Source organism: Drosophila miranda, chromosome XR (assembly GCF_003369915.1).
Source record: "Drosophila miranda strain MSH22 chromosome XR, D.miranda_PacBio2.1, whole genome shotgun sequence".
NCBI lineage: Eukaryota > Metazoa > Arthropoda > Insecta > Diptera > Drosophilidae > Drosophila > Drosophila miranda.
In genome coordinates this window covers 12936852-13214349 of record NC_046674.1, presented here as the reverse complement: position 1 = coordinate 13214349, position 277498 = coordinate 12936852, and the positions used below count along the sequence as shown (strand labels likewise).

The 277498-nt window shown below is 49.0% G+C and overlaps 22 protein-coding genes and 1 non-coding gene across 46 annotated transcripts in view; 12 read left to right on the top strand and 11 right to left on the bottom strand.

The window, feature by feature from the left end:
- The window catches only part of LOC108151049 (titin-like), a 123307-nt gene extending 12991 nt beyond the window's left edge, over positions 1 to 110316 (bottom strand). For 2 of the 11 annotated variants that reach the window (XM_033386295.1, XM_033386296.1), the window contains exons 1-39: positions 109348 to 110316; positions 100348 to 100470; positions 98546 to 100282; positions 96416 to 96592; positions 95581 to 96345; positions 95360 to 95431; positions 94615 to 94809; positions 93154 to 94555; positions 92924 to 93084; positions 88787 to 90593; positions 87003 to 87209; positions 86741 to 86940; positions 84743 to 86338; positions 82950 to 84420; positions 75009 to 75386; positions 65625 to 67230; positions 65329 to 65558; positions 63905 to 65272; positions 61024 to 63822; positions 55397 to 60958; positions 55023 to 55310; positions 54725 to 54956; positions 54487 to 54658; positions 54236 to 54422; positions 52823 to 53171; positions 51444 to 52755; positions 51189 to 51318; positions 41581 to 46890; positions 40178 to 41422; positions 39686 to 39753; positions 39293 to 39596; positions 38906 to 38980; positions 29158 to 35118; positions 17893 to 28980; positions 16607 to 17679; positions 12337 to 14476; positions 11884 to 12117; positions 1336 to 11403; positions 1 to 184 (exon numbers count right to left, since the gene is read on the bottom strand). The exon at positions 1 to 184 is cut by the window's left edge and continues 4991 nt beyond it. In XM_033386295.1, the coding sequence (XP_033242186.1) occupies positions 1 to 184; positions 1336 to 11403; positions 11884 to 12117; positions 12337 to 14476; positions 16607 to 17679; positions 17893 to 28980; positions 29158 to 35118; positions 38906 to 38980; positions 39293 to 39596; positions 39686 to 39753; positions 40178 to 41422; positions 41581 to 46890; positions 51189 to 51318; positions 51444 to 52755; positions 52823 to 53171; positions 54236 to 54422; positions 54487 to 54658; positions 54725 to 54956; positions 55023 to 55310; positions 55397 to 60958; positions 61024 to 63822; positions 63905 to 65272; positions 65329 to 65558; positions 65625 to 67230; positions 75009 to 75386; positions 82950 to 84420; positions 84743 to 86338; positions 86741 to 86940; positions 87003 to 87209; positions 88787 to 90593; positions 92924 to 93084; positions 93154 to 94555; positions 94615 to 94809; positions 95360 to 95431; positions 95581 to 96345; positions 96416 to 96592; positions 98546 to 100282; positions 100348 to 100470; positions 109348 to 109704 (62633 nt within the window). In that variant the 5' untranslated portion in view covers positions 109705 to 110316. Of the gene's footprint in view, positions 185 to 1335; positions 11404 to 11883; positions 12118 to 12336; positions 14477 to 16606; positions 17680 to 17892; positions 28981 to 29157; positions 35119 to 35866; positions 35940 to 36115; positions 36177 to 36705; positions 37797 to 37867; positions 37973 to 38905; positions 38981 to 39292; positions 39597 to 39685; positions 39754 to 40177; positions 41423 to 41580; positions 46891 to 51036; positions 51319 to 51443; positions 52756 to 52822; positions 53172 to 54235; positions 54423 to 54486; positions 54659 to 54724; positions 54957 to 55022; positions 55311 to 55396; positions 60959 to 61023; positions 63823 to 63904; positions 65273 to 65328; positions 65559 to 65624; positions 67231 to 69434; positions 69799 to 75008; positions 75387 to 80712; positions 81103 to 81208; positions 81390 to 81474; positions 81558 to 82119; positions 82654 to 82949; positions 84421 to 84742; positions 86339 to 86740; positions 86941 to 87002; positions 87210 to 88786; positions 90594 to 92923; positions 93085 to 93153; positions 94556 to 94614; positions 94810 to 95359; positions 95432 to 95580; positions 96346 to 96415; positions 96593 to 98545; positions 100283 to 100347; positions 100471 to 109347 lie in introns of those variants that run through there. The other 9 variants (XM_033386297.1, XM_033386298.1, XM_033386302.1 and 6 more) reach the window with 9 other exon arrangements.
- A 3276-nt stretch (positions 110317 to 113592) lies between these two features.
- Positions 113593 to 124661, bottom strand: LOC108153384 (SEC14 domain and spectrin repeat-containing protein 1). Of its 3 annotated transcripts, none has more exons than XM_017283357.2 (10): positions 124560 to 124661; positions 121706 to 122024; positions 120740 to 120935; positions 120560 to 120673; positions 120319 to 120493; positions 118499 to 119230; positions 118046 to 118410; positions 116971 to 117491; positions 114832 to 115159; positions 113593 to 114771 (listed from the first exon to the last, which is right to left on the bottom strand). In XM_017283357.2, exons 2-10 carry the CDS (start codon positions 121870 to 121872, stop codon positions 114127 to 114129), a joined length of 3243 nt encoding a protein of 1080 aa, XP_017138846.1. In that variant the 5' UTR covers positions 121873 to 122024; positions 124560 to 124661; the 3' UTR covers positions 113593 to 114126. The 3 variants fall into 3 exon arrangements, with proteins under 3 accessions (XP_017138846.1, XP_033243148.1, XP_033243149.1); XM_033387257.1 differs by lacking the exon at positions 124560 to 124661 and adding an exon at positions 124341 to 124437; XM_033387258.1 differs by lacking the exon at positions 124560 to 124661 and having other exon boundaries at positions 121706 to 122049.
- A 4541-nt stretch (positions 124662 to 129202) lies between these two features.
- On the bottom strand, positions 129203 to 130759 carry LOC108150814 (probable serine hydrolase). The gene is made up of 2 exons (XM_017279118.2): positions 130421 to 130759; positions 129203 to 130353 (listed from the first exon to the last, which is right to left on the bottom strand). The coding sequence occupies exons 1-2, from the start codon at positions 130448 to 130450 to the stop codon at positions 129400 to 129402; spliced, it is 984 nt and encodes a 327-aa protein (XP_017134607.1). The 5' UTR covers positions 130451 to 130759; the 3' UTR covers positions 129203 to 129399.
- A 98-nt stretch (positions 130760 to 130857) lies between these two features.
- Positions 130858 to 132634, bottom strand: LOC108153544 (probable serine hydrolase). The gene is made up of 2 exons (XM_017283612.2): positions 132127 to 132634; positions 130858 to 132039 (listed from the first exon to the last, which is right to left on the bottom strand). The coding sequence occupies exons 1-2, from the start codon at positions 132148 to 132150 to the stop codon at positions 131017 to 131019; spliced, it is 1047 nt and encodes a 348-aa protein (XP_017139101.1). The 5' UTR covers positions 132151 to 132634; the 3' UTR covers positions 130858 to 131016.
- A 14041-nt stretch (positions 132635 to 146675) lies between these two features.
- LOC108153646 lies at positions 146676 to 148792 on the top strand. Its single transcript, XM_017283750.2, has 3 exons — positions 146676 to 146859; positions 146949 to 147194; positions 147244 to 148792. Exons 1-3 carry the CDS (start codon positions 146787 to 146789, stop codon positions 148395 to 148397), a joined length of 1473 nt encoding a protein of 490 aa, XP_017139239.1. The 5' UTR covers positions 146676 to 146786; the 3' UTR covers positions 148398 to 148792.
- Positions 148793 to 150059: 1267 nt separating this feature from the next.
- On the bottom strand, positions 150060 to 152741 carry LOC108153582 (probable serine hydrolase). Its single transcript, XM_017283662.2, has 2 exons — positions 152432 to 152741; positions 150060 to 151261 (listed from the first exon to the last, which is right to left on the bottom strand). Exons 1-2 carry the CDS (start codon positions 152528 to 152530, stop codon positions 150236 to 150238), a joined length of 1125 nt encoding a protein of 374 aa, XP_017139151.1. The 5' UTR covers positions 152531 to 152741; the 3' UTR covers positions 150060 to 150235.
- Positions 152742 to 159332: 6591 nt separating this feature from the next.
- On the top strand, positions 159333 to 159915 carry LOC108165509. The gene has a single exon (XM_017301566.1). It carries the CDS (start codon positions 159469 to 159471, stop codon positions 159832 to 159834), a length of 366 nt encoding a protein of 121 aa, XP_017157055.1. The 5' UTR covers positions 159333 to 159468; the 3' UTR covers positions 159835 to 159915.
- Positions 159916 to 169523: 9608 nt separating this feature from the next.
- On the top strand, positions 169524 to 202730 carry LOC108152444 (intraflagellar transport protein 172 homolog). Of its 2 annotated transcripts, XM_017281791.2 has the most exons (6): positions 169524 to 169565; positions 196569 to 197213; positions 197277 to 197622; positions 197698 to 197984; positions 198040 to 199083; positions 199167 to 202730. In XM_017281791.2, exons 2-6 carry the CDS (start codon positions 197175 to 197177, stop codon positions 202707 to 202709), a joined length of 5259 nt encoding a protein of 1752 aa, XP_017137280.1. In that variant the 5' UTR covers positions 169524 to 169565; positions 196569 to 197174; the 3' UTR covers positions 202710 to 202730. The 2 variants fall into 2 exon arrangements, with proteins under 2 accessions (XP_017137280.1, XP_017137279.1); XM_017281790.2 differs by having other exon boundaries at positions 197277 to 197984.
- Positions 175287 to 177420, bottom strand: LOC108152447. Its single transcript, XM_017281801.2, has one exon. It carries the CDS (start codon positions 177288 to 177290, stop codon positions 175587 to 175589), a length of 1704 nt encoding a protein of 567 aa, XP_017137290.1. The 5' UTR covers positions 177291 to 177420; the 3' UTR covers positions 175287 to 175586.
- Positions 202731 to 202746: 16 nt separating the features above from the next.
- LOC108152448 (regulation of nuclear pre-mRNA domain-containing protein 1A) lies at positions 202747 to 204885 on the bottom strand. Its single transcript, XM_017281802.2, has 5 exons — positions 204665 to 204885; positions 204511 to 204596; positions 203748 to 204448; positions 203540 to 203683; positions 202747 to 203174 (listed from the first exon to the last, which is right to left on the bottom strand). The coding sequence occupies exons 1-5, from the start codon at positions 204727 to 204729 to the stop codon at positions 203022 to 203024; spliced, it is 1149 nt and encodes a 382-aa protein (XP_017137291.1). The 5' UTR covers positions 204730 to 204885; the 3' UTR covers positions 202747 to 203021.
- A 1234-nt stretch (positions 204886 to 206119) lies between these two features.
- LOC108152445 (adenylyl cyclase X E) lies at positions 206120 to 211402 on the top strand. Of its 6 annotated transcripts, XM_017281794.2 has the most exons (13): positions 206122 to 206216; positions 207020 to 207234; positions 207314 to 207465; positions 207538 to 208137; positions 208200 to 208481; positions 208544 to 208829; positions 208922 to 209097; positions 209166 to 209381; positions 209444 to 209768; positions 209830 to 210098; positions 210172 to 210266; positions 210331 to 210482; positions 210552 to 211402. In XM_017281794.2, the coding sequence occupies exons 2-13, from the start codon at positions 207112 to 207114 to the stop codon at positions 211302 to 211304; spliced, it is 3429 nt and encodes a 1142-aa protein (XP_017137283.1). In that variant the 5' UTR covers positions 206122 to 206216; positions 207020 to 207111; the 3' UTR covers positions 211305 to 211402. The 6 variants fall into 6 exon arrangements, with proteins under 6 accessions (XP_017137288.1, XP_017137284.1, XP_017137283.1 ...); XM_017281792.2 differs by having other exon boundaries at positions 207314 to 208137; XM_017281793.2 differs by lacking the exon at positions 206122 to 206216 and adding an exon at positions 206351 to 206779 and having other exon boundaries at positions 207314 to 208137.
- A 6383-nt stretch (positions 211403 to 217785) lies between these two features.
- On the top strand, positions 217786 to 222125 carry LOC108151558 (adenylyl cyclase X E-like). Its single transcript, XM_017280227.2, has 11 exons — positions 217786 to 217950; positions 218010 to 218150; positions 218209 to 218362; positions 218418 to 218871; positions 218939 to 219658; positions 219720 to 219935; positions 219994 to 220237; positions 220311 to 220669; positions 220723 to 221126; positions 221182 to 221367; positions 221437 to 222125. Exons 1-11 carry the CDS (start codon positions 217861 to 217863, stop codon positions 221760 to 221762), a joined length of 3294 nt encoding a protein of 1097 aa, XP_017135716.1. The 5' UTR covers positions 217786 to 217860; the 3' UTR covers positions 221763 to 222125.
- LOC108151561 (cytochrome b reductase 1) lies at positions 221871 to 227255 on the bottom strand. Of its 6 annotated transcripts, XM_017280233.2 has the most exons (6): positions 227115 to 227255; positions 226918 to 227022; positions 225060 to 225403; positions 222851 to 223060; positions 222412 to 222775; positions 221871 to 222350 (listed from the first exon to the last, which is right to left on the bottom strand). In XM_017280233.2, exons 3-6 carry the CDS (start codon positions 225358 to 225360, stop codon positions 222176 to 222178), a joined length of 1050 nt encoding a protein of 349 aa, XP_017135722.1. In that variant the 5' UTR covers positions 225361 to 225403; positions 226918 to 227022; positions 227115 to 227255; the 3' UTR covers positions 221871 to 222175. The 6 variants fall into 6 exon arrangements, with proteins under 6 accessions (XP_017135722.1, XP_017135721.1, XP_017135723.1 ...); XM_017280232.2 differs by having other exon boundaries at positions 226918 to 227255; XM_017280234.2 differs by having other exon boundaries at positions 225060 to 225400; positions 226918 to 227255.
- A 447-nt stretch (positions 227256 to 227702) lies between these two features.
- Positions 227703 to 229123, top strand: LOC108151563. The gene is made up of 3 exons (XM_017280238.2): positions 227703 to 227864; positions 227943 to 228633; positions 228689 to 229123. The coding sequence occupies exons 1-3, from the start codon at positions 227816 to 227818 to the stop codon at positions 228780 to 228782; spliced, it is 834 nt and encodes a 277-aa protein (XP_017135727.1). The 5' UTR covers positions 227703 to 227815; the 3' UTR covers positions 228783 to 229123.
- Positions 229017 to 232830, bottom strand: LOC108151559 (xylosyltransferase oxt). The gene is made up of 3 exons (XM_017280229.2): positions 231869 to 232830; positions 231640 to 231800; positions 229017 to 231467 (listed from the first exon to the last, which is right to left on the bottom strand). The coding sequence occupies exons 1-3, from the start codon at positions 232569 to 232571 to the stop codon at positions 229689 to 229691; spliced, it is 2643 nt and encodes an 880-aa protein (XP_017135718.1). The 5' UTR covers positions 232572 to 232830; the 3' UTR covers positions 229017 to 229688.
- A 109-nt stretch (positions 232831 to 232939) lies between these two features.
- On the top strand, positions 232940 to 233696 carry LOC108151564 (5'-3' exoribonuclease 2 homolog). The gene is made up of 2 exons (XM_017280239.2): positions 232940 to 233291; positions 233350 to 233696. Exons 1-2 carry the CDS (start codon positions 232979 to 232981, stop codon positions 233619 to 233621), a joined length of 585 nt encoding a protein of 194 aa, XP_017135728.1. The 5' UTR covers positions 232940 to 232978; the 3' UTR covers positions 233622 to 233696.
- On the bottom strand, positions 233688 to 236340 carry LOC108151560 (protein ecdysoneless). The gene is made up of 2 exons (XM_017280230.2): positions 235627 to 236340; positions 233688 to 235555 (listed from the first exon to the last, which is right to left on the bottom strand). Exons 1-2 carry the CDS (start codon positions 235931 to 235933, stop codon positions 233769 to 233771), a joined length of 2094 nt encoding a protein of 697 aa, XP_017135719.1. The 5' UTR covers positions 235934 to 236340; the 3' UTR covers positions 233688 to 233768.
- A 1046-nt stretch (positions 236341 to 237386) lies between these two features.
- On the top strand, positions 237387 to 238596 carry LOC108153156. The gene is made up of 2 exons (XM_017282959.2): positions 237387 to 237578; positions 237635 to 238596. Exons 1-2 carry the CDS (start codon positions 237549 to 237551, stop codon positions 238496 to 238498), a joined length of 894 nt encoding a protein of 297 aa, XP_017138448.1. The 5' UTR covers positions 237387 to 237548; the 3' UTR covers positions 238499 to 238596.
- A 196-nt stretch (positions 238597 to 238792) lies between these two features.
- On the top strand, positions 238793 to 239931 carry LOC108153155 (peritrophin-48-like). Its single transcript, XM_017282958.2, has one exon. The coding sequence runs from the start codon at positions 238812 to 238814 to the stop codon at positions 239844 to 239846; it is 1035 nt and encodes a 344-aa protein (XP_017138447.1). The 5' UTR covers positions 238793 to 238811; the 3' UTR covers positions 239847 to 239931.
- On the bottom strand, positions 239839 to 242902 carry LOC108153152 (major royal jelly protein 1). Its single transcript, XM_017282954.2, has 3 exons — positions 242320 to 242902; positions 240554 to 240750; positions 239839 to 240496 (listed from the first exon to the last, which is right to left on the bottom strand). The coding sequence occupies exons 1-3, from the start codon at positions 242806 to 242808 to the stop codon at positions 239953 to 239955; spliced, it is 1230 nt and encodes a 409-aa protein (XP_017138443.1). The 5' UTR covers positions 242809 to 242902; the 3' UTR covers positions 239839 to 239952.
- Positions 242903 to 243889: 987 nt separating this feature from the next.
- Positions 243890 to 243961, top strand: Trnac-gca. Its single transcript has one exon. It is a non-coding gene; the product is annotated as a tRNA-Cys (tRNA).
- Positions 243962 to 247383: 3422 nt separating this feature from the next.
- On the top strand, positions 247384 to 248768 carry LOC108153153 (major royal jelly protein 1). The gene is made up of 2 exons (XM_017282955.2): positions 247384 to 248334; positions 248402 to 248768. Exons 1-2 carry the CDS (start codon positions 247467 to 247469, stop codon positions 248695 to 248697), a joined length of 1164 nt encoding a protein of 387 aa, XP_017138444.1. The 5' UTR covers positions 247384 to 247466; the 3' UTR covers positions 248698 to 248768.
- A 6381-nt stretch (positions 248769 to 255149) lies between these two features.
- Positions 255150 to 277157, top strand: LOC108153151. Its single transcript, XM_017282953.2, is given in 4 exon segments — positions 255150 to 255441; positions 273950 to 274388; positions 274885 to 275987; positions 276050 to 277157. Coding segments are annotated over 3 exon segments (1920 nt in total). The 5' UTR covers positions 255150 to 255441; positions 273950 to 274326; the 3' UTR covers positions 276805 to 277157.
- The last annotated feature ends 341 nt before the right edge of the window (positions 277158 to 277498 follow it).

The following is a 277498-nucleotide window of genomic DNA, read 5'->3' as shown; positions in this document are numbered from 1 at the left end:
TCGGCTATGGGCTGCTCCTCCTCTTCCTCCACCTCCTCGATGATGGGCTGCGATTCCTCGATCTCTGCGATCTCATCGATGACTCGTATCTCGTGGATCTTCTCGGGCTGTTCCTCCTCCTCGACGATGGGTTCCTCGTGAATGATGCTGATTTGATAGTCCTTGTGTACCTCTGTCGCTTCACCTGTGTGGAAGATGCATCGACAGTTAAGTAAATTGTGATCTTAAGGGGCGCAAAAAGGATAAACCAGGATCCAGGATCCATTGGGGTTGGGTACCGTGCATTGCTTTTGCCAGAAAGCAAGCAAAAATCGTTGAAACTTTGGACAGAAGACATATAATTTTTTGAAAGGCTATATTTACAGATACAGATAGAGATATGTATATATATTTACAGAAGGATTGAACATATTTTGTACAAAGGATTTAAGGATGTGTTAGCTGAAAGATGAAGGTTATGCATACATATGTTCTACAAAGGATTTTGGGATATTTTGTAGGTGCAAGATGGATATTTTGTACAGAGTATTAGCTGAAAGATGGCGTTATGGTGGTGTTAAGTGGATCGTAAGAAACGGGTTAGAATGTAGGAACACACATGCGAAAAGGGTATTAATATTCGGGTTATTGTGTTGGAGGGTGGGGGCTTGGAAAAGGCTTTCCAGTGGAACGAACTGAAAAGGAGATTCAGAAGATCGTCAGCGACAAAGAAAGAATAGAAATTTAGAGAATTGTTGTGGGGTAGAGGGAAGAAGGGAAGACGCCACACGCGGTGTGGTATTCAACGAAAGGAAAAAAAAAACATAGGCGGACAGGCGCGAAAGGACAAAAGTCACAAAAGGAGCAAAAACGGAGCAATAGACACAGAAAAAAGGGAGCAAAAAGAGCAGCAAAAGACAGGGAAAAAGATAACAGAGATAACAGAGCGTAAAAGGAGTAACAGACATAGAAAAAGAGCAGCAAAAGAAGTGGGCGAAAAACAGGAGAGTAAAAGAGCATTTAAAAAAATTGTACATTGAAAAAATGGAGCGTAAAAGGAGCGAAAAATATATAGAAAAAAAGAGGAGTAAAAGTCAAGGAAAAAGAGGAGCAAAAAACGGAGCAATAGACATAGACAAAACGGAGAAACAGACACGGAAAGAATAAGGAAAAGGAAAAGAGTAAAACACGCAGAAGTGAACGGAGCAAAAATATGCTTTTGCTTTTGCTTTTGCTGCTGCTTGGCGGCGTCGGCGTGGGGTGGGGTATTTTTTTCTTTTTTTTCTCTTGGACTTAATTTTTTCTTTTTTTTTTTTGTAGGTGTGTGTGGGGGGCGCTTCTCCAAAGCGAACTTACTTGTTGTTGTTTCTGTTTCAGGGCTTTCTTTGTGTGTTTCTGGTTTTGTTTTCTGTTTATGTTTAACTGTTTTCTGTGCTGTTGTTGTTGTTGCTGTGGGTGCCTCTTCTTGCGGTGTAATTTGTGCAGTGGCTGTGTCCTCTTGTGCATGTATCGGTGTGGTTGTTGTTGTTGTTGTTGTTGTGCTCTCTTCCTCATCGTCCTTGGGTATCTCTACAGTCGTCACGTATGTCTGCTCAGTGGGTTCGTCTGTCTCTGTCTTGGGTTTCTTTTGGGTCTTTGGTTTCTTTGTCTGGGGTTTGGTTGATTCGGGGCCTACCTCTACTGGCTGGGAATCCTCTTCCTCGGGAAGAACCTTTTCCTCCTCGGGAAGTGGAAGAGCCTCTTCTTTTTCTACCTCTTTTGGTGTCTCCTCTTCTATCAACTTCTTCACATAATCATCTAGCTCCTCCTTCTTTACCTTCTTGACGGTTTTCTTGGACTTTGGCTTGGGCTTCGGTTCCTCTTCTTCGGGCTGTTCTTCCACGGGAACAACGACTGCCTCTGGCTGTGGCTCCTCATCCACAATGACCATCACGGAATCATTATCCTCGCTCTCGATGGTGGTTATCTTGAACGTGGTATCCTCCTTGGGTCCCTTTTTCTTCAGGACTCTCTTGGTGGTCTTTTCCTGAATGGGTTTACCCTCTTCCGTGACGATCTCCTGGATTTGAACCTCCTCCGGCTGGACCTCAACAATCTCCACGGTCAGAAGAGGCTCTTCTTCGGGAGCTTCTACCTCGAGGATCTTCACCTGGGCCAGCTCTTCGGGCACAGGCGAGGCTTCCTTCGTCGTTTGCTTGGCTTTCGGTTTCTTGTCCTTCTTTGGTTTGCCCTCGGGGGCTTCCTCAACCACATCGATGGGCTTTTCCGTGGGCTTGTCCCTGACAGTCGGTTCAAAGTCGAATTTCTCGTACTTCTCCAGCTCCGTTTTGGGCGTCTCCATGTCGATGAGCTTTTGTATGTAGTCGTGGATGTCGTCCTTCTTGACTTTCTTGGTTTTCTTCTTGGGTTCCTTGGGTTTCTCATCCTCTTTGGTGGGGGCTTCGGGCTCGTATTCCACAATTGTGATTTCTGCTTCCGGTTGATCATCCCTCAGGACTTCTATGATCTCGATTTGACCCTCGCCATCGGGTCGCTTGATCTTGCGCTTGGTGGTGACCTCCTTGTGGGTCTCCCCGGCGGCGTCTGTGGTCTCCTTGACCTGCGTTTCGCTTTCGATGACCTCGATGGTGAAGGGCTTTTCTTCCTGGGGTTCCGCGGCACTTTCCTTGATGGAAATTTGATATGAATCGAGAGGAGTTTCTTCGGTGGTTTCTTGTGGCTTTTTGGATGTCTTTTTCTTTTGGGGTTTGTCCTGGGAAGCGGTTTCCTCCTTGACGGAAATGCTGAATGTTTGATCGTCAGGTTTTTCAACATCGGATTCGATTTCTGTCACTTCCAGAGGCTCCTCCGGGAGTTCTTCTTCCTTTGGTGCTTCCTCAGAAACGATGACCTTTGCCTTTGGTTTCTTTTTCTTTTCAGGTTTCGGCGTTTCTTCCGTTTGATCGATCTCATGTTCGGGTTCTTCTACGATCGGCATCGAAACCTCCACAGTAAAGACCTCTTCTGGCTGAGGAGTATCCTCCGGCACGCTTTCCACGACAGAGATTTCCTCTGGTTCTGGTTTTTCCTCTTCAACAGCGGCTGGCTTCTCCTTCTTGGCCTTCTTTTTGGGCTTTTCTGGCGTTGGCTCCGATGGCGTTTCTTCTGCGACAGCCACAACAGCCTCCGGTTCGATGGGCTTCGGAGTTTCCTCCTCAATCACGGCCTTGATGAAGTCCTCGACATCATCCTTTTTTATCTTTTTCGTACGTTTCTGCTTAGCCACGGGCTCGACATCTACCGTCTCCTCCGAGGGAGTTGTCGTGGTGACTGTGATCTCAGATTCATTTGTGTCTGCATCCGTGACCTCGACAATATCATGAACTACCTCCTGGGGACCCTTTTTCTGCTTGATTTTCTTTGTTTTGACGACCTTTTCCCTGACTTGACCCTCTTCGTCGGGCACCTGTTGAATCTCGACCGTTTCCTCGAGCACTACGATTTCAAAGGACTTTTCTTCGGGCTTTTCCGGCGAAAATTCTCTCACAGTGATCTTTAGTTTTGGCTCTTCCTTGGCCTCCTCTACTGTTGGCTGATCTTCCTCGGGAATGGGGGTTTCTTCTTCGGATTCTTGGGGTTTTTCGGTGGGTTTTTCCTCATGAACCTTGACCTTTTTGGCGGGTTTCTTTTTCATTTTCACCGGCTCATCCAAGTCGATCTTTTCGTACTTTTCCAACTCGGTTTTTGGTATATCCTGCTCGATGAGTTTTTGAATATAATCGTGGAGATCGTCCTTGGGGACCTTCTTTGTTTTCCTGACCTTTTTGGGTGCCTCTTCCTGGGGAATGTCCTCCTTCAGAGGCTCCACCTCTTCGGTGTGCACTATGACCTCGTACTCGGGTGTGTCCCCCTCCGTCATGGTCTCCACAATTTCGATGATCTCCTCCTTGGGTCCCACCTGCTTCTTGATCTTTCGCTTCGTGACCGTCTGCTTGGTGGTTTCACCCTTGTCGTCTGTGATCTGCTGCTCCATGGCCTCTGTTTCGAGTTCTTGGATCTGGAAGGATGGTTCCTCCAAGGGCGTAGGTTCCTCCGACTCCACGACGATGGTCGTATGTTCGGGGAAGACTTCTTCGGGGATATGCTCATCGGATATGGCCTTGACCATATATTCTGGCGATTCCTCTTGTGAGGGTTGCTTTTGAGTCTTGGGTTTCGAAGGTTTCTTGGTCTTTGGTTTGGGCTTTTCGTCTGTGGAACTCTCCTCTGTAACACCGATGGTGTAGGCAGGGGTTTCCTCGGGCTTTTCAATGACTATTTCCATAGTTTCCACAAATATCTCCTCTGGTACTTGAGGTTCCTTCAAGTCCGCCTCTTCTTCTGTTTCTGTGACTGTATATTTCTTGGGAGATTTCTTTGCTTTCTTGGGTTTCTCCTCTATAATCTCTTCTGCCTCACTTTCCACGATTTCAATGGGTGCCTGTTCCACGAATTCCTCAATAACGTTGATGACATATTCCTCGATTTCATCCTTTTTCAATTGTTTCGGCTTCTTAAGTATCTTCTTTACGGGCTTGGGTGCTTCCTCGGTGATTTCCACCTCATCGGCGATCACTTCAGTGACTGTCACCTCAGCAATGGGCTGATCCTCGCTGGTGGTTTCTGTGATCTCAAAGACCTTCTCCTGGGAACCCTTGCGGCGCAGAACCTTTCGCTTTTTGATGGTCACCTCCTTGATGGTGCCCTCTTCATCGGGCTTCTCGACGACCTCCACAGTTTGTTCGATTTCCTCCAAAGGAACAGCGGGGATCTCCTCCTTTTTTTCCTTTTTCTTCTTTTGTGGCTTTTCCTTCTTTGTCGGTATCGGTTTTTCCTCGGGAGTTTCCAGGGGTTTCACGGCCTCCAAGAATTCATCGGCAACGTTGACCAAATATTTTGTCGAATCCTCTGGCTTTTGTGGCAGCTCCTGCACATCCTCTGGGAAGACTTCCAACTCTTCCGGTTCCTCCACTTCTGGTTCGATTTCCTCGACATTGAATTCATGGATTGTCACAGGAAAACCATCCACCACGTCCACAGTTTTCTTGTGATGTGTCTTGACCTTCTTCTTGGGCTTCTTGGGCTTGTCATCCATCTCCGTTGGCTCGTACTGTTCCAGCTCCGTTTTCGTGATCTCCTGTTCGATCAGCTCTTGGATGTACTTGTCCAGATCGTCCTTGACGGGTTTCTTTTTCTTGATCTTCTGAACAATCTTCAGGGGTTGCTCCTCCGCGACGTCCTTTGGTGCGGCCTCCTCCGAGGGCACTTCAGTCGTTGTGAATTCTATGATGGCCTCGGGATTGTTCTCCTGGTACGTTTCTGTGATCTCAATGATGTACTCCTTGGGGCCATCCTTCTTCTTGAGCTTCTTTGTGGTCTTCACCTGCTTGACCTCCTCGCCCTTTTCGTTGACAATGTCCTCGATGACGGTTTCGGGGGCCAACTCCTCAATGCGGATTGTCTGCTGCTCCACAGGTTTCTTTGAAGGTTTCTTTGGCTTTGGAGTTTTTGGTTTTTGTTCGGGAATTTCCTCAAGAACATCGGATTCGACCTCCTCCTCCTCAAACCTCTGTGGTTCCACAAATTCTTCAAGGACGTTGATGATGTAGCTTTGAACTTCTTCTGGTTTTAGTTTCTTGGGTTTCTTGATGGGTTTCTTCTCCTTGATCTCGGGAACAACTTCCTCCGGCTTTTCTTCCTCTATAATCTCCACTATAGTCACTTCAGCCAGAGGTTCATCATTCGTTTTGGTTTCGGTGATCTCGAAGACCTGTTCCTTGGGTCCCTGTTTCCTGACGATCTTCTTCTTCTTCGTTTCCACCTTCTTTTCGGTGCCATCCTCTTCGGTTACCTTGACGATTTCCACGGACTCGGAGATGTCTTCAATCACTGGTTGTACCTTTTCAACGTCCTCGGGGAGTTCTTCAAACTTATAGGGCTCGACGTATTCTTCCAGAACATTGATGATGTAGTTTTTGACATCTTCGGGCTTCAGTTTCTTGGGTTTTTTGATGGGTTTCGTTTCTTTGATCTCGGGAACGGCTTCCTTGGGCTTTTCTTCCTCGGTTACTTCGATGATGGTTACCTCTGCCAGAGGCTCATCGTTCGTTTTGGTTTCGGTGATCTCGAAGATCTGTTCTTTGGGTCCTTGTTTCCTGGAGACCTTCTTTTTCTTCACTTCCACCTTCTTTTCGGTGTCATCCTCTTCGGTGACCTTAGTGATCTCCACTGTTTCCGAAAGGTCCTCAATGACGGGTTCCTCAAACTTGTAGGGTTCCACAAATTCTTCAAGGACATTGATCACATAATCCTTTACTTCTTCGGGCTTAAGTTTCTTCGGCTTCTTGATGGGTTTTTTCTCCTTGATCTCCGGAACTTCTTCCTTAGGGGTCTCTTCTTCGGTAATCTCCACAATGGAAACTTCAGCCAGAGGTTCATCATTCGTTATGGTTTCGGTGATCTCGAAGACCTGTTCATTGGGTCCCTGTTTCCTTGAAACCTTCTTCTTCCGGACCTCCACCTTCTTTGGAACACCATCCTCTTCAGTGACTTGTGTAATCTGCACAGTTTCGGGAAGTTCTTCAATGATGGGTTGTTCTTGTATCACCTCTTCAAACTTGTAGGGCTCTACAAATTCTTCCAGAACATTGATCACATAATTCTTGACATCTTCGGGTTTCAGTTTCTTGGGTTTCTTGATGGGTTTCTTCTCCTTGATCTCGGGAACAACTTCCTCCGGCTTTTCTTCCTCTATAATCTCCACTATAGTCACTTCAGCCAGGGGTTCATCATTCGTTTTGGTTTCGGTGATCTCGAAGATCTGTTCCTTGGGTCCCTGTTTCCTGACGATCTTCTTCTTCTTCGTTTCCACCTTCTTTTCGGTGCCATCCTCTTCGGTTACCTTGACGATTTCCACGGACTCGAAGATGTCTTCAATCACTGGTTGTACCCTTTCAACGTCCTCGGGGAGCTCTTCAAACTTATAGGGCTCGACGTATTCTTCCAGAACATTGATGATGTAGTTTTTGACATCTTCGGGCTTCAGTTTCTTGGGTTTTTTGATGGGTTTCGTTTCTTTGATCTCGGGAACAGATTCCTTGGGCTTTTCTTCCTCGGTTACTTCGATGATGGTTACCTCTGCCAGAGGCTCATCGTTCGTTTTGGTTTCTGTGATCTCGAAGATCTGTTCCTTGGGTCCCTGTTTCCTGGAGACCTTCTTTTTCTTCACTTCCACCTTCTTTTCGGTGCCATCCTCTTCGGTGACCTTAGTGATCTCCACTGTTTCCGAAAGGTCCTCAATGAGGGGTTCCTCAAACTTGAAGGGTTGCACCAATTCTTCAAGAACATTAACAACATAATTCTTGACTTCTTCGGGTTTCAGCTTCTTCGGTTTCTTGATGGGTTTTTTCTCCGTGATCTCTGGAGCATCCTCCTTGGGTTCCTCCTCTGTAATCTCCACTATGGAAACCTCCGCCAGAGGTTCATCATTCGTTATGGTTTCGGTGATCTCAAATATCTGTTCTTTGGGTCCCTGTTTCCGTGAAACCTTCTTCTTTCGCACTTCAACCTTTTGTGGAACACCGTCCTCTTCGGTGACACGGACTTCCACCACTTCAGAGATGTCTTGAATGACGGGTTCTGCCTTTTCCTCTTCCAGCACCTTGATTTTCGCTGATTTCTTGGGCTTGGACTTGGGCTTCTCTTCAACGACCTTTACTTGCTGATCCGTGGGAGTTTCCTCGACATCTTCGTGATCGCTTTCCTCTACCACTTCAACGGGTTTGAGATCTTCATGATCGATCTCAAACTCTTGAACGATAACCTCATAGACTGTTGTGGGCACACCATCCACCACCTGAGTGGTTTTCTTGTGTTGTTTCTTGATTTTCTTGGGTTTCTTCACCTCCGATGTCGTGGACTCCGATACACGAACTTCGAATTCTTCCAGTTCTGGCTTCGGAATATCCTCTTCGACCAGTTCTTGGATAAAGTTGTCCAAACTTTCGGTCTTGGGCTTCTTTTTCTTGACGATCTTTATCTTGTGCTCCTCCTGGGGTTGTTCCTCCGTGACTGGTGTGATTTCTGTGGTTTGTATTACGACTTCTGCCTCGGGTTTGTTCTCTTCATAGGTTTCAATCACTTCAATGAGGTATTCCTTGGGTCCAGCTTTCTTTTTGAGCTTACGTTTGGTGATCACACGTTCCACTGTCTGTCCCTCTTCATTGACTGTTTCTTCGATGATTGTTTCGGGTGCTAGCTCTTCCACCCGAATTGTAAATTCAGATATGGGCTCCTTAGGGGCCTCTTCCTTTGGTTTCTTGGCGGGTTTCTTGATTTTCTTGGGTGTTGAGTCCCTAACTTCCACAGAATATGCTTCGGTTTGGGGTGTTTCCTCTGTTTCAATTACAGATACAGTATCTTCTGTGATGGTTAATGCCTCTGGGGTTCTTTCAGGTTCCGTTTCTGTTATTTTCACCTTTTTCTGCTTTTCAGATTTCTTCTTCTTATCCTTGGGAAGGCTTCGAACATCTTCTGGTTTCTCCTCTTCTGGAGAAACCTCTTGCAGGGCTTCCTCTTCAACAACAGTCGTGGTAAAGGAGGTAATGTCCTCTTCTGGCGATTTCTCACGCTCTGGAACCGGTGTATAATCTTCGGATATCTCCGCAATCAGCTCTGTAGGTGCCTCTTCCACAACCTTGACGATGTATTCTTTTAGATTTTCCTTCTTCACCTTTTTCACTGTTTTCTTGGGTGCCTCCGGTTTATCTTCCTCAGGAACATCCGTCGTATCTTCTGTTGTTTCTGTCGTTATCACGATGACCTTCGCCTCTTCGGGGATATCCTCGGGAGCCTCGGTTTCAATGATTTCAATCTCGTACACTTTGGAACCCTTCCTGGTCTTGACCTTTCGCTTTTTAGTGATTTTCTCTTCCTGGATGTCGAGTTCTTCAATGACTAGTGGCACAGTGTCCACTACCTCCTCGAGGACAACTATGGGCAGGGTTTCCTGTAGATCAGCAATTATTTCATCCAATTCCGGGACGATTTCCTCTTCTGGTTCTTCGATCTCCTCCTGTGGAGCCCGCTCCGAATCGATCTTCTTGATCAAGAACTCATCGTAGACCGGAATTATCTCCGTTTCAAGGGTTTCCTCTTCCTTCATGATTTTCTTGGCCTTGGGTTTCTTGGCCTTTGGCTTTTCCTTAGGCTCGTGTTCCGTGACTCCGATCTGAAGCGTTTCACCCTCTGGGAAGACGGGTTCCTGAGGCTTTGGTTTCTGTTTCTTGGCCTTCTTTGGCTTGCCATCCACATCGATTTTCTCGTATTTCTCCAACTCTGTCAAGGGAATCTCTGCGTTGATCAATTGCTGAATGTAGGCATCGAGTTCATCCTTTGTCATTTTCTTGGTTTTCCTCTTGGGCTTTTCTCTTGAAGGAATAACCTTCTCCTCCTCCTTTGCTTCGCTAGAGGTTATTGTTACTTCATAGAGCGGCTCTTCACCTTCAGAAGGCAACGTTTCAACGATTTCAAGGATCTCTGTTTCATTACCCTTTTCATGGAGGATTCTGCGCTTTTTGGGTTGCTCCTCAGAAGGAGCCTCAGGCTGTAGTTCCGTGAGTTTTACCTCAAAGAAGTCTTCTGTACGAGTTTCATAGAACTTTTGTTCAGGTTTTTCCTTTATTTCGGCCACAAATTCCTCAAGTTCCTCTTGGTTCATGCGTTTGACCTTCTTTTTGAGTGTTTTCTTGGGTTTTCTATCAACCTGATCTGTTTCCGAACTTGTGATGGTAATTTCATAGATCTTTTCATCAGTATCTTTTGGTGAAACTTCCATTATTTCAATGGTGTTTTCCTCAAGATCAGTTTTCACCTTAATCTTGCGCTTTTTCTTGGGTTCTTTGATGGGTTTCCTCGGCGATTCCGCTGTTTCCTCGGGTGTGACTTCTGGTTGTAGTTCCACAACTTCATATTTGAAGATTGGCTTAAGTTTCACTTCTTCCTGGACATCCTCTGGTCGTTCGCCTTGACGGTAGCGCAGCTTTAGATCATCCTCGGGAGTTTCTTCAACGTCCTTCGGCTTTCCTGGAGTGATTTTGTGCTGAATTGTATCGGGTGACGGTGTAACCTTCTTCTTTCGCTTGTGCTTGGGTTTTTCGAGTGTTTCAGTGTCTTCAACGATAGATGTATCCGAATCTTCAGGTTGTTCCGAAGTTCTTTCGAAATCTGTCAGCTCCAAGGGCTCAAAGTGGATTGTGTCCTGTGGTTTCTCGGACTTTTTGGACTTCTTTTTCTTTGGAGCCTCCTCTTCGACCACCTTTTGGGGTTTCTCTTCAATATCCTCTTCTTTGCCTTCGATTTTGACGGGTTTCAAGTGAACCTCTTCCAAGGTTTCGACATTCTGTGGAATCTTGCCCTTGCCAAGTTTTAGCTTTCGAGTTTCCTCAGGAGTTTCCTCCGTTTTCTTCTTGCCACGCTTGTACTTGGGCTTGGGTTGCTCCTCATCCGACGGTTGGCTCTCCTCAGAGTCAAAGGTCTCGAGATCGGGCTGCTCTAGCTCTGCCTTTGAGGGCTTGCGGTGTTTGAACTTCTTGGGACGCAGCCGCAGGACCTCTTCGGCCTCTTCGACATTGCGAGAGAGTTCTCCACTCTCCCGATGGGTTTCCAACTCGGTCAGGACATACGGGAAGCAGTACGGAGAGTACGGTATGAATCGTATCCAACTCTTGAGTTTCTTGTTCTTGAAGGAAGCTTCAACCTTCTTCTTTTTCTCCACCTCCGGGCGTTGCTTGGGCGTTTTCAGCTTCAGCATTTGTGGGAATTCGGCCACAGAGGTGATTTCCAACATTTTGGGTCGTTTAAATTCAATTTTCTCGATTTTCATGGGAGTCAGCTTCATTGGCTGGGGTTGCTTGAAGGACGAATCACGACGAGCCCTTTGCGGGAGCTCCATTTCCGTGCGTTGATATCCCTGAATGACTGTCTTGGGTATCTCCTGATGGATGAGGAACTGTATGTACTCATCCAATTCATCCCGTTTCGATTTAACGACCTTCTTTTTCTTGGGCTTGTCTTTCTTCTCACCAGTAGCAGTAGGACTCTCCTCAACCTTACCCTCTTCTATGACCACTAATTTCTTTGGTTTGCGTTTCTTAACCCCTGTCTTTTCCCCAGGACCCTCCTCCGTCAGTGTCGTCTCCCCTGTAGGACCCTCCTCTGTCAGTGTCTCCCCAGTAGGAGACTCCTCCTGCTCCTGTTCCTCCTCAACAATTGTCTCCCCCTCAATGGGAGCTTTGGTAGATGGTTTCTTTTTCTGTTTCTGTTTCTGTTTGGGTTCCTTCTTGTCGTCTCCTGCACTTACAACATCTTCGGGTTCTGTGATAGTGTACTCTTTGTTGTTCTGTTGGTCTGTTTTCGAGAAAGAATTATGTGTGTTTTTTTGTGTTAGAGCTAGACTAATGTTTTGTACACTCTTATATTTGCATTTTATATAATGCTTTAAAACACCTTCAAACTTTGTGTGGAACAAAGTTTAGTGTTTGGAAACATACCATACGCTTGCAAAAAAAAAATTACTTTGTGTGTGGGTTAGAGATTTCATTTCAATTGAAAATGTACGCAATTTCGTTTTTGGTTTCAGAATTTTTGGATGTCACGTACAGAAAAGTGCAGTGTTAGTAAATATTTTGTGAGAATTTATGAAGTGTTTTCTCATGTTTGCATGTCTTTATGTTTTGTATAATGTTACGAGTGTGATTCTTTTGCTAAAGACTGAAAGACTGAATGACTGAAGGACCTTTGTTCTTTGTTCTTTGAGACGCGGCTTGTGGTATAGTATATGGAGTACATGTTGTATATAGTATAGTTTGTTTATAAAGTAAAAATCACCTGTTGGCTCGCTGACTTCAACAATTTCAAGGTGTGGTGTTGATTGTGGTGTTGTAGTGTCTTCTGGAATGGGTTCGGTATCACTGAGTACCTCCTCAACAACGATGCCTTGCTCCTCCTGAGAGATTCGTTTCTGTTCGGTTTCTATTGTGGTCTCTCCATCTTCGTTTTGTACAGATTTGAATGTCGTTATGTATTCGGTTGTTGTGTTTTCGGGCTTTGCTTGTTTCTCCACTGTTTCGTTGTGTTTTGTTTTGTGTGTGGGGTTTTTTTTTTCGTGTGGAATGTTTAAAGAAAATATGTTATTTACATATCTAGATATCAGGAACTATAAGAATACTTTAAGTTGAATAAAATGTTGAAAAAAACTAAGAAATTTATGCGTATACTTCAATTTGTGTTGTAGAATGAATGTAGAATGGATAGTGTAGATAGTGTTTTTTGTGTTCTTACCCTTGGGTTTTTTGTGTGGCTTTTGTTTGTGTTTGTTGGTGGGTGAAACCTTTTCATCGTCGCATTTACTAATATCGATTATATCGGCGATATCAGAGAGATTTTCATCGCTTACAACCCGTATCAAGGAATAGGGCTCTTTGCCCTCTTCCTCGATTGTTTGTATCTGGAAATATTCCAGATCCTCTTCCTCTGGTCCCTGTTTCTTGAAGGTACGCGTCTTCGTCGTCTTCTTCTTTGGCTTCTTATTGCTGTCCAGCTCCTCGGTGAATGTTGTCTCCTCCGGCAACTCCTCAATCGGTATGGGGGCGAAATCATCAGCAGGCACAACCTCCACTTGCACTGTTGTCAGGGGTTCCTTGTCGTCTTCGACGACTGTCTGAACCGTTGTCACTTCGTCGAGTTTATCGTCGAGATTCTTTTTGAAAGCCCTGGACTTGACTGTCTTCTTCTTTTTGGTACCATCTGGAGAAGTGTATTCCAGCTCTGCCACTTGTTCCGGCAGCTCCAAGGACTTATTGTCTTCCGGTTTCGATTCGGTTAGAGGCTGTTCTGTCACTGATATCGAATAGATGGGCTCTGCATCATCTTGTTCAATGATATCAATTTGAGTAACCTCTTCCGTCTTGTCACTCGTCGGCTTTTTAATCACACGTTTCTTTGTTTTCACAATCTTTGGCGCACCTTCTTCGTCTACTGTTTCCGACTCCAGGACCTCATCGGGTAGTACCACTACCTCAGAGATCTTTTCCTCTGGCAGTTCAGGGAAGGGCAATTCAAAGTTCTCTACTGTCACCTTTGTCTTTGGCTCCTTTTCGTATTCCTCGACAGTTTGAATCTTAGTTACCTCCATGTTGGAGCCCTTGATCTTTTTGATAATTCGTGTCTTGACAACAGTCTTTGTGGGAGTACCATCTTCCTTCTCTGAAAGAATAACAGACTTTCTCTCAGGCAACTCGACCACAGTCTCCTCATCTTCAGGCTTTTGCACAATAACTCTCTTCTTAAGCTTCACTTTGCCACCAAATGGAGTCTTCAGATCAGTTTCTTCCACCGTGACTGTTGTCTCTGGCTTCTTGTTATCCTCTTCGACAGTTTCGATCTTGGTGACCTCTTGCTTATCACCCTTGACCTTCTTAATTACGCGAGTGCGTATCTTCTTCGTCTTAGGTTTGCCGTCTACAGAGAAAGATTCCACCACGCGAACCTCTTCTGGAAGCTCTTCCACCTCATCGGGTTTCTCCTCTTCGTAAGGAACCTCTTCGACGGTGACGGTAGTCTCCGAGGGCTTGTCATCCTCCTCGACGGTTTCGATCTTGGTGACTTCTTGCTTGTCTCCCTTGACCTTCTTGATAACGCGAGTACGGATCTTCTTCTTCTTGGTCTTTCCGTCTTCGGAAATGATTTCCACCACACGAACCTCCTCTGGAAGCTCTTCGATCTCCTCGGGTCTGTCCTCTTCGTACGGAACCTCTTCAACAGTGACAGTAGTCTCAGCAGTCTTGTCATCCTCCTCGACGGTTTCGATCTTGGTGACTTCTTGCTTATCCCCCTTGACCTTCTTGATAACGCGAGTGCGGATCTTCTTCTTCTTGGGCTTGCCGTCTTCGGAAATGGTTTCCACCACACGAACCTCCTCTGGAAGCTCCTGGATCTCCTCGGGCTTCTCTTCTTCGTAGGGGACCTCTTCGACGGTGACGGTAGTCTCCGAAGGCTTGTCATCCTCCTCGACCGTTTCGATCTTGGTGACTTCTTGTCTGTCTCCCTTGACCTTCTTGATAACGCGAGTGCGGATCTTCTTCTTCTTGGGCTTGCCGTCTTCGGAAATGGTTTCCACCACACGAACCTCCTCTGGAAGCTCCTGGATCTCCTCGGGCTTCTCTTCTTCGTAGGGGACCTCTTCGACGGTGACAGTAGTCTCAGAAGGCTTGTCATCCTCCTCGACGGTTTCGATCTTGGTGACTTCTTGTTTGTCTCCCTTGACCTTCTTGATAACGCGAGTGCGGATCTTCTTCTTCTTGGGCTTGCCGTCTTCGGAAATGGTTTCCACCACACGAACCTCCTCTGGAAGCTCCTGGATCTCCTCGGGCTTCTCTTCTTCGTAGGGAACCTCTTCGACGGTGACAGTAGTCTCAGAAGGCTTGTCCTCCTCCTCGACGGTTTCGATCTTGGTGACTTCTTGCTTGTCTCCCTTGACCTTCTTGATAACGCGAGTGCGGATCTTCTTCTTCTTGGGCTTGCCGTCTTCGGAAATGGTTTCCACCACACGAACCTCCTCGGGAAGCTCCTGGATCTCCTCGGGCTTCTCTTCTTCGTAGGGAACCTCTTCGACGGTGACTGTAGTCTCAGAAGGCTTGTCATCCTCCTCGACGGTTTCGATCTTGGTGACTTCTTGTTTGTCTCCCTTGACCTTCTTGATAACGCGAGTGCGGATCTTCTTCTTCTTGGGCTTGCCGTCTTCGGAAATGGTTTCCACCACACGAACCTCCTCTGGAAGCTCCTGGATCTCCTCGGGCTTCTCTTCTTCGTAGGGGACCTCTTCGACGGTGACGGTAGTCTCCGAAGGCTTGTCATCCTCCTCGACCGTTTCGATCTTGGTGACTTCTTGTCTGTCTCCCTTGACCTTCTTGATAACGCGAGTGCGGATCTTCTTCTTCTTGGGTTTGCCATCTTCAGAGATAGATTCTACAACGCGAACCTCCTCTGGAAGCTCCTGGATCTCCTCGGGCTTCTCTTCTTCGTAGGGGACCTCTTCGACGGTGACGGTAGTCTCCGAAGGCTTGTCATCCTCCTCGACCGTTTCGATCTTGGTGACTTCTTGTCTGTCTCCCTTGACCTTCTTGATAACGCGAGTGCGGATCTTCTTCTTCTTGGGTTTGCCATCTTCAGAGATAGATTCTACAACGCGAACCTCCTCTGGAAGCTCCTGGATCTCCTCGGGCTTCTCTTCTTCGTAGGGGACCTCTTCGACGGTGACGGTAGTCTCCGAAGGCTTGTCATCCTCTTCGACGGTTTCGATCTTGGTGACTTCTTGTTTGTCTCCCTTGACCTTCTTGATAACGCGAGTGCGGATCTTCTTCTTCTTGGGCTTGCCGTCTTCGGAAATGGTTTCCACCACACGAACCTCCTCGGGAAGCTCCTGGATCTCCTCGGGCTTCTCTTCTTCGTAGGGGACCTCTTCGACGGTGACGGTAGTCTCCGAAGGCTTGTCATCCTCCTCGACGGTTTCGATCTTGGTGACTTCTTGTTTGTCTCCCTTGACCTTCTTGATAACGCGAGTGCGGATCTTCTTCTTCTTGGGCTTGCCGTCTTCGGAAATGGTTTCCACCACACGAACCTCCTCTGGAAGCTCTTCGATCTCCTCGGGCTTGTCCTCTTCGTAAGGGACCTCTTCGACGGTGACGGTAGTCTCCGAAGGCTTGTCATCCTCCTCGACGGTTTCGATCTTGGTGACTTCTTGTTTGTCTCCCTTGACCTTCTTGATAACGCGAGTGCGGATCTTCTTCTTCTTGGGCTTGCCGTCTTCGGAAATGGTTTCCACCACACGAACCTCCTCGGGAAGCTCCTGGATCTCCTCGGGCTTCTCTTCTTCGTAGGGGACCTCTTCGACGGTGACGGTAGTCTCCGAAGGCTTGTCATCCTCCTCGACGGTTTCGATCTTGGTGACTTCTTGTTTGTCTCCCTTGACCTTCTTGATAACGCGAGTGCGGATCTTCTTCTTCTTGGGCTTGCCGTCTTCGGAAATGGTTTCCACCACACGAACCTCCTCTGGAAGCTCCTGGATCTCCTCGGGTTTCTCTTCTTCGTAAGGGACCTCTTCGACGGTGACGGTAGTCTCAGAAGGCTTGTCATCCTCCTCGACGGTTTCGATCTTGGTGACTTCTTGTTTGTCTCCCTTGACCTTCTTGATAACGCGAGTGCGGATCTTCTTCTTCTTGGGCTTGCCGTCTTCGGAAATGGTTTCCACCACACGTACCTCCTCGGGAAGCTCCTGGATCTCCTCGGGCTTCTCTTCTTCGTAGGGGACCTCTTCGACGGTGACGGTAGTCTCCGAAGGCTTGTCATCCTCCTCGACGGTTTCGATCTTGGTGACTTCTTGTTTGTCTCCCTTGACCTTCTTGATAACGCGAGTGCGGATCTTCTTCTTCTTGGGCTTGCCATCTGCAGAGATAGATTCTACAACGCGAACCTCCTCTGGAAGCTCCTGAATCTCCTCGGGCTTTTCCTCTTCGTAAGGAACCTCTTCAACGGTGACTGTTGTCTCGGGTACCTTGTCATCCTCCTCGACGGTTTCGATCTTGGTGACTTCTTGTTTGTCTCCCTTGACCTTCTTGATAACGCGAGTGCGGATCTTCTTCTTCTTGGGCTTGCCGTCTTCGGAAATGGTTTCCACCACACGAACCTCCTCTGGAAGCTCCTGGATCTCCTCGGGTTTCTCTTCTTCGTAAGGGACCTCTTCGACGGTGACGGTAGTCTCAGAAGGCTTGTCATCCTCCTCGACGGTTTCGATCTTGGTGACTTCTTGTTTGTCTCCCTTGACCTTCTTGATAACGCGAGTGCGGATCTTCTTCTTCTTGGGCTTGCCATCTTCGGAAATGGTTTCCACCACACGAACCTCCTCTGGAAGCTCTTCGATCTCCTCGGGCTTGTCCTCTTCGTAAGGGACCTCTTCGACGGTGACGGTAGTCTCCGAAGGCTTGTCATCCTCCTCGACGGTTTCGATCTTGGTGACTTCTTGCTTGTCTCCCTTGACCTTCTTGATAACGCGCGTGCGGATCTTCTTCTTCTTGGGCTTGCCGTCTTCGGAAATTGTTTCCACCACACGAAACTCCTCTGGAAGCTCCTGGATCAACTCGGGTTTCTCTTCTTCGTAAGGGACCTCTTCGATGGTGACTGTAGTCTCCGAAGGCTTGTCATCCTCCTCGACGGTTTCGATCTTGGTGACTTCTTGCTTGTCTCCCTTGACCTTCTTGATAACGCGAGTGCGGATCTTCTTCTTCCTGGGCTTGCCGTCTTCGGAAATAGTTTCAAACACACGAACCTCTTCTGGAAGCTCCTGGATATCTTCGGGTTTCTCTTCTTCGTAAGGGACCTCTTCGACGGTGACGGTAGTCTCAGAAGGCTTGTCATCCTCCTCGACGGTTTCGATCTTGGTGACTTCTTGCTTGTCTCCCATGACCTTCTTGATAACGCGAGTGCGGATCTTCTTCTTCTTGGGCTTGCCGTCTTCGTAAATAGTTTCCACCACACGAACCTCCTCTGGAAGCTCCTGGATCTCCTCGGGCTTCTCTTCTTCGTAGGGGACCTCTTCAACGGTGACTGTTGTCTCGGGTACCTTGTCATCTTCCTCGACGGTTTCGATCTTGGTGACTTCTTGCTTGTCTCCCTTGACCTTCTTGATAACGCGAGTGCGGATCTTCTTCTTCTTGGGCTTGCCGTCTTCGGAAATAGTTTCAACCACACGAACCTCCTCTGGAAGCTCCTGGATATCTTCGGGTTTCTCTTCTTCGTAAGGGACCTCTTCGACGGTGACGGTAGTCTCAGAAGGCTTGTCATCCTCCTCGACGGTTTCGATCTTGGTGACTTCTTGTTTGTCTCCCTTGACCTTCTTGATAACGCGAGTGCGGATCTTCTTCTTCTTGGGCTTGCCGTCTTCGGAAATGGTTTCCACCACACGAACCTCCTCTGGAAGCTCCTGGATCTCCTCGGGCTTCTCTTCTTCGTAAGGGACCTCTTCGACGGTGACGGTAGTCTCAGAAGGCTTGTCATCCTCCTCGACGGTTTCGATCTTGGTGACTTCTTGTTTGTCTCCCTTGACCTTCTTAATAACGCGAGTGCGGATCTTCTTCTTCTTGGGCTTGCCGTCTTCGGAAATGGTTTCCACCACACGAACCTCCTCTGGAAGCTCTTCGATCTCCTCGGGCTTTTCCTTTTCGTAAGCAACCTCTTCAACGGTGACTGTAGTCTCGGGTACCTTGTCATCCTCCTCGACGGTTTCGATCTTGGTGACTTCTTGCTTGTCTCCCTTGACCTTCTTGATAACGCGAGTGCGGATCTTCCTCTTCTTGGGCTTGCCGTCTTTGGAAATAGTTTCCACCACACGAACCTCCTCTGGAAGCTCCTGGATCTCCTCGGGTTTCTCTTCTTCGTAAGGGACCTCTTCGACGGTGACGGTAGTCTCAGAAGGCTTGTCATCCTCCTCGACGGTTTCGATCTTGGTGACTTCTTGTTTGTCTCCCTTGACCTTCTTGATAACGCGAGTGCGGATCTTCTTCTTCTTGGGCTTGCCGTCTTCGGAAATGGTTTCCACCACACGTACCTCCTCGGGAAGCTCCTGGATCTCCTCGGGTTCCTCTTCTTCGTAAGGGACCTCTTCGACGGTGACGGTAGTCTCAGAAGGCTTGTCATCCTCCTCGACGGTTTCGATCTTGGTGACTTCTTGTTTGTCTCCCTTGACCTTCTTAATAACGCGAGTGCGGATCTTCTTCTTCTTGGGCTTGCCGTCTTCGGAAATGGTTTCCACCACACGAACCTCCTCTGGAAGCTCCTGGATCTCCTCGGGCTTCTCTTCTTCGTAGGGGACCTCTTCAACGGTGACTGTTGTCTCGGGTACCTTGTCCTCCTCCTCGACGGTTTCGATCTTGGTGACTTCTTGTTTGTCTCCCTTGACCTTCTTGATAACGCGAGTGCGGATCTTCTTCTTCTTGGGCTTGCCGTCTTCGGAAATGGTTTCCACCACACGTACCTCCTCGGGAAGCTCCTGGATCTCCTCGGGCTTCTCTTCTTCGTAGGGGACCTCTTCGACGGTGACGGTAGTCTCCGAAGGCTTGTCATCCTCCTCGACGGTTTCGATCTTGGTTACTTCTTGTTTGTCTCCCTTGACCTTCTTGATAACGCGAGTGCGGATCTTCTTCTTCTTTGGCTTGCCGTCTTCGGAAATGGTTTCCACCACACGTACCTCCTCGGGAAGCTCCTGGATCTCCTCGGGTTTCTCTTCTTCGTAAGGGACCTCTTCGACGGTGACGGTAGTCTCAGAAGGCTTGTCATCCTCCTCGACGGTTTCGATCTTGGTGACTTCTTGTTTGTCTCCCTTGACCTTCTTGATAACGCGAGTGCGGATCTTCTTCTTCTTGGGCTTGCCGTCTTCGGAAATGGTTTCCACCACACGTACCTCCTCGGGAAGCTCCTGGATCTCCTCGGGTTTCTCTTCTTCGTAAGGGACCTCTTCGACGGTGACGGTAGTCTCAGAAGGCTTGTCATCCTCCTCGACGGTTTCGATCTTGGTGACTTCTTGTTTGTCTCCCTTGACCTTCTTGATAACGCGAGTGCGGATCTTCTTCTTCTTGGGCTTGCCGTCTTCGGAAATGGTTTCCACCACACGTACCTCCTCGGGAAGCTCCTGGATCTCCTCGTGTTTCTCTTCTTCGTAAGGGACCTCTTCGACGGTGACGGTAGTCTCAGAAGGCTTGTCATCCTCCTCGACGGTTTCGATCTTGGTGACTTCTTGTTTGTCTCCCTTGACCTTCTTAATAACGCGAGTGCGGATCTTCTTCTTCTTGGGCTTGCCGTCTTCGGAAATGGTTTCCACCACACGAACCTCCTCTGGAAGATCCTGGATCTTCTCGGGTTTCTCTTCTTCGTAAGGGACCTCTTCGACGGTGACGGTAGTCTCCGAAGGCTTGTCATCCTCCTCGACGGTTTCGATCTTGGTGACTTCTTGTTTGTCTCCCTTGACCTTCTTGATAACGCGAGTGCGGATCTTCTTCTTCTTGGGCTTGCCGTCTTCGGAAATGGTTTCCACCACACGAACCTCCTCGGGAAGCTCCTGGATCTCCTCGGGCTTCTCTTCTTCGTAGGGGACCTCTTCGACGGTGACGGTAGTCTCCGAAGGCTTGTCATCCTCCTCGACGGTTTCGATCTTGGTTACTTCTTGTTTGTCTCCCTTGACCTTCTTGATAACGCGAGTGCGGATCTTCTTCTTCTTGGGCTTGCCATCTGCAGAGATAGATTCTACAACGCGAACCTCCTCTGGAAGCTCCTGAATCTCCTCGGGCTTTTCCTCTTCGTAAGGAACCTCTTCAACGGTGACTGTTGTCTCGGGTACCTTGTCATCCTCCTCGACGGTTTCGATCTTGGTGACTTCTTGTTTGTCTCCCTTGACCTTCTTGATAACGCGAGTGCGGATCTTCTTCTTCTTGGGCTTGCCGTCTTCGGAAATGGTTTCCACCGCACGAACCTCCTCTGGAAGCTCCTGGATCTCCTCGGGTTTCTCTTCTTCGTAAGGGACCTCTTCGACGGTGACGGTAGTCTCAGAAGGCTTGTCATCCTCCTCGACGGTTTCGATCTTGGTGACTTCTTGTTTGTCTCCCTTGACCTTCTTGATAACGCGAGTGCGGATCTTCTTCTTCTTGGGCTTGCCATCTTCGGAAATGGTTTCCACCACACGAACCTCCTCTGGAAGCTCTTCGATCTCCTCGGGCTTGTCCTCTTCGTAAGGGACCTCTTCGACGGTGACGGTAGTCTCCGAAGGCTTGTCATCCTCCTCGACGGTTTCGATCTTGGTGACTTCTTGCTTGTCTCCCTTGACCTTCTTGATAACGCGAGTGCGGATCTTCTTCTTCTTTGGCTTGCCGTCTTCGGAAATGGTTTCCACCACACGAACCTCCTCGGGAAGCTCCTGGATCTCCTCGGGCTTCTCTTCTTCGTAGGGGACCTCTTCGACGGTGACGGTAGTCTCCGAAGGCTTGTCATCCTCCTCGACGGTTTCGATCTTGGTGACTTCTTGTTTGTCTCCCTTGACCTTCTTGATAACGCGAGTGCGGATCTTCTTCTTCTTGGGCTTGCCATCTGCAGAGATAGATTCTACAACGCGAACCTCCTCTGGAAGCTCCTGAATCTCCTCGGGCTTTTCCTCTTCGTAAGGAACCTCTTCAACGGTGACTGTTGTCTCGGGTACCTTGTCATCCTCCTCGACGGTTTCGATCTTGGTGACTTCTTGTTTGTCTCCCTTGACCTTCTTGATAACGCGAGTGCGGATCTTCTTCTTCTTGGGCTTGCCGTCTTCGGAAATGGTTTCCACCACACGAACCTCCTCTGGAAGCTCCTGGATCTCCTCGGGTTTCTCTTCTTCGTAAGGGACCTCTTCGACGGTAACGGTAGTCTCGGGTACCTTGTCATCCTCCTCGACGGTTTCGATCTTGATGACTTCTTGTTTGTCTCCCTTGACCTTCTTGATAACGCGAGTGCGGATCTTCTTCTTCTTGGGCTTGCCATCTGCAGAGATAGATTCTACAACGCGAACCTCCTCTGGAAGCTCCTGAATCTCCTCGGGCTTTTCCTCTTCGTAAGGAACCTCTTCAACGGTGACTGTTGTCTCGGGTACCTTGTCATCCTCCTCGACGGTTTCGATCTTGGTGACTTCTTGTTTGTCTCCCTTGACCTTCTTGATAACGCGAGTGCGGATCTTCTTCTTTTTTGGCTTGCCGTCTTCGGAAATGGTTTCCACCACACGAACCTCCTCTGGAAGCTCTTGGATCTCCTCGGGCTTTTCCTCTTCGTAAGGAACCTCTTCAACGGTGACTGTTGTCTCGGGTACCTTGTCATCCTCCTCGACGGTTTCGATCTTGGTGACTTCTTGTTTGTCTCCCTTGACCTTCTTGATAACGCGAGTGCGGATCTTCTTCTTCTTTGGCTTGCCGTCTTCGGAAATGGTTTCCACCACACGAACCTCCTCGGGAAGCTCCTGGATCTCCTCGGGCTTCTCTTCTTCGTAGGGAACCTCTTCGACGGTGACTGTAGTCTCCGAAGGCTTGTCATCCTCCTCGACGGTTTCGATCTTGGTGACTTCTTGTTTGTCTCCCTTGACCTTCTTGATAACGCGAGTGCGGATCTTCTTCTTCTTGGGCTTGCCGTCTTCGGAAATGGTTTCCACCACACGAACCTCCTCTGGAAGCTCCTGGATCTCCTCGGGCTTTTCCTCTTCGTAAGGAACCTCTTCAACGGTGACTGTTGTCTCGGGTACCTTGTCATCCTCCTCGACGGTTTCGATCTTGGTGACTTCTTGTTTGTCTCCCTTGACCTTCTTGATAACGCGAGTACGGATCTTCTTCTTCTTGGGTTTGCCGTCTTCTGAAATAGTTTCGACAACGCGAACCTCCTCTGGAAGCTCCTGGATCTCCTCGGGCTTCTCTTCTTCGTAGGGGACCTCTTCGACGGTGACTGTAGTCTCCGAAGGCTTGTCATCCTCCTCGACGGTTTCGATCTTAGTGACTTCTTGTTTGTCGCCCTTGACCTTCTTGATTACGCGAGTACGGATCTTCTTCTTCTTGGGTTTGCCATCTTCAGAGATAGATTCCACAACGCGAACCTCTTCCGGAAGCTCCTGGATCTCCTCGGGTTTCTCTTCTTCGTAAGGAACCTCTTCAACGGTGACAGTAGTCTCAGAAGGCTTGTCATCCTCCTCGACGGTTTCGATCTTGGTAACTTCTTGCTTGTCTCCCTTGACCTTCTTGATTACGCGAGTGCGGATCTTCTTCTTCTTGGGTTTGCCATCTTCAGAAATCGATTCTACAACGCGAACCTCCTCTGGAAGCTCCTGGATCTCCTCGGGCCTCTCTTCTTCGTAGGGGATCTCTTCGACGGTGACTGTAGTCTCCGGAGGCTTGTCATCCTCCTCGACGGTTTCTATCTTGGTGACTTCTTGCTTGTCGCCCTTGACCTTCTTGATTACCCGAGTGCGGATCTTCTTCTTCTTGGGCTTGCCGTCTTCGGAAATGGTTTCCACCACACGAGCCTCCTCTGGAAGCTCCTGGATCTCCTCGGGCTTCTCTTCTTCGTAGGGGACCTCTTCGACGGTGACTGTAGTCTCGGGTACCTTGTCATCCTCCTCGACGGTTTCGATCTTGGTGACTTCTTGCTTGTCGCCCTTGACCTTCTTGATTACGCGAGTGCGGATCTTCTTCTTCTTGGGTTTGCCATCTTCAGAGATAGATTCTACAACGCGAACCTCCTCTGGAAGCTCCTGAATCTCCTCCGGCTTCTCTTCTTCGTAGGGGACTTCTTCAACGGTGACTGTAGTCTCGGGTACCTTGTCATCCTCCTCGACGGTTTCGATCTTGGTGACTTCTTGTTTGTCGCCCTTGACCTTCTTGATTACGCGAGTGCGGATCTTCTTCTTCTTGGGCTTGCCATCTTCAGAGATAGATTCTACATCGCGAACCTCCTCTGGAAGCTCCTGAATCTCCTCGGGCTTCTCTTCTTCGTAAGGAACCTCTTCAACGGTGACTGTAGTCTCGGGTACCTTGTCATCCTCCTCGACGGTTTCGATCTTGGTGACTTCTTGCTTGTCGCCCTTGACCTTCTTGATTACGCGAGTGCGGATCTTCTTCTTCTTGGCCTTGCCATCTGCAGAGATAGATTCTACAACGCGAACCTCCTCTGGAAGCTCCTGAATCTCCTCGGGCTTCTCTTCTTCGTAAGGAACCTTTTCAACGGTGACTGTAGTCTCGGGTACCTTGTCATCCTCCTCGACGGTTTCGATCTTGGTGACTTCTTGCTTGTCGCCCTTGACCTTTTTGATTACCCGAGTGCGGATCTTCTTCTTCTTGGGCTTGCCATCTTCAGAGATAGATTCTACAACGCGAACCTCCTCTGGAAGCTCCTGAATCTTTTCGGGCTTCTCTTCTTCGTAGGGGACTTCTTCAACGGTGACTGTCGTCTCGGGTAGCTTGTCATCCTCCTCGACGGTTTCGATCTTGGTGACTTCTTGTTTGTCGCCCTTGACCTTCTTGATTACGCGAGTGCGGATCTTCTTCTTCTTGGGCTTGCCATCTTCAGCGATAGATTCTACAACGCGAACCTCCTCTGGAAGCTCCTGAATCTCCTCGGGCTTCTCTTCTTCGTACGGAACCTCTTCAACGGTGACTGTAGTCTCGGGTACCTTGTCATCCTCCTCGACGGTTTCGATCTTGGTGACTTCTTGCTTGTCGCCCTTGACCTTTTTGATTACCCGAGTGCGGATCTTCTTCTTCTTGGGCTTGCCATCTTCAGAGATAGATTCTACAACGCGAACCTCCTCTGGAAGCTCCTGGATCTCCTCGGGCTTCTCTTCTTCGTAGGGGACCTCTTCAACGGTGACTGTAGTCTCAGAAGGCTTGTCATCCTCCTCGACAGTTTCGATCTTGGTGACTTCTTGCTTGTCCCCCTTGACCTTCTTGATTACGCGAGTGCGGATCTTCTTCTTCTTTGGTTTGCCATCTTCAGAGATAGATTCTACAACGCGAACCTCCTCTGGAAGCTCCTGAATCTCCTCGGGCTTCTCTTCTTCGTAAGGAACCTCTTCAACGGTGACTGTAGTCTCGGGTACCTTGTCATCCTCCTCGACGGTTTCGATCTTGGTGACTTCTTGCTTGTCGCCCTTGACCTTCTTGATTACCCGAGTGCGGATCTTCTTCTTCTTGGGCTTGCCGTCTTCGGAAATGGTTTCCACCACACGAACCTCCTCTGGAAGCTCCTGGATCTCCTCGGGCTTCTCTTCTTCGTAGGGGACCTCTTCAACGGTGACTGTAGTCTCGGGTACCTTGTCATCCACCTCGACGGTTTCGATCTTGGTGACTTCTTGCTTGTCGCCCTTGACCTTCTTGATTACCCGAGTGCGGATCTTCTTCTTCTTGGGCTTGCCGTCTTCGGAAATGGTTTCCACCACACGAACCTCCTCTGGAAGCTCCTGGATCTCCTCGGGCTTCTCTTCTTCGTAGGGGACCTCTTCAACGGTGACTGTAGTCTCGGGTACCTTGTCATCCTCCTCGACGGTTTCGATCTTGGTGACTTCTTGTTTGTCGCCCTTGACCTTCTTGATTACGCGAGTGCGGATCTTCTTCTTCTTGGGTTTGCCATCTTCAGAGATCGATTCTACAACGCGAACCTCCTCTGGAAGCTCCTGAATCTCCTCGGGCTTCTCTTCTTCGTAGGGGACCTCTTCGACGGTGACTGTAGTCTCGGGTACCTTGTCATCCTCCTCGACGGTTTCGATCTTGGTGACTTCTTGCTTGTCGCCCTTGACCTTCTTGATTACCCGAGTGCGGATCTTCTTCTTCTTGGGCTTGCCATCTTCGGAAATAGTTTCGACAACGCGAACCTCCTCTGGAAGCTCCTGGATCTCCTCGGGCTTCTCTTCTTCGTAGGGGACCTCTTCGACGGTGACTGTAGTCTCGGGTACCTTGTCATCCTCCTCGACGGTTTCGATCTTGGTGACTTCTTGCTTGTCGCCCTTGACCTTCTTGATTACCCGAGTGCGGATCTTCTTCTTCTTGGGCTTGCCGTCTTCGGAAATGGTTTCCACCACACGAACCTCCTCTGGAAGCTCCTGAATATCCTCGGGCTTCTCTTCTTCGTAAGGAACCTCTTCAACGGTGACTGTAGTCTCGGGTACCTTGTCATCCTCCTCGACGGTTTCGATCTTGGTGACTTCTTGCTTGTCGCCCTTGACCTTCTTGATTACCCGAGTGCGGATCTTCTTCTTCTTGGGCTTGCCGTCTTCGGAAATGGTTTCCACCACACGAACCTCCTCTGGAAGCTCCTGAATATCCTCGGGCTTCTCTTCTTCGTAAGGAACCTCTTCAACGGTGACTGTAGTCTCGGGTACCTTGTCATCCTCCTCGACGGTTTCGATCTTGGTGACTTCTTGCTTGTCGCCCTTGACCTTCTTGATTACCCGAGTGCGGATCTTCTTCTTCTTGGGCTTGCCGTCTTCGGAAATAGTTTCGACAACGCGAACCTCCTCTGGAAGCTCCTGGATCTCCTCGGGCTTCTCTTCTTCGTAGGGGACCTCTTCGACGGTGACTGTAGTCTCCGAAGGCTTGTCATCCTCCTCGACGGTTTCGATCTTGGTGACTTCTTGCTTGTCGCCCTTGACCTTCTTGATTACGCGAGTGCGGATCTTCTTCTTCTTGGGCTTGCCATCTGCAGAGATAGATTCTACAACGCGAACCTCCTCTGGAAGCTCCTGAATCTCCTCGGGCTTCTCTTCTTCGTAAGGAACCTCTTCAACGGTGACTGTAGTCTCAGAAGGCTTGTCATCCTCCTCGACGGTTTCGATCTTGGTGACTTCTTGCTTGTCGCCCTTGACCTTCTTGATTACCCGAGTGCGGATCTTCTTCTTCTTGGGCTTGCCGTCTGCTGAAATAGTTTCGACAACGCGAACCTCCTCTGGAAGCTCCTGGATCTCCTCGGGCTTCTCTTCTTCGTAGGGGACCTCTTCGACGGTGACTGTAGTCTCAGAAGGCTTGTCATCCTCCTCGACGGTTTCGATCTTGGTGACTTCTTGTTTGTCGCCCTTGACCTTCTTGATTACGCGAGTGCGGATCTTCTTCTTCTTGGGCTTGCCATCTTCAGAGATAGATTCTACAACGCGAACCTCCTCTGGAAGCTCCTGAATCTCCTCGGGCTTCTCTTCTTCGTAAGGAACCTCTTCAACGGTGACTGTAGTCTCGGGTACCTTGTCATCCTCCTCGACGGTTTCGATCTTGGTGACTTCTTGCTTGTCGCCCTTGACCTTCTTGATTACCCGAGTGCGGATCTTCTTCTTCTTGGGCTTGCCGTCTTCGGAAATGGTTTCCACCACACGAACCTCCTCTGGAAGCTCCTGGATCTCCTCGGGCTTCTCTTCTTCGTAGGGGACCTCTTCGACGGTGACTGTAGTCTCGGGTACCTTGTCATCCTCCTCGACGGTTTCGATCTTGGTGACTTCTTGCTTGTCGCCCTTGACCTTCTTGATTACCCGAGTGCGGATCTTCTTCTTCTTGGGCTTGCCGTCTTCGGAAATGGTTTGCACCACACGAACCTCCTCTGGAAGCTCCTGGATCTCCTCGGGCTTCTCTTCTTCGTAGGGGACCTCTTCGACGGTGACTGTAGTCTCAGAAGGCTTGTCATCCTCCTCGACGGTTTCGATCTTGGTGACTTCTTGCTTGTCGCCCTTGACCTTCTTGATTACGCGAGTGCGGATCTTCTTCTTCTTGGGTTTGCCATCTTCAGAGATAGATTCTACAACGCGAACCTCCTCTGGAAGCTCATGGATCTCCTCGGGCTTCTCTTCTTCGTAGGAGACTTCTTCAACGGTGACTGTAGTCTCAGAAGGCTTGTCATCCTCCTCGACGGTTTCGATCTTGGTGACTTCTTGTTTGTCGCCCTTGACCTTCTTGATTACGCGAGTGCGGATCTTCTTCTTCTTGGGCTTGCCATCTTCAGAGATAGATTCTACAACGCGAACCTCCTCTGGAAGCTCCTGAATCTCCTCGGGCTTCTCTTCTTCGTAAGGAACCTCTTCAACGGTGACTGTAGTCTCGGGTACCTTGTCATCCTCCTCGACGGTTTCGATCTTGGTGACTTCTTGCTTGTCGCCCTTGACCTTCTTGATTACCCGAGTGCGGATCTTCTTCTTCTTGGGCTTGCCGTCTTCGGAAATGGTTTCCACCACACGAACCTCCTCTGGAAGCTCCTGGATCTCCTCGGGCTTCTCTTCTTCGTAGGGGACCTCTTCAACGGTGACTGTAGTCTCGGGTACCTTGTCATCCTCCTCGACGGTTTCGATCTTGGTGACTTCTTGCTTGTCGCCCTTGACCTTCTTGATTACCCGAGTGCGGATCTTCTTCTTCTTGGGCTTGCCGTCTTCGGAAATGGTTTCCACCACACGAACCTCCTCTGGAAGCTCCTGGATCTCCTCGGGCTTCTCTTCTTCGTAGGGGACCTCTTCGACGGTGACTGTAGTCTCGGGTACCTTGTCATCCTCCTCGACGGTTTCGATCTTGGTGACTTCTTGCTTGTCGCCCTTGACCTTCTTGATTACCCGAGTGCGGATCTTCTTCTTCTTGGGCTTGCCGTCTTCGGAAATGGTTTCCACCACACGAACCTCCTCTGGAAGCTCCTGGATCTCCTCGGGCTTCTCTTCTTCGTAGGGGACCTCTTCGACGGTGACTGTAGTCTCGGGTACCTTGTCATCCTCCTCGACGGTTTCGATCTTGGTGACTTCTTGCTTGTCGCCCTTGACCTTCTTGATTACCCGAGTGCGGATCTTCTTCTTCTTGGGCTTGCCGTCTTCGGAAATAGTTTCGACAACGCGAACCTCCTCTGGAAGCTCCTGGATCTCCTCGGGCTTCTCTTCTTCGTAGGGGACCTCTTCGACGGTGACTGTAGTCTCGGGTACCTTGTCATCCTCCTCGACGGTTTCGATCTTGGTGACTTCTTGCTTGTCGCCCTTGACCTTCTTGATTACCCGAGTGCGGATCTTCTTCTTCTTGGGCTTGCCGTCTTCGGAAATGGTTTCCACCACACGAACCTCCTCTGGAAGCTCCTGAATATCCTCGGGCTTCTCTTCTTCGTAAGGAACCTCTTCAACGGTGACTGTAGTCTCGGGTACCTTGTCATCCTCCTCGACGGTTTCGATCTTGGTGACTTCTTGCTTGTCGCCCTTGACCTTCTTGATTACCCGAGTGCGGATCTTCTTCTTCTTGACTTTTCCGTCTTCCGCAATTTCCTCGATGACTTGCAGAGTTTCGGGGGTTTCCGTGATTGCGATTTCATTAGTTTCTTGTTTGTGTTTGGGTGTTTTTTGTGGTGTGGTGTGTGGTGTGTCTGTGGTTTGTTTTGTATCTGTGTAAAAAAGTGTGCGTTTAATATAAAGTTCTGTTTGGAGAATGTGGGGTGTTTGCTTTGTTCTGTGTAATATGTGCTTGTGCTTTGGTTCTTGAGGGTCGAAGGGTGGGTGTAATGGAAGTAATACGCCTTTTTTTGCTGAACTTCTTAGACTAAACTTAGTTGGATACTTACCCACAGGTGGTGTTACCGTTTTAACTTTAAAAATCTCTTGTGTAATACTCTCCGCTAACAGTTTCTGTGTGTGGTCTTCATCTTTCGATGTGTAAATTGTGGCTTGTGACTCGTTTATTGTGGCAAGTGCTACAGCATGTGTTACCCTTTCAGGGAGTGCAGTTTCAGGCATTGATTTCGGGAGGAGGAGGTCAGAGGTATCGTCCGACACAAATTGTGTTGTTTGTAAAGCATTCTTCAGGGTATCCTCAACCAGTGTTGGGTGTATCTTCTCCCCAGTGAGTGTGACGTTTGGACTCGTTGTTGTGGCTGTATTGAATATGTCTGGTTGTTCTGTTGTGGCTATGGATGTGGTGTTTTCTTTGATACGTATACTTGCGTTCTGTGGCTGCATGTGTTGTTCCTCACTATCTAACCGATTGACATTCTCTTGTGCGATTGTTAGCTCATTCAGATACGTACTCTGTGTGGTTATCGAAGGAAGCGCTTGCTTTTCATCTACTTGAGGGCTTGAGATCCTCTCGCGAATGGTTCCCTTCTCATGCAACACACTGGTCACGGCTGCCACTCTTGTATCGGCTGGTGCCAGCTTTGCCTGTTCTCTGGATGGCGTTCCTTCTTCCAGCAAAGTGCTTACCACTTCACAGGGAAGCTGCTCGCTTTGAACAATGTTTTTGTGTGGCACAGTTTCTGGTGTTGCTTTGCCCTCCAGGGGCTTCTCAGTCGGAACACGACCCAAGGATGGCATCACAGACACCTCTTCCACCACCGAAACCTTCAACTCAGAAATGACAGTGGTATCCGTTGACGGGACTGCACTAATTGGCTTGAACTCTCCATGGCCCTCGATGTTCTCGTAGACATTTACGGTTGAGCTTTCGACGGGCTTAAGGAGCGTTTCTACAGAACTAGTCTTTGTGCGAATACGGTCGCCCTGCTCTACGACCATCTCTGGCGACTGCTCGTAGGTCTGTTGCTCGGCCACACTGGCGGTCTCATGTGGTGCCTGGCGAGTGAGTTGAGCGTTACGCTCGTCTGGCTTTTGCAGGTCATACGATTCCTGGATGGAGCTGATGCCCAGAACCTCTTCGGTTACCAGAGACTTCTTCAGTTCAACGTTGGACACGCGCGCGGTGTCCCCATCGCGAATGGGTTTGAGCGGGAGATTTTCTTCCTTGAGAAGCGTTGATTGTATAGTTGTCACATGGGCACGATTGATTTCGGAATCCTCTACGATCTTTAGGTACTGACCGTCTTGTTCCGATATGTCCTTGATATCTTTTGTGATCTCATACGTATTGATCTCTGATATGGTGGTATGGACATTTGTTTCATCCGATTTGACCTTTGCTTGAGCAGGGCTCTCATATTCAATGATGGCTTCACTCGTCAGTTCGAGAGGTAATTGAGTTTCCACCATGTGCGATTGAGTGATCCTCTCGCTGGACGTGGGACTCACTTGGAATGTTACAGGACCTTGTGGCGTCTCAATTTGATTCACATTTTCCATGGGAATCACTTGAGTGATGAGTGTTTCCCTTTGTGTGCCTTCAATGAAGGGCTTGCCATACGATTCTTGAATGATAACCTGCAGGGTCTCTTCCTTATCCATAATTAAGTCATCGAATCGGACCTGGACCTTCCTAGAGTCCTCTCCAGTAACTAGATGCCTCTGTGCCTCTTGTGGCTCTGTGGTCTGAGTATCCGAAATACTTTCGGAGGATTCCAGAGGAAACACATCCGATGTTGTGAGGCCTTGGAGGAGATCTACCACAGGTTTTGCTGTGGCCTCTTGGGGCTTGAGAGCTTCGATTGCAGACTCCTTTTGGAAGACACCCGGTTGTGTGTCCACCGATGTTGCCTTGAACATAACGTCCATGGACTCAGCAGCACTTACGGGGGCTATATCTGCAGTTATGGGTAGATTCTCCGACTTCTCGATACCCTGGACCTCGCTGACTGTTACCTCGTGCTTCCTGCCTTCATAGGTGGACTGTGCCACCCGCTCGTCTGTTGGGAGAGTGAGCAATTCGTCGACATCCTCCACAGTCTGCGTCCTTGTGGTGATCGGTAATCCAAGCAGTGAGGATATCCCATCTGCTGTGGCCACAGCATAGGTTTGTTCAGGCGTTGAAAGTATTTTCTCTGCCTCCACAGTTTGTTGCAGCTCTGTGGCATGAGTGTGTGCCAATTCGTGGGTGACCTGTGCCTGCTGCACGCTACATTTATCAGTTGGACGATCCTCTCCGATGGATTCATATACCGCTGTGGTATCTACCATTTTTGCATGCATATTGGTGTCATCCTCCGTTAGTTTTGCCTTCTGTTTGGGTGTACTTTCCTCGCCCAGCACCTTCTCCGATTCCAGCACCCTCTGATCCTCAAGGATGATGGAGTGGCTTAGATTGTCCTGAACTTTGAAGGCTGTTCGTTGATCTGTTGGCTTTTCTTCGAAAGGTTGCGTTCCATCAACGACCAGGCACTCGGTGACCATCGTATGCTTATGTGGAACCATCGACTGTTGGGGGCTTAAGGTTTCTGGCTTTATGGAGTCCACAGATCTGGACACAGTGTCATATACGGTGGTCTCTGTAGATTTTGTTTCATTGAAAACATCCATTCTGGGTGAGGCATATTTATCCGAGACACTGAAGTCCTCTAGCTTTCCAGTGCTCTGGCTGTCCAGGACTCCCTCGGTAAGGGCTGCCGTCAGAAGGTCTGCCGATACGGGTCTTGCCTGCTCTGCCTCTGGGGCGACTACTCTCAGATCTTCCTCATGCTCAAAGGTGTTCTCCTGTCGAGCCAAGGCCAATCCAGTGGTGGAGTCCAGGGCAATCTTCACGAGCTGTTCGCTTGGCTGGGGCACGCCTTCCAGCAGCTCCTCTTTCTCCAGAACTTCTGTTTCACGCACATTTATCTCCTGGCAGCTAGTGATGACGGATTGCCCCGTGGCCGCATGTGGCAGGAGGCTGCTCAACTCCGTAACTTGATCCAAAATATCGACCTTCTCCGAGAGTGGGATTTTCTGTGAGAATTCGTTGAGTTTTGGTTGAATCTGAACCTCCAGTGGTATTTCTTTGTCCCTCAACTCCTGTGTCCTTTCACTCACTATTGCTGTGGTGGTCTTTAAAGCTGAAGTTGTTTCCATGATTTCTACATTCGTCACGGATGATCTCTGATAGTCCGGAGTGGCATAGTCCTGCAGTCCTTCGAGAAGGGTGATTTGCTCCACCTTGGGCAATGTGATTTCTCCTATGTTCAAATGTGCCTGCTGTTGCGGCAGTCTCTGCTGATCTTCGATGCCTTCCAACGATTCCATATGCTGCGATCTCTCGGTATTTGCCACCTGCAGCGCCCTGGCTGCACCAACGGCTGCCGATTGGACTGGATGTGGCTCTTCTAGGGGGATGTCGGTTTCCTGCTCCAAAGTCACGCACGAACTGGTCTCCAATTGTGGCAACAAATCAAAGTGGGACTCGGTTTGCTGTTCTTGTGGCTGGACATCCTTTGGTCGCGGCTGTAGGCTTTCCAAAGACGAATTTTCCATAATATTGGTACCATATTGCTGCTGCATGCTGAAATCTGCCCGGGCGGCCGTGGGTTTTCCTTCATGTGGTTGCTGCCCCATGGACTCCATGGGTACTATCTCCATTCCCTCTGCATGCCTGAAGTCCTCTGTGGTGGGATGGGCCCTCGTTTGCTGTTCTTTTGGCAGGGTATCTGCAAGTTCGGTGCTCATTTCGCTGATCTGTACGCTCGTTACCTCCAACGGGTGTTGGGTTTCATCCATTAAGACGGTTCCACTCTTGAGTTCTGGCTGGGGCATGGCCTCCAGATAGCTAGTTCCTTCCATAAGATCGGGCTTAAGTGCCACTCCAATGGGCATTGTATCTAGAACTTGAAATGCCGACACGGAACGTGTATCTGCTGGTGCAAGATCCCCAGAAGTTTGTCCCACATTAACCTCAAAGACTGTTGTTACTCTGAGATCCACAGGGATTATCTTTTCTACAGCGGACTGTTCTGTTTGGGGCGCATCCTGGGGGAATGCTTTCTCCTTTTCAGCCACCGTATCCTGCTTGATCTCGAGCGCTGTTTGCTCTACTATATTCATTGTGGCATCCACAAACTCTGGCACTACGGAAAGGAGTTCCTCTTCGGTGTGAATCACAGTTGGAGCTGCCTGTACCTCTGCCACTAGCTCGCCATCAGAGATGTTGATCTTTCCCTGTCCCTTGGGGTGTTCAACATCTGGAACAGAGCCCAAGGTGTCGTACAGAGCCTCCTGATTGCTTTCCGCAGCGCCATATGCCTTGGTTAGCGTTTCCTTTGCGGGTTTTGTGGTCTTCACAGGGGCTTCTATCAGATCTTGGGCCATCTCCACGAGATTTGTCTCTAGAGTTTCGCCAATTGTCAAGGCACTCGATTGTCCTAGGGTACCCTCAACGACCTTTGGGGTCTCCTGCAAGCCCAAATCACTTGCTGCCTCCTCATTGGAGACGGTTTCTTGGGTAACAACATGGCGCAGGGTTTCCAACTCCATGATGGCTCTCTTTTCATCAGTCGTGAAGTCTGGGATTTGCTCTTCCAATGGACTATGGGCATCTGCTGTGATGTTGATCAATCCTTCGGTTAATACCAAGTGTTGCAAGGCCTTTGTGTCTGCCACTCGTGGCTTGGTTTCGCTTTCTTGGACGGACTCAAAGGTTTCTGTTTCTTGAGTGACGAGGGGAACTTCTTCTGGCTTAAGACTGACATCGGCAATACCCTTTGTGGGCTGGGCTTCCAGGGGTATGCTGTCTACACTTTCTAGGACCTGCGAGGCCCTGGTACTCACGGACTTGTGCTCTAGAATACTCCTCGATGATGTCTCCTGGCGAATCTCCGATGCAGGTTTCAGTTCTCCCACAGAATCCTCTGGTTGGCATTCGCTTATGGCAAGACTTAGATTTGAAGCTAATTCTGGATAAATCTTCTCAGTTGTTGGCTTTATCTGAACTACATCATTTCCCAAAGTTTCCCCTATCGTTTCTTCGGTGATTAGAAGGCTTTCCTGATCCAGGAAATGCGATTCTATAGTCTCCTCCTTCATGGACCTACTCTCCTTGAGCTGTTCAATGCCCTCCAATATTTGAGGATGCTCCTCTGTGAGCTCATGGGACAACAGAATGTCGCCATGCGCCTGCTGGCCTACAGTTTTCAGTGGCTGGAGATCATCTATGGGCTCCTCTATGCTTGGCGATTCCACCAGCAAAGGACGCGATTCCTTGACCTTGCGCTGGGCCTTTACGCTCTTGGGGATCTTCGAGGGCTTCTGCTCTTTGGGCGAGGCCTCTCGTGCCTCTGTTTCGGTGACATCCACAGCGTGTTGATGCCGCACTTCGATTTGTTCACCCAAACGAGTTTCTTGTGGCTTTTTGAAGTCCTGGGCCCCAACTTTTTCGAGTGCCACACACTCCTCACTGATGGCCAACACCTTCTGGGGCAGTATATCGTCCTGTACTTTAGCTGGTTGCGGTTTCGGTGTCGAAAGCTCTGTGGCCTCTGCACTGGCAATTGTTTCGACCGTGTCTCTGGGTAGATTTTGCATGGATAGTGTTTCGTATGGCAATGGAAGCTCTTGCACTTTCTCGAGGGTTTCCTCCTCTTCGATGGGTGTGGTTTCTTCATGTTTCTGTAACTGTATCTGCTGCTGTACCTCTTCTTGTATCTGTATCTGTTGCTGTACCTCTTCCTGTATCTGTATTTGTTCTGTTTGTTTCTTGTGCTTTTTCTGCGTTTTCCTTTTCACAATTTGCTGTTGGACAACAACCTCTTCTGCTGTTGCTTCTGCCTCTGCCTCTGCTTCTGCCTGTATGTGCACTTGTTCTTGTTGTACGAGTATCTGTTCTTGTTGTTGTAGTACTTGTATCTTTTCTTGTTGCTGTATGAATTGTTTATCCACTTTTGTGGTTGCTGTTTCTGTGAATGTAATGTTTATTAAACAATGACAATGTCTCGACCTCTCTACTAGTATTTGTGTGGTTGGTTGTTTTGTTGTGTTGCAATAAATGAGATTTCAAAATATGCAGAAAGCCAAGCAAAAAGCGTTCTATTCATCGATTAGTATCTGTAGTATACGAAGTATCTTATATAGCCAGTGCCGTAAAGCCGTAAAATGAGTTGCACAGAAAACATTGAAATCATTTCTTCGGTAATCGGTAGTCGGTAATCGGGAATATCTTACCTCATGTGGCAGGGGTGTGGGCATCATCTTGGGGCATTTCGTGCATTTGATTGAAGCAGCTCTTCTACGTGTACTCTTGTCATCAAATGAGCATTTTGAAGAAGCAAAAGCATTATAGTGGGCATGAAAATCAATAGTTATATCGCTTATATGGTATTTATAGCTGCAGCAAGATATACATATACGATATATATAGCCTTTTTTGTTGTTTAGTGATGGTTGATTAGCTGTTAATGGGGCATACTACTGTTTTTTTTTAGACTCTTTGGAATACTCTTTAGAATATACACATGATTTTTTTGTTTGTTTCTCTTTTTTTTTAATTGTTATATTTTTGTAAATTATTTTGTTTTTCAATGTCATAAATATTAATATTTTGGAGACTGTAGTTCATATGGTGGGATCGTGGTTGGTTGGTGGTATACATCGTTACTGGTGGTAGGATTTCGTTATATATATTTTGTGGTTTTTTTTGTTTGTTTGTTTTACAGATCATCTGTGTTTATGTTCAAACCTTCTTCAACGATTATCGTTCGTTCCTCAATAAAAGTTTCCTCTGCACGAGGGTTATTTATTTTGGGATTCATGGGAGTCATGTGGAGCACGCAAAGGTAAGTATTTTTTGTTTACAAAGCAGATTTGACATGTTAAAAAGTAAAAAAAGAAAGATAAATAAATTTACATTTTCTTATCGCGTTTTATCTACCAAAAGCTTTTGCGGCAAATACTCACCGATTTTGACATGCGTTATAGCCTCGTGACTTTCAATTATTTGCGATGTCTCTACTATTCTCTAGATTTTCGATTTCACACAACCAAAAGTATACAAAAAAAAATTTATGAAAAAAAAAAATGTGAATACGTCAATCATTTATCTGAACGAATCAGAGCTCGCAAAAAAACCCTCAGACACAAAAAAAACATATTACGAAAGCCTAGTACATACGATCTTTTATCTTTAGAGAAAGCTTAGAGGGGAAAAAAAAATGGTCTCGTAATTCTGTTGTGCGAGAGACAGAGAGGAAGACAAGAAGCCCATCCCTATGTAGAGTCTTATCGAAAAAAACCCATAAATTATAATAGATTTAATTATAAATAAAACAGAGACTAAAAAAGGAGTATTTCTTGAGCAAAACAACATCAAATGTATCTTTGTATTAATTTAATTTTGTTTTTTTTTTTTTTTTTCGAAAACCCTAAAAGTGTCGAGGGTTGTGTGCAAGCTCTGCTCCTAATTAATATCTCTTCTTTAAACCGAATTCAAACACAGACATGAAATTTAAAATAGATATTTTCGACAAACGATTAACAGAATTTCAAACCTCCTTTCCGCATATCTTCCAGTCCTGCGATATGAAATCCTCCCTAACAAACTTTCGTATGACAATCTCGATCGTGATCTCGTATGTCTGTATCATACGTATAAAGGCCTTGAAGCCGACGGTGGCGGCCAGAATGGTCTCATCCTCGTTGGAAGATTCACTGAGGATTTGGGTGATCAACTCCTCGTGTCCTTCGCGCTCGACCAGCTGCACTAGAGCTGCCTGAGACTCGGGTTTCTTCAGGGAAATAAAGATATTCTGCTCGTACATGTACGTGATCTCGTAGTGAGTGCAGCCATAGCGCAGGAGGAGGCCGATTGTGGCCAGATCTCGGAGGGCTGCCTCGCCCGAGGCACCAAAGGATACGGCCTCAACGGACTCGAGCAGCCACTGGACCTCTTCGTGCTGCGATATCACATGTATATCCTCGATGCTGATGGTCTTTTGGGTGATTTTTGTACGTATCAGCTCGACGGTTTTTTTCAGTTCAATCGTTTTACTGGATGTGTATTTGATTTCTTCTTTGGCAGACTTTTCTTCTTTGATTTCTTCTTTTATTTCCTCTTTGATTTCCTCTTTGACTTCTTCCACTTCTTCGATCTCTTCTTCGATTTCTTCTTCGGACTCTTCTATGACTTGACTTCTGCGTATCTCTGCATCTGCAATCTTTCGATCTTTGACCTGCATCACCTCGGAAATCTCACTCTTCTCTACGAGTATAGAGACAGGTTGTTTCACTTTGTAGACATTCATGGTCGTTGTGGCCGCAGGAACTATACGTATCTCGGTCTTCTGCACTGCAGAAGAAGCACCCGTTCTCTTGACCATTGAGGAGGTCTTCTTGCCGCCAGCCTTCTTCTTGATGACTCTTTTGGTCGCAACGACCTCTTCTTCAACGTTGGATGTGGACGATACCTCGAACTTGGCCCGCGTCATTGTCATGCCGATCTCGTTGATGAGCTTGCAACTGTAGTAGCCGCAATCCTCTTGAGTGACTTTCATGATCTCTAACGTTGCCTCGTGCTCCTCCACTACCATGCGATACTTTTCGGAGGCCCTAAGCTGTACATTGTTGAAATACCATTGAATATCTATTGAGAGAGAGTGACTGTCAGCGTCCCTGTGGATCTCTCACTCGCTCTCTGGTCGTCTCATACTATACCTGGCTGTGGATTGCCTGCATATTGTATGCGAAACTTTGCCGTTTCCCCCAGGACACAGCGGCTGTCGCGCATTTCGTTTAGTAGCGATGGCGAGCATTTAGCAGCTAAAAAGCGAGACATAAGAGATGGCATATATCTATGGATTAGAGAACTACAGATAGTATCTAAGAAGCAGTGCGATCTATGCAGTGGAATGGCTGATTGTATCTTTCGGTGCTAGTGTACTTACATTTACTGATTGTTTTTCTGTTAACAGTTTCATGTTTCAATGACTTCAACAATATATAGAACACAAAACACGTGAGTGGCATGCAACAAGATCTACAGAAAAAGTGAAGAGTGCAAGCAGCGTTCTGAAGGGGAATGTTATACGAATTTCTTTGGTTTCAGATAGAACACTTTTTGGATATATTTTACGGGGTTAGTTTTTTGGTTTTTTTTTTTTTGTATAAATTTTGAATAAAATGGAACAGGAACATGGAACCAATTATACGATGTATAATGTATTACTTGCAGATGAAAGATACACAGATACTACAGATACTGTAATACTGTGCTACTGTAAGAGATACATTTTGGTATATACGAAAAGATAGATTATACTAAAATCAAAACAAAAAAAATAGGCGTTTACTAATTTTAAAAGTTCAGATGGGGTTTCAGGTGGGTTTCAGGTGGGGGGTTTTTAGGGGGACAAGCCTTACAGCTGTAGGAGCCACAGATATCTCTGTGCGAGTGTGTCTGTGTGTGGCAACACTATACATTGGGACAAATACAATAGATAGAGACAGATATAGAAGACAGACGAGATAGAAGACATTGGACAAGAATATTTGTTGGTGAATTTTGTTGTTGTTTTTGTTGTTTTTTGTGGTTTTAAGACAAAATTACAGACAAAGGACAGGAATTTGTTGTTGTTTGGTGTGTTTTTGTTTGGATAAACACGAAAGATTAAGAAAACACATATACACATAACAGTGGAACAAAAGAGAGAGAGAGAGATAGAGAGAGCGGCTGAAAAAGAGAAGGATACATACCTTTGAGTGCCACCTGCATTTCCTCCATCTGTGTGACCCATTCCGGTTTGCGATAATCCTTGGATCCAACGATGCCTTTGATTTTACATATATATGAGATACAGATATGGTAAAATTATTAAATATATGCACACGCACAAATAGATACTTTTCGCCTGTAAAAGATACATTTTATCTTAGACTAAAATCGAGTGTTGTGTGTGCCTCAAAAAATGTGTATCTTTTGGGGATATTTTTGGGGGGAAAAAAAACGGGGAGGATTGGGGGTAAGGATTTTTGCTGCTGCCAGAACCTGTGAAAGAATTTTAGCTAACAAAATTCCATAAAAATACAGAGCATATACATATGTATTGTATATCCTACAGATAGAACCTCTATAGATAGTACCTTCGACGGAAAACAGAGCCGTTGTCACTGCCACGCCCAATGGATTGTACGCCTCAAAACTAATGGTGCCCCAATCATCGGGATACACATTATTGATCACCAGCACCGATGTGCCATCGTCGAAATTCTCAATTTGATATTCCTCGGAGGCAAAGATCTGCTCATCGTCGCGCAGCCATTTGACCTTGGGCTTGGGTCGTCCAATGACCTTCACCTCCAGCTTTGGCTGTTCGCCCTCTTTGGGTTCGATTTTCTCAGGTAGTTTTTTAATGATTTTCGGTGCTTGTTCGTCGATTGAGAGGGTCTACAGATACAGATACAGATACAGATATACAGAAAATTTGTTGGGGTCTGAAACGGAGAACACTCTCTCAGTCTGTCGTCGGTTCTTACTCTATCAAGTAGATCCTCCTCAGATCCTGTGAGTCCAGTGATTTCAGAATCGGGGATATATTCAAATGCTAAAAGATACATACAGTCGAAAGAGCATTATCCACAAGGAATTTTCCGAACGCAAAACAGAAACGAGGAAAACGAGGAAACGGGGAAACAAGGAAACAAGAAAACGAAGAAACGTGGAAGAATTATTTACAAAAGAAAACGGGAGGTGGTTTCCCAGTTGAGAAAATAGAGAGAGAGAATAACATCACATGCAGGAGGAGAGGAGAGTGATTATTGGGAGAGGAAAACACCTATAAGTATCTAAGTATCTTTTTTTTTTTTTTGGGGGTTTTTTGGGGGATGCATTGTAGTGTGTGTGTGTGTGTGTGCGTATCTGTAGAGACAGTGCAGCATCTACTTTCACTACTTTCACTACTTTCTAGTACTAGTACTCTCATCTGGTTATAGAACGAACGCTTAGATGATGATGATGCTCAAAAGTACCTTGAATTTTAACGTTTGTCTTGGTCACTGTCTTGCCAATCTTATTGCTGGCCACGGCCTTGTATTGGCCCTCGTTCTCGGGGAACACTTCGGTAATCTGCAGCTGGCAATTGCCTTGCAAGTCCTGCGATATCGTAGTTTCCTTTGTCTCGGCAATCTTCTCCTCGTTGTGATACCATTCCACCTTGGGTGTGGGCTTGCCCCGCACCCGGCACTGCAGCAGCAACGCCTCACCGTCCATCACCTCGACGGGCTGCGCGAGCTCCTCGGTAAAGCGTGGCGATTCAAATTCCACTGCCTCCTCCTGGGGCAGGGCCTCCAGAAGATTGACAGTCGCCGTGGACGTCACCGAGCCACCCACATTCTCCGCCCGACAGGTAAAGGGTCCAATGAACTTCCGCTGGAAGTCCTCAATCAACAGAGTGGACTTGTTGGCCTGGCTAACGATGCGGCACTCGTTGGAGCTCTTGATGGGCTCGTTGTGGACGAACCACTGGAAGGAGGACAGCGGCTCCGACTCCACGACAGCCTCCAGAATGGCCACCTCATGCTCCCCAAAGAACTTGGGCTCCAGGGGCTGCACGAAACGTGGCGGTTGGATCTGCTGATCGGGTTTCGAGTCGGACACAACCACCGAACCCGACGACTTGGCCTCGCCGACCTTGTTCTTGGCCCAAACTTCGTATTTGCCCGTTCGCTTGCGCGTCATATTGATCACCCTGATGACGGTGGTCGTCTCCGTGGTCTCCACAATGATCTCCTCGTTCTCCACGATCTCCCGGCCATTGCGCATCCACTTGATTTCCGGTCGGGGCAGGCCATCGTATTGGACCTCGAAGCGAAGGGTGCCTCCCGTGGGTACCACAACGGCGTTCAGTGGAGTGACTGTGGGGGGCTTTAGGATCTCCTTGGGCTCCTGCTGCGCCTCATCCAGGCGACTCATGATGTTGGCATTGCCAATGGCACGTCCAAACTGGTTTTGTGCCTGCACCGAGTACGTGATGGCCTCATTCGGCGGCGGGTTAAACACCTCCAGGGCCACATCGCCCGTCTGCTCGTCGTGGAACATTTGGACGGTTTCGCTGGGCAGAACCTCCTCGATGCCGCGATACCATTTGACCTGTGGATGGGGCTTTCCGGCCACCTGACAGGTCACCGTGACCTTCAGCCTCTCGGGCTGTTTCTCTTCGGTGAACTCGATCTTTAGGGGTTTCGTAAACTGTGGCGCGACGCCTTGTTCTTTTTCTAAATGGGAAGTGGGTTTTCCAAATAATAAATATTTTGTGTGTGTTTGTAGGGGATATCGTTGGGGAGGATTATATACAAAGGGGGCTTGTGGCTAGGACCATGGACTGGGGCTGGAATGTAACTAAAGGATGTGCTAAAACTAATGCAAAACTCACCCAGAATAATGTTTGTACGACTTGTGGCCACTCCTGCCTCATTCTTGGCCTCACACGTGTAGACGCCCACATCGCTGGGCGTGACCTTGGCGATCTTCAGCTGCGCCACCTGCTCCACCACCGTGATCTCGTACTTCTCCGAGGCAAAGAGCAGTATGTCATTGAAGTACCAATTGATTTCGGGGAAGGGCACTCCCTCCACCTTGCACTCCAGCACTGTGGGCTCTTCGGGGACGCACTGGCGAGGTCGCAGCTTCTCTGTGATGCGCGGCGGCTTGATCTCCTTCTTCTTTTTCTTCACGAGCTTCCTCTCCTGTCCGATCACCTCCGAAGTGGTGGTCTCCTGCTGGTTCTGTGTGAGCTGCTGATCCTCGATGAGCTCTTCATCGGCCACACGATCGATGCCCTCTTGGATGCGCTTCTGTGTGATGAGCTCCAGCTCCGGCAGCGGTTGACTGTCGTCCAGAACGACCCTACGCTTCTCCTTCTTGATGATGTTCGAGGTGACCTTCATCTCGAGATCGCGACGGACGTCCTCCACATCCAGTTCGATCAGCTGTTCCGTGGTGATGAACTGCGGTCGCGTATCTTCAGTCTTTTTCAGCAAGGTGATGGTTTTTTGTGAGATCTCTTGGAACACTTCGTCCACCTTTTCGATTTCCGCAATGGCTGCTTCGAGGAGTTGCGGCTGTCCCTCGACGGAGGCCTGTTTCAGGCGCTTGGTGCGCTTCTTTTGAGCCTTTTGCTTCGCCTCGGCGGGGCTCTCCTCTGAGGGAATGACCTCCTCCTCGGGCAGGACATCCTCAGAGACGGCCACCACTTTGTCATCGTCGACGGGGAGGACCTCGTCGACCTCATCTTCCTCGGCAATGGGCTCGGCAAATGGCTCGGCCATCTCCTCGGAGACCTCATCCACCGAGGGCGTGGCCTTCTTTAGCTTGGGCTTCTTTTTCTTTTCCTTCTTGACCTTGGGGGCAGAGTCCTCGGGCACTTTGAGGGGTTCCAGTTCCAGTTCCTCCTCTTCGCTTTCGGGCCTCTCTTGGGGCACCAGCTGGGGCCCGGGAATGGCCTTTTCGGGCTGCTGTGGCGCCTCCGCTGGCTTCGCGGGAATGGGCTTGAGCTGCACTTCCTCGGGTTGCTCGGCGGGAAGCAGATGCCGCTTGCCCTTGGGCCATTGCTTCTCCTCGAGCACCTCCTCCACGGGCTTCTTCTTTTCGCCTCGCTTCCATGGCACTTGGGGCTGCTCCTCCTCGATCTTGGGCTCCTTCTCGAGGTCCAAGTGCTCCGCTTCCTCCAGCTGGGTGGGCTCTGCATCGGGAATATCCGGCAGATCCTCGTGCTTGGGCTTCTTGACCCTTTTGGTCTTGCGCTTCTCCTCTTGGATGAGCTCTTCTTCGACCTTTTCCACGTGCTGCAGGTCCACTTCTTCGAGTTTCACTTCTTCGGGCTTGATGGACTTCCTGGTGGTGGGCTTGAGACGCACCTCCTCGATGGTGGCCTCCTCCGGCAGCGTTTTCTTTGGTCGCGAAACACGCTTGAGAGCCACTTCTTCCACCTTTTCGATGATTTCCTGCTTCTGTGGCTTCGGTTTTGGTGCTGCCTTTGGTTGTACAGGTTGCTCCTCTTCTTGGATGGGCTGCTGCACCTCTTCCTCTGGCTGTTGCTCCTCTTCCTGGGGCTGCAGCTCCTCTTCCTCGAGCTCCTCCAGAGGTTCCTCTTCCGGCTCTTCTGTTACCTCTTCTGTGGCTGTCTTTGGCTTGGGCTTCTTTTTCTTCACCCGCTTCTTGGTTACATCCACAATTTGCTCCTCGGTGGTGATGATCTTCTCCGTTTCGATCTCTTCTGGTTGTGGTGTCTCTTGCGAGACAACAGCAGTCTTTTTCAATGGCTTCAAGGACACCTCCTCCACCTGCTCCTTTTCGGGAAGAGGCTGTTGCTTCCGGGGCGTCCGCTTCAGCTCCACCTTTTCTACCTGTTCTACCACCTGTTGGGGCTTTGGTTTCACTTTTTTGGGTTCTTCTACGGGAAGAGGTTCTTCAGCGATGGGTTCTTCCACTTCTGGTTCTTCAATCTCTTCTGCGGGTTGTTCTTCTTCGGCTTCTTGTTCTACGGTTACCTTACTCTTGGGTTTCTTGACCTTTTTCACCTTTTTCTTTTCTTCCACGATCTCTGCTGGTTCTTCAACGACTTCTTCTTCCTCAGGCGCCTCTTCTTCGGGCTGTTCTTCTGTGATTTCGATCGTTTCTACAGTCTTTTTCGGTTTCTTGACCTTTTTCACCTTACGTTTTTCTTCGACAACTTCTTCTTGGACCTCCAAGATCTCTTCCTGTTCTTCCACGACCTCTTCAGGCTCTTCCACGATCTCTTCGAGTTCTGCGACAGTCTCTTCTTCGGGAACCTCCTCTTCAGGAACCTCCTCTTCAGTCTTTTCAACAATTTTCTTTGGTTTCTTGATCTTTTTGACCTTTTTCTTTTCTTCTACGATGTCCTCCTGTTCTTCCAGGATCTCGACAACCTCTTCTGGGACTTCTTCCTCTGGAATTTCCTCCACAATCTCTTCCTGAACTTCTTCCGTGGCCTTGGGCTTCTTGATCTTCCTGATCTTGCGGCTTTCCTGGACCACTTCCACCTCCTCTTCCACAAGGACCTTCTCGATTTGTGCATCGACCTCATCGGGGTGCTGCACTTCTTCCACGGGCTCTTCTGGTTCTGGCTGTGGTGCAGCCTTGGGCTTCTTCTTGCCACGCTGCCACAAAACAGGCTGCGGCGTCTCCTCCACGATGGGTTCTTCGGGCAGGACATCGACAGCCTCTTCGTAGGTCTGGACTGGTGGTTCTTCCAGCTTTTCCTCGACAACTTCTTGGGGCTTGGGCTGGGGCTTCTTTTTCTTGCCGCGCTCCCACAGTTGGGGCTGGGGTTGAGGCTGAACCTTTTGCTCCTCCTCCTCCAGGGTATCCACTGCCACTTCGAGCGTTTTGGGAGCTGCTTCCTCGACAACTTCCGCCTTTGTGGCTGGCTTTTTCTTGCCACGCTCCCACAGCACAGGCTGCGGTTGCGGCTCTACGGGGACGACCTTTTCCTCCTCTAGAGTGTCGACTGCCACCTCTAGAGTTTTGGGTGCCTCCTGCTCCGCTGTCTGTTGAGGCTTCTGCTTCTTGCCGCGTTCCCACAGCACAGGCTGGGGCTGTGCCTCCACTTGGGGCACAGGCTCTTCTTCGGGCAGCTCATCCGTGGCCTCTTCGTAGCCCCTTTGGGCCGGCTGCTGCTCCACCAACTGCTGCACGGGTCTGGTGGTCTTCAGGGGCTTCAACTGGAAGTCCTCCGCCTTCTCCGCTTGCTTGGGGCGGGGTCTGGGCGTTGGCTTCAGCTGTACCTGCTCCACCTTCTGCTCGGGTTCCCGTGGGGGAATCACGCGGCGGACGGCTGTCTTTTTGGTCTCCTCCACGATCTGTTGCTGCTGCAGGACCTGGGTGGTCTGCTGCTCGACCACTTGAGAGGTCTGCTGCTCGATCACTTGAGAGGTCTGTTGCAGCACCTCCTGAGTGGTGGTCACCTGTTCCTGTAGGACCTTCTTCTTGCCGCGTTCCCATAGGACTGGCACCGGCTCGGGCTGTTGCTGTTGCACGGGCAGGGGCTCCTGCAGCACGTCATGCAGCTCCTCGTAGGTCTGGGCGGCAGGCTTTTGCTTCTTGCCACGCTCCCACAGAACGGGCTGCTGCTGTGGCTGTGCCACTGGCAGAAGTTCCTGCAACACGTCGTGCATTTCCTCGTAGGTCTTTGGCTTCTCCACCAGCTGCTGCTGCTGTTCCTGGATGGGTGCCTGGGGCTGGGGCTGGGCCTGTTCCGGCTTCTTCTTGCCACGGTCCCACAGGACGGGCTGCTGTTGCAGCAACTGCTGCTCCTGGGTATCCTGACGCTCCTGCAAATGCATGAGCGAGGAGTCCTCCACTTGAATGAACTTCTGGGGTTCCCGTGGCTGGCGCCAGTCGAAGGCCTCCTGCTGTGTTCGCTGATTGACGATCTTCTGGTGCTCGTACTGCTCGAGGCTCATCATCTGCGAGTCCTCGATCTGCACGAACTGCTGTCGCTGGGCCTCCTCGATGAGGCTCTGCTGCTGGACCAATCTCTGGCGGTCGCTTGCCTGCGAAATGGTGTCCTCCACGGAGGTGAGGGGCTGCAGCTGGGGCCGCTGCTGTTGCTGCTGCCGCCAGTTGACGGCCTGCTGCTCGCGAATCAGACGCTGGGCCTCCAGCTTCTCCCGCTCGGAGACGTGCATGATGTTGACGTCTTCGGTGGTGATGAACTGCTGCTTGTAGATGCCCGACTGGTCCTCCTCGTACCGCTGGAGGTCCTCGCGCTGGACCATCTTCGAGATGGAGCCCTTGGAGCTCTCATCGATGGTGAGGAGAACCTCCTCAGCGATGGCCTGCTGTGCCTGCAAGTGCTTCAGTTCCACTTCCTCGATCTTGAACTTGTCGATCTGCTTGGTCACACGCTGCACGCTCTTCAGCTGCTGCCGCATCTCCTTCCAGGGTATGAGGTCCTTGTTGTTCTGCTGCTGGGTGATCAGCTTATCGATCTGATCCGTCATCTCCATAATCTCCACGCTCTCCATGCTCTTCAGCCGCTGGATCTCCTTGGTGCGCTGCTCCTGTGCCACCTGCGCCTGTTGCGGCAGTGGCTCCTCTGTCTCGATGGCTCCTTCGAGGGGACGCAGATAGACCTCGTCGATGTCGAACTTGTTCAGCTGCTCCGACACGCTCTCCACTTGCTTGAGCTTCTCGCGCATCGTGATCCAGGGCACCGCCTCCTTTTCTGTCTTGCCGGCAATGATCTGCTCCAGAGTGGCGCCCAGGCTCATGATGCCCTGATCCCGCTCTGTTTTGATCGACTTGAGGACCACTGTGGCCGCCTCCAGCTTCGGAGTGGGCTTCTTCTTTTCAATGGGTGTGGCCTTCAGGCTGATGGTCTCCTCAGTCCAGGACTTGACAGGCTCCGGCTTGAAACCGGGCAGGAAAACGCCCTTGTCCAGCGAACGTCCACGATTCGGACGCGAGGACTTGCGCCAGGGTATCACTTTTGTGGCAGGCTGCAGGGACTTGCTCCTCACCTTCGGCTTCTTTGTGCGCGACCTTCCCTCATGCCCATTGACCCCGAGATACTGGCCAAACTGCTGCTGTTGCTGGCCTCCCGGCTGCTGCTGTTGTCCTGGCTGCAGGGGCGAGTCGGGTGCATCCTCCCGGCCGGAGGATGAGGACTCATCTTCGGCGGAATCAATTGTGCGCAATTGAAAGGCCGAGATTCGTCGTTCTAAACGAAGCGTGCAAAACGGGTTCTTTAATAAAAGGAATCTCTCCGAAAGGACAACCAGAGTTCGAGACCAAAACGAGCGGCGGGGCCACTTTCTTCCACTTACCTTCGACCACACAAAAATAATAAAATATATATGTATAAATAAATCAAAATCATATGCAAAACAATGAACTTGAAACACGCATAAATGGTATATATATATTTTTAGTGGATTTATAGACAGAGGAGCAGGGCAGAGCAGATGAAACCGAAAACCAGGCAGTGGGTGGGGCCTACTCGCCCACTCCTCCGCAGCCTCTGATTCGATGACCCTGAATATAAGTCCATAATACACTCAGAGAAGAAAGCCCTGAGAATCGATTATACAAAAAGATTTGCATCGAAAAAAAAATGTATTTTCCATTAAATTTTACGATTATAATGGAAGTATTTTATCTGAAATTTTCCCACAAATTTATTTATTTTAAAGTGTTTTATATTTATTAAAAATTTGGCATATATTTGTGTTTCAATAAAAGTGATTCAAATCTGAAAAAAACCGAAAGTTTCATTTGTGTTGCTTTTTCTCTGAGTGTATGGGATTGTGGGCCTAGAGGGACCTCTAGGTCATGTCTAAGACTCTTCGGAGTACATATTTTAGCTAATTGGCATTGATAAAAATAGTATGAAACAGTCAGTCACATAGTCACAGTCTCTTCGTTTGAGAGGTGACATTATGGTTTATCTATGGGTCCTATGATTCATTAATCGGGCATGACGGAGCAGCAGCCGTCCTAAACGTGGACGTACAATGATTAAAATTGCATTAGCCTGCACCTAAATCCTATATCTGTCTCTGTGGCACATTGTCGTGACAAAACGAATTGCCTCTGCGAGTCATCATCATTACGACGATCATTAAATGGCTGCCATATGGATGTGTGGCCTCTGTGTGGCAAGTACAATTGAGAGCAAACAATTCGGAATGTGTTGTTGCCTCCAAAAATAGATATCTGATTAGTGGCGGCTACGTCACCAGGTGGGGCTCTGGCTGGCTCTATAGAGCGGCCATAGACAGATTTATGGGCGGGGTGTGTCTGCCTGTTGCTGCCTGCGCGGTATTTTCAGAGCGAGCGCAGCAGCAGTAGCAGCAGCAGCAGCAGCGCACTGCACAGATCCATACGAGATCTCGATTCTCATTCCGTTTTAGACAACAAACGGGCAATGTTCTGACCGACAAAATGGAGCAGAGTCTTCTCTGCGAAAAAAAAAACCAATTACCTGTGCGATTTTTACCTGTGTTTTCGTTCGGATGATTGGCTGATTGATGGCAGGCATGCAACAGCGGTGGCAACAGCAACAGTAGCAACAGTAGCATTGTGGCATTGTGGCAGTGTGGCAGTGTGTGTGTGTGTGGCAGTGGTGGCAGGGAGCAGGAGTTATCAAAAACAAAGTTTTTCTTTCAAATTAATGCATTTTGCTTGAATTTATTTATAGACGCGATCGGTTTTGGTTTTTAAGTATTAAATACATGATAAAAAATACAATTAAAAAACAAAAAAAATAATGTGGATAGTGGACAGTGGATAGATAGTACTGTGTGTCTATCGGTATCGGTAAATCGAGAGTAATCGATAAATGATAAACATAAATAAAACAATTACAAATCGGAAATCGTATCGGTACTTAAAAACAAAAAGAGTCGCATGAGTTTTTATGATTAATTTTTTTAGTAAAGCTCACAAGCGGCAAATAATCATCGATTTTCTCTCATTTTTGGACACATTTTTGGAATTCATTTACAACAAATGATTGATGATTGAGAGTGTGTGATTGACAGAACAAGATGGAAAACAAAATTAGTAAAGAAAACAGAAGAAGCGGTAATAAAAAATGAATTATAAAATCTCATGCAACATCACTACAAAAATAAATAAATTTTAAATTAAAATATAAACAATACATAAATCATTATCATCATTATCATCATCATCATCATCAACATTCGATGTGAGGATACACACGGATATAAACATATTTGAAAGGTCTGTCTGAGGATACATTGGAGGATCGTACGTTTGGGTTTTTAATTTGGTAAGAGTCTTGATCGTGAAGAGTCCTATCTGAAAGCGCATCTTGAACCGTGCTAACGTGAGATTTCTTTTGCAGCATCGAACGGGGCAGGAGCATCATTCCTTGGAAGCAAGAAAGCATCTTTGGGCCTGGCTGCTAAATATATCTGAGGAAAACTACATGGGGGCAAGACATGATTCACGTCTGAAGCTAGAGGTCCCGCCGTGGCTCGATGAGTGAACAGCCGTAACTGATTAATCTAATTAAATTCATTTCTGCACCATAAACAGAATCATCAATTCATGTTCTTGTCTAATGAGTAAATGGCCAACTGCTGCTGTTGGCCAACATCTTTCTTGGCTATAAGAGTTCTTCTCGACACACAACCCCCCGGGGATCGCTTTTAGGTAATTTATTTAATTATTTTCTGTATTTTCTCCCACCCCGCAGAACTATAGAAATTTCTTTCGTTTTTTTCTTTGCGTTTTTTTTTGTTGTTTTTTGGTTTTTTATTGAAAATAAATTTCAAGATTTACTTGAAGCGAAAAGCGGAAAATACATAAAATGTTTTTCATTTGTTTGCCTGAACGAAAGAACACCAGATATCCAGACAGCGGCTGGACCCAAAAATAGACCTCCGCCGAACAGCACGGATTTTTTTAACGCTAATCTATTGGAAATTAGTTTTCTCGAAAGCACAAAGCAAAACATTCTCCAAAATAGAACAAATTGAGGGAGAAAAGCGTACATATAGAAGAATATCTATAGGGAAAATTTTCAGAGGGAATAATAGAGATTCATTCGAATGGCAGATGAAAAGCCCATGGCTGAATGGCTTTCGATATTTTTGTGTTCTAGTTTTTTGGCTAGAGATCGCTCGCTGTTGGTGTGTGTATCTGGCAGATACAAGACACCAGAAACAGAACACAAAACGAGCAGAACAGAGCCAGCAACAGCAGTGCAGTGTGTGCGCTAGATGTGTCATCCATAATATTTTATGCTAATATTCACATGAAAATATAACAACTTTCACGCTCGAGCGGAGGCGGTCGAAATGTGCGTTTTGTTTGCACACGGCCCCAAAAAACTACACTCTGCACACGACTGATGATTGTCGGGACTATATATAGTATAGTATAGTATCTTTGGGATACTGTACAAAATATTATATACACGACCGAGTATTCCTAAAGTGGCCTGCCTGCTCGCCTGCCTGCCTGCCTGCCTTCTGCCCATACTCGTACGTGGTACGGCACCTATGTGGTGTTGTGGTCTGCCGTTCGGACATAATTCGTTGAAAGTATTGTGGCTGTACATAAGCTGGCTGCCTTATTTATAAATCGACTCATCGGGGGGCCTAGAGGTCTATCTATCTGTACCTGAACATTCTTTGAGTCATTTTCAATTTCACTCATTGTCGCTGGCTAGAGAATTTTCAATTTTCAATTTTCAATTTGAAATTTGTGGGTTGCTTTTCTGCTGCTGCCAGAACGATGCTTCTTGAATAAATGTTCTATAAATATTTATGGGTTTTGCAAAATACTTGTAATTATTTTTATTATTTTTTCAATTAAAATTTTTCTTTTCTTTTCTTTAATTTTTTTTTTCTTGCGATTTTTTTTTCGTTTTGTTCTTTGGTTAATTGTTTTTGTTCCTGTTAAACATTATATATATTTGTTGTTGTTTTTGTGGTTTTCACATTTTGCAAAAATTGTTAGTACAAAAAAAACTCGTTCGTTCGGAAAAAAGTTTAGAAAAAAGTTTTAGAAGAGAATCTCCTTGAGTTGGGGAAATCTTCCAGAGGTTCTTCGCTTTCAAATATTCTTCACTCTCAAACTTTTACGACTAGTAGTTGATCAATATCGATAGGTTTCGATAAATCGATAGGTTTTAGGTAGTAGGATCGTACGAGTAGTAATTGTTGGTTATTTTGTATGTATGTACGTTCGTAGCTTTTTGGGGATTCGTTGCGTCAGTTATTCGTTTCAGTATTTTTCAGTATTCTGTACTTGAAGTATTCTCAGCTCTGAAACTATTTTTCAGTATTTTCTAGTATTTTTCAGTATTGTTTTGAGCATTCTTTGGAGTTGATTTTTTTTTTCTGTTGGTTGTTGATGGTTTTTTGTTTGTTTTGTTTTTGTTTTTGTTGAACACGGTTCGCTTACGTTTGGTTTTGTGTTTGCTTGGTATTTTTGTCGAACTCTGGTTTCGGTTTTGGCTTAGTTTTTATGTTTAATCCTTACTTTTAACAGTCAGTTTGGCTGAGGACTCGACCTGGCCGGTGGACGAGGTCACACGTACTGTAAAGATGCCCGAATCCTCCTCGTAGGTGGTTCCAATCAAAAGCACAGCGCTGTTGCCATCAAAGATCATCTGAAATTAACGCGAATACGTATATATAGATATGTGTGTACATTGAATGGGTATATTTTTCAAGATTAAAACATTCCGAGCGCTAGAAACATGAAATATCTGCCATCTTTGAGTGTAAAACCCACCTGGAAATCTGGGGTCTCAGGGATCAGCTGTCCCTCGCGGAACCACTGAACACTGGTGGCCTTCACCTTGCCCGTCACCGTCGTCTTGAACTGGGCGGGCATGCCCTCCGTGACGGAGACATCCTTCAGGGCCGTGATGGTGGGTGGGGCGTCCAAATTCTCGATGGGACGCACCTTCAGCTGGGCGCTGGTCTGGATGCTGCCCAGCTTGTTCTCGGCCACACACTTGTAGGTGCCCTCGTCCTCGGGGAAGGCCTCCGAGATGATCAACTGGTAGTACTCGCCCTGGCGCGACATTTGGAAGTAGCGCGATGGCTTGACAAAGTTCTCGCCTCGCATCCAGCGGGCCGTGGGCGTGGGCTTGCCGTCCACGCGGCAGCGGAAGATCACCTTGCTGCCCTCCTCGACGGACTGGCTCTTCAGCTGCTCCACAATGTGGGGGGCCTTCTCGCTGCCGGGTGTTGTGGGTTTCTCCGGCTTTGTGGGCGACTGGACGACGCAATCGCCATCGCAGCGCGCCTCTCCAGCGGAATTGACGGCCACACACTCGTAGCGGCCAGAGTCCTCGGCGAAGGGTTCGATGATCAGCAGGGTGTGGATGCTGTCCTCCTCGAGCATCTTGAATTTGATGCTCGGATGGATCTTCATGCCGTTCTTCAGCCAGTAGACATCCATGGGCTTGGTGCCGGTGACCTTCGCATCGAAGCGTGCCAGCTGTCCGGTGGCCACGGTGGTGCTCTGAATGGTGTTCACAAAGCTCGGGGGCTGGATGCCGCCCTTGCCTGCACGACGACGCTCCTCCACCACAAGGTTGGCACTGCACTTGGCGGTGCCTCCGCGATTCTCGGCCACGCACGAAAAGACGGCCGAATCCTCGACAAACACCTGGCGGATGATCAGAATCGACTTGCCGCTGAACGTGTGGATCTGCAGATCGGGCGAGTTCTGGATGGGGAAGCTCTCGCGGTACCATTTCACCGTCGGATTGGGCTCCCCGTCGAACTCCACCTCGAATTTGGCCTGTTCGTTCTCAAATACGCGGCAGGGCTGGATCTTCTTGGTGAAGACGGGGGCCTTGGCGGGCTTCACGGGTCCCTTGACGACGCGCTCCTGGATGGTGCCCTTGTGCTCCACTTCGGTGGTCTCGGTGGCAGTGATCTTGCGGGTGATCTCCAGATCACCTTGAATCTCCTTCTGCACTTGCTGTTGCTTGTTCATGTGCACCTCGCGGCCATGCACCGACGATTCCGAGGGTTCAGCGGTGCCCTTTGGCGGGGCAGGCTTGACTTGAGTGGTGCTCGTCTGCTCTTGACTGAAATTCGGGGAAAGCAACAGTCTACTAGGGGGTTTTCTTGAAGGTTTTTCCCACAGATACTTACAGATTCTCTTCGTACGAGTGGGCCATGCCCTTGGCCGCTGAACTGCTGACAACCTTCTCGCCGGGAATGGCATACTGATGATTGTCCCTCCTCAGATTGGTTTCCTTGAGGAGCTGCTCCACCTCGAGGCTCTGCAGCTTGTTGTAGTACTCCTCGCTCTTCTTGGCCTTGACATTCTGCTGCCAGTCGGGTGTCTGGGGCTTGTACTGCTTCGGCTTCAGGTGCTCCACGCCCTTGAGCGTGTGGGCACTCTGCTCGGACAAATATTGCTTACGTTCATCGAATACCTTTTCCAGTTCGTTGTCCTGGCGTTCCTTCTGATAGGCGGCTAGCTCGTAATCATACCAGGCTGTACATTCGAAAGGGGAGCAAATTTCGGGGATCAATTCGGGGGTCGCACACATAAAGGAAGAGCGGGCAAAGCAAAAGGTTGTTTAGACACAACATCATGCTTGTACAGGGATGATACGAGTTAGTCTTTATAGTAGCAAGTATTATAGAACACATAGATTATAGATGGGGCATTTTATGCCAAGAAACGGGTTCTTTGATTGGAGAAACCAAGCAAATCCCTTGCTCCATCACAGCGGGACCTTATTTACTCATTTAAACCCCTTCTATGCTTTCCAGTGCACACTCCCCATTCTCTTCGTTAAAGCGTCATCTATGTGGTTCTATAATCTTTGATAAAACACTTCATGCCTTAGATCTAAACATTTTAGTCACTTGGAAATCGATTTAGTACAAAGAATATATGATTATTGGATTAGTTTTTTTTTTTTTGGAGGTCTACTAGATCCTTTTTGATGAATAAGGACAGACATAGGGATAGAGAGATAGAGAGAGAGAGAGAGACAGAGAGAGGAATAGATACAGAGATTGAATGACAAGCGGATGATGACCACAGATTTAAGAACAGACGGATAAATTGCACACACACGAAGAAGAAAAACTATCATAACCACACCATATTACCCATTGGTCCAAATGGCAATACTTAGATCGAGAGATACAGAGAGAGACATAAATTGAGAGTCCATTCTGGGTCCTCTGGGGCGGGCTTCTTCCTTCGAAAAGCGCTCTCCTACAATAGGATCCGATCGATCTCTTGGGAGTGGAGGGAATTATAGGGGTGGCGGGATTTTTGAGGGATCTTTTCGGGTATCTTTTTGTGGATTGTTTCTCTAAATTGTATTTCTACTTTCAAACGTGGGTGCAGCTACGGGTATCTATGTATCTTTTGTGGCATGTTGTAATGTATAATATTTACAAATGAGTTTTTCATGTGAGAGTTTTTTAAGAGTATGTGTGTGTTTTTTTCTACTGCATTTTCTTTTGTAAAATTTGTTAAGTTCTAGATAGCTTTTACCATAAATTGTAGTGGATTAAAGTGTGTTTGAGTCTCGGACTTACGGCGTGGGGAGTTCTTTAGGACATTGCGATAGTCATCGGAGCGTGAGACGACCTTCAGTTCGGTTTGGGTAATGGATTCACCCACAGAATTGCGGGCAATGACCTCCACTTTGCCAGTGTCGTATTGGCGGGTCTTCGGGATATCCAAATGGAACATGCCATCGTTGGTGAGCTTATAGCGAGAGCCCTACACGGAATAAAGAGGGTTCCATTGAGCAAACAGATCTATCCAGGACGATTCTCGTACGTACATGCACCACGGTGTGGCCATTGACCAACCACATGACCCTGGGACGTGGATGTCCAGTGACACGGACACAGAATCGGGCGGGTTCGCCTTCCTCCACCGTCTGGGGTTCGATTTTGCTGACAAAGACGGGCTTAGATCGGGGCTTGGCATCGGGATCGGCCTCCTCGGGGACACTAAACGGAGGATATATTTGATTAGAATTCATTCCTGTAGAGAGGATATCCCTGGGGAACACTTACACCTGCCATGAGGCCTCCATTTCTCGAATGCGATCAATGCTCTGCATATGAGCAGGCAGCTGCGAATCGTAGACAATGCCTGGCTTTCCAGAGACCTTGATGAAGGCTCGGGTCTCGTCCTTGCCATACAAATTGGTGGCACGGCAGACGTACTCTCCCGAATCCTCGGGATAGACCCAGCCAAAGTTCATGGCCACATAACCGAAATCGTAGATGGGCTGGAAGCGGTTCTCTACAGAGAGAGAGAGGGGATATCTTTTTAGCATACGTTTGAGGGGTGGGAGCTTTGAGTACTTACTGTACAGCAGAGGCTTGCCATTGAAGAACCATTCAACCTTCATGTTGGGATCACCCACTGGCGCCAATTGGCATTCGAACTTCGTGACGGCCATCTCCGTGAGCGTCAGCTGTTCCTTGATTTGGGTCACAAATCTCGGGGGCTGCTTGCGGTCCGGATCGAACAGATCGTCTTCTGTTAGATGCACTTCCGAAGTGTACTTCTTGATGGTGGCCTCCATTTGGGTGAGGGCATCAGAGCGTTTCATGCCGCGGGGCACTTGGTTCTGCAACAAAATGGTAGGCAGTTCTAAAGAAAAGAAAAAAAAGAAACAAAAATTAGATTGAAGAAAAGAAAACAAAAAAAAAATGCAAGATAGTGTGGGGGAAACTCACTTTTGCAGGAGACTGTGGCTCTAGTGCGATCCTCGCCATGATTGTTGATGGCACGGCACACGTACTCCCCAGAATCCTCGCCATAGACGTACAGGATGTCCAGAGAGACGAAGCCCATGTCAAAGATGTTCCTATAGCGATGGCCCGAGGGCAGGGGCTTGCCGTTGCGATACCATTCGACGCGCAGGCTGGGATCCGTTTTGGGTTCCACCTGGCACTCGAAGCGCACGGCCTCGGCCTCCTCGACGGTGACGTTGGTTATCTGTGTCACGAACTGTGGTGGTCCGTACTCCTGTTCGACGATCTTGGGTGCCTCGGGTATGCGTCCGCGCTCGAGTTCTTTGAGCTTATCGGAGGTCATGCCCTCGGGCAGCTGCGACTCGTAGACAATGTTGTGCTTGCCCTTGCACGTGACCTTGGCAGTGGTGGTGGCAGTGCCCCACTTGTTGGTGGCACGACACGTGTACTCCCCGGAGTCGCGGGCATAGATGTAGTCCACATCCAGAGCAATAAAGCCGAAATCATTCAACTGATGGACCCTCGAGCCAGTGGCCATCACGCGGCCATTGTAGAACCATTCGATGCGCATCGAGGGATCGCCGACGGGCTCCACGCGGCAGTCGAAGTGAATGGGACCGCCCTCGGGGACATCCAGGTTGTCCTTGATGTCCTCGGTGAACTTCGGGGGATTGGGCTGCTCCTCATCGATGATGATCTCCTCCCGCTTGTGCATGCTCTCCTCCAGCTTCTGGAGGCTCTCGGTGCCAGTGCGGAAGTTCGAGGGCAGCTGCGGCTCCATGACGATGCCCTGACGGCCCTTGACCTGCAGCTTGCAGGAGACCGTGGCCTCGCCATGCTTGTTGGTGGCCTTGCACGTGTACAGCCCAGTGTCCCGCTGATAGCAGCCCGCAATCTCGAGGATCACGAAGCCAAAGTCATTGATCGTCTTGATGCGAGAGCCGGCCCACAAGGCCTTGCCATTGTGGAACCAGTCCACGCGCATCGACGGGTCGTTGATCGGCTGCAGACGGCACTCAAAGTGCGCCAGAGAGTTCTCCGTGATGACCATGTCGAAGGGTGTCGTGATGAACTCTGGCGGCTTGCCAGTGTCGTCGTCGGGCACAAACTCTGTGCTGCGCGAGCCCAAGCCCTCGAGCTCTGCGATGCGATCGATCGTGCCCTCCATGCCCTTCGGCAGCTGCGATTCCATGATGATGGATCGCTTGCCCTGGATTTTCATGGTGGAGGTGGTCACTGCCTCGCCATACTCGTTGATGGCGCGGCACGAGTACTCCCCAGAGTCCTCGGGATACACGGGTGAAATCTCGAGGATAACAAAGCCAAAGTCGCAGAAAGTGCGGAAGCGAGAGCCCGCCTTGAGGGGACGTCCATTCCAGAACCATTCGACCTTTAGCTTGGGGTCGTCCGCGGGCGTTATCCTGGCCTCAAAGTGCGCATTCTCGCCCTCCCGCATGTTGTCGATGTTCTCGAGGGGCACCGTGAAGACGGGGGCCTTGCCCTTGGTCTCCTCGGTGGTGGTGTCGTCGCGTGTGCGGACCATGCTGTACTCCAGATTGGCGATCTTCTCAAGGCCGCCCTCCATGCCGCGCGGCAGCTGGGAGTCCAAAATGAGGCTGGCCTTTGAGGTGCACTTGAGGGAGGCTCGCGTGGAGTCCTCTCCGTATTTGTTGACCGCCCGACACTCGTACACGCCAGAGTTCTCCTCGTAGCAGTACAGGATGTCCAGGATAACGATGCCAAAGTCGTGGAAAGTGCGGAACCGATGGCCATGTGGCAGTTTCTTGCCGTTGAAGTACCATTCCACCACCAGATCGGGATCGGTGATGGGCGTGAGACGTGCCTCAAAGTGGGCGCTCTGTCCCTCGACCAATTTGGTGACATCCGCGATTTGGGTGATGAATTTCGGTGGCTCTGCCACCGCGGGGGCACTGGTGTCGCCCTGCGGGCCCTGGGGGCACTCCAGCTCGCGGATACGCTGCAAGGAGTCAGGCTGCAGGCTGTCGTAGAAGACGCCGCCGCGTCCGCCGCAGTTGAGAGTCGTGCGGGTAAAGTCCTCGCCGTATTTGTTCCAGGCACGGCACACATACTCCCCGGAATCGTGGTCCTGCAGGTAGGCAATGTCCAGGACAACGTAGCCGAAATCGGAGACGGTCTTGATGCGATTCGAGTGCCGCAACAGGGTGCCGTTGTGGTACCATTCGACCTTCAGCTCCGGATCGTTGACCGGAATCAGCGTGCACTCGAAGTGCGCCGCCTGGCCGTCCTTCAGGCCCTCCAGCGGCTGGATGTGGGAGGTGAAATGTGGCTTCTGGCCACGTGGCTTGTCCACGCACTCCAGCGTGCAGCTGATTTCGGCAGTGCCATGTTTATTGGTGGCACGGCACGTGTAGGTGCCAGTGTCCTCGATCTTGGTGCCGAGGACCTCCAGGGCCACCGTTCCGAACGCATAGATGGTGCGCACGCGGTGGCTGGCCTCCAGGACCTTGCCATTGTAGAACCACTCGATGATCATGCTCTGATCCCCGACAGGAATCAGATTTGCCTCGAAATGGGCCAGTTCTCCTTCCCCAATGTCCGCAATGTTCACAAACTCCGTGGTGAAGCGCGGCGCAATGCCCAGATCGGGCTGCTCCGGCTTCGAGCCGTCCTTGCGCAGTGAATCCTCCAGGTCCTGGATCTGTTCGAGACCCTCCGCGCCCTTCGGGTGCTGCGTGGACTCAATGATGCTCTCCTTCGTGGAGCAGAAGATGGTCGTGGAGGTGAAGGCCTCGCCGGCCTTGTTGTACGCCTTGCACGTGTAGATGCCCTGATCGCGGGCATACACCTCGATCATGTCCATCGTGACGAACCCAAACTCCATGGTCATCTTGAACCGGGAGCCATGCTGCAGCATCTTGCCGTTGAAGTACCACTCGATGAATAGATTGGGGTCCTCCTTGGGCTCCACATTGGCCTCCAGATGGATGGGCTGCGCCTCCGACAGATGGAACTCTGCCTGCAGAGGCTTTGTCCACACGGGCGGGGGGTACTGGGTCTCGGGCTTGGTCGATTTCTGGGCATAGCGATTGGCCAAGGCCTCTTCTGTCTCCTGGACGGCCTCCAGACCGCTCTCGCCCTGGGGATGCTGAGTGTCCAGGAACATGGTCTTGCCCACGGTGCACTTGAGCGTGCCCGATGTGGTGGCCGATCCCCGGCTATTGGTGGCCTTGCACGTGTAGATGCCACTGTTCTCCGCATACGAGTTATTCAGATCCAAGGCGCAGTAGCCAAAATCGTAGATGGACTTGAATTTGGCCGCCGCCTGCAGCGGCTGTCCATTGTAGAACCACTCGATCTGCATGGTGGGATCCCGAGCGGGCTCCACGTTGCACTCGAAGCGCACATTGTCCGACTCCTTGCACTCGATGTTGTTTAGGTGCGTGATGAACACCGGGGTCTCGTACGTGGGCTCTGGGGCGGCAGGACGATCCGCCTTGGGCGCCTCCAATGCCCCAATGCGTGGCAGGGCATCGGGGTGCAGGGAATCCGCCTGCAGCCAGTGACGGTCCTCGATTTTCAGAGAGGACGTGGACACGGCCTCCCCGATCTGGTTGGTGGCCTTGCAAGTATAGATGGCACTGTCGTCCTCCCTCAATCCGTTGATGGAGAGCGTCACCAGGCCAAAGTCGAAGGTACTGCGTATCCTCGAGCCAGTGGTCAGGGAGATGCCGTTCTTGAACCACTCGATGCGCAGATTGGGATCCGCTCGGGGCTCCACTTGGGCCTCCAGCAGGACATGCTGTCCCTCGTGCAACTTGTCGTACGATTGCAGATGTGTCGTGAAGACAGGCGCCTGCTGAGGCGTGGAGTCCACAAACATCTCCGGGACGCGGTTCATGGCGGCCTCCTTCAGACGAATGGCCTCCCACGACTCGGGGATCAAGGGCTGTCCGTCGATGTTCGACTTGGTCTTGACCTTCATGGCCGTAGAGGAGACGGCCTCCCCGGCGGCATTGTAGGCGCGGCACATGTAAACACCGGCATCCTCCGGCACCACTGCGGCAATGTCGAGCGTCACGAAGCCAAAGTCGTGGGTGGTGCGCAGGCGGGAGCCCATTTGCAGCTCCACGCCGTTGATGAACCACTCGAACCGGAGAGAAGGATCTCCCACGGGAACGACCCTCGCCTCGAAGTGCGCATGGGCGCCCTCCCACACCTCCGATGGTCCCGTGAGCAGCTGCGTGAAGATGGGCTTCTCGAAGAGACGCTCGGGCTCTGTGGGACGTGGCGCCAACGGTTTCTCCAGCTGATGGATGCGACTAATGCTGTCCGGGTGTTGGGTGTCCATCAGGATGCTGGCCTCGGACACAACCCTCATGGAGGCGGTGGTGACGGCCTCCCCGAGCGGATTGACGGCACGGCACATGTACACGCCCTCGTCCTCCTTCCGGATGTGCGAAATGTCCAGAGATACGAAGCCAAAGTCGGCTTGCTTGGTGATGCGAGAGCTGTCCTCGATGATCTTCTCGTTGCGGTACCATTCGACCTTCAGATTGGGATCCCCCACGGGGATCAGGCGCGCCTCAAAGTGCGCCGTCTGGTGCTCATTGATCCGATCGATGTTCTGCAGCGGCTGCGTGAACACCGGACGCTGGCGAGTGCCGGGTGTCTCCACCTCCTGGCGCTGATGCGGCGCCGCGGACTCGAGCTTGCGGATCTTCTCCAGACCCTCCGGGTGCTGCGTGTCCGAGATGATGGTGCCGCGGGCAATCACCCGCAAATTGGTTGCCGACACCGCCTGTCCCATGGCATTGACGGCCCGCACGGAATACTCCCCGGCGTCCTCGGCGACGGCATGGGTGATGTCCAGGGACACGTAGCCAAAGTCGAAGGTGATGTGGAAGCGGGCCGCCGATGGCAGGGGCTTTCCGTTGTGGTAGAACTCGATGCGAAGGTTGGGATCGTGCACCGGTGCCACCTGGGCCTCAAAGTGCGCCGTCTGTCCCTCGTAGATCTCCGTGGAGCCGCGCAGCTCCGCCGTAAAGTGCGGCGGACTGATGGGATGATCGCCGACCTCAGTGCGGGCATTCACGACCTTCGATTCCAGCTTCTGGATCTTCTCCAGGGCATCGGGGTGTTGGGTGTCCAAGATCATGCTGCGGCGGTTCAGCACCCGCACATTGCAGGTGTTCACCGCCTCGCCCAGCAGATTGGTGGCCTTGCACATGTACGTGCCGGTGTCCTCGCCATACACATACAGGATGTCCAGTGCCACGTAGCCAAAGTCGTGGGTGGTGCGGAAACGATGGCCCATCGGCAGTTGCTTGCCGTTGCAGAACCACTCGATCTTCAGATTCGGATCGTTGATGGGCTCCACGCGGCACTCGAGATGGGCGTGTTCGCCCTCCTTCAGGTGCTCCAGGTTGCTCAGGGGCGTTAGGAAAATGGGCTTGGAGCCCTTCTCCTCAACCACGGGCTTTGTGGGTGGGGCATAGCTCTCCAGTTGGCGGATCTTCTCCAGTCTCTCAGCATCCATAGTGTCCAGATCGAGGGTTTTGTTTGCTGTAAGAAAAAGACCAGAGATTATAGGGTGTGGGCCTGTCTAGGGAGGCTTGGGATATCTGTACCTGTTACGTTTACAGCACATGTCGTCACTGCCTCTCCAATGGCATTCTTGGCCTTGCACATGTACGTGCCAGTGTCCTCGGCATGCGCATACAGGATGTCCAGTGCCACGAAACCAAAGTCGTAGGTGGTCTTGAAGCGATGTCCTGTCTGGATGGGTGTGCCATTGCAGTACCACTCGACCTTCATTGTGGGATCGTTGACGGGTATCAGTGTGGCCTCCAGATGCACTGGCGTGCCCTCGTTGACCTTGGCGTTGCGCAGAGAGCGCCCGAACTGCGGTCGCTCCGCATGGAACTGCTCTTCGTCCGCCTTTCGCTGGAACCGTGAGGCGTCCTCCAGATGGGCAATCTTCGACAGAGCATCCTCGTGCTGCGTCTCATGGATGATCGAGGAGCGGGAGGTGACATTCAGGACGATCGAATTGACCGCCTCGCCCAGATTATTGGTCACACGGCAGGTGTACTCGCCGGAGTCTTCCGCGTAGACCGTGAGGATGTCCAAGGCGGCAAAGCCGAAATCGTAGGTGGTGCGGAAACGATGGCCCGTGCTCAGGGGCTTCCCGTTGTGGAACCACTCGACCTTGAGATTGGGATCCGGATACGGCTCAATGCGGCACTCGTAGTGGGCCGACTGTCCCTCCTTCAGGTTCGTGGGACCAATGAGCTTCGTGACAAACACCGGGGCCGTCGTGACCGTGTACTCCTCCTCCTCGCGTCGCTGGTAGCGGCTGTGGTCCTCCAGTTGATGGATCTTGTGCATGGCTGCCTCGTGTTGGGTCTCCAGCTGAATGGCCGTCTTCGATTGGACAATCAGCGAGGCAGAGGTCACCGCCTGACCCAGCTCGTTGATGGCACGGCAGCTGTAGCTGCCGGAATCCTCGGGATTCACGTACTTCATGTTCAGCGCCACATAGCCAAAGTCATGCATGGTGGTGGTGCGATTGGAGGCCTCGATGGGCTGGCCGTTGCGGAGCCACTCGACCTTCAGGTTGGGATCGCCCACCGGAATCAAACGCGCCTCAAAGTGCACGGCCTGGTTCTCGGCGACACGAACATCCCGCACGGGCATCGTGAAGACCGGAGCCTGGGAGACAAACTCATCCTGGACGCTGATCCGCTGACGCTTGGAGCCATCCTCCAGGTGCTGCAGACGCGGCAGAGCCGTCTCGTGCTGCGATTCCAGGTAGATCGATTTCTTCGTGTGCACCACAGCCACCGCGGAGGTGATGGCCTCGCCAACGGCGTTGAAGGCGCGACAGGTGTAGGTGCCGGCATCCTCTGGCAGAGTGGACATGATGTCGAGAGCCACAAAGCCAAAGTTGGAGGTTTCCGTGAAGCGAGAGCCCGACTTGAGGGGCAGATTGTTGTGGTACCATTCCACGCGCATCGATGGATCCGAAACGGGGATCAGGCGGCACTCAAAGTGCGCCCGCTGGTTCTCCTTGATCTCGATGTTCTTCAGGGACGTGGTGAAGACGGGCGCCTGCTTGGTGCTCTCGTCGATCTCCTCGCGACGGGTGTACCTCGAACGATCCTCCAGATAGTGGATCTGCTCGAGACCCGCCTCGTTCTGGGTCACCGTGACGATCTGCTCGCTGCTGCGGCACTGCAGCTCCACTTGGGTCTCGTCGGAGCCAATCAGATTGACGGCCCGGCAGGTGTAGATGCCCGAGTCCTCGGCAATCAGATGGACAATATCCAAAGCCACATAGCCAAAATCATGGATGGGACGGAAGCGATGACCCACGGTGATGGGACGTCCGTTCTTGAACCATTCGACCTTCAGATTGGGATCCGTGACGGGTTCAATCTTGCACTCGAAATGGGCGTGGCCGCCCTCGCGGGTGTTGGTCAGGCTCTTGGGTTGCGTGAGGAATCGCGGACGGATGTTGACGACCTCATCCACCTCCACGTTGCGACGGTACCGGGATGTATCCTCTAGATAGGCGATCTTTTGCAGGCCCGACTCGTTCTGGGTTTCCAGGATCAGGTCGTTCTTCGAGGTGATCCTCACGGAGCAGGAGGTGACGGCCTCGCCGAGCTGATTCCTCGCCTGGCACGTGTACACCCCCGAATCGATGGCATAGCAGCCCAAGAGATCTAGGGCCACGTAGTCGAACTCGTAGGCGGGACGGAAGCGATGGCCCGTCTTGACGGGCTTGCCGTTCACGAACCATTCGATGCGCATCGAGGGGTCCCCCACGGGCTGCAGGCGGCACTCCAGATGGACATTGGTGCCCTCGACGGTCTCGATGTTGTGCAGCGCCCGCGTGAACTGTGGCGCCTGCATCACGGTGATGTCCTCCTCGCGATGCTGCCGACGACGCGAGTCCTCCAGCAGTTGGATCTGCTCCAGGGACTGTTCGTTCTGCGTCTCCGTGACGACATCCGTGCGATCGATGACCCGCACACAGGCAGAGGTGTGGGCCGTGCCCAGGTGATTGGTGGCACGTACCGTATACTCTCCAGAGTCCGCGGCCGTGGCCTTGATGATGTCCAGAGCCACAAAACCGAAGTCGTAGTAGGTCCTGAAGCGAGAGCCCACTGTCACGGGGCGGCCATTGTGGAACCACTCGACGCGCATGGTCGGATCACCCATGGGCTCCAGACGGCACTCCAGATGGATGTTCTTGCCATCATGGATGGGCTTGGGATCGGCCAGGGGCTGGACGAACACGGGCTTCGACTTGGAGATCTCCTCAATGTCGTACTGGGGCTCCACGAATGGCTTGTTCTCCAGATTCTGGGTCTTCTCGTAGAGGCCACGATGCATGCTAGATGTGTCGATATTGGAACGAGCTGGAAAACGGAACAAAACAGAGGATTAGATGGTTAGGGAGGGGATGATTCTCCAGAGAATTGGGATGTTTTCTGTACGTACTTTCCACTACCATCGTTGCCTGCAACTGAGCTTCACCTAGCTTGTTCCTGGCCACCACCAGATAGACGCCCGCATCCTCGGCCCTCACTTGGGATATGTCAAGGGCCACGTAGCCAAAATCGTAGTACGTTTGGATGCGATTGGCGGCCGTGATCGAGCGTCCGTTGTGATACCACTCGATCTGCATGCCCAGATCGCTCTGGGGCTCCACGCGTGCCTCAAAGTGGGCGCGCTGGCCCTCCAAGATCTTGGTGGTGCCCTTCATGGGCCCCAGGAAGCGAGGAGCCTGATTGATGCAGATCTCTTCCTCCTCGCGACGCCCGTAGCGCGAAGAGTCCTCCAGATGTTGGATCTTCTGCAGACCCCCGGGGTGCTGCGATTCGGAGACGATTTCATTCTTTGAGATGACCGTCAGCTGGGCCACGGTGGTGTCCTGGCCCATGGCGTTGTAGGCGCGACAGGTGTAGGTTCCTGCATCGTAGATGGTCAGTTGCTTGATGGTCAGCGCCACGTAGCCGAAGTTGTGGTAGGTGGTGATGCGGCTGCTCGCCTCCAGGGGCTGGCCATCCTTCAGCCACTCGACGCGCATGGTCGAGTCGCCGACGGGCTCGAGGCGCGCCTCAAAGTGCGCATGCGCGTGCTCCCGCAGATCGAGCTGGTTCTGGATGGGCGTCTTGAACTGCGGCGGGGCAATGGCCTCGGGGGCCTCCTGGACATGGCGACGCTGCTGGGACTTGCTGCGATAGTCCTCCAGCTGCTCGGTCTTCTCAATGTAGCGCTGCTGCTCGGGTATGCCCAGATCGGCGGTGACCTGAGAGCGCACATGGACGCGGATGATGGACTGACTGATGGCCTCGCCAATGCGATTGACGGCGCGCACAGTGTAAGTGCCAGAGTCCTCGGCTCTCAGGTGCAGGATGTTCAGGGAGACGTAGCCAAAGTTGAAGATCGCCGTGATCCTGGAACTGGCCGTAATGGGCAGACCATCCTTGTACCACTCCACGCGCATCGAGGGATCATTGACGGGCGTCACCTGTGCCTCGAAGTGCACATTCTTGCCCTCCTCGAACTCGCCCAGATCGCGCAGCGGGCGTATAAACTGCGGAGCCTGGTTGAGTTGCTCCTCGGAGCTCTCCTGGCGCTGGTAGCGCGAATAGTCCTCCAGCTGCGAGATGTACTGCACGCTGTTCGGATTCTGCGACGACTGATCGATGGACGGACGCTGAACCACCGAGAGAATGGCCCGGGACTCGGCCACGCCACTGGCATTGCTCACGCGGCACATGTATTCCCCAGAATCGTGGCCCATGATGCTCAGCAGATCGAGAGCAATGAAGCCAAACTTGAAGACAGATGTGGCACGAGCACCTAAGGAAAAACACGCGATCAATATGGGAGTTTGTCTGGAGGATCGGTGTACTTACTGGCTGCCAGGGGACGTCCATTGAGGTACCACTCGACGACCATTGTGGGATCGCCGACGGGCTCAATGCGCGCCTCCATATGGACGCGACCGCCTTCGGTCTGCTGCACATTCTGCAGCGGGATAATAAACTGCGGCGGCGGATACACGCGATCCTCCTCGCCAGGACGCAGATGGGGCTTGGCGCGCTCCACGTGGCGCAAGTAGATGATCTCGGGGCCAGGAATGGGCCTAAAAAAAGAAGGATTTCGATGAGTATCTATGGGATACACAGGTATCTGTGTCTTTTTTACTCACTCTGGCTCGATCACTTTGGTGGGTCTTGGGAGATTCAAACGCCTCTGTTCTTGCGACGGCTGCTCTCGGGGCACTTCCACATAGAGCCTGGCCCGGTTGGCCGTGGATCCGGCAATATTCTGAGCCGTGCACTGGTACCAGCCGGCGTCCGTGGCCTGGACACGCGGTATCTCCAGACAGGTTGCGCCCCCATCAATGCCCACAAATCGCTCGGCCGTTGAGGAGATCTGAACGCCATCCTTCTGCCAGGTGATGCGCGGCAGGGGCGTGCCAATGGCATTGGCACTCATCGTGATGGGTTCGCCCTCGCGGACAGTCATCGTGCTGAAGCGCTGAACAAATTGCGGTGCAACAACCTGTTCCTTCTCCAGCACATTCAACTGCGCCTCGATGGCCACCTCGCCGGCCTTGTTCCGGGCCAGGCACTGGACAGCGCCGCCATCCAGCCGGGTCACGTTCGTGATCATCAGCGAGTGGCTGCCCGACTCATTCACGAGAATCTTGTGCGAGGCATCGTCGCGCACTTGACGGCCATTGATGAACCAGAAGACCTCCGGATAGGGATTTCCAGTCACCCTGCAATCGAATCGCGTCATGCGGCCTTCGGTTACCTCGCGATCGGCAAAGGCCTTGACGAACGCCGGGGGCAGGGCCTTGCCCGCCTCCAGCTGCTCGGCCATCACGTCCACGGGCTTCGGCTCGTAGGCAGACTCCGCCGCAGGCTCCACGGCCAGGACGGCAGAGGAGACGACACAGCCCTGGAAGTTCTCGGCCAGAAGGGTGTAATGGCCGCCATCCTTGGCGGTGGCATTCTTCACGCGCAGCGTGGCCACGCCGCTCGAATAGGAGATCTCGTACTTCTGCGACGCCACCAGACGCTGGCCGTTGTGGAACCACGTGAGACGGGGCTTCGGGTTGGAGCCCACGCGGGCGGTGAACACCGCATCGGAGCCCTCAATGAGCTTCGAGCTGCGCGGCTTCTGCGAGATTTGTGGGGCGTGCGCAGGGCCCAGGGAGCGGTCGAGCTCTTGGGATAGCTGGGAGTCCAGCTCGTAGCCAGAGCGACGGGTGATGGCCTCCCGGAAGGAGACCTCGCGCAGCAGTCTATACTCAAAGGTGTCCACGCGGAACTCCTCCTCGATGGACGTGTACGAGTACCCGTTCGAGTAGATGTTCTTCTCCAGATTCTGGATGGGCTGCTGCATCGCTGGCATCGGTGCCCCCTCCGGCTGGATGTAGACACTGCAGATGGCCTCCCCGTACTGATTGCGGGCGGTGCAGGTGTACTCGCCCTCATCCCCGGGCCCGATCTGATTGATCAGCAGCGAGACATCGCCGGTGGCCTCGTTGTAGCTCATTCGGAACTTCTGGGACTCGAGAAGTGGTGCGCCTTTTCGGGTCCAGGTCACGAACGGCTTCGGATTGCCACGCAGCCGTCCCTCGAACAGGGCATTGCCGCCCTGAGCGAAGCGAGCGTTCTTGAAGATCTGCTCGAACACCGGCGGCGAGATGTCGCCCTGGGCATAGACGTGTGTCAATGCGGGGGGCACGTAGTTGATGCCACTGCCGCCGCCAATGATGGTGCCACCGCCAGAATGTTGTTGGACTGCAAGATAAATTCCGATTAGAATTTTTGTGATTTTTGATAGCCGGCAATGAGAGCAGCACAAAATGATGAGGGTTCAAGGCATAAATTGGGGATTTATAGGCAACAAAAAATACACAAGAAGGAGACTTAAACCTGGAAAGTCTTTCCTTTTTGGGTGCAAAAGATTCCACAGAGAAAAGAGTGTCCAGCGTTACAGTTTGTATGAAAAACCATCGAAATGGTATTTTATTTTGTTTACTGGGATTATCTACAATTTATCTATTAAATACCATCTAAGAAACGTATAAAATTTGATTTTTTTTTTTAAATAAATGCAAAAATTATAGTTTCCAAGTAAAACTTAAGGATAACTTCCACCGCAAAGGTCCTTAAAAGCTATTTGAAAATATCTGTTCCTCAAAGATTAGCCATTAGTGAACTTCAAGTTCATTTACTCGCAGATTTGGTATCTCTGAAAGGGTAAAAGTTAACTTATTTGTAGAGTTGGCACATGAATGGAACTATTTATAGTAGGGATCATCCATAAGCAAACACTATCTATACGTAAGAAGCATCTAAAAGTGTGCCTGCATATCTGCAGATTGTTTGTATTCTATCTAGAAGAATTTGTTTATCAATTGTATCTCTTAGAAGTGTGTCATTAGCGTAAGGGACTTGTAGATACATATGTATGTGGTATGTGGTATCTACAGGTTGACGACTTCCCAAACAGCTGATTGAAAGAGCACGCACCATTCGAAAGGTAAACAAATTTTGAGAAACAGCTGTCTCTCTATCTTCCTCCCTCTCTGCTTTCTCTTTGGGGTCTGCTCTCCCGCAGGCACCGACCGATCGTATAAGAGACGAGAGAGTATATCCTACTCACTCTAGCCCACAGCTGAAATGTAAACAAATTTCTTGGCATCGCCCGACTACTCTTATACGCCCAAAGATATAAGTAGATAAAGTATCTATATGTAGGCAGTATCCGTATATGTGTGTCAGTGCAGTCTTATGGGATCTTGGCAGATGAATAGATAAACCTATAAATAGTCTGCCGAATTTTGTTACGAATTTCGCCTGCCTGATCATCAATTAAGATTTAAATGATGAAACACCAGTCGACACATAAATATATTATGTACGAGTTGGAAAAGATTCTTTTTCCCTTTTTCCCTTTCTCCCTTCCCGAGTGTTTGTTCTTGGGTTTCTTTCGGGACATTTTAATGATATACTTATATATATTTATATAAGAAGGTGTGCATATGTGTATATTGAGAATATAAATCTTTGAAGTGTAGAGAAATATTTATGAATCTTTTCCTTACTATATTTATTGGTTTTAGTTGTAGGAAATACGATTTATCTTGAACTTATTATCCAATAAACATTACTGAAGCTCTGAATTTTCTCATTTTTCACAGATTTCCTTTGTCTGGATTTTGTTTATTGCAATGGATACGTTTCTGGTAAGCTTTTTCCATCTGTTTACATTGAAATTACAGTATAAATAAATGCAGAAATTCCAGAATATTAGATTTTTACGTTTTAGATTTTCCCCTGAATTCTATGGCTCTTTTTTCATTAATTCTAAGTAAAAGAATGCCCCACATTCCTACAAAGGGGATGTACAATAGGGATATGGAATAGGGACGATTTTAACGTTTTAACGATCCCAAAATGGCTGAAACTTTCCAGAGCTCCATAAGGAAGGTAGTTCGGAGAAAATGGTGTACTCTAAAGGCATATAATATCTTGGAAATTCAATCTTTTTAGGGGTTAAAATAAATATCGAAAAAGCTACAGGATGCTCTTCCGTTTTTTATGAAAAGAAACGATTCTATAAGACCCAATAAAATGAGACGATCCAGTCTCAAACCTATCCCAAAATCTATCCCCTATAATTGTTCTTAAATAGATGTATAAAACAAGCTCCCAAATAGATCCCAGGCTCAAATGAATCGAACGATCGAACGAGGGGCGCTGTCGCATGACGCCCGACGGATTCGGTGGGGCCGCATGCAGTAAAGGACATTTTCAAGGTCACTTTTGGTGAAATAACAAGCAGGATGATGAAAAGCTCTTTGCGTCTGCAGCAACGGGAGGAAGAGTCGCCTCATTGCGGAACAGTGGGGATTCTAAATCCACGGTGTGAATCCCCACTGAAGCCCTAAGGGTGGAACCTTCCCCCGCAATGAATGAACCCCTGCGAGTGGACTGACCTCGTTGCTGGGTGCTGGTGATTTGACTCCTCTGAACATGCTGTTCGGTGCGGCTAATCCTTTGCTGCTGATGCTGCTCCTGGCTGGAGTGCGAGTACTCCTGAGTGGAGTACTGCTGCTGGTGCTGCTGCACTTGTTGCTGCTGCTGCTGCTGCTGCTGGTAGGGGTTCGGATTTTGTCGTTGCATTTTGTTGCTTCGTTATATATCACTGATATACTATCATTTGACAAATGACAACCAAATCAGGAATGCAGATGAAACTGCACTTGAAGAATGGAACACCTCTCGATCACTTTTCTCTTTTTTGATTTGCTTCTTCACTTGATATACTTTTTCTATTTTTATATATATTTATCTATGTATCTTTGATCTCGCTTCTTTATGATGCTGAAATCGAATACAGCGCAGCGTCGGGCAGGAGCAGCAGCAAGAGCAGGGGGCAAGAGATGGAGAAGAAAAATCACATTAAATTCAACAAAACCAAAAAAAAATACAAAATTTAATTTCCAAAAAAATGTTTTTGCATTTTCACTTTTTATTCGAGTTTCGAGAGATACAGATACACATTTGTCACTGCCACTTTTTGGCAAACATTTATTATGTCTGTCGTTCGGGTTTTTGTATCTTTTACTTGATTTACTTTTATGCATGGACCTGTCACACGGTTTTTGTTTAATAGATCTCTCTCTCTGTGTCTCTGTCACACACACACACACACACACACACTTTGATTTTCTTGAGTTTTCTTTCGATATAAATCAGATCTAAAGATCTTTCTTCTTCATATTCATATGCCTTGGGCTGTGAGGCATTTTCCCCAACTATTTTTAGCACCACTGCGACACATACACTCTCCCCAAAAAGCACATGAACAGGCACACAAACAAAAAAAAAACACACACACACATACGTACACACACACTCAACTCTCGAACGATGGGTGGATCGGATCGGTGGTTCGGTGGTAGCTTCTTATTTTTCACTGGTGCTATTAATAAACGTTTTTTCTTATAAAAAAAAAAAAACAAAAAACAATAAAAAAATTGTAGAACTCCGTTTTCTCACAGAGAGAGAGAGGGAGAGAGGGAGGCATTATCCCAGCTCGATCAGCCTGTAATCCTTGCCAGGATCAGCCAGGATAATGTCCGTATGCATATGTACACTCCCTGGTATATGTATATGTTTTGTTCCTATATTTATAGCATATATATATATATATATACGTATATATTTCTTGATATCTGTGCTTGCACACGATTTCACAGTACATTCATTGGATTGGGTGCGGACCACCACCGAAAACCGAAACCAAACGAAACGTTACGATCCGATACGATCCGATACGATGCGATACGATCACCACGTAGCACACACGACGACCGAAGGCACCACCGCTCGTGTGATATTTTTAGATATTTAGCGCACTGAAAAATTCTTTCGGAATTTCTGATCTTTTTTTTTGTTGTTTTTTGGTTTTTTTTTTGTTTTTTGCTTCTTGTTCGAAAAGTGGTTTCGTAACCAGAGAAAATGTTCATCATTACTTTTTTCCATTCACTTGATTTTGATCCTTACTTTTTGAGATCTTGTTATCCTTTCGATGTTCGTGTGTGCGTGTGTGTGTGCGTGTGTGGGTGTGTGTTGGCGGTTGTACAATACAAAAACAAAAAAAAACTAAACTCTTTATCGATATATCCGTACCGTATGTGTGCGCGTATATATACGATATATATAGAGATATATGTATATTCTTTTACCAAAAAAAAATATCTATTTTCAAACTGTTTCAAGTCATAATCCCCGAGACTGAAACCAAGACACGTCGATCGTTTGTGAGGTGCGAGCGAAGAATGACAAAATCTTGTTGAGAATGCGATCAAATAGCTCCGCGCTGCACACACGACACGATCTCGTGCCCACGATCGCCTAACCGAAGCGAGGAGAGCGCCATATGCCATAGCCGAACAAGGTTCGGTGGGGTTCGGGTGCCACCGCTCCATATGATATATTTTTGCACTTTCCATGCGCTTGCTGTTGTTGTCGGGGAAAACGCTCTCTTGGATGATGCGCTCTGCGATGCTGGTGATGATGCACTACACATGTCACTGCGGGGCATATCATTTTGAGAGAGAGAGAGAGATGCAGAGAGATCCTAGGGGGTATATCTATTGCAGATCCTTGCAGATTTCGTATGCCCCTGCGCTTTTCAAAGAGGAGAGTTTTGTATCTAAAGATAGTTTTCAATTAAAGTTGCTGTGAGTCTTGTAACCCCAAAACATATCCATCGAAAACCATATGCCACACAGGCATTTGGCTTTTAGTTTCCCCAAAAGAGATCTCTGCTCTCTCTAGAGAGATCCCTCTCTCTCTCTCTCCCTCTCTCTGGTGTGTTCTCCTGGTGGGTTTTCTTCGGAAAGTGTTCGGGTTTTGAGTAAGTTGGCTAAAAATATATGGCGATTTATTTTTGACACGTATTTTTCAACATTGTCTGCACAAAACGAAGAAAATAAAGAAGAGCCATCCCAGAGAAATTCTAGATACAAATGCATACACACGGCACAGATTTAAATATATCTATTGATTCCAGATATATGTACGGTGCAAAGATAGATGCAATCCTTATGTTCTGGATGCCACAGGATGTATCCATCAGATTGGATAAATAAATATTCGTTGCATTCACATGTGGAAATAATATTATAATTTAGGATACGATTCGTGCGGTTTCCTCCCTCACATATTTTCCACATAATTTATTTTATTTGTCTAAAATTAAAACCACATACGATAGATAGATAGATAGATAGATATATCTATATAATGTTGGCTCATTCGCCCCCAGTGTCCCGATATATACGGGCCACTTCTTGATTATTCATTCTCGTGTGTCTTAATCATCAGCCTAGAGGTGTTTCGGGTGACCAATTGATCGCGAATGTTGCTACTTTCTATTTCATTTTAGCCTATTTCATTCAGAAATAACACTCGCTTTAGATACAAATTGCACCTAAAATGCTTGGCTCGGATCGGCTTTGGCTTTTTGTCCATATTTGGCCAACAGACAGACAGACAGACAGACAGACATAGCCTTTGGCTGTGCTTTTTACGGCAACCCGGTTTTCAATGGTCATGCAATATTGTTTTTTATTTTTATTTTTATTTCTATTTCTTTTTATTGTTGCACTCAAATTAATTGTTAACATGGACAGAGAGCTACTGCAACTCGTAGTTGCACTGTCGGTGGCATGCTACAGTGGCAGCACTCATTAAATTACAAAAGTTGTGTGTGAGATTCTACGGGTATCTTAGAAGTGGTCGAAAGGCGGACTAGAGACCAGAGACTGGAGACTAGAGGCGCAGCCAGGCGCAGCAGACGGCAAAGTTTCGACTGTCACCGACACAAGATACAAATGTATCTACCCCATTAAAGTGCTACTAAAAGATAAGCTGCAGCCAGCCAGGCAGCCGCACGCATCTCTTGGCCAGCACTTTTTCCACTTCTTCTGGTTTTAGACAGTTAGGCCGGTTCTGCAAGCCAGCGATGCGCCACGATCCGACGCACTGGCAGCTGTCTCTGAGATTAACAGCACTTATCTCTCCACACCAGAACGAAAGCTGTATCTACAAGTGGCATAGAATCTGTATCTTATCTGTATAGTATCTCACAGAGAGAGAGGGAGTGGTGGAGAGAGGGAGGGAGGGAGAGATGCTGGCGAAAAAATACCCATCCCATTATGTCATTTTCTGCTTCAAGAAAGAATTTCAAGGAAAAAACATTTCACTTTGCTTTTAATTAGTATTATTAATTGTTTGGTAAACATAATTAGACAGCTGCTGGGACTGTGGATTAGATGCTTAATTCTAGTACATATATTAGTTCAAAAATTAGTAGGGATTCACGCGTTCTCTCTCGTGCGTTGGGGTGGAGTTGGGGTTGGGGCGGGGGGGAGTTCTGCTCTGGCATTCAATTTACTGCAAACAAGAGAAAGAATTCAAGTTCAATTAACGTCAAGGAAGAGAACATCAAAGGATGATGATCACAACAGATGCTGATGCAGATGCAGATGCAGATGCAGATACAGATGCAAAGATGAGTTGACACTGGAGTATGAGAGGAATCATGCAACATGCAGCAGAGGGGGACCCCAAGCAGAGACCCAATCCCATCTTAAAGCTATAAATACACACACACACACACACACATTTTGTGGCAGGCATCCCAGAGATGTAATGAGTCGCATAAGCAGAGCAAAGCAGCGATGCAGCCAAGAGCTGCCCCACAATGAGGCAGTCGTCTTGTTTTGGCATCAAATTTCGCGACCACTGCAGCTTGCCCCCAGTCCCTGGCCCCCACCAAACCCAAGCCAATCCATTCAGCAAAACCATAAAACCGAAACGAAACGAAACGTCGACGATGCTGAGAGACCGAGGAGCTGCATGCCAAGCGGCAATTTAGGTATAAAATGTCCAAATGTGGTTGACTTTAACTCACAGAAAAGACTCAAAAGACTCGCAAGACCCTGCCAGACCCTGCAAGGCGGGTGGCATAACTCATTTTCCACATTTCGAACGGTTTATCCTCAAAGTGAGCGCCAAAGAATGTATTCAAATCGAAATCTAATCGAGAATTGTGCCTGATATTCAAAATATGGTAGAATGGTAGAGAACCTGGCAGAAAAAATTGCATTCTCGGAAAAGATTGTTTATCTTATTTCCCTATCCTATAAATTCAACACATTCCCCATACTTTTAGATACATTGTACAGATACTTTAGAAGAAAAACTTGTACTAAAACCTTTTTAAAATCTCCAAAATGAAATATCTTTTAACTATATATAAGAATACCTGTTTTCCTCTCTAAATGATATTGTTTTTTCAAACAGAAATGTTTAACCAAGAAGTATCTTCAATACTGAAAGATACTTATGCTTGAAGTGCGACTAAAACCTTTTCAAAGTCTTTAAAATGCATCTAGAATTTCAGGCTTTTTCTCTCACTGATCTCTCTTTTATCTGGACCCTGATTTGAAAGGGTATTCCCTTAATCGACCTTCTCTGAAATGCTAGCCCCTTCTACTCGCTGGCGTTTTCCTATCAATTGTTTATACAATTAGACACACGAGCCGCAGTGCCAGAGGCCTCGTCCCATTCCCCCCCCTTTAGTGTGTCTCCCTTTCTGGTAAATGAAAGTTGCAATGTGGTGCAGATCCGAGAGATACACAAAGATACTGAGAGATGCAGAGATGCAGAGCGTAGAGCGTAGAGCGTACAGCGGTGGTGGTGGTGGTGCGGTGCGGTGCGTGTGGTTGTAATCTATATTTAGTGATTTTACATGCGGTACCTCAAAGATATTTGAAATATGTTTGTCTATATGCGATGGTATTTCATGGCATGGGGCACGAATCGGAGATGCTTGCTGCCCCATTTTGAGGCCAGCAATTTTCCAGATCGCCTGCTTATGATTTAGAAAAATGTTTCAAATACGCAAATGATTTTCAAAATGATTTAAAAATGTTTAAACTAAACGTAAACCAAACACCAGCAAACCAGCAAAAGTATTTAAATTTTTTGTTCACCTGTTTGCTCGCGTAGCTGCGGCTCCTCGCCAAAGTCCGAGATGGACACCGTCTTGGTGCTCACGTAGCTGATGGACTCGATGGTGGTCTCCCACTTCTGGAACGTGTTGATGGTGTCGCTCCGCAGGGCTCTCGTCGAGGCGGAGTGCTGGTGGCTTCGCAGCGGCGTGGAGGAGCGCAGCGACATGGTCGACGTGGCCGAACCCAGGGAGGAGCTCGCCGGCGATTGCGATTGCGATTGGGATGTCGACGTTGAGGACGAGGAGAACGAGGCTGATTTGCGTAGAGGCGTCTTACCAGCACCGTTGTCCAGGGGTCCCTCCATTCGCCGATCCTCCTCTTCGGTTATGAGTAGACTGTCCGTTTGAGTCCCCTGATCTGCAGAGGGAGAGGGAGAGAGGGAGTGCAGAACGGAGAAAGTTGTGGCAAAATTAGTAACGCGGAAATGATTGGAATCTTTTTTGGTTTTTATTGCTGCACTGCGGCTGCGGCTGCGGCTGCGTCTCTGGTTTTATATTCCTGTTCAATTAGCTGAAAACAATTAAATTGTTGCGCCATTCGGCTGCCACTGCTGCTCCTTAGGCCATTAACGGAATTCGTGTTTATGCTAAAAACTTGGCCCCATTTTCATCATCAGCAAACACCATCATCATCATCTTCTGACTTTTGAATTGCTGCAAATTTGCAGCTCACTGAATTTTCTATTGTTTGCCCAGGGTATTATGAACGGGAGGAACCAGAAGATACAATATCGTATGCCAAGGTCCCTAAATCTTTGATTAGTTTTCCCCTTTTCCCTTCAGGAGCTATTAGAAATCGGAATTGACAGAATGAGAAAACTCCATCGTACCAAAAGTGTTTGTAAAAACAAACAAAAGGCTAGAAAAATTCTTCAAAAATTATGAAATAATCGCTGGCTGGCATAACGGCGCAAGCGAATGAAGCGAGTGAGCCGGGGGTTGAGGCTTGTGATATTTAATAGGTTTTTCCATATTAAATTCGAGAAAAATGATATCGAATTAATATTATTTTATCACTCTTCTGGCATAGGAAAAAAAACTTGTTTTCTTTGATGAAACCCCAAACAAATCCAAAATTCTGTATTTTCCAAGGACTCGTAACATTTTTCGATGATCTCTACGAATAAAAAGCCTGCCCCTAGGGTATCGGGTACTTCGTTTCTCTCTCTCTCGCTCTGCCGAGTGTTTCTTGATTATATTTGCAGCAGCATTTTTGTGTTGTTTTCTTTGCTAATTTACAGCGTGCGTATAAATAAATTTGCTGCCAAGAAGATTCTTTTTGCGGGCCAGAACGAACCAGAAAGAACGAGCGGCTGACTGACTGACTGCCAGGCTGCCACTCGGTGGCAGGGTCAACGCGTGGCAGGCAGTCAGGGCAGCAGGGCGGCTGCTTGCCGCATGTTCAACGAGAGAGAGAAAGAAAGCAGCCTACGTACTGGCTGCCTGTCATCGGGGCTTATGCAACTGAATTTGTGTGTGGTGCCACGGCGGGGCTTTCAATGTTTCGCCCAATTAAATTAAATCTATAGATATGTATATATATTTAGACATTAAAATATTATAATACTTAAAAAGTAGCAACAAATTCCGAATAGATTTCGAAGTGCTAAATGGTTGTACATTCCCGGATTCTAGCCGGCATTTGCGTAGTTCTCTGTGGATCTGTGGATCTGCTGCTGCTTTATTACACTTTTGAATGGACCAGAGCTGATAGAACGGATGGATATAGCCGCTCTAGAGAGTCCGTGGGTTGTCGGTGGAAAACAATTTTACGATTCTCTGGGAACTAGTTTATAATATCGAATTCTCGAATGATGTGGTGTTGGCTCTTATCCATGTATATCTATCGGAGGATAGAGATATACATATATATACTGTATTTTGTTGTTGCATCGAAAAGCGGAAATATTTTTATTATTATTTATATGCGACAAGTGCGATCCCGGGGCCCGAAAAATAGTACCACACAAAAATTAATATACAAATAAAAACTATTTGCAATTCGACGGGGAAACAACGTAGTTCCTTAACGATCATTTCTAGAACATAATTTACAGATATCTCTCCCATAAATTGCCACCCAAAAGAAAAGTGTGACCACGCCTTTCCCCTGTTGAGCAATTGAACCGTCAATAAGCCACCAATAAACCACTCATGAGAGATCTAATGCCCCATCTAATGGAATCGCAGACAAAAACGAAAAAAAAAATCTAAGGAAAATATGAAAGAAATATTTAAAGTAGCAAAGTAGGAACACAAATTTCTGTGTGTGACTCTTCTTGTGTTGGCGCTGAGTTCATTTTGGTATTTTTAGAAAATTGCCTAATTAATTTAGAAAAACTCTCGCGAGCCAGCGCGCACCACAAGATGCGAATGTTGTGCATAGGAGCTATTCATCACGAAAAAATGTGCCAGGAAGCGACAATTTTAGTGGTCCAAAACGGAGGAAGGAAAGTCTTGAATGTTTGTGTCAAAAACTAAGTGAAAAGGTGCCTCCAGAGTCCAAAATACCAAAGTCCAGTGGCACAAATGAGTATTCAAAGGACTCACAAGATTTTCCATTAAAATCCTGCCAAAATAATATTCATTCAAAAGCGAATTGAAGAGTAATACTCTTGAAAAAGAGAGGACTCTTTTGTGGCCACAGAGCTTTGCCACATTTTCCCCACAAGCTTGGTGCAAAAATCATTTTCATTAAACTATCAAATGGTTTTCCATCGATACAAAAGCCCTGCTGAAAATGGCACTTGGAGAAGTGGGAAGGGAGCAGGGAAATGTTTTTTCATTACCAGCAAAAGGGGGTAAGTCTCCCTTTTTTCCCCCCCCCCCCCCCCCCCAAAGTTTATCATAGATTCAGATTCAAAAATATCACATCATGCAAACAGTAGAATATGAATATTTGTTGTCCATGGGGATGGTGAAATGTACCAAATATCGGCACTGGCACAACATTTGCCACACGATAGATATACACAGATTGTGTGTTTGTCCAAGCGGCTGCAGCCGGCTGGGGCGGGGAAAAAACCGCTGCTAGAGCGAAAGAAATTTTGCAAATGTGCCAAAAAAGTATGCAAAAAAAAAATAAGGAATGGCCAAAAAATACACAAAAAAGAGGAGCAGCCAGTACAAGGCCGGACACGGACACGGGCCGCATATGCGAAATGTTTTTCATGTTTCTCTTGTTTTCCCTCCATCGTTGTATTTTATTTTTTTATTATTTCGAAAATGTATTTTGACAAAGTTGTGGGAATATATAGATTTTCGAATTTTATAAGCAATTTAATGAGTCATTAATATGTATGTATGGATAATCAAGAGCCCCGCCGGACCATATGTTTGATTTCAACGAAAATGATTCGTTTTGAATCGCAAGCGATGCACTGCAAATGATTCAGAAGTGTTTTTGGGGGGAATTTTCGGGGCTCTTGGCTGCTGAGTAACACAGAATGCAATTGGGACACTTGGACCACTGCCTAATGGCCTGAACACCGAGAGCACTTTGGCCCACAATACGAAATTGGCAGATTGGCAGGCGGTACATGCTCAACACCCACTACCATCTACCATCCACCATCCACCCACCAGCAGGCAAAATCCAACATCCCACAACTAATCATCGACAGAAGTGTGTCATCCATCCCAAAATTAGTGGACCAGTGGGTGGGCGATGGGGGGCACAGGCGGCGGCGTACAGGTATTGCCATAGATTTCCGTGTCAGTGTCAAGGACTTGCCAGCCGCAGTGGGAGAGAAAGAAGAGGACGAGTGGGAGGAGGCCCAAATTCTGCTGGGCCTTCTCTGTGTGGACGTGGACGTGGACCCATTACCTTGACTTGACAGCCAGCCCACAGGCCCCTCGAAGAGTGTTTATGTCTGGGGGCCGTCCGTAGCCGTCTCGTAGCGAATTTCTCGCATTTTGCGCCTTCGATTCTTGGCAAGCGATCGCGACAAAAGAACAAAAGGAAGAGCAACGCGAGATGCCAACAAAATGAGATAAATAAACGTTGCCGAAAAACCCAAATAAATCATTTATGAGTCGAGCGAGCAAAGCGAAAACCTCCCGAACATCTCCATTCCACACAAATCCAAACATTTGTTTAGCCTGGTTCTTTATAGGACTTGAAATCGGAGGGGAAATACTCGGTATTTTAGTGGCAATGAGTAATGATTGAAATTCTGCTCAAGATGAATGTATTTTTTAGGTTTTGTAATTCATTCAGAATATCATTCGGAAGATCATCGTTTCCCCCGATGGCAGCTCCACAAATTGTACGCTGAAGCAATAATTAATCACCAGCATCCACATCAAAGTTTATCAAAGAAAAATATTATTAATGTCCGAACCAATCTGCCAGAATATATATCTCCCGAAAGATCTAACGAACGGCTATAGTATATCGGAATGTAAACATTTTCGAAATTTTCAATAAACTTTTTGCTTATAAGGAAAATATAGTTTCAAAAAAATTTCATATTTCCCAAGAATTTTTGATTGGAAAATATTTTCAAAATATCTCTTAGGAATTTTTCAATATTTTCCTTCGAAAATCCATAAATAAATATCACAAAAGTCGGAAATTTGAAAAAAAAAATCAGCGATCACTTGGCGCCATCTAACGCCTGCGTTTTTCTAAAAGCTTTTTCGAAAACGTAGCAGAAAGCTTTTTCGAACAAAAATGTTAGATTTTCGCTGTAGAGAGCGCCAGGGAAAAAGCTTTCTAGCGATCTTTAGGGGGGAAAAAAACGAAGGAAACTAAGGAAAAACTTGAAAATTATATGGAAAAAAGAGAGGTATTTAGGAATAAATTAAAAATTAAAGAAAAAGATCTTTAAGATCTTAAAAAAAAAAGGAAATCATAATAAAAACATTAGGTAATCCTTAGAAGGATTAGAAATGTAAATTTATGAACAATCGAAACAACAGAAAAAAATAATATTTAAACAGGAAAACCGGAGAGTCGATGGAAAATCCAGAACAAAATAAAGATTAAAAATAAAAAAGTAAAAAAAAAAATTCTACATATAACTGGAAATGTAGATTATCAACGATCGAATGTTCCACAACAAAAAAAGGTATATTTAAAAAGGAAAAATAGTTGAAAATACAAATTCCTGAAAATTGATACTTTTCGAAACGGGAAAGTCCATGGAAAATCCAGAATAAGTTGAAAATTAAAACTAAAAAAAAACGTTAAAAAAAACTCCACAAATAACTGGAAATGTAAATTTATCAACGATCAAATGTTCCAGAACAGAAAAAATAATAATTAAAAAGGAAAAATAATTAAAAATAAAAATTCCTGAAAATTGATATTGTAGATACCGGAAAGTCGATGGAAAATCCAGAAAAAAATACAAATTAAAACTAAAAAAAAGTTTAAAAAAAACTCCACAAAAAGTAATATTTAAAAATACCAATTTCTAAAAATTGATACTTTGCAAAACGGGAAAGTCCATTCAAAATCCAGAAAAAATTTAAAATTTAAACTAAAAAAAACGTTTAAAAAAACTCCACAAATAACTGGAAATGTAAAGTTATAAACGATCGAAGCAACAAAAAAGGTAATATTTAAAAAGGAAAAATAATTAAAAATACAAAGTCCTGAAAAATAATATTTTAGAAACGGGAAAGTCGTTGGAAAATCCAAAAAAATTGCAATTCAAATGAAAATCATTGTTCCAGGCTTCGTTTTAATATATTGATTTATTTTGATATTTCGACAAAAAAAAAAACACAAGTAATACTATAATTCCTTTTGTTTATATGCATGCATCCTTAATAATGGTCCTTCGTGGGCTGATCCGATCCGATCGGGAACCGTATATCTGTCGATGGAGTTTTTAGGCGTCCACAATGAACCTCGAACGAATACGATTACAATACAATACAATAAGGCGAAACTTTGGCATTGAACAAATAAAAGTAAATCATATAAATAAATAAATAATGGTACGATTAGTAGTATGCCTCTTAGTATCTAAATCCACGGTTTGTGCTCGAAACATTCAAATTTCCGCTTGTGCTGGCGGCTCCCAGCGGATTCATGGCGGTGCAAACGTAGCTCCCATTGTCGTCTGCAAATGGATCGAAATTTTGAGACGGTTACCAGAGCGGAGGGGGGGATAATGAGCTTGTGTCCCCGATTACGATGGGTGGTGTGGGGCAGGGGCATACACTCACCCGGATAGGCCTGTGGCAGTGTTAGACGGCACACGCCGTTCCGGTACTCAATGAAATGCCGACTGCCGTGCCCCAAATGCCCGCCGTTGTGGCTCCAGTTGACCTGCGGCTGCGGATGGGCCTGGACAATGCATTCGAAACGGGCTGTGCCCCCAACGCCCACTGCAATGTCTTTCAGGGGCTACAGATGGACACAGAGAGAGCCAGAGAGAGAGAGAGAGAGAGATTACCGAGTGAGGGGTCAAAGGTAAATGACTCGCGCTTACCGTTATGAATAATGGCTGCCTTTGTGCCTGCTCATCGCGGCTCAAATGGGCATTGACGGGTTCCGTATTGGGCAGTTCCGGCACTGGGTTTTCCACAGAGAGAGAGAGCGGCGCAGGGGGTGGCGGGTGGCGGGTGGCGGATGAAAAACCATTAGAAAATCTCTCGGCTTCTAGGCATTTGTTCAAAGCGGGGCATCCATTAGTGGGATTAGCAGCATCAAACGCGAGCGGTGGCACACATAAACTTATATATACATATATATATATTTTCTTTTTCTTTTCACTTTTTGTACAGATTTTTAAGCACACAAAAACACAAGAATTTCCATGCAACAAACAAACGAAACGAGGCAGAGCGAGCAAATAAAATAAAAAACCAAAGAGAGGACTTTGCATGCCTCCCTTTTGGGGGTTAAGATCTCATGCTTTTTGTCGGTGTTAAGGATACGCCTAGGTGCCTATATGCTACATATATTTATGGTATATATATACACGGAGTACTGTCGCGATGGCTGATGGCTGATCAGGGGTTAATCACAAAAATTGAGAGAGAAGAACAACATCGATAGCGAGTGGTGTGATATTTGGCATTAGATCAACGCTTGATTGATTGTTTGATGGAGTGCATCCTTTCATATCCTGTACCTGTGCGGATCAGTTGCTGTTCGGTTGGGAGACGCGGCGCCTGGGCGTGCAACCGATCGAGATGTATGTCGAGGCTGTGGCTGTGGCTGCTCGGCAGACTGTAACGCTTCTGGGGATTGCAGCGCGCGGCCAAACGCGGCCCGCCAGAGGGTCCCACATGGCGACGTTGTGTTTCATTGTCGGAACTATAGCCAGGAGCGGAGTTATAGCCAGGAGTGTAGCCATAGACGGGTGTGGCGCCTTGGACGGGTGTAGCGCCATAGCCGGGTGTCGCGCCATAGCCTGGTGTGGGTGTACCCCTGCCCGTGTGCTCGTGCTGCACGGGTATGACCAGCTCATTCCCCGGGGCCAGCTTCAGGGGATACGGCGAGTGGCGACCGCCATTCTGGATGGGCCCATGGCCGCCGTTCCCCTTGCCGTTCCACTGGCTCTGGACAAACTTGTGGCCCTCGCCGGGAAAGAGTATACCGAATTCGTAGCCAAAATCGTATTTGAAATAGATCAAACCGGTGTTGGGGTCGATGCATTTGGTGCCTGATTTGGACCGCGACATTAGAAAGGGGAAGTTTTATACAAAAACAACTTAAAGATACACAAAATACACATGGAATACTTGAACGATGAAACGATATGGTCTCGGGGGATTAGTGTGGTATTTTTTTGAATGGTCTTTCAGGCGAAACGATAAATAAATTTTTCAAACCAATTTTTCAACTTAAAAAAAGTCCAATTCAAATTCAAATTCAAATTCCAATTCAAAATGGATAAAATAATCTTGTATCTACTGCTGGATTAGTGTCGCGATTGTTAATGAACTGGGGCGCACTCACCGTATTGGGAGACCCGCGACTCATCGCGATAGGCCTGCGGCTGATTGCTGCCTTCGCTGGGGGCACGCTTGAATCCCGGTCGCAGGACATGGCCATGGCCATTCCTCTGTTGCTGCTGCACATCCCTGCTGACATCCTCGATGAATTGATGGGACTTCTGTAGGAACGTGGAGCCCATGCGCTTGCCCTGACCCTCGGCCTGCTGCTGCAGGGTGCTGCTGCTGCTGCTGTATCCACAACGCGGCAGGGTGCCAGCCCTATCTATCTGATCCATGGACTGCTGTTGCTGCTGCTGCTGCTGATGCTGATGCTGTCCCCTCATCGTGGTGTTTCTGTTCAAGGACTGGGTGCTGTGCTGCGTGGTCACTGTGCTGCCGCCCCGCTGCTCTTTCCTCAGAGTATTCACATCCACGTGGATCTTGGTGGGCATTTCGGGGCCCCGATCGAACTCCATTGGGGAGAGCACCCTCTCGTAGGCGCGTGGCAGGCTGCAGGAGCGTGCCGAGCCCTGGGGCGGCGCCACACGGCGGTATCCCCGGGCCAGGCCGTCGCCGTAGGGCGACCAGAGCGGCTGGATGCGCGAGCCGCCCTCCACCTCGCTCTCGTAGTCGCTCTCCCGGAACTCGCCGGGTATGAATTTTGTGGGCGTGGCCGGTGGGGGCAGATGCGACTGCCGCGAAGGCGTGCGACTCGGGGCTGGGCTGTAGGGGAAGGGCTCCAACGGCTGCTGCTGCTGATGCTGCTGCTGCTGTTGGCTGTCAAAGTGAATGATTCGCTTTGTCTGCTGCATGTTGACCACCCGCTGAGAGCTCTCGGTGGACTCGTGCATCTGCATCGAGTTCTTGGTCTCGGTGGCGACCTTCGCCAGATGCATGGGGGCACCAGCAACAGCATTGTAGTACATGGTCGGACGAGAAGGCGAGTGCTGTTGCGCCTGCTGCTGCTGCTGCTGCTGTGTGGCAGCTATAAACTTTGCTGCCACAGGCTTGGGCTTGAATACGGGCTGCTGCTGCTGTTGCTGCTGTTGCAAGAACTTGGATTGCTTTGAGCTGCTGCTGCTGCTGCTCTCCGTCTTGATCTCGTGACGAATCTCCTTGCCAATCGGCTCGAATTTGGGGCGGCTCTCATGGGGCATGGGCTCGAACTCCATGGGCGAGGGGGTGATCACCACCACCGGGGACTTGTGCCCGTTCGTGGCCACGTTCGTACGCGGCGTGGGTGTGGGGGGGAAGACCACTCGATACCCCTTGATGTCCGCATCCGATTCGTTGGTGCGGGACACCGAGCGGAAGCGTTCGTCCACCTCGCTGCTGTAGTCACTGAACTCTGCCGCCGGGGTCTTTCGCTGGGCCGGCACAGGACTCGGCTGCGGCAGGACCGTGACGGGCCCTGTCGACGAGTACTTGGTCTCCTGGTGGTGCGAGGAGCTGCTGCTGTAGTTGCTGGTCACCTTCGAGCTGCTAAAGAAGTCCTGCAGGACGAGATCGAACGGAACAAAGTATTAGCAACGATGGCAGGGGTATTTGTGGGGGGAATACACATAGGAAATGGCTTGTTAGATCAGGCAAATGCAGAACATGTTTTAGGGATACAAAAACAACGAAAATGAAGTCTCAATATGAAGGTTAAAGGGCAATGTTTAGTGGCTTTTTCGCTTCAAGGGAGATACATCCTCCCCCCCGAGTGCTAGCAACAACAACAACAAACAAGAACAACAACAACAACAACAACACACAGAGATATAGTGACAGACACAAGTACAGAGAATTATTTTGTGGTATCTAAATGCGAACCTTCGCCTCTTGGGATTGCTTTTGTTGCGGCTGTGGCTGTGGCGCCTGTGGCTGTGGGGTATAGTAAATCGTTGCCGGTGGCTCGGGCTGGAGCTTCTGTGGAGCCCCACCCCCACCCATGGTGGTCGATGAAGACGTCTTCGTTTCGTAGTAGCTGCTCTCGGATTTCCTATAGTTCGAGTGCTCCTCGGTGTCCGCCGCATAGCCGCTCGACTTGAAGGACGCCGTCTCCGTGGCGAGCGGCTTCTGCTGGGCCCTGGGCTCCGCATCGCTCTCGCTGCCGCTGTACTTGTACCGATCGCTCTCGTAGTCGCTCTCGTAGAGGCCCAGGCGGGTGGGCAGCACTGGCGGTGGCGGGCGGTAGGCGCTGGGGGCGGGCGGCGTTAGGGTCGGCACCGAGTGCGGCAGCACCTTGCGCGGGCCCTGCAGCAGATTCTGCTCCAGCTTCTGCTCCATGCTCTCCACCAGCGAGCGACGGCGCACCGCCTCCTCCGACTTCGGGGCGAAACAGATCTCCGGGGGCGTGCCCGGCTCCAGATCCACATTCACCAGATGGGTGACCGACTGCGGCGGTATGCTCTTGGCTATCTGTTGCACCAGGAAGGGGGCATTCAGCTCCTTTGTGGGCGTGGTGGCTGCTGGGGCCGCGACCCCGGCTGGTGTCCAAAGCTTGGACATGGCCACGCCCTCGGCCGAGGGCTTGGGCGAGGGCGAACGGGGGTTCTGCTGGGCGGGCGTGGCCAGGACCGCCGCGGGACGCACTATGGGCTGGCCGTACTCCACTTTGACCTCCTTCGTGAGTGTCGTCTCGTGCTGCACGCTCTGCAGGGCTCCGAGGGGGGGCGGGAACACTGGCACCCCGCCCTGCGGTGGCGGCTCCATGGGCTGCACTTCCGACAGGATCTTGATCTTCTCGTTGATCAGCGGCACCTTGGGCTCCTTCCGCTCGGCCTTCGGCTCGTAGAGGAACTCGGGCGCATCGCCCGGTATGAGATTGAGGCTTCGCAGCTCCTCCGCGAGGCTCTGGGCGTGCGGCTGCCGCACCACCGTCTCCAGTGGCTTGAAGGCCAGCGGCTTGGGTCGCTGTGTAATGGTCTCCTCATCGATCTTCTTGAAGTAGTCGAAGGACGACGAGGACTTGTGTTCGCTCTGCTCGTATCTGGTGTTGGTCTGCGTTTGCATCTGCTGTGGCTGCTGTGGCTGCTGTTGGCCATAGAGTGCGGCTACCACTGGCGTGCAGGGTTTGGGCGGCACTGGCGGTGGGGTTTGGGTCACTCCGGTCTTGAAGCTGACTGTGAAGGGGGTCTGGATCGGTATCTGTATCTGTTGTGTGGGGGCGGCAGTGTTTGTGGTGTGGCTGGTGGCTGTATCGGTGGCTCTATCGGTGGTGTCGGTGGTGGGCGGTGTCTTGGGTCGCGGTGCCAGCTCGGGCAGTTCCAGGTTGAAGGCCGACTTGTGCTCTAGACGCATGGTTGCCTCGGTGGTGCAACGATGCTCAGTGATCACCTTCGACTCGGACAGGCCGTGCAGGTCGTTCGCATGGGTCACATCGCTCTGAGTGCTCTGATACGACTGTGGCTCCTGCTGTGGCTGCTTCTGTCATAGAATGTGTGGCACGATGAGTGGTTGTGGTTGTATGTGTGGGCGTGTGGAATGATCAAAGCGAAAACCAATCGAGCGGAGGAAGGACACGAGCGACGTTGATTGAGAGATTGAGAGAAGAAAGATTCACAAAGAAAAGGTTTTTGTTTATTAATTTTTTTGTTTTTTCTTTTTTTTGTAAATTTAACAGCGTCGAAAGAAGAATAGATTTAGATTAGAATAGAGTTTAGAATAGTTTTAGAATCGAAGTATAGATCGAATCAGAGTCCAATCGAATCGAATCGAATCAAAGATGAAATCTTTATGTGTTTATAGGTGATCTTTTTGAAGGATAATGCATTGATCGTTGGATCGGTGGTTGGTTGTTGGTTAGATATTGAGCACATGCACACTTACTTCAGTTTTAAAATCGCTCAAGGCCGATGCTGTCGCGGGCGTGGGCGCGCCCGTGGGCGTGGTCTCATACACAATGGTCTTGACGACCTCTTGGAGGCGCTCCGGCGATGGCTCCAGAATGGCACAATCGGCGATGCTTTTGGCCTCCCCGCCGGCATTGGTGGCTCTTACCATATACTTGCCAGAGTCTGAGGTTTGTGCTGGAATAAAAGGGGGGGTAAAGGATATACCGAAAAAGGGGTGAGGACTCCAAGGGCAGTACCTTTCTCAATGATCAGACGATAGGAGTTGCCCTGGGCAAGCAGTCGGTGCGGGGATATGCCGGCATCTTGTATGGGCTTATCGTCCTTCAGCCAGAGCACAGTGGGGTCTGGCAGTCCTGTGACCTCCACCTCCATGATCAGTTTCTCGCCCCTTTTGGCGACCTGTGCCTGCAAGCGCCTCCCAAAGACTGGCGGAAAGATGGTCTCTGCGGAAAGGAAGAAGCCACATTTGAGATGTTCCAAAGACGGGAACCACATGAAAGATCTTTAATTTGGAGGCGAATGGAACCACTCACTGGAACATAAACATTAGCCTACACTTTTTTCTTTTGGTGTCATTGCAAAATCATAGATATCTGGGGATCTGGGGATCTGTGGATCTGTGGATCGGCCTCTTGTTTTTGCGGTTAAAATTTACTTGAAACAGCCGTCCCACCCAATCAGAGGCCATAATGAATTATTCGCTCAGACATCGGACATCAGGCAGGCAGTAAAAACATTTCTAGTATAATGTATAATCCCCAAAACGCGGCCCCCACAGAAGCGAGAAAGCCAAAACCACACAAGACGACAAAAATCTGCTAAAATCTCGAGTAAATAAACGATCCCCATTTACATAATAATAATTGCAGACATCAGACAGCCCCCACATTCACATTCACATCCTATAGACCCCCCTATAGAACCGCAGGCCCCCACCTCCACCCACAACCCCACAACGAGGAATATTTATAAATTTCGTGTAAGAAAATCTTTTTTGCATTTGGCCTTTTTTTCCCCGGGGATGAAAAACTATTGAAATTTCAACAATAACAACAACAATCGTCGACCCCACTAAAAACTCATCAATATTCCGCCAGGGAGCTGCTGGCTCGAGGCATTGACGTTTGAAGATCCATACAATGACACTTTAATGCTCTACGCTGATTGATGTGTGGCACGAACGAGCACCGAGCGGGCCGAGCGGACCGAGCGGACCGAGCAGACGGGGAACATATGATATAGGGTCTATCTCTGGGCTGGGCTGTTCGAACATGTGTATTCTATAATGTCTATGCTAGATGCTAGATGCTATATGCCATATTCTATGTTTAAGATATTTAGAACACTTTTCGCCAGTTCATTAATTCTGCGAATTGGTTTTTATAATACACACACATAAATATGTATCTATGTGTTTACCATGGCTCCCAAAATGAAGACTTTCGAGAGGAGAAAAGAAAGTAGATTCCAAGAAAATACCAAAGGGAAAATAGTAACATATTTTATAGGGTTTTTAGCTCTTGGATAGTTTTTGCCTTTATTTTTATTAAATATATGGAAACATTAGCTCTCCAAATAGAGAAGAATATGAGCAGAAATTTCACCAGTGCTTCTATGTTTTTTTCAATTGATTTGTAAATGGTTTTTGTTGCCTCTTTTTTCGAGAAATTTTGACAAAAATATTCCTTAGAAATCTTTAGAAAACAAAGACTAAACAAAACCCAAATTCTATAATCTACCAAAATCCCCAGAAGTTCCAAAGTCCCTCTTGGGCTTCCCGCTTGGTTGGGATCTAAAATTCGCAGAAATCCCAGGAATTCCCATAGTCTTAATGGCCGCCAAAAATGATGGATCATTGTTGAGAATAAATTGCCATTTCTTTCTAGCTTTCTAGAAGTGGAAATTTCCTCAAGGAAATTCATGAAAATGGATGGGCCAAATGCAATCATAAATACAAGGAAAACCCATCCCATATATAGAACACCAAGAAAATACAAATAAAACTCTAGGAAATACTCACTTTTGACCACCAAATCGGCGGTGCTGGTCGATTGGCCCACGGCATTGGAGGCTGTCACCGCGTAGCGTCCCGCATCGGCCACGCCCACCTGCTTGAGCTCGATGGTGACGCGATTGAATTTATTGGAGATTTTCGTGTGCGGATTATCGAACAGCTGGCCGCCGTTCTTCTCCACCTTGATCTCGGGGGAGGGGTAGCCGTCGTAGATGGCCTCCATGCTGACGTCGGCGCCCTGATCGACGATCTTGCCCGTGAGGGGGGTGGTGAAGCGAGGGGCAATCTCCTTGCGCAGGCGAGTGGGGGAGTCGGGGATGGTGATGGCAGGCAGAGGCGAAGGACCTCCGCCATTGGCGGCCGACTGAACGACCGTGAAGGACTTCTGCTGCAGGCTGGGCGTGCTCATCTCCTTGCTCTTGTGCAGCTCCTGGTAGTGGTGGCTCTCCATGATCTCGGGCCGCTGCTGGCCCAACTGCTTCAGCGACTGGTCAATGTGGGCCGAGGAGTGGTGCACCTCCGTCTGGGGCACGTTGCCCTCGTAGGAGTTCACCTGCGACGTGGAGGTGGTGGTGAATGTCTGCTTTTTGATGGTCACACGCGACGATTCGGTGTTGTGCTCCTGGGTCATGGTCTGCAGGTCGCTGGAGGCGGGCAGGCCGCTGCCGATGATGTTCAGGAAGGCCACACAGGTGGCCTTTCCCGCCTCGTTCTCGGCCACACAGCTAATCTTGCCGACGGCATCGTGGGTGAGCTTCTGGATGGTCAGCACCTGGCGGTCGCCGCTCGTGGAGACGAGGAAGTTGTGTCCGTGGACGGGCTGGTCGTTGAAGAACCAGTGGACCTTGGGCGTGGGCCTGCCCTTGACAATGCACTCGAACTTGACCACGTCATCGATGCTGCCCTGCTTGTCGCTGAAGAGCTCCCTGAACTCGGGACAGGCGTGTCGCTCTACGATCTCCACGGAGGACTGGCTGCTGCGGCGGTTCTCGGGGGCATTCACGGACTTTACAATCAGATGCGAGAAGCACTTGGCGTCCCCCGCCTGGTTGGAGACCTTCACCGTGTAGACGCCCTTGTCGTCGACGCTGGCATTGTTCAGGATCAGCTTGAAGACGCCGGACTCGGGGTCCCCCGTGGCAGTGACGCGATCGTCCAGCTGCAGCTCCTTGTTGGTCAGATACCACTGGGCGCTCAGAGGCTGGTCGCCGCTGGCCTGCACCTCCAGGACCACCTGTTCGCCCTCATCGGCCAGAACATCGGACAGCAGGCGCTCGAACTTTGGCTGCGCGTCCTTGGGCAGGCTCTGCCTCTCCACCTGGGCCCTTGTGGCCGGCTCGGCCTGCAGGTTCAGCGGCGTGACCTTCAGCTCGCAGCTGCTCGATGTCTCCCCTGCCGAATTGATGGCCACCACCTTGTAGTGGCCGGCGTCCTCCTGGTACACCTCCTGGACGATCAGCGAGCAGCGATCGCCCTGGAACAGCAGCTGGACGTCGGCGGACTCCTTGACGGGCCGCTCGTTGTGATACCAGATGACCTCTGGCTCTGGTTGACCCACAATCACGCAGTCCAGACGCACCGGCTTGCCCTCGAAAATGGAGACATCCTTCAGCGGCAGGTGGACTGCCGGCTTGATCGGCTCTATGTCGCTGGCCATCTCGGAATCGGACGTTTCGTTGGGGAGGCGACCCTTGACAATGACGTTGCAGCTAGTGTATGCCTCTCCGGCTAGATTCTTGGCGCTCAGAACGTACGATCCGGCGTCGTTGGGATAAGCTTGGGGGATTATCAGCGTTACGCGGCCGTATTCATACTGAAAGTACAGAGTAAAAGTCATTGGGAAACTCATCAGAAAACGATGGCAAGACATGGCATTCATTCAGTATTCACCACACCACACCCGAACCGATCCCAGCCGATCCGAGCCGATCCGAGCCGACCCGAGCCGATCACAACCGAGACGATCGGAGGCTAATGCTTTCATTTTTGTTCTAGTTTTTGTTTCATTTGTTTTTTGGTTTTTTTTTCTTTTATTTCCTTCTTTTTTTTGCAATTGAATGTTTCTTCTTTTTTACACAAATTTTCAATCTTATTTATTTGAGTTTTTGTTCGTGTTTTTGTTGTTGTTGGAGTGTGTGCGGATGTGGGCAGAGCAATTGCGATCGCCGATCTCTGGGGCGCATCCGGCGGAGGCCCACGAAGAGGCTTTTGTTTTGTTTATTTGCTGCTCTTTGTTTTGCTGGCCCCAAATTGCAGGAAGCACCAGAGCACAGGTGTTCAATGGGAGAGCGAACAAAGATCACCGATTTTCAATTACGAAAATGGTTTTAATCCAGTGATTGAAACCACAGTGAGATCATGTTTGTGGAATATAAAGAGCATAAAACCGAATGACAGAATGGCAATTAAAAAGTGCGGCCAATGAAGTCATTTCTGAATTTTTTTGCCAATTTTTTCGCTGAATACTCGTATACACATATGTATCTATATCTTTTGCAAATTTGTATATACAATGTTGGCGCCCACAATAAACAAATTGCCTGACGCGCGATATCCCGGGTTAGGAGATTCTTGGGGTGATTCTTGGTGGGGGGGAGGGGATGGACTGACTGTGACTGCCACACTGTGGTGAATTGAATTTGCCACGTTGCACGGCTCGTTGCAGAGTCTGCGGCGAGTGGTAGCTGCCAAAAAGTTGCAGCTATTAGATATTAGATATTATATGGCCGCTATATGTTCTCTAAATTGCAACGAAAGATAAAGTGCGTTGGCGTATTTTCAGAAATGTTTGCCTTGAATTTACTCTCTCTCTGTGTGTGTGTGTGTTTGCAACCCAAAATGCTGACCAGTGGCAAGTGACAGAGACAGAGACAGAGCCAGAGGATGTTGTCGATGTGTACTAGATCATTAGCCAAGGGAACGCCCCGTCTGATGCGTCTACGCATTCATCCGCCACTGACGTCAGTCCGTTCTCGATCCCGATCTGAGCAACTAAAACATGATGATATTTTCTTTTCCAAATTTTGGAAAACGCCCACAGAACCACAAATTATAGAATTATTTCGATATTCTCTGGTCTCTTTTTCTTTCCAGCCAAAATTTGTGTACAGTATATACCGCGAATATACATAGTATGTACAAACGTCTATGGCACTGTCTATATGGAAATCGCCAGACAGTTGTCGAGGGGGGCGGCATGGCGATTGGGGGGCTGGGGAGGATTGTACTTGGTGGCATTTTATTTTACTTGGAATTTTTGTTTACTCTTTGCTTTGCTGGGGATCTTGCATTGTTGATCGGAAGTTCTGGGGCGGGGAAATGGGTCGGAAAGAAAGTATTCCAGGGCCGAAAATAGGTCAACATTTTTCGAAAATTCAACTGGAAGACTTCTCAAAACTAGTATTTATAGGGGACTACGATTCTGCTATCGTTCTTGTATTATGCCAGTAGATGTCATTCTATTTCAGTATTTAGTTTTGGTAGTATTTTTCTGGTATTTTCTAATATATATTGAGTATTTTCTTGATTTTATTCCTAATATTTTTCTTGTTAATTTTGACTAGTATTACGATATGTATTTCTATTATTTTAGTATTAATATTGTTGGTATATTTTGATTGTATTTTTCTGGTTTTTGTCTCGATTTGTTAAATTCTATATATATTTTTTTTGTATTTTATTTTTGGTATTTTTCTGGTATTTGTTTTGTATTTTTTTTTAGTATTTTCCTGTTATATCGTCGATCATCAAGGACCTTCTATTGAAGTATTTAAAAAATCTTTAAAGTTTCGTTTGGTTTTAGTTTAAATCTAAAAATATCATAGATGGTCAATCTATCATTTCTCTTCCCCCCTCACTAGAATTACTATTAGGATTCTTCTCATTAGAGTATCTCCGTATCCTGTGTGCCAAACAAAAAAATCTTTCTTCTTAAATCCACACAAAATGTTTTAATTTTTTAAGAACAAAAGATGGAATTCCGAAAAAAGTACCGTGCAAAAATACAAAGAAAAATTCCAATAAATCCCAACAGATGAGTTTTTTCAAAAGATTATCTATCCACAGATAAATATATTTTAACAAAATTGAGTATTTTGAATGGGATTTTTGACCCCACGAAATGTGGTAGAAGTGAAAACTCACCTTTGCATCGCGTGGCTGGAACGGCTTGCCATTGTGCACCCAGCAGATGTCCGGTCGGGGTATGCCACTCACGACGGCCTCCAGCTTGATCTTTTGGCCCACGCGGGCCATGGCATTCGACAGCGGAACCTTGAAGCTGGGGAGTTCTGTGGGCTCCAAAGCTGTGGGGAAATAGAGCATACTTTTAGGAGATCGATCCATATGGCGATGGTTTTCAGTTTTGCACTTACGTTCTACAATCAGGCTGGCGGAACAGTGCTCGATGCCCGCCGGATTGGAGGCACTGCAGGTGTACACCGCGTCGTCCTCGAGGAAGACCTCCTCGAAGCGGAGCGTGGCCTCGCCGTTGTTGTAGCTGATGACATAGTCCGGCGAGTCGTCGATGCACTTGTCGTTCTTGAACCACTGCACCGTGGGCAGGGGCACCCCCGCGACGATGCAGCCGAACTGGAAGGAGCTGCCCTCGGTGGCCTTGCCGCTCTCGAGGAACCGCAGTATGCGGGGCGGCACCAGCTGCACCTCTGCGGCATTCTCGCGCACTGCCAGCGTGGCATTGGTGTCGCAGGTGCCCACCAGGTTGGAGGCCCGGCAGCTGAAGCGCGCCGAGTCGGCGGCGAAGGTCTCCTCGATCACCAGGCGACAGATGCCCTTGTCGAGGCTGGTCTTGTAGTCGGCGTGGCTCAGGATGCTGATGCCGTCCTTGAACCACTCGACGGCGGGCTCTGGTGTGCCGGTGACCTCGCACTCGAACACGAATCGATCGCCCTCGCGGGTCACGGCGTCCTTGAGGGGGCGCACGAACAGCGGCGAGGCGTAGCGCAGCTCCGTGAAGATGGAGTTCACCTGGATGTCCTTGCGGATGTTCTCGGTGACGATGCGCTGCTGGTCCACCTGGTCGCGCAGTGTTTGCAGGCGCGTGATCTCCTCGCGCTGAATGCGGGCCTCCTCCTCGCGCTTGGCGCGCGACTCGTCCTCGCGCTTGATTCGGATCTCCTCCTCGCGCTTGCTGTGCAGACGGGCCTCCTCCTCGCGCTTGGCAATCTCCCGCAGCGTTTGAATGCGCATCTCCTCCTCGCGGGCCGCCTGTGCCCGGGCCAGTTGCTCCCGGGCGGCCTGCTCCCGCACGGCCTTCAGCCGGGACTCCTCCTCGCGAACGGCCTGCTCGCGCAGCGCCAGCTCCCGGGCCACCAGCTCCCTTTGGGCCTGCTCGATGGCCGCCTGCTGTCGCTGGCTCTCCAGACGGGCCTGCTCCTCCCTGGCCGCGCGCTCCCTGGCCTCTGCCTCGCGCATGGCCTTCTCCCGTTCCGCCTGATCGCGCGAGTCGCGCTCCCTCTGCTCCCGCTGTCGCTGCTCCTGGTTCAGGCGCTCCTGCACAATGTTGATGTCCATTTTGAGCTTGATGAAGGACTGGAAGATGTTCATCACATCGTTGTAGAGCGCCGACACCTTGCTCATGTCGTGGGCGCACTGCGAGGCACTGTCCAGCTTCGAGCGCAGTCCCGGCTCCCGACTTGTGACATAGTTCTCGATGTCGTTGACGAGGTTGGCCGCCTCCACAGAGTCGCGCAGATACGGGACCTTGTTGGAGACGCTGCTGTAGAAATAGCTGATCTCCCGATATTCGGCATCGATCTGAAGGAATCCTCGGATTAGAATGGGTCTTAGGGAGAGTTTCTTGGCGCTGGCGTTACCTTTTCGACAACCTCGAAGAACTCTGTGGCCTGATTGAGGCTCTTTCGTTTCTGCTTCACCTGATCCTTGAAGCCCTGCCACTTGTCGTTGAGTTTACGGAGCTCCTCCTTGACGTACTGTTCGCTTTCGGGATTCGTGATCAGCAGCTGCTGGCTCGTCGAATCTGTGAACTTTTCGATGCGTTTCTCGAGCAGCTAAATGGAGGGAAAAGCATGGAAAATATGCTCAAAAGGCGAGTAAATGCGGGGAAGCGTCTGGGGGCACAAGAAAACGGGGGAAAAGTGCAGCCAAGCAGCGGATCTCCATCTAAAAGTATCTTTCCCTCAAATGCCAAAAAGCAGAAAGTGCAATAGAAACGTGCCAGCATTCTAAATGTTGTGTGTATCTGTATCTGTAGCTGTATCTATGTCTGTATCTGTATCTCTCGTTATGCAAAGATGTATTTCAAAAGTTTTTAATTACAAACTAACGACAGCTGCCGCTGTCTATCTCTAAGGCATCCCCCATTCCCCATGCCCCATGCCCATCCGCTGACAGCTACAACATTTTCAAAGTTGCGATGCGCCCGAGAGAGTATTTTTTCGAAAAATGTCATTTGGAAATCTGATGAATGTTTTTTTTGGGTGTTCAGAACTCTGTTTTGCTCATGCAGCAGGGGGTGGCGGCGGCAGGGTGGTAGATATATACATATATCTATTCTACAAGTATCTATCTATCTATCTATCTATCTATCTTTCCATCTACCTCGAGAGTGTGGGCTGTTTGGCCCCAGCGTTGCTGATGGCGAGTCGATTTCAATTGCTTGGGCATTGAACACTATAGAAAATGGATCATTAAATCATAAAATAACCAAAGAGATCTGCTCTCTGTTTTGTTTGGTTTTTTTCTTCAGTCTTGTGTATAAACATAACCCACCTCAATACAACAGGGATCTTCCACTTGCACTCGGGCGGGGGTTCACTCACCTCAATGGTACGTTCAAAATACTCAAATGCCAGCGATGTGGTCTTGGCCGCCGCCAGACTATCGACACTCTGGCCATTGATGTCGTGCAGCTGCTTGCTGACGCTGTCCAGACTCCGATCGATGTCCTCCAGATCGTTGCGGAACTGCTCGATCTTCTCGAGCCGCTCGAGCGACGACATTCTGGCACTGCACTGCGTCTCGAAGTGAATGCGCAGAATCTCCAACAACTTCAAAATGCGATCGGTGTCGATTTCGCGTGCCCCCGGCGGCTCCAGCACGCGCACCCGATCGATCAGCAGTTCGGATTGTGTGATTAACGATCTAAATTTATCCATGCAATGATCGCGGAATCTCTCGTGCTCTGCAATGCTGCGCTCCACACTGCCCGACGATTGGGATGGGGACGGGTGCTGCCTCGCGAAATACTCATCGATCTCGTTTCGCAGCTGCGCAATGTTCTCCAGGAAGAGCAGCACGCTCTCGATGAGAGTGCGATAGTCGTACTTGATGCCGTCGAGGCGGGCCTTCAGCATGCGCAGATTGTTGATCACCTGCTCGATTTTGGCCAGCGACTGCTGGTCCTTGGTCTGGATGCTCAGGGTGGTCTGAATGCGGTGCTGGATCTCGTCCTGGGCCCGCTCAATGTCCTGGCCGACGAAGCTGAGCTTCTCCCGTATGCCCGACAGCAGTTGCTTCGTGTCCACCGAGGGGGAACCGAAGACGGGATACAATTGGGTGTCCACCTGGGTGCTCTTGGCAACCGTCTGGGAAAAGAGAGTTCGATTCAGGGCAGGGGCAGGGGCAGGGGCAGGGACCAGCGCCTCTTCTACATACCTCCTCGTTATCGCTCATGACTTTCTCTAGCAGATATTCAACTTCTCGCTTCTCCTGGATGGTCGTTGTCCAATTCTCCAAACTGCTCGTCACGTCGCACTGCCGCTTACTGAAACCGTTCAGCGTCTCTTCCACTGCCTGCGTCGAGGATTTCGTCTCGAGATATGGATCCACAATCTATGTATGCGTGTGTGTGCGTGTGTGCAGCACCAAAAATAGCATAGACAAAAAAAAAATAAATAAATGGAAAAAATTAGTTTTTCCTTATTTTATTTTGGTTCTTCAGCTTCTGCTTCTGCTTCGTCAAGTGTCGCAGTGGTTTTTTCTTTTTGTACAACGGCGCGTGGCACAACGCATCTGCCTTTGGCCAGGGTCTGGTGCGTTCTGGCCACAACACCATATCCACATCCAAATCCGAGGAGAGTCCAGGCCATGCCAGAGACCAGAGACCAGAATCTAGAGACCCGAGTCTAGAGACAGACCTATCTATAGCCCTCGCAGCGCGCAAATTGCTTTGCTTTTATTTATGGACTCAACTCGAGAGGAAAACTCGAACCAGAAACAGAAACAGAAGGAAGGAAAACTCGAAATACAGCCACCACCAGCCGAAGCAGCAGCAGCGAAATTTTCTAATTTCAAAATTTTCTTTTGCGGCTGTTGGCTCTCTTTCGTTTTCTTCCCGGTTTCATGTTTTACTCGAAACGCACATATGGGGCTATGGATGGGGCCAAATGACGACGTTGTCGTTTCGAATAGATGTTTATGGCCAACCAAATCATATTGTTGATAATTTATGGGCCACGAAAAGCCAAAGGATCCAATCTCTGGCATGGAAATTGAAGTTCGAATACTCTTTCGGAGATGAGAACTCTGACGGGCATTGCTAGAGGATTAAACTGAAGCTGGAACACCTAATGTGCTTTTCTGCAGTGTATCTGCAGCTAGTTTTCATTGGAATCGATGTGGGGATACGCTGGAGCTGGACTTCTGTGGATCTCTGCACTGAATTTGTACGTTCTCTTCAAAGGGAAGGCAAGTCGGAAGACTTTTTCGCTGATCTAATGCATCTTTGGAGTCGGGAAAGCTTTCGGAAAGACTTCTTCAATTTTAATACTCATTTAGTGCAGATATTGATGCCTCTTTTGGACGTTATTCTTTAGCAAATTTTCATGAAAATTTGTGTGGGATTTCTATCCTAGATCATGGAGATCTCCGCAATCGATTTCCATCTTTCTTGGAATACTCATTTTGAAGATGTTGTGAATCTGGAGCTCAAAATCTGTGGATCTCTGCATTGAATTGACAGCTTTATTCAGTAAAAGTTGGAGTTTAGAGGGGAATACCCTATAAAAGATACTCTTTTTATTAGAGCTAAGATTGAGAGACTCTAAAATGATATCTGCAACCGATTTGCAGTTTCTGTTGAAAGGATTTCAAATGGAGAATGCTCCAAGGCACTACGAAAGTCCCCTGGCTTTAATAAATAGGGTTTTCAGATGTTACGAAGCCACAACTTGGATGATATGAGAGCTCCGTAAGCCCTGAATTATAAAGAACAATCTTATTTGCGAGATTATCGCCAGAAGTTCATAATACAAACTTCCCGCTGCTGACGCCACTGCCTCGCGTCCTTTCTCTCCCTCTACCTCTCTCTTTTACAGAGTAGCTTTGCAGGCCGTTTTCATGCCTCTCTCTCACTCTCCCACTTTGCTCTATCCTTTTCTATTCCATAAATGGTCTTTATAGTGGATCTACAGATATTTCCAATCGAATTTAAGGCTGAAGATGGGTTATCCATTCACTCTTTCTACACTTCAGATGCAGTTCCACTCGAAGCCCTTGCCATAGCCAGCGTACCCCTATTCTGGGCAGATACTTTTGTGCCGACACAGCTATTGTACTCCCATAGTCTATGTGCAGATGGTTTATGCTTTTCAGAGCAGCATTAGACAGCGGTTGCAGCGTGCAAATGTGGCAGCTGTCAGCGGCTCGAAGGCGAAGCATGGCAAAGATTCTGTGCGACAAGCGGGACATGCAAAAGTGGCGCAATGCTCTCAGAGAATTCCAAAAAAACGACTTGGTCTTAAAAATAAAAGATTCTCCCTCCCTGGGGCCCACGGGGATACCGACTTTCAAGTTGATGAATCGCTGTCCGCGGGACTTGAGCTCGCTGAAGGTCAGGATAATGTTGGACCATGTGGCCTGGAGGAACTGCAGCTTGTGCTCGTCGGGCGTCTGCTGGAGCTGGCGCTGCAGGTGATTCAGCTGACTAGAGAGCTCGTTGGCCTGCTCGAAGAACTCGATCAGCAGGGAGACGTAGTCGACGCGCTTCAGCACCAGATCCTTGAGTTCGATCCAGTGCTTGTGCAGGGACTCGGCCTTCGAGTCGACATCGTAGCGCTGCTGAGGGCTCAGCGACTCCAAGTGGACTTTGATGCTCTCGAGGAGTAGGTTGATGAGTTCTCCCTTGATCTGGCAGAGGGAAACGGAAACGGAAACGGAAAGGGGGTTCGTTTGAGTTTGAGTCTTAATGGGGTTTAATAGTGTCTCTGGACTCACCTCCAAGTCCTGCATTAGCTCGTGATGCTGCAGGAGGAACTGCTTCGACTGCTGCAGATTCCGGCCCATGTCCACGCTCTGTTGGAGATGCAGCTGCCCGGAGGCCCGCAGCCAGGCCAGGAGCTCGTTGTGCTGGGCGAGGAACTCGGCGAGGGCTCGCTGCACCTTCTGCTGGTCCTCGCTGCTGTGCGCACAGATGCCCTCGATGTAGGCCTTGCGGTTCTCCAGCTCGTCGAGGACCCGCTTGACGCCCTGCGTCTCCGGTTGCGTGCGGCCCACCTCGTCCAAGATGCCGTAGCCTAGTCGCAGCGGCTCCTCGGTGAAGCTTCGCACGTCGCGCTCCACCTTGGAGAACATGGCATAGCTCTCGGGGGAGTTCGGCGGCAGCTTGACGCTCGCCAGCTCCAGCTCCAGCTTCTCCAGGACACTGAGCGTGTGCTCGGCCTTGGCGAAGAACTCCCGCGACTGGTGCAGCCAGTGCTCGCGCTGATCCACGAGATCCAGGTGCTCGGTGCAGCCGCTGAGGACGGCATAGGCCCGGGCACAGGCCTCGTCCCCCGAAAAGAGACCCGCCGACTGGACCTTCTCCTTGGCGCGGGTGATCTTCAGCGCACGATCGCGAAGGAGCAGCGCCTGCTGCTTCCACTCCCTGTACCGGGCCAGCATCTCGTTGGCCGTGTGCTCGCACTCCCCGAGGCTGTACATGGTGTTGAGGTCCATCCTGGCCTTCTGCAGGGCCGCCTCCAGGTCGATCAGCTCTCGTCCGAGCAGGCCCAGGGCCAGGCACTGCTCCATCTGTGTCTTGCGCGTCTGCCAGGCGACCTCCAGGTCGTTCCTGCGGTCGTGCAGGGCCTCCAGCCACTGCTGCACCTGGTGGACGGCCCGCGTGGCGTCCCGCTTGATGTGCTCGGGCCGCGTGTCCAGGGTCTCCAGCTTCTCCAGCTCCTCCAGCTGCGAGAGCAGCTCGTTGCCGTCCTTCAGGGCGGCCATCACGCCCGTGAGCATGTCGATCCTCAGCTGCTTGAATCTGCTGAGGAACTCCTGCACATGCGGCACATCCATCGGCTGCTGGGTCTCGCTGCAGGCCATCTCCAGCTGGTCCATGCGCCTGAAGCACTGCGTCATTTTGTCGTGGAACTGTGTGCAGAGCAGCAGAATGTGCTGCCGGTCCTGCAGCAGGTTCAGGATGTCCTGCCAGATGACGTTCAAGGTGTCGGCCATGGCGTTGACCAGCTCCGAGCTGATCCTCTTGCTGGCCAGCAGCTTGTCGGCCTTCTGCACGAACTCGTCCATCGGTCCGGGCAGGCTCTAGAGGGCGGGGTGTCAGAGGGGCTTTAGACGGGGGCTCTCTCGAAGCTGGGTCTCTGGCTTACCTGCAGATTTCGCAGGGTATCATCGTGCTCCCGCTGCATGCGCACGGACTCTTCGAGATTCTCGCCCAGCGACGTGATCTTTGGCTCCAGCTCGACGACTTTGATGTAGATCTTCTCGGGACTCTGCAAAAGATTATCGAAGATGAAACGATGAAGAAAGTTTTCTCCCACAAGTTTGCTCAAGGAATTCTTCTGTTCGCCCTGTTTTCGAGTCACGTTCCTGGGCTCCCAGCCAGCAGCGGCCACACTCGTGTGTCTGCATTTCTCATTCATGAAAACTTGTCGCCAAAAACCTGCTTAAGAGCAAAACGACAATGCTGCACAGAGCAGCTTCTAATTTTGGATAGGCACAACCGCCGCCAGAAGCAGCAGCGGCGGCAGGAGCACTACTTGTGGCAGCCACAGCCGCAGCAGCTCCACTCGTGCCAGCAGCAGCTCCACTCTTCTCTGTTCTGTTTGATTGCAATGAAGGTCAACACTGGCTGTTTATGGTAATGGCATCCGTTAGGTTTTCCTGTTGGGATGAGCATGTGTCGATACATGGAACAGAACCGAACCGAACAGAGCGCTGCTGTGTATGTGGAAAGTGCCACATGCCACAGAAGATACACAGCAGCAGCAGCAGAAGAGGAGAACTGGCTGGCTTTTGGGGGGGGGCTCTTGCGTGGGCGATTTACCATTTATTTTGTGACTCTTGCCATTCGATTTAACGATCTAATGACCGACAATCAATCAATTTACAAAACCATTGAATAGCCACACGATTAAACTAAATGTGGTGCCCCGTTTCGATCCGTTCCGATCGGAGATCATTCGATGGAGTCACTGACTCAATGCTACGTGAGTGAGTTTTCAATATGCAAAATGATAATTCTCACAAACTTTGAATAAATTAAAGCCAAAAGCGGGGCCGGGACGGCCTAGCGGGACGGGCACCGTCTAACTGAAATATGAACCATAAATGGTATGACATCACTATATAGTAAACAGCCCCCCACCCCACGCCTCCCCCCCGCCCCGCTCCGCGCCGCGCCAGGCCATAACGAGACGACGTACTTTTATGCATCACTCGTAAACCATTATGCATATGGCCAGGCGCCCCCTCTCCTACTCCTGAATCTGCATCTGAATCGTATTTCAAGTGTTTTTCGTCTTTTTGCACGCACCGAGCCGTTAAGACTGCATTTCGAAGACATTTCGTCGGCCAAGGCGCATGTGCGGCACTTGTGCAATCCCCAAAGTACGACCGAGGCGGAAGTAGAAGAGACTTTCGGTGTGGTGGTGGGGAGACGGGTGGCATAGCCGATGATATAATGCCCCAAAAGCCCCCCCGGCTCTAACAAAACAACAGTCGATCGGGAGGGAACAAGATCAAGCGGAGGTCCGGAGGTCCGTCCATCGTCCACTTTCAGAGGCGCTTAACGCCAAACACGTTTTTGGCTTTTAAATTAATACTTTGTGGCAGCGGATAGAACACGATTTCGATATGAAATTACCTTGGTTCTGGCTCTGTCCCACCTCCCCCCCTCCCCCTCTGTGGTTCGTTCTTATCGTTTTGTATGAAATCATTGCGCATTTTTATGGAGCGCCGCAATGCCGCAATGCCGCCGCCGCTCTTTCATTACGAACCTGCCCGCTCGACCCCCCAAACCATTGGCCACGTAATCCCCGAGTGCCAGCCCGATCCGATCGTTGATTTAATTGGGGAATAGCCATTTTTGTGGAGGCGTTGGCTTGATTTTGCAGGATTTATATGCCCCGATCGAGAGGCAGTTGAAAAGTGTGGGCTCCAGATCCTTCTATATGGGAGACTATTTAATTATGGATGGAAACAAGATCCGATTTTCGATTCAGCGATTCAGCATGTACACAAATACCCTCTATGTATGCTTAGAGCCAGTTTCAATGAGAGATTTCTGACTTCTTTCTTTGCGGCTTTCATTGAAGGAATGACCAAAAATTAAGTTGGTTTTTTCACATTTTAAGTTTGAAAGTTTACCCGAGTACCCCTTATGTGTGGTCAAAGCCAATCAGCACGTACGGAAATGCCCTCCCAGGTTTTTTATGGGTTTTTTAAACTATTTTTTCCATCTAAGTTTGTATTTGTTGACCAGAAGATCCCTAATCATCGAGACTCGAGTTATTTTGTTTTTGCATTCTCGGGACCGGTCGCAAAGACCTTTGTTTCAGCCGTCTGTCTGAGAGGAGGAATGGGACTCTTCGATTCTAGTTTTCATTGCATAGAGTGGGTGAGAAGCCCTAGAGGTTGTCTGTGTGACCCCCACCCATGGAACCCCTGGGTTTTCCCTAATTTCCTCTAAGCAGCACTCTTCGTTTGTTTTTCTTTCCAAAAAACCCCCTCAAGCATTAATAAATTCCCTGTTAGGCAGAAAAATCGAATTAAATTCGCAATTTATTTGCAATACTCAGAGTTAAGAGTTCATCGACCGAACCCTGACCTAATATTTGCATACATTTTGTGTGAAAATTAAATACGTGTTCATCGGCACAGCACAAACGAGAAAATGAACAAATGAACAACTGAACACACTCAAATGTCGTGTCTCTCCGCCTTGGGGGGGAAAGAGCACCATTTTTATGGGCAGCTTGTGCTCTCGATTAAAGGTAAAAGCTAATTGAATACATGATTGAATACAAGGCTCATTAAAGTGACATAAATCAAATGTCTGTCTGTCTGTCTGTCGGTTTATAGGGAAATGTGTACCATAAAAAGTTTATACAAATATCAGGCCAAAAACTAATAAAAGTCCCTATTAACATTAGCATTTGCATGGGGCTGTGTGCCGTGTGTCTGTGTGCCTCCGATACAGACGGCAAATATACTCATCGTGGCAGCATTAATGTATTGTACAAATACGACAACACGAGAATATGCAAATGTATTCGAGTATTTACTTTGGGGGCACTCAATACCCCTCCGCCCCTCTGCCACTCCTCTGCCACGCTCCGACGCGCCTTCCATTAAAACCCAACTTGATTTTTGTCATAAAACAAAGCACAAAAAGCAACAAACAAATGTAGTGCTGTGATGTTCTATTAACAAAAGGTTAGTGCTGGCTTTTTCGCATCATTCTCAGATCATCAAATCAGCGTCATCATCCATCACACTCGCATCGCATCGCATCGCACGGCATGGCAGGGCTGTCGTGTGTGCTTTGGCGAGTGATGTCAGACTTTTGAGTTCTATAAATACACAATATATCGTTATAAACATAAAACAGCAACAAATTTGTGTTCAGGTTCGGGCTTTGGGGTTTTTCTAGGTCGCACTTTCCCAGGCCAGAGATACTCTCTCGTACGAGATACGATTATGGGAGGCCGGCCGCCATCGAATGCAATTTAAATTTCAATTTAATTCGCAAAAAAAAAATGAGAGATAATTTCTATAATTGTTTCTACAAATTGCTGGCCACGACTCTTGCTGCAGCCACAGAAGGAGGAGTCGACTCCGCCGCTGCACAGCGCGACTTTCATTGAACGTTTATCGGCGAATATCAGTTTTCATGTAAACATGCAATATATTTCGCGTCTCTAACTCTACGAAACGTGCCTCCATCGGCGGATCTGCGACTCTGCCACGCTGTGGCTGTGGCTGCTGCTGCGCCTTCGCCTTCTCCTTTGCGCGGTAATTACAGCAGCTGGCTGTGGCGAAATTTATGCCCCACTGGAGGCAGATCCACCTCCTCCTCGACTCGTTTCCCGTTCGCTTATCAATCAGTGCGTGCCAAACTGTTTTGTCAGTTTTCGCTAAGTAGCAGCTGTGCATTAAAGCCACTAGATAGATAGATACAGCCCGGCGCAGCACCGCGCACACATATCCCGCAAGGCATGGCTTTGGTTGGACTCCAGTCGACTCCAATCCGATCAGAGATCCCCATCCAAGGGGCAGCAGAGGAGCCTCCGACTGCGTCTGCGCATAGAATACATTATTTTTTAGCGCTTGAAAATGTTGACATTCCCCACTGGCACCATCGCCAGCTTCAGCTCCAACTCCATCGCCAGCGCCAACTCTTGGCCTGTCGGTTAGGGCTGGAATTTTTCAATTACTGATAAGATTTACAGCCCCATTCACGGGTGACACGACATCAAGAGTGGCTGTTGGATGTGATTTACATTGGAGAAACAGTGACTGAGAGGTGACTGCGTCGCCGCGTCCCCTCTTTGCTCAAAGGAAGGGAGTTTCTTTGGGATTTGAATGGGATTTTTATAGATTTTGGTAGGCACAGATATTCCCAGGGAAGTAGTGTTTATAGGTTCATTTTCCCCTTCCAACCAGAATGGTATTATCCTAAAGAAATTATGATGCCAATTTAGAGAAAGTGTTACTCAAAAAATCACCCTTTTCCACAACCCCTAGCTGTGCTCCAGTGATTTGCTGTGGCCGCATATCTGTTCCAAGGGAAAATGGCAGGCCACGCCCCCGCCTCGTACGTCTCTCGGGCAAATGGGCCATAAATCACAGTGACAAATCACAGAAAGCAGTGACTTGATTGCAACCCTGTGACGCGGGGTCCTGCCCCGTCTCTGCCCATGCGAACACGTCTCGGCGGCACTGTGTGTCTCCGTTTGTATTTGTGTTTGTGAGAGGAATGCGCAAGCTTTTCCATGCGTAAATTTATGTGCCTGCCAGGCGTCGTAAACATTTCTTTTAGCCGCCGCACGGCTTTCTCAGCTCTCTCTCTCCCTGTCTCTCTTTCTCCCTGTCTCTGCGGAAGAGAGAGAACTCTTTCTTTTGGCACTGCGCAGCTGCAGCCGTTTCACCCACGCCAGGCCCAAAGCCAAAGCCATGGCACATAACTCTTGCAAAAAGAGACAGACAGATGGACGGACGGATGGACGGACAGTGCCGTGCATAAGTACACGCTCATATGTCTAAGCAATTTATGAGTGAAAAGCTGTGTGTGCGACTTTTACAAATGAAAATGCCATAAATTCAATTAGAGTTTTTCCATCGCTTGCACATCGCCATCGCCATAGCCATCGCCTTTTCTGGGCTTTTCCTCGATTGCAAATCAGAGCAGATCGTCCCCCCCTCCCGAAAAGCAGGTCGCCTGTTGCGCCCCAATTCCTTCACTATAGCACTCCTGCCTCCTCCACCGCCCCTTGGATGCGGCTCCAACAAGTCAAATTAGTTTCGCGCATTTCATTCAATTAATGTCTGGCATATTCCGTGGCACACGCAGGGAAAATCTATTTATTTAGGAGAGCATCACTAAGCAAATATGTAAATCTTCTCCAGGCCTTTGATGTTTTCTTCTTCTTGGGGTTTTTCTCCTTTTAATTGGCTTCAAGGCGGAACCATAAAACGAAACATTTTGTAACCAGGCCAAGAAGAAGGAGACCCATTCCACCCCCCTCCCCACCATTCCCCCTGAAAGAAACACTTGTAAATATTTTTGGTGTTGCATCAACAAACATTGTAATCGAGTGAGTTTTTGCGTCAGAGATTGATGTTCCTAAATGGTCTTTCCGGGGGTCTTTGGTCATTCCTTGATGGGATTTTTGTTAATCGAAAGAAGGGGCGGGTTGGGGGATTACGTAAATCATGTCCCACATGTGGGGTAAGGGATTTTATGTGGATTCTGGTCAAGGCAATAAAGTTTCCAGTCAAACGATTTGCTGACAAGAAAATTCACTGAAGAACGGAAGGAATGGAAGAAACGGATGGAATGTGGCGTGGTATTTCTCATTCTTTGTCCGCTTCAATGGGATCTTTCCACACATCTCCAATTATCTGAAAACATCTCAATTATCTTGCAACATTTTGTAGAACTTGTGGGGCATACACACACATCTTCCTGTGGCTACAGTGAAAGCTACTTTGGCGGAACGACTACACTCCCTCAACCATCCATCACTCATGGGCTCGCGATTGGAAATCGTGTGAGAGCTTTCACTATTCCGCCATGGAACGCAGAATGGGCTGGGATTCCACTCGGAGCATTCGATATATCAATTATCAGCGCACTTTGCAGGTGCCAAAGAGACACCTCCTTTGCCGTGGAGCTCTCTTCCGCACCAGGATCACAACTTTGAAAGATTCCTTCATATTTTCCACACCACTTAACATTCAAAATGTTGCGAGTAATATCTCAACTTTAGTTTGGGAGTTGGTCAAAGAAAACCAAGCCGAAAGTTTGATATTATTCTCTGTATAATAGACCCCTGCCCCCACCCAAAAAGGAAGCAAACTTTTGACATATTTGCATAGTTTTAAGCGAGAACTTTCGGGGTGTTTGAGTAGGGAGCGAGTAGTTCCTTTAATCTTATGCAGCGCAGCAACATAGCATCAATTTTCAACGAACGGGAGCATCCGGTGGCGCAGACCCTGCCACATGCCTCGCCACTGGAGGAACCACCGCCCACATGGAATTTATAACAATAACAGAAACTGAGCTCATCGAAATATATATTCTTTTCTCATATGTTTCTTTGTATTTCTCTTGTGTTAAACTTTTGTTGTTTCACGTACCCCACCCCGCACGGGGGAGGAGGTTTGTTTGGTTTGGTTTGCTTTTGTTTGTGTGTGTGTGTATTTATTTTTTTCCCCCTGCTTTTGTTATTTCTTTTTTCAGTTTCAATTTTTTTCAATTTTCAATTTTTTTTCCCCTGCTAATTTGTTTACCTGAGAGAGAGAGAGGGAGAGAGCAAGAGAGTCATCTATTGATCTGTGTGTGGCTCTCGTGCTTTTGCTTTTTTTGTCGTTGTTGTTGTTGATTTTTTGGGACCCCGAATCAAACATCCAACAGGTAACGAATAATGTTTATTTGTTTTTGTTTTTTTTTTTTTTTGTTTTTGGGCCGACAAATCAATGAAAAAATGTTGCCTGGAACGGGCGGAAATTTAGATTTTGATCTAAATTTAGTTTTTTTTTTTTTTTTTGGGGTCGCTGAATTTAAATTTTCATGGAAATTGCCGAAAAACGTGTTGAAAGAATGGAAACAAAATGTTTCTGCATAATTTGCAGACGCGTTAGAAAACAACAAAAGCAAACGAGAGCTTACAAAATAGTTGTGGCGACTAGAGGATGCCCTATAGTTGGATATCTAGAGAGCATTTTTGATGTATTAAGAGGAAAATTCAGTAAAATATTTGGTAAATGTTAACCGATCAAGATGAAAGTTGATGAACAGGTAGACAATAGCATTATATGTGGCTCTATTGAGTATGAGCGCGGCCTTCCAAGTCCCATCTACCTTTTGGCACACCGAAACCCATCATACCCCTCCACATTCCGTGGAGCACTACAAAAAGTAGCAGAAATAAATTGTAAATCAAATCGAAATGTTTAACACATGGAGCACACTCACGGGCACCACTCGAGAATGGGGCAGACGAGGCATGAATTATGTACAGACTCGTACACATACAATAGTAAATTCTGTATGGGGGAAAAAGTGGCACAAAGTGTGCAGAGCAGCCAGAGATTTCAATGGCCATCGCTGCTTGAATGAACAGAACAGAACAGAACCGAAAGACTAGAAGGACGGAGCGGGAGCTGGAGGGAGTTGGAGATCTCAAAAGAATAACCCCAAAAAAAAAAAGGCCGTGCTGCCAATAATTATTGAATGGTGGAGTGTTGGATGTTGGGCATGAAACTTGTAGCGCTTCGCCTCTCCATCCCCAGAAATGTGCAATATGTTTCTCAATCTCAAGTTCAGGTCGCGCTCAAGTTCGAAACCCCCCAAAAAAAACAAAAAAAAAACCATCTGTGGGTTGCGGTTGATTTTTGCCTTTGGATCCCTCCAGACAGGTAGCAGCTGCGCCTAATTGTTGAAAGTATCTCTTCTCTTGGGCAGATACATTTCTTTTTGTCACGTTTACTATGTTTTAGTCGTCCTCTCTTTTTGCCCCGTTCCCTGGTTCTCCGGCTCTCCGGCTCTCTGGCTCTCCGGTTCTGTGTGATGTCAGACAACCTTGAACCTTTTTAATGTTGTTTTTCAAATATTTATAACTGGCATCCACAATCCACAACTTTTGCTTTCGTTGTTCTCGTCGCCGTCGTCGTCGTCGTCGTCGTCGCCGTCTGTGTCCGTTTGGGGCCGCTAATTGGCGCGGAAATTGTGCTGTGCTGCCGCTGGGAAGCCGGTTTAAACAATCATCGAACTGTAAACCAGTTTTGGGCATTAGACACCCATGAATTTTTCAGTGTTAAAGTCAAATGTTTGTCTTTGGGGCCGCAGCCAAGGGCGGGGTGGCGGGGTGGCGGGGGCTAATGTGGAGCATTCCGCAATGGCCCAGGCCTAATTATATATATTTTTCAATTAAATGATTGAATGATTGAGAACTTTTGATTTGACATCCATTCGGTTGTAGTTTTCACTGAGAAATTATGTTTTTGTTTGCCTGATAAGATAATTGATTGACAGATGGATGCCGATAGCTGATAGGCAGCAAATGGATGTTTTTGGGTTGAATTTTCTATTTTGTGGAGATATTTTTGGGCATCAAATAATGCATTTTGATGGCAAGAGCTTCAGGGCGAATAAAGTGATTTTTATGGCTGAAAATATATCAGTATTCACAGGACTCTTAGTTCCAGTGGATCCTTTATGACCAGCATCTTATTATTATTCGAAAAAGCAAATTGTATTCGAAATATGAACTCCTTGGCATTCTGAGCCTTTGACTATCGCAAAACCAAATCGTACGAGTATCTCTGGCAGTCAATAGTTCATCTGGACTTGAAATTTATGCTCCATCTTTTGAATTTTCGCTAGGGAAGCGGGAAGGGGAACCCCTCGAGCCCAAATCTATGTAGATGTCCTCTCGGATCGCTTTTCGCATTCAGCATTTTTGCAAAAACACTTGAAGAGCCGAGCTTTCTCTCTATCTCAATCTCTTTGCCGAACACTGAAGCCTCTGCTGCAAACACCTCTTCCATATCTAGATATATGTATCTCTATATTCCCCATTTCTTGGTCTCTTTTCTGTGTGTGTGTGTGTGTGTCTGTGTGTGTTTCTGTAAGTACAACTCACTTGTAAGAGCGCTATCACCAGCTGGATGGGTCCGCAGCGGACGACAACAGTGCCGATGGTTGTGGCACGCAGCGAGGGGGCGGCGGTGGTGGTGGCAGCGGCGGTGGTGCCTGTGGACAGGGCCTGGCTTGGAGTTGGCGATGATGATGACATTGTTGCTGAATAATTGAAGGCGTCTAGCTGCGACGGGGACGGATGGGACTGCTGTGACTGCTGTGATAGCTGTGACTGGAGCTGTAGCTGTGGATGTGACTGTGGATGTGGCTGTGGATGTGACTGCGACTGGATCTGGCGACTCGAGGAGGCAGCCGAATAGAGCGAAGACATCGATGAGTCTAGGGTTTGGCGGCGTTCCATGGCGGCTAACTGTTTTTAGCGGTGGTGGAAGCGAGCGAGCGAGTGGGGTGGGTGGCGGTAGGTGAGATGGGGCCTTCGTCTTCGTCTGGGGCTGGGGCTGGGGACCGGGATTCCTCTTGTTGTCGGCTTAGCGGCTACGTGTAGTTCTTTTTTTTTTGTTTTTGTGTGTGGGCGTTTATAATCTTTCTCGTTTAGGTTGCTTCTTTCTTTTTTGTTTTTGTGTGTCGATTCGGTTTCTCTCTCTTTCTCTAGTTTATTTTTTATTGTTTTAGCTTGTTGTACATTTTGAACTCTACACGGAACACGACAGACACGGGCGACAGAGACAGAGAGAGAGAGAGAGATATATATAGAGGAGACGCGTTTTGTTGGGGGTTTTGCTTTTGTGGGTTAGTTATGGGGTTTCGTTCGAGGGGGGGGGTGCTGGTCGTTCGATCGTTATAGCTGTGGCTGTTCTTTCTTCGTTTCCTCGATTTGTGTTCCTCTTTCGTTGCGAGCGCTATCAACGCCGGCGATCGTCTGACGACGGACGACTACGGGCTCTGTTCTACGGGTTCTACGGGTTATACGGCTCTACAGATCGGTACTCGCATAAAATTTGAAAAAAATAACCATACGAAATGCGAAATGACTTCATGCTTTTGCTCTGCTCTGCTCTACACTCTCTCTTTCTTTTCAGATCTCTCGGTTTTGTCTGTTTATTATTGTACAGGCAGCACAACAATTGCTATATATATATGGATACGATCCACTATATAGCGAGAGATATTTGCATATTGAGCCTTTGATGCGTGTGCACAACGTAGCCTCTCTCGCTCGCTCTCTCGCCCTCTCTCTCTATTTGACTGTCTCGCCCTGTCTCTCCTCTCCCATTGATGACAATTCTCGATTTGTGCTTATTTTTAAACACGAAAACTATTGAGTAATTTTCTGTGTGGCGAATCCCAAAACTGTTGTTCTAGCCTAGATACGATTCGCACACGGATGTGCGTCAAAAAAAAGATACATCCCCAATCCGATTGATGGATGTGCCCATCACAGATCTCATAGTCGTCACGATTCCATAGCCGTACCTTTCCATCTTCTAGATGGATATCGGTTTTTGGGTATATTTTTGACTATATTACGTATACGCCATGGAGGAGGCCTGTGACTGTGACTGTGCCCCTGCCTGTGGCTGCAGCCAGCTGCCGCTGCCGCCTCGATTAGGTAATTTTTGGTTTTCTCTCAATTTTTAATAGCCGCCTGGCTCTGGGCGTAATGTAAACTATTTTAATTGTACTTTTCCTCAATCTATAAATAAAACAAGATCCAACAGAATTTTCTTCTATTTTTTTCTATTTTTTTGTTTGGGAGCCAACTTTGAAACACTAACAATTTGTTGGGAATATGCCTATTTTGTTGTCCAAAAGAAACATTTTATGGAGCGTGCACCAGAGAACAGATCTTTCAGATCTTTCAGTGCCCAAAGAAATGCGGCCCATGACTCAATGTTTCGCCTGAGTTCCCCCGAAGCTTTGAAGGGAATCTGAGCACAAATCTTGCCATCTTCGAAAACAGCTAATGACTCAAAATCACGCAGTGAGATTTGATTTTTAGGCCAAGCATAAATTTGTTTGGCTTTTCAACAATTTGCGAATGTTTCAAAATATTCATTTCTATGTCGGTTTTCTATTTTGCGTATATTATTTGTTTGGGCTTTGAGGGTCGTCCACCAACTAGATTTCTGACAGAAACAACAATAAATTTAGAACAAAATTTGTGGCTTTCGGGCAACAAAAACAACAACAAAAACAACAACAAAAAAATGACAAAAAAAAACTAGCGCCAAGAATTTTGAATGGCAATAAACGCGCACATATTCTCCCGTGAATTATGGCTTATTAAAGGTTTTGTTTTTTCCTGTTTTCTGTTCACGCGGAGCTCTCGGAAGATGCTCTTGTTGTTTTTTTTTTTTGTGTTTTTAATTTAATTTACATAGATATGTTGTTAGATTCGCAACGTTGGGAGGATGTGATCACACCGGGAGTGGCGTGAGAGAAGAGCAAAACGCGCGCGAGCCGCCTGCCGAACAACCGAACGACGCGAACTTCGGACCAAGTCTTACCGTTGGATCGCGAAGACACCGTCTGCAGCCCCCTAGCGGCAGTGGAGAGAGCGCCAGAAGCAGATGGAGAGCGCAGCAGCAGCAGCAGCGGCAGCGGCAACAGATGGAAATACAACCGATTCGCTCATTTGCAATCTGCGCGCTCTCTCTCTCTCGCTGTCGCTGTCGCTTGCTCTCTTGGCGCTCGCTAAGCTCAGTTTATGGGAAAAAAGCCGGCTCGGGTCTTGGGTGCTGGGCAGAGAGAGGGCGCAAGAGATCGGGGGCCAGGCGACATAAATAAACAAGTGCTCTTGGCATTCGGTGCGTCGTTAATTCATGATTTCAATTTTTAATGCCCTGCGCCCGGCTTTTCAGCAATTACAATACCAACATAAAAGGTGGCGAGAGGGAGACCGATGCGTGGAGAGAGAGAGAGAGAGAGAGTCTCACTTTTGGTACCCTGTAGGGCTGTTTGTAGCGATGCTTTGCTGTGGAGTCGTGTATACCCTTCAAAGTAGTGGATACCAGGCAACTGCAATGTGCTCAAGTGCCGCTTTGGGTACTTTAATAATATAGCAAAACAGAAGAGAAGAGAAAAGATGAGACGAGACAAGACGAGCGAAAAAGGAACGCAACAACCGGACTGCAACGCGTCATAATATACGATAGAAGGGAGGGGGAGGCAGGGAACGGCCCTGAAATTACCGACCATTCGACCGCCCGCATTCTGAGAAACACGGCCCTTCTATACCCCATACCCCCGCCCCCCGCCCTCTCTGGACTGCTACTCTTTCCCTATGATTTCCCCCCCACCCCTCTCTGCACCACTTTATTGAAGTATTTTCCGCTAGTCGAGAGCATCTCAAAATGCGTGTGGCGGCTAGGGGGAGCCCTCAAGCCGGACTTTAGTTTCGACTTTCAGCTTCGTGCCACACGTTGCATGCTGCACAGCTGCAGCAATCATTGATTCTTTCGCCAGCTGCCCCATTATGAAATTCGTCTTTCTTTCCCTCACGAAATCCCGACAAATTGTGTGAAGATTATCTCAAAGATACGAGTATCTTTCACTTTTTGTAGATGGTTTCGCTTGTAGGTGATTTCTGTCGATCTTTTGCTCAAGTAGATTTCTTTCACTTCCAAACAACACACAACATGCTGGATAATTTTATTTATTTCTTTTTAATTGAAATTAATGAGGCACTTGAGGCAGTCACAGTGCCACAGTGCCACAGCGCCACTCCCCCATCCAGAATGGAAACGAAACCCCCCCTCCCAATCAGATTGTTTCGATTCGTAACCCCTTCTGACAGCTGACTGCTGCTCTGAACCCCTCTTGACAGCTCACATTTCACATAATTGAAATCACTTGGGGGACAGACCACCGACCCCCTTAAATTCTAAGAGGGCGATGGGGAAGGACCACCCACTGAGACAAAGTTCTCTAATGATGGGGGTTAAAAATAGTACAAGAGAGCGCCGAAGGGGTTAATGGAGATCACATTTTTTCTTAGAACAGCCTAGAAGTATGCAAAACTTTTTCGGCGAGACGTTTTCTCAACCAAACCCGCTCAGGCATTTGATCTGCAAAAATTATAGCATACTTTTAGGCCGCAAATACTATTATTTTGAAAAATAAACATTTCCTTCATTACTTACTTGAAAAAACAAGTTAAAAATTACTTAAAAACTTTGAAAATTAGCTGAAATTTTTAGAGAAATATATTATTCACAAACATTCCAAATGATTAGTTTTATTTTTGTGTGTTTTGTTTTTGTTTTTGGGTAAAAACATTCGTCAAATATTCATATTAATTGCACTATATTTGTTGTGACTAAATTGGAAAAAAAAAAATTATAAATAAAAATACAAAAAAATAATAATTATAAATAAATATATTGTGTATCGATAAATTATGTAATTAATGGCAAAATTTTGACTTCCTGGAGAGGAGCTGTCATCCAGCATTCGTTTCGAACTAATTTTCCATCAAATCATCGCTGAAGCGTTTTGGAATTCTCTAATTTTGCAAAAGCCTTAAACTAAATTTCAACTAAAATATTAGAAAAAAAAAACACATGGAACAAAAGGAAAACTCATGCAAAGGCAACGTGAAAAACAAAAACACAACGAAAGGGAAAACGCATTTTAGCTCATGAGCAAAAATAAATTTAGAAAGAGAGAGAGAGAGAGGGAGAGAAAATTCATCAAAAAGAAGAGACGCCAACTAATTTTTCTAGTAATTAATGGCAAGCATTTTCGGGGCAGCAAATGACGCGTAATAATTGGTGGCACAGACAGACCTCTGCGGGGCGGGGGGAAGGGTGACTGCGGAGGATCAGAGGAACCCCTTGATCGTTTGTTTCGTTATGTTCTCGTAGTATTTACTGCGCCGCCAGGAGGCTGGCGGCTTCGGTTCGTTGGGGTTAGTGGAATCTGGATCGAAAGCAGTGGCAGCAGCAGTGGCAGCAGCAGAGGCAGCGGCAGCGGAGGAGGACGCACACCTCGTGGCACTCACCTCCGGTGTGTGGGCAGTGGAGGAGCGTGGACCCAGCTCTGTGGTGATGCCGGTGGCCAGGCTGAAGCCCTCCATTTCGCTGTCCGACTCGATGGCCTGGGGCAGGGGCAGCGGCAGCAGAAACTCCCGCTGTTCCTGATCCTCGTCCGGTGTGGGGGTGACACTCTGGCTGTGCAGCTCGGCCACACCCACCACACTATCCTGGTCCTCGCTCTTGAGGGTCTGCTGTTGCCGGGCCGAGAAGTAGCTCAGCTCTGAGCTGTCAAAGGACATGTTCACCGGCGAGGGCGGCTGTTCGGGGATTTCGAAGGTGCTCAGGGTGGAGTCGTCAGCCTCGTCGAAGGAGTTCTTGGCGGAGCCTATATAGGAGGCCGTTTGGAAGGAGGACGAATGCGAGTTGGGTGTAAAGTTGCCCTCCGAGGCGGTGGCAAAGGATTCATCCTCCGTGGAGCGCGACTGCCAGTCCTAAAAGGGAAAGGGGATTCATCAGTATGTTTTCTCTCAGGGGAAACTCTTTCCTCTTACCTCAATGCTGCCCAACTTTTTGTGGCCATGTCCGCCACTGCCTCCATTCGTGCTGGACATCCCAGTGGGGCCACCGCCGCCGGCCTGCTCCTGCTGCTGGACATCCCGGATGACGGCGTCCAGGGACTCGGCCACCTCGGCAATGGCTCCCAGCTTGTGGGAGATGGCAGCGCAGGCCAGCTCATTGCTCCCCGTGGGCACAATCCTCAAAGTGGCTGCTGGCGGGGACTCCCCGGGGACTTCGCTGCCACTGGCACTGCTGGTCCGTCCACTGTCCGCGTGCAGGGGACTGGGGCTGCTGTCCAGCGGCAGTTCATCGGCCACGACGCTGAAATCACCAGAGAGACGGTCATTATCAGGGGGGGCTGCTCCCGAGTCCAATGAGGCAGTGCGTGAGTGCGAGGGCGTGGGCTCCTCCGTTTCATTGTCGTTGTCGTTGTCGTTGTCGTTGTCGTCGGTGTAGTCGCTCTGGGGATACGTTTCACTGTCGTTTCGAATGAGGGCTTTGATCTTGTCCAGACTCTTGAGGGGCTGCTGCCCTTGATAATCCTCCTCTTCCTCTTCCCCTTCGGATTCCTCAAAGATGATGTCGCGTTCAATGGAGGCCTTGGCTATCTTCGTCTTTACACTGGACGTGCTGGCCGTCTCATCGTCATCGTCCTCACAATCATCCGCATCCCCATCTTCCTCGGCATCTTCGCTGCTCATCTCCGAGAGCTTACTGGCCTCATTGATGGCTTCCAGGAGTTTGCTCAACTCCTGGCTGGAGCCACTGATTGGATCCCCATTGGCAAGATCCTCCTCTTCACTGGCCAAAGGAGCAGCGGCGGCGGCGGTTATTGTTTCCGATTCACTCTCCACATCGGGCGCCTCATCTACCACAATGCTGGGCACTTCCGGTCGAGTGGGGGCTGCCGTCGGCTCCTCCTCTGCCTCCTCCCCATCGCCCTTTGATTTGGCAAACAAATTACGAAATCGGGCAAACATATTTCGCTTTCGGATGGTGGGGCTCGTTGTCTGGGAGGCTGTGGCGCCTCTGACTGGGATGAGGGACAATTAGTTTGACGTAATGCTCGGGAACACGCGTTTGGCTCGGGGCCAGGGTGGCACAGGGGAGATGTGTCTCTCTCTCACTGTCTCTCTCTCTCTCTCTCTCTCTGTATCTGATAATTGTAGTCTCTAATTATTCACTTTGCCAGGATTAGCATGGGAGCATAATCAGCACCAATGACCGAAGACCGAAAGAGAGGAAGAGCCACCACTGAAGACACTTCTATAATTATCACTTTGCTCACTTTTGACCCACTTCGTGGGTGCGTGTCTTCTCCAGCCGGCCAAAAGATTGGGTTGGAATTCTCTAGATATTCTTCCCGTTAATATATGTATGTATGTATAGTGTTCTGTGTGGCTGAGTGTTTCATTAATTTGACAACCTGACAGTTGATCGCGCGCCTAAAAAACTTTTTCCCGCTCCGAACAGATCCCGAATAACCGCACTGGACCACGCACTCAAATAGACTGGTGGCTCCTACTCTTTCGGTTCCCACTTAGTTCTGATATATCTTTTAGTCTATATATCTTAGTGGTTGTTGTAGTTTTACTTATTCCTCCCCGCTGGCGGAACTTTTTTGAGTGGTGCGTCCGCATCGCGTCGCATCTCTCCGTCGCTTGACATTTGTTTTATTCTGTCAAAAATGTATTTTTGATTTTTCTTTGGGATTTTCGGGCTATTTGGGAACTGTTGTGGGGTTTGGTATGCCTCCGAAGATGCCTTTGGTTTAAGAAGACTTTCTCTGCTCTGGAAATCCCTTCTAGAGCATTCACATTTCGTTCTTATTCGCATTAATATGTTCCAATTTGTCATTTCTTTTAGTATTATGTCTCACAGCTTATTAGTTTCTAGTTGTACTGTTTGCTGTCTTTAGTGGTTTCTCTCGTGTGGCAGGGAATCGTGGAAATCTTTAACCTTTCCATAGTTTATATGCAGAACGCTTTCCCCTGCAAGTTTTATGCGTTGAGCATAATGAATGAGCCGATGGCATGCCTAGAGTCCAGTCCGATGTCCAGGCACTCACGCAACTGCTGCAAAGTGGGGAGAAGAGCTGGAAGGGAAGGGAAGGGAGCCCTGGGAACACTCACCTTTTGCCCGTGAGGGCATCCAAGACAAACGGCTCCTTCAGTCGCTTCTTGAGCAGCCTACCCAGCCGCACCATGCGCCCCACCTCCACGAGGAGCTGCTCCCGGGCCAGCAGGTGACGCTGCAGCCGCGGCGGCAGCTCCCCCAGCGAGGGTCCGCCCGGCGACAGTTCCGCCTCCGTCTCGGCCTCGGCATCGCTGCTGATCCCACTGCTGCTGCGATTGTGCTGCTGACGCTGCTGCTGCTGCAGCTGGGCGGAGAGCTCCTTCGTCAGCAGCGGGCGGAGCTCCCGCAGCTGGCGGTAGTAGGCCTCGACGCTGCGGTGGAAGACCGCCGAGACGCGCAGGCGGGTCATCTGCTCCTGGGCAATCGACTGGAGGCTGTGCCAGGTGTGCTGCAGCTGGTGGGAGATGTGCTGCGGCTCAGACTCGTTTCCGGTTCCAGTCGCATTTCGTTCCAGTTTGCAGCAGAGACGCAATGTCTGGGAGGCCTCCACCAATTGGCAGCCATAGTTGTAGATGCTCTGAAATGGGAGAGGGGGGGAGGTTGAAAGATTGAAAGGCTACTACAACAGATGGAAATACAAGAAAAATACTACACATACCAAAAAATACCATAAAATATAAAAAATACCAAAAAATACTAAAAATACCAAATTAAATACCAAAATTTCTTCAAAAATCTTAAATCTCAATTAAATAATAAATATATTAAAAATATTTTAGAGCGAGCTGGAATGTTGGCACTCCATATCCGGTACCCAGTCAGTATAGATCTGAGGCATGGACAGACATGGCTCATTCGACTCGGCTATTGATGCCGATCCAGAATATATATACTTTATGGGGTCGGAAACGCTTCCTTCTGGGCGTTACACACCATACCCTTCGAGTACCAATAAATACCACAATTCACGTATGAAATACCACAACCGGCCACACTACCGTTAGTCAAAGCATGCCCTGCCCTGTGTCCCCCTTCTATCCGTCTCCCCCTTTCGCTCTCATTCCCCTGAAAGCTTTTCACCCAAAAAATACATTCTCAAAAAGAAAAAAGACGAAAAGAAAAAAAACTCACCCGACCGGTTTCCTCGAACCCCTGCAGCTCGTCCTTCTGCAGCTGGATCTCGTGTATGTTGCAGCCGACATGGGAGTGACACTGCAACAAGACCGCATAGAGCTCGCCCAGCCAGTCCCTGGCCCGCCGCGCGTCCTCCTCGTACGCATGGATGTGGGTCACCTGCTCCAAGGTGAGCCGCTGCAGCGCCAGCCGCTGGCCGCACACCTGACGTCTGGTGCGGCTGGCGTCGAGCTGGCGTCGCAGTCGGGCGATATCGGGGCTGTAGTCCAGCTGGAGGTCACGGCCCAGGGCGTCTTTCACCGGCATGGCCAACATGTCGCTGAGCTTCTCGCCCTCGCGCACAAGTTCGCGTTCGATGTTGCCTGTGAATGGTGTGTGGTGTGTGGTTGTGGTGTGTGGGAGTTCGATCGGTGTTTGATGATGAAATGTTCGATGTTGGATCGCACTCACCCAACATGTTTTGGTTCGTCTTCAGCTGCAGGAGGAGCTGCTCCGCCTCGTGCCACTCGAGGGAGCGGCTCTCCACCTCCACCACATGGTTACCGGTGGTCAGCAGCTCCTCGAAGTGTTCCAGCAGGCGGTGGTACCGCAAGGCCGTCATTAGGATGTTCCTCCTGCGCTCCAGACGCTTGGCAAAGGAGCGGCACACGAACTGCATGAAATCGCGCTGCGAGAGGAGGTCCTGCACCTGCTCGGCCTGCCGGTCCTTGGAAAACGTCTCGATCTTGTAGAGCAGCTCGGCGTAGCAGCCGTAGGTGTCGCGGCACTCGAGCTCCAGCTGATCGTGGGCGGAGCGCAGGGTCTCGCATCCCCGAACGTCCCCTCCCACGCTCCGCTGGCGGCCCAGCAGCTGCTCCGCCTGCTGCAGGATCCAGTTCGTGACGAAGGCCACACCCTCCTCGAGTGTCCCCCGCTCGCGGGCCTCCCGCAGAGAGCGCAGCAGCTCCAGCCAGGCGGTGCGTATCGCCGTCTGCTTCTTCTCGATTTCGTTGAGCCGCAGCTCGATGCGGGTCCGCTCGCAGCACAGGTCCGGCGGCAGCGGGGGCCCTCTCTGCGGCGGAGGAGGGGCCATCGCGGCGGTGGCAGGGGCCGGGGCTGGAGCAGGGGCTGGGCTATCGAGTGCAACAGGTGCGGCCGCTTGCGGCTCGTAGACCTCGTTGAAGCGCGCCAAGATCGCGTTACCTAAACAATGGGCCGCAGAAGGAGAGAAAGAAATGTATCTGGCGGCACTCTGGGGCTCCCATTGACGGGAATCTCTAACGCTATTCTCACACAAAAGTGAAACCTTTCATTCTGTAGATTGGATTGTGGCATGTGCCGCCATTTCGTTGCGCATCAACGACTTTTGTGGCTTTAAGTGAAAGGTCACGTTTTTCCGTTGTCTCTGTCTCTGTCTCTGTCTCTGAGAGACCCACGCACTCGCACGAATCCCCCCCATTCTCCAGCCCAGAACGCGGTTAAAGTTGTTGAAATTAAACTCGAATACAGTTGAAGAGGATCGCAAACCGCAGACAAGAAACGAATCAAAAATACCTCAAAGAAGCCAAAAAAAAAAGCTGATCGCAAGGAATTCCCTTCTTTGGAATTCCTTGTGGCATAAAGTATCTATTTTCAAGGGCAACCGCTCCTTAAAGCTCCTTTTTATATGCCTGAATACTTAGTAAACGCAAAAAGAGGTCTACGAATTTCCTGGGTTTATTATGGGATAATTTATTCATTAATATGAATCAGGGTTTTCCTGGAATACTTTATATAAATCTTCTTATGTTGGGCTTAATCCCTAAATATTCCCACAAAAAAAAAAAAAGACAGAACTCTGTGAAACCAAAGACTTTAAAGGCTTGCCATTCCCTTGTCACATTTGAATATTATTGATCATTTCTGAATCGTTTGTCTTTATCTCCGTAGGCCTCAATCTATAAGCTCTCCATCGGCAGTATTTCAATGTTATTGAAAGCCGTTAAAGCCACAACCCACAAGCAAAGAAAAAACAAACGCGAAAAACGAGTTTGCCAAACGTGGAGCACATTTCTAATTGAAAACACACTCAAAAAATTCAATGATTTACTTGTCACATGTGTCTCAGCCCCCCTCTGCCTCTCCGCCTCTCCATTAACCAACACGTTTCGAGGGCACTTTGAATTATGTTAATTGCACACGGCGGAGAAAAAAAAACAAATGACTTGAGCCACAAACTCGATTCGTAACAGCAGCGCGATTCGAAATTTGATTCGGGGTTGAACTCCAAATCGACGGAGATCGACACTCACCCATCTCGATGGCCGCCTCGATGCTGCCTTGGACCCGGGCATGCAGTTGGGCGCACTTCTTGAGCTCCGCATCCGCTTCCGTTGGCCGCATCGCCTTGTTGGCCCGCAACAGAGCCAGCAGCTGTTCCATGGCGCCCAAAGTCTGGACGTGCGACTTGGTGAACTCGTCAATGGCCTGGTGCAAATCGAATGGAATGCTACTCGAACTCGAACTCGAACCAATGCGATTTGCGGCACTCACCTTGCGCTGTTGCAGCCACAGATCGTAGTTGAATTGCAGTGTGCCGCCCAGCTCCTCCGGCAGGTTGTGCAGATCGATGAATTTCGCCAGACGCGACCTGGACAGCACCAAAGGCTGTTGATGGACGATGGAATAACAGAGGATCAGTATTTTCGGGGGTGAGATGGGGCAGGGTAGTACCTCTCCTTTGGTCTGCGATTTGGCGCACGGCTCCACGTGCTTCTCCCAGAATCCCTCCGCCCTGACTAGATACAGGTCCACACTGATGTCGCCCCCAAAGAGGCTGTAGATCTGGCGCACCTGCTGGCGGCTGATCCGACTGCTGCTCTCCTGGGCATTCACGATCACGCTGACGCCGTTCTGCAGCACTGAAGCGCTGCAAAAAAGATCGACGGTGATCGAGGAGGGGTTACAACGGAGAGAAGATCCGCGGCTAAATGCTTCATTAGGCTGCCAGTTAAGTTTCCTTTTAATTAAAGACTCTGTCTTTGGGGTCGCTGGTGACCCAATGCCTGGCTTGATTGATCACGATCAATATATCCATAATTCATAGGGCCCCCCTTCCCCCTTTCCCCCTTCCCTCTGTCCGTTTGATTGCTGCCTCGTAAAATCCAACAATTTGCTTGTTTCGAGGGGCGTTGCTCCAAACGGCCTTTGAATGGGGTAGCAGGGTGCTTTCCCTTTTTCCAGATTAACCCGCAAACCGAAAGAAATGCAGTGGAAGTGGAATGTAAGTAGTGGAAAATATCTCCTTAAAGGGAGACTTGGAAAACCCTCTACAGCTTTAGTTTTTCTCAACTTTTAACACATTTCCCCCTACGAGTTTGAACAGGCCACAACCCCAAAAACCTCTTGGAAGAGAGCATTCCGCCGTCGACCTTTGACAGAAGACATTTCCGTCATCAGATCGGCTTTTAGAAACATTTACTTGGCCGTAGAACTGTGACACTTTGCATATAAATAACCAGATATTGTCCCTCGACCCATCCCCAATCAAAAGTAATGAAAGAGCGTATAAAAGAAAAGAAACCTATATCATCTGCGGGTTATTTGCATATTTCGGCCATATGCTAATTAGTTGGTCGGCATTTCCACACATCTTTTTGTTCTGTAGTTCTGTAGCTCTGTAATTCCCGATATTCTCACCTGAGCGAACGCTTGAGATAGTCGAGAGTCAGCTGGAGATAGCGACGATTCCACAGCTGTAGATCGTTGAAGGCATTCACAACGAAAATGATTCGCTTCTGGCGATCGAAGCCGCCGGACAGATAGGCGCTGCGCGTCTGCAGGGCATTCAACACGTCCTCCTCCATATCTTCCAGGGATTACAATCGGGGGGGGGGGGGGGGGGGGATACGATGATGATGCGGATGATGGGATCTCGTCGGGATCGTTCGGATGATGCGGCTTCTCTTGAATTCTTAATTGAAGCTTTTGTGTCTCCGGCAGGCAGCAGTCATTATTCCTACGATATGTGTAGAGGAAAATGCTGTTTAAGATTTTCTTTTTGTTTGCTGGAAAATTAATACAAGTCACAGTTATGTGAGGCTTTTTTCTGTTGTTGGTGGCTCTGCTGCTGCTGCTGCTGCTGCTGCACAATGCTGCACATTTCCAAATGCCGCGCGACTTTGTTGGGGAACACGTTTGACAAGTTGCAGCTGCCTGAAGTTTGCTGCCTTTAGCCAGAGCCAAAGCCAGAGCCAAAGCCAGAGCCAAAGCCAGAGCCAGTCTCTCCACATGATTTTCACTATTTTCATGTTAGTTTAGGAGTTTTTGTTGTAGTTTGTTGTTTACATACCCTAACAGAGGGGGTACTTTTGTTAACCGGAGGAGAAAGAGGTGTTTTCCAAGAGTATAAGGAGATCTCTCATAGTACTTTGAAACTTTGCAAAAGTCTCCCCTTTTGGGTCTGATATATAAATCTGAAGAGACTGTTTTAGCATCTGGATATCTTCATATCATTCAAATCCGACATTTCTATTGTTCTTAAAGGGCACCCAATCTGAAATGCCACTAAATGTACAGTTACGAATGGAAATTGGTACCATCGCTCGTTAAAAGAGTCGCTTCTTTCTATAGAAAGATTTAGTTTTAAATTTGTACTAAAATCCCTAGCATTCTACATAAAGTTTTCGATGATTCCACCAAGTCCCAACTAAATTTATTGCAAGGAAGGGTATCCCCAGCTTCGTTGCCCCAATTGCTGTTTTTCTTGTCTGGTCTCCTCTCTCTCTCTCTGTCTCTATCTCCTTCTGGCTCTTCGAGACTAATGGAAAAATTCCATTTTAGCGCATGAGTATTTTGACACAAATTGAAGTTAAATTTTTTTTTCTATGCCAGAGAGGCGGCAGCGGCAGCGGCAGTTTGAACTTAATTTCCCGGCTGATAAGGGGCGCGGCAAACACTCAAACGCAACACACACACACACACACACACACTCGAAAGAGAGAGAGAGAGAGAGCAGAAGAGTGCAGTAATTCTTTCACTTGAATGTACGTGCACTGCAACAACAAAAATCCTGTTTGCTTGAAAGTCCGTCTATCTTACAGTTATGCGTAAGTGGTCTCTCCTGCCACAGACCCCCCTCCGCCCCCCTCTCTCTCTCTTGCACAGTCCTCCTCTCTCCCTCTTACAAACTTGCTCCGCTTTTTTTGTATGTTCTATGCCTGGTCGAGCAATTTGCACTGCTTTGGTTCGATGGGGGGCTTGGAGGCGGGGGGGGCTGGGGCTGGTCTCGGGTTTGATGGAGTGGCTGTATAGCAACCTGTTCCTTCGGGCAGCTTTTAGGAGAGGAAGCTGTAATAATTGTCATAGCTGTAGATAGGTAGCGGTTTTCCCCCCCTACCCCTACCCAGCATGCCACTTCCCCTACCGCTGCTACTGCAGCTTCTGCCACTGCCCCCCCCGTACCGCGCCGCACCGCCTCATCCGCATTGAATTTCAATTAATGGCAAAAAAAAAACCTTGCAGAAGCCACTTTCTGGCTTGAGCATGAAAATATTTTCTGGTTTCAAATGTCAGTCTAAAAATTACTTGCAAATAAATATGGAATGGCAGAGCTATGTCTATATGAGGATTCAGCAGAAAAAGAAACACAAAAGAGGCAGCAGAAAACATGTAAGAATGCTCCAGCCATGGGATACCCATTATTCGGATTTGTTTCTTGGTAAAAATCACTTGGGTTGATGGGAAGGGCTAAAAGCTCCATAGAATATGAAAGGGAAAACCTTGAAATTCGGGTAGTCCTTCCTTAGCATGGAGATGGAGTGCCAATATACCCCCCCAGCACGCTCCCAGTGCGGGGTATTCCATAAAAGGGTAGCTGAAAATTGCGACCCCCGCAGGGCACGTAATGCTCCGCTTTCCGCTAACTTTGAACGGGGTAACGGGGCACACCTTTTAGGCCCCAACTGCGTCTGCTGCTGCTACGTCTGTGGCTGCTGCTTGTGGCACGTAAAAATGCTACTAAAATAGACAGCCCGCCGCAGCAGCGGCAACAACAATCAACCGTTTGAGTTTGAGTTTCTGTTTTGTTTTCTTTCAATTTGGTAAACTTTCTTGAGAACTTTTTTCTGCCCTCTCTCCTCTCTCTCCCCCGGACATCGACTGTGACTCCGAATCCGACGTTGACGTTGACTCTCGGGGCAGCTTTTATTTTGTTTTATGATATGACGATAAGATCTATGCGGGGCAGGCGAAAATGAACAACGGCAACGGGCTGTTAAATTAATTGAAAAGTTCAACTGGCAGGCAACAGCAGCAACAACAAAAAGTCATTAACATTTCTCCACAAAATTTGTTTTAACAGCTGACAAATGTTTTTTTGGTTTCCAAATGAGTTTTGCAGTTCATTCCGTGGCGTATTCTTGGGGGGTATTCTGTAATTTGACTTGAATTATGTTCAAAGTTTCGCGTAAATGACTTCTCCAGAACTCTTCTTTATCGATTCTTGATTCGCGATTCTCGATTCTCGATTGCCGAACATTTGTTGTTGTCTTACTTTCGAATTCCTAAACGGATTAATTTTTATTACGAGTATCTCGGCACCGCACCGCACCGCACGAACCGCACCGCAAACCACGGCTTGAAGTCTCGCGCCGGCGTGAAGAGCTACACTGGAACTCGGTTCGAGTTGGTGCGAGGGGTTCGCACAGGTTCGATCTTGAGTTGGGGTGCGATCTGCAGTTCGGTTCGAGCCCATGGATCGCCTGGTTGCGGTTCGAGCCCATGGATCGCCTGGTTGCGGCTCGAGCCCATGGATCGGCTCGTTGCAGTTCGAGTTGGTCGCGTGTCAGCTGTTTTTTGTTGTTTCGCTGCATATCAATTGAGGCGGCCTCCCTTACCCGCCCCCCCCTCCCCCCACCCGCTGATCCGGCTGATTACTGGCACGTTTTGCCCTTTTTATGGGCCGCATAAAACCTGTTCGCATACGTTGCAGTCGGTGCTGGGGTTGGGGGGGCAGATGGAGTTTCTTTTCCGCCAAGTGAGCAAAATTAAAACAAAACATGCGTTTTGTCCGCTGATGGAGATATCGGAGATTCTGTGGAGGCTTCCTCTCGGTCTCTTCCTCTGTGCTGCTCTTTCTTCTTCTTGTTTTTATGGATATGGAATGGAGTTCCCGGCTGGACTGGCGACTGGATCCCCCCCCCCTCTCTCTGTGTGTTGTTTTATTCATGTATCGCACAACGTGGGAACTTTTAATTGTGTTGTGTGCCTGGGATTTCAGAAGATACTCGGACCAATACCAGGAATTGCTATCCACTTTTCTTTTCTCTCTGTTTGGTTAACCCCCCCACCTCCGCCCCAGCAGCAGGGAGGCAGGGAAAAGTACTTGAAAATGCAAAAAGGATATTTAGTATGCTCCTCCGACAGTGCAAATATCAAAGATTTATTTGTGTGTGAAGCGAAAGGGAAAAAAACAGAACCGTTTCAGGCTTCACTTCACATTCTTATGAAAAGTGGGGGGCCACCAGAGCAAATATTGTGCCACCCGGAAAAAGGGTCCACTCTAGCCGCCGAAGGGGGGGCGGGTGACCCTTATAAACATGTCAATCACAAGTAAATTGTAGCAGATTTAATGGACCCATCCTGGGCCTGTCCAGCGGAATGTTGAGGAGGGTGGAGTGGGGGCTGAGAAATTCCAGCGAAAGCCGGGGTGAAATGCAAATGGCGGTTGTCATAGATTTGCCGCCTTTCCATTTCACTGCTTAGCAGGAATTTATGGGGCTACTGGGCTCCTCGGAGGCCTAGGCGCGCGATGGATTGTTTAATGAAACTTTAAGTGCGTGCCCGGCCAGTGGGGCACGTACCACAGCGAGCGTGGCAGGAAGGAGCGTGGAGTGAAGGACTAGTGCCTGCACTCAATTGCAGCATGGCCGACCACAAAATGGCGTCGAAAGCACTTCCGCTCGAGTTAAAAACAAAAAGTCATGCAAAGAGGAGCAGGAGAAGGAGGAGCACCAGGAGGAGCCGGAGCAGCATCATCATCGTACGTGAAATGTAGCCTGACTTGTTTTTTTAATAACAGCCGTCCGAGAAATACGTACCCCCCCTCTCCCCTACCCCACCAGAATCCACTGCCCTCCTGCTCCTCCTCCTCCTGCTGCCCCCCGAGACAGCTTTAGCGGCTATTAGAAAATTGCGAAAATTGCGCACACGTTTTCGCACACGCCACACACACACACAGACAGACACACACACAGACACACACAGACGATAGAGAGACGTCCAGAGACGACGACGTTGCATGCCCCCGGGCAATCGAGTGCAGTTTGTGGCCTCAGATTTATTACAGACTCGGAGTCCCGTTCGAATTTTAAACAGTTTTTCGTTAAGTTTGGTTTATTAAGCCTTGGGCCAGGCGGCAGGCAGGAGGCAGCCGCCAGGAGGCCCCTCTGCATAATTCATCTGGTTTAAGGGTTTTCCACCATTTCATTTTCCACCGGAATACACACACACACACACACACACACAGAGAGAGAGAGAATCCTCCGATCCTTGTGGCTCGTTTTAAATCATTTGGCTGGCTGACTGGCGGTAGTTTTTGGCCATTTTATGGGCAGAGCAATAGGTGTGCCCGTTGATGTTTATTGGATGGATAAGTGGACAGTGGTAGTGCTTGGATTGGAGCTTACTTCAGAAATATTCCCCGTTTTTGTGGGTAATTTTTGTAATTTATGGCGGAAAAACGAGAGTTGAAGATGCACTTTTACGAGTACGGCGCGGCGGCGAAAGTTTTTGGCAAGAGATGTTGCTCCTAATTGAATTGTTTGGTTGTATTCCTTCAAGCCCATCAAAGCAGTTTTAGAAGAAGATTTCGGCTCAAGAAAGACGGTCTTAAAGAGCCTCAAAAGGTTACCAAAAGGGGGGCCCTTAACTTGAAAAGCATGAAAATTACTTCATTTTTCAGGCATATCAAAATTCTTGAAAATCGTATTCCACCCTCCAAGCTGCTCCAAAAGTTGAATAGCCCCATTTTGGGAAACAAAAGATTCATCAAATTTCCTTTGAAAACTTTGCATTTTCTTGAAGGCTTTAAGAGGCGACTAGCCGAACCGAAAGCGGCCAAAATGTTGCTGAAATTGGAACCGAAAATGCGTTGAGTTAACCCTTAGCGACCCCCCCTCCCCAACGCCATGTCCCCTCCCGCGGTGCAGAAAAGGGGCAGTTAAGTGCTCGTTCCATGCCCATCCCCCATCCCCCAAAAACCAAACCCAAACCCCACTTTAATTTGGCAAAAATCTAGGCATATGCCCCGTCAAGGCTTTATGGTTTCACCTTCAAAATGCCGAAAAATGAACGGAATGAAAGGAAACCCTGCGGCGTCTCTGATTACACACACACACACGCACACACGCACACACATAGAGGGGAAATATATGCCACGTGGTACGTATGTGGCACCTCTCTAAAACGGCAAAATCGATAGTGTTGCCAGCAACGAGGGGAAAAAAAACAAGAAATGAAAAAGAAAAACCAGGCATAAAACAGAAAGGGCGGAGGGGGGGGGGGGGTCTGAAAATGCCTGCCATTTGAAACATTAATTGATTGAATTTCCGAGACGCAGCGAAGTGAGAAGACAAAGGCGAAACTTTTTGGGGGGGCATAAATATTAATATGACAGCAAAATTATGCGTGGCACAAACAAATGTTTAAAATTCAAACAAGAAGCCCCCCCCCCCCCCTCCACCCCCTGCCGCCCCTCGAAGAAAAGCCATTCAAGGTCGCAGCAGGAACAACAAGGACAGCGACAAGTGTTTAAATTAATAAGTATGACGGAAGGACTTGCCACCCCCCGCCACACACTTTTCCCTCTCCTTCCCCTTGCCGTTACCAGGCGTCGGCCTAAAAGCAGGCTGCGAAAATTCTATGCGGCTGTGGCAAATTAATTTTCATTGAGGCACAGCCAGAGCCAGCTTTTCCCCGACAATTGTTTGGATTTTTCGGGGGACTTGATTTGCATTCATTGCAGTAATTGCGGGAACAACAATTCAGGGATTCACTTGAAAACTATTTCTAGTCTTCATATTAATTAATATTCGATGGAGGATTCGGGAGGAGGACTTTCGAAGGACACTCACAATTGGCGCTTAACTTTTCGTGCTCCGGCGGATCGCCGCGAATCTATGGCACTGATGATAGCGCTAATTGTTCTAATGCGCTCAAGCAGTAAGCTGCTTAAAATTGCTCTGAAATAGCAGGAAACGGCAATGGCAACGACAATGGCTTTTGTGGGGGTGAGGGGGGAGGAAAAAACACACGCACACACACGCAGGAATGTGGCAGGGTGTGGGTGTGTGACTAGGACAAGGATGGATGCCTGTCTCTGCTTAGGTATTAACAGGGACTTTGGCTCTGACACCACCGTGGGAAAGGTTGATAGATGCCCCACAAATTGCCGTTGCAAAAGCCAATACGAAGGGGGGGGGGGGGGGGGGGGGAGATTTTAAAGTAAGGAAACATTTGGGAGTTTGATAAAAAAGAAGAAGATACTTGATCAAGGAATACCTAACACACGAGGAACCCAACTAAGGAGGCAGTAGCAAAGCCAGAAGTAACCATAGGACCTAAGGATATAGATAGATATATCTATGGAATCTAGGAAACGATTGGTAGAGAGATATGATAATGATCAAAGGTGCACCATAACCTATTATAATTATCATAAAATCACAACTATTATTCGCATGCCTCTTGAATACTTTCGATCATTACGAGTACTTCCTTCAGAGTTTGGGCAGAAGGTACAGCAACCAGACAATCAAATGGAGAGTGAGCGGGAAAAAGAAACGAAATTTGAGGATCTGACAGAGTAAAAAATTCGCTTAGGCCGTTTTGGGCGAGCGTTTTGATTGAATGAGAAGCGAAGACCGAATCCCAGCGAAACAATTCGGCTGCCGGCAGGGCTCTATAGATGAAAAATATATATAACCTTAAGGTTATCAGGAACTCACAAAAACACAACTAAAAATAAACCATAAATGTCCAAAAATAAACCACAAAAAATGCAATAAACATCTGCCATAACTTCCATAGAAAGAAATCTAGAGTCCAAACGAATTGGAATATCGAAAAATATCCACCAAAAATAGAAGAACAGAAAAAATACCAATAACCACAGAGTCCAATCGAAACAAAGAACCGAATGAATAACCTTTATATTCACTCTATAAATGTTTTTGAGCAAAGGCTATGGGTTTCTTTAAGTGGAGCTGTAATCTGGCCTTACCCCAAAAGCACTTATACTTTCCATCGTCTAACTAATCTTATTCTAATCTGTTTATCTATCAAGCAGGCAGTGATAGTGATCGCGTGAGTGGGTGGCAATGTTAAAGCCATTGTTACAGTTTGCTGTTTGGATTAAAGCGTGGCTGTTGCGACCCCTCCTTGGACTCCAGCGTCGGAGGTCGATGGCGTATGAGAAAGGGCACAATGTACTGGGCACACTTCTCGGGCTCGTTGAGGTGGACATGATGGGTGCCCTGGACTTCGTGGAACTCAAAGTTTGGATTGCATTTGCTGAGAACAGAGAAGGCCTCGCTGGGCCCCAGAAACGGCGAATCGGAGGCCTTGATGATCAGATAGGGATTCGTCTCGATGCGACGCGCCATCGCCGCAAACAGACCGTCGTCGAGGTAGGCGTGGTTTATGAACTTGATGCGCCCATCCCGGGAAAAGTAATGCTTCTCCGGATGGACCTGCGACTGGGTCACCTGGCGATGGAGTATGTGATGGGCCACTTCGTAGCGAACCGATTGGAAGCTGCCCTGGACCAGGGCCCTGCACATCGTCTCCAGCGTGTAGGCAGGCGGCTCGCCGTCGCCGCCCTCCACCAGTCGCTGGTCCTCCCGCAAATGCTTCTCCATATTTTGCGCCGACAGCCGCAGATTGTTGCCGTCGGGCTGCCTGCAAGCGGATACCAGAATGTCCAGCGATATGACCATGTCCACAGTGTGCGGCGCCAGAGCTGCATAGACAAACATGAGGATGGCCCCCATGGAGTGCCCCAAGAGGGAGACCGTCTTCCAGCCATATTCCCTCATTACCAGCGGAATAATGTACACGTAATCGTCGACGCTGTAGTGCATGCCGGGCTGCAGGTGGGAGGACCTTCCGTGGCCCGGCAGATCGATGCACAGCACGCCCAAATAGCCGGGCAGCAGGGGTATCAGCCGGTCAAAGGTCCCCAGATTGTCCAGCCATCCGTGAATCGCCAGAATGGGTCGTTCTGTTCGATTGCCGTACCAGCGACCCGATATGTGACCCCACGGCACTGGAATTCTCACTTCTTCGAACTGCAAAGACCACGAGAAATGCTGCAATATCTCCGCTTTTCCACTTTTCCATTATGAAACCACTTACATCATCCAGCGACAATGTGCCCATCCTCATAAAAACTATACGCCCTGTGCCAAGGCCCGTGTTTTATCTGCAATATCTCTTCTCTATGGGAATAGGCGCCAAATCGGCGAGGCGACTGTCCACTCAAAGATCTATGCGCGGAATGATTCCGGAACACAGCACCAGCACAGCAAGTGAAATCTGGACGTTATGTTGTGATAACGTGTATTTCCAAAAACAGAGAGAGGGGGACCCGTCAGAGCCCGTCAGCGGCCTTCTACCATTTCTTATCTCCTCTTTGGATCCATGGAAATTTGGGTTTTTAGTAGTGTTTTTAGCAGTGGATCGGAGAGGAGAGGAGAGGAGCGATGGGTAACTATATGGTACATGGTTTGGTGGCTTGAAAGATAAGGATTAGAGGGAAGTAGAGAGGAGGAACGTTTCCAGTGGCCAGAGTCTTATCTGCAGAATCCCCTCTGGACTATTTTTATAATTTTTATTGTCGCGTCTGTCCGCTCCAAGATCTGTGCACGGAATAAACTCTATGTTTAGTGCGAAACTATTGCTAAAACTATGATTATACAAATCTATTTCTGGCACTTTGAAAGCGACTCTTCTCACAGTTTGCTTCTCTGTTTGCTGTGCTTGCTTCTGGCGAAGAACTGCTCCTGGGCCTGTCGGCGCTCCTTGGAGCTGAGCTGCTCCCCTCTGCCCGCCAGAGACCAGGTAGTCAGATTGGGAGGACGGTGGTGTCTGATGAAGGGTCCAATGTACTTGGCGCACTCTTCGGCGGCGTGCAGATGGACGTGATGAGTGCCGCCCTGCACTTCGTGCAGCTCAAAGTGGGGATTGTTTTTGCCCAGAATGGCGATGGCCTCGTCACAGTGGGGTCCCACAAAGGGCGACAGGGAGCCCTTGATGATTAGGTAGGGCTTTCGCTGGATACGTCTCGCCATCTCCGCAGCGAGTCCTTCTTCGAAGAAGATGTGGTAGTAGAACTTGACCCGTGCATCCCGCGAGAAGAAGAACCTGTCCGGGTAGAGCTGCGACTTGGCCACCTGGCGGTAGAGCAGATGCTGTGCCTCCCTCGGGGGCACCGAGTTGTAGCTGCCCTTCGAGAGCACTTTGCGCAGCTCGGGCAGCGTGTAGGCGGGCGGCTCGCGCAGGTTGCCTTCCTCCTGGCGCTCGTCCTCCACCAGATGCTTCTCCATGTTCCTGCCGAACGTGTCCACATCCTTTCCCCTGGCATCTGTGGGAATGGGCAGCAGTATGTCCAGCGAGATGATCATGTCCACCGTGTGCGGCGCGAGGGTCGCGTAGATGAAGGCCATAATGCCGCCCAAGGAGTGGCCCATCAGCGAGACCTTGTGCCATCCGTACTCCTTCATTACCCGCGGAATGACGAACACGTAGTCGTAGACGGAGTAATGCATGCCCGGCGGCAGGCGGGACGACCTCCCGTGGCCCGGCAGATCGATGCACAGCACCCCCACGTTGTCGGGCAGCAGGGGTATCAGCCGGTCAAAGGTCCCCAGGTTGTCCAGCCATCCGTGAATCGCCAGAATGGGTCGTTCCGTTCGATTGCCATACCAGCGACCCGATATGTGGCCCCACGGCGCCGATATTCTCACCTCCTCGTACTGCAAGAGAGGAACAGATAATCAAACAGGGTCTCAATTGTGTGTAGAATAGTGTAAGCCGATCGATGCCGGCATCGACTGACTCACATTTGCCAGGGACAGCGTTCCCATCTCGACCTTCGTCGTCGGCCTGTTGAACTTTGAACGGCGCGGTTACTTTTCGACTTGATCCAGTAATTGCGGCGGCTGTACCCACAGTATTATCTGTGTGGAGCGATTAGTGTTTTCCGACTCTATAGAATAACCCGAACAGCTGTTCGTGTAGTGAATCGGAATCAAAAGTGGCAGCCCAAAGAGAAGGCCACTCGCAGCAAGCTTTCCAAAGAGCAATCATCAAGCTTTGGGCACGAAGAGCATAGCAGCCAGCTTGTGCGAGCAAGCATTATCAGAGCTTTATCCATGCGCTTGCTTCTCCCATTTCGTTCACATTTTGCTTAAGATTTGTGAATTTTTCGAGTTTGCTTTGCGATCAGTTGTTTTTTGGATCAATCTTCGGTTCTTAGCAATAGTATTTGCTCGTATTGCTTTATTTTCCTTTAATTCATCGCTTGGCAAATGATTTTTCAGCTCGAAACACTTTTCGTTGCTGCCGCTCGGAGGTTTTAGAGAATACTGTGCGAGCAGATCGAGCTTTACAGCAGCCAAGCAGAGAGAGAGAGAGAGAGAGAGAGCGCGCAAGAAGCTTTAATGCGTACATTTCTTGCCTTCAAGTCTGGAAAGCTTTCATTTATCTGACAATTTCAATCGCTTTAACATTGTAATTTGAACTTATAAATCTAAACTAATACCCTTTCAAGGCATCCCAATCTTGTGCCTAGCGAAGGCTACGAGCATCGGCTGGATCCGAGGTGAGACTAGAGCTTGTGGAGACACTTGACCCGATCATCCCTGCTGTAGAGTAGCTTGTCTTCGATCTGATCCCCGTTCTGTGTGTCAGATTTTGGGCCAGGGAAGGGTGCACCAGAGATCAGGGTGTCCTTGGAGACCAAATTGAATACTTCCTCTCGAGTACGGAGTGGTGGCTCTTCCTTACTCATCTCCTGCCAGTCTGCGGCTTATCCACTGGAGGGCTGCCCATCTGCTGTCCAGGCAGGTGTAGAGGTGGCCCAGAAGCCCCGCCAAAGAATGAACGATCAAGGAGACCAAGGAGATCAAGGAGTGGTATCACGAGCATGAAATCCATTACGCTAAACCCAAAAAGTCGGGCGGCAGGGGTATCAGCCGGTCAAAGGTCCCCAGAAAAGGTCGCTCCCTTTGGACTTGTTCTATAAAGAGTCTGGGAATCAGCTCTCTATGAAGTATAGCCATGACTACTCTCTTCTTTTAATACTTTGATCATCACTTTCTGATAATTTCCGATGGCTTTCCATCCCCCCTGGGCTCAATCTTCCAATTTGCCTTTTCGAAGGCATGGCATGGCCTGGCGTGGCTGACCGTGCCTCGAACAACAACAATCACCGCCTCTCCGGTGACAGAGTCAATAAACTGCCGAGAGATTTGGGGAATGTGTCGATTACTACGTGACTCTCAAAACGAGTTGGCCTTCTGGTCGCACCGTTGCACACCGATACGCTGGGATGACCATGACTCGCCGCGGTGTCCTTTCAAACTGCATTGAGCACGTGCCACTCGCCTCGCCTCGCCTTTTATTTGCCGCCAGCGATTGTGAGAAGGTGTAGCGGTTGCATGCAACTTAAATCGGGGTTAAGGATGTGCTGTGCTGTGCTGTGGCAACTTTAAGCGCCTGCTGCTGCTGCTGCTGCTGCCAGATCGATTACTCAAGCCCTTTTCGGGCAATTCTTGGACTGTTTCCTCATCGGTGGCCACTCCCTCGAAGTCCCGGCTGTCCAGAGTGCGGATTACCTTCCGCTGTCTTTATCCTTGACTAACTATAACTCCAGACAGATTCCATCGCATCTCGCTAGCGTCTGGAACCTCTAATTTGCTGAAGGGGTTGTGCATTTCCTTGTGCATTTCCATCTCGTGTGCTGCAGCCATGATTTATCTTTAATTTATGTTTGGGTAATTTATCATGTCTGTGTTTTTGGGGTCACACAGTCGCACGCCCCCCAAGAACCTCCTCCGTGGCTGTGCAGTCGGAGCCAGAGACAGAGCTGCCTTTCCTTTTCCTGCCTTCGCAAATGCTATGCAAATTGTCTTGAGCATTCCCCAAAGTGAAAGTGCCATTTCCCAGGCGCACACACAGAGACAGAGAAAGAGAGAGAGAGCACCTCCCCCCAGCCCCAGCCCCCTTCCCTGTGCGTGTGCGTGTGTATTGGCCTTGAATCCATAATTTGCTTGTCAACGGCAGCCTCTGGTGGCGCGTTTGCTGCTGCTTCTGGATGCCCCACCAAAAATTGTGCGCACATAATTGAGTTCAAGCATTTGGAAGCCAATTATGATTTCCACATTTTCACCCAATTTTCGCCTCTCATTTCCACGCGCTTTTTGTCCTCCTTTCCGCGCGCCTCTCTTGTCCCGCCTTTGAGGGCCTTTCGTGCCTTTTGCTTGATGTGTCTCTCCCCCCCCCCCCCCACGTTTGCAGGCACTTGCTTGATGTGTCCTCCCTTTGGGGCCCCCTTTCTTTTGTCCTTTTGTCCTTTTGCTTTTGCTTTTGCTCTTTTCACATCTCAATCAAGTGGGTGGGCGTCCTTGGCCGTTTCTCCTCCTGCTTTGCAGCCCTCCCTCCATCGTTGGCCCTCTTTAAGATCCAGCTACTGGTTATGGACCGTCTTGAGGCTCCAGCTCCCGCTCCAGATCCAGTTTCAGGCTGTGGTCCTGCTCCTGCTCCTGATGCCTGTCGCCTGCGATGTTCCTTTAATTGCTTCTGCCACTTAACATATGCAAATGAAATTTAATTCTTTTCTTTCTCCCTTAACCTGTGCCCCTTAAGTGGCATGGGATGGGATGGCCGCTCCACCTTTAGTTTGATAAATATTTATGATTGCCGATGATAGGTTGAACAATGGAAATGGGGTCCCCATTCTTCTAGGTAAACCCTTTATTTTACCCCCCACCGCCACTGAATTCCGGCAAAAGAAAAGAACAATAAACAATAAAGTGGAGGAGGGAGTGGGAGTGGAGGGGGGAGTGGGAGTGCCACTCAACGCAACGGAACTCGACGCATGGACTCCGATGAAGCTCTCAACCTGTCAGGACGGATCGGTGGGGGGGGGGGGGGGGTTGGGGGATAAGGGGGCTCGGGCTAAGTGTGTGCCGTGACGCCCTAAAGGAGCTTGGAGCTTGAGCCGGGGCTCAGGCCAACAAAAGATACCGCCGGAAGTCTCGAGCTGATATGCCATGCACCTCCAAACCTTCAGCAGCAACAACAACAACAACAACAGCGGCAGAAAAAACCAGGCAAAACCCAGGGAAATGGTTGGAAAAACTTTGCAACTACTCGTCGTAGTCCCCCCTCCCCTCCCCTACACTCCCCTGGCTATTATTCTTTATGTGTTGCTATTTTTTGGCCGGATTCTACGTCGGGGACCAAAGTGCGAGAGAGATTTAAGCTCGAACAATGGCTGCAGGCAGGGTGGCACGGGGCACGGGGCACGGGGCAAGGGGCAGGGGGCAAGGTCCCGAAAACCGCACGCAGGAAAAACACCGAATGTGAGGAGAATGTAGATTGTGGATGGAATTGCATTAAGAAATCATTCTCATGTGTGTGTGTGTGTGTCAGTGTGTGTGTGTGTGTGTGTGTGTGTGTCCCCTCCCACAACCCTTGCTGTGTGCATTTAATTGTATTTCTTCTAATTATAAAGCAGAAGCAGAAACAGAAGCACCAGCATAAGCCACATTTCTATTTGAATACATTTGCATACGAGGAGCTCTGCTAACGTGGCCAAAGCACACACACACACACACACACACACACACACACACACACACACACACACACACACACACACACATAACAATACTCGGTACACATGTACACGATTCCGTACTCTTTTGCATATTACAATTAGAAATTCCAGAAAATTACGAATGTAAACCCAGAGAGTTGTTGCCATTAAAATTTGATGCTGCAGCCAGCCAGGCAGCCTCCTTTTTCCGCAGCTTTGGCCTTCTCTAATTGAAGGTGAGGGTTTCCCGGGTTTCCCGGGTTTCCCCGGTTACACCTCATCCACAGCCGTATGTAAGCTTTTGGAAATTGGATTAGGGAAATGAGTGAAAAGGTGGCAAAAAATGGGAAAGAATCTGAATGGGAAATTTCAAGGAACGGAATGTGTGTGGAAAAATGCAAGCAAAATTATGTATTTTTCCCAGAGAGAGAGAGAGAGAGAGAATGAGGGAATACCTTTTCGAAAATATTTATTTAGAAATATTTTTAAAGTAAAAAAACCGTGGGAGAAACCGGCTGTCGATTTGAGCAGCATACAGTCTCGGTCATGCACACGACATGTATTTTGTTTTGCGATTCTGGTCACCGAGAAAGGGCGGGCTTTCGACCACAACCTCTTTTACTTCTTTTTAGGTCATGAAATGTACTCAATGTTTGTATGAGCCCAAAAATACCTTGGAGCTCTTTCTCCTTTCTATATAAGGGCTGCTTTAAGTAGCTTTCCAGCTATAATTTCCCACTATATGCACTTGATCTGCATTTGTCACTTTCGAATGAAACCTAAATTATAGCCACATGGCCATGGCCGCCACAGGAATACAAATGTTCCACTTGAGGAGTTCATTAATCCACTTGATTTCCAGTCTCACGCCTCACAGGGGCCCCCGCCCCACCCCGGCCCACAGGCAATGATTTATGAATCTCCACTCCCACTATCACCCACTGCCACCCACAGCCACCCACTGCCACCCACCGCTCTCCCATGTCGAAAGCACTTTGATATACGTGGCTTTGCAATTGTTTGGGTGGATATTTGGTTAATCAAGTGTCCACCTCTGCAGGGGGGGTGCTCCTCCAGCGGGCAATCACGAATCGAGTCGGACACGTGCCGCAAGAGCCGCCCCCGCCCCCCCTCCCCCCGCCCAGACCGTTTCAATAAATTAATTAGCCACAAAATTTATGATTATTGCCCCAAATGATTTCCGCTTTTTCTTTTCGGACTTTTGTTGCCGTTTGTTTGATTTTTGGCTTTTTGCTTTTGGTTTTGTTTTGGCAGTTCATAAATAATTCGTCTAATTTATGCACTGTCATATATTGCGTAATGGCAGGAAGGCGTGGCATTTGTCAGGCCATACAAACCGATTGTTTATCCTCTACTCTGATCAGCCCACACCCGCCCACTCAATTGCCTGGCACTCAATTTGCAATGGGAGGAGGGGGGGAGGAGCAGATGGAATGGGGCGAAGGTACAGTACGATTTCATAATTCAAATTCTTCGATTTATGAGCCAAAAACTGGCGAAATTCCCTAGGGGGTTTATCTTCTTTTGCTCCTCCTTTGGTTTGCACTTTAGATTGAGCCAACACCCCCCCGCCCCCCCCCCCCCCACACCCCATGCAATGCTTGCTCTTGGCTTGTCCGTAATTTACGATTTTCGGCCAGGCACCGAAAAACGCACTTTACTTGTGCGTAATACCAAGACAATTGTGTGCACAAACTGCAAGGATTCTCTAGGGCACCACTAGGAGGAGGAACACTACTCGTATCGCATTTATCCCCCAACCCTCTCCCCCCCCCACTATCCCCACAGCCAAGTGCATTGCTGTTACCGTATATCGGATCTTTTCTGGTCATAAATTTCCCTTTTTCTGGTTAACTGCTGCTCCTGTTTTCTGGCCCAAAAATCCAACTATAGTAGTGTTTCGTTTTTACCGCCTCCCCGTCGCCCCGTCGCCCCGTCGCCCCGCCCCATTGGCACAACCCCCCGGGGGGGTGCTCCCTGGCCACAGATTGAGAGAGAATTGGATTCCTTTCCCCTGCATTTTTCGTAATTGGAGATTGCAGTTTGCAAAAACACAAAAAAAAAGTTTGCCATTCAAAAAGTTTACTATTTGATTCAGTTTTCATCTCTGTGTATCTCTGTATCTCTGTATCCCTGTATCTATATCTACTCGTACTCGTATTCGTATTCGTATTCGTATCTGTGTGAATGTTTGTCTGAATTTACCCTCTGAAAAGTTTTTAACATTTTTGACCAGTAATTGAACTCCGCAAAATGTCATAAAAATACACACACACACACACACACACACACACACACACAGGGAGAGACAAGTGGGCTTCTAATTACTCGTACAATCTGTCATTTGGCCATTGTCTGGATGGCAGGGCTTCTGGATGGCTGGATGGCTGGATGGCTGGACTGCTGGACTACTGGAATTAAATTTGAGGCTAGACAAACTGTGAGGAAGCCATAAATCTATTGATGGCCTGCGGTGGCGAAACATTTTGTGGCACGGTAAAGAAAGGCACTTAGATGTGCAAATATTTTCCACTCTCTTTTTCATATTCATAGTTTCAGTTTTCGGCTCTTGGCTGTCTGGTAGGCAAGTTTTTTAATTAAAAACAAATTCATGAATGCAATTTGCATGAAATTCAATTAAAGTTTTTATCTCTGGGCAACTGTGGGGCTTCTGCAGCTCCGTCTCTCGCAGGATGCTGGGCAAATTAATCATACGCACTGTGGTGCAATCAAGATGAAATCTAAGCCTGACAAACGGGACATTTGATTGGAATTTCCAGAGCCAAAGGCTTTGAGACCCGAACCAGAAAGGATCAAATACCCACCACCCTGTAAGAGGGCACTGAATAAATGAATGAATGAATGACTGACTAAGTGAATGGATGAATGCACATCGAACGTGCCACAGTGGCGTGCAAAAAAAAGTTGCACGTACTGCAGTTGCATCCTCTTCAGCAGCTGCTCCTCCTCCACCTCCTCCTCCTCCACCTCCTCCTCGTTTATTTGTGTTTGCATTTGCATTTACTTTTCCTTCACTTTTTGGCTTTCTCCGCCACTCATTCCGGCCATTCCTCCGCCCCTCCGCTCCTCCGCTCCTCCATTCCGCTGCTGTGTTTGCCAATGGCGATGGCCGTGTAATTTCTCTCAAAAACATCAACATCAAGAAGTAAAGAACTTTGGGTTGTTTCTCCGCTTTCTTTTTTTTTGTTTTTTTTTTGTTTCAAGTGCTCGTTCATTCGTTTCGTTGGTTCGTTTATTCGTTTATTCGTTGGTTTATTTCGGTATCAATGTAAATTTTAATTTGTTTGGCAAATATTTTCTTACACGAGTGGCACGAGTGGCAGATACGAGTATTTGTTTCGCTAATTTGGCTGGAAAAGATGTGATGGGACATATACCATGGATGGGCCATGGATGGGTATACAAAGCGGAGGAATAAACCCCCCAAAACAACGCCTTCTCTCGGGCAAACACATATCTCCCTTTTTGTTGCACTTTTCCCTGCAGAAACCATTTTGATATTCAATTTTCGCCCGGAAAAAGTTTCCTAAGAACAGCCGCAACCAAAAAGCAACCACCTCTATCCTTCTGCTGCCACATTCAACAAATTCCTGACAAAAAAAAAAGAAGAACAGAGGAAAAACCAAAAAACACGGAGGCGAAGGCGAAGGCGAAGAAAGTTAGTCACTTTTTATTGTCGGGTAGAACATTTAAGTGGAGAAACGAGAATGTAAAGTTCCGGTTCTCGCAACTTGATCGGAACTAAGTAAGTGGCAAGACATTTGCACGCATGCCACAAGCAGTCCGTGCCGTCCCGCCCCGCCCGTCCCTTCCGCCTTGTTGCCTGTCAGTTTTCCTTACTTGTCCCCCGACAGGCAACGATTTTTTCAATTTGTGTGCGTAATTTCTGCTTAGGCGGCGGGGCCTGTACTGTGAGTTCTCTCTGCCGGGCGACAGTTTCCCAAAGTGACGATGACAGGCACAGAAGGTCGCCCCGCCGTCACTCTGACGTCCGCTGCTGCTGTCAGGCGAGTGTGGAGGGACTGTAGCTAGGGTCCTGTCCAAGGGTTATGTGTGGCCCCAAGTCTAGACGGAGACACCACACCGAGAGGCGGGCTCCTCCTCCCCCCACAAAGTTTCATTTGTCGCCAAGAACTCGCGGCAGGACGGTAGGATGGTAGGACGGTAGGAGTTCTGCTCGTAGACTTTCAATTCATTAAACTTTAAATTTCAACTGACACAGTGATGAAAGAGAATACTCGTATACGAATCCGAGTAAATTTGCACACATTTTGTTCCTTTTTTTGTGCTGACAAAAACTTAAATGAGCATTGTTCCTATCGCCATCTCTTTTGGCATTATTGTGCCGGGGGCTATAAAATAAATAAAATTGAAATTTTATGCAAATCACTGAAATGTTCAAATGTTGTTGCTGGCGTGTGGTGGCATGTGAAGCGGCAAAGCCGAATGACAACGATAATGCTGGGGAAACGGAAGGCAAGAGAGAGTGGAGACCGAATGGAATATGTTCGAAATGAGACAAGAAGTTAATTTAGGGAATCGCATTGGGAATGGATCCTTGGGGTGGACTCCATGTTGAAGGCACGACACGAGTCCTGCCTGGGAAGCCATTTCAATTTGTTGAACAGATTTTTGTTTTTGCCGCAAAAGTTTTATGGCGTCTTTTCGAAATTGTAAAACTCTTTCTGCGTGGGCCTTGGCGGTTGGGGGTTTGTTAACAAAAAGTTAAAGGATCCAAAAAGGAAGAAGTTCTTTATCAAATGAATATAGAATCTATGGAATCGATTGTGGCCTCCCATCGATACGATATACTATAGATATAGGGTCACCTTTTCATCCAAATTTGTACTTACACTTTCGATACGCACTGTACTCGTAATGCGTTCATAAGTAGAATTTGATCTGCCCCAAGATACATGCATATGTTTTCAGTTTCAACTTGAATGTTCATTTCCGGCCAACGAGAATGCTCGTATTGCCCGACTGCCATTTGCTCTCCTTTTCCCATCTTCGGTCTCAAGTTTAAATGCCAAATGACCTTCCGTTGTGGCACACACACACACACACACACACACACATGGACGGACACCCAGAGATGGATCTGCCCCGGCCGCAACTTGAGTGGCAAACGAATCCCAAAGCCAAATAGAATCCTGGCTCAGCAAATGTCCATCCATTGGACTTATTACATAATTAATAATTAGAACAGATCCAGAGAAGGCTGGTGCCAGAGAGGCCTGGCAAAGTATTTTAATAACCCATCACATCACATGCCCCACTCAAGTTTCCATTGCCAGTGCCACATGCCACAGGACTGGGCGAGGGACTGGGACTGGGAGTGGGAGTGGGAGTGGGAGTGGGACTGGGGTGTGAGGCAAGTGGATGGCAACTCAAATCAATGTGCGAAACGTGCTAATTGCGGCAGCTGTGCAAATGTGTGCCTGGTCCCGGCCATTTGATAGTTGACCATCATTTTGATGGCTCAAATGCTTGCCTGTTGGGGCAGGGGCCATTCGGATGGGAATGGAGATGGGGCGGGGGGGTATCCAGGATATCTTTAATGTGTTCCGAAGCCGCAAAAGACGGAAAGAGACGGCCAGAGAGCACATGGAAAAAATACTAATTGCCAAAGAGCGAGCAATGCCATGAAAAAGACTGGAAGGAAGGAGAAACTTTTGCATAAATGGCTGTCGAAACCTCAAACTACTCAAGAGGGTGTCTATGTGTGTGTGTGTGTGTGAGGGTGTGTGTGAGGGTGTGTGTGTGTGGGTGAGAGTGCGTCGTAAAAAATGGCAGCAGAAGAGCACTCATAGCCGCCGTAACACGTAATGAGATACTTCAAAATGATGTTATTGCTTTATTTATAGCGCTGCATAAAAAGACAAAAACCTAAAAACAAAAAAGTACACACAGGAAGGTGCAGAAGGGGGTGGGTGGTGGCATAGGTTTTCGGTAGGTTTTTTCGTGGGGTGTGGGGGGGTGGGGACAACCGCTTTTTATGCCCACGTGGATGGCCGTGTAGTTTCTACTGCCACGCGACTCTCCTTTCGCACTTTTACAGCTGTTTCACTTATTAAGTTTCGTCTGTCACACACACACACGCACACACACACACGCACAGTATCAGCGACAGATACTCGTATCAGCTATGGAGATACAGATACAGATACAGACACATGCTCGGCGTACATTGTGTGATGGTCTGATGGGTGCATAAATCGTATCTTTTGGCAAATAAAACCTGCAGCCTGTCGTGCCATCGCAGTGTCTGTCTCTCCTCTCTCCTCCTGAGGGTGGGGCAAAGGGTAGGAGCACTGCCTCACTTTCTCGGAATACACCCTGTGCCTGCTCTGTGGAACCCTCTCCTTGGCCTCTCCTGTAGCCCCTCTTTCAGTTCATCTCCTGCTGCTTTCCTCTAGCTCTTTTCTGCGTCTCTCTCGGATTGGCTAATAATTTTTCTTGGAACTCGTTGAACCTGAGTAATTGCACCTCGGGGCATGGCATGGCTGGCTGCGGACATTGTTTAGATAAAAATAATTCGTGTTCATAAAATTATTCATGGCCCGCCATTTGATTAAAGGACACAGCAAGGAGCCTTGACAATCATAAAGCGAGGAAAAACGGGAGAAGCCGAAATGAAATCAACTTCAGTGCGAGAATAAAAATATATACGAGTGTGTGTGTGTGTGTGTGTGTGTGTGTGTGTTTCTGGACTAATAATAGATGAGGTCTCTCTTTGCCACTAATCTTACTCTGTCTCGCTTTCTCTCTAGTGAAAGCACAAAATTTTAATTGAAAGCTAACATCAAAAAAGGAAAGAAAATGCAATTTTCCCAATCATCAGCAGCAGCGACAGAAGCAGCGACAGCAGCAGATGACAATTTGTGCAATTTTCTCAATCGTCAGTTAGCCGACAGCAGAGGATGAAAGAAGATCGTCAAAGGGTTAATTTAATGGCTCTGGGCTTTGGTCTCCACCTCCCCCACGCTCTCCCCCCACGCTCTCTTTCTATGGCCTCCTCCTATTACTCTCTTTGAATGGAGGAGGAGCAGGAGGTATGTAGCTCCTTCCCGCTGCCTGTCTGAATGCTGACTCATGAAAAATTAACACACAAATCGCATGGGGCAGACATTTAAAATGCACTTTGTTGCAGCTGCATTGCATAAAATTATTGCAGAAACAAAAATGGTCGGCGATAAGAAAGCAACAGCAAAAAACTAAGAGAAAATTACACAAATATGAAGAAAGCAACGACACAGGGATACCTCATGGGACTGCAAATCAACGATTGTCCTTTTGAGGAGGGCGCCCTTTTCCAGACTGCATCGCATAGAAGCAGCTCTTCTGGATTTTTTCTGTGCCCAGACCACTCTGCCCGGCCCCATTACAGGGTATTCGGCAATGCCTTTCGCCCGAATGCTTTAAAGTGCATCAATTTTAATGCAAATATGCAGCAAGCAGCAAGCAGCATTAACTTTTGCTGCGCTCTTAAAAATTTACATAATTGCTGAGAGTCAGGCGAGAGAGAGAGAGAGAGAGAGGGAGAGGGAGAGAAAGGCGCCGCCAGAGCTGCCATCCAAAGCTCTCTCATGCATGTGTGTGTGTGAGAAATGTGCAGAGGAAAAGCAAAGGAAAACTTTAATGAAAAACGTCGAGCACTTTGCACAATTAACGATTTTTCATGATTTTTCTCCTCCTCGTTCACGCTGGTCAGGCAATTTGCATAAATCAGTGCAAAGTATCTGTGACACATGGAGAGAGCACGCACTCCAGCACCAGCTCCAGCTCCAGCTCCCGCTGCAGCTCCTCCGTGCACTCCGCTACCAGTAAGTGTGACCAGGCGGCGGGCCTCTGAAAAATGTTTACACATTTGCAAATGTCTGAAGGTCAGAGAGAGGCGGTGTGCGGTGTGCGGCAGCCACGTGCAACATGATTTAGGCGTTTGTTCGCTGAGTAATTGTTGTGTGGCGTTGCGGCAGCAGTAAGGCCGTGTGGCGGGTGTGGCGGGTGTGGCGGTGTGGCCGTGGCTCAGTGGCGCACTAGCTTTAATTTAATTTATGCAGCACCACAACAGGAACAGGCAACAAAGTAACAACAGCAACAACAGCAACAACAACAACTGCAACAACTGCTGGGTAACCAGCAACAGGAACAACACTAGCTATACGAACGGAAGGAAGGAAGGAAGGAGTGCGCCCCACCGCCGCCTTGTCGAGGGCCACTAAGTGGCCGCTTCAGCGAAATTAAATGCACTCTCCCCGCCTCCAGAGAGACGGAGTCGTTGTTGTGTCGTCATCACAGTTGTTGCAAGGGTATGACAGGGTATGCCGGACAGGGCAAAGGGAGGAACACAAATGAAGATCAGGCTGCTGCTAGGGTAAGCAGCAGATCGAACGTCGCGTTCGCAGGGCTCTCTTTGGCGAAAGATGATGAGAGCGAAACACGCGAGAGCCTTCGCCTGGAACTCGCGAGCGTTACCTTCGGCTGGCAATCGCGAGTGTTGTCTTCGGCTGAAGCGAGAGCAAGAGAGAGACAAAGTACTCCAATGTGGGGTGCGATCAATGTGCATTACGGGACTGTATGGATATACTCGTTTTTATGCGCTGGAGAGAGCGATCCCTGGCGAAGAGCATCAAGAGAATGGCATGCATTTCGTTGCTCTCCAGCACAGTGGCGTCCTCGCCCGTTGTGGCACTGTTCAAACGACATTAGTGGCCATCAAATGGTCGATTCGCGGCCATTAGAATGTAATTCCATTTTGCTATTATTTGCACAGGCTGCGCATCTTCGTGCAGCTGCCTCTAAGCTGAATTTATTATTATGGCCAGGCCAATGTGTTTAGTTTTATGGCCAAAGAGACGTGAAATGTTTATGCAACAGCAGGCAGCAGGCAGCACCAGCACCAGAAGGAGATTGCATTTTGTCCGAGAAGCAGCTTCCGATGCAGAGAGTTATTTAATGCGTAATTACAGCGCAAATCTTGTTAAGAAGTCAAAGGAGAAACGGTATAAGATGAGCCAAAAGGAAAGGCAAGGAAACGAAAAGATAGATAGTCCTCCTGCTGGCAACACTTTAAGCTTTCCCCTCAGATACAGAGCGAGCGCGTGAGATAGAGTAGCGGGAGGGGGGTAGAGGAATGAGCAACGCTGAGAGGCAGCTTAGTGTTTGCTTCATTGAATTCATAAGCGTCTCGAAAAGTAAATCCGAATGAACTTTGGCCAAAGTCGAGACCGCAAAAAGAAACAGAAAAAAGTGCAGCCAAAGGGAATCTCTCACATAAAAAGCTATGACTTGGCGGATATAGCGGGTAAACCAAGGATTTGCCCCGACCCCAGCCCCAGGCGCAGCTCCTTCTCGCCTCGAAGGACAGAGGAGAACATGGCGTGATGGAGAGCGGCGAGAGAGGGGCAGCGACAACGGGTCGTCAAAAGTCAATTAACTGCAACACTTGCAGCACAACTTCAACTAATTAGCGTACCGCTGCTGCTGCTTGCTGCTGTCTGCTCGTTTCTCTCTATTCAACGAAGGGGCATGGGTGAGGGGGGGGGGGCACACTGCGGTGATGCAGGGGGGAAAGGTGCAACTACATACCTGCTCCCAAAAGCAGAACGCACACAAAAACGTGTAGCATGCTTTTGGGGCTTGCGGTAAATAAGAATGCACTTAACGCGGGTTTTTAGATGAGGATTCACCACGACGAAGAGGAGGGGCGTCGCGCGAGAGGGGGACACTGAAGAGCAGAGGAGTGAAGCAGCACCACAGACTTTTACGAGATGAAAACTGTGTCATGCTCCTCGTGGGTTAATTTGGGTTAGTTGTGGAGTGCAGGTGCTGCGATAGAGACACAGATAGAGATAGAGATAGAGATAGAGACACTCACAGCGTATTTACATAGATGTGGATGCACGCGTAGAAAGGAACACCATTTCGGTTGAATCTTTCATTTCGCATTTGAATGAGTTTGAATTCAGTAAAATAGCTGTGTGTCAGGATGTCAGATTGATGGAATCATTCATTTTGAAGGGAATTATCTCCACACAAGAAGTAGAGCTTAATTTACCGAATGGATTCGCTTCGGTATTCCCCAGGCATCGTCATTTTTACTGCGACAAATCCGAAAATTTCGGTTTTTTTATCTCGCTCATTCTTCATTCGATTTTCATCCGCTGTGCTTGCACTCAGTTCTTTGTGATTCTGGTTGATCCGAATCGGACTAAAGGAAGGATTCGTAATGATCGAAAGAATAAAAGAGGCATGCAGATTGTTGTGATTTTATGAACACTGTTGAGTCATGCAGGGCTCTAGTATGAATCATTGCTTTAATTAGCAACGATTGACGTTCATCTATATATAGGTTTATTGTCAAAAGAAAGTTATATTTAACTCTGTTCTACTCTTTAATCATCCATTGACTTTCAATGGAATCTTTTGCTATAAATAATTTCTTCATCCACTGCTTCTGTCTTTAGCAATTTCTGTGCTCTTCTGCTATCAGTCGTGCCATGCCCTGCCCCACCCATTCCTATTCCTATTCCATTCCACAACAGGTGTCTTCTGTCTCTCTCTCTCTGTCTCTCTCTGTCCTTGTGTGGACCAAAACTCCCAAAACATCGTCATCGTTGGTGCTGTTTAATTAGGGTGTCGCTTGTTCTGGGTACGACATTTATCTTATCTGAACCGATTGGAGAGGCATTCGCGACAAGATGCGCTATCGGCGCTGTGCTGTGCTGTGCTGTGCCATTGATAACCAGTAAACCACCGCAAGGCCCCAAAGCGGGGGATGCATTTCCATTTCCATTTCGATTTCGATTTCAATTTCTATTCCCCATCGGAGTAGATGTGACAGCGAGCGAGACGATGAACCTGCCATCGAAGGTGCACAGCGTGCGGACACGCTTCGTGGCGATGTTTTCGCTGCCCGATTTGCTGGGTATGTTTCCGATACATCACTTTCACGTGTCTCTGTCTCTATCTCTGTCTCTGTCACTCACTGTCTCATGTGTGGCTTCTCTTCTCAAGCATTGGCCTGCCTGTGGGCGAGTGGTTTCTCCTTGGGCTACTACTCAAAGTCCGCGTATGTGTACGACAATCTGTGGCCGCACTGGTACGCTCTGGTGGGCGGCGCCGTCACCTTCGCCCTGGCCCTGGGCTGGACCCTGCGGAAGCACAAGAGGCAGAAGTACAGTTACGATCACTACTACGTCATCTTCTACGGTCTGTTGTGCTCGCTGATGGGGAGCTGCTTCATGCTCACCAAGCAGTTGGGTGAGTCATGCAGATGCGATGGAAACCCCCATCTAACTCGATCTCCCAGCCGTTAGCTACTACTTCCACTTCGTGGGCCTGAGCGTCGTGTACCTGGCGGGCTTTAGCTACGTGAGCCTGCGATGCGACGCCTCGGGACTGCGACCCGCTAGGATCGCCCTGGCGAACGCCCTGCATGCCTGCGGCCTGGCCAGCGGATTTGTGGTCTTCAACGAGATGGAACCGCAGCGCTCTGGGCTGATTACCCTGGGGATCGACCTGCTGCTGATTTCTGTGGTGTGCCTCAACGAGCTGCTGCAGCACCTGGGCTGCCACAACTACAAGGAGTCGCGGGACCTGGTCTTCAATCTGCTGAACGAAGAGCGGATGGTGTTCCTGCCCCGTCAGGCGGTGCTCGCACAGTTCGTGGGACGCACCGACTACCGGCTGCTGGCCGACAGGCAGTGGCTGGTCCTGGTCCTCGGGGGCTTCCTGGTGGTGCTGCAGAGGAGCTGCCTGCTCTTCTCCCCCACCTACCTGCAGCTGATGTGGAGTGCCACCACGGGATACGTGCAGCGGACGCAGCTCTTCACGCCGTTCGTCCTGTACGCAGGCGGCTGTGGTCTCGGGGCTCTGCTGCTGATGCGCTACACCCCGAAGCTGGTGTACCTCCTCTTTGGGGTCATCCAAGTCACGCTGATCGTCGCCCTGCTGTGCATCTACAGCGAGGAGCAGTCGGAGCACTGCTTCCTCTTCCTGTGCCTCATCTACGCCACCGTGGGCGTCCTCTCCAGCCAGGCCCTCCACTGGCTGCTCGAGTGCTCGCCCTTCCTCTACACGGAGCTGGCCCTGGCCACCGGCTTCGTGCTGCAGCTGGGCATCCTCGAGGGCCACAAGTACGAGGCGAATGTGGATGACACTTGGACGGCCCTGCTGGCGGGCAGTGTGGTCTCGCTGGTGCTCACGTCTCTGGCCGTCCCCGTGGTGCAGTGGCTGCAGCCCTACTCCGCCAGCCTCGTGGATGTGCGCAATCGACTGCTGGGCATACGACGCCTCTCCTCCGCCGCGGAACAGACGCAGTTCTGGCAGACGAACCACTTCCTGGCCCACAACAAACCGCCCCACGAGCTGCAGTCCGTGCGGCTGTCCAAGAGTCGCATCTTCCAGCAGTATCCGATTAGTGGCATCATCGACACCCCCGACAGTCCCAAGCAGAAGTTCTGACAACAAAGTGCTTTACTTTCCAATCCCTCATTTACTTCCACCATTACTCATCGACGGCTTCCCCTTTGTTACCCGTCTGCCCATTGTTTGCGATGGAAAATGAAGCATTACTTTTGCTAATTCCCTGGAAAACTAATTTCCTTTGACCACAAGCTAATGATAATTTTTACCATCAAATATTTACGAGAATAATCTGCAGCTGGGTTGATGGGTTGCTGGGTTGCTGGGATACAAATCTGCTGCAAGCCTTTACCCAACAAAAGATTATTAATTATTTATGAGCAGCATTATAATTCTCCAGCGTCTTCGCTAAAAACCTGCTCTCGAGGAAACAATGTTAATGATTTTTATTGATTTTTAAGCAAATTAAATTGTGCGTAAAACCGCAAACTGAATTTATCATAAAGTCGCTTTATCAGTGGAGAGGATACCCCTGGATACCCTGGGCCCCTCCCGCGAGCACCCTTACATTTTTATTGCCAAAACATTAAACATTTATATCCGCTATCAATTTCGTAACGACGGGAAAAAGCGTAATCGCATCTTTGGCTGCTCGGCAACATTTTTCCGGTTCTACCTAATTTAATTTACGTAGAAAACTGAACACGGAACACTCCGGGGTAGGGAGCGGAGCGGTGCCCGTAGTCGGCAACGGATCCGCAACGTGCAAAGGCAATAAAAGCGTTAAATTTGTTTATTTTTTCAAGCCTCGTGAGTCCGCAGGGGCTTCATTCTCCGTACGTACGCCGCTGCCCTCCCGCCACCATCCGTACGGATGCGATTCGGCTACGGGTTCGATTTCTCTCTCTCTCTCTCTCTATCGTTCACGTCTGGGTGCTTAGGGTATAGCATACCTTCCGGCACCCACAGGGAAATCCACCCACAAGCACACAGAAAGAGGGGGAGGGGGAGGGGCTTAGAGGAAGAGCGAACAAGGTTCTTTTGTTTTTGCCTCGCCATTGTTTTTAAGTGGATGCCGGGACATCCTTTGTTGGGGTTCATTCCCAGCCATCCAGGAGGAGTCGGGAGCCAGCAGGCAGCAGCCAGGAGCTTGGATCCAGCAGCATTTCCGATCCCCTTATCACTAATGAAGTGGCCAATGAACTGCGTCCCGAAAGATTAAAGCGAAATTAAATGGCCAAAAACCTAAACGAAAATTGATTGATCGAAAAAAGGTGCACTACCCATCAGTGCCGCTGCCACCAAACCCCAAAACCCAGAGCAAACCCCAACGAACGAAAGAGCGCAAAGAAAAATAAATGGGGAAAATTATTTAAACCAATTTAGGTTGCGGTTTTGGGCGGCAGCTCAATATGCTGTGCGGTCAGGCCGAAACCACAGATAGAGATACTCTCGTGGGTGGAAAAAGGTGTGTGCTTCACACATAAGGGTATGCGGGTAGCGTGCACTTGAACAAACTTCGAGTGTGGCCTGCAATGAAGTTGGAAGTTGGAGCAGAGAGGGGATTAGCCCTGAGCAGGCAGCCTTTCGATGAGATAGAAGAGTGATTGTTGCTTATGGATGCCGATGATGCCCGATTCCGATTATCTCTATATAGAAGGTCCGATTAGGTGGGAATACTTTTCTCCCAGTGCACACTCCCCCTGCACTGGCATATGGCCAACCATTTTGACAGTTGAAAACACAACAGACCCTTGAATACGAAATACAATTATGGTTTAATTAAAACTATATTTTCACGCAAAATTATCGCTTGAAGCATCACGCAATCACAATCATAATCATAATCAAAATCAAATATCATTTTATACCATTTGCGGGTAGTACGGAAACAAAGGTTCTCTTTTCGCGCTGCTAATCAGAGATGCCGACAGCAGCTATAGGTTGCTTTTTCTCTTTCTCCGCTTGACGTTCTCTGAGTCCTCCACCGCGAGCTTGAACTCCTTGATGGCGTCGGGCAGCTCCTCGCTCTGGTCGCTGTCGACCGTCCACGTCTCCAGTTGCGGCGGACGGTGGCGCATGATGAACGGATTGATGATGGCCGCCACACCGGCGGCATTGTTGAGGTGGACGTGGTGGGTGCCCTGCACCTCGTGGAGCTCGAAGTGGGGATTGTTCTCGCGCAGAATGGCGATGACCTCGTCGCTCTGCTCATCGATGAAGTGCGACTCGGAGCCCTTGATCACGCAGTACGGAACGTTTCGAATGGTGCGCGCCAGCTCCGCGGCAAAGGGGGGGCTCGTGTGGAACTCGTTGTAGTATTTGCAGCGTCCGTCGCGGGAGAAGAAGTACTTGTCCGGGTACTTGGTGGACTTGGTCACGTTCCGCTCGAGTATGTGGTGGCAGTTCTCGAGGAGCACCGACCGATCGGAGCCCTTGTGCAGGACCTGCTCCAGCTCCGCGTAGGTGTAGGAGGGGGGCTCCTGCCGCTTGGCGTTGGCGAAGCGCTCGTCCTCCACCATGTAGCCCTCGATGTTGGTGCGCAGGTAATCAATCTGCGAGGCGGGCTTGCGGTAGCGCGTCTTCACGATGTCCACGCTGATGAGCAGGTCCATGCGGTGCGGATAGAGCGAGGCAAAGACAAAGCACAGCATGGCGCTCATGGAGTGGGCCATCAGCGACACCTTCTGCCAGCCGTACTCCTCCATGATGCGCAGGATCACGCACAGGTAGTCCACAAAGTGGTAGGCAATCCCCTCGGGCAGCTTCGAGGAGTAGCCGTGGCCGGGCAGGTCAATGCAGAGCACGCCCAGGTGCGTGGGCAGCAGCGGCAGCAGCTCGTTCCACGTCCCTAAATTGTCCAGCCAGCCGTGGAGGGCCAGTATGGGACGTACCTGGCGATTGCCGTACCAGCGGCCGACCACATAACCCCACGGCATATCGATGCGCACATCCATGGGTTCCTGCAACGAGCAGGGCATACGGTGTGTGAGCGAGAGAGAGAGAGAGAGATAGAGAGATGGCTGAAGGGTTAGATAGGGAGGAGGGGTTCGTTCTCCTTGTTAGCTGTTAATTGCCAGTGGGGTAGCTGGTAGCCTGTCGGCCTGCTGTTCTCTCCTGTCCGTGACCGTGACCGTGTCCGTGTCTGTCCTGTCCTATGCCGTCCCGTCCTGTCCGGCAGGAAAACCAACCTGGTTATAGGTGGAAAATGTGCCTCTGGCATTTCCTTTCGATTCCCACTCGCAACCATTTCCACCGCCTCATCTGCTGGGGCTCGGTTTGATCAATCGCTTTGTGTGAAAAAGTTGAATCGGTTGACAACTGAGTTGGGGCCCAGGTGTCAATTGACGGACAGGCCCCACCGAGCATTCTCCCTTGCAACAATTTATCATCTAGTTTTTTTTTGGAGGGGATATGTGTGTGCATGTTCCCCAGGCGTATCAATCGATAGGGGTACAGTGGGGGTTCTGCCGAGGGAACAACAGGTGCACCAAGAGTACCCGAAGAGCATTGAAACATGCGAAATGTGTGCTCGCTTAATGGAGCTGCTGTCTAGATACTTTAATGGCAGATTTCACTGTCTCAGCAATTGACTGATGTTGCATATGCAAAACTTTACTTTTGTTCGGTCGCTCAGCTTGAAAATTAGCGCCAAAATGCTCTCTCAAGTATGCTGAGCAAACGAGAGCGAGAGAGAGCGAGAGTGCAAAGCTTTGTCTGTGAAACTTTTACGGCAAGCAAAGTTTCCTACGCCGACACTTTGATGAACTCCTCTAATGAGCTCCTCATAACACACAAAAGGCCCGCCCTCCCACCACTTTGGTCGTGGGGTTTTGTGCCGAACGAGAAACAAAAAAAAAAAAATCACTCCACTTTGCCAATTCCATCGGTAGCCATTGACTTTGATTCCGCTTCGAGGGCGGCGGCAAGGAATCTTATCAGGTGAGTCCATGGCGATAAGAATGCAATTGCGTCCAAAGGTAGAGGGGCGGGCTACATATGTCTGTGGATTTTCATGGGGAAATCTACTTGGCCCCCGCGCGATAAGGTCGTATAACATTCAATAACTTTTTATGACACGACAGCACACTCTCCCAGAACGCACACTCTGTCCAATCGTATACCATAATTACCTGTTCATGTTGCTCAATCTGTTTTCCATCACGGCCAGCGACGCCACCGCCACCGTCACCGCCTCCTGCCGCGGCACCACCACCCGCCGTGGATGTCATTGTGTATTGGGGATTTGGTCCGTAATAAATGACACAATCTCTCAACTAAATCCGACACACGCGTGTCATTAAGCAGTGGGAAAAGTTGTCTATTTTTATGCAATAACTAAATTAACAGAGAGAGAGTGAGAGAGAGAGAGTGGGAACTGGGGAACTGGGGAAGTGGGAAGTGCACGCCACTAGCGCGTAAACAAAACTAAAGCGTGTTTGGCCCCAGAGGCCGATTAAATCCCACTCGACTCGGACGATGTCGAGGCGCAGACACGGGACTGAACTTTAATCAGCCATTCAGCCGGCAAGAACAACAACAACAACAACAATCGGGATACAGCCGCTAAGGTGAGAGCAGACACCTCGCGAAAGCAAAACGAAAAGCGGAAGGGAGGGAGGGAGGCAGAGTGGAAGCGGTCGTTGGAGAGAGTGAACTACAGCAGATCGCTACGAAGCTTTTGCTGGCAAAAGCATGTTCCATCATGCTTGGCTTTGAGCGGGAGAGCGAGCGGTACTGCTATGTGGAGAGAGGGAGATGGATAGTTTTACAGCGAGTGTGCCATAGGCAGAGGGAGATATACACATGCAGAGTGATAAATACGGGAGAGCGAAAGCTCTAGCATGTTCCGATAGCATGAATAAACAAAAAGAACTTTGGCAAGGGCAAAACGACAAGGGGTCAAAGTATACAAAATACGAGTATATCTGGGAATTAACTTGTAGATCTCTATAATGTTTTCTAATACATATGTATATTTGGCCAATTATGCCTACAAAAGACTCAGAATGGCTCCCCGTGATAGCAATGGACGTTTCATATAAAAAAACATCGGCACTTATGCCAATTGGCAATTTTAAATTTCCTTTACAGATTACATTTCCAAACATTTTCAATTTGTGGTCAAAGGCAGCCATCAAATAATTGATGCCATCGTGTTACTAGATCTCAAATTACAAAACAGGAAAGTAAATATTGTACTCTTCAACAAAATAAAAGTACTTTGCGATGACAGACAGAGAGAGAATGCAAAATTTTCCCATTTTATATATAATTTTTATGAGATTTTTTGAAATGGCAAAACGAAAACGAACGCCAAGTATAAAAAATTAAAATAAAAACAATCACATTGCCAATAAAATCCAAATGAATACGTTTTGTGTGTCTGTGTGTGTGTGTGTGTGTGTGTGTGTGCTTTGGAGCGTTTTTCGTTGGCGTTCAGCTTCAATCGGTTCAACAAATTAATACACAAAAGCAAATCAATAAGAATTTATTTACCTCTTTTTTGGCGGGAGGGTAAACCTCAATAAAAAAATATGGCTTGCTGAGAGAGATTTGATCGGGGCTATAGCACACAAAATGTATTCAAAAATCCATTCGAATCGAATAAAGCCGCCGACAACAGTTTACACAAAATGAATTTGTTTAGTTTTTGGCTAAATGGAAACTGTTTCAAAGTGGACAGCGCACGAGAGGCGCCTCGGGCTGTGGGTGCGTCCAGCACATAAATCTTCGTGGAGTGCACAAATTGAATATAGCTTCGCTGCTCTGTTCTGGGCTCTGGTCTGCTCTGTTCTTTTATGTTTCGAGCCATAAATAACAAATTGGAATCATAAATCTGGCAATCGCTGAAAAGTATGCAAAGCCTTTTTAATTTCCACTGCAATTAAAACGGCAAACGATACATGGAATAGAAAAAGAGAGAGAGAGACAGAGAGAGAGTGGGAGAGTGGGAGAGGGGCATCTTCTGCGGGCCTCTAAAAGTGCCCCCTGGCTGGGCTTCTGATGGTTCAACTGGTTCAACGTTTAATCAAATACAGCTGACGCCTCGCCAAGTGGCGGGATCCTGTTAGCGCCTTCCTTGGCCCTCAATTTGGTGTGGCGCCTCGAAATCAAATTACGATGCATGAACCTCTGCAGCTCTGCTATGCCACCTGCTCTGCCCCGGTGCCCCGGTGCCCTGGTGCCCTGCTCTGGAGCCTCCTGCTGCTGCATCAGTGTCACTAATGACATTTGAATGACACTCGCCCCCCTCGCCCTCCTCCCCTCTGCACTTCTCTGTCCTCCAGACAGCTGCTGCTGCTTCTGCTGCTGTGGCTATGGAGCATCGCCCAGTCAGTCAACCAAAGGTGGCTAATGACCCGAACCCAAACTGGAGCTGGCTTCCTCCTCTCCCTCTCTCTCCCTCTCTGTCTGCCTCTTCTCTGGTTGATGACGCGATGGCGATGGCGATGGCGGCGCCTCCAGTGGCAAATAGATAAGCGATTTGTGCCTTTTTGGGAACTTTACTTTGGGACAAGCTGTGGAACGTGTTCCATCTTAAAATTGGTCTCTTGGGTCTCTTTGTCGACGCAGAACTATCACGGCCGGGATGGAGGCATATACATACATGCCTTAAACACTCTACCTATCGATTCAGCTTCCGGCGAACTCCTAACTGAATATTTCAGAGTTTACTTGTCGAAAAACCCAGCATTTCCGAGCCAAATCGGTTACGGTTGTAATATAGACCTTCCGCGTTTCTTACAGATTTATTCGCGCGGTTTTCCCGTGCTCCTCTACCAATACAAATACTCGTTTACTCGTGTACTCAGCATTTGCTGGATTTATGCCAAAGCGAAGACAGCACCAGCCACGCCCAGCGACGTGTCCTGGCCTGCCGTACCACCGTACACCGTCTCAATCCTCTGCAGTGGCCCTAATGTTGTTCCAAGGTGTAAAACGCAAAGTAATGGCTTTGAATATGCCTGCTAAGGAGATGCCAGAAGGCAGCCCAGGCGGGCAGGCAGACGGGCGGACAATGAGGTGGCATCGACTGATACCCTGTAGTTGGACTACTTTGTTGTGGCATCAAGGGGGTAGTGCCCCTCCCCCCTTGCAAGCCCTGCAATTACAAATGAATCCTTCTGTTTCTGTTGCCCCAATCCTGTGCAGTTTTCACTCAATTAGAGCCAGATGCAATCCTCCTAATTGGCTGCCAATCTGCAGAGTATATAAACTTCGTTTACATGGCTTTTTATCTGCAACGACTGGATGGATGGCTGCTTTTCCCATGGTCTGGGGCGGAGGGGGGGTGTGGGGTGGACTTTTGTCTGGCACTCAAGTGAAAAGCTTTTGTCGGCGCATGGAAATTTGACGGAAATTGTTTGGTCTGATGGATGCTGCAGATGCAGATTGAGATCCAGCAGTGGAGAGGGGAGGGGAGATGCTGCAGGTTGCTGTTGCCACTGTTTCGGCATCCTGCCTCCTGCCTTCTGCCTCCTGGTGTTGTCTTTCTTGTACCTTTGCCTAATGGTGCCCCCTCCCCCTGGTTTGTGGCAATCCTTCAGTAAGTAAACGGACAGTTTTTAGCATTATGGTCAGCAAAAGGCCATAAACTGGCCTCCGCCTGGCAGCAGCACAGGACCTGTCCCCAGAATGCCAATTTCAGTAGAATTTAAAGTTAATTCTGCTTCATTTTCATCGTGGAGGATGTTCCTGGCGGAGGCAGCAGAGATTATGCCAAGCGAAATAAATGCAAATCGCATTAGAATAAATTTTACTGTCAAGCGTCCTTCTCGTCCTTCTCGTCCTGGCTCTTGTCCTGGTTTTCGGTGTTCGGTGTTCGGTTTTCGGCTTGCTTCCTAGCCCAAGACTGAGACTGTGACTGCAGGATAATGTCCCTAAAATGGCCGGCCAGACGAAATCCTCAGCAGCAGAAAACTTTGGCGACAGGTAGTCCAGATATAGCCACGATGGAGAGTGGAGAGTGGAGCGTGGAGAGTGGAGGTCCTGGAGCACCCCCTCCTCTCTAACGCTGAAGGAGCAATTGCCGCCCTAGAGAACACAATCAAAATCAAGTTGAACGTTGAACGTTGAACTTTTTAATGCATAATTTATTATGGGGCACGGTGCTCCTGCTGCTCCTGCTGCTGCTGCCGGGGGTTAATCGGAGAGTCACTAGTGGGTTAAAGCAACATTTTTTTGTATATTTTTGTATTTTTTTGTTGATTTTACGCGTTATTTTTTATGGGCAACGCGAACCAAAAAATCAGTTAGAAGAATGAAAGGGAAGGCGAGAGACAAAGAGAAGAAGAAGAAGAAAGAGAAGGAGAGATGCAGAGCAGATATTCCTGTGGCAAGCAGCATATCATAAATATTTATGAAGCATGCCCCGTGCCCCGTGCCTCGCCACGCCCTCGAAACACGAAGTCTGGCCAAGCACGTACCCGTACGCGGTGGCACACCTCAATACCTCCTCCGTGGGGGGGGGGGAGGCCATGGCTGCCATTTATGAAATTTATTTGGTTTCATCAAAAACTCATCTTAAATGCCAGCACACATGCGGCACATAAATATCGAGGAGAAATATTTATTTTCAATTGATTTGCGGCGCCCCAAGAGTGTGGGGGGGGGGGACTTGCAACGCAAGCCATCTATCGATATTTATGAAAATTTAATGGGAAGGAATTGTGATTGTTTTCAGAGCGGGTCCCAAAGATACAATGCGACGGAATCGGTAGAGTACTTCTATGATCAGGTGAGATCTGGGAACCGTCCACTAGCACCTTCTGCTGCCCTTCTGGTCTTCGATTTATAGTCTCTACAGATGTGATTATATGGACAATCCATTGAATGGATGGAACAGTGTCCTCCTTGAGCCCTACTTTCAGATATCCCATCATTGGGTTGCCATATCCCACTGTCCAAACGTTTTGTGGTTTTTCTGCCACTGCCAAAAAAAAGTTTCGCCCATGGCCCATCGCTTGATTTGCGTGTTTTGCTGCAACCAAATCGCCGCATGGCCAGCACCGTGCCCACAACTATCAATTAAACTAATTAGCTTGATTTCCCCAGATGTGGGGGGGGGGGGGGGAAAGCGACCCGAAATCGAGAACAGAAACCCGACGAAACTGGGACACGCCCAAAACTTTCGCCTTGGCTGAAAAATTCAATCAGCGCGTGCAGAAAAACGCAATCAAATGATTAAGTCAACAAATGAAGGCAAATTGCTGGGGCCGACTGTGGCTGCCCCAGCCACTGGCCCCACCCCTGCCGCTGCCCCTGCCCCCACCCCTGCCCCTTCTTCTGTTCCCGTGGACATTTGGGGATGCACTGTGTGTGTGTGTGTGTGTGTGTGTGTGTGTGTGTGTGTGGCCGCGCGTAAATCGAAACCAGAAGGCAAAAAGTCACTCGCGTCCAATGAGGATGTTCCTTCGTCGTAAACTTTTGGGCCAACTTCTCCTCGGGGGGGGGAGGGTCTCCTCTCTGCTCTTCTTTTTCCCACAATTTCCCCCACCAGAGAATTTTAAGCAGGTGAAAAGCAGAACGGCAAAAAAAGTTTCCTTCTCCCTCCCTAATGAGTGCGGTGGCAGCTTCATTGATTAGTTGGGGGTTTGCTTTCGGCCCAGACCGACTACCAGCTTTTTCTCGCCAGTCTATCGACCCGACCATCTTTTCCTGTTGGCCAACATATTTTCGCCATTTTTATGGCAACGTTTTTCTCCTCTACCCCTCCTCTCCTCCTCTCATGGCTCCTGGCCCGGAGTCTGGTCCACATTCAAATTCAATTGACTGTAGCATCTATGGATGGGGCGTGGAACGTGCCACACACACACACACGCAGACGCACACGCACGCACACCAATACGAATATGAGTAGTGGATGTATGGATCCTCCTTCTAGGATATTTATTCCACTCTTCTACGCTTTTTTTCGGTGCGATTGCCTGGCAGGAAATTTATTTATATTCAATTTGTGAATTTATGCCACTTTTTGCCAGCAATGGAAGCAGATGGAGGCAGCGGCGACACTGCCAGGACGGGGGGGAAATTCACTTTGCTGCAGTTGCATAAACGTGAAAAAGGCTGCAGTAGGCGGCTGTGCGAAAAGTGCACTGGGAGAAATTTCACCAACGCAAAGGCAAGTGGAGAGGCTTCTTTAAGGTAAAGAAGGGACTAAAAGGAGGTTCTGGATGGATGTCGGGCGAGTGAGCCCGGGGTTGGCGCACGAGCTAAGCGAGGAAGCAGGAAGCTTGCCCCCTAGTACTGTTATATTATGCAAAAAGTAAGAGAAAACAGAGAGAATCAGGGAATGATTTTAAGGGACAAAGTATAGGACCTTTCCATATGAAGATGGAGTTTGGAGCAGTCGGGCTGACAGTGAAGGAAGTGAAGGAGAGTTCTGGATAAGTACATAATTATGCTCTTTTGGGGATCCTTTAATTAGATTAAAGCCCAAGCAATGTCTATCAAAGACTTGGCAAAGGGAAGAGTAAGTGTGGTGTGCATCCAGTGGGATTCCCATAGGAAGATTGGTCCCCAGACCCTCGTAGAGACTAATGCTTAAAGCCAGCAACTAGAAGCCATATGTCTTTCCCCAGAATCGATCCTATACTTTATCCACATCTGTGTACGTATGTGTGTGTGTGTGTGTGTGTATGGAGATCTTTAATTGTTTGTTCGAGTGTGTCTCTGTGGAAGGAAAGTTACTGCTGTAGTCGAGTCGTGTTTACGGGTACAGCCAGCCACTGAGGCATCAACCGTTTGTGGCAGTGACTGCGCTGCTGTGTCGCTGCCTGACGGCTTGGACATTTTCTGCAAAATCATAAACACATTTGGCCGTCTGTCGCCTTCTTCGAGATGATTACCTAATCTGAAGGACTAGCCAAGTAGTAGGTACATGCTGTATATCCTGGAAGGTACAGTCCGAAAGACCCAAAAGAAAACCCACGACCACGGCCAGGGGCAGGCCAGGGGGTGGGTGGGCTACCTAGGGTTAGGTAGAGGCTGCCTCCCATGCTGCCGCCGCATATATAGGCTCTGGCAGAAGGACGATCCCTCATTCAGTCGTCGTCTGTCAGCAGTGATTGTCAGCCAGCGCCAGCCATCGCAGCCATCGTAGTCGTAGAAGTCGTAGAAGTTGTTGTGTCTGTGATAGCTATAGACCCAGTGTGCCCAAGTGCTTAGGATGTTGTTCCTAGCGCCGCGCAAGCATCTGTTTGCCACCAACCTGATCATCCTGCTGATGATCTACGTGATGCGCAAGTGCCTGCAGCTCTTCTGCATCCTCGAGAACCGCACCGCTTGCCCGAAGCCCGACTGTGACTGTGACTGCGACGTGAAGGATGGGGAGAAAGAGAAGGAGGAGGACTCCCCATTGATGGAGAGACGCGGCGGCTTCAAGTTCATACCCGATGCCATGCACAAGAGCATGCACGGCTTTGGCTATGGCGAGGGCCACTACCAGATCTTCGTGGAGAAGAAGGAGCGCAATCTGCCCACCCATTCGCGCCTGAATGCGGCCACAGCTGAAGTGAAGCTGAATCCCAATTAGAGGGCGATGCCCCCACCCCAATGTCCTCCCCCCCCAGAGAGAGAGGGACACTGACATCTTCTGGGGCCTCTGGCCACAGGATGAAGTCAGGACAATGTGCCAATTGCCAGCCAGCCAGCAGCCCCCCCCCCCCCCCCCCACCACAGCAGCCCCACCACAACAGCCAACAATCAAATAATCAAATCCACCTCCAGCCACACATCCACATTCATTTGTTCCTCTTCTTCCGCACAGCCTTTGATTAATCATTAAGCAGCAGATATGCCTACTTTTATAACCAAACAAAGCGCACTTTTGGCCATTAATAAAATTCATAAAAAATATACGAGAATTGTGGAAAAATCTGTGCCGGTGATTGATGCTCCCGGTTCTCAGCCTATTTATGCGTATGATCTGCAACTTTTCTGCTTGCTTCCACTTGGAGACTGGGTCCAAGGGTCCAAGAGTCGAGGTCTGAGTCCCGAGTGCCGAGTCCTTGGGTTTGTCATGTCGCTGGCGGCGCCTGCTGCTGCTTGAAAAATTATCTCCAGCGTGGGAGGCTCTCTGATCGCGTGGGTGTTGCTGCAACATTAAATGGCATCGAATTTATCACAAAGTAGCAACAACAACAACAGCCACAGTGACGCACAAGGGTAGGGAGTGGCAGTGGCAAGACAGACAGAGCCGAGCAGCAGCAGCAGAAGCAGCAACAATGTCAGGCAATATGCTCGAGTAATTTGCAAATACTCTTCACACAGAAGGAGCAACTTGTGTGGGGGCATAGCCCTTTTGAGGGGATTTCTGTGGCAAAGAAAATTCCAGAAAATATCAGCGCAGGCGAGGCGAGTGAGCCGGGGGTTGGTCCCCTCGTATCATAGGGTGGATTCTAAGGAGTCTTTAGTAGCCCATATATATTGAGGATTTGTTTCTACAGAGGAGATATTTCGAATCGACTTTTGCCCTACTGCTGGGGCTAAAAACCTTTGCTGCATGTATCTAATGCCCGCCCCCTGTTTGCCGTCTTTTACGTCCATTCAAACCTCTTTCTCCATGGTAAGGGCATCTCCTGTTCGTTGTGGAGTCCCCCGTTGGGGCATCAAGCAGCAGCACTTCCATTGTTCGGCATTCGGCCGCGATAAGGAGGACAGAACTGGCTCAGCTTGAGCGCAGCAATTGTTCGCAAATCTATCATCATCATCTTCTTAAGCACGTGTCTGTAATGCGTGTGCTGGCTTCTCTCTCTCTCTCTCCCAGTCTCTCTCTCTCTCTCTCTCTCTCTCTCTCTCTCTCTGTCTCGCCCTGAAGAAGACAATGTGGGGCTCTGTGGGGCTGTGTGCAGCATTTTCTGCATTGCATTATAAATGAGGGGAAATTTTTAGTTGTAAGCTTGCATCATCACTTGAGCTGCATATAAATTATCCCAACCAAATCCAACCGCCCACATCCAGGGCCCCCCCGCTGCTCCTGCTGCTGTGCTGCCATCCCTAACGAGTTCGTTGTCATTATAATCGTGATTGTTATGGCTGTAATTCTAATTCCATATCTCTATAAACTCGTATGACGGCCGCAGGGGGTCTGGGCATGTGTGGTACGTGCTCCCCATCCTCCTGCACTCGTTGGTGGTGCTGCTGCCTCGGCAGCTGTTGATGTGTAAAAATGAAATGTCAGTCGGATAAGCGCCCAAAGGCAACATCCTGGCATCCTCCGCCTCGACACATGGCATCCTGGCCATAATGAGGTACAGAGCGTGGCGATGGCCATGGCTTCTCGTGTCTATGGGGGATATACGTACATACATATACTCGGGGATAGCCGGACGCCCCCCCTCCCCCTCGTCTTATGACCATTTCTGAACTAGTTTTGCCCGCATAAAACGTTAAGCTCTCATGTAAATCATGTCGCTATTGTTAGTAGAGCTCTCCCTCTCTCTCGCTCTCGCTGGACTCATTATAATTAACAATTTATAAAGCGTTAATCCACACACAGACACACACAGAAACTTGGCTCCCCCACTCGGCACTCCCCGATCCTCCATCCCTCCACCGATTGGAGGTAATTTGCCAAGGCAGCCAAAAGAGCATGTTCAGCAACAGCTATAGGGAAAATCCAAGCCAAACAAACAAGTCAACAGAGTGGCAACAGAGGGGCACCGGGGGGGCAACGGAGGGGAGGGACCATAGAGCAGGCAGCAAGGCCTCGGCGGGTAGGAACCGGGGGGACTGGGGGGTTGAGTGTGAGTAAGCAGCATCCATTCGGTTGTAAGCTGCTTTCATTGCTCCTCCCCCCCCCCCCCCCCCCCCCCCCCACTAACTGCCATGTGCCCTGCCCCCGCTGCCCCTCCTGCTGTGGCACGTCGCGCGCATTAAGAAGATGAGCTGCATTTTTCATGCATGTGAAGTTGAGATTGCAGCTGCTCCCTTGCAGCTCCCTTCGTTTCTCCCCTCCCCCGGTTTTCAGTTGCAGTTGCAGTTGCCTTTCGCCGGCTCTTTCTTCTGCTGCCACTTCCCGTTGCGGCGGCATCCCGTGGCAGCTTCTTTTGCTGCAGCATCATCCCCATCGCTGTCATCGTCCTCCCGCTGCTCATCAACGTCATTTGTATTAATTGCCCAAGCAGTTTGCTCTGCGCAATGATACCGAAAATAAGAGGCGACTCCATTGTGGTGGCTGCAATGTGGCAATGATGCCGCCGCACAAGTGTGTTTTGTGTGCTGTGCATCCTCCCAGAAACAGTCGACAAATGCTTGAAGGAAAGCCGAATTATCGTGGTTTTCTTGATCCCAAATTGGTGGAAGGAAAGATCATATTTGGAGATTCGGAAGAATGTCGACGGAATCGTTACAGCCTCAGATTCCGCAACAAATCAATTCTTTTCGGAAGTCCTTGGCCTGGACTCCGCTTCTCTTGGAATTGCTTTCATTCTGTTCCCCTCCCTACCCCCCTCTTGGCGGCAATCGATGATGGAATTCTCCTCATATTACGAGTACAATGGACATGTCCTTTTCACAAGATTTCCTCTCTGCAATTTCCAACTCAAATACTCTTTTAATTGTCATCCTCATCCCCCGACATCAGTTTATATGGCATATTCTTGTTCAATTTCCCATTTTCCACATTCCCAATGCCATCAGCGTTTTTTTTTGTATTTTTTTTTGCATCCTCCAATCTGCGAATGCATCCGCAAACAAATTGACAATTTTGCAGTTTGCCAAACAGTTTGACAGTCACTGGCTCAATGCTAGTTAAACCGCATCGAAACGACTTTTATGGACGTTCAATTAGTGGCTCAATCGGATGGAGAGAGGGGGAGAGCGACAGTGCAGAGCAGAGCAGAGCATTCAATTGAATTTTATTGAGTCTTTAATTGATGCCTGCCATGATGGCATCGCAGCTGGGGGATTGCAGGAAACAATAGCAACAATTGCTGTGTCACTTCCACCGAATTCCATTGCACACCCACGCGGATTCGTAGTCGCACAGCAGCGATGATAATTAGCAAACGAAAGCATCCCTGTTTTGGTAGGGAAAAATGGCATGTAAATGATTTACAAAATGACAGCAAATTGCCATCCCTTCTTCCTTGATTCCTTCCTAAATGCCTGCCTGGTTGCCTTCTTGCCGCCTGCCTGCCTGCCTGCCTGCTTGCCTGTATGCTGTTTTCCCTCTCATTTTCCTCCCATATCATCATTTGTGCTCGACAATTGCTTGAGGCGGCTGTAGCCCAAAAAACAAAGGAAACCATTTGAAAACCGTTCAGCACTGAATGCGAGGCAATTAAGCAGCGCTAATGAAGCGACTGACTGCCACCAAAACGAATTTCCCAAGCCTCCACCAGCCTCCACCACCCCCCACCAGCCCCCACCACCCCCCACCAGCCGACAATGGCATCGGCATTCCACAGTTTGATGCATTTAAACTGCATTTAAAATGCACAAAAACACACAGAAAAACCCCAACAAAACAGAAACAAAAAAAGAATCCAGAGGCAAAATACAGAATAAATTTTAATCAAATTGCCAAACGAGGCGGAGAGCGGAGCGGAGCAGATCTCGCATAATAAATAATAATAAATAAATATTCGAGTTTAAATCAACCGAAAATGAAGCAAAATAAAATCGTAACGAACAAGAAAACGAAAAAGAATGCGAATGTGAATGCGAATGTGAATACGAATATGAATACGAAAATGAAATTATCAATTCCAGTAAATACAATAAAAATATCAATATAATATATAAATGTATTCCCATTGTGCGATACACAAAACTGTATCCACAAATATGTATATTCCATTCATACGAGTGTATATTGAAACATATATTTTTAAGCGGATTTCCAAGTCGACAAATGTGTGGCCACAAAAAAGATACTCTAGCCAGATATCTGGCTCCAATTTGGGCTTTTGGGCTATAAACGAATACGAATTCGATTAAATAAAAACAGGCCGCAAAGTCCATCAATGAAAAACCATTAGAAATACATATAAACATACACATATATATACATAGCATTTCAGACCAATTAAAAATTAAAATCAATTAAGTTGAGCAAATTTTCTTTTTCGAAATTCGTGCAGGATTTTCGGATGTTTGGACTTGTTTGGGCCTTGGCCGCAGCTCGCAGCTCGCAGCTTGGGTCCATTCCGGACTGGACGGGACAGCCAGGCGCCACATGCCTCACATTCCACACTGCCTCTAGATAATGCGCATACGCCGTGTAGTCCGTCTGTCTGCTGGAGTCTGTTCCAGAGGCCAAACCAGCAAATGTTTATTACAAGCCACTCAATAAACTATCGAAGGCCTATAAATTCGAAGGGAGGGCATTGGTTGCCCAAACAATATAATCACATGTGGGGACACACTGGCTGTCGGCAGTATGCAAACGGTATCTGCCTTCCATTCAGACATTCAGCCTAGGATCAAAACTACTGCGGGATACTGTGCGTGTGTGTGTGTGCAACTTTCAATTCGTTTTGCGACTCGTTTCGGTCCATGCAAATGGATGATGTCGAGTCGAATGGAAGTCAAATGCCGTGTGGATTCGCGCTGGGACTCGACTCGACTGCTGCTTGGCCCCTGCCAAATGGGTCAAAGTGGCAGTCAGCCAGGCGGGGCGAACCGTTTGCCAGCAGAAAACACTCACACACACACACTCTCAAGTGAATGCCTTAAAGTATGCAACGCACAAGAAAAAAGCCAAATTGTGCGCGCTAAATTCGAAATCAAACACACAAAAAATGCAAGTAAATAAAGCGAAATGTAAGCGAAATGTATGCGACTGCGTGGAGCCAAAGGCAAACAGAAGGATGCCTGGATGCCTGAATGCCTGGCCGGGATCCCAAAATGTTGGCTCAAAGAACCACAAACGCACACACACACACACACACACACACACACAGAGCACACATTGGTGGATGGTGGATGGTGGATGGTGAAGGGGGAGGGAGAGCTAGAGGGATGTTTGGATGGATGGATGGAAAACCGCTTGGCTAAACATTTGTCCAATGCCACGATTCCCGGTTACCCCGTTTTCTGGAGGCACGTACAAATCCGATTTGCACAATTCAAATAGCCCAAATTTCGGTGGGGGGAAATGCATAACATATTTGCCCCACACATGCCTCCATATAAATGCCCCACAGTCATCAGCATCATCCGAAGAGTTGGCCATGCTTCGTCCTGATCCATTTCCTGCCGCTCTCTCTGGGGGGAATTTTAAAATAATTTTAATTAATTTTCTGCGGTCAGCGGCTTAAATCTTTAGTCCGTCTCGCGTCTCGCGTCTCGGGTAACCGTGAAGGAAAACCAAGAACCGCAGACAGCAGACAGCAGATATGGCAGCTCTCCCTCTCCCTCACCCTCTCCCCCTCTCCCCCCCTCTCGCATTTCCCTAAAGCCCTCAGCATTGCTTTCATTTTAATTAAAAATGCGCTTTTAATGCGCTTTTCCTTGACCTCCGCTTACGGCTCCGTCGCCGCCCCTCGCTGTTCCCCTTCAACGGACAAGTTCAAGGCAGAGCGCACTCAAATTACAGCAAGCCACAACTGTTGCATGCATCTCTGGGGGCGAAGCATTGAGCGTCAGCAGTCGCGCCTCCAAAAGGGGCAGCTGGACGCCGAAGGCTGGAGTATGCAATAAATTGCATGAGCAACAGCCACAGCAGAGCTTGAAATATGCCACAAATGCCATTAAATGTCAAATAAAAATTCAAAACAAAGGCCAACACACACACACACACACATGGGAACAGGACGCCACACAATGCACAGGGCACAAGGCACAAGGCACAATGCACAATGCACAATGCACTATGAAAATGAAAGACAAATGCTGGGCACACATTGCACAGATTTTCCGGACAGACAAGTGGGGAGGGAACAGTCAGTCGTCTGTGGGATATTTCAATATCAAATACCAGGATGAAGAACCACAATGCCAGACTAAGATTGAGTGCACTTATGGGAATGGGAATGCGAATGCAAAGCCCAATGAAAGTGCCTAAGCAGGGGCCGTATTCCCCTGGGAGTAGGTCTGAAAGACAGAAGGATTGCTAAAATGTCACAGCAGACCCTTGAACATAGTTAATATACCCACTCCGTCCCACTCCCCCCCTTACACTCCGCCCCACACCCACACACAATGTTGACAAGTCGGCTCCGAAGGTCATGTGGCCGCCTGGCTGCCCCCCGAGTGGAGAATTTAAGGACTCGGCCATACACACACTTGAGTGCTTTATGCAGTGAGCATTTTTCAGCTACTGCACTGCAGGCTGCCAGCTGTAGGAGTAATTCCTGCCAGAAATTAAGTTGCATGTGGAAATCTCATACTCATGGCTGCTGCTGGGCTGCAGCATGCCTGCCACACAGCTTATGCAGCAGGTCCGGTTTATGGGGCAAGCATAAGGCTGTAAAACTGTTGGGGGAAAGTGTTTTGAGTGCGGCATTAGCTCTCTCGTTATTATCACACAACTTTTATGCTGCCCCCCCCCCTCGCCGTCCACAAAAACCCTTTGGACGGACGTGGCACCAATAAACACATAGTTCTGTGCTGTGCTCCGTCCGGGCGCTTCTCGTAAATTGCGCATACGCCATGTGGCATGCTTGAGCAGACAACGCAGATAACTTAACCCTGAAGCATTTTTTATGCTCATATTTTCCGTTGTTCTTGCTGCTGCTGCTTGCAAAAAATAACACTAAAGAATGCAGCTAAAAGAGAGCAAAAAGATAGATAAAAAAGAAGAGAAGAGAAGAGCTTAAGAGCAATATAATGGTAAGAGCGTCACTCGCGGCGTATACGTAATAAGCTTGCCTTGGGTCTGGGTCTGGGTTGGGGTTTGGGTCTCTGTCTGGCGTAAGCAGCCATTGATTTATGTTCATTTTGTCACACAGTTGATACGCTTATCAGGATAGAAAGGATTCCCCTAAGTGGCCCGCTCTTCGGGGCAGAATGTCAAAATTTGAAAGGGAATTCCTCCCAAAGATGGAACTACAGATATTTCTGAGAGCAGAGTGTGAACGATGTAGCCACGAATGGCCAGCTAATCGTATGGCCTCCCATCATTCATTTTAGTCGCTCTAATTCCCCTAGTCTGTGACTAATTTCTGTGCGGAATTCATTTGGAAACGTGCCTCAAGGGCCTCCCCGCACATCAATCTCTTGCCTTACCACAAGATGTTGTCGCTTGGGAAACTTATTTTAAGAATATTTCTGCCAATATTTCTGTCTTGTTTTATTTTGTTTCCGCAGAAATATATTTTGCAGCATCCGAAAGGATCTAAGGTTAAGCGAGTGTCCAAATGATGAAACAATAAAGTGGGCCCGTTTCCCGTTTGTCGATAAAGATATACTTGTACGGGGAGAGATACAAAATCCCGACTCTAGACACGGGATTCAGCAAAGTTTCGAGGGAAAGAAAGCCCAAGTTTCGAATGCAACTAAAACCAGCTCGAATTGGACGACACCCCGCCCTGGCCCACCTTTCGGATAATTCCTTGGGCATGTCCCGGAACTTGGAAGCCGCAACAGAGCTCCAGCACAAGCCCGGGCTCAAGGCAAGGCTTTCCCCCACCTCGAGTCGATAAATATTGAACCCCAAGCGGAAACAAGTTTCTCTGCGAAAGTGAGTTTTATTTGGCGTATAATTAGAGTAGGTTCGGCCCCAGAGATTAGCAGTCCAAATGCCAATGAGCATGGGGCGTGTGGCGTGTGGCAGGGATCCATTCAAGTTAATTTGCCCTCCCCAATGTGGCCTGGTGTTTATGGGTGTATTTGGGCATGGCTGCCGCAGAAGGTCGAAGTAATTGAGATTGTAATCGTTACTTATGGTGGGAAGGGGGCAAGGGATATCCACCGCCCCCTACAGCTATCTCTTGTACATTCTCGCCCCTCTCTGCGGGTGTGAAAGTTTTCCGGGCATTAAGTTATTAAGCTGTTTGGCTGCCCTGCCCTGATGGTCAAGCTGTGTGCCCCCCAGAGGGGCCCGGTGGGGTGGGGTGGGTGCTTATGGAATCACATATTGAAATATGCTGTTAGCAATTAATAGCACACGAGAATGCCAGATCGGCATCCACACACATTCTGTGGCATCAATGGGGGGTGGTGTGGGGGGGCAGGCATCATCGATGGCGAATCAATGTGTGGAAGCAAGCATTTTCAATGGCATGGCACGTAATAATCACAATGAATTGCACTTGAACAGTCAGACCCTGCTCGGATCCGACCCTGACTTGGCTTCGGTTTCATTCCTGAGAGTATGCAGCATTCCGTGGCATGGCATCCAAAGTGCTGACGGATGGCGGTGGTAGGGGGTACAGGGTAGGGGGTTAGGGCGTGGTTTAACCCACCCCCCCACTCCGTGCACCGTACACCGTACACCGTAATCATCCTGTGTCTGCTCCAACGGGGGAACGTTTTTCAATATCAGACAAATAGACAACGAATTACATTGTAAGTAGCTCACGTGCTTTGGATTATGCGTGATATGCCTGGAAATTACTTCATTAGCAGCCGCAAATGGCGCTCTGCATTCTAAACAACTGCAGAAAGGGACGCACAGAGAGAGACAGAGGGAGACAGAGGGAGTGAGGGAGACAGACAGCCATGGATTGTCACTTTTTTATGCAAAGCAGCAGACCAACAAAAATTTGCTAAACACGAATGAACGTCAAGGAAGAGGGATCCAGAACGGGATCCGCCACTCAATACGAAAACTACAACGTGGCAGCTCTCTCTGTCTCTGCAGATGTGCCCCAGAAGTGAGGCTGGGGCTGTGGCTGGAGCGTCGCTTAAATGGCATTTGAAATGCGCTTAATAATCAATATTTTGAGGTGATAATTGTGTGCGTGTTCGGGTTTTATTTTCTATTCGAACAATCACAGACCGATCCCCCAGTCATGGGAGGCTGAAGGTTAAGGTCGGGCGGCAGGGGGATGGCCATCGGATGCCATTTCACTTATCAACGCGCCACCGTCCAAATGTAACATTATGCTCTTACCCCAAACCATTTGGTGTCCCCAACAACGACCGCTACAAGTGCAATCATTAATTTCAAATTAAATGAAGTCGCCTTTTTTTCGAGGGTAGTGCGACATTCATGAGAGCCACGGCACTCGAGGCACTCCTCTGTGGGCAGCTATGGAAGGCTTCGGCGAAGCCCTGGGGTGCCCCCTTTTGCCCTTGGATTATCCAGTTGCACCTTTTAATATGTGTATCTTCTCGTTTCAGATCCAAAAAGGAATGAGCCTCAATCAGAAAAGGGTATGTACACCTGTCGGATACCGCCTATGGCTTTTCCTCCGTTGTTTTTTGTTGTTTTTTTATGGTTTTCTCTGGTCCGACTGCATTCCGGTTTCCATATCGTTTGTCATGGTCGCCGTAGCATTAAATCAAAAGCCAACCAGATTTTTCCTGTTTTTTGCCGACATTTTCCACCGACTCAATTTCGCGAGCAAGCAAAAGCGGCTGGCAAAAAAAGAATGTTGCACAGGGAAAAATATTGAAGATAATTTGCGGCTTTGATGCCGCATTGGATTTGTATGGAAATTAACTCAATTTACGGTTGCACACGGCCGGCCGGCAATTTAATTAACAGCCAAAAAGGAGTGCAGACCATGGCTGAAGGGCTTTAACAGAATCCGAAACCAAATCAGGCTTTAATTAATCTAGATTTGAGGCAAGTTCGGGACAAACTTTGGATGCCGCCAAAGAACTTTAGCAATAAGCCAGAACGAGAGTCGAAAGGGGGGAATAGAAAGGGGAGAACGAGGGCAGCAGAGTAGAGCGGGGCGAGTCACGTGGTGGAATTAATAAGCTTGCCACAATTTTGTATGCCACGAACATTGCAAATCTATGTAAATGTGTCGCATGTGGCGTATACTTAATGTGGCTGACATGCAATGCTTGCCACCGAAATGGGGAACGACTCGCAGACAAAAGGGTGAGCAGCCCGGACGTGGCGTGGCGTGGCGTGGCGTGTGTACATCGCAGGGGTGTGGCAGTGTGGCAGACACAAGGAACCAGCTGCAGGAACATTTATAACATTGTGTTAATGCGACTTATGTGACAGATCAGTTAATTACCGAGCATTTGGCACACAGAGAGGGCGTCCCATGAAGCAGTCCCAGTCCTTCCCGAGAAGCCCCAACAAACCCCACACACAAGCAGTCGAGCTGCCAAGCATCCAAGCATCCCCCTGCTGTGTGCCTGACTTGGAAATGCTTTTTAATGATTTTCCTTTTGATGTTTACTTTGCCAAATGTGCCACTATGATGTGTTTGCCTAGAAGAAGCTTCCACCAGCCTACGCTCTCTACTCTCTCTACTTCCCTCTACTTCCCTCTACTTTCTCTGAGCACGTCCCTCTCCGTGGCCGCCCCTATCCTAGTAAAAGTCGTAATTAAATCCCGCACTTGAAGTGTTTTTGACAGTGCTAAAAATATTTATGAAAGTTCTTGAGAACCAATGAACTTTGCCTGCTCGGAGTTTACATAACTGTAAGCTGGAAACGCATCAGGACGAGGCAAGCCCTTCCTCCCAGACCTAATGAGTGGCTGGCCCAGTACCCCCCCCCCCTGCCCCCCCGCCCCTGCCCCCTGCCCAGGGGCATGAGATGAGAGTGTTCTCGGAAAGTCCATCCAATTATAGTACCAGGGACCTCGAACCTCGGAGCCTCGAACCTGATATGCTGCCTCAATGAACTTTAGCATTGGGATTAACAAGACAGCAGGCGGCTTAAGCTGTTCGCTCGCCCACTTATAAATCATCCTCGCTGCAGTGGAGAACGGCTTTAAAAAAGATGACAGGATACTGGATTCAGGGACTGGGCACCGGGTAGCGGGGACAGCAAAACACTTGTAACAATGTAATTTGAAACGACAACATCCCCTTGGCCCACGCACTGTTTCCTCCCAGTCAGCGACAGACATCCAGATGGGGATCCCCCCCCCCATAAGGGATGACGAAGCTTTAAAGAACGGGAAAAAACAACAAACAAACAAATTCAGGCAAAAGGCCAAAATCCAGTATGCCCTGCCGCCGCCGCCGGTCAACAGTCACGATTGGAGGAGCATTCGGAGCGGGAAATGGATGTGGAAATGGCAGGAATTTCTGTTATAGAACCAGAGTCGGAGTCGGAGTCAGAGCCAGAGCCAGAGTCGGGCGCTAGGGGCGCTAAACTCGAGCATAATCACATAATAAACATTTTCCATTCCGAAAAGGCCAAAAAAAAAAGAAGAAAGGGACACTCGGAGGAGAGGATTTCATTAGAGCAGGAAAGCGACAGCGGAAGCGGAAACGGAAACGAGAACCAAAACCGACATGATAATAAATATGGAGGGGGTGGGGGAGGGTGGAAAAAAGTGTAAAAAATAAAATGGCGACAGACAAATTCCAGATAAACAAAAGAGGGAATCACACAAATAGAGAGAGGGAGAGAGGGGGAGAGGGGAAAGGGAATGGAAGGACACACACACACACACACACATAGACACGAATTATGCATATATAACACACACACACGCGGGGGATAGGCAACGGAGATACCCTTAATGGCCGAATTAAAACCCCCGCCGCCTGGCCTCAGAATGGAAATGGCAATGGAAAATCCTCTCTGTCCAGGATGCGGGTGGGCGGAGCAGAATCCGGTCTGCACAGCCAAGGCCAGACAGCGCCTGCCAGCCAGTAGCCAGTCCTTCAGTCCTTCAGTCGTCAGTCGTTGAGGATATGTTTCGCTCTATTTTCCAGGCATTTTCACTGATTTTTTTCACGCTTAATTTCCCACTACCGCCCGCCGTCGCCCGCCGCCGCCGCACCACTAGGCCGCCCCACCCACCGCCCTTGTGCCTTGTGCGCTGCTTGCGGTTTTATGTGCCATATTATTTTTAATTTCTTTCATATTTTTCCACTGGATTTATAGACGCGCCCTGCGGCTTAAGGACATTTCGAGCATTTTTATGGCCAAAGTTTTTTCCACTGCTGCCATGTCACACAGATTGGCAAAAGGCACTAGCAAAGGCAAAGCCGCATGGCCGCATGCCCACACGGCCACATGGCAAAGGGAAATTGTTTTGGGAAATAAACTTGGGAGCATTTAATTTGATTTAAAGAGCTCTTTCGGCGCACTAGGCGTATGATGAATGTGGGCCGCATGAACGCGGCAAAGCAGAGGCCCACGCGATTTCTCTGGGCCAGTCGATATATATTTTTTGGCAAAGTTTTTGCTGCCTGCTGCTGGTGGCGCCTTGGGGGTCCTACATCTCTCGGTACGTGGGTTATACGTACTCCTATATTTGTACATGCCAGAAGATGTCTTATCCCCCTGTGAAATATGAGGTTCATCCACTGCTCATTTGACTAATTGCAGCTCCACTCCTGGCAGATCTTATCCAACAGTACCCCAGTTTTCTCACGAGAGAGAGAGTTCCCTGCAATTCTCAACTCGTTTCGGTTGGATTCGGGTGCTGCCTGCTGCTCCATCGGAGGAGGCTTTTGAAATGTTCCCAAACGCTGTCGAGGGGGGGCAATGCAATCTAAACTCGTGTCAGAAGCACTCCCCTCCACCCTCCGCTGCCCTGTCTTGGCTACAATTCCGCTTTAGGCCATGCGATGCCATGCCATGCCACGCCACGCCACGCCACGCCACGCCATGCCACGCCACGCCAGACCCGGATCTGGGGCCGGGACAGCCTCTCTGCTGTTTGCCTGCAAATCTGGAGAATGTAGCCATGTTATCCTTGACTTGCCTTCTTGCTGCCAACAAAAAATCCATTCCACTAAGCTCCTGCACTGCTGCTGCACTTTTCCGGGGGGGGGCAGGGCAGAAACAAAAGTCTGGAAATTCGTTTATCGCGCCGCAAAATTGTTTTCGTTTTTGTCTACATTGCACATAATATATATTTTAGTTGCTAGTTGCTCTTGTTTGCTCACTCTTTTCTCACATCTCTCCCTCACTCCCTCTCTCTCTCTCTCTCTTTATCTGTTTGAAAACATTGCAAACAAACAGGCTGGAGCGGATGGTCGAAGTTTTCAATGCCCTCACGTCAAACTTCATTAGAAAGTATTTTCGATTAACATTTTGTAGGTTTTTAAGCCGTGGAGCTTCTTTGTGAAGGGCTCATTGAATCGATTATGATCCGATGATGTGCCTACCCGTACAGGGAAGGACTGTGGAGAGCTCCTATAATTAGTGGCTCTGAAATTTGCCTCTGGGCTGGGTTTCCCCCACATAGAAGGCTGGAAACTTTCTCTACACTTCTTTCGAGCAGCCTCTAAAGAACAGGTGTAAAGGGTGTCGATTCCACAATTTTCTTCGCTCTTTTTCTAAGGGTATTTGAGCAAATTGAGTTTGGCTCAAATTATCCTTGCTCTTTGGCGCCCCAGACCAAAGGCTTTGAGGCTGTGGCCACGCCCAAGCGCCCCCAAAGCGACTGCAGCAAACAGTTTCACTTTTGATGGAGGAAGCCGCAACAGAGTGGCAGTGGAAGCACCAGAAGTACGACTACATGCGAGTACACCAGCAGCCAAAAGTCATTTTAGACACTTTTTAGACTCTTTTTTTGGGTGGTGAGGTGCGGAGGGGGGGGGGGGGAGGGAGGGGGGTCACTGTCGTGTAATTTATGAGTTTGCGCCTCAAGTTGTGGGGCCACCACACGGTAACCGAAACAACATTCTTGTACTACGAGTCCAGGGCCGCCGCATTCGTGTCCACACCAGAGAAAGTGGAGAGTGGCGGGGAGCGGTGGGGAGTGGCGGGGAGCGGTGGGGAGTGGGGAGTGCCGAAGGGAGGGAAGCTGCACTGCAGCAGCGGCTTATCGTCATTGTCTCGCCTGTCTCTGGCTGGCCTTGCCCGCCGTTGTCTGGCAGTTTATGAAAACTGCAGCGGAAAATGTTTTTGGGTTTTTGCCTCTCGTTTTTAGGGGCATCAGCCATAGTGGCATAGTGGCATAGAGGACCGAGGACCGAGGACCTGCAGGCAGTGGCAGTGGCAGTGGCAGTGGCACCCAGGAGTGCAATGTCCTTGTTTATGCGCTGACACTATCCCGTCTCCGGGTGCGGCGCTTGATTGAATTGTGTCCTTGTCAGTGCATGTCCGCCCCAAAAACATCAGAAGCAGCCTCCGAGGCAAAGGCAAAGGCAAAGCCTGAACCCTGAGGCCCGAGGACAGGTCACAAAGTTTAATTAACTTTTTCCAGCTCAATTTCTAAACATGTTTTTCGGTCTAACCTCTCGTTGTGCTCTGTTCTCTTTTTGCAGTAATTTAATTTAATTGTTGAGGCCCAAGAGCAGGGCAGCAGAGATTTCTGGCACCCTTTTTTGGTAACCCTTGAGCCCTCTGCGAAACTAAGCCTCTGCTTTTCTCTTCCTTGGTTTTTGTGGTTTTTTCGTGTTTTTTTCGTGTTTTTCTTTTCGAATGACTTTAAATGGCAGCCACGTCTTTTGACAGCTGGAGGCTCCAACGGTATTACAGCTGACAGCTGGCGTCTGATGCGGTTTATGTTAAAAGCCAAACCCCCACACCCACACACCCACCCAAAGACATTCCCCATTTACAGGATGGATGCCACACACAAGCACACACATGAGGTGGAGGAGGGAGTGCAAGTACTCGTACGAGTATTCCGCGGCTGAGCACACACACAAATTTATGTTTATGTTAACAAAGTCGGAGCCATTCAAGTGGCAAGCCAAAACAAGACAACCTGTCCCCATACAGACTCCCATCCCCAGCCCCATCCGCAACCACAGAATGGGATGCAGTCATGTGCACAGAGCCGAAAACATTGTAACCGAGCACGCGAGTCCCAGAGATAACAGCCCACAACGATGACGATGTCGATGCTGATGGCTGCTACACTGGGCGAAAAATCCGAGTAACAGATCAGGCAATGGCCACCCTTCACTCAGATCCTCCTCTGAGTCCTGGAAGCATTCGCCGGGGATGATTATCTGCAGATCTTTCCTCGAAGCGAAATGGTAGTGCGATATCTTATGCGATGCGAGTGAGCCGGGGGTAGGAATTTACTGAATTTAATTGTTGTTTGTTGGCTTACAATAATTTTTGCTTGGAATAGACTGTCATTCGCCGGATAAATACTACAACAGAAGAGCATGGAAAATGCCCAATTTCCTAATTTTACAAATCGTTTAAAGATAGACAGAGAGAGAGAGAGAGAGAGAGAGAGAGATAGAGATAGAGATGTGGAAACACTTGGAACACACAACAACAACAGCAACAAAAAGAAAAGAAAACTGTTAGTGAGAAAGAGAGAGAGAGAGAGCCCATTCATTCGGCTGGAGGACCGGCCTCCCTGTCCCCATCTGGTGGTCGCTGCTGCGTTTCGGGTATCTGCTCGGGGTCGTCGAACTCTAGATGGGACTCCCTGTGATGATCATCATCCGTCTTCATCTTGGCCGCCACGTAGTCGGCGAACGTCAGGTTGATGTCGAACGGAGTGCGCCGGAAGATGTTGGGCGGCGTGTAGTTGTTCTGGATGGGCCAGAAGAGGCCGTCCTCGTCGGGGGCCTGCGGCGCAGTGCCGTAGAGGTCGAGGAACTCGGCCAGGGTGAAGTAGAAGCGAGTGGAGGCCAGCACCAGTTCGATGCGCTGGATCTCCGGCAGAAACTTGCGGTAGACGTCCACCGACAGGAACTCGACCTGCTCCAAGGACTTGGCCTTCAAGGAACCCGCCACGCTGGCGGCCGTGCTGGCAGCGATGCTGGGGGCCATGCTAGGGGCCCTACTGGGGACCATAATGGGGACCATACTGGGGACCGCACTGGGGGCCGTGCTGGGGGCCACACTAGGGGCCTTGCTCCCGGTTCGACTGGCGGCAGTGCTGATGACCCTCTCCGGCTCTCGCTCCTCCTCAAGCTCCTGAAAGCGTTGGCGGGAGGGGACTCTACTGACGGACTGGTGGTGCTCCTGGTCCTTGTCGGGGTCCGGACTGGGCTCGGAGGGGGCCAGACTCTCCGCTATGAGGCGGCAGATGATGAGGAGCTTCTCCTTGATGATCATGTGCTGCTTCCCCATCAGGTACTCGTCCGTGGGCGTCGAGGTGGGGAACTTCTCGTTGAGAAAGACCCCGGGAATGCGGCGGAAGGTCAGCTCCTTGGTGTACAGGTGCGTGATGTGATCCTCGGTCTGGAAGACGCGGTTGCTCAGCCAGAACTCGTCGCTGCAGGCCACCAGCTGGCGGCAGAAGCAGCCCATCATGTCCTCGCTGCCCTCCAGCATCAGCAGCGAGTAGTCGCCCATGTAGATGAACAGCCCGCACACGGGATCCGGGGTGAAGGCCTCCGCCTGGCAGTTGTGGTGCAGCTCCTGCAACTTCTCGCAGAACGTCTCGAAGTAGTCCCTGGCCTTGGGGGGCTCCGGCTCCGACTCCGCCTCGGGCTCTGGCTCCTCCTCCTCCTCCTCCTCGTCTTCAAACGCCGCGTCCGAGGGCGGGCCGTTCTCCTCGCTGAAGCGAAAGGTCCGGGTCACTACCTCCGCCTGAGCGTCGGCCTCCGCGTTCATTCGCTGTGTAGGATCTTGTGTGGACAGCCGTGTGGCAGGCCCCTCGCCTGGAGCATCTGCGGTCGCTTCCTCGGTGCCCTCCGTCTTGGCCAGCGACATCTCCGTGGTGGAGCCCTGCGTGGTCTCGTCCAGGGGCACTGGCGCCTCCTCCTCGGCTGCCATCAGCTCGGGCTCCTTCTTTTCCGCCTCCGGGGCACTGGTGGGCGGCTCCTCCACGTCGGTCAACGCCTCCACCTCGGGCTCCAGGCACCCGTTCTTGGCCAGGATAAAGATGCGCTGGTAGAACACCGACGTCTCCATGTCGGCCAGCTCCACGTCCACGTACTCCACCAGCGACTTGCGCACCTGGAAGACGGCGTTCCGCTTCATGGTGAAGCATGTGTGGCGCGTCAAGCGGTGGCTGCGGCTCTGGCGCTGTCGGGCGGCCACCGAGGCCTGCCTGATGGTGGCGCGATTCGGTATCGAGGACATTGCGGACTCTCAAAGGACTGAAGCGACAGAGACAATCGATCCTGGACTGGTTGTTGTTTGTTTCTCGAAATAATGATGTTGTTATGAGCAACAAAACGGTTGTTATGAAAGGGAAATCAATGGAAAACTCAATGCCCTCTGGGGGACTACGAAATCGTATCCGAAACGTCAGATACGATTGAAGTTTTCTTCCAGATAGCTGGGATAATCCTGAGGATTTCATCTTTTATCCTCAAGGACATCTTGGAGAAGTCGGAATAACACATTTGATGGCTCTCGGCGAGATCCAGGCCCAAGGCAGATGGACAGATATGGTTTACGAGCAGTAGATCCCGGAATATAATAGTTTTCTCTCAGTGCACACACAGACACACACACACACACGCACTCGTACACTGTTATTATCTAAGCAATGTACTTGGGCCGCAGAGCGCCTCAATTATTATTATCATTCGCTTGAAATCTAAGGCAGAATGCCCAAAACCCCTCCCAACCCCATCTCTCTCTCTCTCTCTCTGTCTCTCTCTGTCTCTCTCCGTCCCTCTAAGCCCTGTATCGTTGTCTCGCTCTGCGGCGGTGGCTGGGGCTTTGTTTCTGGCTTTCGGCTGCGGCTGCGGCTTCGGCTTCCACTTCGGCTTCGGCTTTGGGTTTCTGGCGCTCTTCAGCGAGTTAATTTATTCATGGCACATTTATGAGCATAGTGATTTCAGGCAGCACCTACAACAACCTTCCGTTTTCCGTTGTGCCGTTTTGCCGTTTTGCTGTTTTGCCGTTTTGCCGTTTGCCAACCTGCCACACCACCTTTCCGACAGACAACAAGAACAATGTAAAGGGAAAACTTCTTCATCAGGATGCGACCTCGTCCTCCTCCTCCTCCTCGTTCTCGTCCTTGCTCCATTGCTGCCTTTCGCTCTTGGAACAATTTGAAACACTTGGGCATACAATATGTTGAAATGATAATGAGCGAAAATTGTTTTTTGACTCCGTTCCCCAGGTGTTTTTGGGGCGGGGCGGCTGCCGGGGCACGGCTTCAAAGGATGTGTCTAAGCAGCAGGTCCCCAGAGTCCTGTGCTCTGTGTGTCCTGTGTTTTAGCCGTCTTATACCGCCCTCCACCTCCATCCTCCTCGCAACGGGCTAAGTGCCATGGACCGTTTTGCAGTTTAGTTTATTGAGCAAAAAGTTGCGTAGCAATTTGTGGGCCAATGTTTTAATAACTAAGTGCCTTCCCTGCCCTGCCCAGCCCTGCCCTGCCTGTCGTCCTTCGTTGTCCTGGCAGATAAGATCCAGCTTTGAGTCTCGCTTTTCCGCTTAAATGCTCCTGGCTTTCACTTTCCCTGACCTGACCTGACCAGACCAGACTTCTCTTGATTCCTCGAAGTGGAACTGAAACTCTTTCTTTCGATTGAGTTTCACTTTCATTGCCATGCCAATATCTGAATGACTGACGGATGGACAGACAGATAGACGGCTTTCATCTGCTACTTTCTACTACTGCCCGTCCACCCGTCCACCCGTCCACCCGTCCATCCGTCCGTCAGATATGTCGAGAGGCCACGCCCATTTGTCGTAGTTGTCGTTGGGAAAAGTCGCTGGCAGCAGCAGCAGCGTTGATTGCATCGAAGTTCTTAGTCAATATTTGTCGATTTCAATGAAATGAGAATTTGACATGCAAGCAAACACGGCAGACAACTTTGCCGATGAGAAAGCCATGCCCATGCCCATGCCATGGATACCGAGTGGCAGAGAGAGAAAGAGGGACAGCAGGAGACTTTTGCTTCTGCCTTTACTTCTGCTGCAGTGGCAGCTGCAACAGGAGAAAGACAAACACGACAATCGGTTGGCGGTGCACCAGAGTTGGGTGCTGCCTCCTCGGTCTGGGGCTGGCTCTGGGGCTGGCTCTGGGGCTGGCTCTGGGGCTGGCACTGGCTCTGGGTGCAAATTAATTGCGATTTGTATGCAATGACATTTTTGTGTGTGGCAAAGTGATTGATGCCACTGCCCGGTGCGGGGCCATGTGTTTGCACTCGTTACCTTTGTTGTTCCTGGAAAAATGTCCACTCTAATGAGGCTCCACTTTGTCCGAGGCATTGATTGGGCTTTCGAAAAGGTTTCGGGTCTCTCTGCTCTCGGCTCTCTGAACTTTATCTTCCAGCCAAGGCCTCTTTTTATGCAACATTTCAGAGATTATCCCTGCGAAATGGAGGACCCTCTATGTGGCACATCTAGGATATGCTTACCACTTCTGATGCCTGATGCGCTCCACAAGTGTCGGATATGGCACGTGTATTCGGTTTCCTCTATACACATGCACCACACACACACACACACATGTACATACATGTATGTAATCCAATTATTTGTTAAGCATACTTAAGCGGGCGGCACGGTATAATTTTGCAGTACTTATGCCCCAAAAAACCTGCAGCTTCGCATGACAGTGCACTAATTACAAAATCAAAAACTACAAAACAGTTTGTGCAATAAATTCAATTAAAATTTTAAATGGCCCAGCGCGCAAACAGAAGTTTCTATAAAATAAAATTAATGCCAACTCAGCAGGGAAGCGGGGAGGCAGGGTGGCAGACTGGCTGGGGGTTCGACGGGGGAGGGGATGGGGGCATGGCTTCCAGGCAATTTTAATTTAATTCAATTATCCGAGGCATCAACGGCAGCAGGCGAGGCAACAACAACAACAACAACAAAAACAACAACAACTAGAACAAGTTGAGCATTCAATTGCCTCGATGGAATAAAAGTTGTACCAGGTGCAAGCTGCAAGCTGCAGGGGGCAGGATGCCCCATGGAGGCGAGGAGTGTCTACCTATTTAATAGCTGCTTCTCTGTGGAGGTGGAGATGGAGGTGGCTGTGGAACTCTTTTGCCAATGCAATTAAATGCAATGACAACTAACGATTGGTGGAAGGTGGATGGTGGAGGGGGGGGGGGGGGGGCCGAGGCCAATCAATTAAGCCTTGGCAACGAATCTTCTTGGCTGCCCAATTGGTGCACTGCTGCTTGAGTGGGTCGTGTCTCCGCCGCTTCCCGCATTTCCAATTAATGGCAGCTAATTTATTTGAACTGGACCAAAAATCAATATCAATATTGGCGGAACGAGAGGAGGCAGGATTGTACATTCCTCATCATCGGCAGCGGCAACGGCAGCGGCATGCCTCAGGCCATGTGGCCAGGAATCTGATCTTTGGCGGAGGGGCCACGGGCCATGGGGCTGCTGGAATGCCGGGGATGTTGGCTGGGGGGTGGGGGATAGGGGGTGCTTTCGGCTCAATTATATTTTTATTTATGCGCCAACATTCGCGCACTTAACAAAATAGCATCCGGCCAGCCCCGGAGCATCCTTTTTCTCCTTGGGATCCTTGGGATCCTTGGGCTCCTAGACAATGGAATTTTATTGTTTCGCCAATGTAAGCAAATTTGGTGGAAACTTTTTTTGTAGCGCCTCTTGGCCCAATGGGGGGGTGGGGGCACGGGACTATAGCATAAATAAAGTTATGTATTTGATTATGAAACTGGCGGACAGGCGGGACAGAGCAGGGCAGGGAATCGTGGCCAATGGATTCAATTGCTTGGCAGCAATCTTTATGGAAGGGACAGACGGAATCATAAAAAAAGATGAGAAAAATCCTGGAGGGGTGTGGAGGGGGTGGAATGGAGTGGAGGGGCTGAAATGGAAGTAGAAGAAAGCTTTTTATGACCCAAAAGTTGGCTTTAAATGAAAGTGTCCAGTCAAGTGAGTGTCCCCCCCCCCCCGTGCCCTCTCGACAAGAGAAAAGATATATGTGTATCTATTTGTTCTGGCAATCGATTTCGTTCGCTGGCGATAGATACTTCCACAGGATGCCACACAGGCCACAGGATAGGCCGCACTTGAAACCCTTTAGAGAATAAACCACTATTTGTCGAGCCCTTCGCACCTGGGCCGACCCAAAAATCAGGACGAAAGTGATTTTGGGAACACTTTGTGTGGGTGTGTGGGTGTGTGAGTGTCTGAGTGTGTGTTTGGGTGGAGTGTTTTGACCCTTTTTCTCTCTCCTGCGGCACAAATTCCAAAACGGCACTTCCGGGTGGGTGCTTAAGTTGTAGTTTTTCTTTTTTTTTGTGTCTTGTGTCTGTTCTTCCGATGGACAGAGGAGCAGGAGCTGGACCAGGGGCAGGAGCAGGGGCAGGCAAACATTCCGTAAATTTCCTTTTACGCCTCTCTCTGTCTCTCTCTTTTTACGAGATCATTTAAAGCCAGCCTTTCCTTTCCTTTCCTTCGCCCGAGCCGAGTGAAATGTTGCACATATTTTGTGTGTCCCTCAGCAATTCTGTTGCATTTTTCTGGGCTTAATTTAGATGCTGGCTGGCTGCCTGCCCCCATGCTTCGCCTCTGTCTAATTGCAATGCCAGCAAGAATTGGCATTTGGAAGGCAAACAATATGCGATATTGTTTCATATATTGTATGCAAATGTATGTACGAATGTATGTATGTATGTACATTTATTATATGCAAAAACTTAGTATTCCGAAAAGGAATAAAAATACAGTTGCAGAGCCATGAAATTGCATTTTCCTTTTGGGTTCACATCCACTGACAACAAACAATGGCCAAAGCCTGATTGAAATGAAACGATACAGGGGGACAGGCAGGCAGACAGACAGACAGGACATTCGGTTTTTACATGTCATGCAAAGAGTGGGCTGTGTTGGAAAATATCAAACAATTAAATTACACGCCGAGCAGTGGCAGAGGCAGAGGGCAGGGGCAGGGGCAGGGCCACAACCAGGGCACGAGCACGAGTACAACGCACACAAAACTATATCCAAAGTGAACTCAATTTGCTGGCATCTAAATCATTTTTAATTTGAACAAAAACAACAAACAACAAACAGCGGCAGCGGCATACCCAACGAATCCCCGGCAACAAAATACAAACGTTTTGTTTGCCCCACGAATGTTGCAACAGCAGCAACACACTCACCAAAAACAAAAACAAAAACAAAAAAAATGTAAAACATGAAAGGATTGTTAGTTTTGAAAGCCGCAGAATAGGATACCCTCGCCGATGGGTCTTTTTATACCCGATACTCAAAGAATGCAGGGGTATATTAGATGGGCAGAAGGAAGGGTTTCCGACCCCAGGATATGCGCCTAGATCTCGGGAACTACAAGAGCTAGAGCAACAGCATTTCGTATCAGGACTTCTGTAATATCACCCTGCATCAAGTTGGTTTCAACCTTCAAACGTCCTCCATAAAGGACGTAAAACTGTGGCATTCATATTTTCGAAATCAGGAGAAAGCCAAAAGCGCAGAATCATAGAGAATGATCTACCAGATTGCCGATTAGATCTGGTCAGAAGGAACAAAGGAAATTGCAATGGCGCTCACTCAATCTCTCTCTCTCTCTCTCTCGCACGCTCTTCCTCGTGCAGTGTGCGCCCTCTAGCGAGATAAAACGGCTGGTGTTGGTGTGAGAATAGAAAAATAGCCACAAATGTAAATAAAAATGGAAACAGCTAGAATCTATTAAATACAAATCTCCTAAACGGATTGCCAGATTTTTTCGGAATTTTTTTGTTGCTAAAAAATCAAATCTTGCTTTTTGGAAACAGCGATACCAAACGACCTATACAATATATTTGATTTATAACATAACTAATAGGCTCGCATATGTACTGACCGGGTATACCAGCTGCCAGGTGGCAAGTGTCAAAGTAGAGCCGAGGCCCGTGCCGCGGCTCGCAACGGTCCCCCTCGTTTCTTTTGAAGGATTTCCAGCAATTAATAAGGATGCTTTGGCCCCTTCCTTCTGCATCCCTCGATGAGCCGCAAACACTTGCCAACAATCGGCATACCCTCCTCCGCAAAAAGGGTATCATTGGTAGCAAAACATATTTAACAATAACAAAATATAGCACATATCTGGGCGGAGCAACAGAGATGGAGAGAGCGAAAGTGGGAGAGAGAGAGTGAGAGGCTGGGAGCCTGAATGGAAAGTGAGAAAAAGCATGTTTGTGCAGCGAGAGAGAAGCGAGCGGAGAGGAGTCGGAAGCAACAACAACATTGAGAGCACACACACACTCCCGCACACGCTCTACCGCTCTACCGCTCTACCTCTCTGCCACTCTGCCACTCTCCCATGCCATGTACCGTTACACGCTGCTGCACAATTATTCAAATCCACGAGCCATGACTGCAGTCGAGAGCGACAACACCGGAGCAGAGGTGCAGGGAGAGCGAGGGGGATGGGGAGGGCAAGAGCTGGAAGAGAGAGAGCATACATTTACACAGGAGATAGCAGACGGCAGCAGTCGGGGCGAAACGGATACCCTCTACGAGTGCCCTCCAGGAGCTGGGGATAGAACTAATTAATACCGAAAGAGGGCGGCACAGCACAGTACCAGCTGCCAAGTACAGGGTACTCCCCAGTCAGGTCTCCAGTTGGGTGGCCAAAGAGATGGACATACACGGGAGAGAACAGGCCGGGGATATCCTGTACTCGTTCAAGCAGGGTCTCCATGCACGTATGGATTACAGGCAGATTTCGGGCCAAAGCCGAGTACAGGATGTCCCCCTAGTCGATGCATTACTCTCGCTGGCCCTTCAGTTCCTAACTCGTTTTAATTTCTTCCTTTGTTTGCCGCCTCAATTTGTCACAATACTCGTAACAATGGAATTTAAATGTTTTCAGCAGCAATAAAAATAACAAAGAATTACAAAAAATAACAAAAATAATAATATTCGTTGAGGGCTTTCCATTGCGGAGACGGCAATTACATAAAAATTTGATTTAGAGAAGCTTTTTGCCCAGCTCTCCACGCGTGTTAAGCCCTTAAGAGTAGATCAACGTTTGCGAAAAGGATTACACAAGTAATTTATGTGGAATTCGAGCCATTCATTCCCGCCGCACAGATCCCCGCAGTGCTCGGATCTGAGGGACAGAGCAACTATCAATTACCATCATCTCATCCGGGGCTAAACAAGAAGAGCTCTCCCGAAGACCTCCTAATAAATGTGTGCCTAAGCACTGGCTCTTCTCACCTCTGTCCGTAGCCTCCTTTCAGACTCTTTTTCGGAATGACAAAGCCCAAGCAAATGACGTGAAATATACATAAAGAGGAGGAAGAGCTGGTCATAAAATGGCGAGGGGGACGAGGGCTGGCTGCAAGTGTGGCATCGTTCCATTCGCCCACTTACAAGTAATAACACTGGCCCCAGAGAGGGGCATAAAAATCACCCACACCATATGGGCCATAAAAAGTATATGGTAAGCCAAAATCCAAATAAACCCCCTGCCCCCATCAAAGCCCATCTAAGACGACTCCTTCTGTCTCGCTGGTGGAGCCCGGCGGAATATATATTTCACACAAAAAGCAAAGCCATCGCATAATGCGTGTGATTGATTCACCTGTATCCACCTCTCGCGACCCCAGCTGCAGAGCAGTTGTAAAATTGATGGGCCCCATTTGGGCAGCGGGAAACGAGAAACGAGAAACGAGAAACGAGATTGCAGAGACCATTGCTTTTGCGATGATTAGCGGAGAGGAGGAGGCACAGGCACATGCCACATGCCACATGCCACAAAATCTGCCACCGACTCCTCCGCTCCATATCCGTGCCGGGCATCTTTGGGTTGGGCTTGGGGGTGGGGGGCATGGCCCCGCAGAAGTTTGCTGTTTGCATGGGTTAAACTGTCGTCTGGTATCGGGGCAACACAATCAGCAAGCCGGAGCCGCCAGTAAGTCACAGCGAAATGAAACAAGCCAGCAAAAGTTGGTTAGTTAAAAGTGTTTGTCATTGCTGACACCTTTCGTCTTCGCCCAGCGAATGTCCCGCGACAACAAGGACAACGACAAGGACAACGACAACGACAACGACAACGACTTGAACAACTCGAGACAATGAGCACCGCGAGTCGACGTGAAAAGGGCAAAGTTTTTCCTTTTTCCCTTTTTTTTTTTCTTTGCTCTTGTTTTGCCTGCCTTTTGGACTCCTTCGGCAGCCAGCTTTGGACCTTGTTGCTTGTTGGCCTGCTTGTTGGGCGGCCAAAAAGTTTCCTGCGCTCTCATGTTGATTGGTGTTAAATATTTGGCGGCGGCATTTCTCGCATCAAGTTTTGTAAATCTAATTTATTACATTGTGTGGTCCAGTTTTAAAGCCAACAAAAAGAGTCAACAAATGGTATCCCCCATACCCCATCCTTCCCCCACAATCTCTCTCTCTCTCTCACTCGTTTTATGCGCGTTGGTTTTGGTGTTAAGCCCCACCACAGAATGCCACAGAATACCACAGAATACCACAGATTGTGTCGAGCAGATCTCATGTGACTGTTTCCATCATCTGTGCGTGTGTGTGGGTGTCTCTGTGTGGGTGTGTGTGTTTTGGGGTTTTCTGTTTCAGTTTCCAATTTGCTGCTGCTTTTACGATATGTCTTCATATCATTTACGCTTATTTTGTGGTCTGTCCCCTGGCTTTGAGCTCCAGACACGCTCGCCTTCGCACTCGTCCTCGTCCTCGTCCTGGTACTGTGTCCCCGGCTCAGATGTGCACCCGCTAGCCATTTATCAATGTTGGCAATTCGTTGTGGCCGCTTCAAGTGGCTCCCCGAGAGCACGGCAGCAGGGGAGCAGCGATTGGGGCAGACGAGCCTGTTGTGTTGTTGTCATTGAAAGTGCACTTAAACTGCAATCGGGTTCGCGTTCGCTTTCGCGTTTTCATTATGCCAACCCATAAAAACGATGGGACGATACGATCCAACCCCAAACAAGCGAGTGAAAGAAGCGAAGCGCCTGATGCCGCGGCTAACTTTGTTTCTGATGGTCTGGGCACTCGACTGGGGGAATACCCTAGAGCGAGGGCAGGTTCTTGAGGGATTTGCATGTGCATGGCCATTCGATCAATCAAGGCACTGCTTTACACCTTCTGCTTCTGTATCTGGAAATGAACCCCAACAATCCCCATCACCATCACCCCCTGTACACCCTGCCCGTGCTCCTGCCCCCCAGAGGGTGTGTTCGATGGCAACAGCGAACACAAAAAAAGGAAAGTTATCAGCGTAAACAATTCAAGCACTTCAACTAGTTTCGGGCGCCTCGATAGTGCTCCAGATAATGGCCCGAGACGGGGCGGGGGGGCTATGGCAGGGGATGCATAATGAAAAGTTACCAAAAGCGAGAGAGAGAGGGCCAGATGGAGGGGGGGACAGAGAGAGACAGGCACGGCACCCCCTTCTCATTCGCAGAGCGACAAATTTTTATGGGCAAACTTTCAATTACCCAACTTTTTTCTTGCTTGAATTACTTTTGAAATGCTTGGCTCACACACACACACACACAGAGATACTTGTACAGCCAGGACATATGCATATGTGTGTGTGTGTGTGTGTGTGTGTGCTTCGTTTGCTTCACTGGCTCTGCCGCTCCGCCTCCCTGCCCCTCGGTTGCTGTTGCTGTTGCTGTCTCTCCTCTCTGTCGTCTCTTTGATGTTCTGCGGTGGCCATGGCCATTGACTCTCCCCGCTCCGTTTACTCACCTGACTGTCCACCCACCACCAGCCACCCGTAGAAGCAGCAGCAGTAGCAGCAGAGACCCCCCCCTCAAGGACGCATAGCCATTTATAATGCCTGTATATTATTACTTTTCACTTTTGGCGAGCAAATTTACGAGCGTGCTTTGCAATTTTTCAACTTGTTACTTAGCGCGAGCGCCACTTAAACACTTTTAAACGTAATTCCAGGCACCCGCACCCCTCTGGGGGGGGGGTGGGCAATGGCAGGGAAAAGGAATTGAAGCTCAGCCATGAAATATGAATCTCCCAAGACAATGGGATTCCCCATTACCATTTCCCCCATTGCCTCCATTCAGTGGAGGCGGAGGCGGAGTGTGCCAAAGGAGCACGAGGCCATTTCAGCGCCTCGGCCATTAATCATAATCTGTTGGCATAATACATAAAATATTGATGCTAAAGAGTTCAAAAATATATACACACCGTGCACCGGAGTACGGAGTACACGTGCACACACGGAGATGATAATAGCCACTAAACACCTACTTACCGACGGGCCAGAGTTATTAAGACCAAATGGAGTGGCCGAAAGGAAAAGGGGGGAGAGCGAAAGAGCGAAAGAGAGTGCTCAACCCAAAAGCCGCATGGCATTTTAGTTATTTATGCCACCTTGCAGCATGGCATAGCATATCGTGCCGTAAAAGAGAGCAGGAGCAGCAGATAATATTCGGCTTTATTAGTTATGGCCCAAGCCGTAAGTCTTTTCGTAATAGTTTCTGCCCGGCACACACTTCGGATGAGTAATGTTCGAGTGCGAGGCGGGGGCGAAAGCCACAATACAGAACGTTGATTACAAAATAAGAATCACTTGAGCTCTAATCTATTTTGAATCGATGTCGATGCTCGGGCAATAGTTGTGGACAAACGATAAATCTGATCAATTTGGAATTTAAATTGGCGAAATCTAATCCACATAATTCAATTCGATTCGCTCTGCTTTCCCCACACGATTAACCTGCTCCATTCTGTTTTATATTCTATTCTGTTCTGTTCTGTTGTGCATTGATTCCACATGCCACATGCCACAGGGCCGGGCCCCCCAATAGATTCGACACAAATACCTACTGCAAATCCCCAAAAGACCGCACACAAAACAAACGACGAAAAAAAATACTCACTGTTCTCAGTTCTCTGCTCTCTGCTGGCATTTCGAACATTTAAATTTCCATCGCCGCTTGGCGTTTTGCAGTCCAAATAAATTGACATTGCGAGAAGGCAAACAGAAATCGACGGCGAGCACGAAATGTTGCAACATGCAAGGCAAATGTCAATGTTTGTAGCACAACGCCCACCACCCACCCCCACTCCTCCTCTATCCTTCTCTACCATCCATCCTTCGAGTATTTCCGGTCAGGCGGAAGTGTCTGAATGATGGATGCTCGGCATTCTGTGGCCGGGCTAAACAGAAAAACTAAAATGTTGAGCGGGGCACGGCGGCCATTTTGGTGTGCGATTTGCGAGGTATTTAAAGTGCGCTCCACATTTCTGGCCAGAGCGCCACTTGAGCTGTTTTTAATGAAGTCCTGGCTGCCAGTCCCCGGGGCCCAGTGCCTGTCCCTGGTGCGACCCTTCGAAGATGAATCGTTGGGTCAGGCTGGGTGCTGGCTGGCCTCGAATGAATCAAGCGATGATCACTTTTCCTCCTGCCATTCGATTGTGCCGCCCCCCAGGGCGGTGGGGGGGGGAAGGTCAGCAATTAAAAACGCATAATTCATGGCCCAATGAATTTTTCAAAGCCGATGCCCCAAAAAGGTGTGCTCTGCATATAATTAAATTTGCTAACCCAAAAGTAATTGGTGGTGGATGTGGATGATCCTGATGAAGTATACGGGCAAGGCCCTTTAATTATCCCCCACTCACACACACACACACAGTCAGACACACATGTGGGAATGGGGGAACACGATATGGTTGTTAGTCAAGGGGTGGGTGGAGGGTCTGGGTTGGGGGATAAATTGAATGTAAGCAGAGCGAGAGATGCTGCAAAAACCGAACCGAACCAAGGTGAGCATCACAGTGGAGCCGGACAGGCGACAATGACACATGATTATGTTTAGCCAGCTAGGGGGGGGGGGGAGGGGAGGGGAGGGGGGTGGCGCATAGAGCAGCTGCCACCTTTGACCTGACCGAAACCTAGTTTGGGGCGCCCAACCCCCCACCGCCCACCTGCAACATATTGCGGCCCATTACATTAGTCTTGGCCCTGGCCCGTGTTCGCCTTTCGCCAATGGCCATGTGGCATGACCCGGACCACCACTCTTTCCCCTTCTCCATCTCCATCTCCTGCTGCTGCTCCTTGTCCCTTGTACGACAAGAGCCATTATGCATACGTATGATTAATGAGATTCGTGTTATTGTGGATCCAGACAACCACTTTTTGTGTCTGCCGCTGCCGCTGCTGCTGGCTTTATCAATCAGATGTCGACCCGCACAAAAGAAAGGCGTTGTAATCATGCTCAAAGCCCCTAATAGAATACCTCAAATCTGGCTGGCATGTCCCTCTCTGTCTCCTCCAAGTGGGGGAAACCGCAACTGCATTGTTCCTGCCTGCCTGCCCGCCGGCCCGCCCGGCCCTCTGCTTTTTTGTGCCACTCACAATGCCATCATTGAGCACACATTGTGCCAAAGCCACTTCAATTTGTTGCCCCGGCGACCACATCACGAATTCATGACCCTTTGGCCAAATAACCAGCAAAACCAGACCAACAAAACCAAACCCAGAAAGAAAAAAAAAAAAACAATATGCAGCGCCCGCTGGGACCTGGCTTTGGGGGGATTGGGGCTGGGGCTAGGGGCTCGGGGTGGGGGTGGAGTTGGATCTGACGGAACAAACCGACATAACCAACCATCAATCAAAACGGGGAGTCGTCGTCCACCGACAAAGGGGCGGGCGTACCAGAAAATTGTCCTCTCTCTCGCCAGGACAGCAGCCTCCGAACCGAAATTGTTTTGTCCAGGCGTGGCCATGCGGCGTATGCGTGATGCGGATGGGATCCCATCTCTGCGCTGCCATCGCTGTAATTATCACCTGGCCGAACAGAACGTGCTGTTCATTTTCATAAACACAATTATTTATTAATTAACTAAAACCCTGACAATTTTAGGCCCGCGTCCGTCAAAGTCAATTGGTATTTAATTGGAGCGCGGACATCCCTTTGAGCGACAGAAATGATAGGGAGAGGGAGCGTGGCAGGACAACGGCCAAACCACGGCAGGACCACGGCAGGATATGGAGTGCTTTCAACCAGCAAATGCACAAAATAGTCGGACATTTAATTTATGGCGGGCCGCTGACAAGCGATTTAGATTGATTGCTCCATCCACCATCCACTATCCACTATCCAAAGGGGGGGCGGCTCTGAGGGGGCTGCCAGTTGCGAGATTAATTAATAAACAGCACGCAGACTGCGGACTTCAAACTGGAACTCATTTCAGAATTCGCTAGCTGCGAATGCGGCTTTCCCCGCAGCCCCGGCACCGACCCCCGACCCGAGACCCTGTGAACGTATTTTCCGACGCTCGACGACATTCATTTGCCTGTCGCCAAGGTGTTTTTTGTCAGCTCTCCGCCAAATAAATGTCACAGGACACAAGCAGAAGCAGAACAGCCAGACGGACGGACTGACGAACATGAACAGGCGATGATGAGACAAACAAATCTAGAAATTAATTTCATTTCATTGGGCATTTGTTTGATGCTGGGGGTGCGGGGGGGTGCTGGGGTGCGAACTTTTGCTCAGTTGACACTCAAATTAAATGTCAAATATTGCGAAATTGCCGGCGATAGGTTTGAAAATTAATTAACATTTTCGTCACTGAGGCACCGAGGCACTGCGGCACTGAGGCACCGAGAGCACTGAGAGCACTGTTTGTTGGCCAGCGGTGCGTATGATTAATATGGCCAAGGATTTCATTTGGCGACTATCCCAAAGCCAGCGCCTTTGGCGGGGCAGCGGCGCACGTGTTTGGCATTTTTCTGCTGGCACTTTTGAAAACTCAACAATGTGCCACGCCCCCAGGCCAAAGGCAAAGCCAAAGCCGAACTCGCCTACTGTTCGACGGCAGCCCCGAACATAAATCTCTCAAGTGTCCCATAAAATTTCCGCACATGTACAGAATCAAAATGAAAAGAAATCGGCTGGAAGAGAGCAGGACTGGGGAGAGAGAGAGAGGTCGTAGTGCAATAACTTATCAAAGTTAATAATTCTTAATGTTAGTGCATAAATAAGACTGAAACAGAGTTGATGGGTGAGGGGCGGGGGGAGGACGGGGGTACAGCGACAGCGACAGACATATCAGGAGTTGTCACAGCCAGCGCCCATAAAAGTATGTTTCGGAATAAATACGGCTGATGCTGATGCTGCTGCAAAAAACAAGAAGAAAGCAGGCATAAAGGAAGAAATTTAAAATTTATGCAAAAAGCAACAGAAGCAGGCAGCGGCGGCGGCGGCGGCAGTCAGTCGTGGGGGAGAGGAGCACGGGGAGGATGGGAAAAAGTCAACTGACTGAAGGCTAATTTGCATAAGGAAAACGACAAACGAAACTCGAATGTAACGCTCTATCTCGCTCGCATTTTTATACCCCACCACCCCCATCCCCTCTCTCTCTGTCTCCCTCTGTCGTGTGTGTGTGTGGGGGAGTGTGCTCAGTGGCCTGGCAAATATGAAACGTAAAGTGTTCATGCTGACATCGCGACATAAAGTATATATGAATATGAATCTGTACATCTGTACATCTGTGCATCTGTGTGTGTGTGTCTGTTCGTACAACTGTTTCCCTTTTATTTGGCAGGCCTTTTGGCTAATAGCACACCCTCTCGCCCGCCTCCGCCCCGCTTCTGTTGGCTGGCTGGCTGGCTGGCTGGCTGTTTGTCCGAAGCAGCAGGGCAGAAACGGCAGGCCAGGCCAACAATAAAGCGCACAAACGCCATTCATGCATGGGACTGTGTGCGAGAGGGTGTATGTGTGTGTTTGTGTGGGCAAGTCTCTCCTTCCTCCTCCAGTGACAATCCAAAACAGGAAAGAACGGATTGCCTCCAAAGGGCCGAGGGCTTGCATACCCTTGCCCAACGATCTGTACGATTTTGGATCAACAATATCCTTGGGATACTGTGCTCCGATTTTGTTCTATATCAAAGTACTTCCAAAGGATACCTCCTGCACTTGTTTCCCCCCAAGTTTCAGCCATAAATGTCCCACATGAAAGCCATTTCTACTCGTCTCCCAATGCTGCTCAAAATTATATATAAAATACGAGTGTTTCCAATATTTCCCTCTTCGCACTCCAAACATCTGCTCAAAATCATAATACCCTCTTGAAAGGCGGGGGGGGCGGGGGCACAAAAAGGTCATCCAATTGTGTCCAGACATTGGCTTTGGTTTAGTTTTTATGTTTTTATATGCGATATGTTCGGGTTTGGTTGTTTGGTTGTGCTTCTGGCCAGCATCGCTCATTTCCGGTCAGGCCGCAATGTGGTTATGAATAAGTTATGGCCATCTCGATCAGATGAACTGAAAACGGGCACTTGGATAAACATTTTGGGGCCCTTTTAATTACATCTTTAATTGTCAGAACGGCATCGGGCAGGGCACGGAAGTGCGGAGGATGAGGGTTGCTGGGACTGGGCCCCCAAAGCATTTGTTAATCACGTAATTGGCCAAAGTTTGGCATTGGCTTAAACTTTGTCCAGGGAATCGTGAAAATGTTGCAGCTCATCCAGCAGCCAGGAGATACGGCGATAGCGAAATGAAACAAACGCTTGGCCCGTATCGCGGACAAACCATCTATCTTCCTACGCGCCGTTGGAAAATTATGACTTGAGCCGGGAGCCAAAAAGGGCCAAAGGACTTGGCCAGTAAAGTTCATTGTGCCACATTTCATTTGGCTAAAAGTGCCCGTGGCATGGTCTGCTGCTCTGCTGCTCTGCTGCTCCGCTGCTCTGGCTTCTGCAAATGATGCCCGTGAGCCATCAAAGCGATTGCTTCATTTTTTCGATTGAATAGATGCGTTGGGGGATACCCAGTACCAGTGCTGTGCCCATCATATTACGTACAATCCCTATTCCATCCCCGACTGGCCATGAGTGCAGTTTTAATGCTTTTAAGCTGCTAAGCCAGAGGGGAATTCTTTAGCTGCTTCCAGTGCTTCCAGTGCTGGCTGCTGCCTGCTGGCTGGTTGCACTCGGTTGGCTTCCACTCCTGCTCCTGCTCCTGCTCCCTGGCCAAAACTTGGAGGCAGTAAAGCGGAACTAGGCAAACTAGTCCATCTCTCTGGCACTCAATTCTCCAGCTCTCCAAGGTGATTATTTTGCAATTGTTGTGCCAATTTTTAACGCAAATTGTTGCCAGACCCACACACACACACACACACACACATGAATGGGAATACGGACATAAGCGTGGGAGATTCGGAAGTCGGCACAAGTCCGGAGAAAGGAGCCCGGAGACGGGAAGGCATTCTCGTATTTTGATTTCATTACGCCAGCAGGCGGAATATTTCCAGTTCATGATTCCGTTGCTATCCCCCATCCTAATGGGCAGATGTAGAGCCATTTATGTACATTATTATTCCGCTTTTACTTTCCATATTTTTTCCTATTTTCACTTTATGCTTGCTTACACACAGAGCTCCCTTCCCTTCCGTTCCTTGGGGCCTGTTAAATGATTGACCCACGCTCCCCGTTCCTGCTGTCGCCATCGTCATCGCCATCGCCGAGCCCATCGCCATTGCCGGGAATTATTGTTATGGAAATCGCTTTGATTGCACGTTAGGAGCATTTAATTATATGCTCAAGGGGGGGGCGAGTGGGATGGGAGGGGGCGCCGCGGCCTATAATTTCGAGCAGCTTAAATGCCATAGGTTTCCAGGCTCAGGGCCGATCCGATCAGATTACAAATTGAATATCTGCCTGTTAAGGGAGGAGACCCTCGAGTGCGAGTGCGAGTGCGAGTGCGACGCCGACTACATAAGTATGTACATATCTCCAAATGGCATTACGAATTCGACCTTTCCGTCCTGTTCCGTTGCGTTCCGTTCCGTTCCCTTTCATCTTGTTTTTTAGTCAAATCACCCTGCGGCGCTGGCTGGCTGGCTGGCTGGCTGGCTGGCTGGCTTTCTTTTATGCGCTTGACAAACTGCGTTAAAATCTCCACTGACCGGAAACTAATTTGAAAATGTTATTCATTATGCATAGCACTCGTACTCGTACTCGTTCCCCCGTCCCCCCGTTTCCCCGCTCCCCCGTTAGCTTGGTATGGTATCCCTGCTCTCTCTCTCTCTCTATCCCTCTGCTACTCTCTTATGCCCCCCACGGACGGACTCCACTCGACTGGCGTTGCTGCCGCTGTTGCCGCTGCTGCCGCTTCTGCTGTTATTTTTCGCGCACTTTCGCTGTTCGCGAGTTTGTTGCAGTTTTCTACGCACGGTCTGGGGCATCCCCTGAGTGACTCTGTGACTGTGTGAGTGACTGAACGAGAATGTGTGTGTGTGTGTGTGTGTGACCCAAAGTTAAAGGAAAAAGTTTCGGTTTTTCGCCTTGCATTGCATGCCATGCGATGGCAGGAAAGTGCGCCAAGGACTAATGCCCAGATTTGAGTTGAGTTGAGTTGAGTTGCGGCTATGAGAGAGTTTTAACCAGATTGCTGCCTTAAAGCCGAATTAGCTCGCCAACAGCTCTATGACTCGCCAACAGTTCCTGTGGCTCTGGCTAAAAGTTGGCTTAAATAGTTTCACCAGAGCAGCAGAGAGACGAAGAGGGAGAGAGAGAGAGAGGAATGGGTAATGCTGGAGAAAATACGAGTGGCGAAAGGCATTTCATTTCCTTTTTTGCCTGGCACCTGATAAACGCCCTAATTGAGAGCATCTTGAGTGGCGGCTTGACTGCTCGACTGCTCGAGGAGATGCTATAAATTATAAGTCGACAGCGCGACAGCGCCAGCGGCAGCCAAAGAGAAGCGACAAAGCGGCAACGGCAACGGCAACGGCAACGGCAACGGCAAAGGCAAAGGCAAACGCTGCTGGCAACCGCCACACGACCGCCATCTCAGAGGAAGGAAAACCGTGGAAACAATGACAGCCCAGCCCAGACCAGAAAGGAGAGGAGATGGGAGGGGAGGGGTGTGGGGTGGTGGGTGGTGGGTGGACACTAGGATAGGAAACCTTAAGGGGCGAAAGCAGCAGTAGCCAAGTTTTAGAGACAAAAGTCTGGCAATGGTTTAAGGCAAAAGGAAAAGAGATAAAAAAATGGCATGCGTCGCATGGAACATGAACCAAAATGGCACCCACAAGAGCTTCCGGCAGACGTCCGCTTTAACAACTCTTTTACCCACACTCACGCACACATACACACAGGCAGGCAGGCAGCAGGCAGAGGAGGAGGAGGAGGACACACACACACACATAGAAACAGATGAGAACGCCCTGCACATTAGCCATGTTATATTTCGGGACGGTGGTGGCGGGGGCGGTGGCGGGTGCGGGGTTTGGGTAACGCTTTTGTCATAAACCCATTAAAAGTCAAGGACAAAATTCATGTTGCATGTTTACTCATGCACACTCCCACACACACACACACACACACAGACGCGCACACTCGCACACACACGCACATACATCAGAGGAGCAGAACAAGCAGTGGCAACAAAGTAGCTTTAATTAATGAAACTCATTAAAGGGATGCCAGCACAAAGAGCAGCAGCAGAGGCGGCAGGCGGCCGAGAGACCAAGCCCAGGCCCAAGCCCAAGCCCAAGCCCAAGCCCAAAAGAACCAAGAACCCGGCTCGGTGCGGTTCCAAAAAGCCAGCCAGACAGAAGCGCTTGCTGCGACCTGCCACAATGCGTTGCCATACATTAGCCAGGATGGCGCTTGCTGGCTTGCCTTGGCTTGGCTTGGCTTTGGCCTCTGCTCCTGGCCCCTGAGTGGAGAGACTATGCCGCAGAATAAAATAATCAGCAGCAGAAACGCCAGCGACGGCGGCATTATCCTGCCTCTGACTTTGGCCAAGGCAAACGATGTTGCCCCACGACGACAGAAGGCGATGAAGCGAATTTCGCGAATTTCACGAACGGAACTGCCGAATGGAATGCACGAGAGAGTCCTCAGAATTAGCGTGGGCGAGCGAGAGCGTAGCCTGAGAGCTTTGCTGAGAGGATGCGCTGGGGAAATGGTGTGGTAAAGTTTTTCGGACAGAATTCCGAAAAGCTCCTGTAGGAGAAGGTACGAGTAAACAGTCGCATGCAGTCGAAAGCACTGCAAAGCAGGACATAATTCACAAGCAGTGAAAGCAGTTGAAAGCAGTGAAGCAGTGAAAGCAGTAGTGGCCTAAGCAAAAGCAGTTCACAAATAGCGTGTGTGCCATCTCAAGCAGTGCGCAAGAAGGCTCAGTGGAACTGCTTGCTTTTGCTTGTTTCGCAATTTTATTTCAGTTTTCACCCTTCCCTGTCCCTTCCGTTTGTTAATTATCTTTATTACAATATCTCTACTTTTTCATTTCATTAATTTTAAATGTTTCTCCGTGTTGTAGCCTAACTTTCGCTCTCAAAGCAGCGAAACTGCGAAACAGATATGTTATACTAGTATAAGTAGATAGTATAATAGCTATTATTGTTAAGCAGAGTAGATGCTATAAAAACATGAAAATTTGCCGCTAGAGGGCTGATTTATACCAGTTTGCAGGCCACCCTTGTAATGTCCATAAATTGTATACCATTTTCAGGCTCACTCCCACCCCCAAGGTCATGCGCTGTTCAGCTGCTGTTCCGTTTCTAGCACACCTGTATGAATTTGGCTCTCTCGCTGGCTGCTCTCCTCTGTTCGAGGGGCCTGCGCACACGGCGGAGAGGAGCTCGCTCTGCTGCCAGGACTAGGACAACGAAGCAGCAGCAGCAGCAGCAGCGATGTCTGCAGAGGCAGCAACAGCTTTGTCCGTTTGCCTCGACGCCAAGAGAAGCAGCAGCAGGAGGAGGAGGACGAGCAGAAACAATGGGCCCCCACCCACCCCCATTCGGAGCGCCTGTCGTACATCCTGTCCTGTGGCAGGCCCGGCACCTGCTGCATTCCCGAACAAAGGCCATTTATTTAGAATGCCAAGCGCAAAACGGAAGCGCCACGAAAACAGACTACAACACGATGCGGGGGTGAATTGTTTGCTGGACTGCTGGGCTGCTGGGTTGCTGGGTTGCTTGGTTCCTGCGTTCCTGGTTGCCACAACAACTGACATGAGCCACAACAAGAGGAAACATTTGCTGGAAAATTCACATTCACAACATTTCACCATAAAACCCCAGTCCGATAGGCAAATAATTTAAGATCCAACTCCAAAATGCAATTGAAATACCTGCGAACGTTGCTGGAGGGTCAGGTAAGCCTCGTTTATGGGAAAAACTAAATATATCCCTACACTTTTTGTCTTCTTGTCCCATAGGAGCAAATCCAACGCATTGCGGGCCTGGCCTGGTCGCCCAACCAGCAGAAGCTGGCCATAGCCACCGCCGATCGACACATCCTGCTGTACGACGATGCCGGCGAGCGACGCGACAAGTTCAGCACAAAGCCCGCCAACTCGGCAAATGGCAAGAACTCCTATGTGATCCGGGGCCTGGCCTTCAGTCCCGACTCCACCCGCCTGGCCGTGGCACAGAGCGACTGCATCGTCTACGTGTACAAGCTGGGAGAGTCCTGGAACGACAAGAAGGTCATCTGCAATAAGTTCCCGCAGGCCAGTGCCGTCACGGCTCTCATTTGGCTCTCCTCTGGCGCCATCATAGCAGGTAATCCTCATCCTCCTTGCATTCGATCTGTATGGAACCCATCTTCAATCAAGTACATATCTATCGCACGACAAGGCCTCGAAGATGGAAAGATTCGTGCCCTGCACAGTAAGAGCAACAAATCCCAGAGTCTGTACGGTGGCGACAGCATCTGCATCTCGCTGGCGGCCAACACCAAGGGCAGCGGCTTCCTCAGCGGCCACAACGATGGCACCATCATCCGCTACTTTCTGACGGACGACGCCAACGAGCCCCTGGGAAGAGTGGTCCAGCATCCGGTGCCGCCGTTCGCTCTGGCCTGGCCCCAGGGCGGCTTCTGTGTCGGTGGCTGCGATCAGCGGATTGTCTTCTACGACCCGATGGTATGAGATTCAAGAGATTCATCAATATGATACCTACTATGTGCTCCACTTTCAGGGTCGCCAGCTACGAACATTCGACTATTCCCGAACCGAGGGAGAACGCGAGTTCACGGTAGCCGCCTGCAGCCCCAACGGGCAGGCGGTGGCCTTCGGCAGCTACGATCGCATACGCATCTACGCCTGGAGTCCACGCCAGGGAGCCTGGAGCGAGAGTGCCAGCAAGGAGGTGTCCTGCCTGTACACGCTGAGCGCCCTGCTCTGGCGTCGGGACGGCGCCCGTCTCGCTCTCGGCTCCGTCAGCGGAGCTGTCCTGCTGTTCGAGTCCGTGCTGAGGCGCACCATCTGGCAGGACAAGTTCGAGCTGATCTTTGTGGCGCCCAGCCAGCTGCTGGTGCGATCGCTGGCCGAGCCCACGCAGCAGCTGACCATCGAGTCGCAGCTGGGCCTGGAGATCGACGATGTGCGGATCATGGGCAAGGACAACTACCTGGTGGCCCGCACCGAGGAGTCCCTGATCCTCTGCGACCTGACGCGCAACCTGGCCAGCGAAGTGCCCTGGACAGCCTCCGGCCACCACGAGCGCTTCTACTTCGAGAACCCCAATGTCTGTCTCGTGTTCAATGTGGGGGAACTGAGTCTCGTGGAGTACGGCGACAACTGCATCCTGGGCTCCGTGCGCACGGAGTTCGTCAATCCGCATGTGATCTCCGTGCGCCTCAACGAGCGCGGCAATGCCCGGGAGAACAAGAAGCTGGCCTTCCTCCTGGACGCCAAGACCATTTGCGTGGTGGACCTCGAGAGTCGCCTCACCAGCGGCCAGATCAACCACGAGACCAAAATCGATTGGCTGGAGCTCAGCGAGACGGCCCACAAGCTTCTGTTCCGCGACAAGAAACTGCGCCTCGTGCTGGTGGACAACTACACGGGCAAGAAGCAGACCCTCCTCAGCAACATCTCCTTTGTCCAGTGGGTCCCCCAGAGCGACGTGGTGGTGGCCCAGAGCCACACCAATCTGGCCATTTGGTACAACATCGATCTGCCGGAGCACGTGACCATGCAGACCATCCGCGGCGACGCCATCGAAGTGGTGCGGGAGAATGTGAGTATCCCCTAAATCCCCCTAATCCTGTCCCCACTTTCTAATGCATCCGCATCTCGTGTATCCTATGTGTCCGCCCAAAGGGTCGCACTGTGGTGCGCTCCCAGGATGGCCCCAGCGACCACAGCTACCAGCTGGACGAGGGACTCGTGGAGTTCGGCACCGCCGTCAATGACAGCGACTTTGGACGAGCCGTTCACTTTCTGGAGTCTCTTGGGGACAAGCCGGCGGCCAAGGCCATGTGGCACAACCTGGCGATAATCTCCCTGGAAGACGGCAATCTGCGAGTGGCCCAGCGCTGCTATGCCGCTCTGGGAAACGTGTCCAAGGCATTCTACCTAGCCGAGATGATCCAGGAGGCGGACGCGTTCGAGTTGGCCACCGATTCGCCGGGAATCCTCTGTCCCGAGGTGCGGGCCAAGCTGGCTCTCTTGGCATCCGATCTGCGCACCGCAGAGCGCATATATCTCGAACAGGGCGACATCGAGGCGGCCCTGAGGATGTACCAGCAGCTTCGGATGTGGGACGAGGCTGTGGCCCTGGCCGAGAGGCGGGGATATGCGCGATTGGCGGAGCTGAAGCAGCAGCACATGGACTTTCTGCTGAGCAGCGAGCAGCCGGAGAAGGCCGGCCAAGTGCTCGAGGAACAGGGCGAACTGCAGCAGGCCATGGGGCTGTTCCTGAAGGCGAACAAGCCGGCCAGAGCTGCTCGACTGGCGCTGAAGACGCCGCAGCTGCTGCAGGACGAGCATCTGATGCTGCAGGTGACCGAGGGTCTGGTGCACTGCGAGCTCTACGAGCTGGCGGGCGACATTGCCCATCGCCTGTCCCGGCCAGAGGCTGCTTTGGCTCTCTACCGGAAGGGAGGAGCGTATGCCAGGGCCCTGGAGCTCGCGCGCGTCGTGGAGCCGCAGGAGGTGACGGCCCTGGAGGAGGAGTGGGGCGACTGGCTGGTGGGTCGCAAGCAGCTGGACGCCTCGATCAACCACTACATCGAGGCGGGCGCCACGCAGAAGGCCCTGGAGGCGGCGGTGGGCGCCAAGCAATGGCGGAAGGCTGTGCAAATAGCCAAGGTCCTGGACGAGCCAGAGCTGATCCAGCGGTATGCCCTGGATCTGTCGAAGCACCTGGCCTTTGCCGGGGACTTGGACGGAGCCGAGGATATGCTGGTGAGAGCCAACCTCCACAAGGATGCCATCGAGCTGCTGAACCGCCACGGGAAGTGGGAGCGGGCGTACGTGATCGGGGAGAAGTACCTGAAGCCGGAGCATCTGCGCGAGCTGTTCGTCCAGATGGCAGGCACCCTGGAGGAGCAGGGCAAATACCGGGATGCGGAGAAGGTTCTGATCGCCGTCAATGAGCCCGACCTGGCCATAGCCATGTACAAGCGGCGGGAGCTGTACGACTCGATGATCCGGCTGGTCGAACGCTACCACAAGGATCTGCTGGACAGCACCCACCTGCATCTGGCGCGGCAGCTGGAGTCGCGCGGCAAGCTGAAGAACGCCGAGGTGCACTTCATCGCCTCGGGGGACTGGAAGTCGGCCGTGCACATGTACTGCTCCTCGGGCAGGTGGGAGGACGGCTACCGCGTGGCCAAGCAGAAGGGGACGGACGGGGCCAGCCAGCAGGTGGCCTACATGTGGGCCAAGTCCATGCCCCTGGAGAGCGCCGTGCGCCTGCTGAGCAAACTGGGACTGCTGGACACCGCCGTGGGATTCGCCTGCGACTCGGGCCAGTTTGAGTTCGCCATGGAGCTGTGCCGCTTTGCGGGCAAGCCCACGGACGAGGTGCACCTGAAGATCGCCATGTCCCTCGAGGATGAGGGCAAGTTCGAGGAGGCCGAAGTGGAGTTCCTCAAGGCCCACAAGCCCAAGGAGGCGATCCTCATGTATCAGCACGCCGGCGACTGGCGGGCCGCGCTCAACGTGGCCGATCAGCATCTGCCGGATGTCGTGGGCGAGGTGCTCATCGGCCAGGCGGCGGCCGCTCTGGAGACCCGCAACTACAAGGAGTACGAGGCTCTGTTGCTGCGCGCCCAGCGGCCGGATCTCATCGTGGAGCACTACAAGCAGGAGTCCTTGTACGATGATGCCCTGCGGATAGCCGAGGAGCATTATCCCTCGGCCCTCAATGACTTGAGGCGTCTGCAGGCGCAGCTGCAAAGGGGACTGGCCCAGACGGGAGAGGAATCCGTCACCGACTCTCGTGCCTATCTGCAGCGAGCGGCGGAGTTCGCGAAGCGGGAACAGTTCCGCAAGGCCGCCGAGTGCCTAATGCAGATAGATGCCTCCAATGCCGAGGATGCGGCCACCCTGGAGCGGGCCCTCCTGCGTGCCGCCGAGATCTGCAACCAGTTTCTGGAGGGTCAGGACGCCCAGGAGCTGGCTACGGCCTTGGGGCCACGGCTGCTGGCCATCAAGCAGATTGGCCCTGCAGCACAGCTCTATCTGGCCGCGGACATGCCCAAGCAGGCGGTGGATGTCTTCATCAAAACGGAGCAGTGGAGCAAGGCCCGGCGACTGGCCAAGGAAATCGATGCGGATCTCCAGCTGCTCGCCTACGTGGAGCAGCAGCAGAAGTCGTGCCTCAAGCACGAGGGGAATGTCGAGCAGCTGGCGGACATCGACATCATCTCGGCCCTGGATCTCCTGGCGGAGCAGGGCCAGTGGCAGCGCTGCCTGGAGAAGGCCAAGCAGCTGAATCCCTCGGTGCTGCAGAAGTACGTGGCCGTGTACGCGGCCCAGCTCATCCGCGAGGGCAACTGCAGCAACGCCCTAGGTCTGTATCTGAGCTATGGGGCGCCTCCCATCGAGGCGCACTTCAACATCTACACGCGGATCGCCCTCGACTGTCTGGCCCTGAGGGAGGAGCAGTCCGAGGGCGGTTCGCTGTGGCGCCAGTTGCGAGACTTTCTCCAGCGCCTGCTGCAATCGCTGAGGGCCTCTCAGGAGCAGGCCCAGACCCAGTTTACGGCCGGCATTGAGCAGTTTCTCCTGATTGCACACTACTATGCCACCAGAGCAGCCTGCAAGGAGGTGCAGGCGCTCCAACCAGTGGCCCTGCGGCTCTCCTTGGCACTGCTGCGGCACACGGATATCCTGCCGGTGGATAAGGGCTTCTACGAAGCGGGCATGGATCTGCGACAGGCTGGACGAGAGGCGGAGGCTTTCGTCATGCTCAACCACTATCTGGACGTGTGCGAGGCCATCGAGGAGGGCTCTGGCAATTTGGTGGATCACTCCGATTTGGCCAGCACCGATTTCCCCAGCTCCGTGCCCCTGCCCGAGGACATTCACCTGAAGAACGAGCCCAGCCTCCATGAGGAGGTGCGCGAATGGGTCCTGGCCGTCAGCATGGACCAGCAGGTGGATCAGCAGCTGCCCACAGACGATCGTGGCCTCTACGAGTCCAGCCTGGGCCCGAACGATTTGCCCTGCCTGCTGAGTGGATTTCCGGTGCGTGGCCGTCAGCCTGTGACCTTCCAGTCGTCGAGCAATCAGGTGAATCGCGACGTCTGGAGCAAGTTCTCGGTGGCCGTGAAGATGTCCCCGGGCACTGGCATAGCCGACATCATTGGCTTCACCGAAAAGTGGCAGGGGGCCGCCAACTATGTAATGCACTAATGCACGCACTGCAAAGACTGGTGGAAGTGTCGGTAAGTTGCTCGTAATTAAATTCTGTATTCAACCGTCAATATAATATGCGGACTATAATAATCTGGGCAATAATCTTGGGGGCGTGCTGGAGTGGGATTTGGTCCGGGAACAGCTACGATTATATGCAAATATATGAAGCTTTGTATGTGTGTGTGTGTTTGTGTGTGTGTGTGTGTGTGTGTTTGTGTGTACGTGTACAATTTAAGGTTTCTTTAAGTAGTTTCTGGTTAAGTGACTCGGACTCTACGGCACTCGGATCGATCTATCATCGTCATTCGATCAATGCAGGGCATTGAAGAGATCGCCTGCGGAGGGCAGGGGTGCCAGTCCGCCCGTGACATCTGGCAGCTGCGTCAGATCCGGCAAATTTGAGAGATGATCGTGTATCTCCTTCTGCAGGCCCAACATCTTGGCCAGCTTCTTCTTGTGTTCCTGCAAATAGAGACACAGAGCATTAGGCGACGATGCTTGATATTTTTTGCTTGCAAACTGCACAAATCTGCACCGATAGGTGATGTGATTTAATTGGAATTTTGTTTAATTCAAAGCAAAAGATGTATAATTTGTACAGAATCGAAACGATGGCCCAAAAGAGGCCTCGAGCATGCTGGCAGGATAGTTAGGAGGTAATGAGGGGTGTGAGCAATATGAGTGGCTCACATGATCTTATTCGGTAAATCAGGAAAAGGTCGAACTTAAATTTGTTAACATATTCTAGGCGTTTCTTTGCTGTAAGCACCACTCATATTGCCACCGAGTTCCACCCTTTTATATAACCACTTATTGGGGAAACGTACATCGAGTCGTGTCTCGGCCTGGGCCAGCAGCTCCTTCTGTTCGGCCTGAAAGTCCCGCAGCATCGCGGCCAATTTGGTGCGCTCCTCCATCTCGGCTGCCAGCCGGGAATTGTACTCGTTGAGCAAATCGACGGCCTCATTGACCTACAAATAAAAAGACACGTTTAGGTTTCCCGAGTACTCGCATATTGTATTCCAAGAGACGCACTTGAGTGGCCAAGGCCTTCGCCTTGTCCTTATCCTCCAGCTTGCTGATGCAACTGATCTCCGATATCTCCTGCGGAAGCTTCGCAATGCGTTCCCTGACCTCGGCATCACTGGAGGCCGAGTTCTCTATGCTCGTGAGAGCCTTGATCAGCTCCTCCGGCTCGGGCGGCTCACCCAGTGGTAGGTAGGGAGGAGTGTGCCCGTTTTCCGGCTCTACAGCCGGTTCTTCTGCTGGGGCTGGAGCACTGCTGCTCTGGTGATGGTGTCGCGGTTTTTTCGACTTCGAATGGCGCTCCTCATGCTTGCGCTTCTCCCGCCGCTCTGACTTTTCTGACCTGCTGCCGCTGCTGCCGCCGCCGCCGCCGCCGCCGGCGCCGGCGCTGCTGCTGTGATCCTTATCTCGCTCCCCTGCTTCGGCGTCGTGCGATTTGTTGCCATTTTTGCTGCTTCCAGACTCCCGGTGCAGGCGTGCACGATACTCGTTTATTGCCTTGGCATCGTAGACGCCGCGCTCCAGCCAAATGTTGAGGATGCGTCCCAGACTGCCCAGGAGCTTGTCGGAGCTGCACTTCTCTCCGATGTGGGCAAACACCTTTCCCAAGACATTGCTGTACTCCCTGCCGTACTCGGGCCCCTTCTTCTTGCTGTTCTGGATGACATCGTTGGCCAGGTACATGAAGGTCAGCTTCTTTGGTTCCGGCACTGGAATGGTGCAAGAATGATATAAGAAGGTTCTGCGTGTGAGGGAGTGGGGTTCTACCCACCACTCTCCAGCTCCCGCTGCCAGGTCTTCACTATAGTTGCACTATGCTTGCGGTGGTGAATCAGCCACAAGGACAGGGTCTGGATGCTGAAACAGAAGAGGGTATCAGAATTTGCTATACACATTTGTTGCGGTGGTTTTTTTCAATATTGCACCTCTGCTGGCTGCTGTTGAGCTCCGCCAATTTCTTGATCAGCGCGGTCTCTGTAAAGGCCGACATTGCAGCTGCAACTTCCGCCTAATCTGCAAACTCTTAAATATCTATAAAAGGGATTATTCGATATGGGAAGCGAAAAACACGCACAAAAACACAAGACGCACGGGAAAAAACAAAAATAATTCTCACAAAATTGACATTCTAGCAATCGACTTATCGATAAAATATATGGTCTGACCCTCAGGAATATACCGAAATATACCCTCTGATTTTCAAAATATACCGTAAATATACCGCTGAAAAAAAAACGAACTTAGCCTGCCTCTATTTAAACGGGGAAACAACTGAAGTTAAACTATTTGTAAGATCTTCTTGTAGATCAATCGTATCCTTCCACCTTAACTACCCCAAAATTCTTCAAGATGCATCATTTTCGTGGAGAGTATTTAAATACCCGCTGGTCGACAGTGGGCTAATCGTTCGCTGTCCAAAAACAGGAATAATATTCCTTGATTCTGATATTCGGTTTGATATTACTAGCTAGCTAGGACCCTCAGCCTGACCACATCATTTTATCCGATTGTTGAATCGATTTTCTACAAGATTGGCTATTTTTAAAGACTCCTTTTTATTTTATTGTTTGTTAAATAAGGTTTAAACGAAAGAGGGAAAAACTAAAATGTCCTTGTTTTTACATTGTACATTTACACTTACACGGTAACTACACATTTGCTACTTATCAACCATGCATTTATGGAGAATGGACATTTGTATACCCTATTTCCTTAAATTAATGTTAAAATTCTGTTCTATTATTCAAGCTGCTTTGAAACCTAATTAATAACGTCTTTTTCTCAGATTGACATGTTTTTAACTATTCATGCATTTAATTCGATTACTGTATATATGTATATCTCGGACCCGGTACAGATTTTCGGTATCTGCAAGAATACCATAAACTGCAACATTTCGTGGAGACTTACAATTTAGGGACTATTTTTACGTATGTACCTACCAAAAATATACAATAAATTCATAAAATCGGTCGTTAGAGCCTGGATGACAAACATATTTAATTTCATTTAATCAGTTTCATTTAAACAATTTCATTCGCTTTTGATTGCCAAAAACAATTTTTTGAGGAGCTGAGTCAAATTCAATATTCTGGCACAGGGTTGTATTTGCTCATACTTGCGTTGGCGCGCTTCAATTGCGCGCGCAGTTCAAATTGAAATTTATACTGATTGGTTTTACCTGTGGTACCTGCATGCAGTCAAAGTGGCAGGCTATTATAGCTTGTTTATCGGACGTAAAGTCAACTGCTTATCTGCTTAATTTAATAGGTGAATGTATGGATGCATCATCCATCACAGCCCATCAATCAACAACCCAAAAACTTTTCACACTGATAAGCCAGTGGCTCTCTTTACTCTTCACTCAGCACTTAGCACTCAACCATCGACAGGTGTGTGCTCGGGCGGGGTGTGCAGCTCACTTGGTCGCAGCAGTTCAGGCGTATTGGTCGTGCGGTTCTTATAAGGAGAATACGGGTACGGGTAACGCGTACTAGTACATATCACCCGTAGCGTAGCCACTGGCGTAAGCCTCAACGAGCAGCAATCGACCGCTTATCAGCCCTTGCCAAAGAGTAATTTGTGATACCTGTCCGCCTTGTGTATTGGCTTGTTTAGAGCGCAACGCGCTTAAGTGGTGTTAATTTTTCAGTAATTATTATCGTATTTATTGCCGAACGAAAGTGAAGTGCGATCGAACCCTCCGCTGCCTCCGCTACCTCCGCCCCCACCGCTCCGTCCAGTGCCGTGTGTCCGTCCGTGCGAAAGGCAATAAATGAATTACAGAGCCATAAAGTTGTCTGATCAGCGTGGTCGGGTTGCGGTCGTCTCGGCCAACTGCAGCTGATAATGGACATGGGAAGTCTACGTGTGTGTGCATGCGTGTGTGTGTATGTGTGCCTGCGAGTGTGATTTACAAATCATTAGCACACAATCAACAACACATTAGACAAATTGCTAAATTAGCTGCTGTTTTTGCAGCAGACAAAAAAAAGGCAACAAAACTTTGTTTTATTCGGGAGGGAGACCCAAATCCCGTGGTGAGACTCAGATAGGGGGAAAGAGAGCAAGAGCAACAGCAACAGCAACAGCAACAGCAAGCGAGCGAGAGAGGTGGTACGGTACTCGTAATTTTAGCTACTCTACTCTCTCACCCGCAGACCCCAGATAAGTCCCCAGCCATTGAGTGATTCAATTGTTATTGGGGCGGCTTTGTTGTTATTGCTTTTCTGTACCTCTGGCGGGTGGTTTTCAGTGGTTTGATCTGATAATACCCATAGATCCGACTGGAATCTGATTAAGGATTGTGGATTGTGGATAGCTGCCGGGGATAGACGAAAATGCTCAGCCCCTGACGACTACGAATGCAATCATGAATTCCTACTTTGATTCGGCCATCGAATACAATCGAACGAACACCATTAACCTGGCGCACTCCAACGATCAATCGCAGAGCTTCTCCAATGAAAAGAACTGGGAATGGTCGTATCTGGTGGTAAGGCAATTGCTCAATCACCATAATTCCTGCCCTATAATCCATACATATTCATACAATCTATTCCTTCTCTTTTCAGCGCAAATGCCGCAACCTGGAGCTGGAGGAGTCGTACGACCTGTACATGCGTCGCCTGCGGGTGGGCTACCTCTCGCTGTTCATCTTCATCCAGCTGCAGGTGACCATCACGCACACCCTGCTGCTGCTGACGACGCCGGACATAACCTTCGTGTACGTGGACATGGCCGCCTACATAGCTTCCGGCGTGGTCATCTGGCTAATCCTCTCGGTTAACTTCCGCAGCGAGCTGGTCAGCAAGCACGGCTGGGTGGTGTACGTCTCCTCCTGGCTGGCCGTTTGCGTGATGGTGCTGATGGACATCGGCCTGAATGTGTACCATGCTACCAGCCACAACTTCATCCTGAATCCCATCTACGACGCCTACACCCTGTACGCCATCTACATGTTCATGCCGGTGCCGTATCTGCTGCAGCCGTTCGTGCTCGGATCCGCCGTCACCCTGTGCTACATCATCAACTACATATTCGTGATCACCTCCAAGGAGGACAACCAGATGCATAGCATTCTCAACGAAGCCATTTACCTGAGTTGCGTCAACCTGCTGGGCATCTTCTTCCGCCTCATGCGGGACATCGCGTTGCGCACCACCTTCCTCGATCGGCGGCAGTACGTGGAGGAGAATCTCCTCTTGCGCTACGCTCGCGACCAAGAACGGAGCCTACTGCTCAGCATCCTGCCTAACCAGATCGCCGATCGTCTGCAGGAGGATGTCAAGAACCGCATCGAACGCTCCAAGCAGCAGCACCAGCAGCGATCTCACGTAGATACGCAGCGGACTACTGACAGTCAGAACCTCAAGCGATGGCGACAGCCGGATCACGGGTCAGTCAACGCCTTCCTTTCCTCCTTCTCATATTCTTCTACTCGTATGATCCTCTCCACAGAACCCTCTTCATTGAGCCCCATGAAGACGTCACTGTTCTGTATGCCGATGTGGTCAACTACACCCACCTGACCACCACTCTGGATGTGAAGAAGCTGGTGGAGGCGCTGCACGACCTCTTCGTGCGCTTCGACATTGCCAGCGAGGAGTACAATGTGCTGAGGATCAAGTTCCTGGGGGACTGCTACTACTGCGTGGCAGGGCTGGTCAGTCCCAATGCGGATCATGCCAAGTGCTGTGTGGACCTGGGCCTGCGCATGATCAAGGATATACGCGACGTCAGGTTCGTCTAGCCCTGTACTGTTTTCTCGCAATGATTTGCTCATGATTCTCCTCTATTTCCAGAGAGAAGCGGCACCTCAACATCGACATGCGCATCGGCGTGCACTCTGGCGACGTGCTGTCGGGGGTGATTGGAGCCGCAAAATGGCAGTTCGACATTTGGTCCAAGGACGTGGACATTGCCAACAGATTGGAGGCTACTGGGGCCACGGGTCGCGTGCATGTCAGTCAGAAGACGCTGTCTCTGCTGGACGGCGAGTATTTCTTCGAGGACGGAACGGAGAAGGCTCGCGAAGATCCCGTGCTGCAGAAGCATGGCATTCGCTCCTTCCTGATCAAGTCACTGCGCGTGAGTACGAGCATATCCCCCCAAGGGCGAGTTTAGGGTTTTGGGGGCACTGCGATACCACACGCACACTTACATCGAATCGAAAGTTGTAGGCCCCCATGCACGATCCGAGACGCGTGCAGCGCGAGCGCCAGGCCAAGAAGCTGAGCGAGGCCAACAAGTCGAACTTCATGCACAACTCCACCCTGCACCAGTACAACCAGGTGCGCAACCAGGCCAAGCTGGAGATGTGTCGCGAGCTGGACAAGATGCCCATCGGTCGGATAAAGTATACTCAAACCCTCACTCCAGCACACCAGCTTGCCCCTCATCCAGTGTCATTGGTCTCTCGTCTAGGCTCACCAAAGTGTTTCGGCGCAGCACTCGTCTCACCCAGGACGAGATTGAGGAGGAGACCTTCCGCCGCAACATCAGCTCGTTCTGTCTGTTCTTTCGCACACGCAATTGGGAGATGCAGTACATGCGGGAGCCGGATGTGATGCTGAAGTACAGCATTGCTCTCGCCTGGGTGATTTACATGGGACTCCTGACCATCCAACTATTGAGCAAGGAGTGAGCCATACTCTTATATACTCTTCGCAGTATTCCCAGTGTAATCAATAGTCCTATTTCAGTGCGAGATACCATTACTGGTACATCGATGGCACTACCATTATCCTGCTCACCATGCTGCTGATCGTCTCCTGGTACAAGAAGCTCTGGATAATGTACATGTCCGACGCGGAGGTGTCCGTCCCCACGAGTCGCCTCAGTGGCTGCCTCTTCAACATGTCGGATGTGATGCAGCGCAACTTATTCCTCCGCATCCTTATCTACTTCCTCATCATTTTATCCTACTGCGCTGTGGCCACCATGCAAGTGCTGGGCTGCAGCAAAGACGAGGACTACGAGGATAGCGATCCCACCGTAGAAGATCGGCTTTTCTGCTTTCATCCCTGGGTGAGTCATGAGCCATTCGCTCAGGAACTCTTTTGTCAAATTGTTGTCCCTTTTGTCCCAGATCCTCACCAACTGTATGACTCTGGTCATTGGCATGTCCTTTCTGTTCACACGGATTCCATTCATCATCAAGGTCTGCCTCTCTACCATCATCACGATAGTTTATGCAGCGCTGGTGATATTTGAGTTCAACCACATTTACGCGAACAGCCCGTCCACCAATGTCAACTTCAACGCCAAGTACTCGCACATTCTGCTAATGATCATCACGCTGGGCATCTTCCACTTGATGGAGCGACAAACGGAGTTCATAGCGAAGGTGGACTACAAGTGAGTTTGAGGATGGCTAAGTTTCGTCTCAGTACTTTGACCTACCAACAACAATTCTTCCTGTGCCCTTCAGCTGGAAGCGACAGCTGATGAAGAAGCAGGAGGATGCCCTGATCACCAACGACACCATCAAAGTGCTGCTAACCAACATATTGCCGTCGCACGTGGGTGAGTCCTTCACGGAGAAGTAAACCTTAGAAACTTGCACTGATCTTTAGGGCTTCCATTCTAGCTGACTTCTATCTGTCGACGCAGCTGCAGAACCAGCTCTACTACGAGGAGTACGATAACGTGGCCGTGATGTTTGCCTCCATCAAGAACTTTGACACGGACAAGATAGGACTAAGGGTACTGAACGAGATCATCTGCGACTTTGATGATGTGGTAAGTACCTCGCCCATGCCACGGTGATTCATTATTCCTTTTTAACTAGCTCCCCGGTTCTTCCATTAGCTAAACAAATATGCGCAGTGCCTGCGCGTGGAGAAGATCAAGGTGGCCAACTGGACATACATGGCTGCCTGCGGCTTGGACGTGTCCCGCTCCGAACAGGTTAACGCCCCCCAGATGAAGTTCCGCAACGCCTCGCTGATGCCCAACGGTCGTCGCAGTCGCTACGACGGGGGGCGCACCTCTGACTCCGACGGAATCCACCGCGTCCCCTACGGCAATGGCAGCAATATTGCCCTGGACCTGGACCTGGAGCGGGGGCAGTACGAGGGCAATGTGATAACTAGTGCCCCGCGCACTAGCAACGTTGGACAGCAAGCCGGCAACAGTGGCAATGAGGTGGTCCTGGTAATGGCACGGTTCGCCCTGGATCTGATGCGGGCCATGCGCCGCTTCAATGCCGAAAACATGCAGACAGAGTACGAGGGCAGCACCGACTACGGCATGCTGAGGATCGGCATCTCACACGGCCGGGCTATGGCCGGGGTGGTGGGAATATCGAAACCACACTACGACATCTGGGGCAACCCGGTCAACATGGCCTCGCGCATGGACTCCACGGGGGTGCCTGGCCAGATCCAGGTCACCGAGAACACGGCCATCAAGCTGCGGGAGTTCAACATACAGTGCAACTATCGGGGCATGACTTTCGTCAAGGGGCGTGGCAACATTCCCACCTACATAATAGGCACCGACAGCGAATACGAGTTCCTGCCCCATCGTCCATCGAGCCCCAACACAAAGAAGACTAGCTGAATTTAATAGATATTCGATTTTAAGCTTCCATGTATATAAATACTTACATTATAATACCCAAAACAAACTAAATAAATTTGACAAGGACTCCATTAAAATCAAGGACTTTTTCTGATCATAGGAACCCATAATGGGCCCATAATCGGTCCTTAAATAGCGCAAAAATGGGAAGCATTCTTAATCCTTGATAAGGACTCCAAAACAAAGGGGCTTTTGCGGTCACATGAGGCCATCATTGAATTTGTCAAAAATTGATGATCCCACGATCCTTGGAGAGTAGGTCCTTCGCCAATCTGGCCCCATTTGTCTGAGATATAGCCTTCCGAAAATTTTAATTTAGATATCATGAAAATACTGGTTTTTTCTGCACGCTATATCTCGACTATTGATGGGCCGATCTGGGCGCGGCATGTCTTTTCGTGATCGGGAGAGTCCTGCCAACCGATTGGCATCAGAAAAAAGGACATCGAGCTTATCACGGTTTTCGCAAAAAATCATGATGTAACCATCATTGAATTTGTCAAAAATCGGCCTCATTTTCGTGGTCGAGATTTTGATGCCGATCGACAGTCTGGATCCCCACGATCCTGGGAGAGTAGGTCCTTCGCCAATCTGGCCCCATTTGTCTGAGATATAGCCTTCCAAAGATTCTAATTTTCACACCATTAAAATACTGGTTTTTTCTGCACGCTATATCTCGACTATTGATGATCCGATCTGGGCGCGGCATGTCTTTTCGTGATCGGGAGAGTCCTGCCAACCGATTGGCATCAGAAAAAAGGACATCGAGCTTATCACGGTTTTCGCAAAAAATCATGATGTAACCATCATTGAATTTGTCAAAAATCGGCCTCATTTTCGTGGTCGAGATTTTGATGCCGATCGACAGTCTGGATCCCCACGATCCTGGGAGAGTAGGTCCTTCGCCAATCTGGCCCCATTTGTCTGAGATATAGCCTTCCAAAGATTCTAATTTTCACACCATTAAAATACTGGTTTTTTCTGCACGCTATATCTCGACTATTGATGGGCCGATCTGGGCGCGGCATGTCTTTTCGTGATCGGGAGAGTCCTGCCAACCGATTGGCATCAGAAAAAAGGACATCGAGCTTATCACGGTTTTCGCAAAAAATCATGATGTAACCATCATTGAATTTGTCAAAAATCGGCCTCATTTTCTTGGTCGAGATTTTGATGCCATTCGACAGGCTGGATCCCCACGATCCTGGGAGAGTAGGTCCTTCGCCAATCTGGCCCCATTTGTCTGAGATATAGCCTTCCAAAGATTCTAATTTTCACACCATTAAAATACTGTTTTTTTCTGCACGCTATATCTCGACTATTGATGGGCCGATCTGGGCGCTGCATGTCTTTTCGTGATCGGGAGAGTCCTGCCAACCGATTGGCATCAGAAAAAAGGACATCGAGCTTATCACGGTTTTCGCAAAAAATCATGATGTAACCATCATTGAATTTGTCAAAAATCGGCCTCATTTTCTTGGTCGAGATTTTGATGCCATTCGACAGGCTGGATCCCCACGATCCTGGGAGAGTAGGTCCTTCGCCAATCTGGCCCCATTTGTCTGAGATATAGCCTTCCAAAGATTCTAATTTTCACACCATTAAAATACTGGTTTTTTCTGCACGCTATATCTCGACTATTGATGGGCCGATCTGGGCGCGGCATGTCTTTTCGTGATCGGGAGAGTCCTGCCAACCGATTGGCATCAGAAAAAAGGACATCGAGCTTATCACGGTTTTCGCAAAAAATCATGATGTAACCATCATTGAATTTGTCAAAAATCGGCCTCATTTTCGTGGTCGAGATTTTGATGCCGATCGACAGTCTGGATCCCCACGATCCTGGGAGAGTAGGTCCTTCGCCAATCTGGCCCCATTTGTCTGAGATATAGCCTTCCAAAGATTCTAATTTTCACACCATTAAAATACTGGTTTTTTCTGCACGCTATATCTCGACTATTGATGGGCCGATCTGGGCGCGGCATGTCTTTTCGTGATCGGGAGAGTCCTGCCAACCGATTGGCATCAGAAAAAAGGACATCGAGCTTATCACGGTTTTCGCAAAAAATCATGATGTAACCATCATTGAATTTGTCAAAAATCGGCCTCATTTTCGTGGTCGAGATTTTGATGCCGATCGACAGTCTGGATCCCCACGATCCTGGGAGAGTAGGTCCTTCGCCAATCTGGCCCCATTTGTCTGAGATATAGCCTTCCAAAGATTCTAATTTTCACACCATTAAAATACTGGTTTTTTCTGCACGCTATATCTCGACTATTGATGGGCCGATCTGGGCGCGGCATGTCTTTTCGTGATCGGGAGAGTCCTGCCAACCGATTGGCATCAGAAAAAAGGACATCGAGCTTATCACGGTTTTCGCAAAAAATCATGATGTAACCATCATTGAATTTGTCAAAAATCGGCCTCATTTTCGTGGTCGAGATTTTGATGCCGATCGACAGTCTGGATCCCCACGATCCTGGGAGAGTAGGTCCTTCGCCAATCTGGCCCCATTTGTCTGAGATATAGCCTTCCAAAGATTCTAATTTTCACACCATTAAAATACTGGTTTTTTCTGCACGCTATATCTCGACTATTGATGGGCCGATCTGGGCGCGGCATGTCTTTTCGTGATCGGGAGAGTCCTGCCAACCGATTGGCATCAGAAAAAAGGACATCGAGCTTATCACGGTTTTCGCAAAAAATCATGATGTAACCATCATTGAATTTGTCAAAAATCGGCCTCATTTTCTTGGTCGAGATTTTGATGCCGATCGACAGTCTGGATCCCCACGATCCTGGGAGAGTAGGTCCTTCGCCAATCTGGCCCCATTTGTCTGAGATATAGCCTTCCAAAGATTCTAATTTTCACACCATTAAAATACTGGTTTTTTCTGCACGCTATATCTCGACTATTGATGGGCCGATCTGGGCGCGGCATGTCTTTTCGTGATCGGGAGAGTCCTGCCAACCGATTGGCATCAGAAAAAAGGACATCGAGCTTATCACGGTTTTCGCAAAAAATCATGATGTAACCATCATTGAATTTGTCAAAAATCGGCCTCATTTTCTTGGTCGAGATTTTGATGCCATTCGACAGGCTGGATCCCCACGATCCTGGGAGAGTAGGTCCTTCGCCAATCTGGCCCCATTTGTCTGAGATATAGCCTTCCAAAGATTCTAATTTTCACACCATTAAAATACTGGTTTTTTCTGCACGCTATATCTCGACTATTGATGGGCCGATCTGGGCGCGGCATGTCTTTTCGTGATCGGGAGAGTCCTGCCAACCGATTGGCATCAGAAAAAAGGACATCGAGCTTATCACGGTTTTCGCAAAAAATCATGATGTAACCATCATTGAATTTGTCAAAAATCGGCCTCATTTTCTTGGTCGAGATTTTGATGCCATTCGACAGGCTGGATCCCCACGATCCTGGGAGAGTAGGTCCTTCGCCAATCTGGCCCCATTTGTCTGAGATATAGCCTTCCAAAGATTCTAATTTTCACACCATTAAAATACTGGTTTTTTCTGCACGCTATATCTCGACTATTGATGGGCCGATCTGGGCGCGGCATGTCTTTTCGTGATCGGGAGAGTCCTGCCAACCGATTGGCATCAGAAAAAAGGACATCGAGCTTATCACGGTTTTCGCAAAAAATCATGATGTAACCATCATTGAATTTGTCAAAAATCGGCCTCATTTTCTTGGTCGAGATTTTGATGCCATTCGACAGGCTGGATCCCCACGATCCTGGGAGAGTAGGTCCTTCGCCAATCTGGCCCCATTTGTCTGAGATATAGCCTTCCAAAGATTCTAATTTTCACACCATTAAAATACTGGTTTTTTCTGCACGCTATATCTCGACTATTGATGGGCCGATCTGGGCGCTGCATGTCTTTTCGTGATCGGGAGAGTCCTGCCAACCGATTGGCATCAGAAAAAAGGACATCGAGCTTATCACGGTTTTCGCAAAAAATCATGATGTAACCATCATTGAATTTGTCAAAAATCGGCCTCATTTTCGTGGTCGAGATTTTGATGCCGATCGACAGTCTGGATCCCCACGATCCTGGGAGAGTAGGTCCTTCGCCAATCTGGCCCCATTTGTCTGAGATATAGCCTTCCAAAGATTCTAATTTTCACACCATTAAAATACTGGTTTTTTCTGCACGCTATATCTCGACTATTGATGGGCCGATCTGGGCGCGGCATGTCTTTTCGTGATCGGGAGAGTCCTGCCAACCGATTGGCATCAGAAAAAAGGACATCGAGCTTATCACGGTTTTCGCAAAAAATCATGATGTAACCATCATTGAATTTGTCAAAAATCGGCCTCATTTTCTTGGTCGAGATTTTGATGCCATTCGACAGGCTGGATCCCCACGATCCTGGGAGAGTAGGTCCTTCGCCAATCTGGCCCCATTTGTCTGAGATATAGCCTTCCAAAGATTCTAATTTTCACACCATTAAAATACTGGTTTTTTCTGCACGCTATATCTCGACTATTGATGGGCCGATCTGGGCGCGGCATGTCTTTTCGTGATCGGGAGAGTCCTGCCAACCGATTGGCATCAGAAAAAAGGACATCGAGCTTATCACGGTTTTCGCAAAAAATCATGATGTAACCATCATTGAATTTGTCAAAAATCGGCCTCATTTTCTTGGTCGAGATTTTGATGCCATTCGACAGGCTGGATCCCCACGATCCTGGGAGAGTAGGTCCTTCGCCAATCTGGCCCCATTTGTCTGAGATATAGCCTTCCAAAGATTCTAATTTTCACACCATTAAAATACTGGTTTTTTCTGCACGCTATATCTCGACTATTGATGGGCCGATCTGGGCGCGGCATGTCTTTTCGTGATCGGGAGAGTCCTGCCAACCGATTGGCATCAGAAAAAAGGACATCGAGCTTATCACGGTTTTCGCAAAAAATCATGATGTAACCATCATTGAATTTGTCAAAAATCGGCCTCATTTTCTTGGTCGAGATTTTGATGCCATTCGACAGGCTGGATCCCCACGATCCTGGGAGAGTAGGTCCTTCGCCAATCTGGCCCCATTTGTCTGAGATATAGCCTTCCAAAGATTCTAATTTTCACACCATTAAAATACTGGTTTTTTCTGCACGCTATATCTCGACTATTGATGGGCCGATCTGGGCGCTGCATGTCTTTTCGTGATCGGGAGAGTCCTGCCAACCGATTGGCATCAGAAAAAAGGACATCGAGCTTATCACGGTTTTCGCAAAAAATCATGATGTAACCATCATTGAATTTGTCAAAAATCGGCCTCATTTTCGTGGTCGAGATTTTGATGCCGATCGACAGTCTGGATCCCCACGATCCTGGGAGAGTAGGTCCTTCGCCAATCTGGCCCCATTTGTCTGAGATATAGCCTTCCAAAGATTCTAATTTTCACACCATTAAAATACTGGTTTTTTCTGCACGCTATATCTCGACTATTGATGGGCCGATCTGGGCGCGGCATGTCTTTTCGTGATCGGGAGAGTCCTGCCAACCGATTGGCATCAGAAAAAAGGACATCGAGCTTATCACGGTTTTCGCAAAAAATCATGATGTAACCATCATTGAATTTGTCAAAAATCGGCCTCATTTTCTTGGTCGAGATTTTGATGCCATTCGACAGGCTGGATCCCCACGATCCTGGGAGAGTAGGTCCTTCGCCAATCTGGCCCCATTTGTCTGAGATATAGCCTTCCAAAGATTCTAATTTTCACACCATTAAAATACTGGTTTTTTCTGCACGCTATATCTCGACTATTGATGGGCCGATCTGGGCGCTGTTGTCATATCGCTATCGGGCTAACATCCTCGATGGAGTCCTGAGCAAGGATGTTTTCCCCATTCATAAGTACTTACTTTCCTCCTCTATGTCTTGTACGATCAGTGCATGGCCCGCATTCGTGTGATCTAGAGAATGTGCTCGATCATTTCTACCCTGACTTGCATCAAGGACAATAAGGATAATGTATTATTAACGCTATTTTGTAAAAGATTTTTATTTAATACGCTATATCTCCGCCATATCTTGTCCGATCTGGGAGTGCCAAAACTCATCGTAATCGGAATAATGCCCTCGATCGCTTGCAAGCACTTTGGCTTCAAGGACAACCATGATATTGCCATTTCAGTTGTTAATTTTCAGCTTAATCGCCATAGCTACACCAATTCTCGTCCGATTTGAAAAATTTTTGTTTTCCCTTTGCGACTAGACGTACAATCCTCCGATGTCCTTTTTCTCCTGAGTGAGGACCTTCACGTGGAAATTCTAAGCCATTGGGTCAGCCTAAAATTATGCCTGAAAAGTTTAAAAAATTTTATCACATCCCAAAAGTATGCCATACATATAAAAAACATGTTTTTGTTTGGTTTTCTTTATTTTCGTGGCGATCTGGGCGTGTCATGCCCTTTCAGTTATCGGATATCTATAGGATATCAAGCTATTTCTAGCTTGTAATTAAATAAGAAACAAAATATTAATTATATTATATATATTAGAACAATCACAATGGATTCTCCACGGCCAAGTTTTAATGAGGATGTGGTAGACGGCCGCTCGCTGGGCAACATTCGGACCCTAGAATGGAGACACCTGGAGGTAAATGAACTGTGCAAATACGGGGCGAGTATTTCAAGCTATCTGCTCGTACATTGCAGGCAAAGTGCCGGGCGCTCCAAATGGAAGGCTGCGTGTGGCATTACATGAGGCGTTTGGCCGCCAACAATGCGGCTCAGTTTATTATGGTCATAGAATTTTTGATGATGGTTCACATTATACTGCTGCTGACCCTGGTCAAGGTGAGGCTCCATTGGCGGTCTGCACTGGATCTGAAAAGACGATATTCTATGATTTCAGAATGTACGGTTTTACGCATTGATTCCTTACCTGTTCGTAATTGTTCTGACGCCACTGGTCATGATGGTTTGCCTGAAGGATAACCTCGAACGCAACTACTACGTCTTCAACATGATAGCCAGCTGGGTGATGGTTTTTCTGCTAATAATTACGGGTAGGAAATTGATTCAGTTCTTGGTTAGATTGTATATGATCTGTGCTCCACTCAGACACCTTTGTGCTAGTTTCTCATGGCGGCTACAAGCCGCTGCTGGCCTGCTACGATCACGTTGTCCTGGTTGCTGTTTACTTTTATCTGCCGATTGCGTTCTTAGAGAAAGGCAGGCCCTATATCCTGGGGCTGACCGCATCCCTGGTGTACTTTTGTTGCTCGTACAGGCGGTTGGGCAAGTTCAGTACTGACCTCCTGTGCTATGCGATTTATCTCCTTTACCAGAATCTCGTAATGTCTTTTTTTTTCACGATGCGGGTATTCCAAGTACGACGCATTATTCTTAGTCGCCATCAGTTGGTCTACGAAGGCATTGTGCTCAAGGTGGTTATGAAGAACGAAAAAGCCCTACTGGAGTCCATTATGCCAGCCAAAGTGGCGCATACACTGCAGGAGGACATCTGCATGCGGATCGAGGATGAACGGCTGGGTAAAAAGATCCCGAAATTACGGTACTTTAAGCACTCCCTTCCCTTACCTTCCCTTACTGATGATCCTTCCCTGATGATCCGCCTGCAGCAAACTCTTTGTGGAACCCCATCCGGATGTGTCCATACTGGTAGCCGACATGGTGCACTACACGAACCTGACCAACACCTTGGATGTGCAGAGTCTGGTCGAGATCCTGCACGAGCTGTTTGTCAAGTACGATCTGGCCGCCAAGCGGAACAACGCGCTACGGATCAAGTTCCTCGGGGATGCTTACATTTGTGTCTCCGGCATTCCCGTATACAACCCCGACCACGCCAGGTGCTGCGTGGACCAGGCCCTCGACATGATCAGCATTACTCAGGAGGTCCGCGAGCAACGAAAGCTGGACATCGACATGCGCATCGGTGTGCACTCGGGCGAGGTGTTCGCTGGGGTCATTGGCCACATCAAGTGGCATTACGACATCTGGTCGAAGGACGTGGATATCACCAACCGCCTGGAAATGTGGGGTGAGCCGGGCAAGGTACACATCTCCAATCGCACTCTCAACCTGCTGAACGACGAGTACGTATACGAGGATGGCACGGACAACGCCAAGAACGACCTCATATTGCAGAAGGCGGAGGTCACCACGTATTTGGTCAGTAGTCGACATTCCGACTTTATAGAGTCCGACGATCAGGAGCAGGATTCAAGTGATGTCTCGCTTACTTCGTTCCGCATGAGCTTTAGCAATATCTACGAGGATGTTGAGATGATGACCCAGAAAACGATAGTAAACGAGGTGGAACACATGCCGGTCGGACAGTGAGAAGACACACCTACACTCCTTATCCCCTTTGTTTTGTATTAAAGATACTTCCCGTAGACGTATCCACATCTGGCGAGCACCGAAAAGTGACGGAGAGGACCTCAGCGAGGATCAACTGTTCAATTCCCAGATCTCCTTTTGTTTGCTGCACTTTCACAGCTCGAGCAGGGAATGCGCCTTTATGAAAATGCCAGACCTGCTGATGAAGTACAATCTAGTCGTTGTGCTTATCGCTGCAGTGGTGATCACCGTCATGAATGCTACAGTGCCTTTGTATGCAGAATTAACTGAGAGACCTGATTCGATCCCATATAATCATCCACATTTGCAGTTCCATGGACTTCAAAGAGCTGTTTGTGATATTGTTTGTGCTTGTGCTCATCTGCTTGACCGCCGGCTATAAGAAGTTGTGGGTCCAGTACCATCTGCTGACACCCATGAGGCAGCCTTCCTTCTTCCTGAACCGTTGGCTCATCCGGGTGTCAGAGCATATCGAACAGCAGTCGATATTTGTCGGCATACCACTCTCCGCATTTGTCATTCTTCTTGTCTACATAATCGCCTCGAACGGCGTGGTACGCATCGGCAACCTCCTCCACTCGCATTGATTTAACTGGTGGTCAAAGCTGATCTCACTCCCTTTCACAGCTATCGTGCAACAGGGCCGAGTTTGAGTTTGAGTTAATCGAGTCGGATCTGGCCGACGAGGATCCTCAGATGATGTGCTTCCATCCTTGGGTAGTTACTCAATCGGTGATCATTGTGCTCAGCCTGCTGTTCTACTTTGGTGCCATGGCGCTGGCCTTCAAGATGGGCCTGGGTCTGCTCATCCTCAGCTGCCACCTGTTCACCATCCACGCCCACTACGGATTCGCTTTCGAGCGATCGGAGACCACAAATATGAACCTGAAGGCGGAATGGTCCCACACCTGGTATCTGATTGCCTACTTTATAGCCCTCTCGATCAAGCAGCGTCACTCCACGTATATTTACAAGGCGACCTTTTTGTAAGCATCCACATCCACCGTATCCAAAATACAATTGCTTACCATCTTTGCAGCATCCGAGAGCGCTACGAGGAGAAGCGAAAGCAGACAGAGGACACAACAAAGTCCATAAAGATCATTATGGCCAACATGTTGCCCTCGCATGTAGCCAACACCTTCCTTGAGCGACGACGCAACGACCAGCTTTTCTACGAGAACTTTAAGAATGTGGCCGTGATGTTCGCCTCCATCGAGAACTACGAGGCTGACCGGGCTGGCATCCGAGTGCTGCACGAGTTCATCTGCTACTTTGACGAACTGCTGGTGAACTTTGGCCACAAATACAAGATCGAGAAGATCAAAGTGATGGGCTGGACGTACTTGGCTGCCTGTGGTCTCGAAGTGGAACATTATACCGACTTCTCGATCAATATTCCTGTCAAAAAAGAGAATGCATCGGAGGCAATGAATAGATCAAGTGAGCAGTTCCATCTTCTTACCATAGCAAGCTCTTGAATAGTTCATATTCGCAGATAGTGTACGCTTCGAAACGGCAACATCATCAGAGGGCTTTGAAAGTAACGTATTTTTGGACGACGCCGTTGTGGTCATGACCGAATTTGCCGTTAATCTGTTGCGCATCATGAACCAAATCCAGGTGGCGGATATCTTCTACGAGCTCGATCTGCCGAAAAGCTCTCGGGGGTTCCTGAAAATCGGTAAGATCTGTCCCCCTCCCACCTTTTGGAAGTACCCGGATTTCTTACCGCAGTCTCACATCGCCGTAGGCATCGCTCATGGGCCTGTAATGGCTGGAGTTGTGGGCCTCTCGAAGCCGCACTATGACATTTGGGGCAACACCGTTAACATGGCATCCCGCCTGACAAGCAGCGGACTACCGGGCGCTATCCAGGTGGCCGAGGCCACTGCCCAGGTGCTGCGTCGCTTCAACATCAGGTGCGCCTATCGGGGGCAACGTTGGCTGAAAGGCTTGGGCAACTATCCCACATATCTGGTGGACCTGGATGACTCCCTGAAGTTTCAGCACAATAAAGAAGAGCCCGAGACGTCCTCAGATAGCATTGATGAGACAGTTACGATCGATTATCTGTAAAATGTCGACGATGTCCCAGAAGGGGAGGAGGAGAAGGAGCCAACCGATCATGCACCTCTCACTTAGTATTAATATAGATTTATTAAGAATATATAACACACATAGATATTCATATAAGCAAATGTTCTATATGAGGTTAAATACGTTCGATTTGAGCACTCGCAGACGTCTTTTCACAACTGGTAATCTGTGTATAAGTATGTGGATAGCTTTCCATTACACATAGTCACATTAAATATATGTTGATACTAGGGGGTAAAACATGCATCTCAACGAAAATAAACAGCATGAATCGTCAACAGAGCACCACATCGTATCAGGTTTCCATTTCGTTTGGGTTTTGTGCACAGTTTTGAGCATAAATATAAGCATAGCAGCTGGTTTGGGGTGTGTGTAGGACGAGTAGCAGTGCCTTACTCATTGGCAGAGCCGGAGCTTAGCAGAGCCGTGTCCTCGGGTATGGGCTTACGCCTGTACGACGGCTCCGTGGCCAGGTAGACCACAAGAGCACCAAATACCACATACAGGACTCCAATTACATTGGCCAGTATACCAGCAGGTGGCAAGGTGGAGTACGGTGGAGAAGTGCTGTAGATAGAGGGAATACTTTAGACATTGTCAGAAAATCACAAACCAAAGATCCACTCACATTGCAAAGATTGCCTTCTCGGTGAGGCCCATGACGGCGCTTGCAATGGCCAGGACGAAGCCAAACAGACCAAAGTAGATGTGCAGCGGCATCATGGCAATCTTGTAGTTCTCCCTTATCCCCGGAGCGAGGAATGCCACGAACCCGGCCACGTACTGCAGCGAGAAGATGATCACAGCGGAGAGGCCCAGCCATGAGTGCAGCGAGTACAGGTTGGGTATGGGCGGGCTGTTCAGGTTATGCGAATCGAAGACCGTCTTCAGGGCAATGACTGTTAGAACGAAGGCGGCCATATGGATGCCGGCGTGGGTGAGCTTCAGGGTCTTCTTGCGCGTGGTGCGGAAGCCTCGGTACACCAGAATGGCTGATATGGGAGTGGAGTTTAGTTTGCAGTCTGCTGTCGGCGGTCTGCACCTCTTCCGCTTGCAGCTCTACTCACAGTTGCCATACAGATAGATGAAGCCAATGGTCATGAACAGCGGATGCCAGTTGAACTCCAGCTTGGGATTGGAGCTTCCACCCAGTCCGCCAAAGTGCTGCCCTATCCAGGTGCCCACCAGCACGATCATCGTCAGGCCACACAGCTGCGTCAGTACGTACAGCACCTTAAAGTTGATCAGCGCCGGATCCATGTTGGATTTGGTGCCGCCTAGAGGGAGAGGAAGAAAGAGTATTTCTTAAAAATAGAATTCAAGATCTCTATTAACCAAATGCCCCCGAGCATTCCGAGCATTCCTTTGCCACACTTTTATGCGATCTTATCATTAAACACACAAGCACACGCACACGCACGCATTCCATTCAAGCTTTTCCATATTTCCAATCAACAACATTTGTTTAGTGGCCATACATTTTTCCCTCCCTTTGCATCTTTAAATTATTCGGTTTTACTTTACAACTGCCTTCTGGCCTATACTTCTGAATGTGATTAAAACAACCATAAAATCCAGTGCTGATAACCACATTCGTTGATTACAAAGCTGCTGTAGTTCCTACATAATCCATAAACAATGATTATAGCCCACATGTTGCTTGGAATTGGCGGAATAGTCCCTGCCACATGCCACATGCCACATTCCCCGACAGCCAGACAGACATTCGATCTGGAGCATCATCAGTAGCCGCACTCTTGCCAGAAACAAAGCCCCTGCTTTGTCGCCTGCAATCTGGGATTCTGATAAATAAATACCCTGAACGAGATCTAGACATTAAAAAAAACACACAGAATTATTGGAACCACTCGGTTCTTACACTTACAATCCCCTGGTTGAATTCTCCTAAAAGACTCACGTAAACATTTACGATTGTTTATTCAACAATTATTTATGCTATCGAAGTCAAAATTTGTGTCTGCCAAGACGCCGTAAAGAAAGTAAACTTTCTGTTATCGCGAACGAACGAACAAACGAACATTCTGTCAAAATATTCGTATGTTTTTGTTAGATAGCATCCAGCAGGCTTCCTCCAACGGAATGATATCAACACGCTCTAAATAGCATCGTGGTTCGAGTATTTTGTATCTTGCATCTTCATAAAACCTGCAAATAAATTAAAAATTCCCCTGGAAATTTGGCGACTGGAAGTGTGTTTAGGAAAAACATCTATCTATCTATCTGCCCATCTATCCCTAAAAGAATTGTATCCCAAGACTTCAAATTAACCTTGGTAGTACTACGTTACAATCTTTGGTGCAGTCACCCTCGATAAAGGCCTTTTATCAGATGTTGAACTCTGTCATACTCGTATGCAAATGACAACTCAATCAAAAGTGAGGAAAATTGTTAGATGTAAACTGCCGTAAATTGCCCCTTGCTGCTGTATGCTGTATGGGGCAGAGACATTACGTTGCTTCAAAGGCACGCGTGTCCCCCAGTTATCCAATAAATTTGAATACGATGCTCCAGATTCGGGCTTGTGTGTTTATCCTTTCGTTCAGAAGTGAAATTAATTGGCATATTAATTAATGATTATGATTGTTAATTATGACGGTTAAGTGGGCGTGCCAGGGCGTCTGTCTGGGCTGATCAGCAAAGCGTTGCAACAGATCGTGCGCAAAATTTGAAAGAAACAATCTACATACTCGTAAAAGATGAAAAGTAAAACCTCTCCGCCGATGACGACTTTGGAAAAGCGTACAAAAAATGTGAAGACAGCAAAAGTAAAATAAATAAAGCGACTTAAAGAAAAGCAAAGAGATTTATATATGAATATGTATATATAGGTATAGGTATATGTATATGTATATCGTATATGCTGTGTGAGTACGAGTATGTCTGTTGAAAAACTAAAGTGAAATTCAACTTGAAGTCGAGTCGTGCTCATCGTCATGATGATGATGATCATCATCGTGGCGGGCGCATGTTGGGAGGTGTGGCAATGGCAATGCAGTTTTTAACGGTCTCTCTCTCTTTATGTGTTTGTCTGTGCGTTTTGTTATAACTTTTACTAAACTAAACTCTTGTGGTTGTTGCTGGCAGTGGCAGTGGCAGTAGCACTGGCAGGTTGTTGATTTTACTTTGCTCTAATCAAACTTGCAGCCGAATTGCAAAGCCATTCACTGTCTGCACCTGTCTGCCCCTGACTCTGGTCTGGTCTGGTCTGGTCTGGTCTGGCCTGCTGCTGGCTGTTGCTGTGTGTGGTTGTTGTACCTTTGCTGGCTGCCAATTCAATGCCTCCAATGGTTGTTGCTGGGCGCACTTGTTCTGCTGCTACTGTGGCCGAGGCTGCCACAGCGGCCACTTCCACAGCAGTCATCTGCTGGGGCGGCTTCTCCGCCACAGCCGCCGCCTTCTCTCCTCCCCCATTCGTCACGGAGATCACTGTAGTGGCTGTCGTTGCAGTGGTCGTCCCGGAGGATGTTAGCTGCTCCTCTGGCGTGGCGGCTACTGGCTCCACTTTGATTTCATTCGCGGGCACCGCCGCCTGCTCTATGTCCGAATCCTTTGACATAGTTGCTGGACTCTGGTGTGGTCGGTGGTTGGGTTGGTGGCTTCTGGTTCGGGGGCACTGATTAATCAATAGTTCACCAAATGGCATGCAACGCTAACGGTTAATTGCCACAAGACACAACACTACAGCAACTCTACAACAACACTACTAAAAAAAATACAGCACTATGGTACTACGATACTGGGATCAGCGACACGACCTACGATACGATGCGATACGACGAGTGAGTACAACCGAACGCCTCAACGTGCAATGCGCAAGTGAATTTAAAGTTTTCCAGCCGCCAGCCGCCGCCCGCCGGAGCTTAAAAACGGCAGCAAAGCCAACTTCAGCGCGCCGAAGTCTGTATACCCTTGAATCTCGACGACTCTTCAAAATGGCTTCTTGTTAGACTGCAAGCAGTCCTAACCATTTATGTTGTTCTTGTTTCCAACGACAACTTTATGACATTGTGGTCCGACTTAAATCGGACCTTACCGTACACTCTTAAGGCTCTATTTCGTTGAGAAAAAGCACAGACGTACATTGCTGTGTCGACTATATCAGCCGACTTCCTCCTGGGTATACTTAATGGACTCGGGGATGCTTCATTCCGTGTTGTATACTATGTACCCCCTTCAAGGGTATACACGAAAAGAGCTTTTACTGCCTGGCACGGCAAAATGTGTTGGTGCTATTAAAGCGTAGCTAATTGTTTAGTTTGTACTAGTGCGGATTTAAATGGATATGAAAGGGCGGGGGAGTCCGGGCGAGGGTAGATGAGTGTGAGGGGAAAAACTCTGGTTAGTATGCCACACCAGACCAGATATGGCTGTTCGAAAGGGGGTGAAGGTGGGTGGTGTGCACCTTTTGCATTCCTCTTACTCTATTGATGCCCCGTCCGTCAGTGAGCTGCATTTCAATTGCGACTTTGACTATAATGTTCTATGCATAATAATGTGATATACATCTGAAGTTCCTTCTTTAACACGAGTACCCACACCCTCTCCGCGGGGCACTGACTGATTTCTGATGATGGGGCACTTACCCAGGGAGAACAACATGGCGTATGCTTATTACTTTCTTTTCGATTCAGATAACACTTTTGGTGTAAATGTTTAAGCTCTTCTTATCTTTGCAGCACTCTATAAAACTTGAAGTTGTCGGAGAACAATGGAAAAATGCAAAAATTTTTCTGCTGCGACACTCTCTACTTGTTGAACGAATTGCGTTCGAATGACTGTCGTTGCCATATGGGAGGAAAAACAGTGAAAATGTCTGCAAAGGCTGCTGCGTGGGCGGCGGCACCCTACACCCTCTGTTGAGCCCGCCCTTCCATGCTGGGTGCCTGCTGTGCCTGCTGACTGCAAGCTACAATAATAGAGCTTTTGTTTGAAAGCTCAAACATTCAAAACTCATGCAAGCGCACACGCAAACGCTTTCTAACAGTAATACAACACACACACACAGCTACTTGGGAACCACTTGTTGGATATGGAAGATAGCGAAAGACAACGTTCTACTTTCGTACATTTTAATACGTGGATAAGAAATATGTATATGTAGGGCAGTACTTACAGTTCAAACTTAGTCAGCGTCCAATATGTACTATACTTTGACTAATTTTGTAAACGTTTTGCTGGACCACACGCGACACACAAATAATCAAAACAACACTAGATGCTGCCAAAAAATAACACACACAAAAAAAACAAGATTTCGCGACGTCAGCAGCAGCTACGACAACGTCATGAATTCATTGACCGGCTATTTACCTTATCAAATCAAGTGCAAGGTCAGGTGGCTTTCACTCTCTAAGGGTTTCAAGTTACAAATCGATCCACTCATGGTCTAAATGCTCGCACAAGTTTGCTTTGCTCACTCATTTGGAAAAAAGCGGGACACAGACATACTAGGGCTGGAACGACAGAAAAATTCGAGGGTCAGACAAAGAAACAACATTTCGCCGAAAAATTTAAAAATGAGTTCTCAGTTTAACTAACATTCAAAAGTTTAACAAGATTAAATTAGCATTTCCCAATCAGACTTTTAGTAACATCTATTTTCCAGCCCTGATTATACGAGCCAGAATCAATGTGACCCTTCGTTTTTGGTATTTTGTGCAGCACTGATGCCGCTTTAGCATATTTAAGGCTATATCATAAATAGCTGCATTTATAAGTGGACTATTTAAAAAATGTTCAAAATGATTCCACTCCGATTCCCACTGGGACATTCCTCCATTTCCAGTTTCACCCTATGGTTCCGGTTTTAGCTATTCTGGCACTTTTTTTTCGAACCTAGCTTGTATTGACTCTGAATTGCTGGCAGCATGTGATAGTAAAATATCGCTGCTTACAAAACACACTAACGCCTCTTGGCTAACAGAAATCGCATCGTCTGAACAACAACAAAGCAAAGTGTACAATTTTTGTACGATTTCTCACATAAATAGTTATAAATAAATGCACATATAATGCTCTCCAACCTGCTGGTGACCAAACAAAAGGTGGTCTTCATAATAGGTGAGCCCCAACCAACAAATTAAGTGTGCCAAGTGCATAAGCAGCCGCCACATTCCCTTTTCGTTTTCCTCGTTGCAGATGAACTAAATCGGGAGCGCATTGCCCTTAGGTTCATTGACAGCCTGCTGCACGAGCAGGGGCAGGAGACGGGCACAATCAAAACGCTGCCAATTGGCAATCTGAGGCACGTGTCCAGCTACGAGGCGCTGCTGAATGAGTGCGGCAACAACAACAACAACAACAACCAGGCTGGAGAAGCCGCGGATTTCAAATCCGGTCCTACCACGGATACGGGGACCAGCAGCACAAAGGCCGAATACAATGTCATACTGCCCACATTGGCGGACCTGCTGTGCTACCAGACACCCGCGTACATCTTCAGCTTCCTCAATAGGCTGCGTCGCTCGGAGCACGTGCGACGTGTGTTCCTCTGGGCCTCGCCCCAGCACTTGCAGCATCACCATGCGCAGTACATCCTCGCCGGCTGCGAGTATCTAGCCGAGCTGATTCTCCGCCTGGAGTCGGAGACTCTGCTATCGCTGATATCGCGCAAGCCCGGCGGCGGGGTGTCCAACAAACGCTACGCGTGCCGGATCACCAAAACAGAGTTTCAAGTGACGCCTCTGGACGGTCCAGCAGCAGTTGGTTCGCCCAAGCAGCCATCGCCGGAGGCTGATCAGACAGCAGAGCCGGCCAGCAGCACCTTCAAAATAGAACTGGACGAGGATGAAGTAGTGGCGCGTAACGCTCTCACATTGCCATACGAACGGTGAGCCATCATCGAACTCCGATCTGTCTCTCAACTAAACATATTGCCATTTCAGCACCAGCGAGCCTGCTGAGGGCAACATAATTTACACACCCGATGCCGATGATGACTTCGATGACGAGGATCCCGATGAGGATCTGTGCATCTAATGTGCGCTCCAGCAGCAAACGGCAGTACAAATAGCCTTGGCTTTAAGTCTATTTAAGTCTAAACCTACTTAACTCATAGAATACCTGCAAGGAAGGAGCAAAGCAAGGTCCGGTCCAGAAATCCGACCCCCAAAACAACAGATGAAGATAGATTATGATTATGATGAACCACTGTTCTGGTGCTGGTTACACAAATTGTTGCCGAAATACCGATTCACCGACCGATCACTTTAGTACATGTAGAATTGCTCATTTATTTTGGATAACTTGGCGTTGCATATTGATATGTGAATCAAAAAATTGAAGAAACTACATGAATACACAGAGCTTACAGAGTTTAATAGCGAGAGTTAATAGTGACGACCCTATCTTATGACTTAGTTGCGGAATTTGATCTAGCTAAACCTTATTTATATCTCGAATTTTTGGTTGCAAGCTCCCCACTCTGCGAGTGGAATGGATGGGGAAGAGTGTCTCTGTCCTGTTCTGTCCGGTGCGCTGCGGCATATTCACAAAGCAGGCGACGGACGTCGACCTTGTTTCGTCATTAACTTAATCTAATGGCTATTTAATATTGCAAAATGCTCTAAAAAGCAAAAACAAAGAGGTGGATCTGCACTTGGAAGGGGTTGCTGTTGCTGCTTCCCCAAGCCGAGTGTCCGAGTCAAGATGGCGATTAGTTTCAAGTTTACACATTTATCACAAACTACGAAAAAAAACCCTACTGGTGGTGCATTGAGCATAAAAATTGAGTAATTCTTTGAGTTTTGAATCTGAATCTGTAGATTGTTGCACTTTGAGATATACACACACAGAGACATGAAAAGGTATTTACACTAGAAAATTAATAACAACAAAATGGATTAATGGCAATACAATGGACCTAATAAGAGAAGAGCTTTGCCCTCATTTGAGTAGGGCATCCACGTCGCTCTTGGGATCGGGGGCCAGCGAGCTCCAGGGGGCGTCACTGCACAGTGGCAGCGACAGTTCTGTGCCAGCATCCACCACACAGCTTTCCCTGAGCTGAAAGAATTTACCCACCAGATCGTCAATCCACCTGTGCAGCGGCGGACCGGTGAGTTTTCCGTTGGCCAAGGCCTCCTCACGCAGGGAGAACTGCTCGTCGTCGGTGTGAAGATGCTGCTGCCACTCCACTGGTAGCTCAAAGTCGTCCGGCAGGGCTATGCCCAGGCCACCGTTCCGCTTCTCCGCCTCTGGGGTCGTCTCCAGGGGCTCACCATTCCCATAGGCCATGGGGGAAATCAGGAACTTGAGCTGCGCGTAGATGGAGCTGCGTCCAATCAGCTTCGCTGTCCATACACCAGGTGTGATGGGATGACTGAGCAGGGTTTTTGAGTGGTTGATTAGATCGGTGGACGAGTCCTCCACATGCAGCTCGTTGAAGTCCTGCAGGCGACCCAGGGGATCGATCCAGAGCAGCGTGAGGTTGTACGAGTGTGAGGCGGCCCCGGAGTCCGTCGATCCCTGGTACGTGTAGCTGAGAACCAAGTCACTCTGTGGCCCCAACAGCTTCCCAAAGTTGCGCGCCACCTGCTCCTTCTGGTCGAAGTCCGTGGAGACCTCGAAGTTGCGTAATCTCTTGCTGAAGCGAGCATTCCGCGCCAGCTTTCCGTGCTGAACGGGTCGTACTCGCGTCTCCAATTGCACATCCTGCCCGGTGGCCCTCCTGGCACTAAACCGCACTAGGAATCCCTTGTACTGATCCCGGTGGAGGTAGTGCGTGAGCTCCAGTAACTCCAGAGGATCGACCCTGGCCTGACTGCCAGCCAGGCGCATTAGGCTGTCGCCCACAGATCTGGCGAGGTCATCCGCAGATCCATGCACATCCTCGTGATGGTAGAGCGACTGCCAGTACCCATGGAGGTTCAGATATTCGCTGGTATAGGGCCCATACAGCCACTCCTCCAGCTGCAGGAGCACTGCCTGGTTGATAATCGGCTCGAATTTGCGGGCAAAGAACAGCGATTTCTGTTCCGTGGCCAGCAGCCGGGGCCAGTCGTCTGGCATGAAGTCGTTGGGGCTGCAGCCGCACCAGTCAACCACGTGCTTGTACTGGCACTTGCATCCTTGTTTCCGCTTCCAGTTGGTCACATGGAGGTTGTTGTCCACATACGTGTGGCAGTGGTGGGTGTTCCGCAGGACCGTGTGGAAGAACGATTCCGCTGGGAGCAGCGTGTGTCTGAATAGCTTAAGTAGCGCTTGCAGCAGCTCATCCTCCTTCTTGGGATGCGTCACATAGGCCACAAAGGGCCGCGAGAGGGCCACCCAATCGCTTCCCCCATCCACCTGAATGCCGGCGGGCAGCTTGCGGTCTCCGATCCTCCACATGTGCGTGTCACACTCCACAAAGGTCCTGTCCAGACCCTGCTTTTGGATGAATTTTTGCGTCTCCCGGCCATGGCCCTTCACAAAGTTCCTGCCCCGATTGGCACTCAAAAAATCGACCAGTTTGTCCAGCGTCTTTACGGGGAAATCGCTCTCGCTTAGGTTTATAACGAAATCCCATTGCCACTTGGACTTGAGCAGATCCTCCATGCACTGGAGCAGCATGGTCAAGAGCGAGGCCCCGCCCCAGATGGTGGAGAAGCGTTTGCGGGCCAGGCGGATGTTGGGGAACTTCTGTTCCAGCTCTAGCAGCTTGCGGTACAGATAATCTTGTCGCTAAAAGAAAACCCCCCAGCCCCAGTCAAATGAATATCTCATAGCAATTCATCCCAGCCTTCAGCTACAACAACAAATGTCCAGCATTAAATTGTGCAAATTGGCAGAATCGTCGAGCGAGCGCACGTTTTAATTGCCGGAATCCGGTCATTGACTTTGAATTCGGACTTACCTCGTCCACATGTATGTAGTAGACATGCTCGGGTGCATACAGGGCTTTCAGCAGTCGATGCACCTGACGCAGCGCCCTGCCATTGATAGTCAGCAGAAATGCAATCCGCACGCGCTTGGCCCCCGTCGGTGGGGTGCTCGCCGCCAGTTGGGCAGTGAATTCTGCAAGAGATTAGGTTCGTTTAGTGTCGAGTCCAGTTAAAAGACTACCATCACTCGACTGTACTCACTGGCAATGCCCGTTTCGTAGATGTTCATCGCATAGAAGCCTCCGCAGATCTCTCTGGCATTGCCCAGACATTTGATGTTGCAACTGGAGTCCGGCAGCTTGGCGGCCTTGGGCGGAGTATCGAAGCCGCAGAAGCACTCGCGACCATACTGCACACCGGCATAGGGATAGCCGCTCTGCAGGCAAAGCTCCAGGCAAAGATTGGGGGAATTGGAGTTCTTGAAGCTGGTGTAGTAGCCGCCGAGCAGGCGTCGATCCTTCTCGTCGCGATAACAGCCGAGGGACACGTTGGCTGTGTGGTTGCCCGACGGGCAGCTGCTCTTCAGCTGGATGGCATAGAAGCGACCCGCCTGTATGGAACAGGCGATCTGTGCGATATGTTGGCGGCAGTCTTTCGTTTTGGCGCGCTGCAGCGCCGATATTGCTTCCTTGGCTTGGATATCACATTCGGGCTGAAAGCCCAGTTGATTGGCGGTTAGCCTGGCAGGACGGGGGAGGCTCTCTGGCGGCTCCGCTATCACCGGATTCGAGGCCAGATCACGCTGCGAGCGCTGGGCGGCGTCCACGTCCAGTCCGGAGCCGCTGCCACCACCAATGTCCACCGACTTGTAGGCCAGGAACAGTTGGATGCCAAAGATGAGGACTAGGATGATCAAAACCGGCCGATATCGTCGCAGCCAGCGTGCGGACACCGATTGCTCCATGACTACTGAAGTCGCCTCCTGCGGCTGCTGTTGCTGCTCCTTCGCGTGGTGTCGTACAGGTTGTGTGCGTTGCTATTTCTTTGCGTTTGACTGTGGCCACGATGCGGCGGCATGATACACTGCTTATTGCTGGATGTCGGTGCATTTGGATATGTACATTTGACTAATTAATGGCATTTTTCTTTAATAAAAACGCCCCCGCAACCCGCAGTCTAGCAATTTATCGTGCTTTTCCTTCCACTCGCCCACAGCGTGCTGTTAGGCGCAAAACTAGCACTGTTAGTCCCCCAGAGCGGGTGCTGTAAGACGCAACAACGATATTAATTGTATATTCAATAACAGCATCGATATTGAGAAACTGTCACCATCAGCGATATATTTAGAAACTGCCACCACTAGAAGTTAATATGGTCGATCCGAATCGTAAAATAAATCGTCTGCCCGAAAAGGATCTGAACTTCCTGGAGGAATGCGAAGCTGAGTTTGGCTCGCGCTACACAGAAGACGATGACGAGTTTATGGCACACTGCAGCAAGCCAGTGGCCGGGCCGCCAATAGTCGAGAACTGGATGAGCGGTGGGGGCGGTGGTGGCGGAGGATACTCTGGTAACAATCGATACAATAGCAATCGCAGAGGCGGCGGAGATCGTGGCTGGCACAGGCGCGAAGGAGGCGGAGGCGGCGGATACCATCACAATAACGATAGGGGGGGATACAGAGGTACGTCCAGTCCAAAAGTGGTTTCCTTTGCATAAAGTTGTGTATCCTTTCCTTTTAGACAATCACAATCGCAATCGGAACAGATACGATGTATATCAGCGCAGAGATCGTGGCCATCATCATGGAGGCGGTAGTAGAGATGGCGGCGGGGGCTATGAGCGCAGTGGTGGCGGTGGGGATGACCACCACCATGGTGGTGGTGCTGGTGGGGGCGGCCACAAACGTTCCTTCGATCAACGATACTCGCACAACGACTCGCAGGGCAGAGATCAGCCACCGATCAAGGTCAGACGGGACTACGGTAACTTTGTGCCTGCATCCAAGGATTAGCAATCGAAATTAGTATAAGTACTCTCAATGTTTGATGTTTGATGTTTGATCAATTATACACATACATATAATATACATATTTTTAATTCATTTCGCTTAACGACATAATGATACAAGATACCTGTATGCTTCCATCCTACTACCCTTTCACACGGCTGACTCTGATAGATCAATGGCATCGTCTTCGGGTGTTGCTGCCGCTGCCGCCGACATGCCCACACCCATCGCACTGAGCAGATTGGAGACCGGGCCTGCGCCACCCGCCTGCGATTTGTAGCTGTCCATCATGTTCTTCAGCGTGTTAACATTTATATTGATGGGCTCAAAGTCCTCAATGTCATCGAAATCATCCTCATCTGCCTGGGTGGCGGCTTTTTTGCCCTGGAAGGACTTGCCAATGGTGGTCTGCGACAATTCCCGATCCATTTTCTTCATGTACGCCTGGATGCTGCGATCCAGCGGGAAGCCGGTGCTTGAGCTGGACAAAGCATCGAAGTTGCGCTCGATATCGTCGTCATCCGCGTAGTCACTCATCTCGGAGTTGGAGTCCCAGTTGTCCTCTGGGATAACAAAGTCCAGGAAGTTCCTCACGTGTGTGCTATCCGCCTCCTCCGATTGGATCAATGAGTTGCGGTTACAGGCCTTGCGCATGGATTGATTCTTTCTGAGCTGCGATCCTTGAGACGTGGATGCTTTTGGCTGCCGCAGCGCCGGCTCGTCATCATCGGAGTCCAAGTCGGGGGCTTCGCCTCCGGCGTGTTCAATGCCCTCAAAGTTGGACTGCTGATCCAGGAAGTCGCTCAGCTGCTTCGTGAATTCTTCGGCGTCCATATCGCCATTTGGCTTGTAGAGTTTGTTCGGTCCGTAGCGATCCTGGAGCAGAGCATCCAGATCGTGGGCGGTAATACTGAGCCAATCATCCTTATCGCTTGGCAGTAGATTGTTCTGTTCATCGCGCAGTGCCACTGAAGCCGTATCGGACGGGTGCAGCATCAGCGCCAGAACCTCGGCTCCCACGCGCTTGGCGGTGCGGAACCGATCCTGATTTCCCTTGAAGTACTCCTGGGCCTTGCTAAGCAGGCGCGTGTGCTCCGCACTGCCCTCGATGTTGTCCCGGAAGTAGCCTTTGCCCTCGAGACTCCTTAGATACGCCCGCCAGGCAGGCTGATCCTCCAGAGCACAATCTCCTGCCCGCTGGGCTTGGGTGGCTAGGATTTCCAGGCCGCACGACAACTTAACGCCCAGAATCTGTTCCTTGTGGAGCTCTGGCTGGCTCACTTCGTCGGCGATCTTCCAGCCGAGTCGCCTTTCCGGCGTGTACTGGTTGTGCATCACCATGGCGTACAGACAGCGGGTGAATCGGACATTTGTGCGGACACGAGATGCCTCCGGTGGGAAAAACTTCATGGTTCTCAACGCCTTGATGTCCTCGGTGTCGCGATCGCAGAACGCCCTCACAGCTGATGCCACCAGCTGGGGGCGTGTTTTCAGCAGCTGCGCTGCACTGTGCGGCACCTCCACGATCTGGCGATGGATGGAGTAGTGGGGCATGGCAATCAGGAACTCCTTGAGCCGGGTCTTAAGTACGTTCTGGACATCGGTGGAGCAGCGATACAGGTTGGGATTGAGACGAATACGCTGCAAGGCGATGGGCACGGGCATGGGCTTGTCAGGGTTGGTGGATGCCGAGTTCTGCAGCAGCTGGAGGGCACCGTTGACTATGTAGGCACGCTGTTCGCAGGTGTCGGGAGAGGCCCAGTCGGGCAGGACATCGGCCGCCTCGATTAGCACGAATTCCCCATCGGAATCGCAGATCCGGGCAATGTATTCACCGCGTGCCTGCGATATTTCCAACAGAAGGTACACAATAAACCATTCGTCGCCAATGTTGTCGCCGTAGTGGGTTACCCCGTGCAAATGAGGTGGCAGATCCCCTGAAGAGAAAGAACATTCTGATTGATATTTGTGGCTATTTATAGAATTCAATGGGGCGGGCCCGTCATACCATCTTCGTCGTCTTCCGCCACATTGGTTTCATCATTTAGAAGGCGTTCCAAGGTACTGCCAGTACGCACTTGCAGCTGAAACTCATCCTTGTGCCAAATGTAGCTCCGCTGAACGACCAGCTCTCTGACAATCTCCATGATCTCCGTTTTGATGCGCAACAATTTCTCCTTCACTTGGAACTCATCCGTGAGATTATCGGGCAACTTCGGGAATATAAAGTACTCCACGTAGTCATCCTCTCGCACAAATTCTAAATTGCCCGGCTTCCTATACTTAGGGATTGGCTTTGTCTTCTTTGAAGTCATTGTCTCGTCTCGTCTCGTCTCGTCTGTCTGTTGTTGCTGGTGCTGCACCCAATGTGCCTGCTGCTCCTTTGTGTTGTGACTCAGATCGTAGGCGACGCGTGGGCCAATGGATGTGTGTATCCTGGGCGACTGATGGGGCGCTGTCCGCTGTACCCCAAAGCAAATGCAGACACGACGATTACCGAATGAGTCATACAATAATTGTTGCCAATTATTTTCCAAATTCCCTGTGATTCAAGCCAATTTCTTTATTTATTCGAAAAAGGAAAAGTTGTTGGAAAAATGAACTTAACCCACTTAAGCACCCTTTATTTAAACACGTGCACCACTCGAGCTAAACCGCAAAATTTAATACTTTTTATAAATTCTTCTTGCTGATCCAGTCCATCCTTCCGTTTTACTTGCAAAAAAAACCACGAAAGAGGGAAAGAAATAGGTCAAAGATACACCTGAACTGCGCTAAAATTCTTGAATGCTCGTGTGGTATTTAAATATGGGTTAATCTCTGTCCATGATCGGAAATCATATTCCCAGATTTTGAGATGCGGCTTAATATTACTAGCTAGTCGGGCCTCTCAGCACTGAACATATGATTTTATCCGATTGACAAATCAATCATCTACAAGTTTGTCCAATTGTAATGGCTGCCTTTTAGTGGATTGTTTATAAAATAAGGTTAAAAAAACGGTCAAGGTGTAAACCGTAAGCTTGTACGAAGAGAGCAAATCCCACTACAAAAAAGAGAGCAAGTACCAACAATTGGCCTTCGATACTATCGACTGGATAATCTGTAGAGCTGCGCGCCAAAGGGAAATTGTTTAACAGATATGAATTCAGGCACGAATTGAAAGAGCAAAAATTGAAAAATCCTGCGTATGGAAGTTTCTATACCCACCAAAAATTATATGTAGTAGATTGATGAAATTTCGAGGCTAAAATATCCCGAATTGACCGCAAAACATCGATGTTTGCGTACCCGATGTTTCTCGCTGTGTTCAAAAAACACAGATCGTGCGCTATCTCGGGATGTACGTAAACTTCGATATATCGATAGCTTTCTATCGTTTTGTATTACCGTTTGGCGGTAATATTTGAATTTGAAATTGTTTTGTTTTTTGCCCGGGAGGTGTTTTCGTAAAAATTTAAGCAAATATTAGCATGCAAACATTTTCTAAGTGCCCTACATTGCGTTTCTCTGCCTTTCTCTGTTTCTAAGCCAATTATACTATTATTTACCCATTAAACAAACACTTCTCGCGAACGAAGATAGAAGACAGGGTCAGAAGTTGTCACATTTGTTTTTTTGGGGTAAATATGGATCATTTACTCATTGCGGCATTCCAGTTCCAGTTCCAGTTTCAGTTTTCGGTAGTTGTTGCTGCTGTGATTGGTTTGGTACTTTGCCCAACTTCTATTAACTTTCGAAAGTTGATAGGCAAACAAACACGCATCGAACCGCAGATATAAAGAAGACTCTCTGCGTGCTATCTTAAGACCTGATATTTCTGTGTTCCTCGTTTATTGCTGCCACTTGGGGCCCTATCTGCACAGACAAACCGAGAGACTCATTGAGGCTAGACGCGCACACGTAAAAGAACAAAGAGAAAACGTCATCATGTTCCAAAGGAAATTCCTTTTGAGCTTGGTAAAATCCCCTCAATCTTCAACCTAGAGCTTCACTAATCACATTTTATATTCCAGCTCCTGCTTAATGTTCTCGCTTTGATGATGGCAGCCACCGTGGTAACCACACGACGCGTTCAGCCCCGGGAGGCCAATTCCTGCGAGGGCCGTCAGACGCCTGGGCCCATCTGCGAGTCCTGCGAGCTGCTGGCCACCTGCGTCCGCCATTCGAATGGCTGGGTGAACATTCCCGTGGAATCGTGTGATGTGGCCAATGGCTACTACTGCAATGCCCGGCAGGGGACCTGCACCAACGACACGGGACCCTGCCATCCGTTTGGCATCGAGGGGAACTTCCAGTGCACCTCGCAGGGCATCTTCCCGGATCCGTACGACTGCCAGAAGTATCACATGTGCTATTTTGTGGGCGCCACCTTGGTGGCCGCTGCCGTCGACTGCGGCAACGACAAGGCCTTCGATGCCAGCACCGGACAGTGCACGCTCACGCTCCAAGATCCCGTCTGCCTGCAGAGCCAGTACCACTGTCCCCATGCCGGTTACGTGGCCCCATGGCCCACCAATTCCAACATCTTCTACGTTTGCAAGTCGACGGTGAATCAGAATCTGAACGACACGATCGTCATCTATCCCTCGCTGCATCGCTGCAACGACGGAGAGACCTTTGTGGACTTTGTCTGCCGCTCGACCACCAACACGTTGCCCCAAATTCCCTCACAGCCTGGGGAGGTCGTTGACCCCAATGACAATGACTTCTCGGTGATGCCCAGCAGCTGCCAGCACGTGGGTCTCATGGCGGACATGGATGACTGCAGGAAGTACTACTACTGCTCGGCCTTGAATGGCAGCCTCCGGCACATGCAGTGCCCCGACGGCACCTACTACCGGCCCGAGCAATCCTCCTGTGTTTTGGGCACCTGCTGAGCCCTGAAGGTGGTTCGGTGTATTTCGTGACTTGTATTTGCTAGCGACGATTGTAAAAATTATCAATAAATAAAGAATCGAAGTGTACCTTACCGCAGATACGAGTGTGTCTCACTATTCGCCTCTAAATCAAATTTTGAACTTCGACGAAGCCAAGGTCGGCCGTAGATCTCTGGAACTGCGGAAATATTCATTATTCTCCAGAAGTTCTCCAGGTTTATCTTTTTTCAATTAAGTGTAAAACATTCTCCCCTGCGATTATGAGGCGCTATATAAGACCTGGCCAAACGAGTCCCGCATCACAGTCTTCAAGATGGGGCCATCCTTTCAATTACTCTTGCTACTCGTAGGGCAGTGCCTGGCGAGCAGAGTGGCAGTGCATCCTTTCGATCTGGGAGCTAGAGAGGCGTCCAATCCCTGTCAGGATGTGCGTGTGGCTGGCTTCATTTGCGTGGACTGCTCCACACTGGGCTACTGCCTGCACGATGGCAACGGCCAGTGGGAGACGCAAACGATGATGACGTGCGAGTCGGATCACAGTTTCTACTGCACGGACGAGGGCACCTTTGGCTGCACCTGGCAGTCCAAGTGCCACGTCCCAAAGCGCGGAAAGTTCTACTGCCAGCAGCCGGGAATGTTCCCAGATCCGTACGACTGCCGCAACTACCACGAGTGCAGCGCCCAGAACGTGGACACCCCCCACCAGTGTGCGAATGGAGCCGCGTACTCCACGCTCACCGACAGCTGCACCCTGCCGAAGGATAGCGACCAGTGCTCGGACGTCCAGTACGCCTGCAGTCGTGCAGGGCAGACGGGCGCCTGGTCGGCGGACAGTCGATTCTACTACATCTGCCAGAGGGATACCTCCTCGGAGGGCACCTTATTCCCCCTCCTGTTGCGCTGCTCCGAGGGATATGTCTTCAACGGCTACAGCTGTGTGACTCCCACCAGGAATCTGACGTCCAGGAGCACCCCCGTGGTTAGATCCTGCTCGAATTTCGCCATCTCCAAGTGTCCCGACTCCACGGCCAGCGATGAGTACTGCCTGTGCATCAATGGATCCCTGGAGACGCAGCATTGCCCCGATGGCTCGTACTTTGATGCCCAGCATTTGGTGTGCCGCCCAGGCACCGTAGATGCCGATGGAGAAGTACCCTCTGATTCGGGGGCCACCACTGGATCCGGCATCTGCCAGCGCGTGGGTATGGTTGGCGATTTGACCGACTGCTCGACCTTCTATCATTGCGATGCCGTTGGGGCAACGATGAAGCGCTCCCCCACCGGAACGTGCCCCATCGGGACGATTTTCAGCCTCTCGAAATTAATTTGCGAGGCAGGAACTTGTTGAACAAAAAACGATTTACTCTCCCAAATAACAAAAAACAGTTCGAGCAGATCCTTAGCCATAAATAAACTGCAGTCCGCAGCAGCAATCATGCAATGCATTTCGATGATCAGTCATCGCATTCCTTCACCACTGGATGCAGGACAATGGAGGCACCATTGCATCCAGTCCGATCCGAGATAAAGTCGTGGAAATTACTTTCCAGCGCCCACATGAAGCGCTTGTGTCCGGGCAGCACTTGGGTGGACAGGCGGCAGTCGCCGCCACGCTGCACCTCCTGCAGATTGGAGGCCTTGAAGCACGTCTCCGAGTCCCACAGATAAATGTCGTTCTCGCCCTTGTAGCGGAAGAACAGCGATGTGCCGCCATCGGCTCCCAGGAGCACGGCCTGCTTGCCGTACGGCTTGGGTCCCACGTCGATGATGGATCCCGCTCCCTGGCCCACGCGCAAGTACTCGCCCTTGATCGAGTACAGTCGCGGCGAGCTCAGGTAGCTGAAGAACAGCGTGGAGGTGCCATCCGCCTTGGAGGTGAGTGCCACATACAGCACGTCGCTGGTGGGGGCCGTGGCCTTGGGCAGGACAATGCGGTACGACTTGTTCCCAGTGATGTCATAAACGAGAATGCTGCGAGCCCCAGCATCGGCCACATAGCTGCAGGGATTACACACGGTTCAGATTCAGATTACAGGGCATATTCCGCAGACTTACACAAACGGCTTGTTGTCCTTGGAATAGTCCACGACTATGAACTGCAGTCGACTCTCGGCGGTCACCAGATCGCTCAGATCGATGCTCTTCACCACCTTGTGGTTGGCCGTGTTGATGGCCACTATTTTGGGGCCACAGCGACGGATCGGCTGCTCCAGCGTATTGACAATGCCCACATCCAGTGCCCAGAGCAGACCCTGCAATCCATCAAGAAAAAGCCATCAAAATGTATCCTTAATTCGTGTTTGCATGTCCCTTGAAATGCCAATGGACAGCGCATCGAAATGCACTCATCGCCCGCTGAATGACAATCAAATTAATATCTCTTGTGTATTCCAAAAATTGTGTCCACAAATAAATAAATAAATTCGCATGCCATGCCACCCAATTGTTGGCTATTGTCTGACAGTTATTGCTATTCATATTGTTGTTTTACATCTCCTCTCCTCTGCCCTCCCCTCCTCTTGTTTCCTCTCCTCTTCTCACATTTCAATTGTTTTTATTGCCGACTGCAACACATCACATCACATCACATCACATCAGATATGTGTGTATTTCAATATTTGTTGAATGCCCATGTTGTTTTTGTTGTGACTTTTGTGTAAATAAAATAATGAAATGTTTTTGCACAATCGAAATGCTAAAGCGAGAAATGCAATTCTGTGGATGGCATTTAAATGAGCCAGGAATTGAATGGTAGAGCAGAGGAGGGGGATTACATGAGGAGAGACGAATACCCTGGATAAGGGTGCTCCAGAAACGATGATTGCTCATTCCCCTGCTATAGGAATAACCTCTTTAGGCACTCCATTCACGCCTGTTTGTCATACAGCAGTGCCACTCTGCCAAGAAACTTTGGCACCCGATGAAGCAGTCTTCTGTGCACCCTGGGTATACACCAATCGATCACATCTCCCTCGCGCTTTGCCATAATTTAAGTATTTAACAAAACACAAAAATGTAAAGCTGTCAAGCATTTCAGCAGCAGCAGCGGCAGCAATAGCCATAGCAGATTGTTTGTTAATTGAAATCGCAAAAAGAGCTTTGGCCAATGGCTCATCAAAATGGCAGGCAGGCGCTTGGCCCTGGCCCTGGCCCTGGCACTGGCTCTGGCATAACGCTTCAAAAATTAATTCCCAGAACTTTTTTTGCATCGCATTTACATGGTGCTTCAGCTGCAGTTCGCAGTTCGTCGTTTGAGGACTGGCAGAATGGGGAGGACGACCTTTTGCCCTTTTTATAATATTCCATTCACACTGCAGTTCCGTTTTTTATGGCGGGGGTTTTTGTCATTCCTTGCGTTTATTTCTTTTCGTTGACTTTTTCGGCACCGATTGCCCGACATGAACTTTATTTGAAGCTTTTCGTGTTGTCGTTCATTTGATTAAAAAAGCCATTTTCGCTGAGAAGCGATAAAAAATGGAATTCCAGGGGAGTCCGAGACTCAAAAGGTACCCTGTATGCGACAGAGTCGGCGGTGGCGTAGCGGGGGGCTTATTCCCGTAGAGAGATAGAGGGTGGGTTATGTCCCAAAGTAGCGTCTTCTTCTGCTAGCCTATGTACCCTTTGCTACCCTCTCCTTTAGCCCACAAAAGATGCATGGAAACACGCATTTTTAAAGCCATCAAAGAGGCGCGCAAAGTGTCAACGTGGCAATGCAGAATTAATGAAACAAATTGCAGTTTTGGATGAGAGTCCGCCACCACTTTCCACTGTCCACTTTCCAATTTCTCCACTGAAACAATGCTAAAGTTAATTGCACTCACGTTCTGATCGACAGCCAGATCCACGACGGACTGCAGCGCCTGGCAGTTGCCCTCCTCCTGTATGGCCCAGCACGGATACGGTGCGATTTTGGCGAGGCACTCGCCCTTCTTCAGATTCACCTTCCCCAGGGTGAAGGGTACGCCCTGCTTGTAGCGCGGCAGTGCCACAAATGCCGAGTCCCTCTGGAGCTGGGCCCGCGTGACAATCACGTTGCGGGGCACATAGCGGCCGGACTGCACGTAGATGTTCTTGGTGGAGTCGCAGGGCCAGTGGAGGTTGCTGCCACTCAGCTGAAAGCTGAGCTCCGCCAGCGGGTTCTTGTCGCATTTGCTGGTCCCAATCGAGTTGGAGGCACTGCCGCCGGAGGACTCATCGCCGCCCGAGGAACTGTAGCCGGCATGCACCGGCGAGGAGGAGAGCAGGAGCAGGAGCAGGAGCAGGAGAGTGGAGACCACCAGCAGTGGGCGGTGCAGCAGCTGGGAGGCCATATTTCTTTATCGGTTAACACGTCAAGCCGTTTTTTTGGCCAAGTTCGAGCGCCGAGCCACAACGAAGATGAAAACTGTCTGTCTGAAGAGGGGCTTCTGCATTCTGCTTTTAAATATAAATGCTGCAGATTTGCATGCAGCGTTCGTGTCGGTGCGTGTTCTGTGGCAAGGCCGTCGGCTGCTTGGTAAACATGGGGGGAAACATGTGTCTGCACGTCTGGCCGCACCATACGCCCGGAAATTGAATAGACCACACATGCACCCAGCACCCCGTACCCTTTCCCCCCCATTGGACACCCTCTGTTCCATCGCTCTCTCTCTCTCTCTTTCCGCTGGCTCTGTTTCTATGCAATGCGGAAGCTGGCATTGGTTTCAAATTTAAAATTGTTGCAAATTGTGTCCGTGGCGGTGGCTATGGCTGGCTCTTTGTCTGGCCATCGATCGATCGATTGGTGCTCTGGACGCTCTTTAAAGTTCAGGGCTCATGTCGCAACTATTGCCAAAGTGTGTTGCCCCAAAATGCCGCCTTTGCTGCTCCTCTGTGACCTGCATCTTTGGTACAAGAAAGTTTCGATTTCTGACAAAAACATCTGTCCGGGGCTCTGGAGCTATCAGTTGAGCAAGAGATTGCCCCCCCACCACGCCCCCGGACAGCGACAGTTGAGACTTGTTCTGTGATAAGATTTTCCAAGAATCGGAATCAATGAAGGCAAAAGAATCAATGAAGAGGCAAAACGAGAGACTCAATGGAAAAGTATGAATCACACGCACATGCACACGCAGAGAACGAGGCTGCAAATGATTGACATTCCCATTGAGGCACGTAGCAAAGATACAAAAATAAGTTCTCCCACACATCCCCCGCCCCCATACACGAGATCCTTGTGCACTCCTTGGCCCCCATGTGGGACGAACACTACACTATTTGCGTTTCATTCAACTGCAGGCCGTCCGTGTAAATTGATAAACAATCTGCCAGATATTGATGCCGCCTCGGTGCCTATTTTGGGTGGCTTTTTATCTCGAACTCGGTCTCGGATTCGGGTTTGAAATACATCTCAGTGGCGCCTGTTTTCAGGTTGGGGGTATAGCTCAGGGGTAGAGCATTCGACTGCAGATCGAGAGGCCCCCGGTTCAAATCCGGGTGCCCCCTTGGAACACAACTTTTTTGATGTCACTTTTTATTTCGCCCCGGGATTATTGCACCCATTAAAGGTGTCCGTTCCTCCCGGGACAATGACCTTATCCTCTCGTAAAGAAGAATACATGTCGAATACGTGGTCATGCCACAGCCCCCATAGCCCCCACTACCCCCCACCACCCCCCGAACGCCCACGCATCAAATAATATCAAATAAAACGCGTTGACATATACGGGTGGCGGGGGGTAGGGGAGGGCGGTCTGACCCTGGGCCTCCTTCCCGGGCCACCCATTCATTGTTCTTTCTTCGCCTTTGTCTGTGCCACGTGGAGTGGCAGTGTCCGCCGCCAGCACGTGCATTGAATTACGACCTGCCCCTCCATTAAATCTCGCACGCAAAAATTTAATCTGTCGTCCGCCGGCTGGTCAATATTTTCATAAACGAAAGAATAACAAAAATGTTGAACCCTTTTTCGGAGGGTTCAAAGATTTGGCTTCCGTATCGCTGCATATCGAGATAGAGCGAGAAGGAACGAGTGAGTGAGAGGGAGAGAGCTGTCTCGGCTGGTCTGTCCATAATTCCAAATTACATGCAGATTGAATTTGTGTGAAATTCGTTTTAATAATCTGCCTCCGTCTCAGGCTCTGCTCGTCTCCGCTGCCCTCAGATGGTCATTTCCAAATTTGTGGCACCGAAGCACACTCCCACAGCAACGCATGTGTGTGTGGGGGTGTGTATGGGTGTGTGTGGGTGTGGGTGTGTGTGTGTCTATGTGTGGGTGGATTGTCTGCCAATCTGTCGGACAGAGTCTGTCTCCCTCTTTCTGATGCTTTCATGCTTTCCCTCTCTGTCTAACGATGCCATCAGCCATCAGCCATCAGGCGCACGCTGAAGCTGAAGCCTGAGCTGTAGATAAATATTTATGCGTTTCAATATAAATAATAACAGCAAAAATATCAAAAAATTTAAATTTATACCAAAGGCAAAGCGATAAACACTCTATAGAGAATGGCATAGAAAAGCGGAATGCATTGCAAGCCACTAATGGGAAAATGTAGAAAATTCGATGCGAATGATTAAGGTTTCCGTTTATGTTTTTGCCTCGAGGAAAGTGTATGCCGGCCTCCGAAACCCCCCACAAGTCGACAGCCAAAATGCTCGCAAAATGTTATTCTACTTGCGGTATTTGGCAGATGCGTAAATATAAATAAGGGAATGTTTTAGAATTCTGCCATCAGTGGGGAGCCATCATTGAGATCATAAATACGAAAACACACCCACAATTCAATTTAGTTCGGTGGATTCCCCGCCATAAATGCACTCAGAAAGCACTGACAAAAAGAATTTCAATTAACCAAAGCTGCTCCACTGGTTAGGGGCTGAATCGATGGTCATTTATGGGGGAAAAGTCAGCAAAAATCTAAAGATTGGATTGGATGGCCGGATGAATACCCCTCTCTATTGGGTGCCCTTTTAGTACCCTCTAGGCCAAAACTTTAAGCCCGCTCCAGCATTTACATATTCTGTGATTAACGAGGGTCAATCGCTGAAAAGCTGAAAGATTTGCCCAAAACTTCGGCTTAAGCTTCAGAGAAAGTTGGCAAAACTTCTTCTAATTCCACAGAATATCTTATAAACTCTCGTGCGGCCGTAATTTATGTGATTTTTGTCGCTTAAATCGCTTGACTTTGCATAAATACTTGTAAAATTAAATACAAGTCGCGGCCCATTTACCAAAGAAATTCAAACGTGACCACAGACAATATTTATTGTTCTTCTTGTAGCTGGGCATCGTACTCCGGAAGGGTATATTGGAGTTGTCGGTGGGTATGTGACGGGGAGGTATGTGCTGGTATCTCTTTGTTTCCGGAGACCCTTTAGGGTCTACTTAAGATCTACTGAGTCCCCCTATAGGAATGTACCAAATGTGCTCCCAGTAAAGTATTTTTCTTTAGTTTTCTTGGGTTTTTGCCGTCTTTAAATTACGTTTTCTGCTCCCTACAAGTGGAGAGGTATCCCCTTTGTCTATCAAGAATTCTTCTTTATATTGTTTGCTTTATATTTCTGTTTCTGTTTATTTTTGTTTTGTTTTGTGGCCGGACAAATTATTGGCTTATTTGCGTTTTCAATTGGAATTTTACGAGCATTGGCATATATAAAAGTTCATCCATCGACCCGCAGGGGAGGAGGCTAAGAGTGGGAGGTGGGGGAAAGAGAGTTTTAAAGAAGCATTTTGTTGGCGTTTGCATAAATCCCGCTCTCGCGTGGCTCCCTTGCTCTCCCTTCCTCTCATGACGCATACGCCCCGTTAAACCGGCAATAAAAAAAACCTGTGTGTGTTTGTGTGTGTGTGTGTGTGTGTGGCTTAAAGGTGACAACTGGGAGGGTGGCTAATGGGGGTCAGCGGTAGGGGCTATCTCTTATCGCCCCAATACCCCCCGCCACCACTGGTTGGGGGGGCTTACATAAATTATGTGTCAGATGAGCGGCTATCCCGGAAATGCTTGTCATCAATTCGATTTTTTTTTTTTTTTTTGCTTTTCTTGCGGGTAAATTTGTGTAGCCATGTGGGGGGAGCCGACTGCTTGCTGCTTGCTGCTGCTGCTGCTGCTGGTGGCATATAAATCATTGAGCTATTGAGGGGGAATGCGGGTCTTTGGCTGACAATTTGACATGCCAAACACGTTGGAGCCATGGGCCATGTCTGTGTGGCATGGCATGCCATGATTCCGGGTTGAATGCTTGACTGGAGGAGAGAGAGAGAGAGAGAGACAGATAGAGAGCTTAAACCCTATTCAGAGGGTAATTACGGGAATGTCGGGCAAACAAGGAGACCACTCTTCGCTCCACTCCACACAGCACTCCACAATCAAAGCCTGCAGTCATCGTGCGGCTTTGAAAATTACAGCTCGTTAAATCACAGTATCCGAGAGGGTCAATTCTCCAAAGATTGTGCATGTGCACATAATCAATTAGCTAAAAATACCGCCGGCAATCAGGAGACAGACGACCGGCGACCGGCGACCGACGACCGGCCACCGACGACGACGACACTTGTGGGGCTTTCTCGGGGCCATCAAACAGTAATTGCAATCACTTCATTGGCTGCCCATCGCAGCTGGAGGACATCCTCCATCCTTGGAGGACATTCTCCCCTCTGCTGCTGCTGCCGCTGCTCCTTGAACGGGGGTGGGGCGCCACTTGTTGCGGTTTCTGCGCTTAAACTATTTTAGTTATTTCCAGCACTAACCACAGAAGCCAGCAATCATTTTTCCACTTTCGCGTTGAGTAAACTTTTTGCCAAGGTTCTCTGATGGTTTTTTGCTGTTGTTTTTGCTAGTTTTGAAATTGAGAATCGGCGGCAGAGCACGTTGCACGATGCCCTGGAACGTTTCTGGTGGTGCGACTATGGTTATAAAAGCACGACACTTAATGGAGTCTGAGAGCATAGCCGCACACGTCGTCTGCAGCAGTCTGCACCCATCAATAGCCCCAGCATTAGCCCCAGCATCACAGAATGGCACTCAAGACGAGGCTCCCTTGGCTCTCCGCAGTCGTGCTCCTTTGGGCGGCACATCTGTGCCACGCGCAGGGCACAAAGTACGGGCTGTGGACCCCAGATCGGGCCCATTCCGACGCCCAGCCTATCCAGTGGACGGGCGGACAGTTCGAGTTCCCCTGCGCCAGCACCAAGTCGCTGTTCAAGAGCTCGGGGAAGTACGTCTCCAAGAATGTGATCGCGACACGGGCACAGCTCATTGGGGACACCATCTATCTGGCGCTGCCCCGCTACCGGAAGGGTGTGCCCGCCACCCTGGTCAAGACGAGCGTGAAGCCGGGCACCTGCTCCACGACCTTCAAGCCGTATCCCTGCTGGGATCTCCAGGAGGAGGGCAACTGCAAGGCTCTCCAGTCCGTCGTGGATCTAGTGGTGGATCAGAACGAGGTGCTGTGGGTCCTCGACACGGGCATTGTCAACACCCTCGAGACCCCCGTGCGAAAGTGCGCCCCCAAGGTGGTGGCCATGTCCGTGAAGACGGGAAAGGTCCTCAAGACAGTCTCCCTGGAGGGCCTCACGTCGAGCAGTTCGCGACTGCAGTATCTGGTGGTGGACTATGCCCCGGATGGGGGCTGCTTTGTGTACGTCAGTGATGCCGCCAACCGTGCCATCATCGTGTACAATCTGCAAGCGGATCGCGGCTTCCGCGTGGTCCTCCCGAAGGCTGTCTCTGCCGGCTGTCGTTCGAGGGATGTCCTCTACATTGCTCTCATCCGGAGGGACTGCGGCTCCACCGAGCTGTACTTCACCTACTTGAGCACCAGCAAGCTTTTCTCCCTCAAATCCGAGTACCTTCGCAGTGGCGTTGCCGATGGACGTATCTTGGGTAAGTCCTGAATCTCCTTCTCTCTCTTCCATTCCTCCAGCTCTATGTATCCCTGCGTATCCCTTAGATCTTGGCAAGAAACCCACTCGCATGGTCATCATCGGCACCGACAATGGCTCGGCCATATTCTTCCGCAATGAAGGCGATGCCGAGGTCTATCGCTGGGACACAAACTCCACCTTCGCGGAGGCCAACTTTAAGCCCGTGTACAGGAGTCAAACGTGTCAGCTGGTGACCCATGCGGTGCCCGACTACAAACGGAACACGATGCGTGTTTTGCAGAGCAATTTCCCCGACTATATGCAGAACCGTGTGGGCTGTGGTGCCATACAGCAGTTGGGCCTCATGCAGGGATGTTGGTAGAGCGCCCATGGACCATAGAGCACTCAACACAGATATACCAGTACACACACACACACACACACAAAACATCTCCCCCAAGCCACTGGTAAATGCTGTTTCGCGCCGGAGAATGAGAATCGAATCCCCTTTTTTTTTCGGGCGCTCTTGAATGCAGTTTTTGTACATAAACTAAACGACTTTTGTCCACTGTTTTTCGCTGTTGTTATCTAAGTTAAGCAAATAAACATTTGATTGTTCTTCAAACACAGAGAGAGAGAGAGAGAGAGAGAGAGAGAGCGAGTTAGAGAGGGAGGAGTAAAGTAAATAAATATCCAAGGGATACTCGTATTTGTATTTGGCTTTCCAGTGGGTTTTTTTCGGTGTCCTGCAGTTCATTCAACTTTTCTGCAATGCCAAAATTATCTTCAGTTTCAGAGTCAGTTTCAGTTACAGTTTGGATTAGCCTTAAGCTACGATAGGCATACGATACACACATTTGTGGAGGTCAATACTCGTGCCTTCTTTAAGGACAACCCCCCTTAAATGACCAAAGTTTGGAGTGAAAAGAGAAGAGAAGTTCGATAGAAAGAACCATACCCATCTCCATATATGTTCTCTGAATATCTCTGTATCAAAATAATACAGAATTCAGTAGGAAATAGCTTCTTGGACCTTTTTTATAGATCTTTATAGATTGTTCCCCTATCATAAAATCAGAAATGATCTATTATAGAGTATCCTACCTCTAAAAAGAGTCCTCTCTGACTAACGAATTTCAACCTTCGAATTCCCTTGAATTCTGTATAATTTCCTAGAGAGTGTTGAAAAATCTCTTATAATAAAATGAATAAAGCAAATTGCAGCTGTCTGATCTGTCGCCAGGTTCCTTGCCAAACACATTGCCAATGCAGGGGGATGGGGATGCTCTGATTGCATTGCTCCATTTCCATATCGTTTTCCCGCAACGGAACTGCGGAAATGCTCTGCCACTTGGCGCCACCATTCCTTTGGTAGCTTCGCACTGAAGTTGGCAACGTAATTGCCCCGGAGACGCGAGTCGCGCGACTCGACTCCTGTGTCGACTCTCTCTTTTCATCTTTAATGCTACCACTAATTGGAAAGTTGGCTGATAAATTGCACGACACGGACACGGACACGGCGTCTGTCTGGAGCTCCCTTCCTCCATTCAGTCTCTCGCCGAGTCAGCGTTGCAGTGGCTTCCGATTCACTTTGGGGAAACAGCCGAAAGGCGTCGAAAGAGTTGTTTCCCCCAATAAAAAATCAATTAATCAGCAGCTCTTGTCTGTCTCTCCCTCTCTGTCGCCCTCTTTCTGCGATCTTTGTCCTTTGGTTTTTCGTTATGGCTTCGTGGCGTGTTAATTACGCCCACTTTCGCCAGCGGGACACAATGTTGCAACGCCTTTTTCGCAGTTTTCGCACTTTTTAAGAAGGGGGTTTCTTGGGGGGGTCCAAAGGTCACTGAGCAATCACTACTGGGAATGCTGCACACTTCTGCCCACACTGAATTTCCTGCTCCGATACCCGACAGTACCGATAGTTATTTCATCGTAGAACCCAGTGTCCCCATACAGATCCATTATTATATCCTAGTGCTTTAATATTCTTTAGTGCTCATCGAAAGGTCACCTTTCTGACCCTTTAATCCCCGAAAGAACCACGGGAGATAGATAGATAGAACCCCTGCCGTTGCCCCAAATTGTGGCCTGTCTCTCCCTCCCCCCCTCCCTCCCTCTCTCTGCCTCATCTGGGACTGGAAGCAGCTGTCACACCAGCAACAAAAGCGACGATAAACTTGTCTCTCGCTTGATTTACAAACGCAGAACTGCGTGGGCGTGGCACCCAAAAAAGTCGAAAGACAGCAACTACAACAAAAAAGCAGGAAAAAAATAACTGCAGCGTACAGAAAAAAAGGTTAAAAAAACTAAATAAATACAAAACAAAGTATTCAAATATTTTGCTTAATTAGGTCTCCGGAGGGGGGTGCGGGGAATATTATTTCGAGTTTTGCGAAAAGCTTTATAACTTTTTAATTGAACTAAAATGAGAAATGAATGAAGAGACGGCAACCTTTTTTTTCAGAGTTCCATAAACAAGAAAATGCGAGTCAAAGGAATATTCTGTACAAAAATACCCGTAATTCCATCTAGAGATTGTTTTTAATTAAAGTGAAAAAGAAAGCTACCCATAAATGGAAAAGTATCTGTCACTTATGTGTTCTTTAATTTAATTTCACAACTCCAAATCGCCTTTAAAAAGCTTTGCAGAAAAGAAAGCAAGGATAGGAAATCCTCGTAAGAGAAAGTGCTTTCCCCAAAGGCTGGCGCTGGCTGCCCTTTGATGTGACAAAGGCGGATAAATAAAATAGAATTACAAATAAAATTGTTAAGAAAGAAAAGTGTTTCGTTGGCAAGAACCGCAGCCACGGCAGACCGTCTCTCTCTGTCTGAGAAAGGGGTAAGGTAAAAGCAAAAGTTGCAAGCAAACGTGGCATCAAGGACGTCAAAGGAGCATCTGACAACAGATGACAGCCACAGCAGCACAGCAGCACAGCAGAAAGACTGACAAATGATTTTCCGCTGCAGAGGGTCCACCGAAAAAATAAAAAAACGCAGACTGTAATTATATTAATGCTGAAAGCCACGGCCAGAAGCCGCGGAAAGACGTGCAATTTTAAATTTTTCCTGGACTTTGAGGAGGAGAAGAAGAAGGCATTTTCCTGCACTTTGGGGCGGCGTACAAAAGGTGGGACGCAGGCGAAGCCCATTTGGGGACTCAACTCCTCTCCCCACTCTGGAGGAAGAAAGAAACGACGTCCTCTTTCTCTTCCCAAGGCTCTTCTCATGAAAAGATACACGGCCTAAACAGCGACAGAAAACTCAATTTGAGTGAATATATTTCGCCCCATCTTGTGCAACATGTCCCCCGACATTCGAATGATGTCTAAATGCTGCTCTATCTGACAGTTGGGTACACTTTTAAGGCCTTATCCCCGTGGCTAAATCAACTCCAATCCATACGAGAGATTGACAGCACGAGTGAGTACACTCTTCGTGGGCACACATTCTTTTCCAATCTCCTCACTGAAAAGTGACTGCGACTTGGGACTGTCAAAAAACGTGGGCTGTCAGCCGCAGGACCTCCCCTCGGGAGGGACTACCGTCGGGAATGTGGGGAAGCTTATCCATGGGTTAGGTGTAGGGAATGTTTATCCTGCGGTTTGTAGGTTCGTTGTAGACGACACTACACTCTGGCGCCCACTTGAAATGGGTTTTGACAGGAGGCAGGGATGGATGGAGGGAGGGAGGGAGGTAGGGGAAGGGAATGGCAACATTTCAGAGAATGCTTTGATTTCTTTTGTGTTCGAAAGCTGAACAAAACATTCGAAGCACTTTTCTGGTTAATCGAAAGACTGTAAAGGACTAGGAGAGCTGTGGAAAATGCCAAAAACGAAACCATGAAAATGCTGTGCAAATAAATTTGTTAACAAAATATCAACACGGCAGAGAGCAAGGGAGAGAGAGATAGAGAGCACATTAAAGCTGAGAATAGTTGGCATTTCCCAGAGATTTCACTCTGATTTAACTTTGATGCTCTTCAAAGTCTTCCAAGATAATGGCTCCAGAGATACTCCTGGCTGCCATCTACCGTCTACCGTCTGCCGCCTAAGTGGAGATACGTCCCTCCATCCACCATTCCATTCCATTTCCCTTCCATTTCCATGTGAATTGGTTAGAGATTATAGCGCTCCTGGGGCTTACGCTTCTCTGCCTGTCTGTGCTACGCTTTTTGGGGCTGTGTCCGCTGTCAAGTCAGCATTTCCCAAACCCCAAACACACACATCCGTTCGGCCATTCCCAGCCTCCTCCACCTCCACCTCCGCCTTTGCTCCCTCTCCATCTCTTAACTTGGGGCCATTACCCGCGCTAACACGCATTTCCATCGAGAGTCAGAGCCGAGCCCCATGGCTGGACAGCCATCGGATTGGATATTGTAGTTCTCAACGCTCCTGCTGTTTCTCTCTGGGGCAGCTTTAATGCAAAGTAGCTAACCATCTGACAGATAGATACACGCCCACAGGCCACACAATATGTGGGCCATGTGGCAGCCGGTGTGGAAAACAGAGACAGCTCTGTCTGCCACAAAAGTGACTGCCAAACGACTTCCGACTTCCGTCTTCCATCTTCCGCCTTCCATCTTTCGGGCTTATTTTCAATGGGTCACGTGCAAACAAAGGCAAATCTTCCAATCCCCAATTTTTGCATTTTCCCTGGGCCACGAGGATAATTACATTTTCCTTTTGTTAGCCCGGAATATACTCGCAGTCGTTCCGCAAATCGATGCAATTGAAAAATAATTGAACATCTCTCGAATGTACGAATGTTTGAATGCTTATTGAATGTCATTTCACAATTCATTCACTCGGGGGTGGAGTAGGAGGAGGCTGTTTCGGAGGGAGGAACGAGGGAGCAGGAGGCGTTTACCCTGCATCTCTAATGGGAGGCTTTTCCTTCTCGTTCCACAGAAATTTCCACATTGTCAACATTCCCCATTCCTCTCATTCCCCATTCTCTGCACGTTGCTGCCGGTGCTGTCGGTGGTTCCTGGGAAAAGGGGAAATATTATTGATTTGGTTTTAACGCCACTTAGAGGCACATAATTGAGGGCTCCTCCCGCACTGCACCCTGCCCTCTCGAGGGGATGTCAGATTCTTGTACGAAATGTGACATAAATTGAAGGATGATTTTTTTTTTGGGGCGGGGGAAAAGAGAGATTATGTGTTTCTTTTGCGGCTGGTGGAATTTTTGGTAGTGCCACCGCCTGGGGGCACGTCAATCAAGGAGAAGTATGAGAACAGTAGCTTAAATGTGGCTTAAATTTGCGTTTTTTTTTAAATTTTAAATATTTTTTCACCATTTTTCCCTGCTGTTTGAGGGGAAATATGACAAAAAGCTTTTGGAGCCCCATAAAAAATTTACAAAAAATGTGCAGGAAATTTAGAACTATATTATTTTCTGCTTAAATTATCTTCGACTTTGATTTTTTAATAACTTTTATATATTTTCCTTTTCAAATTTGCCAAAAATAAATTGATCTTAAGTCTATTTTCATTGAATTTCCTTCCCTAAATATCAAAAAGGTACGAAAAAAGGCGGACAAAAACTTGAAGGCGTATTCTTTGGTTTGTTGAAGACTTTTCCTCTCACTTACATACGATTTTTCCGCCCATAACATCCTCCATTTAGTGTTCTTTTTGGATTTTCAGGCTTGAGTTCACTTTAAGTTAATTTTCTCTGGAAAACTCTATCAATCTTAACGCTCTGGCCTACGTTTTCGTGTGAAAATGTTTGCAAAAAAGTGGTGAAAATCCTGCCATAAATAGTAGCTTAAGTTAATCAACATATGCTCAAAAAGGATACAGCCATAGCGATAGGAGAGACAGAGGGAGAGAGAGAGAGTAAATTGAAATGCAAGCATAAATTTTCACGAATAAATCCCCATTTGGGGCCCTCTCCCCCTAGCCCCCTTGCGCATAAATCTCCAACAATAAAGCACTTGAAAAATGCACAAAAATAAAGAGAAAATAAATAAATTCAAATCCCTCAGCAGAAGATACGAGTTTTACGGCCACTCGAACGGGTACTTTTATGTACATTTACACCCCATCGCCCCCTCCCCCCCTCCCCGGCACCCTGCAGGAACCAGAGGGAGGGTCTATTAAAACTCCGCTGTAGTTGGCTTAAATAAACAACAACAAAAAAGTGGTGGAGAGTGAGGAAAGTAGGTTTATCATTGGATGATTTATTGCCCCATACGCCCCGGCCAACAGCAGGAAAAAAAGGTTAAACTGCCATATGGTGGGGGGTTCTACCATAAATTTGACCAGCAAAAAAGTTGTTGTGGCATAAATAGACTCCGAATATGAGGCAAGTGGCAAACAGACAAGTTTTTGGCGCGCTTCGGACCGTAGGGGGCTTTCCACTGGGGATTTTTCATTCATAAGAATCCGTTTCGAATGCGATCCACAGCAAAATGTCTTTGCAAAGGCAAAAGACAATTCTGCACAGAGCTGGAAGTTCTCTCTTTGCTCTCTCTTTGGGTCGCTCTTCGGTTTTGGGCTGCCTCTCTTTGGGAAAATCTGCAAAATCCTCAACAAGTCCACCGACCAGCTGTTGCTGCCGTCCACACGTTGCTGTTGCTGTGGATCCCATTCCGTGTGGACGCTGTTCTGCACCAGTTGCTTCAATCTGTTGTGGAACCCGGCGCTAAGCAAAACAGCTGATCGACTCCACTGCCGACGCCACATAGCTGGCAACACTTTCGACAGGCGCGCAGGAAATACCGAGCAACGAAAGTGCCACCCCGTGCCCCGCGCCCCGTGCTGCCCCACCGGTGCCCGAAAGGCAACAGCGACAATCGTCTGGGGCCGCCGCAGCGGCATACGTTATTCGCAGTTTTTCAGTTGGTTTTCCATAGCTGCGCCGCACGCACGCTTTTCTCGGAATTTTCTCGACATTTTTTGGTTACTTGGAAATTCATTTGTTTTTTGTATGTGTGAAAGCAAAGACGCGCCACTGACTGACTGCCACACGGGCCACACATGGTTGGCAGATGCAGTTAGTTCTTGGCCAAAACTATGTCCCGAAATGTTTCAAATAAATCCTAGATTCGATTTAAAATCTTAAGCATTCGATGGCTTAAAAGTGAATTTTGCTGTTTTCGAACCTTCTAACTGGACATCTTTCGGTGAGTGGAAAATAATTCTCTTTTTTGGTCAATGAACTTGGGGAATGGCCAGCCGGCAGAAGAGATTTTCTGGCCATTCTTCTTGCAATCTAACATCTGCTGCTGCTGCTTGACTGCCGCCTGTGGGGACCCAAAGTTATATTTCATTTATGTCCCAGAGAATCAGGCAGAAAAAGGTTTATCCGATTAGCATAATGTCCAAAATGGTTCTGGTTCTGCTTCTCCATTGGGAGAACACTGCTGTTGGTGCTTAATGTTCTGCAAATTGTATCTGTGCGTAATCTTCAAGATTGATGTAGGTCCTACCTCTGCCGACAAATAATTGTGGCACAGAACCGTAAGAACACAGCAGAAAGTTAACAAAAGATGAAGGAACGGGTGCGGGTGGTCTAATAAATTTAAAATGAGCTTAAGAACCCTGCCTTCCAATGTAAATAACTTGGTTTTTAATTTTTAAGACAAATATTTATGAGGGAACAACAGACTGGAGATTGAGATTGAGTTTGAGAGAGTATTCGCTGGGCAAAGTTAATGAATAATTGAAACTATTTTCTGAATTGATATTCGGAAAATCCCACCCTGTCAGCCGTTCAGCCCTTCCTCTGCTCGGCTCTGCCCTGCCCTGCCCTGCTCCTCTCTCATCTCTGATTTGGGAAAAACTTTTGCAATTAATTCCAGCCAAAGAGCGTAAGACACCCGCCGAGTAAGTGTCTTAGCGAAACTTTACAGATCTTTGCCTTGTCATACTTTTGGGATAGCATTTGGCTTGGCCGGCTCTTGGCCATAAATTTGGTGTAGCATTTTTATGATCTATGTGTGGCCGCACACAGAAGTGCAATCCGAAGGCCGACAACTAGCGACTGGGGAGCACTTTCCCACCAACACACTGACACAACAACCTGAGAGATAAAGCCACAAAGAGCCACATCTTGTTTAAATCTATATGTTGCTGTCAATAAAATGAGAATGGAAATGGTGATGCCACAAAAGCAAACAGGAATTATATCATTCGGAGTCGTAAAAAGAGTGCTACACTGTGGGGACCACAAATAAAATTTGAATTTTCCAGTGATAATGCGAGGCGAGCAAGGAAACCCAACAGCCGTGAAGAGGAGGCAACAAACAGACAAGTACTTCCACACAGAATGCTCAAACAAATGCGAAAGGAAACAGAAGAACTGACGATATTTTTGCATTTTGTGCTCTAGACTCCTTTTTTGGGTTCATTTCGGAGTGTTCTTGCTTCTCGTTTGCTGCCACGCTTTTATGGGGCAACCGTAAATAAAACAATAAAAGTCAACTATAGAAATACATTCAAGAGAGTGCAGCGACTATAGAACTACAGAGGCACAGGGAGGCGGGGGCGACAGGGCCACAATGGACGAAAGGTTTAGGTTGCAGAAATATTTGCACAGGCCAAAAGGCAGCGCCACAATAGTCACCGGAATTGTGGTTTCGTCTGAGGGAAACTTTTCTAATTATACCCTGGCACCATCGAGAATTCTAGGGTATATTGCAGTCGCTTGTAACAGCGGGAGGAAGCCACAACGATCCAGTGCATTGCAGCGGGTAGGAGTCTTTTTCTTGTATATTAAAAAATATATGTTTTAGTATTTTTTTTTAGTATTTTCCCCTTATATTTACCACACATTATTTTTTAGAGTAGTTTTTCTCCTTCTGATCTATTCCTTAGTGGAAATCAGTATTTTCTAGTACTTACTCTAGTATTTTGTTTAAGTATTTTATTCTAGTATTTTGTGATATCGTGTATTATTTTTATTTTCCGATTTTTCTAGTATTTTTTTTGGTATTTTGTCTAATCAATATTTTAATTATGGTTATTTACTTATATTCTGGTATTTTTTCCAGTATTTCTGATGTTTTCGAGTATTTTGCTGGTATTTTTTCCAGTATTTGCTGATGTTTTCGAGTATTTTGATGGTCGTTTTTTCTATTATTTCCTTTTTTAAGAAATGTTCAGATATTTTTCCCAAGTAATAGGTATCTTTTAGTCTAAATACCATTCGTCCATAGTTTTAGTATTTTTTGGTATTTTTTTAGTATTTTCTCATAATATTCACCACGCATTATTTTTTGAGTAGTTTTTCTCATTCTGTTCTTTATTGGTATTGTTCAGTATTTTCTAGTATTTTATTCAATATGTCTGGTATTTATTCTAGAATGTTGTTATTAGTGTATTATTTGTATTTTCAGATTTTCTAGTATTTTTTGGTATTTTGTCTAATTTGCATTTTATGTATAGTTAGTTACTTCTTTCCTGGTATATTTTCTAGTATTTTCTGATGTTTTCGAGTATTCTGCTGGTATTTTTTCTATTTTTTCCTTCCTTGGGGAATAATAGGTATCTTTTAGTCGAAATACGATTCGTCCATGGTATTTCCCTTTAAGGAAATTGCGTTCGGAAGCATTTCAGCGACAAAGCACGAGGCAAACAAAAGACGTCGCGTCAATAACAGAGGCAAGACAATGCATAAAGCTTGCAATTTATGAATGCCACTGCCACAGCGAGTAAGAGATGACAGTGCCAGTGCCAGTGGCAGTGGCAGGGCCAGGAAGCGTAGCCAGGGGGCAGGGTCAACAACAGCTTGCAACAATTAGAAGCATGTGCCCGAGATCTGCGATGATGGCACAGCGGCCATAATGTGAGTGAATTTATGTGCATGGCCGCTGGCTTTAATTGCCAGTCGAATTGTTGACACATTTACTCGCAGATTTCGCCCGGCCAGACCATAAATTGTGCCGCCTAATGGCGGGTGCCTATTCGGTTGTATTTGCTGGCAATTTTGGGGCGCTGTCGTACCCATCACTGCATGTCAGTGTCAAAAGTCAATAGCCGTAGCAGCCCGCAATCCGAAATCCGCAGTCAACAATCCAGAATCCACAGTCCCTCCTATGCCACATTCAGAACCACTTTCCAGCCCCGCCTTGAGGCAGCGGCGGCCTCTGTTGAACTTATGGGTCGCCAGAAAGACCCCCCCAATAAGTTGGGCAGGCAGCTAATTAATTTTTCGTGCTGCCTGCCAACTGCCAGAGTCAGGACTCTCTCTCGCTTGGAGAGTCCCGCCGCCGACGACTGCTAATGCCACCAGATGAGACAGTAATTGTCCACTGTGGCTGCCACTGAATGGAAGAGTGGTTTTCCTCCCCACGTGCCGACTGCCATTGTGGCTTTGGCGTTTTGGCCAAGACAAACTTTCGGTTACATGTTTTTGGGTCTTCGTTCTCTTTCGGTTTCGGTTTCGGTTTTGAGTATCATTTAAATGAATTGCCAAAGGAGTCGGCAGGAGCAGAAAAAGAAAGAAATACTTGGAAAACATTTAATTTGATGAGCCTTCTTCAATTAATTGGCTGGCAAATGAAGTTATACCATGGTTTTCGCTGGGTTTTGCCTCATCTTTAACGCTCACATGTGGCACCCCCCCTCTCCCCCCCCCCACACGCGGCACAAACAAAAGCATCATAATTCGTTAAAATAATGTCACTTTTGTTTAACTTAAATGCGAAACTGCTGCTGTTTCTGCCTCTGGCTGCAGGGGGCAAAAGGACACAAACACAAACAAACACACACACACATGTGCCACCCGAAAAAACAAACACAAATTTGTTAAGGAAGTGAGGACATTTTACAGCCTGTTTGAAAAGTTTGTGCCTCGCAAAAAGTTTTGCATTTCGCCCAGTAAATAATGGAAAGAGTTTACTCCGACATTAAGTTTATATTCAAATGATTTTCGGTCAAACATTTAGGCATTCCCTGGGTTCCTTTTGGCAAAGATTTATGCTCATTTCCTTGGGACGCTCCACCAAAGCGAAAGGGAAAGCGAGTGGGAAAGGCCTGTGCCTTCCCCAAGGTTGGATAAAAAAAAAATTGGAGGCTACCAAAGACCTCCATTCATCAGGCATCCGCCGAGAGACAGAGCGGAACAGAGCCGAGCCCAAGGCGGCACCCCAAACGCAGAGCAGAAGAATGAGGAAGGTGTTGCCCACAAACGCAGAGCTTAAGTATATGCGAATGCCTGCCCCGAGCCCTGAGGACAAGTGTGGAGAGCCCAGGGCTCGAGCTGAGAGCAAAGGGCAGGGGCAGGGGGCAGGGGGCACCCGTAAACGGATCAATATTTCATGTACGAGGCCAAGCGGGTGAACAGTTGAAATAAATCAGCGGCAGGGGGTGAGGGAGGGGGGGTCGCAGAGGCGGCCAAAGGGTTGCGGCTTACAGCGTATGTGCCTCTTCGAGTGCATCGACGAGAAGAGGATACTCTGCGTAATGTATGTTGCATGCAACGCTCCTCCGACAGAGATCCAAGGTCAGAGAACGAAACGGAGACCGAGACCGAGAACCGAAGAACCGAAGAACCGAAGAACCCGACAAGCCTCATCATAATCGCAAAAGTTCTCCCACACAGACATAGTTTTGCACTGGTTTTCCGCATGCATGATGCTGTATTTATATCACTTCCGCTCCGCTTTCCCGCTTTCCCGCTTTCCTCCCCCTCCCCCCCCTCCGTTCTGTCGGAAAAGTAGCATTTTCATAAATCCAGTCAAATATTACGCATACGCCAGCGAGGAAAAGCCATCTCTGGTTGCATGTTGCAATCTGTCAGGAGTGTGTCTGCCTTCAGGGGTGGTGGGACGGTGGGTGGCTGCAGTTGTTGGCAGGAAAATCTCATTTCAGCCATAAATGATGATTGCATTTAAATATAATTTATGAAGATGCATTCGTTCTAACCAAAACAGTCCGTGCCTGTCCTTGAGGTGGATCGGCTTTAATGGAATTAAATGCTGCCCCAATCATGCGGCAGGGTTATGGCATCAGCTCGACAATCTTCCACATCAACAGGGATTCAATCGGAGAAGAGCCAGAATGTTGTTTGGCTGGAAATTCGATTAGGAATATTCGACTTTGTCAATGCATTCGATTCGGGGCAAGCCAGCCAGAGATAAATCGAATGCAATTACATTGATGAAGGATGGATAGAACTATTGCCATGGCTCTGGAGAGCCCGACAACCCGTGCGCTGGTTGGGGGAGGTCTTTAAGCTCAAGTGCTTTGTTTGGCCAGCAATCGAGCAGCGATAGATGAACAAACCAGCGACAGACGACGACTATGGACAAACCCAAGTCTAGAAGAGACAGGACCAGAGAACTACAGAGAACAGAACAAAAGGCAAACGGCACAAGACAAAAGCCGCGACGACAGACAGCGGGCCCTTAAAAGATTATAAAGAAACGAACAAACGCTCCGCAGAGCGTGGCAGGCAGCGTGGCAGCGCGTGGGAGGAGCGCTTGTGGCAAGAACTGTTGCTCCACCATGCTCCATGAAGCTCGAACAATCTCGTGGATATAGATATAGATATAGACATCGCATAAGTGGTGGGGACATGGCCCTCATTATTCGGGAAGATTTCTGTCAATTCCATGCTGCCGCTGCCGCTGCCGCTGTTGCTGTTGCTGTCTCAGACCGGAGAAAGTTACGATTTAACAACATTCAGCTTTATATTTCACAAGTTTATGTCCTGTCCAGACTGTAGTGCGCTCCTCGTATTGACAGGCCAATCCCGGCACTTGTCTGAGTTATGAGTTTTTTGCTCCTGCAACACACACACACACACACAGACACACACAGACATGGAGGCAAGGCACAAGTTGCATGCGATTGTTAGCACGTTTTATTTAAGGGAAAAGCTGCTTCTGTTTTATTTGTCCCGTTATTGGGATTTCAGTATTCAGTCCATAATTTGCATACGTGAGTGCTTATCAGGAAAGGCAGCTACAGGCCACACACACACACACACACACACAGACACACGAGTATCTACAATTTGTCTTCCCATTTTGCATGCAACAAAAGAAATGGCAATTGCAGCGTGGAGACAGCGATTCTGAGGCGGAACGGCAGATAGAAAGATAGACAGATGGCAAGGCAACGATATGAATAGAAGATGTATGCCAGAAGCATGCCAGACAGAAGGATGAAAGTTCTCCGGCCGCTCCCTATTGCCCCCTCCGACGACGACACAAACAGGAAACACTAAGGACACATTACCTGCTGTTGACATTAGCTTCGAGACATCGAGAGACGTGAGGTCTTGGGTTCAAAAAAGATCTAAGGGAAGCCTGCTGTTGTTCCCCGTCCCCCGTCCCCCATTGCCCCGTTGCCCTTTTTCCTTGGAAAACACTCACAGCTGGTAAAACATAGCAGGGATGTGCGAGTCGGGCAGACATTTGTTGACTTGAAATGTTTAAAATTTAATTTAGAAGTTACCCGAATGGCAGATTCTACTATCTGACTCGCTCCGTTCCTCTGTGCTCTGTTCTCCCAACGAGAGCCCTGACGGGCACTTTGTTTAGTCATCTTTCCACCTCTTCCATTTGATGGCCAAAAGACCCGCATGTCATGCCAGTCATCAATGCTCTGTTCTGGACCTTGTTCTGGCCAACCGACACGCTTAATTCATTCATTTATTCATTCATCGTGTGATGTGGTGCGGTGCCCGCACCTTTGCCTTTGGCTTTCGCTTTGTAATCGATTGCCGTAGCAGCAGCCCTCTCAAACGTTTCAATTGCATTGAGCTAATGGCATTAGTGGCCCCATGACATCGATCCAATCAACAGTAGTCCTGCCACTGCCACTGCCACAGCTGTTGCTCCTTTTTAGGCCCACAAATCATTCTGTTTTTCTGTGAGTCATGCTCCAAATGGACCAGGACTCCAACACCGGACTGTAAAATCTCCTTCAGGCTTCCAGTCAGAGGCTGGCAATTTATTGAATCCCAATCCACGCATTTCCAATTTCAGACAGGTGGAAAAAAAACACAGCCATTTCCCGCTCTCAAAGGTGGAATAATGGCCAGCGAGAGAGAGAGAGGCTCCTCCTAATCTCGCGATGCCATGCAGCCGCATGAAAATGCATGTCAATGGCCCTGCTTTTTGGGGCGTGGGCCGGTGGTGAGGGCGTGGCAGTTCTGACTGACAGTCACGGGCACTTACTTAGTGCTCAAACATTTGCTTTCGGCTTTCAGATGATGCTAAAAGTTTCCCAAATACCCTATAAGTACACTGGGGAGTACACTCTCCCAGGGTATATGTGTTATGTGAATCGAAAGAACAAGGAAGATCTTTTATAATAGAATAAAACAAACAGATACCAAAAAAATACCAAAATAAATACCAAACAATAAAAACAGAAAAACAAAAATATATTGAAATATACCAGAAAAATACCGAAAATGACAGAGAGCGTAAGGGGTACGCAACGAGTTGTCCACAGAGTTCCTTGGCTTGTATTCTTTTACTAAGATATTTTATAATAAAATAAAATAAATACTAAAAAATACCGAAAGAATACTGAAAAATACCAAATAATAAATATAGAGAAAACCAAAGTATATTAAATATATACCTGAAAAAATACCAAGAACTGCTGAAAGCGTAATTCCCCTTAGGAGGAGGGTAAGGGGTATCGCATAGTCGCATGCACGGCTTTTATTCTTGTACGTTTCTTGTCCGAAAAGAAAACACTTTGCCTGGTCTGAAAATCGACTTCTCCGAGCAGAGGAGCCACTCAGCCGCCCACTCTCTGTCTCGTATTATCTCAGAGTCCTTCTACTTAATGCTCCTGCCATTGGTCTCTCCACCTCTCAGTCTCTCGGTCTCTCAGTTATGCTGTCTGTCCTGTGTGTGTGTGTGTCTCAAGCGTCCTAAAGTGCGTTACAGTTACCGGGCCACTTGGCCTTGTCTTAGTGTCACCTATGAACAGTACACGCTGGCACCTCTGACGGCTCTCCGGTGCACTTACAGCAGCAACAGCAGTGCCCCACAATGCAGCAAATTCTATTCCGTGCTACATTGTGATTCACATTAACATTAAAATTCACATTTACATTCAGAGAAAGCAACTACTCAAAGTCCAGTGTAATTTTCTCAAGTTCCTTCTTCCGTTGCCCAAATACTTGACCCAAATTGTGTTTTTATTTTGTTTCTGTTTTCTGTTTGAAGAGAAGATTTTGTGTCGAGTATTTGGGAGAAGGACTTTAATTTAATTAAAACATTTTCCCTTTTGAAATGTGGCTTATCTGGTGGCAGGTGCGATGAAAGAAAACCGCTTAAGAATTCAAGTGGTGCTGCCGCCAAAGGAGCGCCTCAGGATGTGGAGCAGCCCCGCAAATACTTTCAGAGAAAGCAGAATGGAGAAAGGACAAGAACCTACCCGTGGCCCATTCAGTTAAGTTTCAGTTTTAGTCGAGTTCTCAGCTCCTTTCGGTTGTCACAGTTCCGCGATAGCCGAGCTTTTGTCCGCCTGCAGTCCCTCTGTCCCTCTGTCCCTCTGGATTGTGTCCACCTTTCCGGGCCGGCCCTTTGGCGAAGAACTGTGCAAATTTTGGCAACTCTCTCCATTGTATTCCCTTTTGGTTGAATATGCATTTGCCGCCAAAAAAACAAAGAACGAGAAGAGCCCTTCTCTCGAATCCTTTGTTTCATTTTGCATATTTCTCAATGCACAAGAGGCAGAAGGCGAAGATCTTTCTTTAATCAACTGGGCGACTGCAACTTCAGTCGGTTGGTGGTGGAAAACATTTAAAGGCCCCCCTTTTGCGCACATAAGAGGCAGCCATAGAAATTACTTCGGTACAGAAGTACGGCGCCATAAAATACGAGATACGGGAAAACCTCAAAAGGGAAAACACCTCTCGGGGAACAGCAGCAGCGGCAGCAGCATCCCCTGGGGAGAAAACTTAATTGCAGCATGTAGTACGCTTTTCCATTCCATTGTATGCATGCGTGTGTGTCTCTGTGTGTGTGTGTGTTCTGTGTGCCTGGATAACAGTTCGTATGAGCAATACTCGTATAAAAAGTCAACAAGTTAAAGGCGAGTCAGAGGCACAAAACAGAGCTCCGTTGAGTGGCTTTCTCTGTGGGGGCTGGAGAGGGAGCCCTTCTCTTCCAGCATTTCCCATTTTTCTTTCACGTTAATTCCAATAATGTTGTCACCCAGTGCACCCGGCTGCCCCACGCCCTTGTGTGTGCCACTGACGGCCATAAAGGATCTTTATTCTTTTTTTCACTGGGGAGGAACTAGCAAAAAATGCAATTTCTGTAGCGCCTTCTGTTCGTGACACACACACCCCTCCCACCGCTTTTTCCAGCCCAAAAGAATGTCTTCAAAAATGGCAGCAAAGCATGGTGTTGCCACCGCCATCGCGCTTCATGAGAAAATGCGATCTAGAACCCATTTCAAAATAGGCAAAAGCCAGGGAAAGCCTCGGAAATGGGACTGAGGCCAAAAAATATAAATAAACATAAATAATGCTCAAGGTCGCGTGTTGGTGGGGGGTGGGCGCAAAGGTGTGGGCGCTCGGGTGCGGCAGCCACAAATATAAATGGCGTTAACGTTAACCATTTTTGTAATTTTCTAATGAATATTATTCGCCCACACACGCGGCGGAAGGGACACCCAAAACGTAACGAAAAGCAGCCTCCCAAGTGCTGGGGGACTCTCCTCAAAGTATGCCGCATAAAAATAAGTACGCAAGGCAGTCTTTGTGCCATTGCGACTGACGGATACCCTGTAGGATGGATGGCATAGGCGAAAACCTGGCAGCTGACGTTCCACGCATATACCCCTTTCGTCTCTATGGTAACTACAGGGTATAATTAACATTATAGCACACCCACACACACACACACATCTGATTAGTATTAGTATATGTATTAGTATGGATGGCACGGCCCTGGCTCCGGCGTTAAATGGAGCGTGGCATGAGTTTTAATGCCCCAATTGGTGGCATGCCATGGGGATGCGATTGATGGTGGGGAATGGGAAACTCCTGGGATCAACAGCCGCAGGTGGAGCACCACTGAAGCATTATGACTAAACCCAAGGATGTTGATGCCAAATGAAAAGTTATCCGCCCACACACACACACACACACACACACACACACACAACCCTCATTGGAAAAATTCCGCTTTTCGCTTTCCTTTTTATAATTTTTTTTTACTTTATGTAAAAGCTGCAGTCATTGGGAATAATTTTCTGGTTTTTTATGCCGCCTCCATTGCAATAGAAAATGAAAATCTCTTCATCTGAAAAGTGCCTCCATCTCGCATCTCCCCTCCCCCCTTTCCCCCTTCTTTCTGCTGTACTTCGAAGCAGCTCTTCATCCTCCCATAGAGCCTTTATTCGCCGGAATTCGCTTTGAAAGGTATTCCCGATAATGAATTCTCGTGGCTCATTGTTTTTCACAAAAATTATTTGTAATTACAAACTCGAAAAATTCATAATAATTTGAGCAGCGAAAACTTTTTTGCGTAAATTAGTGAACAATTTGCCAGCAGAAATTCATTCGAAAGATGGCTAACAAAGGGAGAGAGTTTTCCATGGCTGGGACTAGGAAGGACTAGGTCTAGGACTAGACAGGGCTTAAAGAAGCAGCTCCGGCGAGCGTTTGCGTTCTTTACCGATCAATCATACGGGCACATCTAATCTTGGGGGAACATCCCATCTTTGGGCACATCGCTTGTACAGAAAATAATACGAATATCTGAAATGAATTCTAAATTTATTCATTAAATTCGTGTAACAGCAAAAACAGCTCGGGTGCCATCTGGTCTTCTTTTTTTTTTTCATTTAATTTGTTGAAAAATTGATGGCACTTTACTTTCTCCACTTTCACTATCAACACAATTTACCATGTGTTTTCTATGAATTTTCAAGGTTTCAAACTGGGCTAAAAATTGGGTACTTCGTGTCGCTTATTGACGTGAAAATGTATAAAGTTTTAATATTTTTGGTAAGCCAAAAAAAGCAAAGGAAAAATTAATCTCTTCAAGTTTTCGTCAACTGCCAAAACATCCCAGAAATCATTCAATAAGCATCCCATTTTACTCACTGTCTGGAAAATTCACTTAAAGCCATTATTTATCTTTTGCTTTTTTTCCACAAACTAAATTTTTGATGGCTTTTCCCGCGGCTTTCTGTCTGACGTCTACCCCAGCCTCCAGCCCCCAGCCCCCATCAATTGATGGCGCTTTAATAGAATGAAAATGTTGCAAGAAATAAAAACCGATGAACCGCGAAACGCGAAGACAGGCAGAGGGGCAGAGGGGGCAGACAGGCAGCCGCAGTAGCAGGTACTTGATAATAAATTGAAAAATAATATTGAGCAGACTTTGGCAAACGTATTTTGCTCACGATTCCCGTTGCGCGGGGGGATTCCCCAGGATGTCGCGGCCAGGACGAGGACGTGCTTCCAGCATGTGCTTCCACAGATTTGTACCCACTGCAGTATCATTGATTCAGGAAGAAGCGACCGAACTCTTTCTCTCCCCCCCAAGCCTTTTCTCCTTGGTTTTTTCGGAGGACCAGCAACGGATATTATTTTCCTTTTGCCTGACAGCCGCCACTGGGGAGCAGCAGTGCTTCCGTTGTGGCGTCTCCCCATCGATTCCGAGGCTGCGATAATCTTCTCCAAAGTTTTTTTGGCAGCAAGAAAAATAAGAACGAGTTGCTAACATGGTTTCGTCTTCCTTCTAGATTCAATTTATGGGGGAAAAGCGGAAGCTTATGGCATTGCAACAATTACATTATTATGGAGTATTTCTGGTGATTTTTTATGGGGCTGCAAGTGCCTTTTGCCAGTGGATTATCCGCCCCATCTTGGGGCCATAACAATTAGCGAAGTATTTTTAATGGAGTCTAATAAAGCTGAAAGCCAATTAGGGAGTGATTTTAGCCAAATTAATCATTCAAACTTTTCTTTTCCACCATAAAAAAAGTTCGATATTTGCATTGAAATTTGTTCAATCCGCTTATGGGGTGAAAAGTTGTATTTATTATTGAGCTTTCCCCAAATGGAAATGCTTCATTAGACACATATTTTGTTGCACAACAAAAAAAAAGGATCATTTGAGGTGGGAAAAATTCGATTTATTGCCGCTATGTGTCTGGGGCGTTCGGCCTCATATAAATATATAATAATTTATTGATATTCTATGGAGATACAAACAAATGGAAAAACAAAGGAAAAATCATGCCATAGCCAGGGGTTTATGCCGCTAATCAACTGCCTAGCGACTGAACGGGGGGTGGGGTGGGGGTGGGAGTGGGGGTTGGGGGAGTACTCCCACGAATCGCATTCTGTAATAAACATGTCCATTGCCAATAAACCATCGATGGGCCTCCTCCCAGACACAATACAATAAACAAGCAGCGATAAGCTCCACAGATTAATAATATCATGCCAGGCATCAGCGTGAGCCGTGCAAGCCTCATGGCTATATAGAATCCAAACAAATTAAAACCAGAAAAAAAAAAACGCCAGTGGCTCGGACCTTCCGGGGGCGAGACGTTAGATACCCCTTGAATCTACACTTCTTTAGGGGATGCAACGGGTTAAAGATAGGTTTAGTTAATTGTCCATTTACCGACTATATAGTGGATCCGATGTAGATTTAATTTCACCCGAAATATGTTTAGATTGTAGGAAATTAAAGTTTGGTAAGAATTTGTTGGATTTAATTATTTGTTTCTACGAAAAGTATATTGAAGCGATTATTCATCTTTAAAAGCAGCGAAAGGAAGGTTTTTGTGGAAATATATCCATGGAAAATATCCCGAAAGATGTCTAGAACCCATGGTTCCATTCAAACCCACGATAATCGAGTATAAGCCGTCGTCCAAGCATGCCCGTGCCGCCCTTTGTCCAGGGTATAATATGAAAAGCAAACAGGGAAAAAGTGTCGACTCACATGAGAGCTGCTAAATTGAAATGAATTGCTGAAGCAGCAGTGCCAGTGGCACAGCAGTAGGCGACCGGGCCATATGCCTATGACTGGCAGTGTAGGCGTTGACGTGGGGGCGGTAACAAGTGTCGGCGCCAAATGATGATATAATCGAAGATAATGCCACCACACCCAGGGACAGATACGTATATTTGTTGGAGCCCAACAATCGGATACGAGGGATGCCATTCTCTAGGGTACTCCCCTGGTTCATCAATCATAAAAGGTGGGTTTCATTAGCCCACTTTTCGAGTGATAAGTGCTATTTATTGCAGGCAATAATTATTTAATGCGAAAATCCACTTTTCATTAGAAAAGCCAAGGGGGTGGGTGCCCCCCGCCCCCGCGGTCCCCTGGTCCCATGGCCAAAAATTACAAATAAATAATTGAAATTCCGACCACAGGGCCATTAATGTATTGTCAAGGCTTTTAATTAGCCAACAAAAAAAACGAGTAAAAGAGGTTTTCCGATAGGGGAAAACTAATACGAAACCAAACAATGGGAAAACCCAAATTTTTGGCTGGCAAAAATATGGCTAAAATGGCGCTTGAGCTTGTGGCCTAAACACTGTAGCAATTACCATGACCCGAAACCTTGACCCGAAACAATGGCATGAAAAAGGGATTTCCGCGCCGCGAGTGGATCCCTCTTCCGCGTGAGGCAGTGAAGGATATGCCGTTCAGAGGCGCGGGCTTTGCGGCCTTCAGTCTTTCGGCGGCGGCGGCGCCGGGGACCCGTGTTTGCTCATGCCCCGCCGCCCTCGCCCCCCACGGCACAGGGCATGTTTGCATGGGCTTCGGGAGAAGCGTTTTATGAATGCTTAATTACAAAATGGCTCTCATGTTTGGGTTCCAGACTTTCGCGCCGCTTTAACCGTCAAACAAATATTTGTAGAAAAGCGCCAGGGCGCCATAACCATTGACATTTCGTTCTGTGGTCTGTTGACACACGCTTTTGCCAGTGCCTGCACACATGCACACGTTTACGTACATGCCACATACCACATGCCGCAGATCAGGGCCAAAAGCGAGAGGCGAGCGGCATTAAATCAATGAACAAATATAAAGAGAGCAGAGCGCGAAGAACCAACAAAAGTTACAGCCAAAATTGGGTTGTCTTCGAATCTGCATTGAGTGGAAAAATTAACCAGGGAAATGCCATCAAAACGTTAGCAAAGAAAATCCAGGAAGTAGCGACAAATGTGACAGATACAAGATACATTGCGGCAATGTTGTGAAGGAAAAGCCTCAAGGAACCAACAGAAGAACTAAGGAGACCCCTCGTACGAGGGGCCGAGGGTTCAAGGGTCCAAGGGAAATTATCCTCATTTGTGTCAAAGGAGAACAAGGAAGGGCAGCCTCATTTATGTCAAAAGAAAAGAAAATACACTTCCCTGAGGCTCTTGTCTCATGCATGAAGATACGAGTACTTTCTGAGTCCTGGACTCTCACATCCTTGGGCCCTTCAATCATATCTCTCTCTCTCTCTGCCTGTCTCTCTCATTTCGACAGCTGTCCATCAGACATTCAATGAACGATTGAATTAAGAGAGACTCCAATAATGGACACAGTATTTCCAGCAAAAAAGCCTTAAGCCCTCCTTGAGCTCTTGAAGCGTCTTTTGGGGAAACTGCAAAAATTAAGCGCACACAAAACAAAGAAACAAAGAATCCACGAAGAGAATTGCGGGTAAAACTTTAACAAAACAAAAGAACAAAAAACAAAAACCAACAAAATGTCAAAAAAAGTGAGAAAAAGTGCCAAAAACAAGGATTGGATGTTGAAAATTCCACGAGTGAACACAAAAATGGGGCGAAAAAATTCGGGGAAAAATTGTAGCAAAAATAATACAACAATTTTTTTTTGGGGTGTGGAGGGGGGTGGGGCCAAGACCACAGCAATTAGAGGCAGCAGCAACCGAAGAGACCAAAGCAACCGAAAAAAGAAAAAGCCAAAAGAAAAAGTTCCGAATTTTCAAGTTACACACGAGGAAAATTGTAGGGAGGGAAAAGTAGGAAATGTGGGTGGTGGAGGGGCGGGTGGGTGTGGGAGTAAATTAAAGAATCACCCCAAGGCGGGCATCAACAGGCCACATCCTAAACAAAGCTCCCCCTGCCACATGCCACAGGAGGAGTCGGAATAATTCCTGCAACAAAGCGGAAAAATTTGCTCAGTTTTTTTTTCCATTTTTCCCTCAGACCGCAAGTCTGAAGGGAGGAAGGGAGAGGGGGGCGGTCAAAAATGATCAAGAAAGCAGGAAATCAAAGTAAAAGATACCCTGTAGATCCGTGGCAAGAGAATGATCCCTGGGGACCAATGGATAGGAAACACAACACACTGGAGCGATACCCTGTAGATAAAGCGTTAAAGTACTGTGTGTTAATGGGAAAAACATCTGAAACTAAAGTTTGTTGAGTTTTCTACAGGAACAGCCGAAGGGCGGAACATTTCCACTCATACCGAAGACCCCAGACACCCTCTAGCAATGCTCTGTCCAGGGTATCATGGCGGTGGATGCGATTTAGAGCGTGTGTCCCGCCATGTATCCGCGTGTCAAGAGTTCAATTATTTCGCTTAAATGTTTCGCTCCGCTGGGCTCCTGATCCGCCGTCAGCTCTCATCGGTTTCTCCCTTTCCTGGGCCTTTGCCTTGCCGCTCTCTTTTTTAGACAGAGAGAGAGAGAAGCCCACTCTCTGCTAAGTAGAACCACAAATATTGTTCTGTATGCCATATGCCACTGCTGCCCGTACTGCCTCTCTGAGCGGATTTCCGACCCAGAAAAACTCACACGAAAAACTGAAACTTAAACTGAAATGAAGACCCCAACAGGCAGCAGGCAGCAGGCAGCAGGCTGCACGTGGCACGTGGCACGTTTACCTTCTGGCATAATTTCCCTCCTCCTCCTCCTCTTACCGTTAGCCATCTTTCTCGTATCGCATTCCCTAATGTTTCTGCTTACCAGGAAAATGCTGAAAATGTATGCCAAAGCTTTTCATTTTCGTACATTTTCCAGTGGCTTGTCTGGCCCAAACCAAACCACACATCAGGAGGGCTCTCTATCGTCCTCCTGGGCAGCGAAGGGCAGCAGCTTACCCGAGGAAAACACACATGGAGGGCCCAGCACTCACTGGCACATTTCCCTCAGACCTGCAGACGTACAGATGTATGCTCATTAGATGGAACCCCCACAAAAACTCGGAAAGGAATACAGAGTCTGCAGCATTTCTGCAGTGCCGTCTGCCTGCCTGCCCCCGAGGACATGCCACAGATATTTGGTCTGCAATTTGCGTTCTGGGAATGGAAAAAGGCAATTCCCATTCCCAGTGCCAGCGCCAGCGCCAACCCATTGGCCATTGGCTTGTGGCCAGAATTGTGACTGGAAATTACAACTTTTCTGTGTTACATCGGTTGGCCTCAACAAATCCAGCCCTTAATCCTGCTCATCTCTGAAATGGCTTATCCCTTTAGCACTTGAAGTCCCCAATAGTTGAGACTTCCACACTTTAAAGCCCCCAAGGAGTGATGTTCGCACTCGATAGACCCCTTGGAGGATGATCGTTCAGCACTCTCAAGTCTCCATTGATGACATTTCTGGTGTTTGTCCACTTTAAAGCTAATGGTTTCTGCTTCTTTTCTTCACCAAGAATGATAATCTTTTACACTCAAAGCCCCCCAATCAAGCCCCCCCCCCCCCCCCCCCCCCCCCCCCCCCCCCCCCTGATGGTGCTCTGAGAACAGATCATTTGTAAACGGGGGGAAACAATCGAAATGCTGTTAATGCGATTCAAACACCGAATCGAAGGTCAATTGGGGGCATTAATCACCTTTGGAGTGAACCATTCGGGCCATTCAGACCATGTGGCAAGTGTCAAAAGGGGCGGGGCCACGCAATTGCAATTAAAATGAGACGCCCTGGGCAGGCGCCGGCCATTAGGCGGGAAGGCTGCAAGGCATTGATAATCTAGAGGGGCGGAGCAAATGACAGTCTACGCCAATGGCTTCATTACATCATTTAAATGCCTGTTGTGTTGTCTATTAAGCGGCCACGAGTGCCACGAGCCCCCCTTTAAGTGCGTGGCAGTGGCAGCTGTCAAATGGAGGCGAACAGCCGGCGACCTGTGTAGCAAAAGGTTCTCTCCTGTTCTGTTCTGTTCTGTCCTGTTCGGTGCTGCTGTTCCTGTCGTCGTCAACAAGTCGTCTTCGCGGCGGGAAGGAAGAGTCACGTTACGTGACTTGGGGCACAGCTTTAAGGAACATTCGTGGCCCTAGTTTCGTTCCGAAAGTTCTGTTAATGGGCGGCATACGTTGCGTATTAGTTACATTAGTGGGAAAAGCCATGGAACAAAGCGGAACACCCTCTACTACTTGTTTTGGGTCTGTGTGTGCTTTCCACGAAACGAAATCCAATTCAATTATGATGTGCCGGGAAATTAGGCAAATACTTCCACATACTAGAAGAGGCTTTTCCTACCTCAAAGGGAAACCCATTCTGCCATTGTCCCTCGCTGCCTCTTCGATGTTTCCACTCAATGGATTAATTATTCCCTTAAATAAAACTTGGATATCCCATTTGGCCCAGAGTTTATCCCCCCGTCTTTTCCCCGCTGCCACAAGTCAGAACTAAGCCTCACATTTTGGGCAAATCCCTGGACGAAAATCGTTCCTCTGTAACGATTTAATCACTGTAAAGGAGCGCCCTCTCTCCCCCGCTCTCTCCCTTTTCTCAGAAGGCAGCATCTGCTGCCTGCTGCCTGGCGCCTGGTGTCTGGAGAGATTTTGCGCCTCACTAAATCTCCTAACAAGATGAAAATGCATGGAAAAATAGCTGAAAACTGAATTTATTTCATTATATTTTCTCAATAATCTTTCACTTTATGGCTGACAAAATACCTTGTTTGGTTTTCGGTTTTTCGGTTTTCGGTTTTTCGGTTTTTGTGTATTTGTTTGGCTGCAAACAATGGAATACAATGGAATTTGCGAAGCCTACGGGGATTTATGGGGAAAACACCTAGTCACAATGTGGGAAAACAGCATTGAAAATTGTTTGGCAAACCACTGAGAGAGTGTGTGAGTGAAGCACCATGGAAAAAGTGTCAGATGGTCAGGAAAATTCTCTTAGAGCTTGAAAAATGCTGAAAAAGCCATGAAACAAGTCAACAGGACAACAACACGTTTAATTAAATGTTGGACATATTTTTGCATGACTCAAAGTTTGGTTTCTGGTTCAGGGCAAAAGTCTCTGCCGTGTCCTGCCCTGTCCTCTCCTTTGGTTTGCTGTTGCATATTTTCCCATTTGTGTAAAGGAATTACGAGAACACAGGTCCAAAGGTTTCGAGGAGAGCAGCAAAGTCTCACATTCAAGGAGGGCCGAAAATGGGTCGAGGATGGGCCGAGGATGGGGCGTCTGATGGAAAGGAAATGAATCCACATAGAATCCATATTCTCCACAAATCAGGTTCTCCATAAGCCGCTTTTAATAAGCAATAATCTCTTTGGAAGAGAAACAAAGCCCACCTTCTTTTCCCTGCCTAAAAGTTTCTCCCATTCATTCCATTCATATTTTGTTGTCCCTCGCGCCATGAACTTCAGCTTGAACTTTGTTTGCATTTCCGTTGGCATGTGGCATGCAACATTTCCCATCATCACGTAATAAAAGTAGGTGTCCTGCCACTGCCACTAAAACGTGTGCCTTCTGTTTGTTTCATTACAGGAATATACGTACACCCAATCTGCAATCGCCCATCGACACGCTGCTTGAATATTAAATATCAGGAATATTGGGAATATTGAGAGTTTCCAAAAAAAAAAAAAAAAAAACAGTAATTTTAATGAGAGGACAAAGCCGCTGGCTGCCGCCTGTCAACAGCTGAACGGCGAGGGAGCGAACAGCAGGGGGGGGTAGGAGGCGCCGCCTCTCTGGCCCAAAAAAGAGGCGCACGCAGCACTCGACCCTCGGTTCGCGGTCGAGTCAATCAACAGAGGACCGCTCCAGCCACCAGCCACCAGCCACCAGCCACCAGCTCCTGGTCTCATCATTCACTGGACAACAACATCTCCATCATCATCATCGCCATCATCGCCCTCATCATGGTCACGAACATGTCGCAGCCGCATTATTGCGGCACTGCCATCGACGATTTCCACACAAAGTAAGTGCGAAGTCAGTGCGCTTTTGCTGTTGCTTTTCCAGGGGCAAAAGGGCAAGCGGAAGCACCGGGGATGGGGCCAAGGCCACGAGTGATATAGGGGCGATGCTGCTGATGTCTGGCTCTGGGGATGTCTGCATATTAATTACTCTTTGATGCCCTGTACTCTGGGCAGCAGAGAGGAAGCTTCTTTCCGTCGATTTGTCTGTATTTTAGTCAAGAAAAACTCGGCTTATATTGGGAAATGTTCGTGTCGCCAGACATGACATCCGAGTGAATATCCTTCCAAGCACTCTCCTTGGATACCCTCCCATTAGAGGGTATCTTCCAGCCCATCTATGGGCCCCTTCAATCGCAAATGCAATTTGCATAATGATTTGACGTGGCCACGGGAATCGCCTGTAATATAATCACGTGTGTAATGGCCCCTGGAGAAAGGTGTGGGACTCGCTTCTCTAATCCGAATGTGCCCTCTCCTCCCCCGCTCTGCTCGTTTCAGCTACAAGTATTTCCATGGCTACTTCTCGCTGATTGTCTGCCTGCTGGGAACAATAGCCAACACGCTGAACATCATTGTACTGACCCGCCGCGAGATGCGCTCCCCGACGAACGCGATACTCACGGGCCTGGCGGTGGCAGATCTCGCGGTGATGCTCGAGTACATACCCTACACGATCCACGACTACATCTTGAGCGCCCGCCTGCCGCGGGAGCGGCAGCTGAGCTACGAGTGGGCCTGCTTCATCAAGTTCCACTCGGTGTTCCCCCAGGTGCTGCACACGATCTCCATTTGGCTGACGGTCACCCTCGCGGTGTGGCGCTACATTGCCGTCAGCTATCCGCAGAGGAATCGGATCTGGTGTGGCATGCGGACGACGCTCATTACCATTGCCACGGCCTATGTGGTGTGCGTCCTGGTGGTGTCGCCGTGGCTGTATCTCGTCACGGCCATTGCGAAGTTCCTGGAGACGCTCGACGCGAGCGGCAAGACGGTCCACTCGGTGCCACTGAGCCAATACATTCTGGACTACAATCGAGAGGAGGACACCGTCACGATGCAGGTGATGTCCAGCACGACGCCGGAGATCTCTTGGATGCAGCACAGGGGCTTCAGCAACGCGTCGCTCACCACAGTGGTGCCTCTGACGACGACCACAACGGCAGCGGGGGACCTGCCCGGGGTGCGAAACGTCACCGTGTTCAAGCTCTACCACAGTGCCCTCGCGCTGCACGACCGCCAGCTGAGGAACGCCACGTTCCTCATCTACAGTGTGCTCATCAAACTGATACCCTGCTTCGCCCTGACGGTGCTCTCCGTGCGGCTCATTGGCGCCCTGCTGGAGGCCAAGCGGCGGCGCAAGGTCCTCGCCTGCCACGCGGCCAGCGACATGCAGCCGATCGTCAACGGCAAGTTCGTCACGCCCACGCCCACGCCCAAGAGCTGCAAGCTCCTCGAGAAGGAGAAGCAGACGGATCGCACCACGCGCATGCTGCTGGCGGTGCTGCTGCTCTTTCTGATCACGGAATTTCCCCAGGGTATCATGGGTCTGCTGAACGCCCTCCTGGGGGACGCCTTCTTTCTGCAGTGCTACCTGAAGTTGAGTGAGTGTTTGGTCCTTTGTCCCTTGGGGTTCCCTTGGCTCTTCTAATCCCTGCCTTTCCAGGTGACTTGATGGACATTTTGGCCCTGATCAACTCCAGCATCAACTTCATTCTCTACTGCTCGATGAGCCGGCAGTTCCGCACCACCTTCACCCTGCTGTTCCGGCCCCGCTGGCTGGAGAGATGGCTGCCCCTGTCGCAGCACGACGCCGATGGCCGCCACGGCGGGCAGCGGGAGGGGGGCGGCAGGCAGCGACTGCTCCACACGGACGCGGTGAGCAAGAGCATGGCCATCGATCTGGTGGGTCTCACGACGCAGGTGACAAATGTGTAGCACGAGAGCAGCGGCCGCGCCAACACTGCATCGGCCACAGCACCAGGGGGTGTGGGTGGGGGTGGGGGAGTGAAAGTGGTGGATGATGGATGTGGTGTGGCGGCAGCCAATGACATCAGTATGGTGGAGATGTTGAACAGGGAGCAGCCTCCGCCCCCGCCTATGCCCAAGGGGACTTCCGCACGCCGGAGACAACGCCGTGGCAGTGGCAAGTGCATTTGGCCCTCGACCGAGTGGCTGCGCAAGCTGAGAGCCAATCGAACGCTCTCTGCGGCCGCGGGGAGCAGCGAGGAGCAGCTGGATCGTCAGCCGCAGCGGCGCAGCAGTGTCCTGTTGATGGTCCTGCTGCACAGCTCGTCCACCGACGAAATGAAGGCCAAGGCGGTGCTCGTCAACGAGGAGCAGCAGCCGCGCGAGGACCAGCCACAAATCCATCCGCAGGACGAGGAAGTCGAGGATGCCATCGATGCTCTGTGGCTGTAAGCCACCCCCTCCTCCCCCCCCCCCCCCTTAGATTAAGTAATACCTAATTAATAACTAATATTTAGATAAAGACCAACAAAAATAAAAAAATGGTTTTCTATTGCTGCTTTCAAGCCCCAACGCCTCCCGCCCCCTCCCCCCGGCAGTGCAGTTGCGGATCGAGAGCCCCTTTCCGCAGCGGCCTGGCCTTTCGGGGGGTGGTGGGGCTAGGGGGGATGGAGCCGAGCAGCAAACCAAACGCATTTTATGGCGCCACTTGATGAGGTGATACTTACGATTAAGAGTGACCTTTAACACCCTCCCCCTACCCCCCCTACACCCCTCTAAATACAGTTGTCTAAGTGCAAAGCGCATCATTTAGTTGTAGTTTAACTATGGAAGGATTGGAATGATTTCTAGGCATCTAAGATCTAAAAAATTCAACAAAAATATACATCTTTTCTTGTGGAAAATAAAGTCTAAGAAGAGAAAAACTCTCCCCAAGCTCTGTTTACTTTGGCCTTGGAGGATTCCTGCTGCCAAATTCTGCTCTCAATTTAATTTCATTTCCCCTTTAAGCTGCTCCTTTCCTGTGATTGACACTCAAACATCAGGCAGACACTCGTTCGCCATTCGCGCATCTTTTGGCCCGCATTCCGCTGCCATTCTGTTGCCATTCTGCTGGCATTCTGCTGGCATTAAGGCCAAAATGAAA

Excerpts from the sequence above, each read along its gene's own strand:
- LOC108151558 (XM_017280227.2), top strand. The coding sequence starts at position 217,861 with ATGGATTCTCCACGGCCAAGTTTTAATGAGGATGTGGTAGACGGCCGC. Across the intron at positions 218,151-218,208 it reads TGCTGCTGACCCTGGTCAAG|AATGTACGGTTTTACGCATT; the intron begins GTGAGGCTCCAT and ends CTATGATTTCAG. Across the intron at positions 219,659-219,719 it reads GAACACATGCCGGTCGGACA|ACGTATCCACATCTGGCGAG; the intron begins GTGAGAAGACAC and ends TACTTCCCGTAG.
- LOC108153582 (XM_017283662.2), bottom strand. The coding sequence starts at position 152,530 with ATGACATCCACGGCGGGTGGTGGTGCCGCGGCAGGAGGCGGTGACGGT. Across the intron at positions 151,262-152,431 it reads AGATTGAGCAACATGAACAG|GAACCCATGGATGTGCGCAT; the intron begins GTAATTATGGTA and ends TGCTCGTTGCAG.
- LOC108153155 (XM_017282958.2), top strand. The coding sequence starts at position 238,812 with ATGGGGCCATCCTTTCAATTACTCTTGCTACTCGTAGGGCAGTGCCTG.
- LOC108152444 (XM_017281790.2), top strand. The coding sequence starts at position 197,175 with ATGCAATTGAAATACCTGCGAACGTTGCTGGAGGGTCAG. Across the intron at positions 197,214-197,276 it reads GAACGTTGCTGGAGGGTCAG|GAGCAAATCCAACGCATTGC; the intron begins GTAAGCCTCGTT and ends CTTGTCCCATAG. Across the intron at positions 197,985-198,039 it reads TTGTCTTCTACGACCCGATG|GGTCGCCAGCTACGAACATT; the intron begins GTATGAGATTCA and ends CTCCACTTTCAG.
- LOC108151559 (XM_017280229.2), bottom strand. The coding sequence starts at position 232,571 with ATGGAGCAATCGGTGTCCGCACGCTGGCTGCGACGATATCGGCCGGTT. Across the intron at positions 231,801-231,868 it reads CTACGAAACGGGCATTGCCA|AATTCACTGCCCAACTGGCG; the intron begins GTGAGTACAGTC and ends AATCTCTTGCAG. Across the intron at positions 231,468-231,639 it reads ACTACATACATGTGGACGAG|CGACAAGATTATCTGTACCG; the intron begins GTAAGTCCGAAT and ends GTTTTCTTTTAG.
- LOC108153152 (XM_017282954.2), bottom strand. The coding sequence starts at position 242,808 with ATGGCCTCCCAGCTGCTGCACCGCCCACTGCTGGTGGTCTCCACTCTC. Across the intron at positions 240,751-242,319 it reads ATCTGGCTGTCGATCAGAAC|GGTCTGCTCTGGGCACTGGA; the intron begins GTGAGTGCAATT and ends GATGGATTGCAG. Across the intron at positions 240,497-240,553 it reads AAGGACAACAAGCCGTTTGT|CTATGTGGCCGATGCTGGGG; the intron begins GTAAGTCTGCGG and ends TAATCCCTGCAG.
- LOC108165509 (XM_017301566.1), top strand. The coding sequence starts at position 159,469 with ATGTTGTTCCTAGCGCCGCGCAAGCATCTGTTTGCCACCAACCTGATC.
- LOC108150814 (XM_017279118.2), bottom strand. The coding sequence starts at position 130,450 with ATGAGGATGGGCACATTGTCGCTGGATGAT. Across the intron at positions 130,354-130,420 it reads GCACATTGTCGCTGGATGAT|TTCGAAGAAGTGAGAATTCC; the intron begins GTAAGTGGTTTC and ends TGGTCTTTGCAG.
- LOC108152445 (XM_017281792.2), top strand. The coding sequence starts at position 207,112 with ATGAATTCCTACTTTGATTCGGCCATCGAATACAATCGAACGAACACC. Across the intron at positions 208,830-208,921 it reads TCCTGATCAAGTCACTGCGC|GCCCCCATGCACGATCCGAG; the intron begins GTGAGTACGAGC and ends CGAAAGTTGTAG. Across the intron at positions 209,098-209,165 it reads ATGCCCATCGGTCGGATAAA|GCTCACCAAAGTGTTTCGGC; the intron begins GTATACTCAAAC and ends TCTCTCGTCTAG.
- LOC108152447 (XM_017281801.2), bottom strand. The coding sequence starts at position 177,290 with ATGTCCTCGATACCGAATCGCGCCACCATCAGGCAGGCCTCGGTGGCC.
- LOC108151563 (XM_017280238.2), top strand. The coding sequence starts at position 227,816 with ATGCTCTCCAACCTGCTGGTGACCAAACAAAAGGTGGTCTTCATAATA. Across the intron at positions 227,865-227,942 it reads AAAGGTGGTCTTCATAATAG|ATGAACTAAATCGGGAGCGC; the intron begins GTGAGCCCCAAC and ends TCCTCGTTGCAG. Across the intron at positions 228,634-228,688 it reads CTCACATTGCCATACGAACG|CACCAGCGAGCCTGCTGAGG; the intron begins GTGAGCCATCAT and ends TTGCCATTTCAG.
- LOC108153544 (XM_017283612.2), bottom strand. The coding sequence starts at position 132,150 with ATGGGAACGCTGTCCCTGGCAAAT. Across the intron at positions 132,040-132,126 it reads GAACGCTGTCCCTGGCAAAT|TACGAGGAGGTGAGAATATC; the intron begins GTGAGTCAGTCG and ends CCTCTCTTGCAG.
- LOC108153384 (XM_017283357.2), bottom strand. The coding sequence starts at position 121,872 with ATGGAGGAGGACGTGTTGAATGCCCTGCAGACGCGCAGCGCCTATCTG. Across the intron at positions 119,231-120,318 it reads CGAGGCGGCCATCGAGATGG|GTAACGCGATCTTGGCGCGC; the intron begins GTGAGTGTCGAT and ends CCCATTGTTTAG. Across the intron at positions 117,492-118,045 it reads GGTTCGAGGAAACCGGTCGG|AGCATCTACAACTATGGCTG; the intron begins GTGAGTTTTTTT and ends CTCCCATTTCAG.
- LOC108151564 (XM_017280239.2), top strand. The coding sequence starts at position 232,979 with ATGGTCGATCCGAATCGTAAAATAAATCGTCTGCCCGAAAAGGATCTG. Across the intron at positions 233,292-233,349 it reads CGATAGGGGGGGATACAGAG|ACAATCACAATCGCAATCGG; the intron begins GTACGTCCAGTC and ends CTTTCCTTTTAG.
- LOC108153156 (XM_017282959.2), top strand. The coding sequence starts at position 237,549 with ATGTTCCAAAGGAAATTCCTTTTGAGCTTG. Across the intron at positions 237,579-237,634 it reads GGAAATTCCTTTTGAGCTTG|CTCCTGCTTAATGTTCTCGC; the intron begins GTAAAATCCCCT and ends TTTATATTCCAG.
- LOC108153153 (XM_017282955.2), top strand. The coding sequence starts at position 247,467 with ATGGCACTCAAGACGAGGCTCCCTTGGCTCTCCGCAGTCGTGCTCCTT. Across the intron at positions 248,335-248,401 it reads TGCCGATGGACGTATCTTGG|ATCTTGGCAAGAAACCCACT; the intron begins GTAAGTCCTGAA and ends CGTATCCCTTAG.
- LOC108153646 (XM_017283750.2), top strand. The coding sequence starts at position 146,787 with ATGAACCTGCCATCGAAGGTGCACAGCGTGCGGACACGCTTCGTGGCG. Across the intron at positions 146,860-146,948 it reads TTCGCTGCCCGATTTGCTGG|CATTGGCCTGCCTGTGGGCG; the intron begins GTATGTTTCCGA and ends TCTCTTCTCAAG. Across the intron at positions 147,195-147,243 it reads CATGCTCACCAAGCAGTTGG|CCGTTAGCTACTACTTCCAC; the intron begins GTGAGTCATGCA and ends TCGATCTCCCAG.
- LOC108151560 (XM_017280230.2), bottom strand. The coding sequence starts at position 235,933 with ATGACTTCAAAGAAGACAAAGCCAATCCCTAAGTATAGGAAGCCGGGC. Across the intron at positions 235,556-235,626 it reads GGCGGAAGACGACGAAGATG|GGGATCTGCCACCTCATTTG; the intron begins GTATGACGGGCC and ends CTTTCTCTTCAG.
- LOC108152448 (XM_017281802.2), bottom strand. The coding sequence starts at position 204,729 with ATGTCGGCCTTTACAGAGACCGCGCTGATCAAGAAATTGGCGGAGCTC. Across the intron at positions 204,597-204,664 it reads CTCAACAGCAGCCAGCAGAG|CATCCAGACCCTGTCCTTGT; the intron begins GTGCAATATTGA and ends CTTCTGTTTCAG. Across the intron at positions 203,684-203,747 it reads CGAAGGCCTTGGCCACTCAA|GTCAATGAGGCCGTCGATTT; the intron begins GTGCGTCTCTTG and ends TTTTATTTGTAG.
- LOC108151561 (XM_017280231.2), bottom strand. The coding sequence starts at position 225,447 with ATGCCATTTGGTGAACTATTGATTAATCAGTGCCCCCGAACCAGAAGC. Across the intron at positions 223,061-225,059 it reads TGAATTGGCAGCCAGCAAAG|GCGGCACCAAATCCAACATG; the intron begins GTACAACAACCA and ends CTCTCCCTCTAG. Across the intron at positions 222,776-222,850 it reads CATCTATCTGTATGGCAACT|CCATTCTGGTGTACCGAGGC; the intron begins GTGAGTAGAGCT and ends CTCCCATATCAG.